This window comes from Onychomys torridus, chromosome 4 (assembly GCF_903995425.1).
Source record: "Onychomys torridus chromosome 4, mOncTor1.1, whole genome shotgun sequence".
In the NCBI taxonomy this organism is placed as follows: Eukaryota; Metazoa; Chordata; class Mammalia; order Rodentia; family Cricetidae; genus Onychomys; species Onychomys torridus.
The window spans coordinates 6,879,293-7,139,269 of NC_050446.1; the positions used below are offsets into that span (position 1 = coordinate 6,879,293).

The 259,977-nt window shown below is 51.0% G+C and overlaps 5 protein-coding genes across 8 annotated transcripts; 2 read left to right on the plus strand and 3 right to left on the minus strand.

The window, feature by feature from the left end:
* Positions 1-3,972: 3,972 nt before the first annotated feature.
* Positions 3,973-89,751, minus strand: Nup214 (nucleoporin 214). Of its 4 annotated transcripts, none has more exons than XM_036183845.1 (36): positions 89,594-89,751; positions 87,418-87,613; positions 86,462-86,613; positions 84,234-84,432; positions 83,614-83,684; positions 81,487-81,550; positions 80,964-81,067; positions 77,734-77,840; positions 76,783-76,849; positions 75,413-75,539; positions 73,576-73,737; positions 69,468-69,936; positions 68,106-68,290; positions 65,690-65,784; positions 62,943-63,029; positions 62,591-62,740; positions 61,253-61,411; positions 58,839-58,942; positions 55,686-55,868; positions 54,969-55,042; positions 54,791-54,874; positions 48,692-48,955; positions 48,194-48,355; positions 45,636-45,735; positions 40,301-40,376; positions 39,044-39,122; positions 36,539-36,629; positions 34,639-34,700; positions 31,048-32,820; positions 28,051-28,121; positions 22,348-22,504; positions 12,535-12,687; positions 8,269-8,440; positions 5,077-5,216; positions 4,397-4,421; positions 3,973-4,066 (listed from the first exon to the last, which is right to left on the minus strand). In XM_036183845.1, the coding sequence occupies exons 1-36, from the start codon at positions 89,636-89,638 to the stop codon at positions 4,033-4,035; spliced, it is 6,243 nt and encodes a 2,080-aa protein (XP_036039738.1). In that variant the 5' UTR covers positions 89,639-89,751; the 3' UTR covers positions 3,973-4,032. The 4 variants fall into 4 exon arrangements, with proteins under 4 accessions (XP_036039738.1, XP_036039739.1, XP_036039737.1 ...); XM_036183846.1 differs by having other exon boundaries at positions 22,348-22,501; positions 65,690-65,787; XM_036183844.1 differs by having other exon boundaries at positions 65,690-65,787.
* Positions 89,752-93,302: 3,551 nt separating this feature from the next.
* Positions 93,303-116,663, minus strand: Aif1l (allograft inflammatory factor 1 like). The gene is made up of 6 exons (XM_036185523.1): positions 116,539-116,663; positions 116,330-116,391; positions 104,496-104,562; positions 100,950-100,991; positions 96,144-96,306; positions 93,303-93,465 (listed from the first exon to the last, which is right to left on the minus strand). Exons 1-6 carry the CDS (start codon positions 116,567-116,569, stop codon positions 93,378-93,380), a joined length of 453 nt encoding a protein of 150 aa, XP_036041416.1. The 5' UTR covers positions 116,570-116,663; the 3' UTR covers positions 93,303-93,377.
* A 4,071-nt stretch (positions 116,664-120,734) lies between these two features.
* Positions 120,735-179,836, minus strand: Lamc3 (laminin subunit gamma 3). The gene is made up of 28 exons (XM_036184527.1): positions 179,347-179,836; positions 168,313-168,617; positions 166,441-166,571; positions 163,037-163,203; positions 160,942-161,130; positions 160,742-160,859; positions 158,263-158,361; positions 155,759-155,895; positions 154,629-154,739; positions 153,217-153,409; positions 152,943-153,061; positions 151,272-151,496; positions 149,508-149,696; positions 147,187-147,432; positions 146,178-146,331; positions 145,488-145,630; positions 144,845-145,023; positions 143,191-143,332; positions 142,120-142,325; positions 141,647-141,723; positions 138,132-138,266; positions 135,682-135,829; positions 134,322-134,471; positions 131,365-131,467; positions 128,930-129,129; positions 127,338-127,484; positions 126,751-126,850; positions 120,735-122,090 (listed from the first exon to the last, which is right to left on the minus strand). The coding sequence occupies exons 1-28, from the start codon at positions 179,762-179,764 to the stop codon at positions 121,846-121,848; spliced, it is 4,776 nt and encodes a 1,591-aa protein (XP_036040420.1). The 5' UTR covers positions 179,765-179,836; the 3' UTR covers positions 120,735-121,845.
* Positions 179,837-219,199: 39,363 nt separating this feature from the next.
* Positions 219,200-251,421, plus strand: Fibcd1 (fibrinogen C domain containing 1). Its single transcript, XM_036185415.1, has 7 exons — positions 219,200-219,422; positions 226,115-226,588; positions 230,100-230,259; positions 230,617-230,753; positions 244,082-244,178; positions 247,592-247,771; positions 248,174-251,421. The coding sequence occupies exons 1-7, from the start codon at positions 219,351-219,353 to the stop codon at positions 248,431-248,433; spliced, it is 1,380 nt and encodes a 459-aa protein (XP_036041308.1). The 5' UTR covers positions 219,200-219,350; the 3' UTR covers positions 248,434-251,421.
* A 4,116-nt stretch (positions 251,422-255,537) lies between these two features.
* Positions 255,538-255,918, plus strand: LOC118581429 (pyroglutamylated RFamide peptide). The gene has a single exon (XM_036183535.1). It carries the CDS (start codon positions 255,538-255,540, stop codon positions 255,916-255,918), a length of 381 nt encoding a protein of 126 aa, XP_036039428.1.
* The last annotated feature ends 4,059 nt before the right edge of the window (positions 255,919-259,977 follow it).

Sequence of the window (259,977 nt, forward strand, 5' to 3'; positions counted from 1 at the left end):
CTGGCTTATTTTTATTTTTTTAAGATTCAAACTTTTTTATGTTTGTAAGTGTTTGTGCATGTATATCTGTGCACTATATGTGTTCTAGTGCCCATGGAGGTCAGAAGAGGGCTCATTCAGATCCCCTGGAACTAGTTATGGATAATTGTAAGCTACCACAAGGTGCTGAGAACCAAACCCCGGTCATCTGCAAGAACACCAAGTGCTCTTTACCCGTGCAGCGTCTCTCCAGCCTCTCCTTGGTGGTGGGCAGCCAGGCTTCACCCCTGCAGCATCTCTGTAGCCCCTTGGCTCACCTGGTGCTAGACAGCCAGCCTTCATTCATTTTGAGGCTGTCACAGATGAGCTGCTATAAAAGAACTGTTGCTAAGCACTGAATGCACACAGTTCTAGGACTGCAGTGGCTGGGCCATGGGCAGGTGTGTGTTTAAAGAGAGGAACAAGTGCTCTCTAAACTTAGACCATTCTACATTCCAGCCAGCAGCACAGGAGGGGACCACAAATTTGACATAGTGGGTTTTTTTTGTTTTTTTTGTTTTTTTTATGGTGTGTATGTGTGTGTGTGTGTTTCCTCAGGAACAGCTCACCTTCTTTTTTGAGACTGCTCTGATCTCTCCTCATGTCCTCAGACAGGAGTTCTTTGAGCCTCTGTCCTTACTCGGTGGGAGGACATCAGGAATGGACCCTCACTGGCGTGTGCCGTGGCTTCCTGCCATCTCCAGAAGAACCTACCTCAGCGTCCCCTGCTGGGTTCTAGCAACCCGTTCCTAACCGGCCATCATCAGAGCCAAGACCCAGGATTAGGTTCAGTGTCCATGGGGACTGTCCTCGTTCTCTGTGGTTTGTGACCACAGCCTTGTCTGGATGCTCCACTAATTTAGGGGCTCTGCCTCTTATGAGGAGCTGGGGACTTTTGGTCCTTTGGGAATCGAAGTCACCACTGGAGGCCCCTCTGCCCTGAAACAGCCTGTCTCTCCTTTGTTACTTTGCACACCAGGGTCTCTCCAGACCAAGGGGATTGCAGGTCTTCCCCCCCCCCCCCACAATGTCTCACCATATAGCCCCGGCTAGCCTCGAACTCACAGTGATCCATCAGTTTCAGACTCCTAGCACTGGGGTTACAGGCTTTCTGGGTTTGGTGGGGAAAGCTCTGGGATGAGGACCCCAGAACTGGGTGATGGAGTAAGGAGCCAGTTTTGTTTGAAGAGGAAGACTGTGAGGTCCTGTGCTCTGGATTAAAAATAGAAATCAAGGAGTCAATGAAGTGAGGAAGATCACCTCAGCAGGTGTCACGCTCCTCTGTTAGCCAGGCCGGCAGAGAACAGTTGGCAGGGTGAGGGTGTGCTGTCAGGAGGCTTCGGCAGGCAACTCAGCCACTCATCAGTATGGTCAGATTTTTTTTTCTCTTTAAAGCAGGTGCCCAGAGAAAGCTTAATATTAAACCACAGTCACGGGAGTTAAGCTGTCTTCCAGGCTCCTCATGGCTGACCACACCTGCTCTTACACGTTGCCTGTTGAAGGCGGACTGGCGGACCCATAGCGGCTTTGCTACATCAAAGCCTCATCGGGGAAGAGTTTTGAGAACAGGCTGTGCTGCACCGGCAGTGCCCCTCCATCAAGCGTGCTGATCCAGGGGCAGAGGTTGTTATTTGTCCCCTAAACGGAGAGTCTGTGGGACCAAATTCAACGCCATACAAGACCCTGTATGCAGGAATGGCAGTCACTACCTCTGAGTTCTGGCTCTGCACAAGTGTTCTCAGGTACCATCACTAGGTCCAACCACCTGCTAGGGAGACTCGGCTGAGCTGATCTGCACGGTCCAAATCCTTCCTGCAGAGCTGGAGACCTGATCTAGAAAGGTCTGTGGAGTTGCAGAAGCAGCGGTCAGGGGAAGGGTAGGATCGTGCATTATTAACTCGTGTGCAGGGAAGGAGCCGCTGGGTTTATGGGAGTCTGTTCCTGAGAAACCAACAGTTGGCTTCTGCCTCTAAGTGGCCAACTGTAGCACTAATTTCACTTTACATAAGGCAAAGCAAGAACAGGACCGAGAGCTTAGGAGACCCACACGCTGTCTTGCTGTCTTCTCCCTCCTTTTTCAAGTGCCATGAAGCACAGCTAGGTGAGACGACTTCCTTCAGGGCCCGTGTGGCAGCTGTGGGCCATCACTGGAGCATAACCCCCACAGCATCTGGACCAGGCAAGAACCCAGGCGTTCCCAGTTCAGCATGCTGGGCTTCAGGGGACATGGGATGTTGCTGAGTTGTTGACTTGACCCTGCTACCTACCACTGTAATCCACCCCAAAAAAGGAGCTCAAAGGGGCTCAGACACCAGCAGCACATTCCTCCTGTGCCACTGTTCGACAGGGAGTGGGGGGTGTTATCTGGCTGAGCACAGCTGATACGGCCTTATGGCGAGATGTCACATGCCAACTCAATGGAGGCTTACTGTGGAGAATTTGAGGTCAAGGGTTTAGGCTGAACGAGCTTCTATTTATAAAGAGGGGCCTGTAGGGGACAGAAGGGCAGATGAACAGCTCGGGTGAGTGGGGATCAACAGGATGACATGCCAGAACAGAACCAGTCTCCCAGTTACACGACCCTCTGTTGAGAGCTTTCCTGTCACAACTAGAGTCCCCTTGGTCTGGAGAGACCCTGGTGTGCAAAGTAACAAAGGAGAGACAGGCTGTTTCAGGGCAGAGGGGCCTCCAGTGGTGACTTCGATTCCCAAAGGACCAAAAGTCCCCAGCTCCTCATAAGAGGCAGAGCCCCTAAATTAGTGGAGCATCCAGACAAGGCTGTGGTCACAAACCACAGAGAACGAGGACAGTCCCCATGGACACTGAACCTAATCCTGGGTCTTGGCTCTGATGATGGCCGGTTAGGAACGGGTTGCTAGAACCCAGCAGGGGACGCTGAGGTAGGTTCTTCTGGAGATGGCAGGAAGCCACGGCACACGCCAGTGAGGGTCCATTCCTGATGTCCTCCCACCGAGTAAGGACAGAGGCTCAAAGAACTCCTGTCTGAGGACACCTGAGCAGACCGTGGTGTAGAGGACACACAAGCCAGAAGAACCACAGTCACACCATGACGTTAGGGTGTTACAAAACAACATTTTCCCAGTATATCAAACCCCAGACCACAGTTCTTCCCCTCTGCCCTTGACACAGAACGAAGAACTACCATGTTGTGAGCCTGGAGAGGACAAGACCGTCTCTGCAGAGGGGAGGCTTTGGTAGCACCTGTCAAGGAGTTCATAGCCCAAGGAGTGGCACAGGCCAGGCTCTCAAGGATCATGCCCCCAGAGAAAGAAGCATGTCACTAAACCAGAATCGTACGTTAACCTGGTAAACCCTTTCCAAGCCTGCATCGTCCTGCCAGTGCAGTCCTCCCAACTCTGAAGTTTCTGCAACATGCTGGGTAGGAAGACTGTCCCACACACTGCCTCGCCATTCATAAGAAACACAGTGAATGCACAGCGCCTAGGAGCGGACAGGGCGGCAGGTACGGGCAGCTCAGCTGCCGTGCCCCTGGTCTGCTTACCACACCTGCCTCACAACTACCTGTGACAAGAAGGTGTCACTTCTGTTTCTGGAACAACTGATACTGTGGGAGGGAGTCTCTGAGCCTCTTCCCAACTGCATAGTGGCCCTCAGAGGAGCCTGACAGGAGCCAAAGGACATGTGGCACAGACACGGAGGTGGAGGAGCTTCTGCCAGGTGTGGGCCACGTGCTGCCTTTCCCATGTGGAGGGCTCTACCTGGGACGACACTTGGCAGAGTCCACTAGCCTGGCTTCTCCGAGCCATAAACACTTCTCTGACTGTGACCTGAATAAACCCACAGATGTTCTGTACAGAACCAGCCCAAACACTTTAATAGCAGAGGAAAATACAAATAAAAACCCCAGTGCTGCACTTTGGTCTCCAACGTCTCTTCCTGGGTGGTGTTCATGAGAACGTTCATCTGACAGCCTGCTCCGGCGTGCTCTGGAGGGTGTGCACTGTGGACCACCGGAACCATGCTGACGCTGGCTCAGCTCCTCCAGCCACCGAAGCCCTGGACAGACCTGCAGGAAGTGCCAGAGTCAGCTGTGCTCCAGCCGCACTTGCTCTGGATGAAGGAAGCGCAGAGGATCAGCACACAAGCCAGGTCAGGCCTGGAGTGGGTAGCAGTGGGCTGCCCTGGGGACACGACCAGGAAATGAGGCAAGTGTTCCCCAGCCCTGCTTCCCGGAAGGCCACTCATCTTTTCCTTAACTTCCAGCTGGCCAACAGCCCCAAACCCGACACCTGCTGCTCAACCTGGCACTTCGGCACAGCTCTGAAAATAGGAAACGGTAGAGCACACAAGTCCAGCAGGAGTTAAGAAAGACTCCACACAGGAGACGACTACTTACGAGTTAGACGATCCGAAGGTGAATGCTGGAAAACAGAAAGGAGGAGGTTACAGCACAGCCCAGAGCCTGCAGCCAGGCAGGCTCCTTCCTGTTTGGTCCTAGGACAGCCTTCCCCAACCCTGTCTACATGGCGGCTGAGGGCACACTCAGCTCAGCTTCACTGGGAGAAGGGCTGCCTCACTGTTCCAGGGGTCCCCAGCTCTGGCTGCAGGTGGAAGGTCTGGGCACAGCCACCTCAATCGTTTCATGAGAACAGAGCTGTCTTTGTTTTAATTGCTACCCATCTGTTCCTCTCCTTTCTAGACCAGAGAAGCAGACACTCTAGGTGTGGCTCGGATGCCACCCAGGGTTCTGGGCATCAGTTAGCCCTGCTGCCACTTCTTCATTCATAAAAACCACAATTCTGCTGAGCTCTGTGTGTGCCTCCTCAGTCTGTGAGGACAACATAGGACAGCTCTATCTGCTCCTGAAGATGCAGAGTGCTGTACAGACACAAGACACAAGGGTTCCCCCACCCTGCCTTTGAATCCAAAGCCTTGGAAGGCTGTCATTCTCTGGAATTCTCACATCCTGGTCAGAAATGGCACGGGGCTGCCAGTCTAATTAAAGAACCTTGTCTTTTGAGACACTGAGCTGAGTGTCCAGGAACACCCGTTCTTTCAAAGAATACAGCTGTTTACCTCCTGTGCCTGATCCAAACCCAGAGAAACTACTGTTCTGGGCCCCGAAGCCTGAGGTCTGCTGGGACAAGGACCCGAAGGTGGGCGCGTTCTGACTGGCGAGGGTACCAAAGGATGCAGAGTTGCTGCTGCTGCCGAACCTGGGGTCCAGTGAGAAATGGACAGGGTTAAAGTGGCCCTTGGTCCCTGTGCCACAGACATACTTCACTCACTGTCACCGGTCTTGGACTGAGAAAACGGGCTCCAGCCCAGATTAAGCCTTCCTCTTGGCTCTGGGAAGGAGGACATCAGGATGTAGTATGAAATCTACCCCAGCCGGGGTAGTACTTCTTAGTCACTGAGAACCACACATAGCACGCTTCTTGCTCCTCTCCCGACACCCTTCACGTTTAGGCCATTAAGTGAGTTCTCATTTATTTTCCACCTGTTCTGCCCCATTTCCCTGCCCACTTCATCCCTGGCCTTGATTCTGTCCTGGCTTCTTTGTGGACTCTGCTAAGTTGGCTTCAGATGCTCCCCCTGCTTCAGCCTACTGAAGGCTGGTTTCACAAGCAATGCCATGGAGTCTGGTGATTCCAATCATTTTATTGTTCTTTCTTTTCCTGAGACAGGTTCTCAAGCATCCCAGGCTGGCCTTGAATCTGCTATGTTGCCAAGGATGACCTTGAACTTTTTTTTTTTCCCCCGATACAGGGTCTCTTTATGTAGTCCTAGTTGTTCTGGAATTTGCTATGTAGACCAGGCTGGCCTTGCTGAGAGAGAGAGAGAGAGAGACTCTAGTCTCTGGGATTAAAGGTTTGTGCCACCATGCCCTGTGACCTTCTTATTTCCATCTCTCAGTACTGGGACATTTATCACCACACCTGGTTTATAAGGTATGGGACATGAGCCTAGCCAAGGCTTCCTAAATCTCAGCAAGTGTTCTACCATCGAACTACATGGCCAGCCCTCTACTTGCTTTTTAAAAAGAATTTGTGTATGTATGTGTGTAATGTGTGTGTGTGTGTGTGTGTGTGTGTGTATGCTGGCATGCAAGGCATGCTAGTGATAGAGTGTGTGGTGGTGGTGAGGGACAACTTTCGAGACGAGAGTAGGGTCTTTCCTTTTATCATGGGTTTGAGGCATCAGTTTCATGGCAAGTACTTTTACTAACTAAGCCCTATCACTGGCCTATTTGCTTTTAATGAATGGTAAAGGGCATTCTACACACAAAGGTGGTCATCTGTTCACACTTGTGTGTGTGTGTGTGGCAATTTTCAAGTTATTTCACTCAGAATTTTGTTTGTTTCATAAAAATAAATACACAAAACAACGTAGAAACAACATCATTTTCTTTCCTCTGTTACCTCACATAGGACAATCCTCACTCAAGGGTTCTCCCTCCAGATTTGGTCCAGCAAATGGGGTTGAGGATATAACTAAAATCACTGAGGGTTCAGTGAGGGCCTCCTAGAGAAGGTGGGCAGGGCAGAGTTAGGGTGTCTTGGAAGAAGAGCCAGGACCTAGGTAAATGTCTACATTACAAAGGAGACCCAGCAGTTCCCAGTCCTGTATTCCTACTTTAGGGTGACCTCAGCTCTTTGTCAGGGTCAGAGTTAGGATGGCACAAGGGATGAGGCAGGTCAGTGGCTTCTTTCCAGGGATTTACTGTTTGCACTGGTACTTACTAGCCCTAGGGAATGTGCCTCGGTCATGATTCCTCAGATACTCCAGACACTCTCCAACTTCCCGGGTGTGGGGATCAGCCTCAAGTGTCATGCTTTGGGAGCTAGTCACCTTCATTTTTGAGACAGATTTCACTGGAACCTGGAGCTGCGATTCAGTGTGTTGGTAAGCCCCGGAAATGAACCTCTTCAGTGCAGGAATCACAAGCGTGCCTGCATGCTGCTCAGCTGATGCTGGTGGTGGGGACTGGACTCAGGTCCTCCTGCCTTTTGGCCAGTACTTATTGACTGCACCATCTCCCCAGCCCGGCTTTTATTTCTTTACTATTACTATTTTGGGACAGGGTCTTGCTATGTAGCCTATGCTGGCCTCAGATTCCACAACCCTCCTTCCTCAGTCTCCTGAATATGCATATGCTATCCATATGGGAAAAAGCTAGCTCTTTGAAGGTGGTGCTGGACATTCACCACTGTGAGCATGCTCTCTACCACTGAGCTACACTTAAAACTCCACAGGAGGTATAACTCTAATAATAACGCTAATAGCTGCTTTGAAATAAATACACAGAGCCTCAAGACTCCCAGTGTATGCAGATGGGAGTCCATTCAGACCTGTGGAAAACACAGGCTTAAGGGAGGTTCTGAACTCTCTTCTGAAAGTTCCCCTTAACTGTGTTCTTGGAGTTTCCCAAGGGGAAATGTCCAAGGTCCCTTAGGCTTCACAGAAATCTAAGGAATGCCATTGACTTGTGTACCCTCCTTGAGCAGCCTAGCACCCCTCTGTGGAGCAGTTTGGTAAGAGCATGCTTTATTTTCAGGATAAACACCCATGTTACTTCTAACCTTTGGCTCTGAGCTGAGCACCAAGGGTGAGAGCATGTCCTGGCCATTTTAGGCATCAGCATTTCTTTCAAATGAGGGATTTTGTAGCCATCACACACACATTAAGTTGAGACATTAATGGTCTAGCAAAGGCTATTTCTTTCCTTGGGGTTTTGGCAACCAGACTAAAATTCTAGGGCTTAGAAGCAAATTCCTGCCATAGCATGGCATTTTCTGAGGAGGAGGCTGTGTGCAGGACATGAGGACAGCAGCAGTGTGGAGGTCACCCAGTTCTGGGTCAGGCTGGAGCAGGGGACACAGGAGTTGTTTGTAAAGGCTAACAGGCAGGCATCTCAAGAGAACAATTCTAAGAGGAAGATGTGGTGAGGGCTCTTTCTTCAGGACTGTCTAACACAAGGGCCACCTGAGCCATAATAAGCCTGGCTACAGCCAAATAAGAGAACAAGGTATCAATGACCTGCATTGGCAGCCAGCAATGTGGTCAACAGCCGCCCACATGTTTAAGAATCTACTTACAATGAGTCTTGTCCTAGCGAAAAAAGGAATCACCTAGCATCTTCTTTGCCTACTCAATGCAAGGCCTCCAGGTCTCCATCTGGTGTGGAGAATGTAAGAATTCCAGGCCCCAGTGCTTTGAAGGGGCTGCCGCAAGTCTGTGGTTTCCCAGGTCCCGCCTGCAGCTTACCCGAATCCTCCTGTGCTGGCAGCCGCAGTACCCTCTCCGAACACTTTGCCTCCCGTCGAGCCCAGAGGGCTTGTAAAGGCTGGGGCTGAACCGAATGCTGGCACCCCTCCAAACCCAGGGGATCCCCCAAAAGTAGGAGGGCTGCCAAACACTGGAGCAGCACCGAAGCCACCTGAGCAAAACAGAGGCAAACAGAACAGGGGAGAAAAGGAGACAGGAAGAGAAGGCAGCGAGCAGCCGGAAACCAAATCAAAAGAGGAGAGAGGGGATACGCCGTCAGTAACTCCAACCCCAGAACCCCAGAAGCACAACTCCCCAACCTCCATCCCTCAGCCACACTGCCTCCCCCTAAGGGAGGGTTCTGCAGCACTAAGATCTGAGTGTCTGCTGCCTTCCTGAGGCCCATGGAACTTGTATGAAGTCCTGTGAGAGCAAACCAGCCCCAGCTCTCCAGCTCGGTGGGCCCATCCTGGGTTCCTTTCCAGCCCCATGATGTCTGGGATTCCTCAAAAAAACTCCATCCCCAAAGCTGGTGTCCCAACACAGCAGTCACAGGATTTATTATTTATTACCACACAGACTAGGCTCCCGGCGTCAGGGAGACCCAACTAATCAAACTGGAGGCTCCAAGTCCCTTTCCTGGCAGAACCCATAAACTGGGTCACAGCAGAAGCAGGGGTGCAGGCTGGTGCTTAGCCACATGCATTTTATTTATTTACAGCTAGGTGGCTGCATGCCTATTGCAGTGTCCCTGACATGAGGTACAGGGGACTGTTTACAAGTACTTTCTTTCTGTAGCATCCCTATAAAGCACACTGACCCTCCACTTTAAAGAAGGCTATGGTGTAAATTTAACCAGGTGTTAAGTCAGCTGTGAGGATGGCCTGAGTGCCCAGCTCAGGACTCCAGATTATGACTCCAGGTCACAACAGGCAGCAGGGTGGAGGTGTGAGACATGCCGAGACAATAGAACAGGGTCAGGTTAAGCACCAAGTAGCCTCCTGACTGGTTGGGAGGATCACCTGTGAGTCAATCCCTGCTCCTGAGGTATCTCCAAACCTCCAAGATACTGCTCTAGTTCTGAGATTAAGAGGAGAAAGGTAAAGAGGATATGTAGAGTGGGGTGGAGATGCTAGGCTCTTTACTGGGGGGGGGCGGGGAGAACACTCCTTCCTCATGCATCTAAAATACATGTTGGCTTTCAACTATGTGCCAAAGGGAGTAAAGGGGGTCCCAGACCACCATGGATGTGATCAGACTAAGGAGGCAGGGTAGTTATTACTGAAAGCAATCTAGTGTCCAAGAGATGGAACTGGCTTTCCTGTAATCACTTGACTACCTCTGGCACCCGGATCAGGAGAGTTCGAATATAGGGCACGAAGGCGGTCAAGTAAGCATGCTGGCTGTACCTCCTGTGCTTGAATTCTAGGTCTGTCTTTCAGAGGCGATGCACAAGTGAGCAGATGTGTTTTGCCCTGGCTCCTGTTTGGGTCGCCATTCTGTATTTTAAAACCTTGAGTGAAATTCCAAGCTGTGCTACCGAGCCGGGAGGACTAGAGGCGTGAATAGCAGGGAACAAAGTGCTAACCACTACACTTTAATAATTTAAGACTGGTCATGGATCTAACTGCATCTTCTTCCTAGACACACCCCGTTTCATCTAGCGGCACCTCAGACTCAATAGTGTTTAGACTTCTTGCTGGAATGTGAGTGAAAATGAGAAGTTATAGTGATACAGAAAGTAACCTGGAAAGCAGCAGGTAGAAGAGAAAACAGACAGAGGCAGGCAGACAGACAGACACAGACACACACAGCTAAAACAGACCTGGGTCTACTAAATGAAATAGAATGGCTGCTCTCGCCTTAGTTCTGGGGACAGGCAGCTCACTCCAAACAGGAGGAGGAGTTCGGTGCAGACAGCCGCGTGTCTGAGCTAGCCACCAAGAAGCAGATTCACTGGCACACACTACGGTCTTTCCAGCAGCTCCCGTCCTTTCCTTGATAGCCTGGCCCCTTCCTCCAGTGGGACCCTGAGTCCTCAGAATGTTTTCATTTAACTTCAGCACAGGTAGATGGCAGAGCTGGGATTGGAACCTCTCATGGACCTGTCATGTGTCCCCCCTTCCTCTCTGTCACACTGCTTCATAACTGGCAATGAAACAGGTGTAGACCCAGGGCTGCTGGAGGGAGGCCACAGTCAGGTTCAGATCTCCTGCCCTGTCCTTGGTGGCCTCTAGCAGTAGTTCTGATGCAGTTTCACTAAAGGGAGGAGCAGACACTTAGAAGGCACCCATGTGTACAACAGAAGGTAACTGCCCATCAGAGTCCTCACTCTGGGTGCTCACCAAATAAAAAATGCAGAATGAGGAGAACAAATTTTTAAAGTGGAAGGTATATTTTCTTTAGGACAGAGACACAAAATCATCAGGCTCTCAGTTCAAACCAGCGGGGACACAGTTGGGAGCACAGAACTACACACCAGACAGAAGGAAGGAAACACTGGATTTGAGCTACCGGTAGCATCAGCCCTATACTTGTCCTTTTAATTAGAGCTGAAAGCTGTGTTTTTCCATTTTGAAATGTGTGTGTGTGTGTGTGTGTGTGTGTGTGTGTGTGTGTGTGTGTGTGTTTAGTCCCTTTTTTAAATTCTAGGGGAAAGATGACAGGACCAAGCTGCCAAGCTAAGGTCTTAGCAAACAGACACAGCACACAGCTACATGTCATTGCATTTCAGGGTCACCTTCTAATCTGTACCAGTGTCACCTCCTCCGATAGGACAGGGCCTAGTCAAAACATTCCATCTCTCTGACCCCCAGGGAGGTGCTCTAGAGAGGCTTCTCTCAGCAAGCTCCATCCCTGCCCGTCCTGAGACTCTTACTCCAGTCTCCTACTGCAGGACCAGCACTGCAGGAAGCCACAGACCGCAGACAGGCAGGTGACAGAGATCAGCAACATGCTTTATGGGGCAGGAGACAAGGCTCAGGAGTTAGCAGTGGCTGCTCTTCCAGTTCCTGGGTTCGATTTCCAGAACCCATGTAACAGCTTACAACCTAGTTTCAGGGAATACAATACCATCTTCTAACCTCTAAGAGCACCAGGCATGCACATGGTGTACAGACAAACATGTAGGCAAAACACCCACATACACAAAATAAATATTACATAGCACACTTCAGATTACTACATACTGCTGTTTTAAAGCCTTTATGAAAAATATGTAAAAAAATTATTTAAAAAAGTTTACACACACACACACACACACACACACACACACATGTTTGTTTTTTGAGACAAGGTTTCTCTGTAGTCCTGGCTGTCCTGGAACTCACTCTGTAGACCAGGCTGGCCTCAAACTTACAGAGATCTGCCTGCCTCTGCCTCCTGAGTGCTGGGATTAAAAGCATACATCACCAACAACTGGCTACAGATGTGTATTTCAACTTGTGTAAAAGTTTAAAAAGAGTGGCGCAGACCCATGATCCCAGTCCCTAGGCAGCTGAGGCCGGAGGATCATGAGCTTTGCTCGTATGGGGAGATACCATCTCAAAAGACCAAACTCAAACAAAAACCCCAAACAGTGACTTGGCAAAGGGAGAGAGAGATGCTGAGGAAGATGGTCCAAGCCTTGAGCACTGGGGTAAACCTGTGCTTCAGGAGGCTCTATAGCAAATGCTTTTGTTATCTCCTGCTTGGTTCCCTTATTGTTTTCTTCTTCTTCCAAGGAAGGGTCTCACTGTGTGGACCAAGCTGGCCTCAAACTCAGAGATCTGTCTCCCCCTGCCTTCCAAATGCTGGGGTTACAGGCATGTACTGCCATGCTGAATTAATTGGTTTTTCAACAATTATTAAATATTTTGATAAAAGTCTTCCATGAGAAGATTAAATTCTTTTAAGTGCTATACTATTTACCTCTTGTTTGTAAAAGAAAAATCTGTAGACAGGGTCTCACTCTGTAGCCCTGGCTGGCCTGGAACTCACAGAGAACTGCCTGCCTCTGCCTCTGGAGTGCTGGGATTAAAGATGCGAGTCACCACTGCTGGCTCCTCTTTTTAAAAGTGTGTCTTATGTGTTAGAAATGCAGTAGGTGCTCAACAGATACAAAATAACCCGGAGAACAAATTAACTTCCTCCTTACTGCAATCCCTCCCTGAGATGAGCACCCAGGACACTGCCTCCCAGGTCTATCTTACATAAGCTCTTAAGTGCATGCGTGTGTGCAAATGAACTCACACACACACATGAGCATGGGCCATACTTGTGGGGTACCTGTTTTATTTGGAGTGGAAAATCCAAAGCCTTGGGATGCCACGCTTCCACCGCCAGAGCTGAAAGTGCCAGCAGGCTTCTGTTCCCCAAAGGATGAGCTGCCAAACGCTCCGAATGTCTTAGCGCCACTGTTTCCAAACAGATTAGAGGTATCTAAAGGACAAAGAACAGGTGTGAGGGAGTTTGAAGAGGAGGGCAATGTCATTTCCTTCTCAGATGGCAGGAGGGAGACACATCAGCTGAGTGTCTGGAAGACAGGAGCCATGGTGCAGCCCAGCATCTAAAGGAGTTTGTATGAGTCTGAGATACTAGCACTCAGGCTCAGGACTTCCTGTCACAGCTACAAGGAGAAAGGGCAATAGAGTCCCACAGTAGGGTCCTAGAGGTCTTGGCCCACCCACTAAAGATTGATCCCAGTCACGTCGCTTGCCTCCTTCTGGACAAGGCCTGGTCTCTGTCTCTCACAGCAAACCGGGAGAATCAAAGCCAGAGAGTGGCCCAGCACAGGGCTGCCAGCACACTGGCTGCTGTCTGAGCTGTGCAGGGCCCTGCCACTGCTCTCCGACCTGACGGGGAGAGAGGAGTCACAAAGGGCCCCAGTGTCCTCACAGTGTTTGATGACTGTTCTGTCACAACCATGACCAGGCAGGGGCAGCTGCCTTGAAATGGGGAAGGGAGGACTGCCCCAAGACACAAGCTTCAATCCTTGCCCAAACTGGGTGATAGCCACATGCCTAACAGAGTTGAGCATGTCACCAAGCAAACATACAAACATGTGCCCAGGTCCAGCTTTTCCCCACCACCAGGTAGGTGTTCCTGGTACAGGTGAGGTGAGAAGGTGGGGTGCACTGACATTCACTTTCAAAGCTGAGCTGCTGGAAGGGTTGGCCCACCCGAACCCACAACTTGTTAGGACTCTTGTCACCCTCTCCTACAGCCTGATTAATAATGTCTACGGAGGTGCTCCTGAGATAAGCTGGGAGGGAGTGGTCTCATCCTAGGCACATGGTCATCTCCAATTTCTAGGTACCACCAAAGCATAGCCACGAGGGCCAAGCATGTCGGATCCCGAGAGCAAGGGGGCTAGAACCCACTCTAGCTCCCTTATGGCGGGCACCACAGGATGGCTGTGCTCTGAGCACTATGCTCTTCCCCTGGAGTTGAGGGAAGGCCACCTCTGACACCCTCTAGGGTAGTGCATCTCTTTACTTATTTCAGGAGCCTACTCCAGCTTTAATCTCCCAACCCCAGTAGTACCAGCAACATAAAACTTCAAATAGGAATTTCAAGGACAAGATTAGGACTCTCCTCTAAGTGAAATGTGACCACACGAAAAGTGAAACACAAAGACTTTAACGGGACAATGTTAGGGATATCGTGAAACCTTCATCCTTTTCTCTCTTTAAGAATCTTTGTCAAATGAAGCCAGTCTCAGAGACAGGCTTAATTGCAGCTCTGTACAATAGCTTAGAAATGAAAACAAGTGCCCATCAACTGAGGAATTGATGAAAGAAATAGTATACATTCTATTTAGCCACCCAAAGGCTAAAATCCAGTTGTTTGCATCAACACGGATGAACATGGAGACCCAGTTAAGTGCAACAAACTCTGCCGAGAACCAAGTTCCCCAGGACCGCATCTGTGGAATGTTAACACGTGGGTCCCGTAGAAGGCGAGAGCAGGATAGTGGCCACCAGAGGCCAGCAGGGGCACGGGAAAGGTCAACTGGTAAGAGCCGGCTAGATGGCCTGGTGGGTAAAGGTGCTGTTGCCTGACAACCTGAATTTGATCCTTGGGACCCACATGGTAGAAGAATCAACTCTTGAAAACTGTCCTCTAGCCTGCACTCCCGGGCTGCTGCATGTGCAGCACGCGCACACACGCGCGCGCGCGCGCGCACACACACACACACACACACACACACACACACGATGAAACAAAGAAACAAAGACATAGAAGTAAGCTGTTCTGGGGTTCTAATGAACAGCAAGGGACTATAGGTAATGGTGTGCACAGTTTATCTTTTTAAAGTTAGAAGGATTTTTTAAATGTTTTCACCATTAAGGCATGGTAAATGTTTAGAAGACATTTTTCCTTGAATGTTAACATATGTGTAGACACATACACATATATGTACACATGTACATAGTGACCAATGTGGTAGCAAGAATTTTCACCCCAAAGCTGGGAAAGTTTAACAAAAGATTCTAAAAATGAAACTAAAAACAGAATCCTAGTTGTCTCTCTCAAGCAAGCTGCGATAAAGCGATACTGCGGCCTGCGGACTTGAGCTACAGTATGCTGGGTTTGCAGCCTGAGGGCATGACCTACAGCATGGTGGATTCCTGCTGTGGTACACAAAGGGGTCTTCAAGCCAAGGAAACATACTGCATGGTGGATTTAACTTTTGCTAATACAGACAAAAAAAAAAAAAGTTTCTGGGCTACACACTGCTGGATGGAGGCATAGACCCACTGCTTCCCAGACTCGATGGTGAGCATGGATCTCAGAGCTGGCAGTAAACGTACTTCCACCATGTTGGGAAGCTGAGGTGGGTGGAGCCAGCAGCCAGGGCTGCAGCTTCCGTCCTAGCCACACTGCAGTTTAGATCAATGGTCAAGAAATGATTCCAGATTCACAACAGGGCAGATTCAGATGGAATAAAACTCTGAACGGTGTACAGGGTCTGTAAAAATGTATGTAGACTTGGAAGAGAGCAGAAAAGGATTATAGGCAGTTATATAAAGAAATAGTTGGGGACTGGAGAGATGGCTCAGCGGTTAAGAACACTGACTGTTCTTCTAGAGGTCATGAGTTCAATTCCCAGCAACCACATGGCAGCTAACAACTGTGTGTAACTGTAAGATCTGACACCCTCACACAGACATGCATACAGGCAGAACACCAATGCACGTAAAATAAAAATAAATAAATTATGAAAAAACAGAAAAGAAAATCTCCAAAAAAAAGAAAGAAAGAAATAGTTTCAAAAAATAAAATCTTTAAAGAGATAGTAAGAATAATACAAAAGTTAAGCCACCTTAAGGATAGATATTACACAGAGAATCTCGGGATTTTTAACTGCACAGAGACATTTGATTGTAGGAGCTACTCAGTTAAACCAATATGTCTATTTTAAAGGTATATTGATTTCAAAATTCATGTCTAAGGACATGTTGCTTTGGAAGAGAGGTTCTGCTTTTGTTTCCACAGAAGATGAGAACCTGTGGATTGCTTCCAGATTAATATGGTTTGATCACAAGACCCCCTGAAAAGTCAATACAGCCTCACAGACTACTACAGCCAAGATTTAACTATAATTCTTAATTTTCTCAGGATCCCCATAAGATTGCCAGAGCCTCCAACCAGCAGGAAGTAGTATGAGAAGCTATGCCCAACTTCCCAAAATATTGTTTATAAATGTTTATTTATATTTAAAGGAGGTTGATTATAGATGCAATCTCTTTCTAAAGAAGAAAGGGGGATATAGATATGATAGGATGAAAGGGTAGATTACTGAATCTATTTTTAAAGATCAACAACTTGTTTGAAATGTTTTACATTGCTATGGATTTTAGTTTATTGATATAAATTTAAAGTTAATGTTATACTGTATGTATATTTCTACTCTTGTTTAAAGTATTATGTTTATGCAATTCATTTAAAATTGTAAAATATAATTAAGAAACACAAATTAATAGTCATCCATGATAATCAAACTTAGTCATGTTAGTTAAGATTTTTAGGTATACAAAGGTATATATCAATTAGATAGGTAATCTTCAAACACTTCAAAGACCTATAGAATATGGCATTTAAAATGTTTTAAGAACTTAGACTTTTCTGAACAGTGAGACACGTCTGCTCCTGGCAGCACCAATTACTTCAAAGAGGATGATGCGCATTGAAGAAAGTTGTTATGGAGTTTGCTTTCTTGATGGCAAAAGCCACTGGGCAAAAAAAGTGTCCTTGCCTTGACTGCTTGACAATATGTTGTATAAACTGGACATGCAGGATCCATAGGAAGGTGACTGCTGAACTTTGCAAGGTGAGCTGGTTCTTCAGGTTTCTGCTTCGCAGAAGAAACTGCCACACATACTACAGGTCATGGGGAGAAGCAACTGATGAACTTTGCCAGAATGGGTGGAAAAGCCCTTAGAATTTCCTGCTTCACTGAAAGCTATGCCAGAGACTCTAGGCCTGTGTGCTGAAGACAGATCCCCAATGTTACAGAGGAACTTTAATGACTGTTCAGGCAGCCAGATGTTTTTGTCATTTCTAGAATTATGGAAGTTGCTTGCAATGTACTTCCTATTTACTTAGGTAATATTGAATCCTTCTGGGGTGTTTGATGTAGTAGAAGACTAGATAGTTATAACTTTCCTTAGTTGTGATAAAAGAGATTAGATATGAAACTTTGGACTCACCAATATAGGATAGGTGATAAAACGTTTTCTTTAATTTTGCCAGGCACAAATAGACTAGATACTTGAACTGTAATCCTTGCTTGATAACTGTTTTATTATATGTAATTTTACTATGTTAATGTTAAAACCTTCCTTTCTAGCCGGGCAGTGGTGGTGCACGCCTTTAATCCCAGCACTCGGGAGGCAGAGACAGGCGGATCTCTGTGAGTTCAAGGCCAGCCTGGTCTACAGAGTGAGATTCAGGAAAGGCGCAAAACTACACAGAGAAACCCTGTCTCAAAAAACAACAACAAAAAAACCCCAAAAAACCAAAACCAAAAACCAAAAAATACCCCCAAACAAACAAACAAACAAACAAACACCTTTCTTTCTGATTAGACAGAAAAGGGAAGTGCTCTGGTATATCTTTCTGTATGCTGTGAATATGTGTTGCTCTGATTGGTTGATAAATAAAGCTGTTTGGCCAACGGTGAGACAGAATAAGGTTAGGCGGGACATTCAAACTGAAGAGAAGGGAGGAAAAAGGAGAGGAGATGTCAGCCCGCTGCCAAAGGAGCCTCATGCCAGCGGATTGGTAACACCACGGCCATGTGGCAACATATAGATTAATAGAAATGGGTTAAGTTCTAAGAGCTAGCTAGCAAGAAGCCTGAGCCATAGACCATACAGTTTTAAGTAATATAAGTCTCTGTGTGTTTACTTGGGACCAAACACTTGTGGGCCTCGGGTGGGAGAGATTCTTCTCGACCACAGGGCCAGGCAGGACCAGAGAAACTTCCAGCTATATGCACATGCTATATACATACATAGACATCACATGATACCCCATCAGTATGTACATTTTCACATAAAGATCCTTTTGTGGAACAGACTGAGGTTTGCCGCCAGGCCTAGACTAAAGTACTGGATAGCTCTGTGACCTCAACCTGACACCACCCAGGACAATTCTGACTGCAGAGGCCCTGGAAACTGTGAGGACTCCCTGATCTTCTTTCACCTTCAGCTACCTCTCATCAGTCAGCACAGAGCAGGTGCTCAGGAGGTGAGGATGACAGCATCCACAGCAGTCCTACCATTCAACCCCACCAGTGGCTCTGGAGTGTGGCCCTGGACATTTCTGTGGCCAACAATGTTTCTTGGTTCTTTCTTAATGACTCCACATTCGTAGTCGGCAGCTTAAAAACTGTTACACCAATTGACTGACTTTCTGTGTACACACGTGTGTAGGCATTCATGAGCCATGGCACTGAAACACTGGTCACTTCATTCTCCCCATCGTGAGGGTTCTGGGTATCAAACTCAGGATGTTGGCCTTGGTGGCTTGTGCCTTTACCTTCAGTGACATCTAACTGGCCTATCTTTTATTTTATTTTAATTTTAAGACAGGGTCTCACGGTGTGGCCTTGACTGGCCTAGGACTTGCTCTTAGGACCTGGCTGGCCTTGAACTCAGAGATCCACTCGTCTCTGGGATTAAAGGCATGAGCCAACACAACTGGCTGTTGGCTCAGCTTTTAAAGACGTGCTAACTACAGGTGGTGGTAGTGCACGCCTTTAATCCCAGTACTCAAGAGACAGAGCCAGGCGCATGTCTGTTGAGTTCGATGCCAGCCTGGTCTATAGAATGAGATCCAGGACAGGCTCCAAAACTACACAGAGAAATCTTGTCTTCAAAAACAACCCCCCTAAAAAGCCCCCAACCCCCCAAAAAAAACCCCAACAAAAACTAACCAAACAAACAAACAAAAACATGCTAACTAAATGTACTGGTGGATGGAGTGTGTTTCATTGTAGAAGAGTCTTCACTTCTACAGGATTAGCCAGTCAGAAAATACTCTCTGTGGAGCTAATCAAGGACTAATCCTTTGGGATAAAAAGACAGAGAAAGTTGACACTTGCAGTCTTCCTGTAGCCTCATAGAGGTCCCCTTTAATTCTGTACTTGGCAAAATCGCCAACAACATCTACCATGAAGATCTGAGGTCACGGAACACAGGTCTGGAGGAAGAGGAGCAGCAGAGGCAGACAGAGCGGTAGCAGAGACGGGGTGAGGTGGGGGTGGGGGATGCGGTGATGGTGGGGGTGGTGGGGGTGTCCTAATGAAGACCAGAAACTGAGCTATTACCTGCTGAAGAGTTAGTGAAAACAAGGAGATTAAGAGCTTGGAACAGGGATGCCTTTAATCCCAGGACCTGGGGAAGGAGCCATCACTGTGAGATGCCTCTGGCTGAGGCCAACCCAGGGCCCAGCTGCCGATCCTGTGAAACCCAACAACTTGGAGGTGTTGGTGAGATTACCCTACTAAACAACCTGCTCAGCTGAGATCCATTCGGGAGAGAATTCAGAATCCTACAGTCTGCAGTCTGAGGAAACAAGATCAGCTGAGGAGTTGACAAATGAGCAAAACGGGACCTGAGAACACAAAAGGCGGCGCTGCCCAGACACCGAACCAGATCACCAGAATCATAAGCCTACACGACACTGACCGGGAACAGGTAAGCCCCCATCTCCACACCAGCAGATCAGGTCTCTATCCCCTAGGCTATGCCCATCGGAGTCCCAAGGACCAGCCAGCTACCTTTCCCTGCTCCCCCACCAAACCAAACCAAACCAAACCAAACCCAACCCAACCCAACCCAACCCAACCCCTACAAACCTAACAACCACTGAAACCATAAGCACACCCTGTACCAACTGCTCCTGAAGAAACAGAGCCCAACAGCACCGATTTAACCAAGAACTCCTAGTGGACCAAGACTAACAATTAGAACAAGGGAGGCACCTTCAGATACAGACACTGCCTGCACCAAGCAGAGGAAGAGATGAGTAGACGCCAGTGCAAAAACACAGGCAACAACATGAAGATCTATATGATACCAACAGAACCTAGTGATTCTACACCTGCAAGACCTGAACATACCAAGGCAGAAGAAACAGAAGAAATCAACCCTAAAAATGACTTTAAGAAAATGATAGAGACCCTTAAAGAGGAAATAAAAAAACTCCATTAAAGAGGGAATAAAAAATTCCCTTAAAGAAATGGAAGAAAAAGCAAACAACAAGTTGGAAGAAATCAAAGAAAGCCAAGAAAAAGTAATTAAACAGATGAAAGAAACAATCCAAGATCTGAAAAATGAAATTGAGACAATAAAGAAAACACAAACTGAGGGAATGCTGGAAACAGAAATCCTGACTAAATGATCAGGAACTACAGAAACAAGCATAACCAACCGAATGCAAGAGATGGAACAGAGAATCTCTGATACTGAAGACACAATAGATAAAATAGATTCGTCAGTCAAAGAAAACACTAAACACAAAAAAGTCGTAACACAAATCGTCCAAGAAATTTGGGACACCATGGAAAGACCAAACCTAAGAATAATTGGGATAGAAGAAGAAGAATAATACTAACTCAAAGGCACAGAAAACATATTCAACAATCAGAAGAAAACTTTCCTAACCTAAAGAAAGAAATACCTATGAAGATACAAGAAGCTTACAGAACACCAAATAGAACACAGGTCTGATGCACTGGAGGGCTCTCATCCAGACTCCACTCCAGGATAGCTTCCAGAGGAACAGCCATGGAGGGAGCCTTCTGCAGGCTTGAAACAAATGACTCCCCCATTTTAACAAAAATCTTCCAGGTCCCTGAAGAGAAAAAGCATGTAGAGGATAAAGCTAACTCCATGTCAGCATGAGACTTGGGGGTAGGGGGGTGTAACAGGTCCTTCTGGGTGACAATGTACACACAGGGTGCTGAGTTTCAAATGACCAGAGTTAACAGCCTGTCTTTGGTGGAGTCTCTGGGGATGAGAGACTTCTCAAAAGGGAACATATCGGCTTCTGGCTACAATGTCTTTCTTGGTCACGGCCACAGTTGTCATGCAGCCTGGAGTCCAGGCTGAAGTGAACTTGGATTCTATCCTCCAGTTGGTAGGAAACTGCAAAAGGGTTTAGCAGAGGAATTATAGCAAAATAAAAGTAGCTTAAAAATATTTGATTTGAGGTGGATTTCCTGACCATGGTTAAGAAGACTGGAGGTGGGAGGAGGTCGTGTGTAGACCCCTTCCACAAACCAGGTGACCAGGGACACATGGACGGACGGACGCACGCGCACATGCACACACACACACACACACACACACACACACACACACACAGCCCCCAGCAATGGAGATAAGGCAGCAGAAAAAGATCTATATGAGAGGTGGGCAGGATTCCGCTCAGGAAAGCAAGAGTACTCACAAGCATCGGGTGCTGGAGTCAGCACAGAGAAGGACAGTCACTGAAGCTACAGAAAGAAGGACAATGTCCTTTTCTGTAACACAGCCCAGCTCCTCTATGGTTCCTGCCTCTCCCTTAGCCTGCATTTACCTGGTCATAGGGTCTAAGAAGTTCCAGGTCTCCTCACTGTCAAACCATAAAAACTCATTAAGACCACTAGTGTATGGTATTGAGGACAGGTAAATGTTTAACAACCAAACTCGGACAGGAGAGCCCTGGAGTGCAGCGCTCTCTCATTCCTACTGGGTCGACATCCCTCCAGGTGACTTCAGGCACTGAAGTGGGTGTGGGGAGGGATGTGAAAGGCTGACTCTCAGGAGCTAGTGTCTATCTGCAAAACAGGTTTTGAAAACATGATTTCTGAGATCCCTCAGTCTGGGTTCTAAGTCCCTCCTGGAGTGGCCTGGTGACTGAGGAGGGGAGTGTCTTGACAGCAATCTGGCCACCTTTCCAGAGCAGAGACATCAGAATAACCAGTCCTTGATCTAAACAGCCAGAGAGCAAATCTGAGACAGAAAACATTGTTCTTAATTCCACAGGCCTGAAAATGATGAAAACAGCCGGAGGATACAAGTGCAGGATTCACTGACATCTTGTACAACCCGATGAAGTGCATTAAGGCGGGGATGACAGGAACCCACCTTGCAATCCTAGCCGCAGCAGCAGTATATACCATCTTACACTTCCAACTGTGACAGACAGATCAACACACAACCAGAAGGATTAGCAGGAGAACAAAGGGATAGGAGGTTCAGCTTCAGGGGAAAGGCAGCAAAGGTAAGTGATGAGAAACACGCAGGCTGGAGCCAACTGCCCGTGCACTTCAGCGTCAGCGAGCCAGGCAAGTGGAAGCCCTGGAAGCATCCTGGCCGCTGTCTGCCCACACTGCCTTCACGCAATCTCAGCACAGCAGACAGTCAGCTGGCCTCGGGAGAGAAGGGAGCAGCAGCCCATCACACTCAGCTCTCTGCAGCTCTGCTATCCTTTCAGGACTGCAGAGCAAAGTGGGTGGAGCCCAAACAAACTCTCGCAGGCTTTGACAATACCACAGGATGACAATGGCATCAGAGGACCAAGGGCTAGGAAAACTCAACTTACTTGGGGTGGCTGTAGATCCAAAGCCCCCACTGGCTGAGCTGAATGGGTTTTTGTTGGCAGCATCCTGGCTGGGTTTTCCTCCAAGGCCACTGAAGAAACCGCCCCCTCTTGCAGCGTTTCCAGACCCAAACACGCTACCACTGGAAGTAGATGACTGCTAAAAAAACAAATGGGGGAGGGGAAGAGGAAGCAAGAAAGGATGAGAGAGCCTCGTCAAAATGTAGTCCCCATCCTGGCTGGAGGGCACAGCTGGTATGGACGGAGAAAGCAAGAGCACCCGTCAGTTCTGGAAGGGACACTCCAACAGCTCCAGAGAGGCTGATTCCGAAGACTTCCTACAGGTCTGAGGTTCCTGGGTTACTGCACTTAATTAGAGTAGGTAGGTGCTCAACACTTATCTGCCATTCTGCCTGTAGTGTCTGACTCAACCCAGGGCCGGGAAAATCAAGCATCACAGATCTACCAAACACCAAGTTTGAAAACAGGGAGGAGCTACCACGTCTTCAGATTGCTCTAGAGTTAGTTGAAGTCATCAGCAACGATGACATGATTTATAGGCACTTCTATCCATTTCTGCACTTGTGATTCACAACTATGTGCAGTGCTACAGAGAGAAGCCTAATTGGCCCCACCGCTGAAATGATGGCCACTGTTGAATTCCATCCCAGTACTCACAGGACTCTGCTAACGCAGGGCTGCACCACGCATGCCATTTCTGTTTAGAAACTGGCCCTTTTAGGGAGACCAGCTTGCGGTCTTGGCTGGCATATATACTAAAATCAGAACGATACAGAAAGACTAGCGTGGTCCTCATGAGAGGACACACAACTCTGTGAAGCACTCTTTTTTTTTTTAAGAACTGCACCAGAAACACAAGCCCCACTCAGAAATGGCTCCAGCAGAACCTCCTGAGCACTAGAGCTTCTCCACACAGCGTGGGGTCATCACTTAACACACCCCCATCCCCACCCTCCTCTCCCCATGCTGGCTTGGGCCTTTGGTCAGGACAGGCCACCTTCAACACAACCTGTGCTTGTCTAGCACTGGCTAACCCCTTTGTCTGTTTACGAGCTCTGGCCCCCTCGGCAGCATCTGAGCATTCTCCTCCGTGCTGTTCACACACAGAAAGCTAAGTTTAGACTCAGGGCAATACTTAGTCTACTGGATAGCCCTCCACCTTTAAACTTCTTTAAAAAATGCAATAACGGATAACCAATGACAGCCTCTGCAAGGACAGGAACCACGACAATTCAGTGTCCAATGAATGGAGTGTTCTTAACCTCTATCAGGCTGGAACACAGGAAACCATCACATATGGATGTTCTGCCCTAGAAAACTCAATACTCCCAACACAGCCTCAGCTGGACACCCACAGAATGAGCAGAAGTGGGCAACTAACCTAACCCAAGTGAGTGGGGTCAAAGTCCACAGCCAAGCTCCCTTAGCTCTGACTTCTGCCTCCAAATCATGCCTGCATCTTAACCCGCTTCTCTGCTGATCCACCCCACTGCTGTCAGGACTTTCTCACCAACTCTGCAGCACGTGGCTAACTTGTCTCTGGCCCCATAGCTCAATCCTCATTAGTTGACTATATAAATGTATGTATATATAAATGTATGTATTATGTATATATATATTGACTAATAAATGGTTGTAGGGCTGTTCATTCTGACTAACTTGCGTCTTTCTCAGATGTGCACACGCACATGCTTTGCTCCTCACAGCCCAGGCTGTCTCACCTCCCAGTGAGGGCAGCTCCCCTGGAACTTTCCCTGTATACTGAACCTTGCACTAGGACAGCAGTGATGAGGCACCCTGTGTCCTAGAGGGGTGCACTCTGGTCCTCAGACCAGGAAGGGGGTCCCCTTCAGGGTGCTGTGCTCACCTCTGGCTGGCACTGGACTGTCTCCATCAGCATTCAGGTTATCTATCTCCTAGCTGAGCTGGAGCAAGGTCGTTGGCCAAGGCAGAGCCAGGCAACCATGAAGGCTCGTTCTGTGTTTCAGGCCTTGTTTTTTCTTAGAAAAGGTGTGTGTGTGTGTGTGTTTTGGGAGGGGGGGTATCTGCACATGTTTATCTTCTAACCCATATATTGTTACATAATTCACTACAATAAATACAACAACTTAAAATTTAAACCCAAAAGGGTTTTAGCGTGTCCCTATCAGTTTTTAAAAATTATGGTGAAATAGACAGCAATGTTGGCATCTTGATCATCTGTAATGGCAGTGGCAGTAATTACTCCCAGAGCAGTACAACCATCACCAATAGTATCCACTGAACTCAAGATCTGTTGCTGAAATTCTGTAACTGTTAGACCACAGCTTCCTAGTCTTTCTCAACTTGGGGGCTGAACAATCCTTTCACAGGGGCTTCCTCTAAGACCATAGGAAAATAGGTTTTTTTGTTTTTTGTTTCTTTTTAAGATTTCTTTATTATATATCCAGTGTTCTGTCTGCATGTATACCTGCAGGCCAGAAGAGGGCACCAGATCTCATTACAGATGGTTGGGAGCCACCATGTGGTTGCTGGGAATTGAACTCAGGACCTCTGGAAGAGCAGTCGGTGCTCTTAACCGCTGAGCCATCTCCGCAGCCCAGAAAACAGGTATTTACATTACGATTCACAACAGTAGCACAATTACAATTATGAAGTGTCGCTGAAAACAACTGTATGGCTGGGGTGGCGGCAGTAGGAAGGCTGGGAACCACTGTTCTAGTCCTTGTCAGTCCCCTGCTCTGATGAGCTTGCACACTGAAGGTGCTCACTACAAGGAGAGTCATCGAGTAGTATCCTGGGGCAGCCAGCTTATTTTGCTTTGCCCATGCTATTCATGTGCAGCAAGAATCAGAACTTCATCTCTTTGTATGGCTGAACAATACTCCACTGATGTATGTTCTACATTTCCCAGTCTGCATCTGTCCAATGATTGACATGGGTGTTTCATCGATCGCTGGCATAAGCATCTGCTTGAGTTCCCTTTTCTAATTCCATTGGATGTAACCCTGGAGTCAAAGCTGCTGGGTCATGTGGCAGAAGTACTGTTAGCTTTTAGAGACCTCCAACTACATTTCACAATGACTATACAATTTACAGAACCACCAGTAGTGGTTGGCTTGGCTCTCTCCATGTTCTTGACAACATGCCAGTTTTAAAGCAGCAGTGCTGCCCGACTGGACTGTCATTTCTCCAACATTTAATGTATGTACTTTCTGTCTTTCTTCATGTTTGCTGGTCATTTATGAGCAGCACTGGTAGCAGCTACTCCTCAGTCTTTGGCAAGGCCTCTCACCCATGCCCAAGCTTCTGACCCATGGTGCTTGCCTGTAGCCCCCGCTCTCTGGAATCAGCTCCCCAGGCTCTTGGCCACCTTCACTCCTTTAGGGCTAACATGTTTTCCAAGTTCAGCCCAGCAGTACTTCCTGCCCACATTCTAGGGCAGCAACAGGTGTCAGACTCTCCTCTTCCTGGACACGGGTCTAAGGGGAGAGATGATGAAGCCACTGCAGTGTTCCAAGACACAGGCCCTAGGAGGCTCTATAGCAGTGGTTCTCAATCTGTGGGCTGTGTGTGGCCTTTGGAGGTGCTGCATCAGATACTTCCATTATGATTCATAACAGTAGAAAAGTTAGTTATGAAGTAGCAACTAAGTAATTCTATGGTTGGGGGTCACCACAGAGGAACTGTATTAAAAGTTCTTTTTATGTACAATTAAGTACTGATAATGCTGTACAATGGGACTGTCATCTTCTCCAATTGTCACTGAGCTACTTTCCTCTATAAAGGTGCTATGACACTTCTTAGAACTTCCCATTCTTTGCTGGAATTTTCACGTTCTCTTTTACATTTGGAAACATGTAAAACACAGCTGTCTAACAGTCTGGAAGTGTCTGTAAATGTACTTCTGATATTTACTCTGTTCTTGTTCAGTGCCCCTGGCTTCCTTGTGACTGATTTGCCTCTGGGAAACAGTGTCTGTAGGCACTAACTTGAGGCAGAGTAAAGGTTTCCTAAACTACAAGAGCTGTGCTCTTCTTGGCATACAGGCCACCTGCATAGGCCACGCCGCCCGGATCTGGAGCAGGTCCCTCTGGACTCTCCACTCTGTACACACCTTGGCTTCTGTCCATTTACCACGGGAGCTACTGACTACAAATACTCTGGTTTTCTCCAGCTAGCGAATGTGCGTTCCACCTGCCTTTCCCTAGGTCCTCACCTTCCCACTCCCACTTCTCCACTTTGGCTCATAAGTTAGTTTGGCTGTGCTTTTAAAAGCAGGCTTTCCAGGAGCGGGAGAGATGGCTTAGTGGCTAAGAGCACTGGCTGCTCTTCCAGAGGTCCTGGGTTCAATTCCCAGCAACCACATGGCAGCTCACACCTGTCTGTAATTCCAGCTCCAGGGATTTTGATACCTTTACACAGACACACATCTAGGCAAAACACCAATGCAGATAAAAGAAAAAGAAATAATCATTAAAAACAGGGTTTCCATATTTTATAGAGCATTTCCCACTGTTTTTGGTAGGTTTCAGTGACCAGAAAGCACTTCTCTCTTCTAAGCAGGTCACTACGATGGCACGGCCATCTCCAAAGGGGAAAGCCTGTAGGAAAAGCTCCTGAGGATGCCCACACTGCACTCACTGTGGGGCTTCCTTCACCAGCTCTCACTTCCAAGGCCACAGCCATCTCACTTGTCTTCTGAAGGGCTCTGCTGAGGCCGCTGTGTGCAGAGCAGCTGCTGGGGCTAACAGTACACTAAGTCTCTTTGGGCCCCACTGTCCTTTTCTTTTAAATGGGGACAGTAACAGCATTTACTACCTATGCAGCAGTTAACCTGATTGTATGAATTACTTCAAAAAAGAGCTGCAAACGGTCATCTCAAGCACCACAGTTCAGGCAAGCAGGTGCCTCAGGAGCACAGGGACAGATGTGGTCTTTGCTACAATCTTCTTCTTAAACAACCACTCAAAACTAAGAACAACTACAAAAGCAAAATGCCAGACTTGGTGGCACAGGCCTCAAACTCCAGCTACTCAGGAGTTTGGGGCAGGAGGATGGAAATGAAGGTCAGTTTGGGCAACTTAGACATGATTTCAAAATAAAACTAAAATTAAAAAAGAGGTGGGGGTGGGGGATTGGGGATACAGCTCAGTTGTAGAGTACTTGTCTAACTCTATAGAGATTCAGTCCCTATAAAAATAAATAAACGAAGAAGTAAAGCCATCCTTAGCTCAGTAACTGTAATTGTAAATAAATTTGTAAAACAAAAAACAAACTGTAAATAAAGCAGGGCCTACAGGGGCTTTAGTCTGGATGTAGTTGGTCAACCTTGACCTAACAGAACAGGTAGACAGAGCCCAGTGTTTTCACTCCTTCGTCGGCAGCAGGGTCTTCTACATCCTAAAAGCAGCTGAGGACTGAGTTTAAGAACTAGATGTGGAACCAGACATGGTAGTCCACATCTTTGGTCCCATCATTTGGGAGGTAAAGGCAGGCAGATCTCTGAGTTCAAGGCCAGCCTGGTCTACCGAGTGAGTTCCAGGACAGCCAGGACTACCCAGAGAAACCCTGTCTGGAAAGAATAAAAAGAACAAGAACTCTCTGTGGTTGTCTGCTAGCCTGGCCTGAGAGTGAACTGAGTCTATTACACTAAGGAAAAGTGGATAGATCCTGATACAAGTAGAAACAACCATGCTTACTTACCTGGCCAAAGACTGATCCACCAGTACTAGCTGCTTGACCAAACACAGAACCAGTATTACTAGACCCAAAACCTATAAGACATAAAGCCAAAGGTTCAATTTGGACAAAGCTTCTATAAATATCAAAATTAAAACCCAAACCCAACCAAAACCTCATAGTCTTCAAGTGTTTATGGATGCTGCAGGGGGTAAAAAGTCATGACTGGTCTTACCCAGTGGTACTCTTAGCCTGCATGCTACAATAATGACCACCAGAAAAGATGTGCCTATTGCCGGGCAGTGGAGGCGCACACCTTTAATCCCAGCACTCAGGAGGCAGAGTCAGGTGGATCTCTGTGAGTTCAAGGCCAGCCTGGTTTACAGAGTGAGATCCAGGACTGGCTCCAAAGCTACACAGAGAAACCCTGTCTCAAACAACAACAAAAAGATGTGCCTATTTCTGTAACAGTCACATGAATGTTATGGGAATAACCAACCACTTTTCTGCTTAGATTAGAGGCCTATTTCACATGAGGGAATTCATTCCTGGCACTGTGGACAACATGGTCAAAAGCCCAGGCTAGGAAGGTCATAGGCATGAGGTGGGGAAGTTATTACTGTTGTTCTGCCAAGACAAGTCAAATTTTCCTTCTAAATAGTTGTGCTTCTATCTGTAGGTTAGGTGACTTTCAGTCTTCATCAGAGCAGCTTTCTGCAACAGGCAAAGGTTAATGAAGAGAATCATAGCTATGCTGAGACTAAGTGACCGCTGAGGGCTCAACCCTAAACTGGACTAAAGGTCTGAGAACACTGTGGAAGATGGAGCAAGGGAGTGTAAAGAATTCAAGAGCGGGATGACAGGAAGGATGCAGCCAAGATGGCTGTTGTGCTCATGGATTCCCAGCAGTGAGGATTACCTGCCTGCTAACATTCCAGGATGGACGGGGAGAACACAGAAGGCCCTACCCCTAGTTGAGGGGCTACTGGTAGTTAATGGCTACTGGAGGAAGAGAGTCATCTTCCTTTAGAATGGTAGCTATGGGTAAGTTATCCGTGATCTGGTAAACAATCCCATCCCTATGCTCATGAAGCATCCTAACCAAGGTCAGTCATTTAAAAAAAGGGAAGGAGTTAGAGGGAAGCAGGAGCGGGTACTGAGAAGGAAGAGGGAGGGGTACTGAGAAGGAGGAAGAGGGAGGGGTACTGAGAAGAAGGCTCCAGAGGCAGCAGGAGCAGATAAGACAGGATGGGTGTGTGTGAGATTCTCATCAAAATGCATTATACACACGCCCATGGAAATGTCAATCCCCTCTGAGGAAATGGAGAAAACTCTATGTGTAAACACAGTTGTTAATTGGTATCCATCTGGGATCAGTTCTAGCCCTTGAGGATACCCTCAGAAACAGAAATGGGAGGCTTCACCAGTCTCTTTCATGATGTGCTGTGACTAACCTACCACGAGGACTCTTTCTCACCGATCTTGCCAGGTACAACACGAGAGAGGCAAGTGAGGAGGGCCTGTTAACTAAGGAGGAGAGGAGAGGAGTGTGGGACCTCACACCCACTTCTGGAGCTGACTAGATGGGGGAGTACACACAAATGTCAATTCCTCAACTAGGCCTGGAGGTGACAGGCCCTGGAGCTCTCCATCCAAGTACTGTTTAAAAAAAAAGACCCCTTTGGAGGCTCCAAATGTGGTGGGCTGCCCTGCCAAGGCTTGCACAGACTTAGGCCTGCTGCCCATTCTGGGGACTAAGCCATCACATGATTCAGATGGGCCACTTGTGTCACACAGCCTCAGGGCTTTCGGGGCTCAGAGCTGTGTTTTTCTTTCCACTGTGTTTTGTTATTTTGTCTTTTTTTTTTTTCTTCCCAGAGCTGAGGATCGAACCCAGGGCCTTGAGCTTGCTAGGCAAGCGCTCTACCACTGAGCTAAATCCCCAACCCCTCCACTGTGTTTTTATGGTTGTTTTTGTAAGAATTTAACACACACTGAAAGAGGGAAAACATTCCTTTAAACAAATTACAAGTTGTTTCAAATAAATTATCGCTGAAGAGATGAATCGGAAATTATTTGCAATCTTGCCTACTAAGAAACCATTGATCTTTTGTTTCCTCTGGGGTCTAATTGCTAAAGAATTACTTTTTTTCTCAAACTCAGAGATCCTCCTGCCTCTGCCTCCTGAGTGCTGGGATTAAAGGCATGCACCACCATTGCCCATCAAGAATTACCTTTCATGAGAACCACCAGAAAGTCAGACCTGGAACAGATCTCCACATTACAATGTCTACTGGCAACTTTAAAAGTAAAATCAGATACTAAGACTGGATAGAGCAGAGTGAAGCATCCAGTTTTCTCTTCAAAAAAGTAGACAAATGTGTGTCTCTGTATGTTTAATTGCTACTCAAGTGGCAGTGTGCCCACTTCCCACAAGATAGATGGCATCAGAAGAGACAAAAATTACCCATAGAGCAATGAACTGAACAGGAAGGCCCAGATCCTCCCTATTCCCAATCTACTGTGAGGTCAGGCTGCCTGAGCCTGGTAGTTTTAGGGTCTCTAAAGCACCTTCCAAATGTAAATTACTTGCTGTGGCCTTAAACAAAGGTGTACTTTTTTAACCTGTGCAATTGGTAGTCTTGTGGCCAGCCAAGTAGAGAGCTCGCTGAGGAACAAGAGCAGAGCAGCACTGAGCCACAGGGACAGCCAACCAGGACAAACAAGTCCTGACCATGCATGCGGGCACTAAGTCTCTCCTTTATCTTGGCTATTAGTTTGTGTTTCTTTGCTCTTCCTTTCTTTTACATTATTTTATTTGCCTTTGTATTTCTGAGACAGAATTTTATGTAACCTGGGATGGTTCTGAATGTACTATGTAGCCAAAGCTGACCTTGAACTCCTGATCCTCACCACAACACCCAGCTCCTCTGCTTTAATTACAGAAACAGTGGAGGCTTGTTGCAAATGTTTTAAACAGCACAGAAGAGAAGGAAGTCGAAACAGTCTGCAAATTCTTACCAGAGGCCTGACAAAAGCTGAACCCTGAAGGTGCAGCTGCAGAGGTTGTGGCCGAGGTGCCACCAAACACAGGGCCTCCCTGTCCAAAGCCAGGGCTCTGACCAAAGGCAGGAGCATTGTTCTGGCCAAACAACGTCCCTCCTGTGTTGGTGGAAGACTGTCCAAATGAGAAGGAACCAGGGCTGCTGGCACTCGAGGCAGCTCCGAAGACACTGGCACTGGTGGATGTGGGCGTAGAGGAGGCAGCCTGGCCAAAGACAGGCCCAGAGCTGAACCCAGGCTGGCTGAAAGAGAAACCACTCGCAGGGCTGCCTGCTGCCTGCCCAAAGGCTGGGGCCTGCCCAAAGGCTGTCTGTCCAAAGACTGTAGGAGCCGAAGCACCAAACGCAGGGCTGCCAAATCCCGAGCTGCTGGCCTGTGGGGTGGCAGTGGCCGTGCTGCTGGCTGCCACCTGTCCAAACATGGGGGTGGCAGAGGGCGCAGTGGCTGTGTTACTGGAGGGCTGGCTGAACGCTGAGCTAGAACTGGCAGCAGGTGGCTGTGTAAAGACCGAGGAGTCAGAAGTGGGGGTCCCAAACACGGTTGTCTCAGTGGCAGAAGCTGGGGCACCGCTGGAGGCTGTGCTGGAGGTGCTAGGGGTACCCGATGCTTCGATGGCTCCTGAGCCTGCCCCTGGGAGAACAGCTGCTCCAACAGCAGCCTGCCCCGACCCTGCAAAGGCGGAAGCAGGAGACACAGCCTCTGTCTTGCTGTCAGGGACCCCTGGGGCTACTGGAGTGGCCTCCGTAGATGCCACAAGACTGGCAGCAGGTGCTGGTGGGCCGGGGCTGCTGTCTGTGGTTGGCACAAGAATGGGCTCTTTTTTAACAGGGTCAGCAGTTTGCAGAGAAGCCTGGGGAGGCTGGGCTGGCTGTGGCTGTACTGGAAGAGAGGCTGCTGATGCTGAGACTTCACCATGGCCTGACTTCTCAGGCCCAGCCGATGGTGCGGCCTCCTCTGTGCTCTTCCCAGAGGACACAGGCAGGGAAGAAGCTGATGTTGAACTCAAAAGGCCACCAAATGATAATGTGGGGAAAGATGATGGAAGGGAAGGTGCAACTGAGGTCAATGTTGGGGCAGCTGATGATGCTGTACTGCTACTCTGTTGGCTTCCAAATGAGAAACTAGCTTTGCTACCTGCCAGAGATGCTCCACCAAAACTGATGAGCCCAGAGGGTCCAGCAGTGCTAAGGGGCAGACTGCCAAAGACAGCAGTGGAGGAACTGCTAGTGCCCACACTCAGAGATGAGGCTGGTGCTGCTGGAGCAGGGGTTCCAGAGGACGTCACAGGAGGCTCCACAGGCTTCCCTACCACCGGAGTGCTAGAAAAGCTAAACCCCGAGGGCTTGGCTGGCTGGCCTCCTCCGGCCAGGCTTGTGGATGAGGCCTTACTGACTGGCTTTGAAGAGTCCTCAGCCTGGCCAACACGGAGTCCTGAAAAGCTCCCCAGTGTCTCTCCAGCTAGGGAACTTGGGAACAGGAGCTCTCCCAGCTTGGACACTGGAGCTTCCCCTTTGCTAGAGGCAGTGGACACAGTAATTCCAGAAGGAGCTGCAGGTCTGCTGTTGGCGGGAGCCGAGTCTCCCAGAGAAGCAGTTGTTAGAGAAGTGCTGGGTGCCGATGTGGCTCCTGCGGGAGAGGAGCCTCCAGGAATGGTCTCACAGAAAGGTTTGCCTCCCCCGCCAAATGAGAATGTCTCCGGCTGGTTTGACTCTTTAGTGGGGGGTGTTGCCCCTAGCAAGAAAAGACCAGGAAAAGGGTTAGATTTAGCAAAATATGATAGATCACATTTCCACTGACTGCATTTCTAAGGCAATTCTCTCCTCTCTTCAAAGCCAGGACAGCTGGTTCCAATAATAGAGTGTTCCCTGGAAAGGACAGACTGCCTGCCTGAGTCAGCTCTAGGTGGGAAGGGATGAAGAGCCTTTCCTGACCACTGTATCACAACACACATGACCTCTAGGAGACACAAAATAACAAATTATCCCGGAGAAGCAGAAAAGCACCTATTTATGTACTCTCAACACTGTGCTGGGTAATGGCTTCCTCCAGCCCTGGGCATCTGCTAATTTATGGATAATCCTGATAGGCCAATTGGACCCAGATTGGAAGCTCCTATTTAAAGGGCACAGAGTGTCCATGTACAGGTGATAATTCCGTTATTTACTGGGGTTCTCTGAGTACAGAGTGTTATCACTGGCAATGTTGTTATCTACCACTGTACTGATTCAAAGTTAATACAGGATCACTATCACAGCTTATCCCTACTTTATTTCCTATGATCTGGACAATGGCTTTGTTCTCCAAGCTTTCATACTTCTGAGTTGATTTTTACTCTAGCAAGTGAGAGTGGGCAGGACTGGGAAGGAAGATAGGTGGGCAAAGCTTGAGTCACAATGTGAGGACCCAAGTCAGAACTCCCAATACCCACATAAAGCCATAAACAGTAATGTGCATCCAGTGTCCCTAAAACAAGAGAGATACCAGAGACAGGATGCTCCTTGGAACATCGGTCAGCCAGCATGTCAAACAAGGTGGAAGGCAGGACTCCCAAGTAGTTGTGATTATAAGCCTGTGTCGCCAGACCCAGCAAAGGTGACAGAAGACATTAGGTTAAATGAAAACTAGCTAAAGAGAAAAACTCTGAAAAGGAAAATAACCCAATTGCAGTGGCCTTTATGGAGGTTCATATGTGACTCTAAACTCAACCATGCAGTTAACATTCAGTTTCCTGATAAAAATTCGCCTCATAGTAAAGGCTTCCTTTAAATAAAAATAATGCCTCTAACTACTCAGAGCTTGTAGGAACTTGACAAAGTGCTGTCTTTTGGGTGGGTCCAGAGTTACAACTGAGGCTATGGATTCCTAGTACACAGACAGTGTTTGAAAAGGATCAGGTTTGGTCTTTTACTTCCATAGCACTATGTCTACCTTATTTTGGGTCCAAACTCGAATGTTAGAATTAAAATGTCACAGCAAATGAGACTTTGAGACGCAAGTGCCTCCCCTCTTTGTAATTATGCAAACAGAACGATCTCCCTCACAACAGGTTATTTTTAAAAATATATTACCAGCACTCAGGAGGCAGAGGTAGGAGGATCTTGAGTTTGAGGCCAGCTTGGTCTACAGAGTGAGTTCCAGGACAGACTCCAAAGCTACACAGAGAAAGCCTGTCTCAAAAAACCAGGGAAAAAAAAAAGTTTATTCTGTGTGCATGCATGTGTGGGTGAGCATGTGGCAGGCAGAGGACAACTTCCAGAAGTCAGTCTCCTCCTTCCATATGCTCAGCCTGGCAGTGGGTGCTGAGCCTTCTCACTAGCCCCATATCAGGTTCTAGAGCAAACATCTGCTGTTGCTCTGCTTCTACAAATTAAAGCCAGGGCCTCCTGTGTGCTGAGAAGATGCTACTGGGTTCCTCCTAGTCCTTTGACATGCCTCTAGTGTATGTCATCACTATCAACCTGACTACAGGAACTGTGAACAAGAGCCACGCAGAGTCACAATGTCCACACGTTCAGATACAACCTTCTCTTAAGGAAGCAGGGACTATACCTGGTGTGGCAGTGAGGCTGGAAGACGGTGCTGGTGTGACTGTCCCAAAAGTAAAGGCAGTCCTGATGAGCGGAGAAAGAGAAGTTAGACAAGAACAAACCAAAGACACAACATCCCCCTTTAACGCTCCTCCTCCTAATTCATTCCCATCATCTGCCCTTGAAGGATTTACACCTCAGAGGCAGTGAAGCCACTCCAGCACACCCAAGCAGAGAAGGCTTTCCACAGAAGGCCTTCGAAGAGACTTATTGTAAGCGAAGTCAGGTTGCCCCAGTGAAAAAAATCTAAGAATAAGCCTGGGAAGACACTGGAGCAGACGCCTGAGTGACTGGGAAGTCTGGCAAGGTAGCAAAGGGAGAGTAAGGAGACTCTCTGGGCACCCACCTCAGATCAAGAAGCATGTCAGGAGACCTGCTGTGCAAAGGATGCAGCAGGAGTAAAGGACAGACTGTATACTGCAGCAGGAGCACAGTTTTCAACTGAGTAACCAAAGCATGGGTCAGCACACCTATCAAGTACAGTAAATAATGCCAAGACCCAGGTTTTCTCAACTACTGTTGCCATCCTCAAATGGACAAAGGCCTTCTAAGGATATGCTACACATCTTTTTTTATCATATTAAAAATAAAAAACCGGGTTGGGGATTTAGCTCAGTGATAGAACACTTGCCTAGCAAAAGCAAAGCTCTGGGTTCGATCCTCAGCTAAAAAAAAAACAAAAAACAAACAAACAAACAAAAAAAACTTCTTTGTAAATTGGCTGGCCTCAACCTTGGCAAAAAAATTTTTTTTTCAAATAGATAGGCCATTGGCTCACTTACCCAAATCTTCCCAGCTTTCTTTACAGATTGGAAGAACACTATCATTTCAGAGACATTAAGATTAATCATTATATTTGTAAAGGATACAGCAATCCTTGGCCTTGACCTACTCTTGACAATCTGCTTCAATTATCCCTGGGAGGTATGGATGTAATGATTAATAACAACAAAAGCTACATACAGCTTCTCCTTCTAATTGACCCCAGTGCCCTTTCTCACCCTGAGCTGGAGGGTAAACAATACTACTCAGAGGAAAGGGAGTGAAGCTGGCAGAGTCAGGTACAGAGGCAGACAGTCAAAGCAGGGGCTTCTCGAACAGAAATAACGACACAGCCTTTCAGTGGCAACAAGTCTACTGCCAGGTCTGGATGGCAGTCACAATCTGACTCCAGCAAAGTCAGAAAGGGTGAGCTTCAGCAACTTGCCTGGCTTTTACCATGTACCCAGAAAATGGGCACTGCCAGTCTTCAGAGAATAAAGGATGAGGTTTAGAAAAGTCTTTTTTGTTTCATTAACCTGACTCAAATCTACACCACGGCTGCCACTGTTTCTTGAAAACAGATGTCTTTGCTGAACATGGTGGGAGGTGGAGGCAGGAGGTTCAGGAGCTTAAGGCCATCCTTGGGTACATAGCAAATTTGAGGCCAGTCTGAGCTACATGAGTCTCTCTGTTGAGTATTTATTCCCTATCATCTACTTACAAATCAGAATTTCAGAATGGTTACTGTCTTTCACTGCATTCTCTGTGCAGGCCAAGAGATCCAACTCAGGGCAGTTAGACTGTTCCACAGTCATGCTGACTAAACACTAAATGGTGTCAGAGTGAAAACACCAGATATATTGGCTGACCTACAGAAGTGAACAAACATTCTCCGCCAAAAAAAAAAAAAAAAAAAAAAAAAAAAAGAAGTTTAGGCTTAAAAAGAGCAAATATGATAATAACCCTGAACCACAAAGGGAAAATAGATTCACACTAAAACATTCAACTACTGCCACTGTCTGCAGATGACATAAGAGCTCAGGATGTACTTTGGATGTGGTTGATAGTAACTTAGCATAAAACGTAGGTTCATCACTCACCCTGATGGAGCAAATGAGAAAGGCTTGTTGAGCTGCCCCACAGCAGATGGAGTCGAGGTCACAGCTGATTCTGTCTTGGCTATCCCTGGGCCTGAAATGGACAAAATAAGTCCATCAGAAGGTGTGGTCTGTAGTTCCCTACAGCACAGACTGTGCTGTTGCTTAGAGCCCACCTCGTGCTTGAGGTCCTAGTCTTGCTCTTGGGTTCTGCCGATGGCAATGCCCAATCAAGGCATGCCTACTTTCCTTTCCAGAGAAGAAGTAATCTCCGTGCAGCCTAAATTAAGGATGCATTCCTCCAGACCAACTGACTGGCAACATGCCTTTCATATAATGTAGCTTTCAACTCTCTGAAGCTAGTTACACCATGGGATAAAATCCCAGGACAAGCAGGCTGACTGAAGTGAGCATTTCTGAGCAGTGCCTTCAGGGCTGCTGAGATTTATCTATCCACGTCTGCCCTTTCCAGAGGTTGGCTGCTTTTTTTTTGATTCAGCAAATCCCAGTATTCTTTTTTTCTAGCTATAGAGGTAACAGACACTTGCCATATATGATCAATCACTCTAGAAAATAGAAGTGTAGACATTAAGGGAAGTGGTCATCAGCCCCATGCTAAGCTTGACTCAATACTGAAATGCAATGTGAAACATTGCTCAGTGCAGCCTTGTCCGTAACTGAAATGGAAGCCCCTGAATTGCCAGCGGAATGCTGCTAAAATGCTGAGGCCATTAAAATGACTAAGGCAAATCTGCCAGGAAGAGAACAGGATGTTCACTGTAATGGGGCTGAAGAGGGGGAAACAGAAAAGCACACACAGAAAATGTCTGTTCACAGCCCAGCGGGTAAAGGCACTTTCAGACTGAGCTGGATCCCTGGGACCCACATGGTGAAGGAGAGTGACTCTATAAGGTATCCTCTGACACTGACATGAGCACTATGGTCTGCATGGCCCCTTCAACTACATTAATGTAACAACACTCAAAAACAAAACAAAAGAATGCACTAGCTCAAAAGATACACATAAAATTTGTAAAGTCACTTTTGAAAAAGACTCCCAGGGACACTTTCACTTTCTACATGTTATATTTTTACACTGACTTTTTGTTGACATGTGACCGTGTTGTGATCAGCAAAACAAGAAAGCATTTCTATTACTGATGAGTAGGAGAATTATTCGACAGGTTTCAGAAATATACATACAAGGGGAGGGGGAGGGAGGGGGGAAGGAAGGGAAGAAGGGGGGGGGAGGGAGGGAGGGAGGGGGGAGAGAGAAAGTGAGGGAGGGGAAGGGGAAAGAAGGAGAAGGAGAAGGAGAAGGAGAGAGAGAGCACAAACGCACAAGAGTGAGCTAGGTATGGTGGCTCATGCCTACAATCCTAGCAGTTGGGAAGTGATGCAGGAAGGTTGCTATAAGCTCAAGCACAAGAATAGCCTGAGCTATGGTACAGTGGGCTCTATATAGTGAGTTACAGTTTGCCTGAGCTACCATGTGGGACTCTTTCTCAAGTACAAGAACAGGTTTTGCAAAGGCACGCAGGGTTTTCAGTCTAAAAGAGAGAAATTCTTCTCTGAGCCTTGATCGCCCTGCAAGTAAAGACAGCAGTGGAGCGCGAGGGGCTGAGAGCGGATGGAAGCCACAAGGCCTTAGGTCTGTAACTTAATAAAGGGGTCTGCGACAAAATCCTTTAGAGAACTAAGATAACGCTCTTCTGAAACTTTGTCACCAGAAAAAATATTAGCCAGAAAGGGACAAGTTTGTTTTAATCCTAAATGAATCAAGTCTTTGCTGAACCCATTAAACTGGTCCTGATTTATATAATAGTGGTTTTCCTATGTGTGAGGAACACTCTGCATTTCAGATTGGAAGGCTCTGGATAACAGAGAAAGGAAGCGACTGGGTGACTGGTGGCCATTATGCGAAGTGGGCAGCTGCTGTGTCATGTTCAGACTCTAATCGAATCTGCTGGAGAATGGAAATGAAAATAAAAGCTCGGATGCTGAGCGGCGATATGCAGAACTAGAACTAGTCAGCACAGGCTGTTCAGATGGAAGCTGTGGGGCCCCACAAGATCAACAGCAGACACTGACAAAGGTGCTCATGAAAACTAGGGGCCTCCAGGGATTAGATGTGGGGAGCCAATGACGTCTGAGTGAATGGTAATGATTGACAGGGTCCTGGACATGTCAAGGACTAATGCCTCAACTCCAAAGGGAAACAGCAAAGCTTTCTCTCCTGGGCTAAGTGTGAATGTTGATAGTGTGCGCAGAAAATGTCCACTGCAGCCTTTCCCCACGCCCTATCTACAGCCTGAAGACTGCTCCTACACACACTGCTCCTACCAACAGTAGTCCGCCCAATCCCAGCAATTCCTCCCAGCTGAGGGTCGGAAGCCAGCATCTGTTCTTCTTTTTCTGCCTGCTGGATCATGCAGATTGGTGATCTGCATGAAGAACTATCAGGAGCATCTTTCAGCTTCATCTCCTAAAACACACATGCAGACTCACCTGCAGCTTTGTCACCAGAGGACAAGTGACAGGATGCTGGTGTGGGTCCCGGCGGCTTGAAGGAATTGATCAGAGGCCCCTGTACAGAACACAAGAGAAACAGTTATGCTAAGCTGCTAACCATCATTGGAATAGATGAACATGTAAGAGGGAAATGTAAAAACAAACTAAGCAAGCACAGATACATGAATTCAGTTTAGTTACCCAAAAAAAGGGGGAAAAGGAAAAACAGTAAATGTTTTAAGTCAATCACCTATAACATCACACTGGAGACACCTGTGTGGCTCAAAGATGACTTCTCAGTGCCTAGGACAGTGTTTGGCACATACACGGCACTTGAGTACTTGGTAGAGGAATGAATAGGCAAATGAGGAAAACTGCCCCGCAATTAGGAGAACTACCAGGGCTTTGCACCTGTAGCAACCTCTGTCCTTACTTGCCAAGGTGTATGACTTAACTACACATCTTCCATGAAGAATAGAGGCAAACTAAGGCACAGGAGGGTGCTGGGAACTCATGATGGGCAGCTATGAAGACACAATCTTAACTCTGGTTTCAAGTGCCATCTAAAGCGATGTATCTCCAAGGCAGATATGAGAGAAACCAAGACTGCAGGGAAAGCTCCAGAGAGTTCATTTCCCTTCTAGCTCCTCCTAGTCACAAGCCCCTCCATTTTTTCTCTATTATTTTCTTTTGTACTGTTTAACTATTAACAATCAGTCAAAAGTCAAAGCTGGACACAACATCACTGAAAGCATGCAAACTCTGAAAAGCAGAGTTGCAGGAGTAAGACAATCCAGACCCAACACCGACTCTTAACAGTGTAGTGGGAGAAGTAAAGACAGAGACTGGGCAGCCTTGGGTCCCAGCTGTTCCTACCAGTTCCTGACTGGATGAGCCCACATGAGTTACCTGACCTCGGCTGCCTCAAAAGGGACATATCTAAACACCTACTGTACAAGTCAGATGCGTGAACTAAGATAATGTTAAGTCAAAACAAACAAACAAACACCCCATCCAAAAGCATTCGACTAGCATATGGTCTATGATGGCCAGAGCAGAGTCAATGGTACACGATGACAGTATCAGGTCTTGACATATTACTCTGGTTAACCACGTCAAGACTGGCATGGATTATGGAAAAGAAGTAACAGCCTTTCTAAGAATCACATTCATTTAAATGAAGCCAAGTCATAAAGTGATCTTCAGCTACAGAGAGAGTATACATGACTGATAAAGGACCCATCAGTAAGATACCTGCTTAGCTTGGCCGGCAGCCACTGGGGCTAACACTGCATGAGGTGTTTTGGCTGTTGAGTGCGGCACGGAAGAACTGAAAGACACACAAAGCATTTGCTCAGAGACAGGGCTGGGGACAAACCTGCTCATCCTTGAGCCAGTTCCCTGTTCAGTAGACGAAAACACTTTGTCGCAGAATAAAGATAACTGAGACCCCAACCAAACTCATTAGACATTTTGTTGAAGAATTAATTCGTTTTTAAATGCAATCTGGGTTTTCAATCATATAAAATTCAAAATAATGACCTTATTAGCTCTTTCCATTCTACAATTCCATGAAACAATTTGTAATCATTTCCAAGTAGATGTTGTTCTTACTGAGACAACTGGCATTCTTCCTTCCTGCCTCCCTACTTGTAGACCACGTGGGGAAGTTCTGATTCTCTTTTTCAAGCCTGAAAAAAGATGATCAGCCACACATACAACAAAGGTGCTACCACAGACTGGATATTTACACATCAGCTATGGCGGACTCCACAGCACCACTACTCCACTTCCAGCCTGCATCTGGGCTACTCTATGATGCACACCCAATTTCCAAGACACCTCTCATCAACCCTGAGCTGTCCTCAGGGAACCACTGCTTCACTCCCTAGCTAGTGAGAGCATATGAAGAGTCCACCTATCAGTGCAATCAGAGACACAAGTCCTTAGCATTTAGGGAAGCTTTTCAACTTCTTTGTCCTCAGCCTAAAGCCACTTAACTGGAATATATAGTAGCAACTGTAGTTGTGGGATTTGTTTTTTAGAGTAATTTTCAGACTTGAGGGAGGAGTATTAATAACTTTCCATCAAAAATTAATTTGATGCCAGGTGGTGGTGGTACACATCTTTAATCTCAGTACTTGTGAGGCAGAAGCAGGAGGATCTCTGAGTTCAAGGGCAGCCTGGTCTACAGAGCGAGTTCCAGTACACAGAGAAACCCTGTCTCAGGTGGTGGTGGTGGTGGGATTTAAAGAGGGAAGATAACCTTACAGCTTATCAGGGAACAGCTTAGTCTTTACAGTCCCTCTGGATTCTCTGTGGGAACAACAGAGAATCTTCCCTGACTGGATTAGACTGGCAAAGAAAAACAGACTCAATGCAAGAAATCCCATGATGATTCTGCAGGAACAAAAGAAGCTGTGAAAGTGCCGAGATGCTCCACCACACAGGTCGTCAGGTGCTGCACTACCCTTGCCTCTGCTCATCTCAGAGAAGGTATGTGCTGGCAAGACTGCTGGGACCCAAGATCACAGGGTGGATTTAGTCAACTTGAAGACAGAAACCCACAAGGGAAATGAACCTTTTATGTAAAACTAGAAATGAAGATTAAAAACAGCAATTTCTCCAAATCTTGGAAAATATTTATACCTAAAATTTAGTGACAACGCAATGGTACATTATTAAATCCCGACAGCTTAGTTGCATGCAGTACTGTTCTATTTACTTGTGGCTATGCCACATGTCTCCCGGGCACTCCAAATCCCCAAACATAAAACGAGGAGGCATAGGACTAGCACACTATGCCACATGACACCGTGGTGGAGAAACACTGCTTGGCACGAGCAGCCAATAAACCTATCCATAAACCAGCTCCAAGCAATCTCCACCACAACTCAAAGGGCGAACAGCAAAGGACAGCACACTCCCAAATGAACACACTCAAGGATTGTGCACAAACACAGGCCAAAGGAAGGAAGTCAACAGCTAGAAATGTCCATGAGAATACGTGGGAAACCCAGGTTCAGAGTTGCCCTATTTGGGGTAACTATATTCTGCTTTCCAGCAAGAGGAACCTGACACGGATCTGACATCACCTGTATACTTTGTTCTCAAAAGAATCAACTGGGCTAGAGAGTGGCTAAGAGCACTTACAGAGAACCTAGACTCAATTTCCAGCACACACATGGCAGTTCACCATTGCCTGTCACTAATTCTAGGGAATACAATACCTTCTTCTGGCCTGTACTGGCACCAGGCACACACAGGATACACACACGGGATACACACACACACACACAGGATACACACACACACACACACACACACACACACACACACCACACCACACCACACCAGGCACACACACACACACACACACACACCCCTACCTAAAAAAGGGAGCAACTATTGCAGGACCACAGCAGAAAACAGGACAGTGAGAACCAGAGCTGTGGATGCTGTGAGACATTCCAGGGTTTGGCAGGCCCTTTCTTAGTGGTAAGTATTCTGCCCACTGCTGGGAAAGGTAAAAAACAACTCATTCTTTCACCTATTTCAACAGCTTAAATGGCCTAAACCAGGAGACACATGTCTTCTTTTAGAGAATTTTAATTAGTGTATTTTTAATAAGTACTCATATACGACAGGGCAGAACCAAACTACATGCTATTGAATTATGTAATGAATAATGAAGTTTTTGGTATTCATTCAAAAGTGAGGCAAGTAAGAGGATAAGAGGATAGTTTATCAAGAAAATAAGAAACAACACAAACCTAGAGCGAAAAAGAGAAACTAATAAAAATGTTACTTTATGTATTTATTGGCTTTCTTTGGAGGCAAAGTTTCTCTGTGTAGTCCTGGCTGGCCTCAAACTCTTGAGACTGGCCTGCCCTCTGCCTCCCAAGGGCTGGGTTAAAAGCACAGGCCGCCTCACCCAGTGTGTGCTACTTTTATTTAATACAGCTGCTCTCAACCTACAGGCCATGACGGTGCATGTTGAATGAGTCGCCCAGGACCATCAGAAAATATTTACATTGTAATTCAGAACAGTAGCAAAATTCGTTATGAAGTAGCAATGAAATAATTCTATGGCTGGGGATCACAACATGAGGAACTGTATCAAAAAGTCACAGCATTAGGAAGGTGGAGAACCACTGATTTAATAGAGTCCAAATCTATTGAGGCTTTCCTGAAACCTGCCCATGGAGATACACCTAACAGCTACTGTCCTTTCTGTTGAGCCTGTTATTTCTGAAGACAGAGCATTGTCCAGAAGTCTCTTAGTGGAAATGTAGTTTCTTCTGAGACAGAGGTAAGGTAGATCTCGGTGAGTACAAGACCAGTTAGGGCCACAGTGAGACCCTGTCTCAAAAAAACAAATTAAAAAAAAAAAAGTAAGAAAGAAATCCATTTACAAGACAAACAGCTGCTTATAAAAATGCACCACAAGGAGTGAGACAGGCAGAAATAAAATGTATAGTAACAGCAGACAGGAGGGAGGAAGAGAATCATGCTAAGTGTTGTACTGTTCTTTAGAGTGCTATCACTTGAAGACAGACTATGCTGGCATAAACTGTGTACGCTTTAGCCTAATGGAGTTATCAACAATAAGCCACCCTAAGAGACCAAACAGTGGATAAATACTCAAGTACAGCATGTCAGAGGCTATTAGGAGCTGCCATAAACAAGTCTTTCCTTTCGTGAATTTAGACACACACATACATACATACTGCCACAAGTTGTCTTTTGATCTCCACATGTGCCCTGGCAAACGTGTGCACATGAACATAATCATAGCTGAACACAATTTTAAAGCTAAAAATAAAAATGAAAATTATGTTTTAGGCACTGGGTGCATAAGTTCAATAACTGTATCCAAGTCCAACTCTGACAGCCTAGCATTAGGAACACTAATTGCTCTAGCAGAGGACCTGGGTTCAGTTTCCAGCACCCATGCAGGGTGGCTCACAAGACACCTGTAACTCCAGTTCCTGGGGGTCTGACACTCTCTCTGGTCTCCACAGGCTCCTGCATGCACACAGTGCATGTCAACTCATGCGCGCGCACACACACACACACACACACACACACACACACACACACACAAGAGCAGATTTTAAAATTTAAAATCTCTGCCAGGACTTGTGGTTTTTGCTGGAGAAGAGCAGAGCTAGAACCCTGCCGTCAGAGAGCAGGAGCGGGGGAGCTGAGAGGGGAGCTGAGCACAGGCAAAGGAAAAAGGCGTTTCCATCCTTCGGCTAGCGGTCAACGCCTAAGAAGTACCAACCCACACTCTGCCCACAGGCCTTGTCCTACACAGCACTCAGCCTTTCAGTGGCTTCCTGCCTTCTCGATGATGGGAATCTGCTGTAATTCCCAACTTCGGAGTTCTCTGAGGAGCTCACAGCAACCACAAATACCAGCCTCGATTCATTTCAAGACAACAAAAAGGGCAAATTTGGATTCTTGGCTCTTAGTTTGACCCTGAGATAATTATAAAGTTTTACAGCAGGCAGCGGTGGTAAACAGAGCAATGTGCAAACAACTGAAGTCCAGCAGACAGTGTGGCAAGGCCACTCAAAATGAAAATGGAAACTTGGGTAGGCAGGTCTGCTCCATAGTGGCAACAGAGAACAGGAATGCAGTGTAGAAACACAGGGCCTGGAGTTGCTTCCCTTTCTACTGGCTATCCATAAACTGGATCCCCTAAAGACACTGGTCCCTGGTAATCCCCAATTCAACAAAGGAATGTCCCCAACATTCCATAGAAAGGCTAGTTGCTCTAGAAGGAATGTGGTTCCAAACTTATTGTGCAGTGAGTAGTGTATGAGTGGTGTGCACAACACACACACACACACACACACACACACACACACACACACACACACACACACACACACAGGCTGGAGCTGGTTGGCACCTCTGGCAAGAATCTTGTCTACACTAGCATGGAGGAAAAGCACAAGTTCTGCAAGGACAGCTGCTTGCTTCTCAAACACTGCTCCTTCTTCTTCCTCTTTTTGTTTTTTTGTTTTTCCCAGGACAGGGTTTTGTCCTGCCTGTCCTGGATCTTGCTCTGTAGACCAGGCTGGCCTCGAACTCACAGAGATGCACCTGGCTCTGACTCCCCAGTGCTAGGATTAAAGGCGTGAGCCACCACTGCCCGGCCCTGTTCCTTCTTAAAGAAGACAAGTTAACTGAAAAGAATTCAAGTGCTGGGATAGAGGAAGTCAGGGAGGGCACTGTCAATCTCCACACTACCATCATTACACATTGGTCACTAGTACTTGAAATATCAATTTTGGAACCCTGAGAACATAAAAAAAAACAAAAAACCACCATGGATATAGCAAACTTCATACCTGACTTATAGATTAGTGGGTGCCCATGCAACTCTGCACTCAGCAAAATATTCATAGACCAGAATGTGAGCTGCTGCCCATTTCTGGTAAGGTGAAAAATCACCTTCCTAAAAACTTAGTTGTGGCTGCAGGGAGAAAAGTCACATGTGACAGCAGTGTTCCCTCCAGACAAAGTGTCCCCATGACAGTAAACTGTGGGGTGAACACACAGAAGAGCCAGGACATACCCCATGACCACAGAAGGAGTTGCAGGATTACTCTTCAGTTCCTGGACATTTACCACTTGAGGGACATTCTTCAAAGTTGATTCGGTGAGAGTGCTCACAGCTATGTAGATAGGGAAGAGAGAGAACCACATTAGCTCCTGTACAGGATCAAAAGAAATGAACACCCAGGACATGACCCTGGGCAGACCTTCTAGAAAGGAAATCTACTCAGCAGTGTGGGCAACAGAACACCTGGCTGACCTGTGCTACCAATGGCATCAATGGCATCTAATAAAACATACTGGCATAGAAGAACTATTCCCTGGCCATCGTTCTGCAGCAGAACCCAGATCCCCGCCAGACTGCCGGCTCATCTTGAATGGGATGGCCACACCCAGAGGATTCATTGCCCTCAGTCAGGGCTGCTGCCCTCATCCATCTGTCCTCCTTTTCCCACAGGCTTAGGATGGGGCAGGCTCTGTGGAAGTGTGCAAATACAAAAGCTGTTCAAGTGCAGAAGACACAGTAAGCGAGTGTGAGAATGGAGCTGGGAAAGAGTGAGGGAAGAGACCCAGGGGCCTGGAAGACAGAGTGACCACAGGGACACACATCTGACATGGACCTTATTTATTTTATCTCAGCAGCTTTATCAGTTTGGTTTTTTCTCATTATTGGCTGTCTTAGAACTCACTCTGTAGACCAGTTTGGCCTTGAACTCAAAGATTCACCTGCCTCTGCCTCCCTAGTGCTGGGATTAAAGACGTGTGCCACCACCTCCAGCTTTTTACTTATTTTTGCCTTAGTTTTCCATCATATTTTTAACACTTAATGACATTCTGTTATTCACAACTGGAAAGGTCTGAGCAAAGCTCTCTGGTGGGCAAACCCGGGCAGCCTGTGGCTGTGTAGTAATTCTCACTCCTGTCTTCAGAAGAAGAGCTGGGAAAATGCTGACTGACTACACACAATTCACCTTAACATTTGAAAATGCCTTCATCTTAAAAACTTGCTCTGGGCTGGAGAGATGGCTCAGAGGTTAAGAGCACCGACTGCTCTTCCAGAGGTCCTGAGTTCAATTCCCAGCAACCACATGGTGGCTCACAACTATCTGTAATGAGATCTGGCACCATCTTCTGGCCTGCAGGCAGAACACTGTGTACATTTAAAAAAACAAAACAAAACAACAACAACAACAACAAAAAAACCCAACTTGCTCCAAGAGACAGTGAAGGTCAGAGCATTTCTTGCTGAGTACACCATCCCAAATCCTGACAGATCTTAACTTTCCAAATCATGTGCTGGACTTGGAACCTCATGAGTGTAATGACAAGATCCTGTTTGTCCACATAATAAAGGGATCATCAAAGAACTGTGTGTTCTGAAAGCTTAAATGTGCCTTCCAGAGTTATCTTGTCCTTACTTTTCATTATTTATTTTAGCTATCTTAAGAAGGTTATATTAAACTTTACTTATGGCTGCTTAGTAGTTTTTATTTTTTGCTTTTAAAAGAAATATTTTTATTTTATGTTCATTGGTGTTTTGCCTGCATATATGTCTGTGTGAGGCTGTCAGATCTTAGAGTTAAAGACAGTTGTGAGCCGCCATGTGGGTGCTGGGAATAAAAACTAAGTCCTCTGGAAGAAAAGCCAGTGTTCTTAGCCACTGAGTCATCTCTCCAGTCCTGCTTTATTTATTTTTATTTTATATTATTTTTTTTGAGACAGGGCTTCACTCTGTGGCCCACGCAGACCCCAAGTTCACCATACTGCCCAGACTGGCTGTGAACTCGTGACAATCTGCCTACTGCGTGCTAGTGTTAGAAGTATGACCACTGTCTGGTTCATAATTCTTTTTAGCTGTATGAAACCAAGTCTCTTTGAGTCTCCTTAGTGAAGATGTTTGGCACTCTCCACACTGGGAATGTGACCCTTCCTTGGGGGGCCTTTGTGTTTTAAGACTCTTCCTTAACATCCCCAGGCAGTACTCCTGCTGATTGTCTGGGCCAGGCGGAAGGAGAACAGCCTGGACTGAGAGCCACTGGCCTGCCAAGCTGACAAGCAGTGATGACTAGCCCGAGCCTGTTAAGTCCTGCTGAGCGAGGTAAGCCCTAACTAGAGACCGTGGTAACATCGGCACAGACAGGGCATCTGTGAAGGCTGAGCTCCAGCATGTACGGCCTGGGTAACTTTCTCTGCTGACTCTCTCACAGCTAGAACACAAGCAGGCACACTACAGCTACCTTCCCAGTGGATGGGATCCTTAAAATATTGTTCTAATGATGTTAGATGGTTTAATTTCCAAGACCAAAGCAGAGATCACCAATCAAAAGTAGGAATTATCAGCATCAAAACCCATCAATTTCCCATGAAACTAAAGGTGTCACACCTAATACCTCCTCTTCAAAGCACAAAAAACCTGAGATCTAGTCTCTGCCTCCTGGGAGCTCTCCTCACAGGGATGGAGGCCATCGAGTTAGCCTTCTATTCTGAGGAGCAGCAAGAGAGACAGCTGTCTCCCACCCCAAACCCCACGCCTGGACAGCTCAGCTACTCTCCTAGGAATGGGGCTGTAGTCTTTACCTGGTGCCTGGTTGGCCATCTGCCGTCTCAGGGCTGCAGCAGCTGCTGCCTGGGGAGCTGCGACGGGGTGGGAAGGACCTGGTGCACCATGCTTAACCGTTTTGGTTGCCAGCATTGTGCTGTCGGCTCCTTGAGGAATAATTTTGCTGGCTGATGTAGAGACTGCAGGTGAAAAGAAAAATTATCAGAAAACTGGGGTCAGTGAAAGGAACACAGAAAACTTAAACGGTAAATCCTATTAGGTTGTAGGAAAGATGCTAAAATTAAAAGTTCTTCAGCACTACAAGAGCTCACTCAGAGTGATACGGAGCTGCAATCTTATAATGGTTTTGCTAGTTCCAGCACTGTGTCTTTGCTGGAAACACTGGCATACAGCCCCACCCCCGCCCTGCGGCAGTGAGCAAGCGCACAATGCAGATGGCCTCAGTGAGTACTGCGCCGTGGACTGCAACTCGACAGGCACAGTGTCCATGGGCGCAGTTTTAACTGCCGACTTACTTGAAGAGCTCATTACAGCAGATGAAGAACTGTGAATCAGGTGAGGCTTAGCAAAAGGCATCGCCTGGGGCAGGAGACTGGGTTGGACAGAAGGTGTGCGGACCACAGGGGCATGCCGATGGACCTGAACCACAGCCTCCTCCTCTTTGCAGGGTGACCGGGCATCTTCTCCCTCCAGAGGCTGAGAGATGGATGATGTGGAGCTGGCTTCATCTAAGTCTTCATAGTACCTCTGAGACAGGAAGGCCGACCGAGACAAGCTGGCTACAGAAGGCCCACATGAAGATAACATTAGACAAAGCTAACCCAAAGCTGTGTCACTTCTCTAAGAGACACATCCAACTTGTAAAGCATTTTCTTTCTTTCTTTCTTTCTTTTTTTTTTTTGGAGACAGGGTTTCTCTGTGTAGCTTTGTGCCTTTCCTGGATCTCTCTTGGTAAACCAGGCTGGTCTCGAACTCACAGAGATCCACCTGCCTCTGCCTCCCAAGTGCTGGCATTAAAGGCGTGTGCCACCAACGTCCGGCCATTTTCATTATTTATACTTCGATGAATGTGAATATGATGGTCTGGGGCCTTTGCTCAAAGGGGGCTTCTGAAGCTAAGCTGCCAGGCCACGGACAGCCTAACTATCAATGCTGGTAGAACTCTCACAGCAGAAAAACTGGTGACAGGCCAGCTCACAGGGCAGGGCTGAACACTCATGCATCCCGGCTACTTTCCAACAGCAATCTCAGAATAACCACAATAGGCTGTCGGAGTGGAAATGGCCTGAGTGTCTCAAACACATCTAAATGAGCCCAGTGACTCTCAACATGGAATTTAACTCTGGCCTTCTCTACTCTTCCTTTTTTATATTGTGGGGTCAGGTCTTATGCCACCTTCTACTTAGAACTTCCAAATGAATGTTATTACTGTGCACTGGAAAAACAAAATGCTTAGTCTCCTTTCCTTGCCAAGGTATTCAAAGCAGCATTCTTCCATTATTGTTTGTCCGTCCTGTAGGCAAATCATGCTACAAGATCTTAATATCTCGGCCTAAGTGTGACATAACAGATGCAACTAAAAACCAGGGCCACACACCAGGGCTCTGCTGCCCACTAGACACTATGGCTATTTAAAGTAGTTAAGTACAGCTGTGTGTGCTGGTGTGGTGGCAGACACCTGTAATCCCAGCACTCGGGAGGTAGAGGCAGTGGATCTCTGTGAGATCAAGGCCAATATGGTTTGTCCAGTTCTAGGTCAGCCAGAACTATGTAGACCCAGTCTCAAGTAAGTAAGTAAGTAAGTAAGTAAGTAAGTAAATAAATAAGTACATAAATAATAAATAATATAAATAAATCAAGTGTAAAGACACAGAAAGTTCTATTTCTCAAATGCACATTTCAGGTACTCAACAGGCAGCAGCCTTTACAAGCTGGACCATGCTGTTATCAAGTATTCTGAGGCAAACAACTTCATGGTGGGCCACTTAGAAACTCCATCTATATGGACCCAGAATCTTAGTTTATTTTCTATCAACAACTTGATATTGTTATTTTTCAATATCAAGAATGTAGACCCACCAGGCGTTGGTGGCGCACGTCTTTAATCCCAGCACTCAGGAGACAGAGCCAGGTGGATCTTTGTGAGTTCAAGGCCAGCCTGGTCTACAGAGTGAGTTCCAGGACAGAAACAAAACTACACAGAGAAACCCTGTCTCCAAACACCGAAAGAAACAAACAAACAAGAGTGTAGCCCGTGTCTTCCGTTTCTGACCGCAAATTGTTCAGCGGGGCCCTGGGGAAGCCAGCTGAATTAATTTATCTGTGCAATAGGCAGAGTCGTTGTTTTTCTGGTTTTTGTTACATTTAACAGTGTTACCTTGTCAAGACATATATATGTATATGATCAGAGTGACCATGAAATTAAAGCTGTATTCGTAAATTCTAAGGACACCAACAGAGAGGACAAGGACCTCATCCTGCAGCTCCAAGGGACTGTGACCCCAAAGTACTTGACAGTGTATCTTTACCACAGTTCCCCCAGAGCAGCTCAGCCAACAGCCTGGGTCCAGTCTCTGTCCTAGCAGAGGACCCAGTTGGGCCCCACAGTGCCTGCCTTGCCTGCACGTGCCCAGCAGCAGATGCTATTAGGAGCACTAAGTCTGCGGTGGTTTGTTGCAGCACAGAGGAAACTAACACAAAGCCCTCATGGAGCCCTTTTACCGTCTTCTCACTAGACAGTTCAGGAAAAACAAAAAAGGGAACAGGGTTGGTCGTGGGCTCAGTCGAAAACACTTATCTAACATGTGCAGTCTGGGTTGGATCCTCAGTACCACAACAGTCCTAACAACAATTCTACTGTAGTGTACAGAGCGCGCGGGGGAGGGGGGGGGGGGGACACGGGACGACCCGGACGGACGTAGCTGTGGGAGATACTGACTGGTAAACAGATGGATGCTCCTTTAGCTACAACAGGGTCACGCTGGACAAAGCCACTCTAAGCTGAAGAAACAAGTCAGAAGGGCACCCAATCCACAGAGGCTGCCAAACATCACAGCTTACTCTGGTCTACATTCAATGTGCTCAGAAGCTCACAGGAACCTACCGCTCGGCAAAATCACCCACCAGAAAGCTTATTTTATAAATACTGAGTACTTTGGTAATTTTCTGAACACTGCCTTGAAATTGGAAGACGGAATGGCTACAGGAGCACATTTTTCCCACAGTAAAGAAAGAGAAGTCAAACCGGTGTTACAACATGGATCATCCCACATAGGTGAAAGGTAATGGGTGCTCAGTGACTAGATTCTTAGAGGTTTCTTTCTTTTTTCAAAATAATACATTAAAAATGACACAAACATAAAGTAGATAAGATTTAAAAGATACATGCAAAGATATAACTTTGACAAACTCCCACATAACATATTCTTTAAGAAGAAGGTGGTAAGTGCAAGAGAGGTATGCAGAAACTGGAAGAGGACATTTCCACTGCCAAGTTCTTCCTTATTACTGAGTCACAATTTGCTACTCTGGTTAGGCTAGTTAGTCAGTGACATCTAGGGATTAGCCTGCCTCCATCCCGTAATGCTGGATGCTGAGGATGTGAACTCAGGGCTGCATGCCCATAGAGCAGGCTTTCTTACTGAGCTGTCTCTTCAAAAGCTGGCAAGTTCTTGGTGTCTCTCTGTCTCTCAAAGAAAAACTTAATATTTATTTAGCTGCACTGGAATTTTTGCCTGCTTGTATGTCTGTGTGAGGGTGACAGACCCCCTGGAACTAGAGTTACAATTGTGAGCTGTCATGTGGGTGCTGGAAATTGAACCCAGATCCTCCAGAAGACCAGTCAATGCTCTTAACTGCTGAGCAATCACTCCAGCCCCTATGTTCTGTTTCTCAACTTTAGTAGACATTACATTCATTTTTGTTTCGTGCACCTTTTTGTGTATTACATTACAATTTTAAAATTTAATAAAATTTATATGTAGCTGGACAGTGGTGTACATCTTTAATCCCAGTATTCGGATCTGAGTTTGAGGCCAGCCTGGTCTACAGAGCTAGTTCTAGGACAGCCAGGGCTACACAGAGAAACCTTGTCTCAGAAAAAACCAAAAAAAAAAACAAAAACAGCAACAACAAAAAAACCAAACAAGTTTATGTGAACTCTGGGTGGTGGCAATGTCTGGAATCCTAGCATTTAGGAGGTAGAGACAGAGTTCATAAGTTCATCCTCCACTACACAGAGCTCCTGAAAGCCAGTCTGGACTACATCTTCAAAACAAAGTTTCCATAACCTGGGTTATCCTCCCTAGCCTGTGCTATTATAATTCTACAAGTATACTGTACCGCTTCACTGATGTTTATGCTCTTTATTCACATTTTGAGTGGTCAGATCTTGTTACCTTATTTGTCACTACCTGGAATCAAGGTGGGCAATCACATTTGCTTAATAAGCAAACAATTACGTAAACCTCACATCCAAGGACTCAACCATAAAGATTCCATCAGATCTGAGTGATCTGTTACAGAACCTCCCGACAACAACCAGGGCTAACAAGACCGGGTAAATGTGTGATGGCTTTCTAACACATGATGTGGTCTACAGTCAGGGTCAGGCACATGGCCAAAGAGTACAACAACAGAGTGGGAAGGGTCCTGAGGAGTTTGATTATGGTGGTGTTAGCTGCAGCTAACAGGCATTGGCACCTGTCTGGTTGGTTTTTTGTTTTTTCTGTCAACTTGGCATTAAGCTAGAATTATAAGTGAAGAAGGAATCACAACTGAAAAAATGCCTCCTTGGGACTGGCCTACAGGCAAGTCTGTGGGACATTTTCTTGGTGGATGGTTGATATGAGAGGGTCCAGCTGGCTGCGAGCATTGCCACCCACCTGCTGACGGTACCAGGTGCTGTAGAAAAGCAGGTTGGGCAAGGCACGAGGAGCAAGCCAGGAAGCAGCACTCCTCCATGGCCTCTGCAGCAGCTCCTCCTCCAGAGTCCTACCTTGAGTCCCTGTCCTGACTTCCCCAGATGATAAACCACAAGCTCAAAGATGAAATCAACCCTCTCCTTTCCAAGTTGATTTTGGTTGTCTTTTTTTTTTTTTTCCCACAGAAACAAAAATCCTAACTAAGTACCACAGACCTGGAAGGTGCAGTGGGACAGTTTGGGGAAGCCTTAGAATGTGAGGAGCTACAACAGAAAGGGTGGCCTGATGGAGCTAAGGAGATGGCTCAGTGGCCAACAGTACATGCTGTGTACACATGAGGACCCAGATGCACCCGTCTAAAGAGCAGGCATGCAGTGGGGACCTGTAACCCTGTCACTAGAAGAGAGGCAAGGACGGGAGGATCAATGGGGCTGCCTTGCTCCAGTTCAGAGACTCTGTCTCAAGGGAGTAAGACAGTGACTGAAAACTGTGTGCTCGACATGCTCATGTGTGCTTACATTTTCTTACCCCTAAAAATGGTGGCCTGAGCAGAGCTGGTCAAGGAAGAGTGTCTATTGAAATCTTCTGTAGGCAGAAAAATTAAGAAGTAGCTCCAACAGCACACCTTTACTCTCAGCACTCAGGAGGCAGAAGCAGGCAGGTCTCTGAGTTCGAGGCCAGGGCCAGCCTGGTCTACAGAGTGAGTTCCAGGACAGCCAGGGCTGCTACATAGAGAGACCTTGTGTGTGTGTGGGGGGGGGGGGGGGGTGGAGGGGGGGGGGAGTAAGCAGCAGTTCCAAGAGGAAAGGACTAAAATGGCAGAGATTGGAAAACACTGTGCTGGAGGAGGTTATACACAGTGCTGAAAATCACCAGGGCAAAGGCACAATGTAATTTTAGCTTTGGAAAATGAAACACACAGCTTGAGTTTCCGGCTAGCCTGAGCTGCATGAGACCCTATCTTCAAAAAAAAAAAAGAGGAAAACTTAAGGGATAGGATGCTCAATGGTTTTGGTAGAGACCCTTGGTATGTGCTAGGTTGTAGGTTTTACCCCCAACACCGAAAGAAAAAAAAGTTAGGAAATTTAAAAAGAACCTTTCATCTCTTATATTGTTGCTCTTCAGCAACTTTTTAAAAAACCTATTATTTACTTGCTGTGGTGTGCAGGCACACGTTTGTGAGCCACACACAATGCACGAACAGGTCAAAGGACAGCAAGAGGCAGTTCTTTCCTTTCACTATGGAAGTGCCAGAGATTGAACTCAGGTTCTCAGGCTGGGCAGACGTCATCTGCCTTTATTCACTAGTCACTTACCAGTCCCTTAGCCAGCACTTAAATCATCACTGCCTAACCTATAGTTTTTCCTTAAGAAGACTTTTCTCAAGTGTAATGTTGCTAAGAACCCATCAAAGCTTTGAGGCTAGGCTCCAACTCAGCCAACCCCAAGCCATTCTGTATCATAATCATCTAACTGAGAGACTGCATGCTATCAAAGCCCCAAGAATCACCTTGAGTTGTTTCATCCAAAATACATGTACACTGCTTCTTAGCCCAGTACATATTCAGACTGATGATAGATTTGGAGAATGTTTTCTTCATCTTCTATTCAAGCCAGAAGCAACCAGCCCACCTCCACAGTGCCTAGCACTACACAGCTAATGCTGAAAATTTCAGGACCACTTCTCTTTACCTGGAGCAGTGGACCTCACTGGAGGGGTCTTCCTTTTGGCCAAGAAGTTCCTCAGTTGGGCCTGTTTCGCAGGGGACAGTTTAGCTGGGGAAAAAAAAAAAAAATCAACCCATAAATGCTAAGATTTACTTTAAAAAGCTAGGTTAGATCACAAACTATGCTGGGAGGGAGCATTTACCTGGCACTCTGGGAGAGGGCTTGGTGTGAGATTCAATAGTAGTTTTGAGCAGGCTTTCAAGGTCACTGTCAAAACTGAAACAGGGCAGTGTTACATTCAAACCAAATACAAGAAGGCTGAGGCTAAGTGGTATAGACTCTTCTCACTATCTAAGCCCAAGATATTACAGAATATTCACTAGAGACACAGCCGCCCAACAATACACAGGAGGAAAGCTAACAACCTCAGCTCTACATTCTCCCGCACTAAGCCTAATATGGTGCCTTAGCAGAAAGGACAACGAAATTACACACGCCTAAAGCAGAAACACAACACTGACAGGGGAAGTTCAAAGTAAACTGGCTAACTGCAAGGATCTTCACAGCTCCACACTAGAGCAGAATGGCAAATCTGGGCTTCTGAAGGAAGTTAGAAAATATAACCCTATTAGCTATTGGCTAGAAAACTGCCTCGGTGTTCCTATGGAAACTGCTGTGGCCTGTTAAGAACCTACTTCATCAGGCACAGCACTCCATGCATTACAGACTTAAGCCTACACACACCCTGAAGGCAAGCACTGTCACCTTTACTTTAAGCAGAGGAACCAAAGGTCAGAGGGGTTGCAGAACCTGACCAGGACAGCAGAGCCGACAGGCTGCAACACTGTTTAAGCACATGCCTCACATGCTCATGTACTCTCTAAGCACCTCCCCCCCACACCAGCAGTCACTTGCACACCTGTGAGTGCTGCTTTGAGTTGAAAGCGTTGAGGGCAGGTTCCACGGGGATGTCTGGTTATAGAGACGGAGCTGCTGTAGACTGTCCACCAGGTGATTCAACCTCTTCCTCTGCTGGTTGATGATTTCTCGGTTGTTGGCTAGTGTGTTAAAAAGTGTCTCTCGTTCTGGCACAAGCAGGCGCCTGGTGGCAATAAGGAATAGAATAGATCACAAATGGCTCCTTTCTTCCCCACAACACACGGGGCTGCAATTCTAACAGGGAAAATAATAAAATGGAAAACCACCCTCAGACAAGAAAAATCAAGAAAATACAAAGAAAGTAAGTATGAGGGGCCTGTAGCAGACCATAGTACAAACTGGGCAAAGCTGGAGTTACTGGGGAAGACGGCAGTGGGCGGAAGACAGGAACCAACCACACGGGCAAACCCTGCAGCTGTCCATTGAGAGCCAAGGTTTTCTGTATGGAAGTTACACTCACTCAGGAAACAAAACAGTCTCACTGGAAGCATGTGGGAGCCTGTCATCGCTTAGACTGCTGATGGAGACAGTACAGGTGCTGTGAGCTGGCCGATCATTTCCCCCAGAGAATTAAACAGATGTGTGGGTGCTGCTGGATGGCAGATCTAAGGCCAGAGAGACCTTCATTATAAACCTTTAACCACTGGTTAAAATATTTCTATTTATTAACATGAGGGGAAAATATAGACCTGAAACAAACCTGGCAGTCCTATGTGACCACCTGGTTTGTTTGCTATTGTCTATCTTCTGTCCATCTATCACCACAGAACTGACGGAGAATGAAAGCTGCTGGGGTACAACAGAAACTTCTAGTTCTGTCTCCTTTTCTCAGAGCCACCTCGAAGAGCAAGGCAGCCAGCCAAGTGAGTGATTCTGGTTGGTATAATGTAAGCTGAAGAGAAGGGCTGAAAATAGAGACGTGCCAAGAAACAGAAACCATGCCCAGAACTTGAACTCTGCAGAGAGGGAACTGAGTGTGCAGTGAGTAGGCAGTGCACTGGGAGAGGAAGCTGGCTCCTGTTAGTGTGTGCAGGAAAGCCAGTCTGTTGTTGTTGTTTGATTACTTTCTCAGACAGGGTTTCTCTGTGTAGTCTTTCTTGGCTGTCCTGGATCTTGCTCTGTAGACCAGGCTGGCCTTGAACTCACAGAGACCCACCTGTCTCTGTCTCCCGAGTGCTGGGATTAAAGGCGTGTGCCACCACCGCCTGCTGGAAAGCCTACTTATTAAGCAAAGAGGAACACGGCTGGAAAGGAGAGTAGACACCTGTGTCATCACTAGGGTAGTGAGCTATGACATCTCAATGGACCCAAACACCTGTGTGTGCATGGGCTCCAGTCCACAAAACCTCCCTGGGCAGTGGGGGAGAACTCAGCCTGCCACCCCCACCCCTCTGCTCCAAGCTGAGAGTCCTTTGGTTGGGCTTTTCAGCCCGCTCCAGCCAGCATGTTGACATTTATTTACTTCTCCTTACTAACCTACACACACACTACTTCTGTCCCCGACAAGATACCCACTGTCGTAAGAAAAAGCTCCATGATCCCATCCATACCTTTCTAACAAAACACTCAGTTTTCGTTTCCATACAGGGCTAATCACTAATTAAGTGTGTCAAAATCTAACATTTTCAAGGGCTGACATTCTCCACTTCTTGTGAGTTCTTCCTTGCTCTCAGCACGCCACAGTCTATCTTTTCCACAGAACAGAAGCACAAACCAGACAGGGGCAGGAAACAAAGGCTGCATGCTCTTTTGTATCTTCACCTCTTCTCTCTTTAAGATTTATTATAGATATAGTGTTCTGCAGGCATGTACACCTGCACACCAGAAGAGGGCGCCAGATCTCATCACAGATGCTTGTGAGCCACCATGTGGGTGCTGGGAATTGAACTCAGGACCTCTGGAAAAGCAGCCAGTGCTCTTAACCGCTGAGCCATCTGTCCAGCCCCCTTGTCAAATCCTTTTAACTAGTCACACTAATTAAAATTTTTTTTTCTCAAAGCCAAATGTGCTCATGCATACAACCCTAGCCCTTGAAGACCGAGGCAGGAGGAAGGCCAAGTGTTCCAGGCCATCCAGGACAATAAAAGATGAGACCTTTTCACACACAGCAGTACAAAACAAACAAAAAAGAAAAAAAAAATTCTTTTTTTGAGAAATATTTTCTCAAGAGGACAACTTGGAAGACTGACAAATATACAAGGGGATTTCTGTTTTCTAAGGTTGACCGTGTGCACGTACGTGTGCATGTGTGCACGTGCGGGCATGCACCAGGATGTATCTGAGTACCATGGACATACAGAGCTTGTGAAAGGAAGAAAAAGGTCAGACCCCTTGAAACTGGAGTTACAGGCAGCAAGCGATAAGGTACCCAGCGTGGGCGCTGGAAACTGAACCCAGGTCCTCTGGAAGAGCAGCCAGCACTCTTAGCCACTAAGCCATCCTCTCCAGCCCCAAGAAGAATTCTCTTAATCAAACATTGTGACTATATGTGAATCTACCCACAGATCTGCTCCCTCTTTCCTACATTTGTACCTTCCCACTGAAGTCATCTGAAATGCTTTTCAATTATTTCATACATTTGATACAAGATTAAAAGCATTTCATGTAATCTGAGAACATGCTATTCAGTGATTACAAAGTATTTTGTTTGTTTGTTTGCTTGCTTGTTTTACAACATAGGATTTTGTAGCCCTGGCTGTCCTAGAATTCACTCTGTAGACCAGGCTGGCCTTGAATTCACAAGAGATCCACCTGCCTCTGTCTCCCCCTTACTGCACAGTATTTTATGTACCTTCTTGATGCTTGGGTTGTTCTGTGACGTTAGGGACTGAACATGTATACACAAACACACACACACACACACACACACACACACACACACACACACACACACACAGAACAAATCAACTGCTTCATCAATGAGCTGCATCCTCAGTCCTAATGAAACCCATATTCTTACCGTTCTAAGATGATGTGATATGCACTGGTTCATATAAATCACTACGACCATCATTTAATGCTGTAGTGTGTGGTGAACTTTCAGGAATGGACTGAGTCACCAGGAGGAAGCGCACCTGTCAGATTTTTCCCTGGGCTCCCACAGAAGGCAGTGGCCACGACACAGCCCACTCACCTCTGTCTTCTCTTCTGCTCCAGATGCCGGTCCCACTCTAGGTCTAAAACATCATTCACATCCTGAACAGCAAATTTCACATACTGATGAAGGCGGCGGATTTCCTACCAGAAAAAATTAAAAGGCAAATGACTCATTTTTCTGGTAGCTGGGGGGAAGATGCAGTAAAGTAGTAAAAATAATTTTGAAACACTTCCGTATTAAGAACTATGTGAACAAAGAAGACTAGGTTTTATTATACCCATTAAATATAAGCCATTTAATAAAATGAAAAATGGAAATTCCACTTCTCCAGTAGTATAATAGAAAAGGAAAGGGAAGGGAACGGGTGTGGCAGCCTCGGGCCTGGGGCACAGATGCTTCTTTCTCGATGCCCGCCCCGGGAAGGCCGGGACGGGCTGGGATGGCCTGCTGCACTCCCTCACTGTGCACGCATTCAGTTCTTTCCCATCATGAAGTGAACGGAAAGTAGACAAGGCGACTCGACAATCGGTGCTGAAAGTAACTCTGGCCCTGGCTACGCACAGCACCGAGCACAGGCCGCCTCCTCTGGAGGAGCACGCCTCCACCACCACTATAGTTTTTACCAGCTGCTGAGCCTGTAGTGGTGCTCTCTCTCAGCCGGGGGCATGGTTAACCATCATGGCTACCAAATTTGACTCTCAAAATTCAAAGCCAAACTGAAACATTCAATCAAGTGACTGCACAGACACTGAGCAGCTCCCAGGTAAGCGCTTCACACATGGCACAGATCTGAATGTGCTGAAATGCATTTCACAAATATTCTTGGATAAGTGTTATGTCTCAACTGAAAAACAGAAAATGTCATTTAGAAAAAGCCACAGTCCAGGGAGGCAGCAAAAGACATTTGATGACTAGAGGAGGCTCTCCTTCCCCATCCCCAGCTCTGACCTCGGGGCCATACTAGCTGATGCCCTTTCTTCCAAATGCCTTCCACCTGGGCGGAGCTACAAAAACCAACACTTCTTCAAAGACCTGCTGCAAACCATTCTCGGTGGCTTCCTGGCTCTCAGCTGTGGCCCGATGATAACATGTACCCATGGAAATTCTATGTCCTTCTCCCTGACTCTCCCTTCAGAACTGCATGCTGTAGCGCAGCGGCTGAGAGCATGGGTGCAGGCTCTAGCACTATGATCCCTGGAAGTTGCAGCAAAGCTGCGGACCCTTGTTAAGTGTCCATCACATTTCTTGCCATTATCTGTTTGGCCCAATGGAAGAGTTTTTCCTTTCTCAGTATGGAAGCTGAATGCTTTCCTTTTGGCCAGGCAACTGGGGCAGAGGTGCAAGGCTTCTGTGTGTGGGGGGGTGGGGGGTGGGGGGGGTGGGTGCTGCTGCAGTCTGAGAGAGAGGCCCTGCAAGGAAACACCAGAAGGGAACTGAGAGCTGCCACGGATCCCAGGAAACCACCGCCAGCCTCCCAGGTCCTAGGCGGTCTCCAGGCACGGACAGAGCACTATGGACAGAGTCCACATGCACAGCTGAACACCTGAGGTGAGGAGAACCAGGGCTGCCTACACACTGCCCTCTGGGACCCCAGTGAGTGGAAGGGAAGGTAGACCCAAGCACACTGAAGCAAACAAAACAAGCTAGAGCAGACGTGAGGACTAAGAGGGACCAGGAAACGTAACTCTGCCAGAGCAAGGCAGCTGACAGACCCCACAGGGCTATCCCACAGCAGCACGAGCTCAGGTCACAGCCCTTCTTAGTCAGGAAGTGGGCATCTCTTTTCGGAACCAAAAGCTCTCACCCTGAGAACGACTGCAGGCTACTTTCTGTTCCTGCTTTTGAGAAGTTCTTCGCTTAGTAGCCCAGGCTGGCCTCAAACTCACCACGCTCCTTCCTCTGTCTCCTGAATGAGGAGGTATGTGCCACCACACAGTTACTAGCTGGTTTCATAGACTGGAAAGAATATTTAAAAAAAAAAAAAAACCTACCAGACCACCTGACACGTTGCCAATGTAATATTATTCATGACTTATGAAGTCCTATGTTAACAAAGAACTTTATCAAGTTCAAAGCTTGAAGTCTATCTTTACAATTTTAAAAATTAAATTTAAAAAAAAAAATGTACCATTTTCTTTGTTACAAGTAAGTTTACACCTTTAATCCCTCGGGAGACAGAGGCAGGTGGATCTCTGTGAGTTCAAGGCTAGCCTGGTCTTCAAAGTGAGTTCTAGGACAGCCAGAGCTGTTACACAGAGAAACCTGTCTCGAAAAACCAAAACCAAAGCCAAACACAACAACACAGTGAGTGTATGAAAAAGCACAGCAAGTTATCAGCAGAAAACGGCAGCTTGCTAAAGAGACATCCCTAAACCCCCAGCTCAGAACCACAGCCACGGTGTCAGCTCACTGCTTCTGGACTCCTCTTAACAGACTAAGGTCTCACCCACCTGGAGCTGAGCTTCACTCTTGGGATCCAGAGGTCTTTTATAAAGCAGGTGCAGATACCCAGAGTCCTGGTTTCTTCCATTCTGTTCTCTGGCTTCTTCGACACCAGCAAAGCCCTCCAGCAAAGTGGTTTTCAGGGCAGTTATGTCTCCATGAAGAGACTAGAAAAGGCAGAGATGTACTGATTCAACCGCTATGTTGCCCAAAACAAAACCAGGAGGGTGAGAGTCTCAATTCTTCTAGTTACCTTGAAAAATTTCATTGTTCCCATGCACAAAACCATTTTTTCCCATAAACAGTTTCTTTTTGTGTGTTGTAGGGGGTGTAAAAACTGTCCTATCATGTTTCTTGTTTTAGTGACTATAGGACAAATTAAAAATGCTTAAAAAGATAGTCATTTAAAAATATTTTTTTTTAATTTTTAAAATTTTATATGTCCAAGTGTTTGCCTTGTGTGCCACATTGAGCGCCTGGTGCCAGAAGAGGTCAGAAGAGTGTCATATTCCCTCGGTCTGGAGTTACAGACAGCTGGGAGTTACCATGTACATGCTGGGAATCGAACCCAGGTCCTCTGGAAGAGCAGCCAGGGTTCTTACATACTGAGCTATCTCTTCAGGTCCTAATGTTTTTGTTTTTAATTACCCTTTCTCCTGTCTTTAAAAGTACAGCTTCTGATGACTTGTGGAAGCTAAGAAGAGCAGAGACAGGGCTCACGACCCAGCTCCAAGAGGACATCACTAACACCAGGGATTTTTCTCTTTTCAAGCTGTTGTTTAAGACCAGAAGACTGGAGGAGACACGTGAAAACTTTGTCTGGCAATACCACTTACTAAACAGAGACTTTCAAACACTCACTTGTCCTTTTAAGCCTCCCTTCCTAAGGTGCAAAACGGAGGGAGTCAAAATATGGCTAACTAAGGCAGGGAAGCCGTGAGGACTTCCTGAGAGGATCTCGGAAAAGCACGCACAGTGCCTGATGGAGTAGGCAGTGATCAGAGTAACAGGAAATAATGCTTTAAGCAGCAAATATTTGACATTTTGTACTGTACACGCTCCAAAAAATCTTAACTCAATGCTATAAAAGAAACATTTCAAAGTATACTTAAGTTAAATAAACAACTGTAACCAACTTTTATGGAGTGCCAAGTATGTGTTAAAGAGGTAGAAACCATGATTTGACACAGATAGCTAGGAGAGCTTTGGTAAGCTTCAGCTCTGACAGTCCTGAATTCAGCAGCACTGATGGTCCTCAGAACACAATGGTTCATACCAGCGTTCTGGACTACAGAACCCTCTCTAAAAGCCCCTTCTACCCAGGGAAGATATCCACAGCTACTAACCTCTGTGGCCTCTCGAATCTCGAAGAGGAAGGTGTGCAAGTCATCCGACTCTGTCCGTAGCATCTTCATCTCACCCGTAGTGCCGACCTGGAAACAGGCTTTAGAGGTTCGGGCCTTTAGCTCCTCCAGCTCTTTCTGGAAGTGTGCAATCTGTGAGAACCGTGAACCAAGAGACAGCCGGTCTGAGTGGCAGCAGGAACAGCACTGTTTCCACGGTTTCAGGACAGCTGGCCAGGGCCACGCCAGGCCGATGTTAGACTATCTGCCTGTGTGTAGGAGACTGCACTTAGGCCACCCCTGTCTCACTGTCAGAGCTACTCTCGCAAAAATAATGCAGAAGCAACAAACTCACCTCCTCTCCAATTCCAGCCATCACAGGGTCTGAATCTTTCCACTGATGTCCCTGTTTCTCTGTGACAGGAGGCTGAAGTGACTTGGCCTGAAACAGAGGGCAAAAGGCTTCGAGACGGGCTCCACACCACAAGCTCTAGTTCCGAGCAGCAGTCCTATGAGGCCACCACAGGGAGCACCACGGGGAGCACCTCGGACCTCCACTCTTCAGAAACGTGTGCACTAGGCCTCCGTTTTGCCCACAATATATTCTGCATGGTAAAAATCATGAGCCACTTATGACAACATCAGTCATGGAACTTGTTCAGGAACAAGACGAGCAGTAAGTAAACCTGCTAACAACTTCTGCTGGTGAGTAACGGGAAACCTGGAGAATGAGGCCCTAAGAGCTGCAAAAGCTTTCCTTCGGGGCTACCGTCGGAACGGAGTGTGATGTGAGAGAAGGCTATTGACAGCTCAGGCAAACCCCTTTCAGGCAGCAACAACAAGCACGAGGAGCTAAAGGACAGAAGACTCTGGGAATGCAGGTATGAAAGTCATGTGCTTGAGGAAGCTAAGCAGGGCTGGGCAGTAGTAGTGGAGCGCACCTTTAACTCCAGCACTCAGGAGGCAGACCTCTGAGTTTGAGGCTACTCCCATCTACAGAGTGAGTTCCAGGACAGCCAGGGCTACACAGAGAAACCCTGTCTTGAAAAACTAAAAAAAAAAAGCAGTAGCAGTTAAGTGCTAAGCAGGACAAGAAGAAGAGACAGGTCGGAGAGGCAGGCAGTCAGTCTACTACAGACACACCATGGAGTTCAGGTTCTGCTATAGCCAAGTTGGAAAACTACTACTGGTGTTTCAGAAGTATTTGAATGAAATTTGATTTACCATTTTAAAAAGACCCTCTTGCTACTCAAAGAAGAGGGATGACAGCAAGAGGTAGAAGCCAAAAAGGGTAGAGCAGTCAGGACAGCAAGAGGAAAGACAGACAAGCCTCCCTCAGGATGTATGCCACAGAAGGTGACAAGACTGACGTGGCCTGGAGTGGGAAGAAGTACTACCAATGAAGAAGGAGACCCAGGGTGTTTGCTCCTGCACCTGCACAGAACCCTGCTTGTCGGTGCTGCTTATGGAGGTGGAAAAGCTTCTCAGAGAAATGGAGCAGTGCTGGGAACAAAAGAAAATCCAGTTACACTGAACTAAAGATCTTGTATCCATAGGTGCTACAAAGGATAGACTGTATCTGCTTTGCTGTGTCTGTGTCTTTCATATGATACAGATCAGTGAGAAGACAGACCTATGCTGAGCATGGTAGAGTCAACCACACTTAACCATCAGTTAAGACAGACCATCCATCCTAGTTATCAGCTTTAACTGTCATGACACAGCCTAGAGTCAATGAGAGGGAAGCCTCGATGAAGAATTACCTCCATCAGACTGGCCTGGGAATATGTCTGTGGCGACTGTCTGATGTAGGAGGGCCCAGCCTACTATGGGAAGTAGTAGCTATAGGCAGGTAGTTGTGAACTGTGTAAGAAAACTGAGAGCCAGCCAGCCAGCAGTATCCTCCATGTTTCCTGCTGTACTTTTTTGTCTGTGAAGTGAGTTCCTTGGTTAGAAGTACTGCTGTGTGGAACAGTAAGTGAGCCTGCCTTGATTCCTCAGGGATGGACTGACCTTGAGGGGGAAGCAGAATAAACCTTTTCTTCCCCTAAGTCAGTGGTTTATTTTGTTGTTATTTTTGAGACAGGGTTTCTCTGTGTAGCCCCAGCTGTCCTGGAACTTGCTCTGTAGACCAGGCTGTCCTCGAACTCAGAGATCCATCTGTCTCTGCCTCTAGAGTGCTAGAATCAAAGGTGATTAGCTATCACAGCCTAGTACTTCTGGTCAGTGTTTTATCAAAGCAACAGAAATCAAACTAGGACCCCATCCAACAGAAAAACATTAAGAGACTACATACAAGAAAATATCCAGATGGCTAAAGTTGATATGAAATAAAGCTCAATTTTGCTAATCACTAGGAAAAATATGAGTTAAATAAAAAAAACAAAAAACAAGGAACCCCCTCCCTCCAAAAAAAGCCAAACACAATGTAAGATGAAAAATACCAAACCAAGCAACACTACTCAGAATAGCTCTAGTTGGAAACTACTCAGCAGGACAGAAATGGTACCTGTAATAAAGCATCAATTCTATATAGCAACAGAATGGCTAAATATCATGGACATAGTAAGACTGTATGCTGTGGGCTTCTACTTCATAGACATTAATGAACAGGTTAGATTAATCTATATACTGTTAGATACCCCTTGGCAAGGACAGAGACCATAAGGGGCACATGAGGAAGAGTCCTGAGATCCTGGTGATGTCTCTTATCAACTTGTTTCCTTGATGACAATTACTGAGGTGTACACATACCACATGGCCTTTTTTCTACATAAACTACTTCAATTAAAAACTGAACAGAAGCTGGGCATAGTGGCACATGCCTTTAATTCCAGCACTGAGTTCAAGGACAGTCTCCTGGACTGCAGAGTAAGCTCCAGGCCAGGTAGGGCTACCATAGTGAAACCATGTCTAAAACAAAACAAAACAAAACAAAACAAAACAAAAAAACAACAAAGAAAGAAAAGTAAGTAGATAATTGCTTTTGTGAGTAATGACAAAAACTTCAAGCACTGTACAATCCTAATTACTGTTCACATGTCTAAATTCTAAAGGCCAACTTTATTAACATGCAATTGTATTAAGAGAATTTAAACATACCTGAGGAGAGCATGACTTTGCCACTGGAGGGTTTATCCTGGGTGATTTCTGCACCACGGAGGACATTGAACTTGGAACACTCGGAGTAGATCGGCCTGCTAGCATAAATGACCAAAGAAGTAAGTTATAACAGACTCCTGTTACTTCCGTCACCACAACAGTTCCCCAAACCTCACAAAGAGTTAACATTGTCCCTGGCTCCACTTCTACAACTGCATTAGAGAATGATGACCAATGGTCCACTGATACACACCTACAATCCTAGCACTAGGAGGCTCAGAAAGAGAAGAGTCTGAGGTCAGGGTCACTTTAGGCAAGGTTAGCTCACAATTGAGACTTGTCTCAAAAACACAAAGTTGGCTGACAAGATGGTTTAGTGAGGTGACTTTGGCAAACTTCAAAAGGAAAGAAGCTTCCCTTGCTCAGAAATTTCCTCATTCGTATCTGTTTGGTACTTGTCCAAATAAAATTATTCCAGGCATTCAAATTTAATTGGCTACCCAAGGCCAGGTATGGTAATTCCAGCCTTTAATCCCAACACTCAGGAGACAAAGGCAGGCCAATCAATTCTGTGAGTTCAAGACCAGCCAGGACTACATAATGAAACCCTGCCTTCAAAATAAAACAGAATATCAGTGGCGCATGCCTTTAGTCCCAGCACTCGGGAGGCAGAGCCAGGCCGATCTCTATGAGTTCAAGGCCAGCCTGGTCTACAGAGTGAGATCCAGGACAGGCACCAAAACTACACAGAAAACAAAAACTGCATTGGGAAACAGAGATGATTCAGTAATTAAGAGTGAACTCTGCTCTTACAGAGAACCCAACATTGGTTCCCAGGGCCCACTTGAGGTGGTTTACAACTGCCGGTAACTCCAGATCCTAGGTATTAGACGCCTCTGGCCTCTCCCATAACTGCACTCACACTCACATGCATGCATATAAATAAAATATACCTAGCAAACACTCCTCCCAAGCCCAAACTCAAACACACTCTGCAGTCAGACTGAATAAAAGCATGCATGGTGATACATATTACCTACGCTCTCCAAATCTTTAACCTGAATCCTATCATGTGCAAATAATCAAATCCAAACAGTGATGGTCCCCAAGACGCTGAGCTGACTTTCTCCTAAATGCTAAAGAAATAAACTGAGACTATGCAGAAAAAAACAGAATTCAGTGCATGAACTTTAATTGAAACCCCTGGGGAAATATGACATGGACTCTATAGCTGACTGTTGCTAATTTCTTGAGTGTAATAGCCTTGGCTTTTAGGAGATGGGAACTCATGTATCTAGGGGTCAAATGAGTCACACTGTCTGCAATTCACTCTCAAGTGTTTTCAAATTTTTAAATAAAGGAAGAAAGAGATAAGTAAACACACATAAAAAAGATGTCAGGAAGCACTGAGCCTTGGTGGGGACCACAGTATTTAGTTTTTGCAGCCAATCTGTACATGTGACAGGAAGGGGACGGTAGGGCAGGTGCACTTGTTACATCCTGTCTGTGACTGTTCGCACTTCATCGCTTGCTTAGAGTGGCTGACGGAGAAAAAGTAGAGTCTCAGGAGCAGTAAGCACAAGAGTCACTGAGGGCTCCTGTCATGCTCAAGGGCAGCTCAATATCTGTCCTTCCATTAGAGCAGGCTGTGTGTCCTGAATATCCATGAGCAGCTAAGTAGACGCTGATAGAACTGAAACCACTGTGAGTCTCTCAATTCAGAGCACAACAATCACAGCACATTAAAACATTAAAGCAAGTAATAATAAGAAAAAAACAGGCAGAGGCAGAGGCAGGCAGATCTCTGGGAATTTGAGGCCAGCTTGGCCTACAGAGTGAGTTCCAGGATGGCCAGGGCTACACAGAGAAACCCAGACTTGAAAAACAAAACAGGGGCTAGAGAGATGGCTCAGTGGTTAAGAGCACTGGCTATTCTTCTAGGGGACCTGGGTTCAATTCCCAGCACCCACATGGTAGCTCACAACCATCAATAATAGGATCTGATGCCCTCTTCTGGTGCGCAGGTATACATGCAGAGTCCTCATACATAAAAAATATAAATAAAAGAGCCGGGCGGAGGTGGCGCACGCCTTTAATCCCAGCACTCAGGAGGCAGAAGCAGGCGAATCTCTGTGAGTTCAAGGCCAGCCTGGTCTACAGAATGAGTTCCAGGAAAGGCTCCAAAGCTACACAGAGAAACCCTGTCTCAAAAAACCAAAAAAAAAAAAAAAAAAAAAAAAAAAAAAAAATATATATATATATATATATATATATATATATATGTAATATGAAAAAAAGAAAAACGACAAACTAATAAAAACCCCACCTCACTACGTTAGCAAGGATTCTTAACATGCTGAACCCCATTTATCTGAAACGAGAGCTGAAGACAGAAGCTGTTGGCTTCCGAGGATACCTGATGGCGAGGGAGAGACTGTAGACTTCAAAGGAATGGTTGAAGTCATGGAGCTGGACGATGCTGGGAGAGGCGTGGGATGGCTGAGTGGTCCAGAAGCAGCTGGCTTGGGGGAGGAAGAAAATGGCAGCACAGAGGGTGTGCTCGTGGAGCCGTGAACAGGAGCAGAGGCCACAGCCGTGAACCTGAGAGAGGAAATGCAGCTCTATCATAACAGCCTGCTGACACACTAGTCATTAGCAATGAGACCAAGAATAATAACCAACTACCCATCTCTGCTGCCTCAGAACCAGCTGCACACTTGCGCTTCCTCATACGAGGGCAGTTACCACCTGCTCAGTTAGGAACACGGTATCAACTACAGCACACCAAAGCACTAGGTGTAAAATAAAAGCCCAATTCTCCACAGCATGAAATATTTATTTTCTAGCCTATGAAGTTGAGTGCTTGCTTTGTTCTTAAGGGGGTGGTGCAACCAACTACGAGATCCTATTTGAGGGCCATCATCTCTGGGTGTGAAAACACCAGGGAAGCAAGCAGGTTACCATCTTTGGGACGCCATGGCCCAGTAAGGATGTCAAGTCAACGTCTGCGGACAATCTAAGATTCCAACAGTGGATGACTGCTCCAGTTAAAGAATGAGGAGGCCAAGAAAATGGAATGCCAGTGGTGGCCGGAGTAAAGCGGCCACATGCCGATGTCATGGAGCAAGGACAGTGTGGCTGCAGCAGCACATCCCAGCAACAAGGCAAGGAGAGCCAACAATTGGTGGTTTTGACAGCACTGTGACTGGAAAAGGGGGTACGGTACAAGGGAGCACCCCCTTCAGATGCTGCTCAGTGTAGCGGGGAGAACAGAAAAAAGCAGATAAAGAGGTAAATAAATAAGGTATGAGCAAGCTGGCTGGAACTAGATCTGTAGGAAACCAGATACCATGCGAAAAGGTCTGTACTATAAAGGAAACGCAACAAGAAACCTTTGGGAACTGTCAAGCAGGAGAGTCACCGGTGTGTCCCTAACTGCACAAGTCACCTTGGTGGCTGCAAAGAGAACAGTTAAGAGCCAAGGTGGCTATGAGGAGGGAAAACTACACAAGACCCACTTTGTTTCCAGGATGTATGCTCCGGGCCCTTGCCTTTCTTAAGTAAGTGCCAATTTCTAACAATCAGAAAAAATAAAACGCCTTTAAGAGACACTCAGGACTGGACCTGCAGATGAGCTGCAAGCCTTTACACTGGTTAGATTTCCACAGCACTACTTAAGAAAGGTCTGTTCAGTACTCCATTCACAGTGACCTAGTTCAGGGGCCTTGCAATATTTCCACCCATTCTACCACAGAATCCAACTTTCAAGGCGACTTACTTTTCACTCAGGTTGACTTTCACAGAAGAGGCTGAGGGTGGGAACGAAGGCTTCATCCCTGTGTTTGGGGCACTGGGCATTGGTGTGCTTTCCAAGGTGGGCTTAAAACCCGCTGATCCAAAAGCGAAGGGAGCAGCAGCTGTGGCCATGGGGGATGCCGCAGCAGGGAGGGCCAGGGAGCCTTTGGAAGGAGGAGCAAAAGAGAAGGTGGAGGAGGTGCCAGAGGCCAGAGCAGCTCGGGAACTGTCAGAGCCAGTGGGATACGGAGGGGGCTCCCCGGTGACGGGAGCGGAGGACTTCAAGGATGAAGGGCCAAAGGAGAACACAGAAGGGGCTCCCCCAGCAGAAGGCAAAGGGAAGGTGGTGGGAGGAGCAGCAGAAGACACAGGTGCCAGAGGTGAAGAGGCTGGTGCTGAGACATCAAGGTTCTGCGGAGCCTGAGCGGAGGTTGGAGTGGTGGGAAAACTTCCTGCAAAGAAAACCAAGGAGAAACAAAAGAACAAAGTTAAACTGTAACCCTGCTAGTCACATGGCAGAAGCAAGGGAGAGAGGGCTGAGGGTGGAGGGAGCTGGATACCATGCCTGCTAAAAAAAACAGAAGGCAAGCTGCAGATGGCCCACACACCCGGGAGGCAGAGCCAGGTGGATCTCTGTGAGTTCAAGGCCAGCTTCCACAGGACGAGATATGTGAAACAGGCAAACCCTTTCTCAAAAACCAAACAAACAAAAAGAGAAGATCTATGAAATTTTGAAGAAGGCCAAACTAGGGAAAAGCACTAGCCTAACAGGACTCCATGGATAGAAAACACAGTGAGTTTGCTACTGCAAACAGAATAGTGAAGAGTCAACCTCACTCTGCGCTACTTCATTAACAAGGAAACAGCCGTAGTTCATGCAGGTCTCTGCCTCAAAACACTACTCAACAGCAATTCCAAATGCACTAAGGACAGGGCCCTAGAAACAAAAGCCTCAGACACAGCTATCTGAAAGAGGCAGGCAGTGAACTGGTACAGGTGGTTAGAAACAGACACACACAACTTTAATCCAGCCCTCGAGGGAGGCAGAGCCAGGCGGATCTCTGTGAGTTCAAGGCCAGCCTGGGCTACAGAGTAAGATCCAGGACAGGCACCAAAACTACACAGAGAAACCGTCTCAAAAAACAAAAAACAAACAAACAAACAAAAAAAAAATAGAGTCAGACAAAGTATTCTTAAAAGTACTTGGATATGATAAAATAACTGAGGTAAGTTTTAACTTCAAAAAAAGCTGTCGATCATATTTAAGTTTTAAAGTTAACAAATTTAAGCAGATAGCCTAATTCACATAAAAAAACAAATATTCAATCTCTTTAATCAAAGACATGTAAATTTAGCCAGGTGGTGGCCTTTTGCCTATTTAAGTACTCCCAGTGGAGGCAGGCAGATTTCTGAGTTGAGGCTACCCTGGTCTGCACAAGAGTTCCAGGCCAGCCAGGGCTACACTGTAAGACCCTGCCTCAAAAACAAAAACAAAAAGAAACAAAACCAAAAAGGACATGTAAATTTAAAGTTAAGTTTTGACTTCCCTCTAAAACATCAAAATTAAAACATGTCACCCTTGAGAGCAGGTAAAGCCAGCCTGAGGCACTGGCTATTGTAAGCAGGACTTATATTAAACATTTTGCAACATTTCTCAAAACACATAAAAAATGGCCCCAGTGATCCCTCGTCTACGAATAAACCCCATAAAAATAATTTAAAGAATGAGAATAAATACAATCTTTTATTTATTTAGCTAGTTTATTCGAGGCAGGGTTTCTCTGTGTAGCCCTGGCTGTCCTAGAACTCACTGTGTATACCAAACTCACAGAGATCCACCTGCCTCTGCCTCCCCAGTGCAGGGATCAAAGGTGTGCACCTCCCCCCACTCCCGTAAGTAAATACAATCTCAATGATTAAAGTCGGGATGCTAGCAGTGCACATCTTTGATCCCAGCACTCAGGGGACAGAGGCAGCTGATCTCTGTGAGTTCCAGACCAGACAGGACCACACAGTAAGATCTCATCACAAACTAAAAAACAAAACTAAAACGTTGTAACTGGATGTTTCCTGTTCCAACTGCCCGGCCAGCTGAGTCAGTAGAGGAGAGATGCTAAGAGCATGGAGGACACAGAGGGAAGACATCACCCCTAATGTAAACTGTCGCTCCACCTGACACTACTGCTCTCTGTAGGCTCCTCAAACACCTCTTTTACACGGCACCTACGGAGCCAGCAAGGAACACCTTCAAAGAAACACGCAGACAGAAATCACTTCCAAGCCCATTAAGATTAGACAGAAGGGAAAACAGAGACCACATCCTAAAGAAACTGCACAGCTGGGAGGTGGTGGCACACGCCTTTAATCCCAGCACTCGGGAGGCAGAGGCAGGAAGGATCTCTGTGAGGTCAAGATCAGCCTGGTCCACAGAGCAAGATCCAGGACAGGCACCAAAACTACAGAGAAACCCTGTCTTGAAAGAAAAAAAAAAGAAAAGAAAGAAATTGCACACACTCCTCCCAGAGCAATTAGAAATGAGTATTTGAAGACCTTCACTTTGTTATTCCTTCTGGCCATTCAATACCACATCCTTGGGGCTGCTGTGTGGAAAGAGACAGAGCCATCAACGTCTTCCAAACCTAGACTTACACCATAGCCACACTGGGCAGGTACCAGAACAGACTATCTCCTACTTCCATGACTCCGTTTTCACTCATCAGGGCACCGCCGGCACCTCTGCACTAGATGAGAAGGAAGGAGAAAGGTCTCTAGCAAAGGCTAATGGCCCTACCCCATGGGTGTGCTCAGGTACTCCATGCTCATGCAGAACAGTGCTCGGAAACAACTACCCCACAGGTGTCAATGGGCTGCCTGCCCTGCTCACTACAGACAGACTTGTGGCGCTAGGTACAGTGCTCATGGACACTGTGAAGGGAGAACATAATGCAGAGAGCACCCTCCCCCCCCCGGGGGGGGGGGGCAACAGAAATTCAATCAGCACTGCTGGTTTAGGCCCGATGGGTCACTTGGGGTCACACAGCAGCTGGCAGGGCCCAAAGTATCTGAGTGCTCTGCGATGTACGGTCACGTGGGCTGATGGAACAGTCTGAAAGCATCACCAAGCATAATCAACCATATCCCACCCTAATGGTCAGCAGTCTTTAGTCAGAACTAGTGACATTATGGACATTTTAGCCACACAAGAAGAAAAGTATCAGTTACATTCTCACAGAACTGAAGAGAAAATAGCAAAATCTCAATATATGGGGAAAAAAGTACTTTTAACAAGTATGACAATTTCTTCTCATAAATGTCATGATGCTGCTGGAAAAATAAAAAAGCTGCAATCTCCATGTGTACACCAAGATTCCATCCCAAAATGCTGACCTTGCTCCTCCTTGACAGTCTATGGAATCTGTTCTTGGATTTTCTAATTTTAGATATTATTACCTGACAATGTTTCAAAGAGGAGGAAAAAAACAAATCAAAAGACAATGAGGCTGGGCGGTGGTGGTGGTGGTGGTGGTGGTGGTGGTGGTGGTGGTACACGCCTTTAGTCCCAGCACTCAGGAGCCAGAGGCAGATGGATCTTTGTGAGTTCGAGGCCAGCCTGGTCTACAGAGAGAGAGAGATCCAGGAAAGGCACAAAGCTACACAGAGAAACCCTGTCTCGAAAAAACCAAAAAACAAAAAACAAAAAAAAACCAAAAAAACAAAACAAAACAAAAAAAGACAATGAAATATAAATCAGAGACACTAAAGTCTCCATATTTCTATTAGCCAGGAATAGCCACTAGAGTTTAACAGCCCCTTTCCAGTGTTAGCATAACACAGCACAAAGTGATTCTTTAGGACACACCTTCTTACCTCTTTGCTCTCAATAAACATTTTTCACTGTCCATGAACAACTAACTGCCCGTTTGACCAACCCTCATGATTAAACACAAAAGAGCTGGGATCAACACTGCTACCTTTCTCTGTCAAGTGTTGTACTTCCTATGGTAGACTGGTGTATAGATGACCACACACTTCTTAAGTCACCTTCATCTTGGAGATGTTCTTGGGCTGCCAAAGCAGGGAGAAGTACACACCTGATGACTTGGGCTGCCGCTCTCCTTCTACTGAGACAAGCTCCAAGGTCTTGATCAGGGACCTAACGCCAGGATTTTGATTGATCATATAAAATGGACAAAGCACTCCATCTGTTGAAAGTAACAGGAGAACTGGAGCAGCAGGAAGTGTCTTTTCATCATCTGTCAAAAAGGAAAACAAAGGTGTTAAAGGGCCACATCAATTTTCAGACCTGGGCCTAGAAGGGCAGATTGCCCTGAAGAGGTCCCGAGGGGCTCCTTTCAACAGTAGCGGATTCAGATGTGAACAGCCCTGCATGCAGCAGCTACAGCAAGAGCTCCTGTTACTACCACATCCCATCCTGCTGGACCCTATCCAGCAGCCCTGTACTCCCCCAGGCTCTCTCCATTCCAGGGGTAGGTTCAGCACTACCAGGACAAGAGAGGAGTCTCTGGTCGATGCCAGGTTTGGGACAGAACTGAAAAGATGGCTCTTTAACTAACACAAACACACACCACATACACATACACACACACCCCCCCACACACACACACACACAAACACACACAGAGTGAGTTAAGCTACTTTATACTCATTCACAGTTGAATTTTAAGTACACAAGAGTATCATATCAGGAGTGCAAGCTCATCTATAGTGGTAGTTGCTCCGCCCATGACCTTGGGCTATTTGGCCCAAAGGAGGTGGTGCTTCCTGCCATTGTATGTGACCTCTTTTTTTTTAAAGATTTATTTTATTATGTATACAGTGTTCTGTCTGCAGGCCAGAAGAGGGCACCAGATCTCATTACAGATGGTTGTGAGCCGCCATGTGGTTGCTGGGAATTGAACTCAGGACCTCTGAAAGAGCAGCCAGTGCTCTTAACCTCTGAGCCATCTCTCCAGCCCGTATGTGACCTCTTATAAGGGGCTGGAGAAGGGTCACATGTACTGCTCCTGCTCCCAGTGTGATCAGTGGACGACTTCTGCTGTCTACTACGTTCTGTAATCGTGAGTGTATTTCTTCAATTTATACCTTAATAAATTCTGTTACCTTTTTAACAGACTCATGTGGATTGATTGTAACACTCATCAGACCAAATGTGCCTACCAACCAGGGAAAGCACATGGAGCTCAAGGTGTCTGACCAACACAGCTGTCTGGTGAAGTACAAGCAGGCAAATCTTCTTCAGCTGCCCTCACCTCTCAGTCACTGGAGCCACACTGCTGACCTCTGTCACTGTATAGTCACACTGCTGACCTCTCAGTCACTGTATAGTCACACTGCTGACCTCTGTCACTGTATAGTCACACTGCTGACCTCTCAGTCACTGGAGCCATACTGCTGACCTCTCAGTCACTGTATAGTCACACTGCTGACCTCTCAGTCACTGGAGCCATACTGCTGACCTCTCAGTCACTGTATAGTCACACTGCTGACCTCTCAGTCACTGTATAGTCACACTGTTGACCTCTTAGTCACTGGAGCCACACTGCTGACCTCTCAGTCACTGTATAGTCACACTTCTGACCTCCACAGGGAGAAGGACTATCCAGAGACCCCACGTGGCAAACATGAGCTTGGAGCTCCTCTCCCTCATTCTCCCATAACTGAGTGTTGGGCGCACTGCCAGCTGACTGACGGTAACACCCCCTGTGAGGTCACCAGGGAACCAAAGATTACATACTCACTCTACTGCAGACACATAAACCCTGTCTGGCTTTGGTTCATTGGTGAGTAACCATCTTTGAGCAGCTCCGCATCGTCATGACGCACACTCCACCACTCTGCAGCTAGAAATGTGCTAATGGCTTCTAAGGACCAACCATTATTGAGCAGCAAACACTAGACAACACTCACTGATGGCGACTTCTACTTCATTGGTATAATCTATGGCAACACCCATGGGCAAGGAGTCATCACTCTTGTCTGTCACAGGCAGTTCAGCTCGACTTGAGTCCTCCAGTAGCCAAGATTCCCAATTAGTCTGAAAAGAAAGAAAAACAATGGACAAGCAGACACTTTGCGCTGCTTTCTCTCAGCACCATTGAATCAACAGAGACTACGTGGTGGTTCAGCGCCCTATGCTGATGGGGAGACTCTGACCCATCGAATACCACCTTAAAGCCAGGAGTAGCCCAGCATGGGAGTGGTTCTGGTGTGTCCGTCTCATCTTCTAAGTTCCAGGTTGCCTGCCACAATCTGGCAGTTCCTAGAGATGCAGGTGCCTATGTCACTAGTTGCTGAGACAGAAGGCAATCTTAAAGCCTTGTTTCCTGTCTCACACTGGCCAGTCCTGCTGCTTACACTCCTCCAGAAGCTTCTACATCTTTCCAGTAACATCTTTCTTGCTCCTGTTTTCATGGCTGGGCTCCATCCCATTCAACCAATGACTCCTGAGTCTTATGAGTCATTGACACTCTGTCCAGCTTTCTGTCTTGGCCAACGGGCAGCATGAGTCAGAGGGACAGGAGACAAGTAATGAAGCTAGAAAACAGAAGCTGTCCAGGCCCAGAAGAGCACACACTCATACTACACGGCTGTGCTGAGGAGTCCTCGAAGCACAGTCACAAGGCTGCAAACCAGGCTGACTCTAACTCTTAAGTAAGCCATAAGCAGGGCCAGGTGGTGATGCACACACCTTTAATCCCAGCACTGGGAGGCAGGGGCAGGAGGATCTCTGTGAGTTCGAGGCCAGCCTGGTCTACAGAGCGAGATCCAGGACAGGCACCAAAACTACACAGAGAAACCCTGTCTCGGGGAAAACAAACAAACAAACAAAAAAAAAAAAACCCCACAAAAACAACAACAAAACCACCCACAACAAAGCCTCTAAGCAAAACAGAAGGGATCTGACAACCATGACAGGCCAGCGTGCAGAAAATGGCAGTACAGGGACCGCAAACAGAAAGATGAAAAGGCATTATGAAAATGGGGTGAGTGTAACAAGAAGAGACACCAAGGCTGGGGTGTAGACCAGTCAGTAGAGTGCTCGCTGTATGTGCACAAAGCTCTGGGTTCAATCCCCAACACTGTAAAACCATATATATGAGAAGGGATGGGGAAGGCAGAGAGAAGGCTATTGCTGTCCGTGACATTTTATCATTTAGTTTTTGCATTAAAAGGTCATTGAAAGGGACACGCATTACAGTCTTAACCAGTCATTTCCACTTGACCTCTCTCAAAGGAGCATCATTCAACATAAAAGTGACAAAAAAAGAGAAATTTACCTGATCACTTTGTCGAGCTAGGATACTAACTTCTGTTGATGCTGCGGATGCTGCCAGCACTAAGTCCCTTAAGAACAAAACCAAAAGGTCATTACATTCAAGTCCACCAACAGCTCAAACTGGACTGAGTACAATACAGAGCAAGGTTTCCTCAAGGCTGAAGAGAGGATAGAAGGTATGTGATGTAGTAGTGCTGGCTGAGCTTTTTAGTTCCAAAAAGCCCTGGAACACCTGCCCACTACTATCTATGAAAGACAAGGGGCACACAGAACCAAGGCAGGGCTCACAAGAACCCCGCCCCAGGGCTCACAAGAACCCCGCCCCAGGGCAGGGAGATCCAGCTCAACAAGAGAAGCTCCAATGGGCTCTCAAAGGTAAGCTGCTCTTGGAGAAACCCTGAACCAGTTCCTTAAGTATCAGCATTTTTAATCCAGTTATGACAGCTGATGCCTGTAATCCCAGCACTCAGAAGCCTGAGGCAGGAGGATCTATGAATTTCAGGGTAGTCTGAACTACAAATGACTCTTTCAAAACAAACAAACAAACAAACAAACCAATCAGTAGTTTCACTGTAGTCACTCACTGTAGTTGAGAAAACTGGACTTTGGGGTAGCACATGCCTTTAATCCTAGCCCCAAGCCTGGAGGCAGAGGCAGGCAGACCTCTCTGAGTTTGAGGCTGGCCTCATCTTTACAGCCAGGACTAACAGTAAGACCTTGCTTCAAAAAACAAACAAGTGGGGAAGGGGTGAGCACACATTTACTGGCCTCTGCAGATTAGGACACACTGCTATAAACACATCAGGACTGGGAAGCAGACACTGCAGCCACAAGGACATTGTCCCCATCATCAGTTGACACCACATAGAGACCTCTCTTACTGAACAAATCCCTATGGAAGTCAGTGACTGAGTGTGGGCCATGACAGTGGCAGCAAGAACGCTCTGCTCACCACTCCTCGACGTAACTGAGGTAGTAATGATGCTGTCGCTCTGTGCAGCTGCTGTAGCAGGGCTCCATGAAGTTCACAAATACCTCTGGGTGCCGTTCTTCTTTTTTCTATAAACAAGAGGAGGGGAAAGAAATCTTACTGCAGTTTTTCTGGACTCCTACCCAGCTCAATCTCAAGACAAAAATCACTTAAGCTTAATCAGAAACTTGATCTGTACACAAACATAGGGATGAGCTCTGAAGGGCACTCAGGAACAGAAACCCCATCACCAGGCAAGCTGAGCAGGAACTGCATTCTGCCACAGCCTGCTGCAGGATACACAGGAGCGACCCACTCGGCCTTTGTGCTACCCGGTTTTCTCTCCTGTACAACAGACCCACAAGCTTCCTCAGAGTCCATCTCAGCCCAGCACAAGAGACATCAGCACTCAGCCAGGACTTGTGTCAATACTACTCCCAGGGAAGAGGAGTTACTGGGAGTGTCAAAGAAGACACTTCAGCCGGGCGGGGGTGCGCACCTGTAATCAGGTGGATCTCTGTGAGTTCGAGACCAGCCTGGACTACAGAGTGAGTTCCAGGACAGGCTCCAAAACTACACAGAGAAACCTTGTCTCGAGAAACAAAAACAAAAAAAGAAAGAAAGAAAGACATCTCAATAAACGTAATGTTAATCTGAACCTCAGTAGACACCCAAGAGAGTTACTACAACAGCCTGGTACAGTGGCTCATCCTTATAATTCTAACATTTGGGAGGACTGTTGAAAATCGAAGGCCATCCTGAGCTACACAGTAAGTCCCAGTTCAGCCTGTGCTACAGTGTAAGATGAGCCTGTCTCAAAAAGATAAAAATAAGAAAAAGAAAAAAGAAAGAAAGAAAAAAATTCATGAAGACACTTTTTCAAACACTGGCAAGGAATAAATGTAACCACCACATATTAACCCCATGCTGGGAGCCCCAGTGGTGGTGAGACATTACTGATACAATTTTCCTAAGAGAAACAGGCATGCTTTCTAAAGCTCATCAAAGGTACACACCAACTGGGCACAGTGGAACATGCATATAATCTCAGCAGTTGGGAGGCAGAGGCAAAAGAATTACGAGTTCATTGCCAAACTGAAGTCTTTAGCAAGACCTTGCCTCAGGAGACCAAGGGCTAGAGACATAATTCAGTGACAGAGTGCTTGCTTGTGTGTGTGTGTGTGTGTGTGTGTGTGTGTGTGTCACAGATTAAATCCTTACCACCAAAAACAAACAGCAAACCCAAAAAACAAAACAGAAAAGGCACATATCCTGACCTAGAGATTCCATTTCTCAATCTATATCCTAAAACACACATAATCATCCCCCAACACAGACAGAAAAGAATCTCTTTCAAACCGAGGCCCACTGCAACATGGGTGTATGACAGCACATAAGAGGCCAATCTACCTTCTATAGAATAGGCTGCTAACAGACCTCACGCACCAACATGAGAGGTTCCCAATAGAGCCAGGAGTAGAAGGGCCCCTTCTATTTTATTTGATATTTTCTGACCCAGAACTTAGAGGTAGAGGCAGGAGGATTAAGTAAGAGTTTGAGGACCAACTGGACTATACCATGAGCTCCTGTCTCTAAGATAGAAAACGGCAACAGAGAGTTAGAAATGTGTATACTAAAATGTCAAGTTGTTTCTGGATGGGAGGGTTAAAAATTCTTTCTTAAGCAGAGCAAACATATTTTATTAAGGAAGAACTGGGGGAAACTCCTGATAATAGAGGTTCTAAAGGAGGAATACTAAATAATTTTGTTTTGTTTTTTTAAGATGGCCATCTTAGGTGTCTTTTTTTTTTTTTTTTAATTCTGCTTTCTTCTCTCCATCCCCACTCCCTCATGATTCTGACTACAGATTATTAACTACCCATTCTTCAGCATGTGGGTTCCTTAAAGGCAAGGACTTGGATCTGGTTACCTCTGTATGCTCAGCTTAATGCAGTGCCCAACAAACTACCCATCTCATACCCATATCTCATAAATATTTGATAACTAAATGAATGTTAAAAATCAAGATAGGAGCCAGGTGCCTTTAATCCCAGTCCTTGGGAGGCAGAGGCAGGTGGATCTCTGTGAGTTCAAGGCCAGCCTGGACTACTGAGTGAATTACAGGACAGCCAGGGCTACACAGAGAAACAAAAACAAAAATCAAGATAGGGGCCACAGAGATAGCTCAGCAGTTAAGAGCACTTATTGCCTTTATAGGGGACCTGGATTAGTTCCTAGCTCCTACATGGTAGCTCACAATCACAATCTAGTTCCAGGGGATCTGATGGCCTCTTCTGGCCTCTGTGGGAACCAGGCACACATGTAATAAATACACATACATACATGCAGACAAATACACATAAAATATTTTTTAAAAATCAAGAAATTCCTTTCTTTTCAAAATTACAGCACAAGAAGTAAACATACATTTTGACCTTTTATAGACCAGGCTGGCCTTGAACTCACCTGGCTCAGCCTCCCGAGTGCTGGGATTAAAGGTGTGTGCCATCATGCCCAGCAACCCCTTTTTTTTTTTTTAACTTCATAATTAAATCATGCTTGTGGTGGTCTGAATGGGACTGGCCCCTACAAGTACATACGCTTGAATGCTTGGTCCCCAGTTAATAGAACTTTGGGAAGGATTAAGAGGTGTGGCCTTGGGTCTGGAGGCTCAGTGGTTCAGATCACCGGCTGCTCTTCAGAGGTCCTGAGTTCAATTCCCAGCAACCACATGGCGGCTCACAACCATCTGTAATGAGATCTGGTGCCCTCTTCTGGCCTGCAGTGACACATGCAGGCAGAATAATGTATAAATAAATCTTTAAAAAGAGTTGCCAGCCCAGCAGTGGTGGTGCACACCTTTAATCCCAGCACTCAGGAGGCAGAGGCAGGTGGATCTCTGTGAGTTCGAGGCCAGCCTGGTCTACAGAGTGAGTTCCAGGACAGGAACCAAAACTACACAGAGAAACCCTGTCTTGGGGGGGAAAAAGAGTTGCCTGCCTTGGTCATGGTGCCTCTTCACAGCAATAAACAGTAACTAAGACAATGCTCTTAAATAGACACCACAATTTTGGTCCCAGGCCCATAACAATGAGACCTTACACCTTACTCTACCATCACAGCCAATAAGGAAAGGAATTTAATTCTAAGTTAGCTTGCTAGAAGACTTTTGTGACTCTCAGAAAACAAAGATGTTCTTTTCAGATGCTTACCGGGAGTAAAGCCATCACCACATCTGGACAGGTTTCCAAGGTCCCATCTGCACCAGCATAGACTATCATGAAGACATAGGTACCGATCCACAGCACATCCAGAACTGAAAGACACACACCCCTAATTCGTAGGTCACCAATCTCAGCAAGAAGATACAGCAAAAACATTGTATGTTTGGAATAGTCACCATGGACTACAAAAGTTAACTCAGACCAAAAAAAAAAAAAAAAAAAAAGTACTATGGCTTTATCATACTCCGCTAAATAAGGATAATTCACAGATGCAAAAGCAGCATCAATTAGCCCAGTTTCTTGTAAGTAGTGGTTTTCTACAGAATTATTATTAGGGAAAATGAAGAAGAATTCTTTAAAAAATGCAAGATCCATTTCAAGCTATTACACTGAATAACTCATGATATTAAGTGGGAAAGTGGCTCCTACACTATCCTGAGCAGGGATGAAGGAGCTCACATGGCTAGAACAGCTGCAGTAGAGGCCAGAAAAGAAATAAAGGAGTTGTTACCTCTCACAGGATGATCTGACTCATAAAATGGAGGACACGGAATAACCTTTTTTTCCTGCAAAGTCTGAAAGGGATTTGAAAAATGTCAAACGAAACAATGCTTAAATCAATGAAACCCAAATCCAATCAGATGCCCTAGAAACCGGTGTTCTATCTCCCCTCCACACCCCCTAAACAAAGAGCGCACCATCTACTCCTAGTATACCCTATCCAGGGAACTGCTCCCATCAACACCTTCAGATGCAGCTGATGAGCATGCTCAATGCAGCAGCATTCACAGAAGACCATCAGTAAGATTACTAGAGTCTGTCTACACAGTAAACTATTATGGAGGCACTGAAGAGAGAGTGACCCCTGCATAGAACTGGAGAGAAAACCTCAGTATACCAAGTATTAAAAACAAAAAAGCAGGTCTGGGCATGGTGGTGCATGCCTTTAGTCCCAGCCTCACCCCCAGAGACAAGAGTCAGGCAGATCTCTGTGAATTTGAGGCCAGCCTGGACTACATAGCAGAGTTCTAGGACAGTCAGGATTACACAGAGACCCTGTCTCAAAACCAAGCAAACACATAAATAAGCAAGCAAACAGCCAAGCAATAAAAGTCAATAAACTGCATTATCATTTTAGAGGCTAATGCTTCCCAAGACTATGCATCCAATTTCACATGTTTGACAACAAGCAAAGGTGACTGCTTGTACTCCCAGCTACTGAAGAGGCTCAGCAGTTAAGAGTATTTGCTGCTCTTGCAGAGGACCTGAGTTTGATTCCTAGCACCCACATGATAACTCCCAACCATTCCTAACTACAGTTCCAGATCTGATGTCTCTCTTCTGCCCTCCAAAAGCACAATGCATGCATGTGGTACATACTGATATTGACACATGCAGGCAAACCCTCTTTTTTTTTTTTTTTTTTTTTTGGCTAGGCATGACGGCACACTCCTTTGATCCCAACATTCCTGAGGCAGAGGCAGGTGGATATCTGAATTCAAGCCCAACCTTGTCTACACGGTGAGACCCTGTCTTTAAAAACTAAACGGGCTGGAGAGATGGCTCAATGGTTGAGAGCACTGGCTGCTCTTCCAGAGGTCCTGGGTATAATTCCCAGCACCACATGACAACTCACTACTGTCTGTAACTTTGGCTCCAGGAGTTCTGACACCTTCACACAGACACACATGCAGGCAAAACAGGAATGCATGCAAAATAAATAATTCAAAAAAGCAAAACAAACAAAAAGACCCCCTAAGACAAGAAAGAATGCAACAAGAACATGTTTTGTTTGTTGCCCACAAAGATGGTTGACAGATAAAAGCTGTCCTTTAACTGGAGTCAATCTGTCAAGGTAATAGCTTCTTCATCAACTCCTTTTCTTTCTAAGCAGTTTGTACAGAACTGCCCCTCTGTGCAGGCTGCTAACCAGACTTCCTTCAGACATGAAAGGTTTCCAACAAAGCCAAGTAACAAAGAATGGTTGTGAGTAGAAATGCCTCCTTCTGTTTTATTTCAACACTTCCTGATGTATTTTAAGAAGCCAAGACACATGCCAGTGACCCAGCACTTAGGAGGCAGAAGCTGGAGGAGGAAAAGTTTGAAGACTAACTGAACTACATACTGAGACCACATCTCAAAAGGATTTGGAAAATTTTTCTACTAAAATATTGTTTCTGAATGGCAGGATTAAAAATTATTCCTTTTTAAGCTGAGCACACAGACTAATTAAGGAAAACTGGAAATACGAAGTTAGGGGGAAAGTGCATAGTGTAGGACCACATTTTCCTTCAAGGGAAAACAGAAACAGTGCATGTCCATCCCAGCAATTTGTCTGAGCAGCCATAGAAGGGAGGGGCCTGACTATCTACAACAGTGGAGTCTCTGGAAGGACTGGGACAGAGCAGAGGACAGATCTTTTCTTCAGTTATGGAGAGATTTATTGCGATGAATATAAGCCCCTTTTCGTTTATTTTGTAGTACTAAGGGTTGAACCCAAGGCCTCACACATGCTAGGCAAGCACCCTAACCTAAGATATCCCCAATCACAAATGGTTTATTAATAGGGGAAAAAAGTCACAAAGATGTTCCCGAAGCACCTCCACAGTGGTGACTTAGAGAGGAAGCAGGAACTCACGGGAAGATACTGGACCACAGTTCCGTTCTGCTTTCCTGCCGCCAGCTGCTTTCCTTTGGGGCTCCAGCACACTGAGAAGACAAAGCTGCCAATTAAAACCAGTGAAGAGAAGCAAGCCCAAGATCTAGAGCGCTACATAATCACCCCAGAGCCCATCCCCAAGGACAACACTCTAACAATACAAGCCAACTACAGCTGGCCACCAGGCCATTAACTGCAAGCCAAGAATGCTTTCCAGTACAATTTTGCAAGACAAGGAGAATGAAAGTATTTAAAGGGTCAAGAAAGCACTCTGTTGTTTCTATTGTTACTTCTAGTGCTTTTTCAGATGGCCACTCTTTAGACTCACAAACACTAGTCTCAGAAACCCAGTTTTCAAAGTGCTATGCTTGAGTATTTCTTTCTCTCAATAGCCCAAGCACACTCAAATTAATTCATGTATGCTGTTGGGCTTCAAGACCATTAACTATAGAAATAAAGTATATTCTCAATTTCTACCCCCTCCCCCTCCTCAGCAATCCACACAAGCCAAGAAAGCCATCCACTTTTACTTCCAGGAGTGAATTTTTAAATAGCTTGCTGTCACTGTACTTTATGGGCAGGAAGCCTTTATCACCCACCACATGTAACTCCTGCCGAGGGAGGAAGAGCGGCACACACTTTCACCACCTCTGTAACTTGCAGGACAGCAATACTGCCGTCAGCCAGACAAACTGCCACCATGGAAGGAACAGTGGGGTTCCACTTCATATCAGTCACCATCCCATCTACATCCTTTGAAAGCTTGTGATAGGTAAATGGACGTTTCAGTGGTTTAGCCTGTTAAAATAGGGCACAAATGCAAGATAATAAATTAACAAACACAAAGGCACTTAGGATTCAGAGGAAATGATTGAATATGCATTCTCTCTTAAATCAAACTCTACATTTCTTCAGAACCAAGGGGAAAAGGAAGTAGCTCTGCATAGCAATCTATTTGTTACAAACAATTCAACAGAACTTAGACATGGCCATCAATCACTCCACTCTACTCAGAGGGATTGCTGGTAGGGATATGCAAAAGCAGGAGTCTTGGATTTGCTTAATAACCTTGGCTAGGCTTCTTGATTTTTTTCTTTGGCTTTGGTGGGGTGAGTTTTATTTGTTCTGTTTTTTGAGACAGGTTCTACAGCCTGACCTAGTCTCAAACTCACTACCTGTCTACTTTAGTCCAGGGACTACAGGTGTGTGCTAGCGTGCTTGGCCAGTGTCAAATTCTTTGAAATCTGTCTATCTTTAAAATGAAGACACTGTACCTACTATAGGAAACATGAAAAAAGACAAGCCATACAAAAAACACTGAATCCCAAACACATAGCCAGTGTTCTACACTACTACTGAATAACCTACCTGTGTGGGAAGAACCCTGCATCAGGAGAGCCTAGATCAAACAACACAGATACCCGACCTTCACCATTAGCTCCTTGGTCGGTCACAGAGCATATCTCTAAGCCTCCTCAAGTGGTAGTCTTATGTGAAAATGAGAAATGTTAACTTAGTACAGGACATATCACAAAATAATTTGCTAAAATAGTTTGTCTCAAAGACTTATGAGTCTATATTTAAGGAATATTTTTATAATCTATATTTTAATCCAGAAAGACTTCACATGTCAACCTGAGATGCATCTGTTAGCTCCAAAGGAAACTACTCCAATTCCCCAAACTCCAAAAAGCACACCAAATATCCAGAAATAGGCTCAACCAAGATTATAGGAGGATTTCTGGTGGTTAGCTAAAAGTCAGCATTCCCTATGAAATTATGAAACTGGTTCCCACCTTATGGTGGTATTGTGTTCCCCAAAATATTGTGCACCCTAATAAACTTATCTAGGGTCAGAGAACAGACAGCCACTAGATACAGAGGCCAGAAAATGGTGGCACACACACCTTTAATCCTAGCATTCCAGAGGCAGAAGTCCCTCTGGATCTCTGAGTTTAAAGCCACACTGGAAACAGCCAGGCATGGTGACACACGCCTTCAATCCCAGGGAGTGATGGCAAAAAGCAGAAAGGTATATAAGGCTTGATGACCAAAAACTAGAAGCTTTTAGCTGGTTAAGCTTTCAGGCTTTGGAGCAGCAGTTCAGCTGAGATCCATTCAAATGAGGACTCAGAAGCTTCCAGTCAGAGGAAACAGGATCAGCTGAGGAACTGGCAAGGTAAGGTGGCTGTGGCTTGTTCTGCTTCTCTGATCTTCCAGCATTCCAATACCTAGCCTCAGGTTTGTTTTTATTAATAAGTACCTTTAAGATTCATGCCACACCATCTACCAAAAGGAATCGTTTCCCTCCCCTCTGAAGAAACACATGCTATCTGTGGTGCCTATTAGCATTTCAGAGCTCCCACTGGCCTCCAGGTTCCTTCAGTATCCTAAGTACCTGCTATACATTTCAGAGTCCATGCCAGCATCTAACTTCTTCCCCATCCTAACTTCCAGACCACAGACTTCCCTCTGCTAACAACCCCCAGCTCCTCCTTCTCCTTATAACCCTGCAGTTCTCATTATGCTGTCCCCCTCTCTGCTCACTTTGTTTGTGCTGTTCTCCATCCCCTGCTGTTCTCTCCTCTTGTAGACAGCCCTGGCTACATCCTGTCTGCAGGCCATGTGCAGTCTACTTCTTCCTCTCTCTGCTCGGGACTCTTCCAAATGCCTCTTGGCTGTTCACACTCTTATATCTACAATAAAAACCTTCCCCTTCCCCATACCATGGAACAGCCCTGTCATCAGTTTATACAGCTTCCAAGTTAGATGTCTATGAGGAAATCTCTTTGTTCCCATGTTGAAAATACAGTTTACAGTAGCTTACCTCATTTGAAAATGTACGAACGTCAAAAAAAGCTATAATGGAGCCGTATTCACTGGACACCATGCACGCAGAGAGTGTGAGGTTGTCACAGCTCAGTGCCAGATAATGTACTGGGAATTTCAGAGAGACATTCAAGCCTTGGACTGTCTCAACTATGAAAACAGAAAAGACAAAGCAGAAAACAGCATGTTCTAGACACATAGCCATAATCCTTTATCCAAATCAATATGAAACATTTTGTCATCTATATAAACATATACCCTTGGATCCTTAGTTATAAGAACTAATTTTAACTTTCCTGCTAACTGGTTTTCCCTACCTCCCTTTCTTCTCTTCTCTTCTCTTCCCCTTCTTCCCCTCCCCCTCTCCTCTCCCCTCCCCTCTCTCTTTCTTTCTTTTCCAGAGTTCCTCTGTGTATCCCTGGCTGTCCTAGAACTCACTCTGTAGACCAGGCAGGCCTCAAACTCACAGAGATCCTCCTGCCTTTGACTATGGGGTTGGGATGGGATTAAAGACATGGGCCACTAGTGCTCGACTTAACTTTCCTATAAGGAGGTAGTAATGCATTAAATATCCCAAGACTCTTCCTATTGCCCTTGCTGAAAGTGCTTTTGCTACAATGCCCCAAGTACACATTCTCATCTGTTGGGTTGGTTCTATCATGCCTTCTCCTAGACAGCCAGAGTCCAAGTTCAACTGAGTAAAAGAAAAGCATGGCACAATAGTTAAGTTCTTCTTCCCCTGATCTTAAAGGAACAGCTCACAGAAGCAGAAGCACAGAGACCGAAGAGAAAACTCAGGAAGGCTTTTGGCACCCTACTCTAGGAGGCAATCTTATTCCCAAAAGCAATTTTAATTTTCACATTAAAATTGTGCCTCAGGAAGGCAATACGTCAATCAATGAGCATGCCACCACAGCCCCATCTCTGCTATGCTATATAAACCAAAGTGCTTACCAATTTTATTGGGATCATCTCCAGGTTTGTTTTGGATAAGAAGGCTTTTAGTAGGAAAAACATACAAGCCATTGGCGCCACCAGCAAAGAGCATACCATACTTATTGGATATGGCAAGCACACTTGAGCGCTCCTTGGGTAACTCTTCTGGAGAGTCAAAGATCCTCACTTTCTTCAATGCTCTAAACTGAAAGTCCTGTTTCAGAGGATGAAACAAGATCAATTTTCAGAAAGGAAGAAATTAAATCATGTTCACTATTATAGTCCATAAACACCATTTCAGTATAACAAAAATACACTTATTGCCCTGAGGCCAACAATTTTCTGTTTTTAGACATCTCTATATTTTTGGAGGTGCATGGCATAATACTGAGTAACTTTTGTGGAATGAAATACTGAGGGCTGGAGAGAGGGTTCAGTGGTTAAGAGCACTGGCTGCTCTTCCAGAAGATCTGGGCTCAATTCCCAGCACCCACATAGCAGTTCACATCTGTCTGTAACTCTAATTCCTGGGGATCTGACAGCCTCACACTTTGTTAATCTGTCATCACTTTGTTAAACTGCATCTGTGTTCTCCTACCCAGCTAAACCTATCTTCAGGTCAGGGTTTTAGTAAAAAGAATGTGACAGCTACAAGAGAAAATGTATTACCATGGAGCCTTATGGTGTGCCTCATAAAGGGTGTCGAGCACAACCACACACACTAATTTCTTTGTAGTCCATGTTTAATGTATATTTACTCAAAGGTAGACTGAAATATTCTTAATCCTAGCTGAATACAGTGGGCAAAGGTTCACACAACTCTCCCCATGGGACCACACTATGGGTTCATAAAGGAATAAATATATCTTTTCTGTGATTATCATCCTAATAGTCATGACTATATTACTGGGTCTTGAGGGGCTTTGTGTGGAGGGCCAGTGTATGAAGCAGCACAGAAAAGCTCTCCTTTCTGGTACTGACAGTAACTCAAACACTGCTATTCACCCTGAGGTTCTAAGGCCTCTCTACGCAGCACATCTGAGGAACAAGACACATGCCCACTGGGGGCTCAGCACAGGCACTGATGCTCAAGAAAGAGCCACTATTTCTAAGCATGGTGTGGACCACTCTCCCATATATGCATTTTAGTGATTCACTGTTCACACAAATGTCTAACACCTTCCTGCAATTCACTCATTACCAGCTGTCTACGGTTCTCTGTGTTTTCATTCAGTCAGATTGTGTAAGTCAACTATTTTTTTTTTTTCCGAGACAGGGTTTCTCTGTGTAGCTTTGGTTGGTAGACCAGGCTGGCCTCGAACTCACAGAGATCCGCCTGCGTCTGCTTCCTGAGTGCTGGGATTAAAGGCGTGGGCCACCACCGCCCTAAAGATTTATTCATTTATGTTTATAGTGTTCTGCCTGCACGTATCCCGCAAGCCAGAAGAGGGCACCAGATATCATTACAGATGGTTGTGAGCCACCATGTGATTGCTGGGAATTGAACTCAGGACCTCTGGAAGAGCCATCTCTCCAGCCTGCCTTCCCTTTAGTTTTCCAACTTCAAGCTGATTTCTTGTGCCAAAGTGTCTTTCTAATCTAATTAACTAGAGGAAGGCAGAAAGTGTTTCCTGGTTTCACTTTGGGTAGTCTGGACCACCTCCAAGTATCGGTATAGAGAGAGCTAAGAAGTGAAGGTCTACGCCAACTGTGGTGATGCACATCAATAATCCCAGCATTTAGGAGGTGGAAGCAGGGGGATCAAGAGTCCAAGACCTGCCTCCAGTAGAGTTAGAAGCCAGCTTGGACTACAAGAGACTCTGCCTAAAAAATAAGACTTAATGCTTTGGCCAGGTGACTTTGGGGAATTTACTTTTAGACCTTCAATTTCCTCTCTTTATGAGCTAGTTGTAGGGGCTAGAGTGGTGATGGCCACAGTACCTCGGCACACAATAGGCCAATGTCGTTACTCCTACGGCGACCAACACATGAGAGTAGCTGGGGTAACTTCCCGCCAAGGACAGGTGACCCGCACTTGGAGAGAACTTACGCCCGCGACACGCACGGGACTGCGGACGCTTTGTGAGGCGAGCGCTCTGAACCCCGCAAACTGTTCGGGCAGCTGCCGGAGCGGGGTGCGCTCCAGGGCAACTCCAGGACTACCGCGGCAGGGAGGCCCCGGCCAATCTCTAACCTTCATCTCCCGCTCGGGGACTATGGCATCCATATCGTCTCCCATCGTGCCGCCTTCAGGGTATCCAGGTAGCTGCCGCTGCCGCCCCCGACCTTCCCAACAGAGCCCAGGCCGCTCGGGCCCCAACTTCCTTCCCTTAGCGGCAGCGGCGCGCGGGAGACGCGCGCTTCCGGCGCACACGGCTGACGTCACCACGCTGGTTTGCGGTGTGGTCCGATTCAGCGGCGGACTCCTCAGAAGTCGCGCGCTTGCCAGTCCACCAGGCCCCATTGGCCAGTTCCGGGCAGGGGGTGTGGCCATGAGGCGCGCGCCGGCGCCCTCCCTCCTTCCAGAGGCCCGCGCGCGCCGCTGGTCTGTAGGTTTCTTTCGTTGAGCGGCGCACGTTTTGTCACCCAAAGACTGGAAAATTACCCACAGCCATAACTCTTCAGTGCCGCCTTTAACCTTCAAGGTGGTTTCTAGTCACCTAGAGGTTTAGTAACTTTTCATCGAAACCCAATTATGGCGGTGCGTGCCTGTCATCTCTGCTCTTGTGAGCTGATCGGGAACTCAAGGTCATCCTCCGCTACATAGCAATCTTTAGCTGTCCTGGGTTACATGAGACCCTGTCTGAAAAAAATGCATTGTGTAATGAAATAAGGGAGTTCCACACAGAGCAATTAAATTATTCCTCTCAGCCAGGAATGGTTAAGATCTAGATATGCTAACTGATGTTGAACTTTCTGGAATAATAGATGTAGAGGTTCCTAACTGGGTGCTGGTGTGTCAGCTCCAGAGGACACATCTGTCATGTCAAGTTGTTTATGTGCTCCAAGCCTCTTATTGTAATGGTAAAAGTGGCAGGGCGTGGTGGCGCACACCTTTAATCCCAGCACAGGCAGAGGCAGGTGGATCTCTGAGTTTGAGGCCAGCCTGGTCTCAGAGCAAGTTCCAGGACAGCTAGGGACGGCTGTTATGAAGAGAAACCATCTCGAAAAACAACACAACAAACCAAGCAGAAGTGAGTCTTCATGTAGTCAGATGAAGTCAACTGTCTGTCTGCAGCACACTCATTCAGGCTGTACCTGTGTCAGCTAACTTCTGAATTTGCTGAGCCCAGAGCCGTCCCCAAGAAGCACAAAGACATTGGTAAATTGATCTAGTTTTATTCCAATCTTCAGATGACATCCCACCCATACATACACATGCACACACATAATGTCATTCACCCATATCTACCTGACAAAGTCCTTTGAGTCACAGGGACAAAGCCATACTTGGCAGTCCCCATGTGTCTGGTTACACCAGTTAGATTTGGTCTTTTTTCAGAAATAAAGACAGCTGATGTCCCAAGAAAGCTAAGCCCTTACTTAGATTAAGAACCCTGGAGCCAACAGATAGATACAGCTTGAAATACATGCAAACTCCTCCCCTCTGAGGGTTATTCTTAAGACTTCCCACGGGTCAATCTACAGACCACTGAAGGGACTCAGAGGGTCCCTCTCAGTTAGCCTCTTCCTGTACCTTGCAGAGGTCAGAGGCACACCCCTTTGCTCTCCTTTATGGAAGTGGTGTGTAATCTCCTAAATTATGAACCCACTGACTGGTTCTGCCTTCCCCTATCACAGGAAATTGGACACACTGAATACAGCGCAAGGTTCTGGCCCAGCCAGAGAATGAGGCAGAAGGCATGGGGAGAGATGCTAATCTTAAAAAAAAAAGTCAGTGGACGGGGTAAGGGTAGACAGGAGTTTGTATTTACGGGAGGAATGCTGGGGTTAAACATAAACTAGATTGTGCATTTTAAGCAGCTCCTTAGGCTGAAAATCAGCCAGTCATAGCTAAATGATCTCTCCTGAGCTGGACTGGTTGAGACCAGAGGATTAACCGGAGCAGTCCATTTCCTTTGCTGCACTCTCAAGCTGCTGTGGGGACAGCATCTGGGTACTACTGTGGGACACTGAGGAGCCCCAGGAAAACCACACTAGCTGAACAGTGCCCAATCTTTCTCCACTTAGGGCTTAGGCTCTTCTAACACTCTTGCCAAGTCATGAACCAGCTAGAAGTCCTGGCACTACAGGATACTGACCCCTGCTGCCACTGCCACCACCACCACCCCCACTATTTCCTAACATCACACTGTTACTGGCTGGGTGTGACTCCCCAGTAGACATAAATTTCATGTGTCAGTCTATTTCACTGCTGGGTTCTGGACTCGGGGCATATAGTGGGTGCTTGATAAATATGGTTGATGACTGTGTCTTGTCCCGAGTGCCCAGGGTAAAAGATTCCAGAACACAGGCAGGGTCAAGGCTGAGGTTCCCATTCGGGTAAGATGGGTCAAGGTTGATGCTTCACTGCATTAATTCTTGGAAATGGTCTGTGAGGACCATCAAGAAGCAAAGACAAATGCCAAAGGGAGGCTCGGCCCTGACTCAAACCCCACTGCCAACTTGGAGACCCTCGGGAGGGTGAGTCCTGACCCAAAGTCTTTAGAGGGGCTGAAACCTTCCTCAAGTACCAGGCTGGGAGATAGTCCTCCTCACCCTTCCCTCTGACCAATGCAGCCTAGAGCAGGGAGCAGGGCACCTGAGTACCTGGGCTCCAGTCCACACTCTCCCATCTCTAGGTGAACCCCTTGACCTTTCGGCAAGGTACTTAACCCTGTAGGTCAGCACAGTGAGAAGTGGGCTGGCCCAGCTAAAATCTGCCAGGGTCTGGAGTGACTTGAAAAGGGAGCTATGATTTGGACATAGCACACAGGAAGGCGGGGCAGGAGGACTTAAAGCTTGTAAAAAGTACTCAATAAACAACTGCTGAGTGAGTGAGCAAAGGAAGGACAAGTTGGGGTGGAATGTAAATAGCTGAATCTGGGGCATTTTACAATCAGACAGCTTGTTTCTGTTTGAGGTTCACCGCGATCACTTGACTTCCCTGCCCTGGCGCCCTCAGCATCCTCCTTGGAACGGTTCCCCCAAGCCACTGTCCTCCCCTCTGCCTCCAAGGCCCTTTCCTTTCCACTGTCCCTCTGCTGTCTGTAAAGGTGTGGTCGTGAGAGAGAAGCCAGTTCCCTCTGGTTCCTTTCAAGGACTCCAATGGCTGTTCTTTCCTCCACACCTTGTGTTATGTCACTGAGAATAGAGAGCCTTAAGAACCAAGGGGAATCAGTGGTGTCTGTGAGGCACCAGGAACAACAGAAGCATAAAGCTGCCCTGGAGCTTTGTGCCTGTTCAGGATCTTCTGAGGATGGGGAGAGGGGAGGGGCCCAGCAGGGTCAAACTTGCAGCCTGAATTTAGTTTAGAAACCTAGGAGGAGGCCAGGCAGTGGTGGCGCACTCCTTTAATCCCAGCACTCGGGAGGCAGAGGCAGGTGGATCTCTGAGGCCAGCCTGGTCTACAGAGTGAGATCCAGGACAACCAGGGCTGTTACACAGAGAAATCCTGTCTCAAAGAGGAAAAAAAAAAAAAAAAAAGGAAAAAGAAAAAAGAAACCTAGAAAGATGAACTGGTGGGCAGGACCCTCTTCAAACATGGGAACTCAGGATTGCAGGGTCCATGCCCTTTCCAGTTTTTGGTTTGCTATCGGCCCTTCTGGCGGGGGCGGGGGGGGGGGGCAGGAAGCAGAGAAGAAGGGGCTGAGGCTCAGGATTCCCCAGTCTCATTAAGGCAGGTAACATGTGCTTCCATAAAGAAATAAAAAGGAAAAAGAAGTGAGTCCACAGGACAAATACAGAAGACAGCTCACAATGAGAAAGCAGGGTGTGGGGGGTGTGGGGGGAGGTGGCCAGAAGGTCCAGGTGGGTCCTCAGGGCAGGCTGGCAATGTCTCTCTCTGGAGGGGGGCCGGCTGGCTTTGGGCTGCTCTCATTGGCTTTTCCTTCAAACATCATGACCCTGGTTTAGAGATAAAGGAAACAGAACAAAAGGGTTAGGATTCCTCCCTCATACAGAGATCTCCCCAGCCTTGTTCTGCAGGGTCCCCAACAGAATGCCCCCAAGGCATTCTGGGAAGGCCTCATGAAAAGATCACACTGGTAGCTGTGTAGAAGATGCTGCTGCTGGTCCTACTTCATAGAGGAAAAAACTGGGGTACAAAGTGGCAGTGGGACTCCCCAGCTGCTCAGGCAGTCCAAGGTGGAAAAAGGGACAACCCTCTAGGCCTCTGGCTTCTAGGCCTGTGCTTTCCCCTATCCAAGCTGTCTGAACAAGAGTGGGATGGGCCAGAGCTCTGCTCAAGAATTCCATCAGATCTTAAAAAATAACAACTCCCCATTGGCTGGTCAGCCATGGGGGTGCACGCCTTTAATCCCAGCACACTCTGGGAGTTCCAGGCCATAACACATTCCAGGACAGCTAGAGCTACTATTAAGAGAGACCCTGTCCCAAAAAAAGGAAAGAAGGAAGGAAGGAAGGAAGGAAGGAAGGAAGGAAGGCCTACCCTGCCTCAACAAAACCAAACAAAATCCTTCCCCACTGGGCTACAAATCCAGTCCACTCTGGGGAGGAGACAATGTAGGCTCAAAAACATAACCTTTTGGGGAGACTGCATTTTAGTGCTGGCCTACTGCTTCAAGCTGAGTGACTCAAACAGTTAACCTCTGCATGTTTATACAAAAATGGGCATGCCACAAGCTCTGGCCAACTGGAACATGGGCTCAGGAGCCAGTCCCTTGACCTTGTCGGGCCTCAATGAGCACCTTGAATGAGTGTGTGCAAGTGTGTAAAAGCCAGAAAGTAATCTCAGAAATCACTCCTCGGGTGCCTCCTCTTTTTTTCTTTTCTTTGATACAGGGTCTCTTGGTGGTCTGGGACTTGCCAAATAGGCTGCCTGGCTAGTGAACCCCAGGGTTCCACCTGTTTCTGCCTTCTAAGCACTGGGATACAAGAATGTGCCGCCATACTAGCTTTCAATGTGGGTTCTGGGAACGAAACATAGGCCATGCCATTTCCTAACTGAGCTGTCTCCCTAGCTGAACATGTTCCTTCATTAAGCAAGACAAGTATAGTTCTAAAGATGCACCACATGGATATTTGCCCTCAGCTGGGCAGTAGGTGGAAATCACCACAGCATCTCACTAACCCTCAGGACGATGCTTCCTGTGCTGGATTCTCCACTTTCCACAGAAGACAGAGAATCAGCCAGGAATGGTGGTGCACACTTGCAATCCTGGCTCCTGAGAGGCTGCCTGAGCTATACAATAAAACACACACGGACACACACACGCAGACACACACACAAACGTGGACATGCACACACACAGACCCAGGGACACAGACACACAAACATGGACACTGACACACAGACACAGGGACACAGACACACAAACATGGACACTGACACACAGACACAGGGACACAGACACACAAACATTCACAGGGGGACACACACACACACATAGGGACACACACACACACACAGGGACACACACACAGGGACACACACACACACACACACACACACACACGCACGCACGCACGCACACATGGGTACACAGGCATACACACACAAGGAAGAAAGAAACCAAAGTTCAAGGTCAAAGATAACCTTCTCAGGGTCATTAGGGAACAAGTAGCGGTGTCTAGATCAAGCTAGAGCTGACCCTTCTCAGGGGGGGGGGGTGAAAGAAGTTGGAGACAGGCCTCAGGTAGCCCAGGCTGGCCTTAAATTTGCTATGTAGCTGAGGATAGCCTTGAAACTCCTGTCCTTCCTGCATCTACTGCCTTAGTGCCTAAAACACAGATGTGCCCACCCTACCATGCCCATCTAGAGCGGATTACAGACTGTCAACTCACCACAACCTGAGGGGTAGGAACGCACTTTACAGATGAGGGAGCAGGTTCAGAACATGTTGACAGGAGGGGAGGGATGGAGCAAAGCGGTTAGAGCATTTTCCTACCATGTACGAGGTCCTGGTTTCGATTCCAAGCTTCTTAAACAAAAGGAAGGGGGGGGGGGACGGGGAGGGAGGGAGGGGGAAGGAGGGAGGGAGCAACCATAGTCAGGTCTCGTATGGTACATGCCTATAATCTCAGCACTTGGGAGGCTGAGGCAGGAGGATTGACACAGCTTTTGAAGAGAGCCTGGCTGCACCGTGAGTAGCAGGCCAACCAGAGTTACATGGGGTACACAGTTAAGACTCTGAAAATCTTGTCTCAAAAAACTTAAACAAAACAAAACAAAAAGCCGGGCAGCGGTGGTGCATGTCTTTAATCCCAGCACTCAGGAGGCAGATGCAGGCAGATCTCTGTGAGTTCGAGGCCAGCCTGGTCTACAGAGTAAGTTCCAGGACAGCCAGAGCTACACAGAGAGACTCTGTCTCAGACAACCAAAACAAAAAGATAGACAATGCCGCTATTATTTTTGTCATTCATGAGGCCTCCAATCTTGGGGTTTGCCATGCACCCCGATGGAGGCTAATCTCTCCAGGTAAGGCAAACTCCAGCTCCTCACTCTGCAAGAAGGCACATGAATTGTCCGCCCACTAGGGGATGGCCCAAGTGTCCTGAGCCTGGGACCTCTCCCCACAAGATGTCCTCACCTCTGAGACCCTATGAGGTGAGAAGGTACTCACAGTTTGAGGACAGCAGACCGCTTGCCCAGCATCATATTCACAAAGTCTCTATAGGAGATGGTGTCACTGACACCCCCTGTCACCTCCGAGATCATCTTCTTCATCTCCAGGTGGGTCTTGGGGACCCCCAGCTTCTCCATCATCCTCTTTAAAGACATCAGATCTGCCAGGAGGAAAAGCAGATCTGTTGAGTGGAGACAGGACACTGAGGCCCTGTAGGGAGCCAGAGATGCCCCATTCCTGTACCACACAGCTAACAGTGACTGCCTCTTTCTGCAGGCTACAGCCAGTGATGCTTCTGCTGCAGACACAGGGGTGAGCCTTCCTTGCTCTCTTCAGAAGTAGTAAAAGCCAGCAAGCAGGTGGGGACCTGGGCTTCTAGAGTCAGACTTGGGCTGGGATCAAGCTTCAATCCTCTTGGCTTGGGGGTCTGGGGAAGACTGCTTCACCTCTCTGGGATGAGGGGTGACACATGTCTTCAACCCTAGCAGCTGGAAGGCTGAGGCAGAAGGATCACTGCAGGTTTTAGGCCAACCTGGGCTACATAATGAGGAAGGCCTAGGGAGACGGCTCAGTCAGTAAGTTGTGCAAGCATGAAGAACTGAGTTCAAAGCCCCAGAATAAATACTCAAGCACACTGGTACAAGCCTGTGATCCCAGGGATGGGGAGACAGAGACAAGAGGATCCCAGAGACTCACTGGCCATCCAGCCTAGCCAAATCAATAAGCCCAGGTCCAAAAAATTAAATAAAGAGGAAAGCAATTTAGAAGACCCTGATGCCAACCTCTATCTTCTACACACAGCCACACACAGATGCACCTGTATGAGTGTGTGGGCACATACAATCAGTTTGGAGGAGAAAGAAAAAGGAAGAAATGGTTAACTAGGCGTATGCAGACATGATATATGCGATGCTCTCCCAGCAGGTCCTCTGCATTAGGGTGAGCCAGGGTGCCTGGAAGTTAGCCTGTCCCTGGGCACTCAAAGTCAAATGTCCTCTGGCACAGCACGGCAGAGACCACTGCCACAGACAGCCACCTGCCACTCCCATTCTGCTGCTGTAGGACTTTCCCGAGGCTAGAAGGACAGGGAGCCAAAAATACCCCTCAGTGCAGGAAAAGCAACACAAGGAGAAAACAGAGAAACAAAGGAGGCACCGAAAAGTCACTCCACCCCAGGGGCCTCCGCCTGCTCTCCGCTCCCACCAGCATCTGAGGCCATTTCCTGGGAATTGTTCACAGCGAACAATGGATCAGCTAATGAGGGTGGGCAGGGGCAGATCTCAGGACTGTCAGCCGGGCGGGGTAAGGTGGGCAGCACTTGTGTAAGACCTGAAGCTGCTAGGCTCTCAGGTCTTCTGTGGGAAAGAGCTCACGGCACACACACTAGCCACCAAACTTCAAACTGGCAAGACTTCTCCTGGAGACATGTGGCATGGGGCTGCTGAATGCCCTGACCCACTGTGCCCCTCTCACTGGTGAGATTTACCCTACAGATAACCAGTGGGGGGACCAGATCCATCTAGAGATGGTCACTGTGAGTTGATCAACAACAGTTAAAATAGAAAGTGGTAGATTGGCGAGACAGCTCAGCAAGATGGATAGGGAGCCTGCTGCCGAGCCTGAGACAGGAGCCTGCTGCCGAGCCTGAGACAGTTTGATCCCTGGAACCCACACGGCAGAAGGGACTTGACTCCTGCAGGTTGTCTTCTGACTGTCAAACACATGCCATAGTGGGCCAGCCACTCCACGTAAACAAATAGATGACAAATGTAATTTCAATTTTTTTAAGCTCAGAAACAGTAATCCAAATGTGGGAGTGCATGCCTCTAAACCTAGCACTGGGAAGGCTGAGGAAGGAGGATTGCTTGAGACCAGCCTGAGCTATATAGTGAATTCTAGTCACCCTTAGTCAGAAAAACAAAAACAAAAACCCACTGAAGATAAAGCTCAGTTAGTAGGGCACCTAGCACTCACGCAGCCCTGGGTTCCACCCTCTGTCCTGTTTAAAGTGAGCTTGGTGATGCATGCCTGTAATCCCCATACCAGGAGACTAGATGATCGGGCACTCAGTCATCCTCAGCTACATACTGAGTTACAGACCAGCATGGCCTACCATGAGACCTGTCTCAACACAAAAATATGAAATCATCTGAAGCCTAAAATTCTAAATGGTAGTTCTTCATGCAATGGAATAGGCTGGGTAGCGACAGAGCAACAGAGAACCTGCTCGGAAGCAACGCAGGAACTGAGTCCACCCCTCAACACTGGGGACCCACCAAATCCTTTCACTCCTGAGTCCTGGTGTTCCCATCCACAAACTGGGGATGATTGAGCAGCTTGGGGCACAGCCCAGCCCTGCTGGTGAAGAGCAAGCTACAGTTTCCCGCCAGGATGCAAGCACCCTGGGACTCCCTGCCTTTGCGGCCCCAGCACCTTGATGGCAGGAAGCAGTGGTTTCTGCTGGAGGTGAGAGGCAGTGTCCACGCTCCCTGCCAACCGCAGGACAAGAGAGAGCAGTGAGCACAGACAACCTGGGGAGGAGAAGGAAGCAGCTATCCCCTGGTCCAGGAGTCAAGCAGCCTCTGCAGGCCTGGGTGGGACCGAGCTCTAGGCTCTGGAGTAGGAGGCCCAGGAACCCAGCATGGAGGCACACCGTGACAATTCCCAGGCAGTGAAGCTGGGCCAAAAGTAGAAGGGGGGCTGGAGAGATGGCTCAGCGGTTAAGAGCACTGGTTGTTCTTCCAGAGGTCCTGAGTTCAATTCCCAGCACCCACATGGTGGCTCACAACCATCTGTAATGAGATCTGGCGCCCTCTTCTGGCCTTCAGGGATACGTGCAGACAGAACACTATATACATGATAAATAAATAAATCTTTAAAAAACAAAAACAAACAAAGAGTAGAAGGGACCAGAGTGGGCTAGGCTTGAGGCTGGGTAGAAAGACAGGTGAAGGGGTTTGAGGAGGGAGAGGATCCCCTTGGCCCTGAGGATATGCCTTAAGTTGCATACTGGCAGAGTCAAGAATTTCAACCTGAATGAGAGAAAAAACAAACACAAAACAAAATCCTGCTGTGAATGTCCTGCATAGAGGCAGTATTCTGGTCCCTGAGAGATTTCTAACAAGACCTACAGAACAGCCGGCCAGCTGTGCGCACAGTCAGAATGTGTGTGACCCCTGAGGTTAACTTTCCCAGCACACCCTGTTGTCTGTTCTGAGAAAAATCTTCCAGACAAGACCATGGTCCCTGTTTACAGTCGGAACATGTCTTGACCTCTTAGTGACCTGTGTATGTTAAGAATTCCATTGACCTTTGTGACCTACAACTTAATCTTTCCAGTCTGTTAAGTCTGTATAGTGCCTCATAAAACACTGTAAAATCTCACTTATAAAAAGACAAATTCTTCAGATAAGAAGTATGCAAAGACATTTTTACTTATCTTTTAAACTTAGATATTGATTGTACCCTTTCAATGAAGTAATCTCAAAAGTCACCGAAATCACATAGATAGTTATTGTTAAGTTTTTCCTTTCTTGGTAGCTTCGATTTGCTTTGTGTAATTCTCTCTGGAGAAGATTACACTACTTCCACTACCGTCCTTCCTCTTTTTTAATTATTACTGTACTTTTTAAAATTATGTGTCTATGTGTGTGCTTGTGCACACGAGCACAGTGCTCACAGAGGTCACCAGAAGGTGCCAGGTCCCCTGAAGCTAGAGTGACAGTTACTTGTAAGCCATTATTTATTTATTTATTTATTTTTTTTGCCAGAGCTGAGGACCGAACCCAGGGTCTTGCGCTTGCTAAGCAAGCGCTCTACCACTGAGCTAAATCCCCAGCTCCTGTAAGCCATTTCATATGGGGGCTGGGAACCAAACTCAGGTCCTCTGCAAGAGCAGTTAGTACACACTCTGAACTGCTGAGCCATCCTTCCAGCCCCTCCTTTTTATTTTCATTTTTTTTAAGATATATTTATTTTTATGTGTATGAGTGGTTTTTATGTGCATTGTGTGTGCTGTGCACTCAGCGGCCAGAAGAAGGTGACAGATACTTTGGAACTAGAGTTATTAGGAGTTGTGAGCTATTGTGTGACTATTAGAAAATGAACCCTGGTTGTCTGCAAGGGCAGCCAGTGCCCTTAATCACTAAGTCACCCCATCCAGCCCCCCATTTCATTTTTTAATGAAGTGAATTTGGAGTTGACTAAAAGGTTTTAACGTGGATTCAAACATGAACATTAAGAAAAGGGGGTGATGTTCGGTATGGTGGGAAACCCTTCTATTGGCAGATGGATCTCTGTGATTACAGGTCAGCCATGACTACATAGCAAAACCTTGTCTCAAAATACAGGAAAATAAAGAAAGAAAGAAAAAAAAAAAAAAAAGGAAGGAAGAGGGCCATGGCTGGCATGATGGGTGAGCAGATCAAAGTGCCTGCCACCAAGCCTGACAACCTGACAACTCATTTAATCCCCAGACCCCAGAACCTACATGGTAGAAGAGAACAGATTCCTATAAGTTGCCCCCCCACACACAAACATACACATAAATAAGTGATAACAACTCAGTCTGAAATTCTTTTTTGCTATATTAATCTCAGAGCCACCTCAATGGAAGTCTCTGAAAAGAATTCAACACTTATTGCCCTGTGTCCCCTGCTGCTGGTGACAGAGTGGCCAGGCCATTGGTCCCATTAGGGACATATCAGGATGTTCTTTAGCCTCACTCAGTGCCTCTCAGCAGACCAGCAAGGCTCTGGGCTCTCAAGCCTTCTACCCACCCTCTGCCACCAAGGTCTCACTCACCAATCTCGCCTTCATTGTTCAGATCAAACTCCATGTATTTCTCTGGAAATCACAAACAAAAGCTGTTGTTAGCTTGGAAGCCACAGCTCTCCCTGCAGAGCCCAATGATTCCTTGGAATGGGCCGACTAAAAACTTGGGGAGCCCTTGACACCCTCCCCAGCCCAGTAGTCCTGTCATAGCTGTTGTCTCTGGAAGAGCCAAAAAATTTTCCTGATACCAGACAGGCAAGAATCAGCTATGGGGAAACTACAGTGCATGTTGGCAGCTGTGTCTCCTGATGGTCACAGTGTTCCTTTGTGGTTGAATATGCTAGAGTCTCCAGTTTGGTTGTTCCCACTGTACAAGGGTGTATACAAACACACACACACACACACACACACACACACACACACACACACACACACACTAACATAGGGTCCGCATCCTCAAAAGATTAAATGTCATGATGTTATTTTATATTACTTAAAAATGTAATCTAAGAGTTGGGGATTTAGCTCAGTGGTAGAGCACTTGCCTAACAAGCGCAAGGCCCTGGGTTCAATCCTCAGCTCAAAAAAAAAATGTTATCCATAGATATAATATATAATGTTACTGCTCGTGGTGTTGATACCAGCCTCCCTTGTATGATTTTCAAGAGACTCATGGGAAGAAATAATCCTAAAATGGAGATCTGATCTATTATGATTTGGATCACCTTCCGCCAATAATATGCTACCCACATCATGAATATCCATAAAAAAAAAAAATTTCCTTGTATTCTACAAAGCAAAAGCTCACTCCAATCTCACTTTGGAATGTTTGCTTTGTTTCACCTTGATAAATCAACTTCTGCTTAAACTGTCTACAACTCTTGATTAAATTGTGTGTGCCTGTGCGCGTGCGCATGTGCGTGTGCGTTCGCATGTGTATGATGTGTGCGTCTGGGATGTGTGTGGAGACCAGAGACCACTGTGAGACGTCAGTTCTCCTTCCATCCTTCCATGGGTCCAGGGATTGAACACAGGTCATCGGGAGTTTTTGTGGCCAGTGCTTTTGTCTGCTGAGCCATCTTGCCATTACCAGACTGAATTCTTTCTTTTTTTAAAAAAAGATTTATTTATTTGCTATGTATACAGCATGTATGACTGCAGGCCAGAAGAGGGCACCAGATCTCAATACAGATGGTTGTGAGCCACCATGTGGTTGCTGGGAATTGAACTCAGGACCTCTGGAAGAGCAGCCAGTGCTCTTAACCTCTGAGCCATCTCTCCAGCCCTGAATTATTTCTTAAAGATCAGTATCCACAATATTCCAGCTTGCACCACTGTCTTACAGGTACCCCATGGGAAACAGCAATGGGTCACAATGACCCTGGTAGGAAGAAGGTAGCTTCCTTAGAGTAGGCTGCAAAGTGAAACAAACTATGTTCTTGGAGACTTAGAGGTGTAGGGTGTAGGTGGGGCAGGCCTTGAGGTGCCTCCAAGTATCCTAGGAGGTGCTGATGGGCAGCTAGTATGGAAAGCCTGGCTCTGAAACTGAGATGCACATGTGGGACCTTCCCCAAAGCCTGCTGACCTTGAGATAGCAACTCCCAAGCCAAAGGAGACCAGCAAGAGGTAATGGGAGCTGCCCCAGGCTTGATGTCTTCTGACCAGGGCTGTATGCCAGCAAGCTCTTGTGTAGCTTTGGACATGACACCCCTACCTCAGCAGAGTGTGGTCTATTCTGCACCACAGGACAGCCAGGATGAAAAGCACACTGTTCCCCTCCACCCCCCTGGCTGGCACCTCAGTCTGGAGTGTCCTCCCAGGTATGTTCAGGCCCCTCCTCACAGCTTCAACTTCCGCTGGCACATCCATGGGGTCTGGTGCCCAGTGAGCACCCACTGGATACAGTGAGCACCCACTGGATACAGTGAGCACCCATCTAGATACAGTGGGCATCCATCTAGATACAATGAGCACCCATCTAGATACAGTGAGCACCCACTGGATACAGTGAGCACCCATCTAGATACAGTGAGCACCCATCTAGATACAGTGAGCACCCATCTAGATACAGTGAGCACCCATCTAGATTCAGTGAGCACCCATCTAGATTCAGTGAGCACCCGTCGGATACAGTGAGCACCCATCTAGATACAGTGAGCACCCATCTAGATACAGTGAGCACCCATCGGATACAGTGAGCACCCATCTAGATACAGTGAGCACCCATCGGATACAGTGAGCACCCATCTAGATACAGTGAGCACCCATCCAGATACAGTGAGCACCCATCTAGATACAGTGAGCACCCATCTAGATACAGTGAGCACCCGTCGGATACAGTGAGCATCCATCTAGATACATTAGAGTGAATGGCTTGAGAATCTTTGCGTCTCTCCAACTAAAGTATGCTTCCCTAGGACTCCCTGCTCAACAGACCCAACCTTACCCCCCAATGAAGATGTGACTTCAGAGCCCAAGATCCTGTTTTCCTTCCTAGAACCCCACTATCAGGAGTGGGCCCCTGTGCCCTTTGCACACCTCTCCTACAGGCTTCCCACTCCATGACATCATATACCTAGGTTGAGGCCTGGGGCTCTAGAGACAGACTGACAGGGCTTAAGGCTCAACTCTGCCCTAAGTGAGCTATGTGTTCCTTCTGCCAATAATCCTACCTCCCCAAGCCTGAGTGTGTTGGCCAGTGAATGAACAATTTCACCATCTGCCTCCTAATGGATGGGGACGAGGGGTCAGCAGAGCATGCTGGCTGTTGTTGAACAAGGCTTTATTTACATGGGCTGACACTCAGCACCTGCCGACCATTATTAATATCACTGCCATCTAAGTCCTGGCCAACATGCTGTGAGCCAGATGAGGCAGGCAAGCACACTGGCAGGTACTTGGCCTTGGAATGGGAAGGATGCCCAAACTGCAAACATCCTGGATATCCTCTGTAGAGCTCTCGGTTCCCATCCCCCAAGTGCACCCCAGAGACAGGAAAGGTGGGTCTGCCCACTCCTTGTGTGCCCAGGCTCCTCTCCTTTCGAGCCACTGGCGGAGGACCAAGGACCAAGGCCCCGAACAGAGGAACCTTTATACTGCCCCTCTCCCCGCACAGGCTCCTGAGCCCTGTTTTCTTTTCATCCCATGCTGTTGGGATTCAATGGGCAGAAACTCTGCCCCCCTGCCCCACTGTAGCGACACAAATGTCTATTCTCCACAGGGGCTCCTGAGAGGCTCCACCAGGGAGGGGAGATGCAGAGACTGCTCACAAAGGGCAGATTGTGTGCTGGGGCCCTGGGAGTGCACAAGGCTTGGATGGAGAGGATAGGAGCCAACCTGAGCCACACTGGGCAACCATGGGACAGAGGGCAGGGCCAGATCAGGCCTGCAGCCAGAGGTCCAGTGGTGGAGGAAGGAGAAAGGGCCTGCTCCTGCCTCTTGGGGGGACCCCTGTCTCAAAGCCTGACGGGAAGCTGGGCATTCTAGCTAAATGAGAGCTGTGGGCTGTGTGTATGCCACAGGCTGAGGGAGTAGCCAGCTCTTCTGGGGGCAGTTGGGCAGGCAGCCCTGGCTCACCTTTGAAGGCTGCAAGCTTTTCCGGCAGGTTCTCTTCATCGCTGTACTTCTGGTCACAGAGGAACTCCTACAGAGGTGAGACCACAGTACTGAGCCAGGGTTGGGGGCAAAGGTCACCTATAAGCAACCCATGGAGCATTCATCCTAGCTTCCTGTGAATCCTCAAGGCAGATCCACAGTCACCTTGGTGGCAGGAGGTGTTCTCTGAGCTTGGGGACAGGGCTTACCAGAGCCATCTACTTTAGGGGACCGAAAACCTTCAGGGATGTGCCTTGTACTGTCCCCAGGACACCAAGCTCCCAGGATCTGGGAAGCTGTGCATTCCAGAGACAGCTCCAAGTCTGTCATTCACTTCTTAGGTGTGTGGTCCTCAGCAAACGACCTCTCTGTGTTCACTGGACATTACCTTCCCCACCAAGTGAGCATCAGGGCTGACTACTCCTTGAGGCTGCAGGGATGACATGAGAGCAACGTATGGCCTGAGGTACCTCTCTCTGGCCAGAAAATGACTGAACGTTACCCTTACGAGATCACTTAACTCACACCTCCACCCTCCCCTGTAAAATGAGGTTTAATCCCTGGTGTGCTTCCCTTTAGAAGCTACAAAAGAACCGGATGGATACTGTGGGCAGCTACAGGGAGGAACCAAGAGTAACAGCAGCCTTTGGTGGCACTCAGGCACACTGGCTCTCTTCAGACCCCCAGGAAGCCTCAGGAGGTAGCTGCCATTACCAGGCCCGTTTTACGTCTGAGGAAAGTGATGCTCACTCAGTAAGGAACCCTGCCGAGCTCCACCATATTTAAGCCCCTTTAAACCACAGCATTGAGAGATGCAGAGTGAGGGTGGTCTTCACATCTGGTCTCTCGGCTTAAAACAAAAAGCTATCCCAGCCCTTGGGAGGCTGAGGCAAGAGGATGGCAAGTTCAAGGCCAACCTGGGCTACATATCAAGAGTCTGACTTAAAATAGCAACCACAAAGGGCTGGAGAGATGGTTCAGCATCTGAGAGCACTGGCTACCCTTGCAGAGCACCTAGGGTTCAGTTCCCAGTTACCCACATGGCAGCAGCTCACAACCACCTGTACTCCAGTTCTCGTCAATCTCTGACCTCCAAGGCCACTGCATGCACATGGTACACAGACATGCATGTGGCCAGACATTTATATACATTAAAAAATATTTTTAAAAAAATAGGGGTTGGGGATTTAGCTCAGTGGTAGAGCACTTGCCTAGCAAGCGCAAGGCCCTGGGTTCGGTCCTCAGCTCCGGGGGGGAAACATAAAAAACTATGCTGTCTATGAGCGCTGGTACCTGACTGGACAGGGGCAGTATCAAGGTATCTTAGTACACCTCTGCTCAGCTTGTAATGAGCTAGGTGTCTGGACAAGACAGACACAGTCCCATCCAACCGTTCAGACTCTGCTAAGCACTGTTTCCTGTAGACCACACCTCCATTTTTCCACTCATCATTCACTGGGCGTTTCCTGAGGGACCACAGGCTGAATGCATTTATCCTGTGCTGCACTTTGGCATCTGGGAGCGGTGAATAGGGTGGATAAAGTTTCCCATCCTAGAACTAGAGTCCACACAGTTGGGGAGGCTATGGAAATGGCTCCATCGGGTAAAAGTGCTTGCCACACAAATATGAAGACCAAGTTATACAGCCAGTACCAAGTCCAAAGCCAAGCCAGACAGCATACCCTTGTAACTAACTCCCAGCACTTCTGAAGCAGAGGCAGGAGGAGCTCTGGGGCTTGCTGGCCAGCCAGCCTAGCCCAATCGCTGAGCCCAGGTCTCAAACAAGCAAAGTAGACAGTTCCTGAGGAAAGGCTCCAGAGCAAGGTTGACCTCCAGCCTCTACACACATGTGCATACATGTGTACGTACATGTATGCACACACATAACTAATAAGTAACACTCAGATAAAATGTGCTAATCAATCTTTTTCTAAATTCCCACTAAATGACGCCAGCCTGTATACACACATCTTGCGAAGGAGAGCTCACTTTCTCTCCAGTCTATTGTGAATCCAGTAGACAGAGATGACAAGGACCTAAGTGACCTCTGTCTGACCCTTCTGCAGCTCAGATTCCTCTGCCTTCCTCAGTATCCTCTGACAAAAGGGGACAACCACCTGCACATCGCCCCAGGTTCAGAAGGGGTCATGTGGCTAAGTGTTGACTGTGACCAGAGTTATCTTATTAAATCCTCAGCCTTTCACATTCTGATTTTATGGGCTGGAACTCAACCAGAGGGGTTACAGAAGATGTCTAGCCTACACAGCGCTAAGGACTACCAGGAGGAACCCACCTAGCTGGAGACAGATCCTTCTCCCTAGGAAGCCAGGGCTGTCCCCTTCCAGCTGGCTCTGTGGAGAGGCTTTCCCTCTGGACTCCCTCTCACAGCTCTTTGCCTAGCTCCCCTATTACCAAAGTGGGACAACTCACTCTTGTTGGTGACCCCAGCAAACCACTACCTCCCAGGGTCCTGATCCCTCGTCTGTCCATTTAGGGACAGGTTGGGTCAGCAGCTTTTAGACTTCGGGGCAGTAAGACAAGGGCATTAAAAGCAGGGAGACCCTACTTAGGACCGTGGACAGTGAGCATGAGTACAGAAGTCAACCAGCTCTAACTTTAACACGGCATCTACTTAGTTCACTTCTAACTCACTGTGTCTCCATGTTTTGTTAGCATCACTAAAGCCTGGATAGCCTCATGTGGTGCAGCAAGGGGCTGAAGAGACATCTCAGTGAAGTGATTGCCACGCAAGCCTGAGGGCCTGAGTTCATCCCCCAGCACCAGGCCAAACCAGGTGAAGCAGCACAAGCCTGTAACCTCAGTGCTGGGGGGTAGACACAGGAGGATCCCTGGGGCTCCCCCGCCAGAGGGCTCATCTGACCAAATGGAGGAGCTCCAGGTTCAGTGAAAGACCCTGTCCCCCAAAATAAGGGGGAAGCCAGGCATGGTAGTGCATGCTTTTAATCCTAGCACTTCAGAGGCAAGTGGGCCTCTGTGAGTCCAAGACCAGCCTGGTCTGCATAGAGAGTTCCAGGCCTGACAGAACTACATGGTGAGATCCTGTCTCAAACAAGTAAAGTTTACATAAGTAAACAAGTAAGTAAGCAAATAAATAAATAAGGAAGGTAGAGAATGGTTAAGGAAGACACACACACACTAACACACACACATACACACACACTCACTCATACACACACACACACACTCACACACACACACACAGAGAACCAGCATGTGACACCTCAGAGGAAAGATCCAGAGGACCTGCTCTGCTCTGCTCCCATACTATGTGGCGGGGCAGAAGTTCTGGGAATTTCTGCAGGGCTGGGAACGGGCAAGGCTCACACTGCAGAAGAGACTAACAGTGGATCCCTCTCACTGGACTTTCAGACTGCTCTCAGAAGACGCAGCAGGGGTGGGTGGGGTGGGGATGAGGAGTGCGTTTTGAAGACCTCCTTTATGCAGAGGAAACATTTTTTAAAGCACATATCTCCATCTTACATATTACTCAATTAATGTAGTATATCTCCCTCCATTCTCCCATCTCCTGCACCTCCACCATCCAGGCCTGTTTTCCACACTACCTCCTTTTGTTGAGCTCATTCCTACCTCGGAACCTTTACTCCAGGTTTGCCTCCCTCCTGAGTGAAGTTTCTCCACCCGTCTGCAAGATTCTCCCCCCCCCCCCACTTCAAGACTCTGATCATCAAGGTTCTCCCCTAAGCCCCTATTTTTAAACGAGACAGCCTGTCCATCAGTCTACCTCCACTTGTAATCCGCCTGACCTTGCTCTGACTCTTCTGTCCCATGGAACGAATGGTCCCTGCCATGGTTTCCACTGACGCTGCTTTCTTCAGATGCTGCCCATTGTCCAGCTGACCCTGTGAGGATCTGCAGAGCAGGTGCTCAGGTGTTTGGGAAGGAGTGGGTGAGCAGAGACCCGGAGACGAACAACTTCCCCAGGGTCTCATCACTCGCAAGTGGCCGAGCTGGGAACGACCTCCCAGGCCAGGCAGCCTGGCCTTTGTGCTCATCCACAGCTGAAGAGCAGAAGCCGTCTCCGAAGTAGGCATGGGGAGGTGCGGACCAGGACATGCTTTTCAGCTAGTGCCCTCTGATGTTAGATGCTCAGTCTTCTGCTTTAACTGGACTTGGAATTGCCATGGAAACACATCTCTCAGAAGGAATGTCTGTGAAGGTGCTTCCTGGGAGGTAGAGCAGAGCAAGGAAAACCACACCCTGAAGGTGAGCAGTCTCCCAGGTGGCCCTGGAGCCCTCCACTAATAAAAGAGGGGAAAGGAGGCAGCCAGCTGAGCACCAGTGCCTGTTTCCTGACTGCAGATGCAATGTGGCCAGACACTCCCTGGGACCCGCCTTTTCGCTGGGATGGGCGTGCCTTAGGATTGTGAGCCCTCCCTCCTCAAGTTGTTTCTCACCAGATCTTTGGTCCCAACCTTGAGAACAGTAACTTACAGATGCCCAGCACCCTATAGTGGCCAGCCTAGAGCACTCCTCACTCCATCAACAAGTGTTTAGAGAACTCAGAAGAAACCTAACACTTGTCCCCACCGCTGTGTACGACAGACAATGGGGTGGACTCCGGGAACGGATTCACATCTTCTTTTAGAACCAACAGTGGCAAATGCTTGGGCCACCGGAGTGACCAGGGTGGGAAAAGCAGCTGACCCATTCATTCATGTGTGGGTAGGTAGCCCTGGGTTGGGACAGCTGTGTCCTTGGCTGGGAGCAGGAGACAGGTGTGCAGGAGGCAGGGCGGGAATTCAAAGGCTAAGGTGCCAGCTTCCAACATAACTCCAGGCTTTGGACTCTTGGTTCTTGCTCAAGCACAGCCCAGGTTCTTCCCTGAACCTCCCCCACATCCCTGCTCAGCCTCTGGGGAAAGCTCTGCCCAGAGGCCGGTACCCTTGAGCTGGACCTTGAATCCAGGCTATGGAGAGAGATAACAGTCAGCCTTGATATTTGGAAGAAAAGCCAAATAATCAGCAAGGGATGAACTGGGGTCAGAATGCCTGAATTTAATTCACTTAGTCGCTGTGTGAAAATTCGCATCTTTATCTGGACCTCAGTCTGGACATCAGAGGAGTGAGAAGATCCTGTTGTCTCCTAGGCTTGTCTTGAAAGCTGGTGTGCACTAGTGGACACCAGTCAGTACTGAAGCTTGTTAGGAATTTAACGTGTACTGTGCTTAACTGTCAGCTTGTCACCCCTGCTGAGACCACCATCCATTATTAATCACTTGCCTGGCCTGGGGCTGCAGACCTCTCATTCCCTTCCAGGTAGCTAGCCATTTGACAGATGGGATGAGAAACTAAGGGGGCTGAGCACTGAACCAGTTGAGGGTTACAGAAGATTTGCACCTCCCCCAGGGTCTCTATCCCTAGGCCATCTCAGCTACCACCTTGCCCCAAACAAGGAGGTGGTGGTCAGGCCACAAATTTCAGGGAAAAGAAAGACAATGGGGGTGGGGTAGGGGTGGGTGTGGGTGGGAGGGGTGTCACCTTTCCTGAGGCAACAGGTTATTCAAGGAAGGTCCTCCAAAGCTCTCAGGAGTCAGGAGTCCTGTTCCACTGGTTGAGGCTACCCCTATCTTCTTTCCCAATCCAACCTATTGTCCCCAAAGATAAGTTTTTCAGGAAACACAAGAAGCTGAAACACTAGAGTGGCTTATAAGACTCCAGGGGAGGCTTGGGAAGATGGCAGCTTGAAGCATCTATCTAGCATCAGAACCCAGACCCTTCTGGATCTCAGAGAACCTGGATTGTGCTCCGTGGTCAATAACTGGGGAAACTGAGGCCCCCCAGGGATTGATCCCCCTAAAGTCATAATGGATGGACTCCAGGTGCAGGGCAAGAGCTAAGAAGGGGAAGGGTGAGTCAAGTTGACTGGGTGCTACCCCACGTCCCCCATCTAGTAGTGCTCTGTGGCCCTGGATGACTTACTTTCCACACTGGGCCTCAGTCACCTCCTTATAAAATGAGGTCACAGTGAAAGACCCTTCACAAGTCTGCTGTAAGGATTAAAGGGACCCCATTCGGCTGAAGATGACATATATAAAGCTGGCCTTACTATCATGTGTCAGTCACCACCACCTAACCCCCCCAGCCACACCCAGAAAGCAGAGAAAGCAAGAGAGGGCCATCTCCACAGGCGGCTGGACCCTCTGGTTACCGCTCCTTAATGGCAAGCTTCTCTTAGTCCTCAAACTCCTGGCTTCCACGATGGAGACAGCTCTCCACCTGGTACAGAGCTCTGCTCGCCGCAGCCCCAGGGAACTGTCTCTGCTGGCAGCCACCCTGGCTCCCAGCAGTCTTGGTCAACCACCTGAGAGAAACAAGAAAGTCTCTCCCTCCACCCCAGCCCCATCCCAAAGGCTCAGAGGGGTTAGTTCCGTGAGGAAGAATTTACCACCAGCTAGGTGTGGTGGAGTGAGATGGGAGGATCAGAAGCTCACGTTTATCCTTGACATGAGACCTTGTCTCACAAAAAAACAACAACAACAAAAAAAAAAAAAACCCCACAAAAACACAAAGAAAAACAAAAAACAGAAACAAAACAACAAAAAACTCAAAAGCACCAAACGCTGGCAAGTCCATGCTGTGTCAGACCTCTGGAGTTGCCTGCCTAGCTGATTCAACTCCTTTCCCGAACATTTAGCCTGTTCAAGGCCTCTTGTTTCTGGCCCTCCCTACACATCAGCTACATGAGGCCTGAGGACATAGGTATTATCTCGAATGCAGGAGGCTCTAGGTTTGATTCCCAGCACCACTATAAAAAGAAAAGGTGAGCTGGGCGTGGCAGCGCACGCTTTTAATCCCAGCACTCGGGAGGCAGAGGTAGGCAGATCTCTGTGAGTTCGAGGCCAGCCTGGTCTACAGAGTGAGTTCCAGGAAAGGCGCAAAGCTACACAGAGAAACCCTGTCCCAAAAAAACCAAAAAATAACAAAAAAAAAAAAAAAAGAAAGAAAGAAAGAAAGAAGGAAAGAAAAAGGAAAGGTGAGTGGATATCACCATCCTAGAAGCCAGCCAACAGACTAGTGGCTGACGCCCTGCGAGTGCCAAGGACAGGCAGCACCATGCTGGGATCCTGTGGCCTCTGACACAGCCCACAGGCTCTCAAAGGGCCAGGGTCAGGCCGCAAATGCCCAGCCTGGCCCCTGGCGAGCAGCAGGAACCTGTAACAAGCACCCACAAAGACAGCAGGCTCACATTCCCCAGGCCCTTCTGGGGCCTTATCCGGACACAGTGTCCTCGCCAATAGTCAGGCAGCTAAAGAAAACCACACACACATAAAGCAGACCTCACAGAAATTCCATCTCCAGCTGCCTGTGACATGGCCACAGCAAGGTCACAACTGGCCAGACCTGCAAGGGACACTGAATCCCCAGAGGCCCACGTGACCTCTTATCACCATCTCCTTTATAATATATTAAGGGAAGAGCAAGAGAGCCGGGGTGCCCTCAATGCCAACAGGCAAGGACAGAGCGGCACAGCCAGGGACACTGGAAAAGACACACCTGCACAGTCTCCTGGGTCATGTCTCAGTGGCCCCACGTGGCTGGGAGAGCGGGCAGGAGACACAGTCACTCTGGACAGAGATCTCCCTGTACCCCGTCCTGCACCCTCCCAGCTTCCTTCCCAGATGAGCACAGAGGTAACTAGTAGGGACCTAAACAAGACAGGGAATGCAAAGTGTCCTTCACTTGACCCAAGAGGGCTGAGACATGGGGACAGTAGCCAGAGATCCTTATCCTACATAAGCAAGGGAGGCCTGGGCCACCGCAAAGCTGCAGCCACCTGGTGGACTGGGGCCAGAGCAGGCCATGGATGATGTCTGGAGTCAGACAGACTTCATCTGAGCCCCTTCCTTGGCTGAGTGACCAGGGCAGGTGACTTCACCAGGCTGGGCCCTGCATTTCCTCATCTCTAAGATGGGTATCATCCCTGCCCCAGAGGAATGTTCAGAGTTCTCTCTTCACACCTGACACGAGCGTTATGGAGCACTCCACTGAGGCAGATCTGAGCTGACGCATGGTGAACACCAGGCATGGAACATTGCCACACTCACATCCTCCTGTGTTCAAAGATCCTGGCCAGTCACAGGCTCATCTGTAGCCTCCCCACCAACAATCCCCAGCTCCTCCAGATCATCCCCAGTGCACAAGCACTCCAAGGGGTAGCCAGCCCAGCCCCACGGCTTCTCTAGGTTCCTATGGGAAGACAGAGGAAATTTCTCCCATTGCCATATAAGGCTGGGCCTGGCTGGCCTGGGGTCACCTACCATGCCATCAGGGCGTGGGGAATGCCAGCTATGTGGAGGGAGTAGGAGGCACTTGCCTGGTCCAGCTTGATCCAGTAATGCTGACATGTACACACACAGTGTGGAAGGGGGCTGGGTGTCCACAAAAGGGGTCGGTGAGGCAGAGCTGAAGCAAATATATCTTTAGAGTCTGAGCCCCACTGTGGCTGGTTCTGTTGTTTGAAACAGGGTCTCCCTCTGTAACCCAGGCTACCCTCCTGCTCGCTCACGACTCCCAGCTGCTTTGATGACAGGCAAACACCACCACCTCTGGCTAAACTGTGGCTGTTTAATCTCAGGCAATTAAGTCAAATTCTCTGAGCCCGGTAGTCATAAAATGGGAATGATAGTACTCACACCACACAGTGTTAAGAGTAGTCAACATGTCTGGTGCAGAGCCAGCACACTCCAAGGAACCAGAAAAAGGACAATAGAAACCAAAACGGGGGAATCTCGAGATGGCTCAGTGGGTAAAGGTGCTTGCTGCTAAGCCTGAGGACCAGAGTTCAGTCCCTGGGACCCACATAGAAGAAGAGAACTGACCTCTCCAAGTTGTCCTTTGGCCTTCAGACAGACTGTGGTATGTATGCTGCACACACTTACATATACACTAATAAGTTAATGAAAGTTTAAAAATACTTTTTGTTATTGTTTTTATTCAAGACAAGGTTTCTCTGTGTAGCTGTGGCTATCCTGGAACTCACTCTGTAGCCCAGGCTGGCCTCAAACTCAGAGATCCGCCTGCCTCTGCCTCCTGAGTGCTGGGATTAAAGGTGTGAGCCACCACCGTCCAGCAAAAATACTTTTTAAAGAAGAACTAAAGTGAATCTCTAAAAAGCTGTAGTATGTGTCACTCCATGCCCCTCAGTGTCCCCTAGCCCCACCAGACTGCTAGCCTGCGACTCCCTGTGACAACAATTGCTAAGACTGAGCGGCCTTGCTGCACACAAACAGCCAGCCCATGGGGAAAGGCCCTATGGGAAGCTGGAAGACTCTGCCCCAGACAGCAGCTGGTGGTACCCATGCTTGTGGGCAACAACAGCTGGTCACACAACCCCCGTGTTGTGAGTCACCAAGTCATGCTGTATGCTTTCCTGCTTACATGAGGTCAAGAGGCACTGCTCAGTGCAGGCCAGCTCAGCACCCCAGTCCTCACTCCAGTAGGGCAGAGAAGGTGTTCTCTAGTGAAAGACAATCTGACTGTCAACACAGCTCTCTAGAATATTGTATTCTGAGGACACTTCATTGAAGCCATGGCCATGGGTCAACCAGACTGGGACCCTCAAGCAGAGCCACCCAAAACCCAAGTCTATCCTTCTCCACTGACACTTGCAAGGGTCCAAAAGGGGTGGGCCCACTGCTCCACTGCAGGGAAGAGGGAGCAGCTGGTATGCTCCTGGCATACCTCCACCTCCACGCCCACTCCCTATACCTGAAGACTTCACACAAACGGTGATGCTCATCACAACAGCAAACTGCATTTCACAGACCTCATCTGGCTGGGAAAAAATCACTACTATTACCTCTCGCTGGCCAAGGAGGCCCAGAGAGGTGCAGCTGCTTGATGAAAGTCACAGAGCCAGTGCTTGGCAGGCTGCCTCCTGGCTCTGACTATAACGCAGTCACCTTGGCCTGTTGTAATGCGGGAGTGGTTCAGCCACCTAGCACAATCCTCTAGGGACCCATCCTCTGGGTAACACTATGGCCCCATAGAGCCCAAGCTCTTGTGGGAGATCTGAAAAGGGCATCCTGCAGCAAAGACACTAGGTCGCAAGCTGTGACAGTGGCTCCCTCCCTTGTGGAATGGCTCAGACGCTTGCCCTCTCCAGGTATTTGAAGTCCTGACGTGGTCAGATCACAGCTCCCACTAGCCCACTTTCTGCAGGGCCAGTACAGTCAAAAAACCAGGCCCTGACAGCCACAGGCCCGCCCCTTTTGAGCCACCCAACCCATCCTACCCCATCCCAAGCCTTCATCTGTAACCCCAAGGGTGGGGTTAGCACAGAAAGTGCCAAGGTCTCAGCTCTTTAGTCGCCTCTAAGGTCACCTGATGCCCATCTCCAGCTGTCTTGGCTTAGGGTCCTATTGGCTATGGGTGGAGTACCCTAGCTCAGAACCTGCCTAAGTGGCCCATGGGGCTGTATGAGGCAATGGTCCCAGGTTCCTGTCCAGAAAGCAAAAGCAGCCAAGGCTGGGGTGGTGCTGAGGGACCGTCCAGAAGCCCAGCAGGCCAGACCCAGCCCAGCCAGATGTACATGGCCCCTGAAGCCATGCTTTAAGACAAGCACCAGGTGGCAAAGGAGGAGGAATATAAGAGGGTCCAGAGCCTTCCAGGGAACTCCTGGAGCTTGTAGGGGGCGGGAAGAGATGCCTATCTATGTCCAGGTAGTAAGGAAATAAAGGAATAGGAAGGAAACCCTGCAAAGAGATCACAGCCCCCACATCTCCAATGACCTCCAGGGTGCTGACCCAGCTCCCCACCAGGGACCCGGAGCTTGTCCCTCTGAGTATCCAGAGACCAAAGGGACAAATAAGGGGAAATGTCTAACTTTATATCAGTGGGCTACTTCTGCCTCCCTAATGTATTAATAACTCAATGGCAGAGTGCTTGCCTAGCATGGAGAAGGTCCTGAGTTCAGTCTCCAGTACAGGGGAGAGAGAGAGAGAGAGAGAGAGAGAGAGGGAGAGAGAGAGAGAGAGAGATCTAATACCCTCGTGGGATGTCTCCCTAGAGTCAGACCCCAGACCATGCCAGCTCCTTGACTTACTGAGCCCACAAAGTGACCGACCCTGAGGGAGGTGAGGAAGACCTTACTGAAGACACTAGTCATTTCTGAACCCGGATCCTGGGAACCGTAAAGCCACAGGCTGTGTCACCTCCGCGCTTTGCCAACCCAGGAGGCCCTGACACCTTTCTTTATCTCCAGGGATCTACACGCTCAGTAGCAAACGTACGGAGCTGCTATTGTGTGTCTGGCAGCAGCGGAAGGCTTTCTTTCTAGAACTTCCCCAGTCGGTTCAAAAAAAAAAAAAAAAAAAAAAAAGGCAGTCCCTCGGGCAACTTTTCTAAAAGCTGGTGAAAAGCTGTGTGTTGGAGTTGGAGGTGGGAGGCGACAGGGAAATGCCAGCATCTGCCAGCCAACCCCTAGTGTTAAGTTCTGTGGTCCATGGAGACAGCATTGGCCCAGGGGTCCCTTCTGGCGCCAAAACCCTTAGGTGGTCCCCAGCGGGCTCCCGGGAAGCCCCTGCCCGCCGGCACCGGGTTCCTTCACCAGCCCCACCTCCCTGGTCAGAGAGTTACAACTTGCAACCGGAGACCGCCAGGCAGCGAGCTAAGGGGTGGAGTGGACTTACCTGGAGTCGGAGGCCACACGGCAGGGGCCCGAGATGCAATTGGGGAAGGCCAGGGGAAGGAAAGGGCTGATTTTGTCTGGGGGATGGGGTGGCACAGTGGGGCACAAGGAACCCGCACGCTGTCCCCCGCGGTGGCGCGGCTTACCCTGTTGATCTCCGCCAGCCTCCTCTCCTGCCGAGCTTTGAGCAAGCCGAACGCCTTCCCTCCTGCGGGAGACAAAGAGGCGGCGGGGAAGCGAGGCGACCTCCCGGGCCACGCGCCCCCTCCGAGTTCCCGCGCGTGCCGCGCCGCGCGCACAGGTGACAACCCGGGGACGCCGGGCGCGGGACAGAGCGGGGACAGCAGGCGCCTACCTTGGAACCTGTTGCTGACCGCGACCGACATGGTGTGCGCCCGACTCCGGCCAAGGCGAGGGACGACCGGGAGGAAAGTGCGCCTGGTCCAGAGTTTCGGCGGCTTGTGGCGACGGGACCCAGGGGCGGAGGGACCGCGCGGCCCGACACACCCCGCCCCGCCGGCGGCCCGCCTCCCGCGCCCCTCCCCGCGCCCGCCCGCGCCCAGGGCATCAAAGCGGCTGTTTTGCTGGACGCCTAGCCCGCCGCCGCCGCCCCTCTACTGGAGGATGCGGAAAATGCACAACAGCCATCTCTCCCCATCCACCACAAGAGACAATGTCACAACTCAGTGAGAAGTTCGCAGAGCTGGTTGTGAGGATCAAGTGCCAATAGAGGTTGTCACCTTACTGTCGCCTTTGCCCGGTTGTGCCACTATGACACCAATTAAATCAATTAGAGAAATGTGTTGTTAATAAAGACTTTGTTGGGTGTTCACGGTTACCTGACACTTGCCTCTGTGTGTGTCATTTCATCCCCCAACAGGATGGGTATGCCTATTTGAAAGAAAAATCTGAAGCCTGGGACACAAGTCCTCTAGGGTGAGAAAGAAAGCAGCCAGTGATTCCAGATGAAGCCAGGCTGTGGATGCAAGAACTGGAGACTTGTAAAGAAAGAGATCATGAATTCTAGTGTCCAATCGATCTTCTAGAGAAAGGGTCTCCGTCGAATTGTTAAACTGTGGACACAGGCACAGATCGATTGTCTTGGCCAGGGGAAAGAGACTTCGCAGCCTCTGCTATGTCTCTGGGGATTGGGTCCAGGAATTCCTCTTCCCTGGATTTGTCTCGGGTTTAGACTCCTTAGGATGGGGTCCTGGAACCAGATGATTCTCCTTTTTCAGGGGAGAAGAATAGTCAGGCTCAGGGAGGGGTCATACAGAATGAGATGGGGCTAAGGTGAGCAAAGATTTCAGGAGGGCATGGACCCTTGCTCCTAGGTTACCCCCCTCTGCCCATGTGTTCATCCCAAGCTCCCACCGAGCAGAAGATTGCAAACAGGAGGAGGTACTGCAGTGTAGAAGTGAGGCTGTCAAGGGCTTGGAATTCAAAGCCTACATGATAGTGCTCCCTCTTAAAGCTCAGGCAGGGCTGGCCGGTGGTGGTGCACGCCTTTAATCCCAGCACTCGGGAGGCAGAGCCAGGTGGATCTCTGTGAGTTCGAGGCCAGCCTGTTCTACAGAGCGAGTTCCAGGACAGGCTCCAAAGTTACAAAGAAAAAAAACAAAAAACAAAAACATAAAAGCTGGGGCAGGAACGGGTCCTAGAATAGGCACTCAATGGTCCAGTCCCAGACTGCCTATTGCCCCAGGTAATTGGGTTGGCTTTTGTTGTGTGCCAAAACTTTTCCTGGGGAGATGAAACACATGTGCCTACCGCACCTACTCACCACAGTTAGGGAACCCAGGACAGATCAAAGTAGGGATACCACCAAAGTCCAGCCTGGTGAACAATGAGTTTTATTGGGGTTACTTACAAGCATACAGGTGAAGGGTTACTTACAGGAGAAGAAATGACTTACAGCCAGCTGCACCACCAAAGCCCACTGGAGCATGGATGACAGCTCACAAAGCTGGGAGCTGGAAAACATTGCACACACTGCGCACAGCTCAATGAGGTTGCATGGACAGTGTCCTTCCCAGGTACCTCAGTTGGTCTAACCTCTTCCAGGACAGCTCTTCCTGTTTGAGAGTCTTCTTTGCGGCCCTGCTCTGCTTACCCTGGCAGGGAGGGGCCTGGTGAGTCTGGTCAGTTTCAGGGAGATCCTGAAGCTTTTGTTTTTGGTTGTTTACCTCCTTGCTTTAGGGGCCCCCCTGCAGGATGGAACATTTTAACCTCAGAGGATATTTATTACACAACAGCTGTTCCTGGTTGTTGCCTGGGATAGGGCAGAGGCCACCCCAAGTTCTCCTGCTCGGCTGACTGCCTCGTTAGCCAGATGTTCAGCCGCTGCTGCATTCCACTCAGTCATAAGCAGCCCCACCTCTGAGCCTTCCTGTGGTTCTGCATACAACAGGCATGACCATATTGCATGAGTCACATGTCAGGCCTGAAACTTGTCACCCAGGGATGGAGATGAAGCCTGGTCTCCGCCCACTGGAGATGTTGGGACTGAGTTTGCTGAGCATCATGGCTCAAATGGGTAGAGGTTGAACGTTTATCAGTGGACAAACTGGGTTAAGGCCAGAGGAATATCAGATCCTGTCCCAAAGTTTGTTTTAGAACCCTGTTTCCTTGGCATCACATACACCAGAGCCTGTTCACCCAATCACCTGTCTTCAGCCTTTCTACCCCGACCCTGGCAACTCACCAAGTCCGTCTCACCCAGTTTTAAAGACCCACCACATCAGCCTTACCTTCACCTTGACTTTAAGGTTCTCTCTGGAGGAATGCACCTCTCCTCAGAACACTGGCCTCACCCTGCCCCCATCACTCCAGGAGGGAGGTAGAGGCATGTCCCATCACGAAGCCTTGGACCGGGAGTCCCTGTTATTTTGACCATGCTGGGGAACTGACCACGCAAACATTTGACCTGGGACTGGAGTGATGGCTCAGCAGTTAAAAGAACTGTCTATTTGTCCACTTGGGTTTGGTTCCCAGCAACCACATGGCAGCTAACAACTGTCTATAACTCCATTCAATTCCAGAGGATCTGAGGCATGCATATGGTTCCCAGACACGCAGGCAGGCAAAACACACATACATATAAAATAAAAATGAATAAATTATCAAAATCAAAATCAAGATCTGGCCAGGCAGTGGTGGTGCACGCCTTTAATCCCAGAACTCAGGAGGCAGAGCCAGGTGGATTTCTGTGAGTTTGAGGCTAGCCTGGGCTACCAAGTGAGTTCCAGGAAAGCGCAAAGCTACACAGAGAAACCCTGTCTTGAAAAACCAAAAAAAAAAAAAAAAAAAATCAAGATCTGATGATATGCAGGCTGGAGAGATGGCTCAGAGGTTAAGAAGACCGATTGCTCTTCCAGAGATCCTGAGTTCAATTCCCAGCACCCACATGGTGGCTCACAACCATCTGTAATGAGATCTGGCGCCCTCTTCTGTATACATAATAAAATAAATAAATAAAAAGATCTGATGATATGCAAGTCTAGGGCTTTGGGGAGGGGAAGCTGTACAGTATCATCATCCACCAGGTTCAAGAAAGAGTGGTGCTCACCATGCAGTAGTGGCGACCACCTTCAATCCTAGTGTTTGGGAGGCAGAAGCAGGTGGATCTCTGAGTTTGAGGTCAGAGTGGTCTATAGAGAGAGTGCCAGGACAGCCAGGACTACACAGAGAAACCCCATCTCAAAAAACAAAAGAAAAAGAAAGAAAGAAAGAAAGAAAGAAAGAAAGAAAGAAAGAAAGAAAGAAAGAAAGAAAGACAAGAAAAGCTAATTTGCAGAGGCAAGACCTAAGCAAACAGAGGAAGCAGAGCCTGGACCAAAGAAGGAGGCAGAAGAAAGAAACTGGCACCACAGCAGCCCCAGGTTCCAGTCTCCAGGCTTTCCTATGCGCTGGCAGCCTTTCCTAGCCCTCAATTCCAAATCACCCTTCCGGTGACCTCTGCTTTTCTGTTGAAGCTAATCTGGGAATTGTTTTGGCTTTGGAGTCAAAAGCCTTGGTAGACTAGAGTGTGCTTTACAACCTGCCCTAAGCTAGGTTTGCAATGATCTGTTCTGGCCAGGTCCCTACCCTGTAACCCTGGCTGCTACCCACCCTCTTAACTGGAACATTCTCTCCTCTGTCTCTCCACCCTTCTAGGCCCAGACCCAAGCCCTCCTCCCGCTCAATGGTGTCCTTTCTTGCTCCTTGCAGTACTACTGGATAGCTTAAGTTCAGTTTCCTGCCTCAGTGTCTCCCTCCAGCCTGAAGCAGGAATCTATCTGTTGAGGACCTCTTTGCAGACCACCTCTCCCCTGGCCCCGAGCCTTTGTCTGAAAGCCCCCTGGCTCCAAGAGGAAAGGAGGTGGTCACATGGCCCTGTAAAGCCTGCCAAGACAGAGCCCAGTTTTGCCAGCCAGCTTCCTTCCCACATGTTGGGATCACAAATGTAGGCTCTACCTACTTGCAGGCCAGCCACAAGAGGTGCTGTGTTCATACCCACAGCAGGCCCTGGCTCCCCACCAGCACTGGAGGATCAAAAACACAACACCCGGCTCAGAAAACGGCCCTTTATTTCTTCATAATCAGAATCGGTTCACATCACCATCAGCTCCTCTGGGACCTGAGGAAGGGACAGGGCTTGCAAAGGTGGCTGTTATCCCAGTGCCCAGACCCTGCTGTGCACTCAAAGAGAGCCCAGAAAGAGAGGGGGACAGCAGGAAGAAATGCCAGGGATTCCTGGGCAGAGGCAGCCATGGGCAGCAGACCTTGAATGGAAGCCAGGCTTCCACACCCCTGTGGCATCCTTCGTGACAGGTGGGGCCACGGCTCAGGTCTGAGATGTGTCAACCAAAGGCTAACCAGGTCAGCAGAGCACAAAGGGCACAGCAGGGCACATGAGTGCCTGCTTGAGGCCTCAAGACCCAGACCCTGGTTCTTCAGTAGATTAGGGGCTGACGGGGGATGGGTCCAGGTAGGCACTTCCCTCAGTGAATCTGCTGCAGATCCAGATCCCTGGAGGGAAGAGTCCACAAAAGACAATGACATCTGTGCCTTGCCCTGTGGGCTTCCCAAGCCACACCATGGCCTTGGAAGCCACTTCTAAGAATCCTGTTAGAATCATGGCATTTCTTGATCTGCCTGGCACCTCAGTTCTTAGAGCTGCTGGGTGACCAGTGGGCAATGTGGGGGCATAGTAGGCCCAGGGCCAGCTCTGTAACCATGAGTGTGGGACTTGTCTTCTCAAGACCTCTCAGCCTTGAAGGTGCCACCCCTGTTTGAGCTCTGCCTTCTGGAGGGAGGGTTGTAGATATGTCAGGGGATTTCTCATAACAGGACTCATTCAGGATGCAAAGTGAGTCCAAGTTCATGCCTACCTTTTGACAGCTCTGGACTGTCATGTGTGTGCATGCGTAGTTGGTCCTGAATACACAAGTGCATCACACACACACGCACACACACACACAAATGAATGCAGATATGCCTCTTACTGATGCTGGGGTTCTGTGTGCTGATGTATGTGCAGGGGGCACACTGAGGGCTGCACACAGGGCTACCTGTGGAGTTGTGAACATGTACTCACACCAGCAAGTGAGTGTGGTCATTCACTTGGGGACATCTATGGGGCGTGGGCAGGAAAAGCAAGGTGGGGAGGCTGTGCCAGGATCTAGCTGGCACAATGCTCTGGTAGGCTGCTCAGAATGGTCTCCAAGTTGTGCTTGTCAGCGCGGATCTCAGCAAGGTCGCTCTCAAAGCTCTGGATCTGTAGCTCCTGCCTGGCAGACTCTTGTTCCAACCTCCTCAGCTTGCGATGCAGGGCTCCACGTGAACCCAATTGCAGCCTCAAGTCTTCTAGGGCCCTCTGGGTCTCATTCAGGGTCTGAGCAGGAGTTTGGTGGGGATCCAGGGACCCTGGAGAGGAGCACAGGAAGCTTCAGCAGAGGCTAGCTGCCTGCCGGCCTTGGGAGCCCGAGACCCAGGTCAGACACCCAGAACCTGGTCTGTCCACTACCTACCGGGAAAGTGGACTGAGAGGGGATATACGAGGAGGTAAAGGCCTGGGTGTCCATCCCATGAAGCTCACATGCAGAATTAATATCTGGGGCTGGAGAGGAGGCTCATCAGTTAAGAGTAGGTGTTGTTACTCTTACAGATGACCCAGGTTCAGTTCCTAGCACCCACGTGGTAGCTGACACCATCTGTAATTCCAGTTCCCGGGGCTCTCACACCCTCTTGGGCCTTTGTGGGCACTGCATGTACATGGTGCACTCTCACAGGCAAAACACTCACTTGTAAAATAAAAATAAAAATAAAAATCTTTAAACAAGGTCTCAAGGATTTATTTTTTATTCCTTTGTAATCAAGGCTGTCCTGGAATTTGCTATGTAGACCAGGCTGGCCTTGAACTCACTGAGATCTTCCTGCCTCACTTCCTGAGTGCTGTTGGGTTTTTTTGTTTGTTTGTTTGTTTTTGGTTTTTCCAGACAGGGTTTCTCTCTGTAGCTTTGGAGGCTGTCCTGGAACTCACTCTGTAGACCAGGCTGGCCTCGAACTCACAGAGATCCACCTGCTTCTGCCTCCGGAGTGCTGGGATTACAGGCGAGTGCTGGGTTTAAAGTTGTGCATTACCATGCCTGTTTGGTTGTTTTTGTTTTTGTTTTTGTTTAATTAATCTATGTATTTATTTTTATTTTTGGTTTTTTGAGACAGGGTTTCTCTATGTAGTCTTGGCTGTCCTGGAATTCACTCTGTAGACCAGGCTAGCCTCTAACTCATAGAGATTCACCTGCCTCTGCCTCCGAGTACTGGGATTAAAGCCATGCACCACCACACCTGGTGGGTTTTTTATTCTTAATAATTTATTTATATTTACTTATTTGTTGTTGAGGCCATGAGTAGAAGTCTGTTCTCTCTGTCTATAATGGGACCAGGGCTGGAACTCAGGTCATCAGCTAGGCAGCAGGTGTCTTCACCCACTGAGCCATTTCTGGCCCAGTTTAAAAAAAAAAAAAAAATTAAAAGCCTCAGTGAGTCCCCTCCAAAACCAGTTTCCTCATTTACAAAACTGTGGGAGAGAGGTCCCAGGATCTGTGCTGGCTCAAACGTCAGCACACATTTGCAGATACCACCGTGAGCTGGTCAAGTGGGCTCACGGAGGAGACCAAGAGTGTCCAGATTTAGACAAGCCCAGGGTGGCATGGGGTGGGAAGGGCTGCAGGCCTGGGGGGCAGGCAATGGGGTTCTCACGCTGGCCCCTCATGCATTCCTTCCACTTAGTAGGAATGAGCCTCTTCAAGAGGCAAAGAGTGGGGCCGGTGCTCACACAGGAATGCAGTGTGGCGTCCCAGGTGTTCTTCTCACTTGTCCTGAAGTGTGGTGACATTCAACAGAAAAGCGGAGCTCAACTGGGTGGGAGGTGACAGGGTAGAAGTCAGCCCCATGTGTTTTCTTTTTGTTGGTGTTGGTTTTGGTGGGTTGGTTTTTTGAGTCAGGGTTTCTCTGTGTAGCCCTGGCTGTTTTGGAACTTACTCTGTAGTCCAGGGTGGCCTTGAACTCACAGAGATCCACCTGAAGGCATGCACTACCAACACCCAGCCTCAAGTAGTTTCTAATGCTTCCAGGTCCCTCTGAACTTCCCAAGCAAAGAAAGCTGGGTCTGAGGGCAGGAAGGGGCAGAGGAGGGCTGTTGTACAGATACCAAGTGCCTCCTAAAATGCTCCTGGATTGAAATCTTGGTCCCTAGCTGATGGATCCCACCATCAAGAGGAGATTGGATCGTGGAACCCAGATGTCATCAATGGGTTTATTCACTGATGGAGTCCTAACTTTCTGAGGTGTCATCCCTCAAGGACTGCATCATTTAAATTTTTACTATGTTTCTTCATTTAGTGTGTGTGTGTGTGTGTGTGTGTGTGTGTGTGTGTGTGTGTGTATACACCATGGTGCTTGCATATCGGGGAGATGAGAGGATCTCTGGGACTTCAGGCCAGCCTTGCCAAATCAATGAGCTCCAGGCTCAGTGAGACCCTGTTTCAAAATATGAGGTAGAGGGTCATTCAGAGAGAAAGGGTACTTGCTGCCAAGAATGATGACCTGGGTTCTCACATGGTGGAAGGGAGGGACTGACTTATAAACTGCCTCCTAACCTCCATCTGCGTGCCATGGCAAGCACACTTACAAACACACAAAATAAATGAGTAAAGTAAAACAAATATAAGCTAGGCACAGTGGAACATGCTTTTAATCCAGTCCCTGAGAACCAGAGACAGGTTGATCTCTGTGAGCTGGTGAGTTTTGTTGAGACTTTGTCTCAAAATAAAATAAAAACTTTAAAAATAAATAAATAGGCTAACACAGTGACATACGCCTTTAATGCCAGCACTGGGGAGCAGAGGCAGGTGATCTCTGTGAATTCCAGGACAGCCTTGTCTACATAATGGGTTCCAGGACAGCCAGAGGTACATAGCAAAACCCTGTCTTGGGTTGGGGATTTAGCTCAGTAGTAGAGTGCTTGCCTAGCAAGCGCAAGGCCCTGGGTTCGATCCTCAGCTCAAAACAAACAAACAAACAAAAAAACAACAACAAAAAAACCTGTCTCAAAAAATAAAAATACATAATGTGGAGAGTAATAGAGAGGATACCCAAAGTCAACCTCTGGTCTCCACACACAAGTACACAAACCCACGGCCCCCCATCAAACCCTACACACAAATAAAGAAATAATTCCTAAAACTTCTAAAGGGAAAGCACCATGTGAGTCCACTTAGGTGAGCTCCTAGAGAAGTCCAGGCCATAGAAAGGAGGCAGGTACAGGGAAGGGTGATGGGAAGCCCGTGTTCAATGGGCCATTTCTCTTTGGACAGTCAAGAAAGTTCTGGAGATAGATGGTGGCGATGGGACACAACGATGTTCAATGTTGGAGGCCCAGGTGCTGGGGGCTAGGTCTCCAGCCTGTAGCATGAGGAGGAGATGACCATCCCCTTCTTAGGTGGGGCCTGGTAGAAGGAAGCTAGGTCAACAGGAATGTGCCCTGATGGGGATATTAGCACTGCTCTGTCCTGACTGCCGTCACGTGACCAGGTCTCCTGTACTGTGCGCTACTGCCAAGAAGCACTGAGCTGCCAAAGTCTCAAAGCAACAGGGTCAGTGGACTCACACCAAGAGCCAAAGTCAACCTTTAACTCCTCCTCTTCCTGCAGTGCCAAGGATGGACCCTGGACTTTATGCCCGCGAGATGGACGCTCTACCACTGAGCCATATTCCTAACCCAAATCCTCGATCCTCTGAAGTTGATTGCCTGGGAGGTTTGTCATAACAACAGAAAGACAGCTAACACAGTCATCAAAACGTGTACTTGACAGGTCGGTGGTGGCGCATGGCTTTGATCCCAGCACTCAGAGGCAGGCGGATCTCTGTGAGTTCGAGGCCAGCCTGGGCTACAGAGTGAGATCCACGACAGGCTCCAAAGCTATGCAGAGAAACTATGTCTCAGAAAAGAAAGAAAGAAAGAAAGAAAGAAAGAAAGAAAGAAAGGAAGGAAGGAAGGAAGGAAGGAAGGAAGGAAGGAAAGAAGGAAGGAAGAGAATACTCAAACATGTTCACAAAGTACATTTTATGTTATGTAAACCTTAGCACAGTTTTTAAAAATATATGCTTTTCATTCCATCCGAGCCTCTCTGACCATTGTCCTGGGCATCCAAGCCAGTGGCTACCAGCTCTTCATCATAGGGTCCTAGCCATTCATCTATCAGTCCTCTTTGCTAAAGCCTGTCCAGAGTTTTCCTTTCCTTCTTTCTTTCTTTTTAAGATTTATTTTATTTTTATGTATGTATATATGTCTATGTGAATGTGTGAGGGTACCCCGAGGCCAGAAGAGGGTATCGGATGCCCTGGAGCAGGAGATAGACTCTTGTGAACTGCTGCCATGGTGCTGCCACTGAACTTGGTTCCTCTAGAAAAGCAGGAAGCAGATGGGTTTTAACAGCTGAGCTCCCTCTTCTTCCCACATTCTTTCTTTTTTGAGGTATGGTTCTGCCTCAGCCTCCCATGGGCTAGGTTTATGACCATGCGCTATCCCCCAGCTTCATGTGGCGTTTCCCTTCCTTCCTGTGAACCAGTGTCTGCTGATTCTCCCTAGTCACGCACTTCCTGAACCCCCACTTTCACCTTTGTTTCTTAGGTGGGCAAGCCGGCTCACAGGTCAAGTGACATGCCCAAAGTCCCACCTCCCAGGAAGGGGCAGAGTCAGAATCCAGTCCTCTTCACCAATGTGCCCTTGCTTTTCTGTCATCTGTCTCCTCTCTAACTGCTAACGAACTCATTGGGAACCCAAGGGTGTCCTTGAACCTAGTGAGTTTTCTGTTTCCCCTAAACCACACCAAACTCCCTGGACTAGAGGAAGCAGATGTTGCCCCTCGTGCCCCTGCAGACACGTGAATTCAGTTCTAGACACCCACCCTGCCCTACGCAGGCTACAATGCCTGTGACAGGTGGAAGTGGAAGTCATGGATTTTAGGACCAGGAGAAACGTATCCTACAACTGACCCAGGGCCTTGCCTTGGGGTCTACTTACCCAGCTTGGCTAGCAGCTCTGACAGGACCTTGATGTCCTTCACCAAAGACCCTCGAGATTCTTGGATCTGGCGCTCCACGGTGCTCAGCCCAGAGGCCACCTGGGCCAGAAAGAACATCTTAGCGGCTCCCTAGGGTGACGGGGAGTGCTGGCTGATTTTATGTCAACTTGACACAAGCTGAAGTCATCTGAGAGGAGGGACCTTAGCTGAGAAGATGCCTCCATAAGATTGGGCTGTAGGTAAGACTGTAGGGCATTTTCTTAATTAGTGATTGATGGGGGAGGGCCCAGGCATGGTGGGTGGTGACCCACATGGGCTGATGGTCCTGGGTGCTATAAGAAAGCAGGCTGAGCAACCATGAGGAGCAGGCCAGCAAGCAGCACCCCTCCATGGCCTCTGCATCGGCTCCTACTGCCGGGTTCCTGCCCTGTGTGAGTTCCTACCCTGACTTCTGTCAGTGATGGACTGTTATCTGGAAATATGAGTGGAATAAATCCTTTCCTTCCCAGGCTGCCTTTGGTCATGATATTTATTTCGTCACAGCAACGGTAACCCTAACTAAGACACTGGACATAGGCACACCCACCTGCTTAGTCTCCTCCAGCTCCTGTTTGCGTGCTTCTGAGGTGAGTACTAGCCGAGAGGCCTGGCGGAGTGTGGCCTGGGTCTGGCTGGCGACTCGGCTGGCATGACGGTGGCTCTGTTTCCCCTCCCTCAGCAAAGCTTTGGTGAGCTACAGGAGAGCAGCAGGGAAGGGAAGAGTAAGTCCCTTGGGAAAGAGGAGCTTTGTTCTTTGGTTTTCTTCCTCAGGACTGAAGTTGGAACCCAGAGGCTCACACATGTTAGGGAAGTACTGACCCACGCGCCATGACCAGTTCTTATATTTTGAAATAGGGGCTTACTAAGTTACTCATGATAGCTTTGGATTTGTGATCCTCCTGCCTCAGCCTTCAAAGTAGCTGGGGTATAGATTTGTACCACCAGGTCTGGCTTGGACAAGAGTCCCTAAGACATGATGCCAAGCAGTCTACTTCATAACCTAGAACATTCGCTCACTCATTCTCACAATCAACAGACATGCGCTGGGCGCAGGATGTGTCTTCAGTACAACTCCTCATTTCTCCTTAGTGGAGAACTTCCACCTGTTTTTATATATGGGGAAACAGGTCCTGAGAGGAAGAGGAGGGACCGCCCAAAGTCTGAGTAATGAGACAAGAAACTGCACCTGGAACCCCGAGTTTCAGGCCAGTCCTTCAGCAATTTAGGCACCCATGAAGAGAGTTCACTTAGGTGTGAGCTCTGGATCTGAGGAACACACACACACACACACACACACACACACACACACACACACACACACACACGAGTGCGAGAGAGAGAGAGAGAGAGAGAGAGAGAGAGAGAGAGAGAGAGAGAGAGAGAGAGAGAGAGAGAGAGAGAGAGAGAGAGAGAGCGCACTCAAGCAGGTGCAGTTAGAATTTGGCCCCAGATAAAGAAAGCCTAGGGGACAAGGAAGGTGGCTAGTTAGATGTACGAGGCTCCAAGTTCAGTCTTTAGTACAGGAATATTTGGGGGGTGGCAGAGGTGGAGGCAGGAGAATCAGAAGTTCAAGGTCATCCTCAGCTAGACAGTGATTTCAAGGCCAGCCTAGGATTAAAAACATGAGACTGTCCGAAAATTAAAAAGTGGGAGTTGGAGAGATGCAGTTAAAGAGCAGTTGTTGCTCTTGCTGAGGACCTGGGCTCAGTGGCTCACAGCCAGGGGGTCCTTCTGACTTCTGCCCACACCAGGCATGTACATAGTACACACACACACACACACACACACACACACACACACACACACACACACATGCAGGAAAAACATTGTACACATAAAATAAAACATCTTAAAATTATACAAAAAGGTAAATAAGATGAAATAAAAAACCAAACAAAAACCTAGAAGTTTAGACAACATCCCAATGGGCCTAGGTGTGAGTCCCGGTCATATGACTTAAGCCTTGAACTTGGCTCAGCCTAGAGTCTTCACATACTCACAGGCCCCCAGTGACTCCTTTTCCTTGAGGAATCAGTGAGGTCACCCACATGTGCTTCCGAGCTGAGAGCCAGGACCCACAGCAGTCATCACCGAGGGCAAGACAACTGTTGTCAACAAGACTGTTGTCCTGAACCTGACCTTGGCGGTGTCCTTGGACAACAGTTCTGCTTCTTTGCTTTTCTTCTTGGCACTGGAGGAGAGAGATGCAGCATTTCCCAGCATCCTCTCTGCCTGCCTAGTCTTCCTTTTCGTGTCCTCCAGGAGCCTGGTCCTGATGCTACCTGCTTTCTTCTTCAGCGCTCCCTGCTCCTTGGGCAGAGGAGACCTCAGCTTCATTCCTGCAAAATCAACCAAGTCTGAGGCAGGAGAAACAGTCTTATACCGGAGAGCCCGCCAGGTGGCAACTGGTGGTACTTGACCAATCTCAAGACTTTTGGACAATGGGAGCAGAGGTTGGAGACACAGGAGATCCGTGTGTCCCCTTCTCAAGGTGACCCTGGGGAATAACAAAAGGAGTGAGGCATTGCCCTCAGCAAATGCAAAGACCCATAGGCTATTATGGTGTCTGTATTGTGGTCTTATTACAGTCATGTCATATGGTGGTCACAGCCTCTGGACTATGATCCTCCCGAGAGGGCTGAAAGAGCCTAGGATTGAGGTTTGAAGTTAATCTTTTGGGTCATGGAGCGGAGTCAGAGGGACAAATTTCCACCCAGCACATGCAAAGTCTTGTTCTCAACAAGGAGATGGTGACACCTGGGAGGTCATGTGTGTCTCAATGTAGGGAGAAGGAAGCTGAGCCATGAGATTGTACAGTGGGTGGCTTACAGGCCCCATGGTTCTGATGCCCCTAAAATAACATAAGACACTCCGCAGTACACATTTACATTTTCCTAAATGCGACTCCTGTTACATAAGCATGTACATAGCCATGCATAGGGATGCACATAGCCTTTCATAGGTGGCCCCAGTGAATGACCAGGACTCCAGACCCCAAGGAAACCAGAAAAATGCCTACTCCCATCACTACTGGGCTAAGATATCTCCAGCCTGCAGCAGACAGGGCTGGAGGGACAAAGAGCCACCAAGGCTTCTCTCTGGCTTGAAGACAGTATTGAGGAATCAATCACACAGTGGACCTTGAGGTAGAGATAGGTGCTCAGCTCTGACTCAAGGATGGATGAGCGATTGATTTTTCTCAGTCTACCCACCTGTGAAACAAGCCATGTGGATTCTTTCTCTCTTTCATCCTTTCTCCCCCCATCCCACCCCCATTTCATGACAGGGTTTCTCTGTGTAGCCCTGGCTGTCCTGGAACTCTCTCTGTAGACCAGACTGGCCTTGAACTCACAGAGATCCACCTGTCTCTGCCTCCCGAGTGCTGGGATCAAAGGCCTGTGCCACCACGCCCAGCATAACCTCATTTTCTTTTTTTTTTTTTTTCTGGAGCTGAGAACCGAACCCAGGGCCTTGTGATTGCTAGGCAAGTGCTCTACCACTGAGCTAAATCCCCAACCCCATAGCTTCATTTTCTTAAAGTTTCAGAGGTTTGGGCAGTCAGTGAAGCCTAGCCCGCTCTAAACAGAAACTCTATAACACATAGTTTTGAGTTTTGTTTTGTTTGGGGCATTTTGAGAAAGGCTTTCATTCAATAGCTCAAGCTGCCTTAGAACTTACTATGGTAGCCCAGGCTGCCTCTTCAAGTATGAGGCTCTCTTCCCACCTCAGCTTATCTAGTGCTGGGAGTACAGGTGTGATCATGTGATCAACCATCCAGCAATTTGGGGTTTTCTGTTTGATTTTTTTTTTTTTTTTTTTTTTTTTTTTTTTGGGACAGGGTCTCATGTATCTCAGAATAGTCTCAAACTATGTAGCCAAGAATGAATTTGAACTTCTGATCCTCTTGAGTGTGCACTGCCATGCCTGGTTTATTTGGGGGGCTGGGGGAAAGTCTAACACAGGGCCTTATGCACGTTCAGCAAGCACTCTACCAACTGAGTCACACCCTCAGCCCCTGGTTTTGCTTTTTGTTTGTTTGTTTGTTTGCTTATTTTTGTTTTTCAAGACTAGGTTTCTCTGTAACAGCTTTGACTGTCCTGGAACTCACTCTGTAGACCAGGCTGGCCTCGAACTCACAGAGATCTATCTGCCTGCCAATGCCTCCCGAGTGCTGGAATTAAAGGCATGCGCCACCATCGCCCGGTGTGGTTTTGCCTTTTACCTGTGCTGAAGATGGGATTTGGAACCTTGCATACTTTAGATAGCTCGCTCCCCCTGAGCCACACCCCTGTCAGTGAGAACAGGTTCTTTTCCCATCAGTCCTAAGGAACCCTGTCCTTGCTTGGTCTGATAATGCTGGGAGCTAGTTGGCATGGCCACAGGGGCAGTACCCAGTGACTGGCACGTAAGACAGGAAGAGACAAACAGCATGGAAGTCCTGAGAGTCAGAAGGACTGGTCTACCTGGCTTACATTCACATAACTGGATGCTGATCCCTTTAAACAGGCCCTAGCTAAGGCAAGTTGGCTGTCAGGGCCTTGTACAGAGCCCAGGGCTCAGCAGGACACACGTACCCTCAAGGTCAGCTAGCAGCGTCTTGGCTCCTGTGATTGTCATCGTGGCAGCTTGGACAGCTGAGGAGGCCTGTGTCAGGGCAGCTGCGGTCTGATAGCGTAGCTACAAGGAGGAGAAGAGAGGCAGGGGCTTCCTGGGGACCGGCCAAAGGTCTCCAGATGGGCAGGCTAGGTTCCAAACCTCAGAATTACTGGAGATCATCCTGACCTGATTATATGATGCCAAGCCCCAAATCAATCCCAAGAAGACCTCATCTTCAGAAGCCTGGAGGATGACCAGAAAACTAGAGCCAAAGATAAGCACACATGTCCCTAAGGCCATGTCAGCCCTTAGCTGTTTAAACGGCTCCTCCTCAGAGTAGTCATCACTTCCCCCATGGCCACCAGATGTGACTACACAGTAAAGAACTCAGGTTTGATTGTTCAAGAGAAGACACAAAGAATGTAAAAGTCACAGGAAGCTGACTTCAGGGCATGGCATGCATGAACTGTGAGGTTTTGAACTCACAGCAGCTATGACTGTCTGTACAAGATCTACATACAATTAGGGGCCTCAACATCAGCATTCTGTTATGGGGGTGGTATCGCAAGGTCCAACTCCTCCCTGTGAATTTTTGTTTTTGAGCTGAAGATCGAACCCAGGGCCTTGTGCTTGCTAGGCTAGTGCTCTACCACTGAGCTAAATCCCCAGCCCTCCCTGTGAATTTATACTTAGCTAATGATTAATGGAGGAAGGAGACATTTTCTTCAGTAGCATAGACACTGCTGTGGTACCCACATGTGAGACGGTTTGAATGAAAATGACTCCCATGGGCTCATATATCTGAATGTCTGGTCGCCAGTTGGTGGAACTGTTTCGGAAGGATTAGGAGGTGTGGCCTTATTGGCGGGGGGTGTGTCACTGGGGGTGGGCTTTGAGGTTTCCTTCCTCCGTGCCCTGAAGGACTCCCATGGTAGAAGGAGAGAACAGGCTTCCACAGTTGTCCTCTGAACCCCACACTGATGCTGTAGCAAATGTGTGCCCCCACCCATGCACAGATGCAAAAATTAAGTAAGTGTATACTAAAAAATAAAGGGGAACTTAGTTACTATAAATGTCTGGGTTAAAGAGCACATGACCTGGGCCTGCAAGATGGCTCTGTGGGTAAAGGTGATTGCTGCCAAGGCTGACAAATCAGAGTTTGATCCTCAGGACCCACATGTCAGAAAAAGAGGGAAAACTCTGAAAGTTATCCTCTGACCTCCACAAGCGCACCATGGCACAGGCACTCACACGAAGTTAGACAGAGTGGAGGGTGCGCAGGGCCTCAGAAGAAGTGGAGGCGCTGCCTCAATGTGAGTTCCTGGGGTTACTTCAGGAGGAATGAGGTGTTGCAGATCTGGAGAGGGTGGGTCACACTGCACGGTGAATGTGCTACACGCCACCGAAACCCCGTTAGTTGTCTCTTGAGGTGGGAGTATATTTTTATTGCCAGACTCTAAAGTGTGTTTGTGCAGCTCAAATATAAGGCTTTGTCAAGGGGAGGGGACATCAGCCTAGGTGACGGGACACTGAAAGCAATCTTCATACCCCATCATGTCTTCTTGGCACATCTAAATATTTATTTAACTTGCTGCTGTGGGAAGTTCCAAAGTTCCAATAATCAATAAAATGGTTGAGGCTGGAAAAAAAAAAAAGGTTTCGGGCTGGAGAGATGGCTCAGAGGTTAAGAGCACTGGCTGTTCTTCTAGAGGTCCTGAGTTCAATTCCCAGCAACCACATGGTGGCTCACAACCATCTGTAATGAGATCTGGCGCCCTCTTCTGGCCTGCAGACATATATGCAGGTAGAGCACTGTATACACACACACACACACACACACACACACACACACACACACACACAGAGGTTTCTTGTGTGATTTGCAACAAATAAACAACATGGGTTTGAAAGAGCCAGGGAAGCCTCAGTTTGCTCCTGAGGCTGGTGGGGAGGGTGTGTGTGGGGAAGGGTGTGGGGTGCTGTGAGGGTTATGGGGAGTGGAGCATCTACATTTGCAGGTGTGTGTGTGTGGGGTCTGTCCCTCACAGGACTCAGCTCCCAAAGGGGCTGCAGAGGCTGCCTCCCTTCCTGGCTTCCTCACCCTAGATGGGAGTGTGGATCAGGTCAGAGGACACTATGTTGGGTCCTCAATGCTGAGGCTCACTTGGGTACATGCCAGGCCCTGGGTCCGATCCTCGGCTACTTCCTTTCTCAAAGATATTTCTCTGTCTTCTGGGTTTGTAGGGAAGCTGAGGGGCCTTGGGGGGAGGAGCCCTGACCACCATTGTGGGGTTCTGAGTCAGTCAGGCCCTGGGTGGTGTGTCATGTTGCCCTCCTGAGTCTGACACTGGCCCTGTAGCTGGCTAAAACACCAAAACCAAATGGCCCTGTGGGAAGGGAAGGAGAGCTTTGGGTGTTGTGCATAGATTCTTCCCATGAGTCTGAAATTATCCCCCAAGAAAAATGCTCTAACAGAATTATTTTTAAATGAGTCTTCTATATGTTAGCATGCTGGTCCAAGTTAAATTGCCATTCTAGAACCATCTAGTGCCATCTCTCTGGCCTGAACACCAGGCTAGGTGACTTAACACCGAGTCCCATGGGCTGCTCAGAATGGGTGCCCCTGGACATGGGTATCTAAGGGCAGAAGGGAGGAAGGGACACAAGAGCCATCCAGGGTGACTGCCCCTGAGAGAGGGTACATGGATATGGCTCCTGTCATCTACCTGCCTGCCTGTCTGTCCATCCTGTCTCCCTCCATTTCTTTACTCTCTTCTCAGCAAGCAGACTTCCCTTCCTTTGACTTGGCCGCCTTTAAAACTCTCAGGCCTTTTGAGGGCGGCACCAGGGACTTGGGGTGCTGTTCTCCATCTTTGCACCTCACCCCACCCCAGGGCAACCCCTCCCTCTTCCAGGGCCCAGACTCAAAGTTGACCTGCATGAAGGGCTCCATCTTCTTGAGGGCTGCCCCAGCCTCCGCCCGCAGGGCTCCTACAGCCTGGACTGCCTGGAGTTCCCTCCGAGCCAGCTCCTGCTCCAGGGCCTTCACTTTCCAGTCCAGATGCCTGGCTTGGGAGTTCTGAGGCTGCAGGGAGATCGTGGGTTCAGGAAGGGCTGAGGACTGGATCCTCTGTCCAGGGAAAAGTGGGAGGCCAGCCTGTGTCCTGCTGTGCTGGGGGGGGCAGCCTGTGTCCTGCTGTGCTGGGGGGGGCAGCCTGTGTCCTGCTGTGCTGGGGAGGGCAGCCTGTGTCCTGCTGTGCTGGGGGGCCAGCCTGTGTCCTGCTGTGCTGGGGGGCCAGCCTGTGTCCTGCTATGCTGGGGGGCCAGCCTGTGGCTACTAGCCCAGAACTGATGCTTTAACCCTGGTCCCAAAGTGCTTCTTGCTGTCCCAGCACCTCAGGTACCCCAGGGACAGTGCAGGAGCAGAAGGAGGAGGGTTGCAGAGAAGCTGGGCTTGGAAACTTGTCCCTGGGGGCTCAGACCCCAGCCCCACCAATTTCTCGCTGTGCAGCTCCAGGCAATTCTAGCTAACTGTTAAGACCCATGAGGAAATCTTTCTTCCTCACAAGGTGAGATCCCTCCTCAGGCCCACAGTTCATCCTCCACCTTAACCTTGCCCAGATGTTAGAAAGGCAGAACTGTGTATGACCCCAAGCCCTCAGTGCTATCCAGGTCATCCAGGCTGTTGCCCGTGAGGAGAGCAGGGGAAGCCATGAGGCACAAGCCGCAGGCAGCCTGTGTCCCAAACGCATTTGGATGGCTTTCTGGTTTTAACTTCTTTGGTGTTGGGTGTGGAACCCAGGACCTTGAGCATGCTGGGCACACACTCCCCCCACCACTCCCCCCGGAGCTGCATGAAGAGCCGGCTTAGTGCTCTGTTAAAGCCAGGTTTCTGAGGCTGGAGATCTCGGGATTACCCACAGACAAGCTTGGCAGGATGAGGAGACGTGCTGAGTGTTGAATGAAGGACTCACCAGATCCCCTCCAGCTCCCACCTCTAAAATTAAATAGAAGGGGCTGAGTTTATGAGACAGAGGGTCACTGGTGGCTGAAACTCAGGAAATCCTTGGCCAAGGTCACTGCTGGCGTGGGAACTGGAACATGTATCTCTGATGTTCTTGTTCATGTCACAGGTCCAGCCTTGGTATGAAAAACTGTCCGAGCCCTGCCCGTTTCAATAGGACACTTCCCAGTTAACAAGAAGCCCTGGCCACCTCTGCCTGGCCCTCTGGCCTCTCCATAATCTAGAACCTTCACTGCTACCTCACGAGGAGCTCCAGGGATGCTGAACTGACCATTGTTCCAGGGGTGACCAGCATGAGCAGACGCGGGGCAGCATCACCAATGACTTGCTTCACAGTGGCCAGTGACCTCTCGGCTTTAGGCAGAACCTCTGCCACAGCTGTGCCCAGGGCATTCTGGGCTGCCTGCACCTCCTGGTACCTGGGAGAAAGAGGTCAGGATGAGCCACAGAACAGAGTGCAGGACACCCTTCTCTATTAAAGCTGCTGGCTGGAGCTGTTAACCTGCAAAGCCCTCTCCTACCTCCTGGCAGACTCACCCTGTGCAGGTCAGGACCCAGCAGGTGGCCTGGAAAAATGGCTTTGATCTGCAATTTTCGGTGTGTGTGTGTGTGTGTGTGTGTGTGTGTGTGTGTGTGTGTGTTTGCCTGCCTGTGGGTGCAGATGTCCAAGGAGGCAAGAAGTATCAGACCCCCTGGAGCTGTAGTTACAGGCAGTTATAAGCCACCTGATGTGGATGCTGGAACTGAACTTGGGCTTTCTACAAGAGCAGTGAGTGCTCTTAACAGCTGAGCCATCTCTCCAGTCTCTGCTTTCAACCGAGCAGACTCATTATCCTCTTATCCATTTTGGGCATGCCACACTGTCCAGGCTCCAACCACCCAAGAATCCAAGGGTTCTGCAGACCCTTGGATCTTCTTGGAAAGCTGCAGGGGAAGCTACCTGGGATGGAAGGACAGCAGCCCAGGCTGTGATCCTGATTGACAATGCCCTTGCTGCTGACCTTTGGCATCATTTCCTGTTTAGGTGCCAAAGGACCCCCATAAGCTCATGTGTTTGAACACAGTCCCCAATTAGTGACATTGGGAAGTTTGAGGAACCTATAGTAGGTGGAACCTTGCTGGAGGAAGTGGGTCACTCGAGAGAGGGTCTTGGAAAGGTTCTATAGCCTGATCCATTTCCTGTTCACTCTATGCTTCTTGACTGTAGATGCAACGTGACCAGCCCTCTTTCTGTTCCTGCCCCCATGCCTTCCCTGCATGAAGCCAAGTTGTAACTGGTCCAACAGAGATGAAGATATTCTGAACCTCTCATGTCCCCCACTTTGTTATCAGATACTGAAACTGTGATAGGAGAATCCAGTGCTAGGAGAGGGGAAAGCCTACAGCCTGAACCATCCAGAGGGGAAAGCCTACAGCCTGAACCATCCAGAGGGGAAAGCCTACAGCCTGAACCATCCAGAGGGGAAAGCCTACAGCCTGAACCATCTAGAGGGGAAAGCCTACAGCCTGAACCATGTAGAGGGGAAAGCCTACAGCCTGAACCATCCAGAGGGGAAAGCCTACAGCCTGAACCATGTAGAGGGGAAAGCCTACAGCCTGAACCATCCAGAGGGGAAAGCCTACAGCCTGAACCATCCAGAGGGGAAAGCCTACAGCCTGAACCATCCAGAGGGGAAAGCCTACAGCCTGAACCATCCAGAGGGGAAAGCCTACAGCCTGAACCATGTAGAGGGGAAAGCCTACAGCCTGAACCATCCAGAGGGGAAAGCCTACAGCCTGAACCATGTAGAGGGGAAAGCCTACAGCCTGAACCATCCAGAGGGGAAAGCCTACAGTCTGAACCATATAGAGGGGAAAGTGGACAGCCTGAACCAGTCAGAGGGGGATCTTTTTACTCAGAAGATCATAGGAAGAGGAAAAGGAGCCGGAACGATGTGGGCCTCCAGTGGACAGGGCCACATCTTGACCAGGACTGCTTAAACATTGAGCTCTCATCAGGACCAAAGATGGACTGACAGAGGCATTGAGGAGTTCCCCTCTGGATGTCTTTGTTCCTCTTTCCAGTGTGGCCACCTTGGTAAATTTCCTCTTTCTGCTTTTCACTATTAATGTGGCCTTTTCATTGGCTTATCAAGGATGGGTGGCTGAGCCTGGCTTGTTGGGGCACAGGCTGTAACTCCAAGCCCAGGAGCAATGCCTCCCTCTCCACGGCAGAAAAACTCCCTTGGGCTGTGAGCAGAATAACCCTGTCTTCCTTTAAATCATATTGGGTATTTTGTCAGGGCAAGGAGAAGGATAATACTGTATGTTACTCTCCACTGGCGAATGGAGACCTCTTGAGCTGAGCGACCGCTACATAGCAGTCAGCTCTTGGAGAGGGGGCCCTATGACTTCACCCTGCCATGCTTTCAAGCTCAAGGCTGAACAGAGATACCCAACTGCTCCAGAGGCAAGGAAGGGTGACAAGAGAGCCAAGATGCCACCCTGCACCCATGACCTGATGGGACGCACTCAGGGATCCTTGCAGAGATCAGCTACCCTGAGACTCAGTTTCTGTCCACCCCGCTGCCATAGCCTCACTCCTAAAAGAGTGCAGCCCCAAGACACCCTGCAGGGCTTAGGCTCAGAAGAGCTGGTTCTGGGAGCAGTGGCCTCTGGCTGGTTCCCGTGGGCTCCTGGCAGCTGAACCTAAGGTTTTCCACACACCTGTGGAGGCCTTACCTGTCCTCCAGTTCCCGCTGGGCTGCTAAGGCCTCCCGCCCTCTCAGCAGATCCCACAGGCGCTCGTGGCTGGTGTTGGAGACAAGCAGGGCCCTTCGTGCGGCAGCTTCGATCTTGGTGGCTGTGTCCCTGTGGCTATATGAATTGGTGTGACAGTCACTAGGAGCACACACAGAGGTGGCGGTGCCCAGACTCCTGCTTCATGGGTCTCCTGCAGGACACTCCTTCCCACCCACCTGCGCTGCAGCATTAGCAGGGACAGTCTGTTTCTGCTCCTGTCACACAGCAGTAACACCCGTGGTCCTGGACACAGGTTAGCCAAGGCCTCTCACTACGTGGCCTCTCATAGGGACATCACAGCAGGGAGTGGACAAGCCAGCCTGGGCTCGAACCCTGGCTCTATCGCTTCCAAGCTGTGTGTCCAGGAGTGAGTCAATTGATTCTCTGGACCTGTCTCCTCTAAAGTGACTTTGGTCCCTTGAGCTGAAGAGGAACACTGGGTTGGAGAGACGGCTCAGCAGCTAAGAGCTCTGTCTGCTCTCGTACAGCCCAGAGTTCAGTTCTCAGATACCATGTGGGGCAGCTCACACCTGCCTGATCCGGCTCCACGGGATCCTTCCAGCTCCCATGGGTAGATTTGTTATTTATTTTTAATATCTGCTATTTGTTTGTTTTTAAGTTATAAGCATGCGTGTGTGTCTGTGTGCATGTGAGTGCAGGAGTCCTCGGAGGTGGAGAAGAGGGAGTCAGATCCCCTAGAGCTGGAGTTACAGGAGGTTGTGAGCCGTCCAGTGTGGGTGCTGGGAACTGAACTCAGGTCCTCTGGAAGAGCAATACATGTTCTCAACCACTGAGCCATCTCTCGAGCCTCAAATAAATCTTTTTTCAAGGGCTGGAGAGATGGCTCAGAGGTTAAGAGCACGGACTGCTCTTCCAGAGGTCCTGAGTTCAATTCCTAGCAACCACATGGTGGCTCACAACCATCTGTAATGAGATCTTGTGCTCTCTTCTGGCCTGCAGGCACATATGCTGTATACATAATAGATAAGTACATCTTAAAAAAAAATTTTTTTTTTAAAGGACGAAAATGTGCTGGGCAATGGTGGCACATGCCTTTAACCCCAGCACTCAGGAGGCAGAGGCAGGTGGATCTCTGAGTTTGAAGCCAGCTGGTCTACAGAGTGAGTTCCAGGACAGCCAGGACTACACAGAGAAACCCTGCTGGGGGCAGAGGGAAGAGGAAAAGTATGTGGTGTCCATACATACCTGCAGGCAAAATATTAAAACATGTAAAATAAATAAATGTGAAATTTTATAACGAGGAAAATTGCTATGGATTCTATGTGTTTAGGATCATAAGTTGTTCTCTACAGGAAGCAGAAAAAAACAACCCAAGTGCAAGCCTGGGGAGACAGCTCAGTCAGCACAATGCTTGCTGTGCAAGCATGAGGACCTGAGTTTGACGCCTAGCACTCACATAAAAGGCCGGGTACAGTGACCTGAATCTCAGCTCAGGGAAGGGAGAGAGTCAGAGCCCTGGGACCTGCTGGCATGGTTGGTGAGCCCCAGCCCGGTGAAACTGTGAATGTCACTTAAGAAACGACACCCTTGGCATCTGTCATCTGACCCCCATGTGTACCCGCACGCGCGCGCGCGCGCGCGCACACACACACACACACACACACACACACACACACATCACCACTGCCACCCCCACCACCAATGCTTGCTAGTGGATGACTGGATAAGCAGATGTGATATATCTGTACCCTAGATCTGTACACCCATATGAAGGAATGGAGTACTGACCTGCGCTATCCCATGAATGAACCCTGAAAACTTGATGTTAAATAAAAAGAAGTCAACACGGTGGGCCCTGTCTTCTGTGATCCCATCTACATGAGACGTCCTAATGACCAAATCTATTTAGACAGAAAGCGGATTGTTTCTTGCCAGGATCAACTGGAGAGGCCATAGAGAAGTGAGGGACAATGAAAACTGGATACAGGGTTTATTTGGGCAATGATAAAAATGTTCTAAGTTTATGTCTTATGGTCATGTGACTCTTAGGATACAATGAGATACTGAACTACAAAGTATATCTCCCCACCCCATGTGCATGCATATATGTGTAGGGCAGAGGTTAACCTCAGGTGTGGTTCCTCAGGATCTGTCCACCCTGTTTTAAGATATTATAATTATTATTTTATGGCTGTCCTGAGACTTGCTTTGTAGGTCAGACTGGTCATGAACTCAGAAATTTGGCTGTCTCTGCCTCTCAAGTGCTGGGAGTAAAGGCATATTTCACCACACCTGGCAAGATTTTATTTATTTTTATTTTTATTTTATTTTTTATTTTTGGTTTTTCGAGACAGGGTTTCCCTGTGTAGCTTTGCGCCTTTCCTGGAACTCACTTGGTAGCCCAGGCTGGCCTCGAACTCACAGAGATCCGCCTGCCTCTGCTTCCCGAGTGCTGGGATTACAGGCGTGCGCTGCCACCACCGCCCGGCTATTTATTTTTATTTTATGTGTATAAGTGTTTAGCCTGCATGTATGTCTGTGCACCATGTATATGCAGTGCACATGGAGGCCAGAAGAGGGCGTCAGACCTCCTGTTACTGGAGTTGGCATGGTTGTGAGAGACCATGTGGGTGCTGAGAATGGATCTCAGGGTCCTCTGGAAGAGCAGCTGGTGCTCTTAAATGCTGAGCCTTCTCCCCAGCCCTCCACTTTACTCAGTTTTGTTGTTGTTTTTCGAGACAGGGTTTCTCTGCATAGCCCTGGCTGTCCTGGAACTTGCTCTATAGACCAGGCTGGCCACCGCCACTGGGCTTCACCTTGTTACTTAAGACAGGGTCTCTGGGATAGTGGTGGCGCACACCTTTAATCCCAGGACTCCAGAGACAGAGGCAGGTGGATCTCTGAGTTTGAGGCCAGCCTGGTCCACAGAGTAAGTTCCAGGACAGCCAGGACTACACAGAGAAACCCTGTCTCTGGGTGTGGGGTAGGGGGAGACAAGGTCTCTCCCTGGGACCTAGGCAGGGCTGTCTGGCCAGGTGCTCCCAGAATTACCCTGTCTCTGCATCCTTAGTGCTGAGATTACAAGCCAATGCCACGCCCACCCCCAATCCACCCCTTCTTTTTACACGGGTTTTGGGGATTGAACTCAGGTCCTCATGCCTCTGTCATGAGCATTTTACTGACTAAGCCATTTCCCCATGCCCATGTGAATTACATCTTAATAAACTTGTGGGTTTTTTCTCTTTTTAAGCCACCAGATGTTGAGATGCATTCCACTGAGCACACTTTTCCCCAACATGTCTGCACCCCCATCCCCACTCCACCCCACCCCTTCCCATGCTGGTAACATTTACTCCCCACTGAGCAGCTCCTTATGCTCATCTGGTCCTATCTCCTAGAGGCTAACCCTGGCTCTGGAACCTGCCCAAGAAGGCCCGGTCCCCATGTCAACAATATGGGCACAGTCCCTCTCATCCTGGAGCCTCAGGGCTCACCTCCTGGCAAGGATGTGGGCCTCTGTTGCCAGATGGCTCCAATTGGTGGGTGGGCTGGATACTTCCTGAAGACTCACCTTAAAGAACAAAGGAAGAAACTGAGGCTTATTCTGGAAGGTCAAGGGTTACAGCTGGCTAACTGACTGGGTAGAATAGAGTGGTGTCAGTAATTATATAAAAGCACAAAGCTAACCATGACACCAGCACTCGGTGAGCGGCATTCCTGCACATGAAAAACCCAGTGGCACTACCTGCCATTATGCATTCACTGTCTACTCGAAATATATTTGCTTTTTGCAAATAATGCCTTTCTGTATTAGTAGAAGAGACCCAGTGTGACCCAGTCTGTAGGTGACACCAAGCATCCTTTTAAAACATACAACACACCATGGGCAATCGGTTAAGGGCAGGACTGGGGCAAAGACTCCTATACAGGCTCCAGGGGAAGCAGGGCTCGGGGGAGACCACAGTACCAGAAATGAAAGAGCCAAGGCTGCACGCAGGACCTCCTCCTCCGAGGACTGCAATGTCTCCCCCAGCTCCGTCAGCTGGAGGCAGGTCTTCTGAGCTCCAGCCTGGGCACAGCGGGCACTCCCTCTCAGCACCTGAAACTGCTCCCACATGGCCTTCATGGCATCTTCCAGGCCCACTATCTGCTCCAGGAAGGCTTCCTGGGCTTCTGTGGGAAACCAGTGATCATCAATGATGGAGATTTCACAGGAAAGTCCCCTCACCCAGGCCTCCACCTGAGACCTCCATCTGCCTGGGTACAGCTGGACCCCAGTGCCACTCTGCCCCTGTCTCCAGTACACCAACAGAGAAACTTGCCCATCTGACAGCTGCAAAGGTTGAGGCCCAGAGGAGGCAAATCAGGACTTGCAGCCAATCAGCCACGGACAGGGACTTGGAAGCAGGCCCTCTGGAACCACAATGAGTAACTCCAGAATCTGGGCAGGCAGTGGACCCCTAACTCATTGCCATGACCCTCACTGAGGCTCACATGGGGCTGTCTGACTGCTCTTATTTGGTGACTCACTGGTACTTGGCTCACCTTTAGCCAGCTGCTGAAGCACAGCTGCTTGCAAACACAGCTGTACAAAGTGACCAACCCAGTCTCAACGTTCTGGAAGTTTCCTGTGTCCCAAGGCCACATTCCACCTGGCTTAATGACAGGTCTGCTTTTCTTAGTTACCAATCATCTTTGCAATGTGCCAAATGCTGGCTGGAGACATGGCATCTAGCAAACTGGCCAAGAGCCAAAGCCCAGAGGACTCCACCCGTTCAGCACCTGGAACAGCGCCCCAGGTGCGCAGAGGGTGTGGTTAAATAGTTAAATGAATGAATCCAGGTGGGATATGCCTTGAGTTACAGTCAGTGCAAGGCAGGAGGCAGGGGGCAGAGGCCCATGTTAATACCATTACAGATGGGCTAGGGACACGGGAGGATAGGCCTGTGGGTATCATGACTATCCAAGAGCTCCCAGAGCAGCCAAGCAGCCCAGGCCCTGCCAGTCCCCTCACCTCCCACTCTGCCATTCCCTGTACCTTGAAGTAGGCGGTGACCTTGGTACATATCCCCCCGAGGGGCTTCTCCCTGCAGAATGTCCAGTGGTCCCCAGGGGCTGCCACAGTCAGACCCCTGCAGCCACCCCTCCATCAGCATCAGCCTGGCCTTCAGCTTGGCTGCCTACAGACAGTTGGGAAGGGAATTGTATGAGGCTGGGATCTCTGGGTGCTGGGAACTGCCCTTGGCTTCTGCCTGGTCCACCCTTTCCACGGGTTCTCCCCTTCCAATCCTACACACACCTCCGTGCTAAGGGCTTGCCAACCCCAAGGACCTGTCTTGCCTCCTCTACTTCACCAACTTCTTCCCTTCTCGCAGCCTTGCAGCTGCTGACACCTCACCAGCCACAGCCCTGCCTCACTGAGGAAGGGAGAGAAGAGGAGCCCCGTGAAGACTGGCGTGTGTAAGTGCATGTGCTTATATGTGTACATATGTATACATGTTTGTGCGGGGAGGTGCATGTGTTGGAGGTTAGAGGTCAACCTTAGCAGCTGTTCCTGTTTAGATACTTTGTGCTATTTTTTTGTTTGTTTTTCTGCATTTTGTTTGGTTGCTCATCAAGTAGGCTGGTCTGGCTGGCCATCAAACCAAGGGGATCTGGTTGCCTGTGACTTCTTCCCACTTTCACATAGTTTCTGAGGATCAGACTCAGGTCCTCATGCTTGTATGGCGTGCGTTTTCCCAGCCCCCACGCACATTTCTGTCTATCTCGTTTACTGTGTTTCTAGGACTTGACACAGTGCAGGTGCTATGGGCACCTGCTGCCAGCATGTGCAGCAGTGTTGAGCCCCATGCTTCTACCGACATGCACAGTGGCTGCATTTATGGTTGTGTGTATCAGGAGCCAGCCACGACATGAGTGCCTGCCATGACTCAGTTCACTTTCAACCACACTAAGCAGAGGGCCACCTCCCAAGCTCCGTTCTCAGATCCAAAGCCCCCAGTGCTCTGACAGACTCTAGACTTTCTGTGCCTTTCTCAATGACAAATGGACTGTGAACTCCTCTGGAAGAAAAAGCTGTTCCAGGCAGTAGGAGGCCATGTAGCGGCTTGATTTACCCGGTAGTACAAAATGCATGCTGTCCTGCAGAACTGGAAATGGCCTTGCTTACGGGCCTGGCCTGCTTATCCCATGAGCTCGTAACCAGAGCTCAGGACATGCCACTTTCTCCTACAGCACCATATGTTCTCAGAGCCCCACTGGGCCCAGGAGGCTGGAAGGTTGGAACTAGCTGTTCTTGAGTAGGACATTGGAGCTACGAGGATGCCCTCTGCCTGGGGCCTCTCAGCTCCCACTTCTGACTTCAGTCTCATCCATTTCCCTTCTTGAAATGCTGTCTGTGTTGCTCCAAGGGTGGCCCATCATCACATCCCCTCCGAGCTGCACAAGTACGAGACCCTGGCCCTGGGAGGCTAGGAAGGGATGTGACAGCAGCCACCTCTGGCTCATCCAGGACAGGAGGATCAGGGAGATTGGAGTGAGGAAGCTGGGTGAACTCAGGAGAGGGGCCAGTGGGAACATATGGCTTGAGGTCTGTGAATAGCCAGGCAGCTTCGGTCCATAGCGTGGAGCTGGTGTTCCCTGGAGGTGTGAGCTGAACTTGAAGGTGAGGGAGTCTAAGCATAGCGACTTACCTCCTCCTTCACCAGGGCATAGCAGGTGGGACACTCCTGGCACCCTGTGCTACCATCCCCGAGGACGAAATTGTCCTGGCAGCGGTCACACTTGTAACCCACGAAGCCGCGTCTGCACACACACGTGCTGTTCTCATGGCACTGAGACGAGGCCGCACCCAGTGGAGAGCACCTGCAGTCTGAGGTTAGCAGCCAGCTCTGGGGACCCGAGGATGACCTCAGACTCATCTCCTACCCCCACCCCCGCATCCTCATACCCCACCTGGAAATCCCCACAACCCCTGAGTGTCCTCAAATGACAGGCTCCATGCCAGGGACTGTCGAGAAGGTTTGAGCTGGCAACCAAGCCTTGAGCCTCTCTTATTGCGATGTCCCCAGGGCCCCGGAACTAGCTGTTCAGTGAGGACTGTGGCTCACATGTGACATGATGTCCGAAGACATGCAAAAGTTCAGTGGTCAATTAGAGGTGTCACTAGGACACCGAGTTCCTCACACGTGTGCTCCACGTTCTTAAGGCCAGGCTTAGGCAACCAGCCAGCATCTGTCTATCGTCTCCTCCACCATACCTGCTTCTTGTGGGTTATCTCCAGCAAGAGACCTTAGGCCTTCCCTCCCACAGCCCACCGGGGCCCAGCTTGCCCACCTCGGCATCCCTTGATGGAGAAGCCAAAGAAACCCAGCTGGCATCTGTCACAGAACTGGCCTGTGACACCAGGTCGGCAGGAGCATTGGCCAGTCTCGGGGTGACACTTATTCTCCAAAGAGCCGAGCGGGTGACATTTGCAGCTGTAATAAGAAATAAGTGTGGGGGTTGATGAGGCCACCCCTTAACCCAGCCTCTGATGCCTGTGAACCACGGGAGCACAAGCCACATAGGACATTGAAAAAAAAAAAGCCATTGGCACAGATCTGTTAAGTCACTGTGAAGTCCACACTAAAGGCCCCGAAGAGCCACACAAGGAAGATCATTCACTTCCTTCAGCCTTTACCCAGAGTCTTCCTTTGAGGCCAAGACACTGTCTCAGGTGCTGCTGTGGTCAAAAGTCACCAGTGATGGGTATCGCTGATATGGGAGTGAGACGAAGCCAGCCGCCTGCCCACCTGCCAGCCGCCTGCCCACCCGCCAGCCCTGGGCTGCTCTTGGCCTCCCTCCAGGGCTGGCAAAGCCAGGAATCTCATACCAAGAGGCCGAGATTTGTGACTTTGGTAGAGGGCACAGTGGACGTGGAAATGGCCCTGGGATGGCACATTCCAGACCAGGCCAGTCCCTGAGACTCCATGGTGCCCTCTCCCCCCAGGCAAGACACCCGGTGCATTCACGGCCCACCCCTACCTCTGGCAGCCCCTCCCAGGCTGGAGATCATAGAAGCCAGGGCTGCAGTGGCTACAATCTCTCCCGGTGACATGAGGTAGGCAGGTACACTGGCCGGTCACTGAGTTGCAGGGCATCTCCTCACTCATGGAGCCCCTCAGCTCACAGCTGCAAGCTGGGTTTCAGGAAAGGGTGTTGGAATCATTTGCTTAAACTTTAGGGGTAAACTTTAGGCCGAGAAGCCAAGGGAGCCCTAGAGATGAATGTCACACAGGCCAGGTTCCCGAGACCCTCTTGGAAAAGGCTTGAGGGACAAGCTCAGGTCTCAGCCTATTCACTATGTCCTTGGGGTGCCAGCTAGAAGAGTGGGGATGTAGACCGCCTGTCCCCAAGTTTGCCTCAAGCCTGCAGGCTAGAGAGAAGGCCAGAGATGTGGTTGCTGACGACAGGCAAAGCCTCGCAGCCGCATCTGGAACCATAGTATAGCATCTTTCCTGATGCCAGGGTGGGGTCTCCTGGAGGGGGCTGCACACAGGGACAGTGTGGTGTGGGTGGCACCATGTGAGAAAGGTTCTGAGGATCTTGCATGGGGCAAAAGCTGCACTGCTCTGATGCAGGACTTCCGGGAGCCCAATTCAGGCAGATGCAGGCTGTGGCCCTCAGACATGCATGAGGTGAGTGTAAAACCAGGCAGGGAGAGGGTCACATGAGGAAGAGTCATGGCTTCACCATCTCTCTGTCAGCCTTATTTGCTGAGGGCAAAGATGAGAAAAGTGCTGAGTTATCAGTGCAGGGTGAAACTGTGGAATCCGAGCTCATGAGATGTCAGGACTGCAGGGGCCTCGGGGAAGAACAAATCCTAAAGCTTTTTAGAGAACGGAGAAGGCAAGAGACCTAATAGGCTGCCCAGCCTAACAGAGGGGCCAGCTGGTGTGGTAGCTCTCTCAGCCATCCTGTCTGGGTCCTGAATGAGGGCTGAGGACAGTGGCTCCCATGCCTTACCCCACAGGTCTGGGAATTGGGTACTCACGAGCACATTTGTCCTCAGGCCTGGTGGCCAAGGCGCTCCCATAGAAGCCATCCTGACAGCGCTCACAGTGGGTCCCTGTGGTGTTGTAGAGGCAGCGCAAGCAGTGGCCGGATTGGGGGTCACAGTTGCCGACAGCATTGAGATCCACGTTCCCGCTGCACTGGCACCGGCGGCAGGGCTGGGGGGCTCCAGAGAGTCCTAGAGGATCCCCAAAAAAGGCGTCTTCACAGCTCTCACAGCGCCGTCCTGAGTATGGAAGGGACAGGGTTGGCGCTCTGGCTCACGAGGGTGTGGTAAAGCTGTCCTTCCTTTGGCTCCTGGGAAGCTGAGCAGGGTCTGTAGCTCAAACTGGCCTGCAGCCAGGCCCTAGAGCACTGCGCCCTGGTAATGTGGCCCTGAGCAAGCCATGGTGCCTCCCTGATTCAACCCATGGTGCTCCTCGCCTCTGTAGTGAGGGCGGCTCTGCAGATGCCCTGAAGCACTGGCCTTGGCAGGGTTGTTGGTGAGGGCACTCAGTCTGAGTGCTCAGTAGCAGAGGTGCCGATGTGCCCACCATCATCCTTCCTGCCCTCACCAGCATCTTCCTCAGCATCACCAGGATTTTGGTCAGGCTCAAGCCAGATGACTAGACTGCATGATACTTTCTCCCAAGGCCCCGGGAGCTGATGTGGGTAAGGAGGCTGGCAGAAGTCCCTGATCTGTAAGCCACTCCAGACCCTCTGGGTGGGGGTTCCCTCTGGCAGCAGCAACTGCTTCCCTGATGTCCTCCCTCAGGAATGTCCCACCCAGCGTGCAAGTGTCTCTCACTGTTCACCCTTGCTGGCAGTGTTTGCTCACATCTGAAGGCACAGGGAACCACAGTGGGGCTCAGGAAATGGAAAGGTTAGAGATGGAGGGAAGTGTGATGTCAGTGGGGTACAGAGTCCAACTGTGGGACTCCCCCCACATCAGGTCCCGTGTTCCCTGGTAGAGCCCATCCACCCAACCCTGGAGCTACTGGAGGACAGGAAACTGCTTTCAGAAGAAGCCCCGGGGAGCAGGACACTCCATAAGACCATTCAGTGCAGACACTAATTCCACACGAAGCCAGATGCTAGATGGCACAGGGCAACACACACTTCTACTTAGACAAGACCCCAAAGAGTCAAATTCAGAGACATAGTCAAACTGTGGAGCAGGAGTGGGGGCAGAGGGCATTAAACAGCAGTTCAGTGGGCACGGAGCTCATGAATGCAAGGTGGCAGGGAACAGCCTACGATGCCAGGGCCCCTCAGGCCAATGAATCACATACTTAAAATGATGGCTGAGGAGGACAGTTTTATGATGTAGGTTTTATTATGATAAAAAATTAATGATGTAATATACCAATAGCCATTTAATTGTCCACTTTAAGTGGGTGACTTTGTGGGGCATGCATGCAGACATCTCAAATGCTGTTAAATGCCCCTCTGAGGGTAGCAGGAGACCTGCAGCAGGGAGCAGGGTTAAAGAGCATGGAGCCTGGGGGTGAGAGGCTCTGTGTTTCTTATGTTACCTCAGACATTCCTAAAGACTAAAAGCTGAAAAGTCGTGTGTGTGAGTGTGTGTGTGAACATGTGCCTGTGTGTATGTGTGTGTACACATGTGCATGCATATGTGTGTATATGTGCCTCTGTATGTGTGTGTACACATGCATGCCTCTGTGTGTGTGTGTGTGTGTGTGTGTACATGTGCCTGCTTGTGTGTGTGTGTAGGGGTGGATGCCTATGTGTATGTGCATGAAGTCAATGTTGGGGGTCATTCTCAATCAATTTCTACCTTATTTTTGGAGACAGGTTCTCTGACTTAACCTGACCCCCACTGTTTCTGCTGGACTGTCTCTGCCCCCCAGTGCTGAGTGTAGACATGTGTTACTGCACTTCATCATCATCTTCTACGTGGGTTCTCAGTCTCAGACTCGGCCATCCAGCTTATTCAGCAAGCACTCTACAAACCGAACCTTCCTCTGAGATGTGAAAAATTTGCCTCAAGGTTTTCCATCTTTGCAGTGAGGATCCTGGGTCCCTTGGCTTCATTCCAAGCCATGAGTTGAGCTCTAAGGGCCCATATATAGGCCCTTCAAGGTTCAGTTACACATGGCTAGGCCCAGGTAGGTCTGTAGTAACTCTCAGCATACTGGGGCCTTGACAAGGAGACTCTGTCTTCAGAAGTCATGCTTGCCACACCTAGGGCCCGGCTCTTTCCCACCCATCATCCCCAAACCCAGACTCCTCCTCTAGAGGCAGGGCAGGATCAGGGCATCAGGTTTGGTCTTCCTGTGGAAGAGAGCACAGGCTACTTACCTCTCTGACCAGGGGGACAGTGTGTGCACACCACCTCTCCACTCTCTGGGATGGTTGTGCAGGCTGATTGGCCAGGGCATGGACAGGGCTGGCAGTCATCAGCATGGCCTGAGAAGGCATTGCCGTAGAAACCTGGCATACAGCGCTCACAGGATGGACCCTCAGTGTGGTGGCCACATAGGCAGATCCCTAAGGAGCAAGACACATACCTATTCACCACCTCAGCCTAGAACTCCCTAGACCAGGGTTTCTCAACCTTCTTAATGCTGTACTCCTTAATACAGTTCCTCATGTTGTGGTGATCCCCAACCATAAGGTTATTTTTGTTGCTGCTTCATAACTGTAATCATAATACAAAAAAACTTTTTTTGAGATAGAGGGTTGGCAAAGGGGTCGTGACCCACAACTTGAGAATCACTCACTACCTTAGACAGTGAGTATTCTGGTGGAGGAGCCACAGGGCATATCCTCGTAGACCAGTGAGAACCTGAGGTGGAGGCAACGGGGTCTGGGATGACATGTCCAGGTGAGTCAGATTGCCTGGGTTCATGTCTATCACTTAAGGCCTGAGTGAGCTGGGAAAACCACCTAACCCTCTCCTTAGTGGGTAGGAGGTGCAGCTCTGCCACCTATTGGCCATGTGACCACCCTGCACCTCCAATCCCTGTCTTAGAGGCCAGGAAGACCCTGGAAAAGCAGATCAGGGGAGGGCCCCTGCCTCAGTCCCACACCCTCAGGCTTGCTTCTTCTACCAGCTGCCCCACCCATTTACAAATGAAGCCTTGCTTATATGGATTGGAAAGTTGTAGCAAAGTCAAGGGCCCCGTGGGAGTGAAAAATTAGTTCCATCTCATGAGAAGATTCTGTTCCCTCAATAGGAACTGCAGGGAGCATTATGTGGGAAAGGATTATGAGGCCTCATCTAGGCTCAATTGGTGATGTCTGCAGGGAGCATTATGTGAGAAAGGATTATGAGGCCTCATCTAGGCTCAACTGGTGATGTCTTCAACCACAGGTTGGGGAGATGATGCTCTGAGATCAGGAATGACAGAGACCCCATCTGTTCCATAGAGACAGTAGGGTGAAAGGCCTGTGGTACAGAGGTGGAGAAGCCTGTGTCTGTCCCCTAGCACCTCCTGGCAACATGACCCTAGTGAGGTTTCTGCTCCTCTACAGGGAAACAGCTCTATTGAGTGACACCCCCACCCCAGACTGGTAAGAGGTATGGCTCTGCCACCTACTGGTCATGAGGTCCCCACACCTCAGGCCCCTATCTTGGAGAATGGGGCAGTAATGGAGAACATAACACTCCAATGTCTGCAGGAGTCAAAGATGGAGGGCCATCACCAGGGAGGAAGGGGTGGCCCTATTTTCTTACTTCCATATTTGCCTCTCCCCTCAGCTCCCCTGGTCAACTACCCCCGAGCTTTGGTGCAGAGAGGGCTGTTTTTTGAAAAGTCTAGACAATTCCCTGACCTTCGTGTGGCCTTGTCTTCACGGCCTGGGCTGTGTGCACACGATCACTGTCCAGACTGTACAGATGGGGCATTCAGGGAGTGACTTTCCCAAGGCCACCACCATGAAGCGGTGAGGGTGGTAGGCTTGTGGCTCTGGGTTGACACCCATGAGCTGCTCTCATCTGCACGGCCCTCTGAATGCCCTCCTTCTATTACCATCTGTAGTCCGCAAGAGACATCTTTGAGGGCTGGCCTCCCTGTGCCCATATGGCTGAGGTAGCCTTGGAATGGGATTCTGGGAACTCACCTGTGTTGGGGTCACAGGTGCCATGCTGGTTGCAGGTACAGGGGATGCAGTTGGTGTAGGGACCCCCATGAGGTAGCTCTCTTTTGTATCCCTGAGCACAGAATTCACAGAACTGTCCTGCATATCCCTGGGGACACAAGCAAGTCTCCACCCAAGAGGCTGGTGGGGCAAGCCCTGTCTGGGGCCGGGCCGATGTGAGCCGGACTTCACACAGGAACACTTGACCTGCAGAAGGAAGAGAGAAGGGGAGACCTACGTGCATGTCTACCTAACACTTCCTGAGCACCTGTGAGGTAGGTCCGGGCTTACAAAGGCAGCCTGCAAGTCAACTGTTACTTTTGTTTGTTTTTTGAGACACGGTCTCGCTGTATAGCCCGTGCAGTCTTCAGACTGCTATCTTCCTGTCTTATCCTCTTTTTTGTTTTGTTTTGTTTTTCGAGACAGGGTTTCTGTGTAGCTGTGTGCCTTTTCTGGAACTCACTCCGTAGCCCAGGCTGACCTCGAACTCACAGAGATCCGCCTGGCTCTGCCTCCTGAGTGCTGGTATTAAAGGTGTGTGCCACCACCACCCGGCTGCCTTATCCTCTTAAGTCCTGGGATTACAAGCATGAGCTACTACGCCAGCTTTTAAGTATCATTTTAAAAACAACAGTCAAGAGCAAAGGAAACATGATTTTCAGACCAAGAGATAGATAAGGGCCGGTGGGGCAGCTCAGTGCTAGAATGTGCACTTAGTATAGCAAGGTCTTGATTTTAATCCAGGTGGGCGGGGCACAGACACACACAGAGAAGACAGCAAGATGTCCACGTTTGGGGCCAGCATTTTGGCTCAGCAGGTTAAGAGCCCAGACCGCCAAGCCTGATGACACAAGTTCAAGTCTCAGGATCCCACAAGTTGTCCTCTGACCTCCACAGGTGTGGTACACACATGAGTGTGTGCCCGTAAATATACATATATACAAGCAAATGAATATCGTTAAGTTTTAAAGTCTGCTAGGCATGGTGGTACACGAGTTCAGTCCTCTTTACGTTCCAAAGCCAGCCTGACCCACATAGCGAGTTCCAGACCAGACAGGGCTATAGAGTGAGACACCTGCAATCCCAGCACTTGGCAGTCAGAGGTAGGAAGATCAAGAGTTCGAGACCAGTGAGATGCTGTCTTAAAAGCAGTTGGGTGAATTTAGTATCTTTATCAGCCTATGGTGTGGCTGAGATGCAATGCCATTCTTGACCAGCAGGGGGACAGTGTCCACAAAAAGACGCTATGGGGCCGGGCGGAGGTGGCGCACGCCTTTAATCCTAGCACTCGGGAGGCAGAGGCAGGCAGATCTCTGAGTTTGAGGCCAGCCTGGTCTACAGAGCGAGTTCCAGGAAAGGCGCAAAGGTACACAGAGAAACCCTGTCTCGAAAAACCAAATAATAATAATAAAAAGACGCTATGGAGGGATGGGGTGGTGCTGGATTCCGTCAAGGACCATATACCTGCTCCTAGAGTTGTCCTTCCCCCAGACACCCTGTTCCCCACAGTCCAGCCTGCCTCTATCCTCAGACACATTTCTGCTGCCTTGTGTAAGTGTCCCGATTTCTCAATCTCAGAGACCGTGCCGTGAGAACTCCACAAGCAATGCAGGGCCAGGACCTGAGTCTTAAGGGTCTTGTCATCATACTGACCAGAATGGCCCAGGCCTTGGCCCCTGGTCCAGATGCTCAGAGCAGTCAGATTGGAGAGCAGCCGCTGGAAGTGGAAGGCAGGCAGTGTAGACTCTGCCTCCTCAGAGGTCTCCTGCAGGCTGGAAGGGACAGGGAGTCAGTGGGACAGCCTGATGTAGGGACAGATGGAGCCAAGAACCTGGGGTCCTCAGGAGCCTCCCAGTGTGCCTAGGTCTCAGAGACCACCCTGCCTGCCCATCCCACTCCCATCTCTCAGGACAGGGAGGCCACTTACAGGAACCAGAGCTGAACCTGTCCTGGCTGCCTGGTGTCCTGAGGACTGGGTGGACTGGAGGGCCTCAGAGCCAGAGCCAAGCCTTCCCCCTCCAGTCTCAGGTGCACAGCAGGTGGAGAGCCCCCGGGTGGTACTCGGAGGGTCAGTATGACTGGCTGTCCGTAGCTGAGTCTCTGGTCTCCCAGGAACTTCTCTGAGGTAAGAGGAAAAGGCTTTGATGGCACCACATGCTTAACTTGATCCCAGCATCTCTATCGATGACAACAAATAACCATTCAATGTGTGGCTGCAGTGGGTGGAAAATGCAAGGCCAGGATTCCAGAGAGGGCTTGACACAAAAGTGAGAGGGCCAGAGTGTGGATTCCCACATGAATGCCGCGTGAGCATGGCGGCCCACTGTAATCCCAGCCTCAGAAAGTGGAGATAGGAGATCTCTGGAGCAAAGCTGGCTGGCATGAGACTAGTCATATCAGTGAGCTCTGGGGTTGATTGAGACACCCTGCCTCAAGGAACCAGGTGGAAGAGAGGGCTCAGGATGATTCCTGACATCAGCTTCTGGCCTTGGCATGTGCTTGCACCCATACACACAATTGTGCCCACTTAAGTGCAAACGTACATCACACACACACACACACACACACACACACACACACACACACACACGGAGTATTTTGGTGATTTCACATACGCTGTGGTTTGATTGAAGAATCATAGTACCCAAAGGTGTCCCCAATCCTAAACCCTGAGAGATGGGTCTGCACAGGGGGAATTTGGCCAGGCAAAAAGGATTAAGGCTGCAGATGGAGCTGGGGGTGTTAGTCCACTGGCCGTGGAATAGGGGAGGGTGATCGGATTATCCAGCAAGAACCAAGGGAATCTCCAGAGAGGGGAGGCCAGTTGTGAATGTAAGAAAGACAGCGGCTCTGAACGTGGGGAGGGTGTGAGTGCTGCAGGGGAGACATGTCTCTGCTCTGGAGTGGCCTGAAGGAATACAGCCCTGGAACACCCACTCCATGCTGCGGACTTCCAAAACACCCAGAGAATGCATGTGTGTGTTCTCAGCCTCCGACTCCGTGGCCGCTTGTCAGCACCTGTTGTGGCGGCACCCTAAACCTGTGCTGCATTTGAACCCTCTTGTTCAGAAGTGGGAATTTAGTCAGACTGCGGAGTCAGGAAGGGGTCTCTGGGAGGGGACTAGGATGAGGTGGAGTGGCCCCGTGGTTGGATCTGGGTGGGGACTTCATGGGAATGAGATGCCTTGTGCCGCCTCAGGACAGGAAGGCTGCCTGCCGCAAGAGGTGCAGGAACTGAGCTGAATTAACCTGTCTCTTAGCTCTCATCCACTCTATGATACTGTCTGATTAGCAGCTGGCAGGGACCTGGGTGCTGTGATCTGTAGGGCTGTCACCTACCTGGTGCTGAGAGCCCCTCCCCTCCTTGACGGCTCAGGAGGATCCCATTCTCATTCCGTTGCAGAGGACGCTCTGATGCTCCCATGCTTCTGGCCTGCCAGCCATCAGCTCCTACACATCCAAGACAGACTACTCACCCCAACTGTGAGAACCTGAAGGCTGGCCTCCAGGGACAAGTCCAGAGGGCTCTGAAGTGGGAGGGAGTTTGAGGCCAGGCAGGGTTACATGACCCTGTCTCAGAGAGGAACGGTGTGGGGGGCCACTCTCTGAAGACTAGGCCTGGCCTGAGGTAAGGACAATGATTCCACACCCCAGCAGAGCTTTGTGCATGCTCGGCAAGAACTCTGCCAACTGAGCGACACCGCTAGCCCTCTCCATGTTATCTTAGGGTTCAGCAGACAAGCCCTGGCCAGAGCCTGTTCTGACCAGCCACTTTCACGTGCTGTCCTGCTTTCTGTGAGATGTCCAGCAGAGGGCGCACTGCCACTGTGTCTGGATGCCCAAGGACCAGTGACCAGACTATAAACTCTCAGGTGTGGGGAGTGTTCCACAGAGTATGGCTGCGCACACCAGCTCTGATGGATTGAAGAGCTTGGAGTTCTGCCCCTCTTGGTCCGACAGTTCCAGCTGCCAGAACCAATCTTAGACAGGCCCGGCTCTAGTCTGCAGAGTGGGAATGAGAACACCTGCTACAGATGCTGAGATTCCTTGGAATGTGGAGCTCAGCCATGCATGGCATACAGCAGATGCTTAATGCGTTGGAGGCCCAGACTCTAAGCTGGCACTCAGATACGCTAAGAGAGACTAATTTTCCTGGGGGTGGATGGAGGCTGTCCACGGAACTCAGGGTGCCTGTGGACATACCCAGCCTTCCAGTACCACCCTGAGGGTGAAGTGCCGGAGGCTGGAAGAGTGGAGGCTGGGGAAGGAACCCAGGGGTGGCGGGCAGATGCCGGCGGACTGATGCCGGCGGACTCCCTTCCACACTCTGCCCACCCAGGCTGTGTGGCCTGGGGCATCTCTCCAAAGGGGCCTTGGTGGAAGGGTTATCCCCATCCTAGCTTTCAAAACGAGATCCCCAGCCAAGGCAAGGAACCACCCCCCAGAAGCAGCTTCTGTGCATTGCTCACCATGGCGGAAGTCTGAGAGGATGTGGTGTGCCTGGAATCCGGCAGCAGGGGCACACACCTTGGAGTGGCCATAACAGAAGCAGCTGCTGCAGCCTGCCGGGTTATGGGACTGCAGGTTAAATGTCCCGGGGCGGCATCTGTAAGAGTGTGGCGGGGTCACATATCTGAGCCAGGAGGGGACAGGATTGGGGTCCACCCAGCTAGACTGTTCAGAATCCTGGGGATGTTTAAGAAAACATTTTAGTTTTTATTATTATTATTATTATTATTATTATTATTATTATTATTATTATTATTTTTAGAATCACAAGAGTTATGAAGACAGGACAGACGGTCCCATGCCTGCTGGTTCAGTCTCTGCTTCTGGTATACAGCCTGGAAGCCAAAAGGTCAGCATCGCCTGACGTTAATGAACTCCAGGGCTTCTCTTCTCCTCACTGACATGTTTCCCTGCTCCAGGACCTGACACAGCATTTAGCCTTGACTGTAAATATCTCCTCCTCTCCTGTGACACTTTCATTTCCGTGGAGTGTTTGTTTGCCTGCTTGTTTGTTTGTTTGAGACAAGGTCTCACTATGTAGCCCTGCTTGGCCTCAAAGCAGCTATGTGGACAAGACTGGCCTTGAACTCACAGAGATCTTCCTGCCTCTGCTTCCTGAGTGCTGACACTAAATGTGCACACTACCATGAGAGGCTTTGGGTTTTGTTCTTTTTTTTTTTCTTTTGGTTTTTCAAGACAGGGTTTCTCTGTGGAGCTTTGCGCCTTTCCTGGAACTCACTCTGTAACCCAGGCTGGCCTCGAACTCACAGAGATCTGCCTGCCTCTGCCTCCCGAGTGCTGGGATTAAAGGTGTGCACCACCACTGCCCGGCTGTTTGTTCTGAAAGGAAATTTTAATTTAAAAATGTTTTATATGTATGAGTGTTTTGCTGCATGCATATTTGTGTGCTATGTGCACATCTGGTGCCTGGAGAGGCCAGAAGAAGGTGTTAAATCCTCTGGCAGTGGAGTTTCAGATGGTTGTGAGCTACCATGTGGGTCCTCTGGAAAAGAAGCAAGTGCTCATAACTGCTGAGCCATCCTTCCAGCTCACTCGTTGTTTGAAATGGGGTCTTATTTTATACCCTGGCCTGGCCTTGTGCTCTTGACAATCCTCCTGTCTCAGCCTCCCAAGTGATATCATCTCCTGGCTACTGTGCTGCCCACAAGGTTTGTCTAAACAGTTACTGCAATTTACTCATTAGAAGTGAGGCACTGGGGCTGGAGAGATGGCTCAGTGGTTAAGACACTGACTGCTCTTCCAAAGGTCCTGAGTTCAGTTCCCAGCAACCACACGGTGGCTCTCAACCACCTGTAATGAGATCTGGTGCCCTCTTCTGGCCTGCAGGGACACATGCAGGCAGAACACTGTATACATAATAAATAAATCTTTAAAAAAAAATGAAGTGGGGCATTGGCCCTGCATGGTGGTGGATACCAGTAACCCCAGTACTCAGGAGGTGAAGGCGGGGAGGACCAGGGTCCTCCTGATCATTTTCAGGCCATTTTCAGCTACATAGCAAGTTTAAGGTTAGCCCGGCCTCCTTCCTGACACACAGTCTCACAAAAAAAAAAAAAAAAAAAAAAAAAAAAAAAAGGACTCCAGCACCCAGGAGGCAGAGGCAGGCGGATCTCTAATAGTGGGGGACCAGCCTGGGCTGCACAGTGGGAACCTGTCTCAAAAACAAAACACAAAACAATTAAAAACCTCCCAAGAGGGGAAAAGTACCAAAGAACTTGCTTGCAACACACTTGAAGGCCGCCATTGTAATTAGTAACTATTTCCAGAGCCAACCCTTGAGGCTATGTGTTCATCACTGCTGTTGGGGGCAGCGCAGTGGCTGCTGCCTGTGGCTTCTAGCCTGGTTTCCCACCCCACCCTTCTCCAGCATTTGGAATTCTGAAAGATCTGTCCCACTGTCATCTGTTTATTTATCCAATCATGTACTGGCTTTACAGATCTCTGCCCCACTCTTAGGGTTATAATGTAATCACATCTTCATTAATTTTGTTATTCAATTAGTTCTAGCTTTGAGGTTTCCTGTGGACTGGCTCCTGTATACCTTTCACATGGGACAGGGATGATTCTTGTCTTACATCAGTTGGTAGGGGCTCCTTGGAGCAAGGCATTGAGAAGGATCTGAGGTTAAGATTGTTGTGTTCCATTAATAATGTCTGCCACTGGTGTGAGATGGGAGGGCTGTGACAGCTCTCCACCAGTGACACCTACCATGGGTGTGAGGCAGAAGAGCTGAAATGTGATAACCAGGTATTTGCTGCCTGGATTAGACATGCTCTTCCTATCTGTTCAGAGTTTTCTTTCCAGGATTGTGATCTTGAAGCAATAATGCATTTCCTCAGCTAACAAACTCTCAGTGTTGTTGAATCAGAATATAAGCAGTGCCCATGGGGCCTTGGCTATCACCAGAGACCCCCAAGGCCACTTTGTAGATGAGCACACTCACCTGTCACATAGGCTGCCTTCAACATTCTTTTTGCAGGGACAATTCCCACTGTGGGAGTCACAGGTGCCCAAGCTGCCAGCAACATTGCAGGCACAGGGTCTGCCAAAGAAACAGAGAACTTCCATTGAGCAACTCCATAGTGGACTGTCCCATCCTCAGAACCTTCGTGCCCTTGCCTGCTCCCGAGAAGTCAGGGATAGGACTATCCAAGAGACTGTGCTTAGGGCCACTGCTCCCACCTACCAGGAAGTGCCTCACCTACCCATGCAATGATGCCCCGGCCCATTACCCACCCCCCACTGGTCCATCCATCCATCCATCCATCCATCCATCCATCCATCCATCCATCCACCACTCATGTTATCACTTCCTATCTGCCTGCCATCCTCCATTGGTCCCTCTATCCACCCATCCATCACCCATGCCCTTGAATAACATCCCCCTGCTTACTCCTCCATTAGTGCATCCGTCCATCCATCTGTTTATTCATCCTTCTATCCCTTAGCTTCCCACCCACCCGTTCTCTCATGCATCTATCCACCCACCTTCATCCATCCAACCATCCTTCTGTTCACCGTCTACTCACCTCCATTCACCCACCCATCCACTTCTCTTTCCACGCACCCGTCCACTTACTCACTCATCCATCCACCCACACGCCATCTGGTAAGACAGGGATCCCAGGATCGTGAAGGAGATAGACAGTGATGAGGCAGCAGCAGGGAGGTGCCTCTGGCCCAGCCTTGGAGAATGGGAGGGAGCAGCGGAGAGCAGGGGACTTCTGGGGGGCAATGCCTCAGCTGAGGATCAAAGCATGGGTAGTAGTTTGTGACACAGGCTGAGAAGGCCGGGCTGGGAAAAGGAACATGTTCTGGGGGAGGGGAACAGCATGTGCAAAGGTCCCAAAACCAAGGCCTGGGAGGCAGCTGGGGTCAGGTCCAGGATTTTGTGTGTGTGTGTGTGTGTGTGTGTGTGTGTGTGTGTGTGTGTGTGTGATTGTTTTTTTTTTTTGGGGGGGGATAGGATCCAGAGCCCTCCACATACTTGGCAGGCACTTATTCCACCACTGAGTCCTGACCCTGGCTTTAGTGGGCATTTCTGCGCCACCATGTCACCCAACAAGCTTCTCCTGCCTTTCAAATGCATGAGGACATTGTTATTATTTAATAGAACTAAGTCCGTTCATTTTACTTTTTCTTTCCTGTGTGTGCACATGTGTGTGCATGTATGTGTGGAGGTCACGGGTTGAAATTGGGTTTCTTGCACTCCACCTTATTTTTTGAGACAGGGTCTCTCACCGAGCCTGGAGCTCACCCATTTGGCAAGACTGGTTGGCCAGCAGCCTCCTGTGACCCACTTGTCCTTGCCTGGCCCCCAGCCTCCAGCACCGGCTTACAGATGGTGCTCCTGGCTTTTGTGGGTATCACATGGGGGCAGGGGATCTGAACTCATATCCTCACGCTTGCGCCCGGTGAGCACTTTACCAGCTGAGCTTTCTCCTCAGCTTTGACAAGTCTATTTAGAAGTGCTGCTTGGAGACAGCAGAGTACTTGTCTAGCATGCATGAAGCCCTGCGATTACTTCCCAGCGCCACACAGAACTGGTTGTACACAGTTCTAACTCCAGCAGGAGGTCATACCTGGCTGTAGCGATTTTGAGGCCAGCCTATGATCTGTAAGACCATACCCCCAAAGTGATTCCGAATTTGCGGTATTGGCCACTGTGAATTCCACCGTGGACTACCAGTATTAAATGTGTCTGGCCCCTCTTCTAATATCCAGCCTGTGGTAGATTGCTGGTCCAGAACTAGTCTCTCTCCTCATGGCTAGGTACCACGCACTCCAAACATGTATATAATACCTGGCTCCCTGCCCAGTCTCCACCTGGCCCTCTGCCACGAGGACCAGTCTGCATCCCTTCCTCCTCCTCAGTCTCTGTCACCACAGACTTGGGCTCTGGAATCTGCCTGTCTCCTTCCTCCCTCTTCAGGGCCGTCCCCACTCCTGCCGAAGCCTCCAGCAGCCTCTGACGCAGCCACCCGCCTTGGCCTCCCTGATCACAGCAGACCTCAGCTCCCCCAAGACCCCCTCTACACCAGGTCCTCTTCTTCCAGACCTGAGCCTCGCCTGACCTTTGCCCCAGCTTTGGCTGTACTTTCTGCTTGGAGTGTCTCTGTGTCCCTCACTCATCTGGCCTCAGGTTCAACCTGGGACTCTGTCCCTCTCACAGCAAGTGAACCTCCCAGGTCTCCCCCACTCCACCCCCCCCCCCACCCCAATCCCACTCCTACCGGGCAGGTTCCTTCTTCCCATGTCCCCAGCTCTATGTCTCATAAGGCTGGGGCCCGGCGGTGACAGACTGAGAAAATGTAAGGCGAGAACCTAGAGGTGAGGACAGCCGGGGCTCTGTACCTTCCATGCCTTATTTAGCACAAACACACAGCGTGGTCAACACAGACCACCTGTCCCCACATCCTCACCTGCAGCCGCCCTCGCTGAGGGAGTGGAACCCAGGCCGACAACGGTCACACTTCCAACCTGTCACCGTGGGCTTGCAGGTGCAGGTGCCCGAGTCGTCACACTGGAGACTCAGGGACCCTGGGGAAGAGGAATATAGGACAGTGGAAGCAGAAGAAGCTGAGGACAGGAGATGGGGAAGGGTAGGGCTGGGGCCACTCACCTGCTGGGTGGCAGTCACAGGGTTGGCATGGTGTCCTCGGGGCCCATTTATAATAGTTTTTCTCACAGTGTTCACAGTGTGGCCCGGCTGTGTGGTCACGGCAGTGACGACAGTGCCCACCGTGACCCGTGCTCCGAAAAAGCTCCCTGTCAAACGTGCACTCCTCCGAGTGCCCACTGCAGTTGCAGGCTGTGAGAGACGGAGGGTTGTACGTGTGAGTGACAGGCTCTGCTGGGGAGGGGCTCTGCTGGGAAGGGGCTCTGTCCTCTGGAGCAGGCTTCTCACAGGTGCACAGGATCGAGACTCACCAAGGACACAAACCCCTCAGTGGTTTCTACATTAGGCTGAGGTGGCAAGACCCACCTCAAATATGGACGGCACTATCCTCTGGGCTGGGGACCTGGACCGAAGAAGGAGCTAGGAAGCAAGCTGATCACCAACATTAACCTCCCTCTGCTTCCTGGCTGCGGATGCCATGTAACCAGCTGCTTCACACGCTCTCCACCATGAGTTCCCCGTCATGAGGCGACTGTCACTTCAGGCTGTGAGCCACACGAACCTTCCTTATACTGGCTTGTTGGGCATTTTATCATAGCAACAGGAAGAGTGACTGACACAATGCGCCAGAGTCCAGGATGGTTTTCAGGCTTAGTGTGACCGCGTACACAGAGCCCGTTCATCGGATGTCCCCAAACAGAATGCTCCGTAGGAACTAGGTGAGCTCCATAATAAATACTCCAAAAGGATGTTTTCCTGGAGGGAGTCGGAAAGGTGTTGGGATAGGGAAGGTGACGGAGCAGGAAGCACATCCCATCCAGGAGCAGAACTTCTGGACCAGAGACGCTGTGTCTGCTTGGTGTGTGTGTGTGCTGAGAGGTTGGCTGTGGGTAACTCACCGTGTGAGGAGCAGGGGATGGTGGATACCGCAAGGTGAGTGGTGTGTGGTGTCCAAGCGGCTGGGAAACAGGTGCCAGGAGTCTGGGAGCCCAGAGCTCCAGGGAGGGGCAGGGGTGTGACTAGGTGAGGGGCATAAGTGCATCTGCCTGCACTCTTTGAAGAGCATTCACTGCAGGTGGAGGAGGCTGGCAGCTAGAGCCAGAGGAGAGGAGAGGCATCCAGAGGAGAGGAGAGGCATCCAGAGGAGAGGGGCAGGGCTCACAGAGACAAGAGGGATTAGAGACATGTGAAAGGCAAAGAATTTGAGGCTCAGAGGTTGCCTGGGCTAGGACTCGGAGGTGAAGGGTCAGGCTGGTGACCGAGGACAGAAATTTGACCATGGCAGGCGAGCAGCCTGATCTTTGGCACCCCCACCATTAGAGACAGGCACAGACTTGGCCCAAGCCTGGAGCCAGCATAGCTTCCCTGGGGGAGACAGGCCAGCAAGCCAAGAGGAACTTATTAGGACTGCTTCCCCTGGGCCAGCTATTGCAAACAGGAAAAAGCTGTCGGACCCAAGGAACAATCTGACTCCTCCCCATAGGCTCCTGGCAGACCATGGCCCAGGCCCAGGAGGCCAGCCAGCTACAAGGCAGTTTGTGGACTTCTTCCTCTGGCTCCAGGCACTGCACACGTGACACTTGAGGCAGACTGGAGGATTGTGAAGGGATGCTGGGGTGGCTGGTACACCCGCTGGGAAGGCTCCTCCCCTCCCACTGTCCGTAGAAGGTTCCAGGGCCCTTCCTCCCTTCACCAGGGCGTCTTTGAGGTCAGGCAGGCAGAGCCACACCACACACAGCTGGAACATCAAAGGACTTCTGGGGACTGTGGGGGACTGTGGGAAAGGCTGGGGTGGGTGCATCAGAGCCCTGTGGGTGGGGGTAGGGGGACTGGATTTCATTAGCTGCCAGGGTTGGAACAGTTAAAACAAAGGGTTAAGTCTAGTTTGGGGACCTTCCTGTTCTCCTACCACAGACGCCTCTCTGGGTGGACTTGTCCTGGAGGACCGACGTGTGAGGGAGGGTGGACGCTGGAGGGTTCCCCTCAGCATCCCTTCATCTCTCCTTCCCAGCTGAGGACTCCACACTGCATGCCAGGCCCACCCAGGAGCAGCCCCACTGTGAGGTTGCATCACTAGCCTGCTGCAAGGGACACTCACGTAGACACTCGTTGGCGTCCTCTGAGGTGCCACGGGCCCACGGACGGTCCTGGAAGAAGGGTAGACAACGCTCGCAGTCCACACCCGTGGTGTTGTGCTGGCAGCGGCAAACCAGCTGGCCAGCCTCGTTGGGGCCGCACTCGCTGGCGTGACCATTGCATTTGCACCTGAGGGGGCACCAGGAGGAGGGCTGGAGACGGTTGCCACAGACATTGGGAGGAGGGAGGGGCTGGCTGTGAGGCACCCCTGGATTGCAGGCAAGTGTGGGCATCCCTGAGCCCTGACTACATACCCAGGTTGTGATAAAAAGAGCACTGGGTTCCCAAATGCTCGATGGAGCGAACCCTGCTGTCCCAGTTAGCTTCCTACTGTGTGATAAACCCCACCTCCCAAAGCAACTTGGGGAGGAAACGGTCTATTTCATCTTACAGTCAGCATGAAGGGAAGTCAGCGCAGGAATCTAGAGGCAGGAACTGAAGCAAAGGCCATGAAGGGTGCCGCCTGCTTTCTTATTTTTTGGATGTTATTTTTTGTAAGATATTTATTGACAGATAATTCACATAGTATATACAATTTTCCTGTTTGCACAATTTGATAGACTTTAGTCCAGCATCCTCATAGGCCCATGACACCATCACCATTTCCTGTTTTAGAACATTGCTGTCTTCAATTTCTTTCTTTCCTTTTTTTTTTTTGAATGCCGAATGCCGTCTATTGAAGGAGGGAGGAGGTCTTGAATACAGGCTTACAGCACAATGGGAGAACCCGGGAGGGCAGAAGTTTGCTTCTGATGTTTTTGCAATCTTGCATCTAAACTGTTAGCACCCAATATGCAGGACACACAAACTAGGAACTTCCCTTAAGCATTCAGGAGGGTGGAACCAAGCATGGAATTCGCATAGGGAGGATATCAAGGTCAAGGTCAGCAAACAAGGCAACAGTTACCCAAAAGGGGGCCAGGGCTCTACAGGTCCCCGCCTTTTACTAAAAAATGAGCTTCTGACTTAGGTTGCGTGGGACGTCAGCAGTCAGCCTGCTTTCTTATACAACCCATGACCACCTGCCCAGAGGTGGCACCACCCACAGTGAGCTGGATCCTCCCACGTCAATTGTTAATCAAGAAAATGTCTGAGACTTGCCTACAGGACAGTCTGACAGATTTTCTAGTTGAGGTTCCCTCTAGCCTGTGTTGTGTTGACAAAATACATACCAGCTAGTAAACACACTTGTCTACACCAGCCTCCTGCATCCCCTTTGAGCAGACTGAGAAACTGAGCCTGCAATGCTATCCATCTGTGGCTTCCAGATAGTAAGTGGCTGCCACAGAAGTCTCTCTCTGGGCGGAGTCCCAACTCAGGGGTCTTGGGACCCAGGAAGAAGCCAATTCAGTCTCTTGGTGGGTGTGGACAACGGGTCACAGGGTCAGTTCTAAGTGGACTAAGGTTATCTCAGGTAATTCTGCAATTGTGTCTAAAAGGGAAAGAAAGAAGCATCTTGTGCAGGAGTCAGCTCCCAAGAAGTCCCCAGTCTGAGCCCTGGTAGGCAGCTTTGGGCCTGTGATCCCATGATACCCACAAGGTCAAGAGATGGGTGAACTCAGTAAGAACCAAGAAGTGCTTTGTGGGGTGGGCAACGTGGAGTGCTGAGTGGAGACTGACCTTGTGTGTCTCAGAGCCCACCCTGGCCTCCTGCTCCTCCTGCAAGGTAGCTTTGAGATGGTCCCAGACAAAGCAGATAGATAGCTCCAGACTTTGCTCGCGTCTTTGGAAGTGGGAAGGACTCTATACCTCAGCTCCATAGATGATGAAGCAGGCTCAGGACACAACAGTGACAGACACTAAGGGCAGTGCTAACATCCTGGTTCCCCAAAGTCAAGTCCCACTCCCCCTTTGTCTTCAGAGGGCAGTGATGGATGTCTGGCCACTTCCAGGGCTCTCAGTGCCATCTCTAATTTGGGGACACAGGGGTATGGTGCTGTTTGCTCATGGGCAGCAACACCCCACTGCTGCTGGGAGGGTTGCATCCGGCACCTGTCAGTCTCAGAAGATGGGGGTCTTGGGAGCTTGAAAGTGACTTTTCCATCCCTGAGTGGGTGCTGCAAGCTCCCCACTCCCCCATGAATCCCTCTGACCCAAGGGGAGGTGCTGTTCCTTCCTGAAGTCAGCCTTCACAGCCAGCTGTAGAGCTGAGGGTGGTCTGGGTCCCACAGCTGGGACCCAGATGTGCTCTGGCCTGCAGCCCCTGACAACAGGCACAGCAGATGGTGGTCATGACCATCTTTGGAGTCTTGCTTGGAGGTTTGACCCAACTTGCAAGTCAGGGGGGTCATCTAGAGTTCCTCACCAATGTCTTCTCAGGTCCCTTCACACCCAGTCTTCCATAGAGCAGACATCTCAAAGTGCCAGCTATAGGGCCTGGGCTCTTCCCTGCCTTCCCCATCTTCAATATTGCCCAAGCACCCCTAAGTCATGGGAACCCAGCGTCTGGGGGCCATCCTCACCGGTGTCCACAGCCTATCACTCACATCATCTTAGTTAACTGTCAGCCCAGGCTCCCAGCAGTGCCTGCATGGTGCCAGCTCCCTGCCTCCTTCAGGCCCCGCCTCCTTCCTCTCCGCACCCTTTCCCACACTGCTATACTAAGGTGTGGCGGCTCGTACTGTCAACTTGACAGGATCAAGAATCACCTTTGGGATGTGCCTCTGAGGGAGGTTCTAGATGAGGGTTAACTGACCCAGCCTGGATGTGGGCAGCACCATTCCTGGGCTGGGGTCCCAGAGTGGATAAAGGGAGAACACCAGCTGAGCCAGCCTGCATCTCTCTCTGCTTCGTTTCCTGCTATCACGCCGTCCCATCTTGATGGACTGGAGCCCTGAACTGCACTTCGGTGGGCCCAAATAAATCCTCCCTTCCTTGAGTTACCTCCACCAAGCACGTTGCCAAGAGGTGGGGAAATCAGCTAATAACTGGGTTTGAGTGTCTGACCATCTGAGGCCTTCGATGGCTCCCCAGAGACAGAGGGGTGGGAATTATCTCTGCCCACGGCCCTGCCCTCGCTCCAGCCTCATAACCTTCTCCTCCCTCAGGCTCAGCTTTCCCAGTCGTGGAAGCTCCTGCCTGGACTGCTCCGCAGAGCAGACTCTGAGCCCATGTGTTTTTTGAGAGCTACTGAATTCATGTCCACTCCACCACAGGCCTAGGGTAGGAACTTCTTGTCTCTCCTCATTTCCTGGTGATGTGGGGATGTATGGGGGAGGTCTGCAGAGTTGGAATGGGCAGGACTTCAAATGCTGGCAGGGGGCGGGGTCCTGTTCACTCCTTCTCATCTGGATCACCTCACCGGCTCTGTGGTACGGGCCTGCTCCCTCGGCCTTCCCCTGGTTCTGTGCCCTGCTGGCAGCCTACCTGGCGCCCACAGAGAAGTCAGACACAGCGTAGTAGTAAGACTGGAGCACCCTGGGGTCCTGGAAGATGTCATCCCCGAATGTGTTAAGCCGATCCAGAGAGATCAGGAGCTCAGTGCTGGTGACCCACTCCTGGAGAAGAGGACAGGGGGCAGCATCAGCAAGTGTTCCTGGCCTGCTCCACTGGGAAATCCTGCTCCCTGGTCCCCAGAAAGTGGGGGTGGTCCTGGGGCATAGGAACAGGCCTGGCTGAGACAAATCTCAAGGAGAGGCCAGGAATCAGGAGGCTTGGGTCAATCTGGGGGCTGGACCACTTGCTGACTGTACAACTCTGACAAGCCCCAATGCCATGGTACCTCTGTTTCCCCATCTGTAAAATGCAGCCAGGTTAGTGACTCCTTGAGGGTGTGAGGAGGAGGGTGACAGTGTCAACTACTGTGTGTGGGGCCAGGCATCTGCACAGAAGTGGTGTGTGTGTGTGTGTGTGTGTGTGTGTGTGTGTGTGTGTGTGTGCGCGCGCAGCGGCTGAAGCAGCCCGTCTGAGACCCTGGTGTGCTGGTCGCCTGCCTTCTCCCCTGCCCCGCTTTCTCCCGGTAGCTCCTTACATGCAGAAGACTGACACCCTAGAACATGAGCCCCCCAAGCCAGAGCCCCTGGGCTCTGCCTGGCACATAGCAGACACTTGATAAATACTTGCTGATCACGGGCTGGATGAGCAGCTTCCCCGTGGAAGCGCGTGGTGAGGAAGTGGAGGACGCACGTGGAGAGTGACATTTCCATCCGCCTGCTGTTATAATCAGAGGCGGCTCCGGCTGAATATTAATCAACATTTTAATTCAGCCCAGGAGCCCCTGGCTTAGTAATCAGGCCGTCAGGATGGAAAATGAGCTCCTGGTACAGTTGCTCCTCACCCCAGCAGGACTCAGTCCTGAGAACTCTGTACAGCATTGAGGCTGCGGGTCCCTGTCACTCTCTGAGTCACCTGGGGCTGGGATTTGCAAAGGTCACTGCTTTCAGGGTCTGTTGAAGGCAGGTCTGACTGTGAGATTGGGGGGCTGGAGTCCACCTTTTCCTCCCACTTCTATTCTTCTTCTGATGTGACTGCATTCATCCCAGACCGGCCTCACATGCAGCCCAAGATGGCCAGAACTCCACTTCCCAAGAGCTGGGATTACACAGGTGTGCACCACCACACCCAGATTAGATGGTGCTGGGGATGGAACCCAGGGCTTCCTTTATGCTAGCTAGGAAAGCACTCCCCACACTGAGCTATGCAGATTGGGACCCCTGCACTTCTTCTTGTTTGTGGTGCTGGGGTCAAATTTAGGGCCGTGTGCATGCTGGGCAAGCATACCATCTCTAAGCCGCACTACAGCCTGGTGCTGTGTTCTCAGAAAGGCCCCTGGGAGACGCTGAGGCCTCTGAGGACCAGGGAGCAAAAGCCTGGGTGGGGACACAAAACAATTCACCAATGGAAATCTAGGCTCCTAAGTAGGACTTGTTATCCCTTATGCAGTCCTGCACAGCTGAGAGAAACAGGCAGGATGCAGGTGGGCCTGCAGCTTCAGCCTATTAGGTGCTGAGATCCCAAGCTGGGCAGTGAGGACACACACCTTTAATCCCAGCACTCAGGGGGCAGAAGCAAGCAGAGCTCTGAGTTCTAGGCCATCCTGGTCTACAGAGTGAGTTCCAGGACAGCCAGGCCTACACAGAGAAACCCTGTCTCGAAAACCAAAACAAAACAGAAACAAAAGGATTCCAGGGTTTAAGGTATGACAGCCAGGATGTCCTAAGGGCATCTCAGGTCCTAGCTCTTCTGGCTTGCCTGTTGTCCCCCAACCCAGGCCCCTCCTAGGCCCCGTTGTCCACTGACCTGCAGCACAGGGCTCTCCTCAAAGTTGTAGGCACTGGGGCGGCCCTCCAGGGTGGAGAAGGCCACATTGCCCCCGTTCAAGGGGGAGATGTCGCTGAACTCAGAGGTGCAGAAGGCCACCCTCTCATTCTCTCCCGGCCACAGGTAGTGGCCCTCAGGACGGCCGTAGGTTTTCTGGCAGGAGGCACTGTAGTACTGGTAGGGCTCCCAGGGTCCACCGGGATGCGTGCGTTTGTAGATGGCAAAGCTCTCTGGGCGACTGGTGTGGAACTTCAGCCTCACATAGGTGATCTCATAGGCCTTCCCTGCAGCCACACAGAAGCAGACCATATCACAGAAGGGAACAGGTACATAGCCCTGGATCCGGGAAGCAGGAGAACTGCCTGGAAGAAACTCCCTGGAGCTGTTAGCTGGAGCACCACCATTGGTTGCTGATGCTTGTTGGGAACATGGGGAGGGCAGCACCAGCCGGCTTCCCAGCTACATGCCCATCTTTTTTCAGGGGGCGGGGGAAGGATTGAGACAGGGTTTCTCTGTGTAGCTTTGGTGCCTTTCCTAGAACTTGCTCTGTAGACCAGGCTGGCCTCGAACTCACAAAGATCTGCCTGCCTCTGCCTCCCAAGTGGTGGGACTAAAGGCGTGCACCACCACCACTAGATAAAAGATGGCTACTTGCCCATCTTTTATCTAGTTCAACTCATCCCTTTGTATGGGAATCTGAACCATTATACCCTGACTGTCAGTGTCTCTTTTGGCTCCATAAACAAACAAACAAACAAACAAACAAACAGTTAAATGATTAAAATAAAGACTAACATTATGCACCCTGTAGGACGTGTGGTAAGTGAAGCCCCAACTGTAAGAGTGGAAATGGCGCTTTGGGAAGCGAGCTGGTGTCGCGTCAGCATACCAAATGGGGTTGGCGTACAACCCAAGAGTTCCAGTCACAGGCAGATGGCCAAGAACAACACAAAATACGTGACCCATGAAGAGTTGGGTGTGAATGTCCACAGCGCAAGAACGGCCCAAATGTCTGCCCGCTGCTGTGCTCTACTGCTAGGCAACAAGAGTGAAGTCTGGATGTGCCACCCAGCCATGGCCCGCGGGAGGTGATGCCGAAGCCGCTAAAATAGAGGCCTTGTTAGCTCACCTCACTTATGCTGAGTGCCCGGAAACAGCCCAGCCACAGGAAGGAGGCTAGCGGTATTTGGACATCAGGGTGAGACTTTGGAATAAGCGGAATGACTACGAATGTGTACAGGATTGTTAGGGGCTGATGACAGCATCATGTTGACTCCATGGTGGGTCTATCTGTTTGCTTTTATTTTCAAGTGATGGGAGGCAAAGTCAGCACTTCATGTCAGCTTAGCAAGCGTTGTACTACTGAGCTGAGCCCTTTCTCTCTCTCTCTCTGTCTCTCTGTCTGTCTCTGTCTCTCTGTCTCTGTCTCTGTCTCTCTCTTTCTCTGTGTGTGTGTGTGTGTGTGTATGTGTGTGTGTGTCTGTCTCTCTGTCTCTCTCTCTCTCTCTCACACACACACACCAGGCAACAGCAAGTGTTGGTGACAACATAGGTACCACTCTGCACTGAGGATGGTAAGTTTTAAAAAAATGCCACCATTGTGGATAACAGGAGCAGGTCATTGGAAAAGTGAGATCCAGCCTTTCCCTACAACCTGGCATGCCCAGTGTGGAATATCCTTAAAAACTGAAGGCAGGCATCAAGGAGGACACACATGCATCTGCGTTCACAGCACCACTGTTCAGGACAGCCAAGAGGAAGAAACTGCCCAGCACATGTCAGACAGATGGCCCAGCCATGCAAAAGACTGCTGTTCAGCTTGGAAAGTGGGACAACATGAGCCTTGGACTAAAATACAGATGAGCCCTCAGGGTGTGGTGCTACATGGAAGAAGTGTGTCACAGACACGTCAACACTGCAGACTTGCCTTGCATCTCACGCATACAGACAGAGTGCCAGGAGGGGCTGGAGGACAGTCAGTAGATGGCAACACTTGCTTGGCAAGCATGAAGGCCTGAGTTAAAATCTCAGCACTCATGTAAAGTCAAGCACAGCTGCATGTGTAACCCCAGAATGGAGTGGGTGGGAGTGGGGGAGGGCAAAGACAGGCAGATCCCAAGTATTAGCGGCCAGCCAGCCTAAACAGCAAGCTTCCAGTTCAGTGAGAGACCCAGTCAAAAGGCAACAAGGCTGGAATGATAAAGGAAGACACTTGTTGACCTGCTCTGGCTTCCACGTGCACACACACACACACACACACACACACACCACACATATACCACACATCACATCACACACACACACACACACACACCCCATACATACCACACCACACACACCACATACATACACACACACACATACCATACATACCACACCACACACATGCACACCACACATACAGCAATACCACACACAGCCCACACATACACACACATACCACATACACACCACACATGCCACATACAAACACACACCACACACAGCACATACCACACACATACCACACAAAAAGCACACACACATATATATACACATCACAAACACATACACCACACATACCACACAACACCACATACCACACACACACACACACACACAGACATTATACACACACCACACCAACCACACATACTCCACACACATATATACATATATCACACACACACACACACATACACATACCACACATACTACACACACATCACACACCACACACACATATGTACACACCACACACATACACATACACCCTCACACCCCCCCCCCAGGTATACACACCACACACACATCACACACACACACACACACACACACACACACACACACACACACACCAGTAGTACAGGGCCTGGAGAGATGACTCTTACCGAGTACTACAGTTTCCAGCACTGGGCTGCTCACAGCTACCGTAACTCTAGCTCCAAGGGACCTGACACCCTCTCTGCCTCCTCGGGACCTCCTCTCCTGTGTACACTCCCACACATAGACATACACAGCATATACCTAATTGAACAGTAAAATAAATACTTTTAAAAGATTAAACATTTTATAATGGGGCTGCAGGGTCTGGGGGAAGCCAGCCCATTCTGTTTCTTAAGTTGAAAGCCCTTGGTACAGCTTCAGAACAGGGGGAATGTGTTTAGACCCCAAATTGCATACACTTGAAAGTGGATCCAATGATAAGCTATGCCTATTGCACCACAACAAAAGAAAAATTGAGGGTAAATACATTGTTCCTGTGGGAAAGCAGTTTGCTGACAGAGATGAGGAGCCGCAGGACTATTCCCAGTAACCGACAAAAGAAGTCTTCGTGGGTGGGGGTCATGGCCTGAAAGCACAGACCAACCACCAAGGCACTTTATAGACTTGGGAAATCTGAAGAAGCAGCTACAGGGATCGACAGGACAGCAGTTCCCACAGTGACCAAAGTCAGAGCCAAAATGGTAAAAGGCAAAAAAGAAACAAGGTACTGTGCAGGCAACATGAGGGCCTGGAGAGGCGGCTCACCCCACAACATGAGGACCTGAGTTCGAACTCTTAGGGTAAAGGACTGGTTGTCGGGATGCGTGCCTGTAACCAGATGTGGGGGTGGGCACAGGATAATCCTGGGGCTCATTGGCCAGCCAGCCTACTTGAATCCACAAGTTCCAAGTCCTGTGAGAGACCCTGAAATGAAGTGGCTAACAACTGAGAAACAGCGCCCTGAGGCGACCTGTGTGCACATACACAGAAAACACACACAGAAATAATTTGAAAAAAAAAAAAAAAAGAGTTAAAAGACTAGGTCCCAGTCAGGTGTGGTGGTACACGCCTGTCATCTCAGCACTCAGGAGGTGGAGGCAGGAGAATCAAGAGTTCAAAGTCATCCTTGGCTATACAGTGAGTTCAAGGCCTGCTGGGATGCCTGGGACTGTCTCAGAAAAACCAAACAAAAGGCATGGGCCCCAAAGACAGCCGTCTAATTGGCGAGCATGTTTGTCCTCGGAACTCAGCACAACTGTTCCTCCTTCAGCTTCCCTGTTTTTCCCAATTTTCTTTCCTGAAGCTTGTTCTAATTTAAAATTGGAGAAAACCCAGCTTTACGAAACTTTTTAAAAAGCAGCCGCCTTGCCAGGTTCCGTTTTAAAATGTTTTCTAGAGTTCTGTGGCAGCGCAGTTGGCACGGAGCTTCTGAGACAAGAGGGTGTTCAGGGGCCTAGGCGGGGTCAGGCGGTGCCAGGCCGGCTCCCTGCTAGGAGTGCCATGCCCAGATGTAGCCAGATGTGCAGGCACTGGGGCAGACACAGGTGCTGCCGGCCTGGTAAACAGTGAGCAGTCAGACACCTCCCAGGAGGGAGCCAGGACACTTCAAAGGTGGCTGGCAGGGAGGCTGCCCTCGGAAAAAGAGGGTCACGGATTGCATGCAGAGACTTCTGCTCTGGGGAACATCATCGCTCCTTCCTTGCTGAGCCAGGAGAGTGGCTGAGGCACATCACAGGGGCTCAGAGGGGTGGTTTGTTGGAGAGTTAATCAGAAGACAACTCCAGCCTTCTCTGTGAGGAAGGCAGCCTGAAAGGCAGGGACAGGAAAGGGCCCCGATATGCAGTCACAGGCATTACACCTATAGCCACCCAGGCTCTTGTAGGCTCCGGGAATCAGAGAGGTTCCAGGGTGATGGTTTTTCTTCTTTGCTCTAGGCCACCCAGTGTACTGTTCCCTCTACCTTGAATACTGTTTCCCCAACTCCCTGAACTGCCTCTCATGCATCTCAGCCCAGCCTGCTGCATTGAGCACCTACTATGTGCCAGCTGAGCACATTTGCACACTGTCTGTCTGAGACCCCTCTCCCCCCCAAATCCCATTGTGGTATGCACTCCGCTAACGAGAAGCCCACAGCTCAGAGAGAAGAGGTCCCAACTGGACATAGAAAACACTAGAATCTCTCTTGGTCCTCAGAAAAAAGCTATGCAGAGCCAGCTACCCTTCCAAGGGGGCTCTCTGGATGCCCAGGGAGACAGGGCTTCTAGGAAAGGGATATAGATGCTCATGGAGACGCAGAGACTTGCCACCAGGCTTTGGTGGCTGCAGATGCAGTGGCTGTCATGGCAAGGGCCACCTGAGCCAAACACCAGGTGCTAGGACACATCTATCCCACCAGCTGGGACATAAAGCCTGTCGAGACACAGGACTGCCGTAAACCAAGTTGGTCTGCATCCGGTGCTGACCTGGTGGGTAGGCCAGGCTTATTTTGGGAATATGGAAACAAAACAAACTTTAATTACAGCCATCTGGGGATCCGGGAGGAGTGGGGCGGGGGGTGGCACCAGAGGGGGGCAGCAAGATCTGAGCTGGAGCACATGGGCAGGCCCGACATTGATACCTGCCACTGGGAGATACTTTCGGTGTGAGAGTCATCCCAGGCCTGAGCCCTAGGCCCTGACATCCACTGTCAAGACCTGTATTTCCCAAGCTAGCTTTTGGCAGCCCTGGGCATTTGGAATCCCTGTGAAGAACTGGGGTCCCTCTGAGATCACAATCCACAGGCACAGGAACCAGATTGAACCAGGCCTGGCTCCATACCAGCCCTCCCACCTAACACACGTCAAGGTTGTCGAGTCTGTTGTCTCGCTTGGGAGAGAAAACAGGTTTTCTCTGATCGGTGATTGCACAAGGCTTTGTGTCAAGAACCATTCTGAGGTCCAGTCCCAGCTGGGATCACTGGAGTCTACAGAATACAAGCTTGCAAAGAAGGGGGAATGGACATTCCAAACCACAGCCGGACATAAATAAACAGAGGAAGGGCGGAGGGAACAGTGGAGAAAAGGGCTAAGGGGTCTGGAGAGTGACTGGACACTGTGGCAAACAAGGGCTGAAGAGGGTTTGACTTGAGAAGTACTTGCCTAAGTATATGAGGAGTCAGGGAGGGAGCACTTTTCTTTAAGAAGAGTACATGCATTAAAAGAATCCTCTCTCAGCCATTTCTGAGTGTGCAGTCCATGGTAGCAGGCACCTTCGCGCTGTGATGCCATCACCAACACTATCTACTTAAATACTTTCCATCTCCTCCCCAGTCCCTTGTGGCCCCTTCTACTTTCTGCCTCTATGAATTTAACAGTTCCAGGAACTTTCTAGAAGTAGAATCAGGAAGCACTTGTCCCCTTGTGACTAGCACCCATCACTTTGCTTCATTTCTGGGCTGAGTGGCAACTATGCTGTGGGATGGTCCCCACGCAGCCGCGCTCCGCTCTGCCTGACTTTGGGAGTGCTCTCGGGAGCACAGTTGGGGCCTTCCTTTGTCTCTGGGCCCTTGCTTGAGCTCCAAGGACCACATGGTGTTTGGAAGCTGCTAAAATGGTCCAGCCTAGGGCTTGGGTGGGAAGCTGGGCTGAGACAAGTGATGCCTTTGGGAAGGGGTGGGTCATCTCAGAGGTGGATCCTGATTCCAGCAGGTGAAGTCAGGCCATGAGAGGGGGTAAGGGCTGGCTGGCCTCAGAAGGGCCAGGGCCAGGCAGGAAGGAAGCCATGTTTTGGGACACTTCAGCAATGTCTCTAGAAGGGCCAACCTTCACTCAACATTTCTCCACTCGCTCCCTCCCTTGCTCCTGCAGAGGACACTGGGCGCTCGAGATTCACTGGTCAGATGCCTGACTTCTCTCTTGATAACTGGGTAGGTCAATGTTGTGCCTCAGTTTCCCTGTCTGCAAAATGAGCATGATAATTAGAGGGCAAAGGGATCAGACATCTGCAAGGCTCACAAGCGAACTTCAGCCACTGTTCAGTCATTCTGGTATTCACTGACTGACATGGACCAAAAAGGCCTGAGCCAGGGGGCCTGGGGCTGAGTGTGAGGGGAAGCCGTGAAAACAAGGGTCCTGCTCCACTCACAGCTGAGGATGATGGTGGTACTCAGGGCCAGGGCAGGAAGGCAGGCGAGTGCAGGCCTGGCCGGAAGCTCCTGAAGGAGGGTACCCTAAGCTGAATGGACAGGCCAGGTTCTCTGCCACACCCCCAGGGCTTGGGATCTGGCACCCCGTGGGTGCCCACTGGCTTATGAACTAGTCTGGGTTCCCAGAAGTTGAAAAGAGAAAGTGAGCCAGCAGAAGTCAGGGTGTTTACAGCAAGGCCCCACAGGAAGGGAAGGAGAGCCACATTTTGTTGTCTGGAGGGAGGCACAGCTTCAGTCAGAACAGATGAAGTGGAAGGGATTACGGGAGGCTGGTAAGGTATTCATCCTCCTCACCACTGCAGGACCTTCCACCTTTGCAAATCCTAGATCCCTGGGGAGTGGGGGCAGGGCCAGCTGGGCCCAGGGCCACTTCCGTGGGTGGAGGGAGGCTGTCCAAGACCACTGCCTTGACTCTTGACCTGCCTGGGGCCTAGCATTCCAGCCAAATCCCCTGAGGAGGTGGATTGAGGACTCTGTCCCCTGGCTCTGGCCCTAGCCAAGGCAAACATACCACCCACTCCATAGGAGGCACAACAGAGCTGAAGATCAGGAGACTGGGGAGCCTTGGGGCTTCTGGGGCCCTGCAGGGTCCCTGGTCCCTTTCCTAGCCAAGACAGGCCCTTCACCGAAGCTCTTAACCTCAACCTCTACAGTGTTCTTCTTAACCTCTACAGTGTTCTTCTTAACCTCTACGGTGTTCTTCTTAACCTCTACGGTGGCCCTCAGGCCTGGAGTGCTCTGGCTTCTCTTAACTCTTCCTACCTTCAGACCCTGAAGGGCCAGTGCTGACCTTCCCCGGCTGCCTGCCCCCAGCTGAGGCTTCTATGCCCCATGTGATTCTCTGATTCTCCCCACAGTGTCTTATGGCTGGCCTGCAGTCATGGGCATAGCTGTATTCTTATGGCTAAGAGCCAAGGTCATAGGCTCCCTAAATACTGGGCAAGTGGATGTCAGTGGCCTATCCTGCTACTTCTCCCTCCATCTGGGGGCCTGGGACCCAGCTGCATTTTTCTATGGTCCTGGGAGAGTCCTGACAACCCAAGACAATAGACAGACACCAAGAACCATCACACAGGTTTCTTCTGGGATGGAGGGCAGAAAGCTCAGGGCCAGGCTGCCCCTTCCACTCTGTCCTAAGGGCAGACAGTGGAGCTCTGGAATTGAGCCATTTTACCCTGTATGACCCTGAACAACTGACCTTATCCTCAGAGCCTCAGTTTCCCCATATGTGAAGAATAAATTCTGCCACGCTGAAATGCTGGCCAGAGTGTCTTTGGTGCAGTCACAGTCACTAACTGGTCCTTGAACAGTCTGTGACCCCATGGCCCTCTGTTTCCTCCTCTCTCCACCCACCCCTCGCCCCAGCCCTGCTGTCTTCTCCAGGCCTCAGTGAAGCCCTGAGAGCAGCTGGTCCCACCATCCCCACTGTGGCCTTTCATTACAGGCAGGAAGACCTGGCTCACCAGCAATGCAGGATAGGATCTGGACCAGATGTCAGGAGCTGCGGGGAGCTGGGAACGCTGTGACCTCCATCCTTAGCCGACCTCCGCCTCCTCTTCTCCCACTCCTCACCCCCACCCCCTCCAGGGAACCCTGGCCAGAGCTGCTTCCCACTTTACCCTCCCAGCCAGCACACAGGGGCAACAGAGGACTGCCGGGGTGTGACCAGCCCACCTCAGCTAATGGCCAAGGAACTCCTTGATCCCTGGATATCATGACCCATGAGTTAGTTGCAACAAAATTAAGAGAACCAGGCCCTGGTTCCGGATGCCTTTGGAACAGGGTGAGCCCTTCTTCCCTGATACAGAGCCCATCCACAGGGCTCAGCCCCTACCCAGGGCTTCCTGCTCACCCATAGGGCCATGGTGGCTCCAACCTGAGCACCTGTCCTCAGAGGCAGCAACTTTTTAGTTTACTTTTTTGAGACAGGACAAGGCTAGCCTGCTCCTAATTCTCCTGCCTCTACCTCCCGAGTTCCAACAGCAGTATTTAGTGCTGGGATTGAACCCAGGGCCTGTGCGTGCTAAGAAAACACCCCATCATCAGAGCCACTTCCCCAGCTCTGCTCTTGTTCCCACTGTACAGGCAGGGAAACTGAGATGCAACATGGAGTCCCAACTTCTCAGTAGTGGCTACACTATGCCTGAGTCCAAAGTCCCATTGCATGATTATACCCCATCCTGCTTTTGGAACCAAGAGAACACTGAACTGGCCCAGTGTCCAGGATGCAGTGTGACACTGTCATTCATTCATTCATTCATTCACTCAGACAGTCGTTCATTCATGGTACAAACTCTTCTGGCCTCCCATCTACGAGCTTGGTGCTGCTGTCCAGTAGGATGGGAAGGATGTGCCCTGTACATGTGTGAGCCCATGCTCACATTCACATGGAGGATCTATGATGCTCAGAGACTGCTCGCTGAAGCATCTAAAGGTGTTTATCAGGCATGGTCCTAGCACCGCCATGAACACAGCTGCCACCAAGGCAAACACCAACTTCCCACTCTGCCTCCCTCTCCCTGGCATCTGGATTTCATGGGCACATGTGACTGTCTTTGTTAGGAACACTGTGTCTCCCTCACAGTCCCTCACCCTGCCCCAAATTCCTCCCATGGCCTTGGGGTCTTGCCAGTCCCATCAGCCAACTCCCCTAGCTTTCTGCTTCCTGTCTGGGCAGACCCCACTTCACCTAAGTTCCACCTCCTGCTCTGGACAGTCAGGCCACGTCCTCACCCATGGGACACGGGTTTGGGATACAAGAGGAATGTGCCTGCCTGTGCTGCTAAATATCTGTCCCACCTCTCTTTCCTGAGGACAAGGCCATTTCCCAGCCTTGCCAGGGCTTTGCCACCCATGGGGAAGAACCAGCTTAGTCATGAGTGGTGCAGCCCATGCCAAGTTCATAGTCTGATCTCCAGTGCACAGGAATGTCTGTGTCCTGACTGTTGTTCAGCAGCTGTGTGTCTGTGCACAAAGCACTTACCCTCTCTGAGCTTCCAGTTTTTCGTGGGAACAGTTCATCATCTATTATCCAAACTTGCTGTCTCCGGGTGTGTTTTGGAATTCAGAACTTCTCAGGGGTATTATTGTGAGGATGTATGTAGCTAAGGGATGGAGTGCTTACCTAATGGGCTTCATTCTGGGGCTGGAGACGGTATGCAAATGAGATTTCAGTAGCAAAACGTACTGAGACACACAAAGCCTATAAAGAGCCTCAGGTCAGGTTTAGTGCCGAAATGAATTATGAAAATACTAAATCCAAGTTATCAAAGCTTTGGAAGATTCGGACAGTGTCCAGGACATAACAAGGAAGACAATGGGCTCATCTGGACTTGGAGTCGGCCGAGAAGAGGCCAGCGTCAGGGTAGCCCTGGGCTCCTTCCCCAGGCGCCCAGTGCTCCTGCACCGTGCCTCAGGCTGGCTGGAGCAAATCCTGGACAAGGCCGAGGGGCCGAGACAAATGTGCCAAGTGGTTATCCAGTGGCAGGAAGAAACCTGTCGTCCTGTCCAGGGTGCCGCAGATTTCACCTAACTCCCATTCCCAGACTGCTCACAACCTTGGAGGTCCACTGGGCCTTTGAAGTTGACCAGATTAGGAGTCTCTGCCTGGACCCGGTTATCATGGAGGCCTCTGTCTCCCTCTCTGTCTCTCTCTGTCTCTCTCTGTCTCTGTCTCTCTCTGTGTCTCTCTCTCTGTGTGTCTCTCTGTGTCTCTCTCTGTCTTTCTGTGTGTCTCTCTGTGTGTCTCTCTGTGTCTCTCTGTGTGTCTCTGTCTCTGTGCCTCTCTGTCTGTCTCTAACACACACACACACACACACACACACACACACACACACACACTTCCTTAACAATTCTTCCTGGGAATTGTCGCTTCACCCAGTTTCACAGCTCTGCAAAAATTGAAGGAGGCTTTCTGCCCCTGGAAACCCTTAGGGGCGCCCCTCGGGCTGGTCTCTGGCAGCTCAGAGCCGGGGGGTCCTGATTTCTTACATCTGGGTCCTGCAGCCTGCCCCAGGTGCACAGGCCTCCTCCTCTGCCAGGGCCTCCATGGGATGGAGACAAGGTGACAGGGGACACACGCTTACCTAGGCGCAGGGTAAGGTTAACCGAGGTGGGGTACTGCACCCCGAAAGCCATGGATGGGCTCTGCCACCAGGTGCTGTCATCGGGGCTGTGGAAGTCTGTGAGGTAGGAGGCGTCGTGGCGGAGCCGGGGATCCGCATCGTCACAGCGCTGGCACTGTGGCCCGGCGCCTGGAGCCCCCACGTGCGGGCAGAAGTCCTCGGGAGGGCGTCCGCACGTGTGCGAGGCCTCGGCCCGACGGCCGAACGCCGCGTTCTCGAACTCAGGCAGACAGCGCTGTGCGCGCCCCGCGCCGTCATAGCAAGAGCCCATGCCGGCGCCCTCCGCGCAACGCGCCTCTAGCATCACCAGCGCCACCAGGGACACCAGCGCCACCGACACCACCGTTGCCAGGCGGGACAGGACCCGGGACACAGCCATTTTCGTGCCTCTATCCACGCTGCGCCCCGATCCACTCTGCGCCGCGTTCTGCGCTCGACCCCTCTGCGCTCCACTGGCCCCGCATCCCTCCCCTGCAGGCGGGACCCGACGGCATCTGAGGGCGGGACCCACGCAGGCGACACCCCACCGTCCGAGCTCAGTCCCTTCGTGTTCACCCCCACCTGCTGGACGTGCCCGGGAGTGCCTGTTTGTTCTGGCTGGGCTGCGGACCCGGGACTGTGAGCCAGCCTGGCCCGCGGTCCTCTCTGCGAAATGGGCTTGGTAGAGACACGGTTAGTGGTACATTTCTATGGAAGCCGTGCGCTGGTGAACCCTCCAGAGCCGAAAGGCAAGGCAAGCTCAGGCCTTTCTTCACCTGGCGGAATGACCTCTGGGAGTTTCCTTCCAGACCTGTCCGCGTTTCTCCTTCAAAAGTGCTTCGGCTCCTGGCTTCTCTCCTCCCAAAGCTGATATTTTCACCTGCGATTTACCAAGGGGCTTCCTTTCCTCAACAGAGGCCTCCCCTTCTCTCCACCAAGCTAATATCCTTCCCAAGGCAGCTGCCCCTTGTAGACAGTGGAACAGAGTGACCCCATGCCACGGACACCTCCCTGAGCTGGACACTGTCAGACCCACAAGACCCAGGGTGGAGAGATCCAGCAGGGGTCCTGCCCTGCATGGGAGTTAGGGTCAGGTTTAGGGAAGTGGTTCTCTTGGGGTCAGGCACGAGTGGTCCAGAGTACCGGCAAACTGCGCAAACCTGTGTGGAGCAGCTTGCACTGCCTCACTCTGGGGTTTCCTTCCTCACACCAGTAGGTACAGGGGTCGCAGGGATTCCTTGAATGAACAGCGGGTGGAACGGAGATAGCCAAGCTGGTTCATGAGCGTGTCGAGTCGGTGTGTAATTACAGGAAATGGACCAGTGCTGCCCCCTGAGTAACACTCGGATGGCCTGTGTGGGCTGGCCCCACAGGAAGGGCTGGGCTGGGGACAGTGATGGGGAAGTGACAGACGGAGGCGTCCAGTGCTCTTTGCCCCGGCTGTAGAGCAGAGTGGACGCCCCCACAGCACCCCTAATAACTCTCAATCAAGGAGTCGGGTCCTTAGTTATTCTCTCAGTTCAACCTATGAGGCCTTTATTGAGTTGCTTGAGAGAGGCTGAGTAGGCGAGGGATCCATGCTGCATGATACAGAAGCCATTTGTCATGTGGCATTGGGGTCCTTTCCGTACCACCCATGTGGCTGTGGCAGAGCTCACAGCCTCTGTCCCACTATGGCTGCCCTCAAATCTTCTCCACCCAGCTGCCTTTGCAGTCAGGATCCCCGAGGCTGTCTTCTGCCCTTCTCATTGAATGTTCTAGGATACATGAGGTCCCGGAGAAGGTAGGCTTTGCCCTATTTCACCTCTACAGCCTGTGCTGAGGCCCCTGTGTGCTCGCCGGAGCCCCAGTGGCTTCCTGACCGCACCCCCCCCCAGGAGGGGGCTTCGATCAGAGCCAGCAGAGGTGGCTGCACTCTCCCAGCTTCCCTGGCAGCAATGTTCTATGTGGCAGCCCCTCAGGTCCCTCCATCCTTCCCCTGAGCACGTAAATAAGGCCCTGTCGGAAATACCTAAGCATTGGAGCAATGTGCAGCTCACCCAGATCATTGACAACGGTCACTACAATGAAGCCAAGATCCTACTCTTTACACACAAGTTGCTAAGATATAGCTCCATGATTCTGCAGGCTGGCTAGGCTGGGCTTGGACAAGCTCCACCCTCTCTGTCCACCCTCACTGTGCAGGCCTTAGGGACACTAGGGTGAGGCACATTTGCTCCTTGAATGTACCCAGACTGCAGTCCCCGTACAGGACAAAGACAAGTTCATGGCGTGGTGTGGGACTGATACCACGGCATCCTGTTCCAGTCTGATCCAGTCACCAGGGCCTGCCCTCCTCTCCAACATGCTGGCCGGCTTGCTAGCCCCCCGGGCCTTCGCGGGATGAGCAGGGAGAGACCACCACAGAGGATGACTCCACCTGGCAGCATCCAGAGCATGTTTGTGGGATGCACAGAACTCCAGGCTGGTTTGGGGGCCTGGTCTAGAGGCGGTGGCCTCTTTCAGGGCCAGCTAGATGATTACCAACTGGACCAGCAACCATGCCTTGGTGGTGACCTCAGTGGAGGTGCTTAGAGGCACCCAAGATCCCCTGCTTTCTTTCCTTCAGGCCTCAAGGCGTACAGTGTCAACCACCAGGTGGCGACATTGGCTGTAGTACATGGACAGGCCTCTCTCGCCCCCTAGAGGCCAAAACCACGGTGGCCCAAGGTTGCCAGCCCCGTTCTCCTTCAGCCTGTCTTCTGCCGTGTAGGCCCAACACAACAGGCCTGTACAGCCTGGGACAGTCCTGTAGATAGACAGACTCCAGGGGGCCTCAGAAACAGGAGAGACTCCCAGGAACACACAGCAGGAGGGAGCAGGCCTTCGGCCATCTTTGACTCCACTATCTAGGACAGACACTTGTTCTCACACTCATCACAAATTTTGGGGAGTCTCTGCCCAGGCAGATGGATTGGTGGCCACATTTCAGGCTCAGTGGGAATGGCACTGGATGAGGGGAAGTGGACCGGGTGGCTTTTGTCCTTCCCTCCTATGAGGGCTTGGTGGTTGAAAGTCCCATCTCCCTAAGTCTTGGAATCCAAGATAATGGCCCTGTGAAGTCACTGAGGTCTGGATCCAGCTGTACAAAGCAGGAACTGGAGCCTTTAGTGGGGAAGTGACATGTTAGGGCAACAAGAGACCAAGTTCCTCCCTTCCATGTGGTTAGCTCTTCTTGGGAGAGGGTTTGGGACGGGCACAGAATCCAGTGTGCCTCCAATGCATAGGGGCATCTGTGCACCCTCAAGTCTCAGGACTCTCAAGATATGAGTGAGTATGGTAATAAACTTACCTGTATCAGCTGAAAAGGGCTAAGTGAGACAGCTAGGGACTGCCGGTGTGCAATGCTGGACTGTGAGAGGGCGTGGCTACTTGTCCATTAGGGAGCTGGTGCTGCTACTGTTTACTGTGCTTTCGGGATTCACTCACACATTCACCCCTCCCAAAGGTGGTCTACCCTGCGCCAACTCACACATTCACCTCTCCAGAAGGTAGTCTACCCTGCACCAACTCACACATTCAACCCTCCCAAAGGTGGTCTACCCTGTGCCAACTCACACATTCACCTCTCCAGAAGGTAGTCTACCCTTCACCAACTCACACATTCACCTCTCCAGAAGGTAGTCTACCCTTCACCAACTCACACATTCACCTCTCCAGAAGGTGGTCTACCCTTCACCAACTCACACATTCACCCCTCCAGAAGGTAGTCTACCCTGTGCCAACTCACACACCCCCCCCCCGAAGGTGGTCTATCCTGTGCCAACTCACACATTAACCCCTCTGGAAGGTGGTCTACCTTGTGCCAACCCACAATTCACCCCTGCAGAAGGTAGTCTACCCTGTGCCAACTCACACATTCCCCCCCCCGAAGGTGGTCTATCCTGCGCCAACTCACACATTCACCCCTCTGGAAGGTGGTCTACCTTGTGCCAACCCACAATTCACCCCTCCTTGGGGTGGGGGGCCTACCCTGTACCATTCTGTAAAGATGAGGTTTGGAAGGGCTGGGGCAGCTCAGTAGCAGAGTGCATGCCTAGCACACACAAGGCCTACGATGTTCACACTGCAAGGAAATGTGAGGCAAGAGGAGGCTCTGGTGAGGGCCAGTGTCTGTCCCCTGAAGTCCGGACCCCACAGTAATGTAACCCCAAACCTACAGAACCTCCAAGCCACATAGCCTATCTCCCTCTAGCCTGGAGCTTTGAGGCCAACCTCAAAGCCCTGTGTGACAGTCCCTGTGTTCTGCTTTGAAGAATGAAAGCCCCCCACCCCCACCCCAAGGCCACATGCCCCTGCAAGGGCCATGCAGGCACCAGTCTCTGGATTCACTGTCATATGGCTTGCTAGCTTTGAACCCTGTCCTTCTCCAGGAGATTTTTGCCTGGGATCTCTCTGGAAACAGCAACCTGGAGGAAAAGGAACCTTGTGGGCGGGGCTTTACCTTGTGGGCGGGGCTTTCATGCATTACAGAGCAGGGGATGGGAGGGAAAGGGATGTGGAGGTGGGGAGCAAGGAGGCGAGGATGGACTGGTGAGGGACAGAATGAAACAGGCAGGACTCTGATCTAGGCCAGGGCAGCAACAGGGAGCCACGTAAGGTTCTGGAGTGACAGCATGCCTGTCACTTCCTAGAGGAAGCTGGATAGGGTGGGTCCCGGAGTCCACATGGAGGTGCTGGCAGGTGGGTTCTTCCCCACCTGCGTGGGGGGGTGGTCTTAGGTGCCTGTACAGTGCTCAGGCCCTCTGTTCAGGCTCCCCTCCCAAAGCCCACCTACCAAGGGTTAAAACCTTCCAGGGGAGGAGTGGGGAGTGAAGCCTCCTTGTTCTGATTTGCTTAATGAACGTTAATTAAGGAGACAGAAGATAGCTAACTCCTCCAGGACCGAGATGAAAGACCCGCTAATTAAATCTAGGGAGAAGCTGGGGCTGCTGATCCCTCCTGACAGCTCGGTGCAGAGCGGCCTGTTGGGGCTCAGAGTCCAGCACCCCAGAGGGGAAAGATGCCTGGGAAGGAGCCCAGGACTGGGCCCCGACACCCTGAGGTCTCTCTGGTAGAACCACACCTCAGTTTCCCTCCATGCACAATGAACGACCTGCTCGGCTCCAAGCCTCTGTATGTCTACCCACATGCCTGCGCCTCAGTTCTTCCTTCTGTTTATTGGGGTGCCACTTGCTCTTCATGCAGCCCCAAGAGCAGAGGATCTGCCCATGGCACAGATGTGGGGGACCCTGACAAGGCACCACCCTGCCGGGTAACGACAAAAAGCAAGCCCAGGCTGTGGTCTTTCTGCTTCTCTGAATGTGTTCACTTCTCCAGGGCTGCCCATTCTGTACCCACCCAAGCACCAGGGCACTGCGGTGCAGGGGACATGGACTATCAGTGACTTTACCAACTTCCCTGGAAAATTGGGGTGACAGGGAGACAGGAAGTAAGCAGACAAGTTCAATGCTTATGTGTCTGCTGAGGAGCCTGGAGGAGCTCCTCAGGGAGGCACAGGGCAGGGCGATTGGGAAGGCTTCCTGGAGAAGGTGGCAGCCTGGCAGAGTCCTGTCACATGGGACGGAGGAACATGGAGAGGCAGGGGTCAGATAGATTGGAGTGGACAGGGCCCTTCAGCTGTCACCTCTGGGAGCATCTCATCTCAGGGAGGTAACACCATCAGACAGGCAGAGGGACTGGGTTGTCCTGGGGGCATGTCGCCACCCAGCCCATGTCACTCTCTCAGCTCCTTGGCTGCTCCCAGCCATGCTAGGCCCCTGATGCGAGATGAAGAAGGTGCTCCTGGGGGTGCAGAGGCCCAGGCTGGATGCGGGGGACCAGGAGATGAGTGATGATGGAAGTATCCCTGCATTTGGGGGGCCTGGAGAGTAACACAGTAATTTAACTAGGGGTGATATGTCAGTTCCATCCGTGAGGGTAAAGAAGTGCTGTCTGCCTGGCCTGACTAGAGAGGCCAATGAGAGCTTCCTGGAGGAGGAGGCAAGGTCTCCAGTGAGACCTGGAGAAGGTGGGAGGATGGGGAAGAGCATCCAGGCAGAGGGAACAGCATGTGAGAGGTCAGAGGGAAGAGAGGAATGAAGGGAGCTGCTGAAGAGGCTGGCGAGGCCTGAAGGGGAAGGTGGGCAGCGTGCAACGCCCAGAGGAAGGCGGTGGTGTGGGGCTGAGGACCCGGCTTCCTGATGGAAGGCCCACACCAACGGCAAGGGTGGCTTGTATGAGCCCTGCCCCACTCACCCCACCCCCAGCTGGGACACAAGCATAAGTGCTCACAAATCAGGAGTGGGATGGGAACCTAGTGGCGTGTGGGGCCAAGGGAGCAGTGTGGCCCAGGCGTGTGGTAGGAGAGTGTCTGTAGCAGGAAAGGAAGCTGGGGTGGGTCCCTGACTGCTGCCTGGATGAGGTTGTGGGTCTCGCACTGAAGTGCGGTTAGGACCAAGGAACACGGCCTGGAGAAGACAGCTCCATTTTAAAGTATGTGCACACCAGAGACCATTCGAGAGAAGTGTCTAAAGCCACTCTGTGTGTCCTTGAGCCAGACTGTCTCCCTCTCGGCCCCAGAATTCCTAGCTATATGAGGGACAGCCTCTGAAGATGTTAGGAAAAGTTTGGCCTTTCCATGCCTCTTCTGAGACCCAAGCTGCCGCCCTCCTCCCCTGAGGCACCCCCACCTAGAACCTGGCTCATTCCCACTTCCTCTGGTACCCAGTGGTCCTCCTTGGGGCTTGTATTCTTCTAGAAAATGCTATGGGTTTGACACATCCTAGGAAGGGTATACACGAGGTGCCCAATTAATCTCATGGAATGAAGAGCATGTGAAGGGGCCTGTGACAAGAGGGACAGACAGCAGGCGTCAGGCTGGGAGAAAGAAAGAAAGAAACCTCCAAGGCGGCTCCCGCCTCCCACTGTGGGTTCCCCCAAGACTCTGGCCCTGGGAAGTGAAGGCCAAGGGCAGGAAGGAGCTGGCAGCCCTCACGGAAGTGATATAGAGCCACCTCTGCATTCACGTGGCTTTATTTTGAAAACGTGAACTTTACAAATGTCAGAGGAAGGCGAGTTCCCCGTCTGGGACTGCGCTGGGAACCGCTTAGCATTTGCATGGCTTTGCTAATGGGGCTCTTCGGGGTGGTGGGAAATTTACGTCCCGCCTGCTGGGGCCCCTGCTGAAGGCTAAGGCCAGGGGACCTAGAAAATAAAACAGTGTGGATGCCAAATCTGAGTTCCCTGCAGCGGCGAGCACAGAGGGGGCGGGCAGGGAGAGGGCGGACAGAGAAGGAAGGTAGGTGGGCTGGAGCAACAACATTAGTTTCCTCCTCCTGCCCCTCATGGACATGGGATCCCTCCTCAGGATGGTCCTGTTGGGGACATTAACTCCATGCTACAGGAGTGGAAACTGAGGCTCTGGAAGCCCAGTAACTCACATAGTCAGAGAGCCAGCAGGAAATGAGGCTGCCTCTAGCCCTTCCAGGACTCATATCCCCCTAGTGGTTCTCACCCTTCCTAATGCTGTGACCCTTTAACACCATTCCTCATGCTGAGGTGACCCCCGGCCATAAAGTGATTTTCGTTGCTACTTCACAACTGTAATGAATTTTGCTACTGTTATGAATCGTAATGTGAACATCTGATATGCAGGATATCTGATATGCGACCCCTGTGAAGGGTCATCCAATCCCCAAAGGGTGGAGACCCACATTGCCCCTCCCCCCATCCTTGGGTCTGTGTTGGGAAAGTACTGCTGGGCTTTGGGGCATGATGTGCACACAGCACCCAAGGCTACCTCATGGTGGGACCTCAGCTGAGGGTGCTGCCTTCCAAGATTGTCTCCTTGTTTGCAACCCCATTTTCTCAGGTGACTTGTCTTCAGGGGGATGTTAATGACTGTGGACTTTCCAGGGGGGGGCAGGAACAAGGTTGGGGCACATGCTATGTGAGATCTGTGTTTGTATCATGTGTCTGTGTATCCAGGCATGATGTGTTTGAAGGTGGTGTGCCTGGTGTGCACATGCACATGTATTTGGAATAACATATATGTGGGTGCAGTGTGGGTGTGTGAACATGTGCTATGTATGTATGCACTTGTTTGTGTGCGCTGTGGAAGGGTGTGGTGTGTGTGCACATAGTATGTAACATGAGTGGTGCGCACATGTGTGTACATGCGGCATGGCATGTAGGTGTGCATGCTTGTGATGTGGCAGTGTGTGTCTGATGTGTGAACACGTATATAAGGCTCTTGGGTACATGACACACATGTGCTATGTATGTGTCTATGTACCATACCCACCCCAGGGTCTCTGCTTTGTCCTATTACACACTAAGTCCCTGTCCCCAGTAGGGACAGTCCTGGGGGTCAGCTTTTGGAACTTTCTGTCACCACCAAAAGGGGGTCATTGAGGGCAGGACATTGCTGATTCCCATGGCCATTAGTGCTTTGCACTTCAAGTACCTGGGCCTTTGTGCCTCATGTGTCTGGGCTCTTCTCATCTCCAAAGAGAACTCAAGGGGCTGGCACCCCTTCTCAGAGGACATGAGCCTGTGGTAGGGGTGACTCAGCCTGGGTCCTGGGGCTGAGTGTCTCCGACAGGAAGCAAGGTATTCCCTGGAGCAGAGTCTCCTGTGCCTGGCACGCATACAGGGGGCCTGACAGGTGAGGACTGTCAGGCACCTGAGGTGCTCTCTGCCCACACGAGAGTCGGGACACCCTCTCCTTAGCCTCAAATATCGTAGGCAGAGGGACATCACGGCCTGGTGGCAGGCAGAACAGCTGCCAACTGAGGCCCCTAAATTACCGACTGACCGGCCCTTCTGCAGCTCATCCCAGCCGGGGGACAGGCTCCGGCTTCATAACGTGTGATCGATGGGCCTAATATGGGATTGGAGACGCCGGGCTGGCAGCCCCGGCCCGGCCTGCCGGCTGCCATTCGCCCATATATTTATTTATTTATGGGTTCTCCTCAGTGGCAAAAATCCAAAAACAATAAAAGAAATTGAATTGCATATCAGATAGGACATCAGAGGGAGATACGGCCATAAATCGCACCGTATTTATTCCATAAATATCAGCGCCTTGTGAGTAGCCAGCGCCCGTTACGAAGTTATAATCAGAATCTGGTCCCCTTGACGCTCACTGCCAGACCCCCCCCCCCCCATAGGACAAACAGGCTGGGTCCTCAAAATACATAACCATTTGCTCAGGCCACCTGCCCCCATTGAGGCAGGCAGCTGGCTGCCCTGGCTGCCCCACCCAAAGAGAAAGGTCTGAGAAAGGACAGGAAGGGGCTGATGTGACAGGCTGCCTAGTCCAAATGCACAAAGCTGGGGGTTGGTCGGTCGGGAGTATCCCCAGGGCCTCTGGCACCTAGTGGCCCGTGCGTTCACAGCACTACAGACTGAGCTGGAACCACTTCCCTGGAGGAACCGCTCTTTGTGTGGGTGGGGCCTCGGGTCCCTGCCATTGCTGTAACAATATGCTGTAACAGTCTTATAACGAAGAAAGGTTTGCCTTGGTTCCCAGCTTTGCAGCCCTAGCCAGCCTTGTCGCTTTGGGCCTGTGATCGGCAGCACACCACCGCAAGGCGGGGGAGGGGAGCATAACCTGCCCTTGTTGCTGGGAACTTACTCGGTAGGCAGAAGAATTCATATACCAGGGGCTCTTGTATTGCCTTTGTTTGTTCCTCATTAATATGCATGAGTCACACCTGTGTTGTTGATAATTGCTGTGTAGTAGTCCACTGTGGGAAGGTACATCCATTCACCTGCTGTCCTGGGTGGACACTGGACCATTTCGGATCTGAGGCTATCATGAAGTAAGCTGCCATGAACATCTTTAAGTGAGACCTTTTGTGAATACCATTGGTCATCGATGCCGAGTTCTTCAAAGTGGCTGTGACATTTCAGCTCCCTACAGCAACTCATGGGAATTCTAGGTGTCCCACTCTGTTTCAGCATATAGTAGTGCCCGGCTGTGCACAGGGATATCCATGGTTGTGATGTGCAGTTTCCCCACCAATCCGGGCTTCTTACCTGTGACAGCCCCCCTGCACTCTGCCCTGACCCCAGCCAGAGGGCCCTTGCTATCCTTTCACTCCTGTTGGCTGAGGACTGGGCTCTGGCCTCCCCAAAAGCCTCCCTGGTTCTCTGCTCCCCTTAGTCACCGGCTTGCTGTCTGCTCCCCTCTCCCAAGCTGGCTCTGCATGCCCTTCCTCCCAACCCACCTCTCCAGCCTCCCTGGTCTCTCTCAGCTTGCTGGTAGTTACATTTTCACCCCACTGTGCTCTCCTGCCACACAGGCTGCCTCCCCACAGACTCAGGGTGACAGGGTCTGCCAATTGCCAGAGGCTCAATCAACCATTGAGATAAACCCAGCCAGCGGGCAACTGATAGGCGCTGCCTTAGCTTCCAGTGAAGGCGAAATTTGCAGAGTGTGAAACCAGCCATTCTCTAGTGAACAGCTGTGGGCGTCCTGCTCACACACAGCTGTGCAGCCCTGACAGCTGTGTCACATGGTGGCCATCTTGCCAAGATTTTTGTCACCTCTCATGTGATCTTAGTTCTCTCTCTCCCTTTTTAATGCCTCAGGAGATTGACCCCAGAACTTCACATATACTAGGCAAACATTCTACCATTGAGTTATATCCAGCCCTCTTTTTTTTTTCTCTTTTTGAGACAGAGCCTCATTTTGAGGCTCAGGTTGGACTGGAACTTCCCATGTAGCCCAGGCTGGCTTTATTTATTGTTAATTACTTACTTACTGATTGATTGATTGATTATGTGCCTGCATGTATGTCTGTATGAGGGTGTCGGATCCCCTGGAACTGCAGTTGTAAACTACCATGTGGGCTCTGGGAATTGAACCTGGGTCCTCTGGAAGGGCAGCCAGTGCTCTTCACAGCTGAGCCATCTTTCCAGCTCCACAGACTGGCTTTAAATTCATGGAGATCATGCTGCTTCTGCCTCCTGAGTGCTGGGATTCTAGGTGGGCATCTCTAGGCACAAGCCTCTCCGAGCTTCTTCTCCCTTCCGAAGCTAGGCTTAGAAGTCTGGAAGTCGTCCTGCAGTGTAACAGGTGACATCAGAGTGTGCCAGCGGGGCTGGGGAGATATGCTAGTTCATGAAGTGTGAAAACAAAGGCCAGGATCCAGCCCTGGGGAGACAGAGACAGAGGATGCCTGGGACTCCCTGGCCAGTTAGCCCAACTGAATCAGGAGCTCCAGGCCAAGGAGACCCCCGGTGTTTAAAATTATTTCCTTACATTTATTCATTTATTATTATTATGCGTGTGGCTATGTCACAGTTGGCCTCTGGAGGCCAGAGGACAACTTGTGGAAGCTTTCTCTTCTTTTACCAAATGGGAAGCAAAGGCAGGCTTCAGGGTTGGTGGCGTATGTCTATCTGCTGAACCTTCTTAGGGACTGAGCGACTGTGTCTCAAGAAACCAAGGGCAGGGGCTCAGTGGTTAAGAGCACTGGCTGCTCTTCCAGAGGACCCAGATTCAATCCCCAGCACCCATTGGCAGCTCACAACTGTCTGAAACTCCAGTTCTAGGGGATCTGGTGTCCTTTTCTGGTCTCTGCAGGCACCAGACATGCAAGTGGTACACACACACACACACACACACACACACACACAGAGAGAGAGAGAGAGAGAGAGAGAGAGAGAGAGAGAATAATAAAAAGTAAATCTTTAAAAAAGAAATAAACAAGTGCCCGAAAAAGGACCTCGGATGCTGATCTCTGCCCTCCACATGTGCACACACCCACACACATGTATGCGCGTTACCTCCCTCCCATGACACGGAAGTGAAATGAGATAACCGCAGAGACAGGTTGGCTGATCAGAGTTCCCACCCAAGCTGGGTGCCCCACTGCTTCTCATGTGGCCTAAGAAGGAGACAGTAAAGGACAGTGACGGATTCTCTGCTCCGTGCTGGGGACTCTGCCTGGGACAGAGTTGGGACAATCCAGGGTGACCTGGCTCTGTCATCCCACACTTCCAGCCTGTCTCCCTTCCGCCCACAGGAATCGTTCCTTCCCTCTGGCTCCTAGCTGGAGGAGGGGAAGAAGACCCAATTTATTTGGCAACAAATAAAGAGCTGCCCGATTAAGAGTGTGTGGGGGGGCAGTTTAAAGGAGGAAAGATACGTCGGTTAATGCCATCTCCCGCGTCTTTATATTCTGAAGCGGATCGTTCTGGACGCGGGCAGAAGGCCTGATTTAATATCCTCATGGAAAATACTGCACCTGATCCAATTACCACGGGAATTTTGATACAGTCAGCAGTCAAGATGAAAGATTCGGAGACGCGCACCGCAGGAGTAAACACACAGACCGAATTACCCACGCTCCTCCGGGACGACTTAGGAAGCTCGGGTCGTGGTGAGGGCACCTCGGGCCAGGCCAGGGGGCTCTGAGGAGGCCAGCTGCACAGCCCCTGCCTGGCATCCTTGAGGCCCCGCTTTTCTGTCCCACACAGCCTGCCACATGGGAAGTCCTGAGACACCGCACTGGTGTGCTGTGGTCCAGCCTGGCCCTCTCACCCGTTCCCACTCCTAAATGGTACTCTGTCTGCCCACTCATGTCAAGGCCGGACAGGTTGACCCTCGTTGTCTGGGTTTCCACAGTGGCCCTGCTGTCTCACCCTGCTGTCCTACGGGAAGCCCGTGCCCCTCAGCTACTCAAGGCCTCTGGTTGCCTCTAGCTGTTCTGAGAACATCCACTAGCATGCACCTGCTAGCTTTGTCCACCTGGTCCCACCCCCAGTGCCCATTCCCTAGTAGCCTCCCACCAGGGTGGTGGTTCTCAACCTGTGGGTCGTGACCCCCCTGGGAGTCAACAACCCTTGACCCCCCTGGGAGTCAACAACCCTTTCACAGGGGTCACCTAAGACCATCAGAAAATACAGATATTTACATTTACAGTAGCAAAATTACAGTTATGAAGTGGCAATGAAAATGTCATGATTGGGGTCACACAACACGAGGAGCTGTGTTAAAGGGTCACAGCGTAGGGGAAGGTGAGAACCCCGGCTCTGCAGCCTCCTGCTTCTGTCTGCAGTAGCCAGATAACACATCCAGGAGACCAGGTTACAGCGTAACAGGCTCCTTTACACCCCTGTTCCCCCACCCCATGGCCATGCCTCCCTACGGCTTGACTCTGCCCTTTGCCATAAAACATCCTCCAAGGTTGTCCCATGAGGTCTGTGTCCCCATTGGACTGACCACAGAGAGGTCAGCTGGGCCAGAAGCTGCTTGTCCCTGGCCAGGATGGTCCTGCAGACTCTGGACAAGATCCCAGCCTCCCTGATCAGGTCAGTAGGCAGAGGTGAGGGAGGATGACCCTGTGAGAGACTGGAACATGGCGCGCGCACACACATAGGCTGCTCGGCAGACCAGCTGCCCAGTCAGATCTGCAGGGCTCCTCGGCAGTGACTGGGGTCAGCAGGGAGAGAGTTACAGTTGGCATCTTTCAGGCTCCACACAGCCGTGCCTGAAGCAAACACCAGAACAGCTTTAGAGCTCATCACTCTCAACCACTCCCCCACCTTCCACCCCAACCCCCCCCCCCAAGCCCCACGCCCCCACCTTCCACCCCCACTCTCTAACCCCACCCCACCCCCATCCTCCCACCCCACCCCCACTCACATCCCACCATCAGTGCTCTGGATGCTTCCTGAACATGGCTGGGCTCCAGGAATCTCCTTGCTCCCTACTGCGACAGGGTAAACAAAACCTCTGAAGGCCCTGTGTGGGAGTCAGAAGCCCCTTCTGACTCTGTTTTGGGACACCCAGCCATCGCCTACAGCTCAGAGGACGCACATCTTTTGGGAAAGACCCACCAGGTATGGTGTAAACAGGAGGGATGCAACTTTTGCTTTGCTTGACTCAAACTTGCTATGTAGCTGAGGATGACCTTGAACTATTTTTTTTAATGACTTATTGTTTTAGGTAGGAAGTGGCTCAGCAATAGAATGTCTACCTAGTATGCACAAGGGTCTGGCTTTGATCCCTGGCATCACAATAAAACAATTAAATGAACTATATTCTAGGTGCTCAAAATATCAGCAAATTTTAAATTCCTTAGGCCAGGGGCATGTCTCAGCATTAAATGACTTCCCTAGCATGTATGAATGCTCAGATTCATAAAAAATTGACAGGACGATTTTATTATTATATATATGGGTGTCTTGCCTGCATGTCTGTGCACCATGTGCATGCCTGGTACCCCCAGAAGCCAAAAGAGGGCATTGGATTCCCTGGAACTGGAGTTACAGATAGTTACAGATGGTTGTGTGCCACTATGTGGGTGTTGGGAATTGAACCCAGGTCCTCTGGAAGAGCAGCCAGTGCTCTTAAGCTGAGACATCTCTCCAGCCCTATATACTTGGTTTTCTAAGTCTCCAGTGCCCCCTGAGAGACCAGGCTTGCTGATGACCCAAGTTCATCTCTTGTATTTTAGCTCACTGCGTTAGCAAATGTGGAGCTCTTTTTTAAAAAATGCAACTCACAATTCCGTGTCTAAAGCAGGGCCAGGTTCCCCGGGGGGAGCCAGGGGTTGAGCTGCTGCCTTGAGCAGGATTCTCCACAACTCCATCGGTGCTGAAGCCACCCCAGAGCACACACACTTGGCACAAAACTCTCACATGTTTATACTGGACTCTTTCTTGGGGCGAGTAAAACAAGCTTGGCATAGATGATTTTACTATTCCAGGTCACTAGAGGGTTACCTTCTCAGCTGATTAATGGTCTCGCTGGCCAGAGTGGCCTGGCTGGACACACCCTCCTCTCAACCCACCACCTCCAAGAGTACAGAGTCCCTGAGTGGCCAGGGCTCCGGGGCCAGCCAATCTCTGGTTTCTCGGTTTCTCTCTCTGCTCTTGCCAGCCTGAGCCCCGGCCCAGGGCCCCTGACTTGATTGGGTTGGGCTAATCCATTTACAGCCTCATTCTGCTCTGGTGCTCCATATCTTCCTAGTTGGTGCAGGGACTATGGAGGACATTTAATGACAATGATTGGATTCTGGGGATCTCCCAGGGTTTTTGTGACAGTGCTGAGGTCACCCCAAGTAAAAGAAAGCATTATTGCCCAGGAAGAGGCACGGGCAGGGAACAAAATATGCGCTCCCAGGCTCTGAGCTGCTTTGGCCGGCTCTAGTACAGCATCTGGCTGAAGCCGGCACTGATCATACTCAGGAAGAGAAGGCTAGTTGCAGAAAACCTTGGGCTTCGGGAGCACACAGGTCTGGGGAACATTCCTGCCACACGGCTTAACTGCTGATTGCTGTGGGCAAGTGGCACACTTTCCTGAACCTCACCACAAGCTGGAACAGCCTTGAGTCTTGGTTTAATCTGGTCTTCTAGTCAACAAGTGTGAGCTCTGAGCAGGTGTGAGCTCTGAGCAGGTGTGAGCTCTGAGCAGGTGTGAGTGCTGAGCAGGTGTGAGTGCTGAGCAGGTGTGAGTGCTGAGTAGCAGGTGTGAGTGCTGAGCAGGTGTGAGTGCAGAGCAGCAGGTGAGCCCTACTTTGGTGTATGTGCTGAGCAGGTGTTTGTACTGAGTGGCAGCTGTAAGTGCTGAGTGGGTGTGATTACTGAGTACGCCAGGCCCCATGTTGTTCTGTGTTCACACCAGCTGGTCTTATGCCATCTCCTCTGTACTCTGCCCTTGGGTGCCGCGGCTGAGGGAGAGTCGTCCTTGTGATCACAGTGGCACTTTCATTCACTGTGTTAACCTCTCAGGAGTGGCTATCCACACACTTCTTATTGCACCTCACCAGATCATGGAGGCGGTAAAAGTGTGTCTACCAGTCCTGAGGCTCTGACAGATTAAAGCACTTGCCAGACTCTCACAGCACAAGCAGAGAGGCTGAGATCTGTGGCAGGTGGGTGTGACTCTTCATCCCCTTCCCCAGGAGATAAGGTAGCAGACAATAGGATAAGCAGTGTGACTGAACTTCTCCACAGTGGAGCGGATTCTACCCTGCTCCCCTACCCAATTCCTTGCTGCCAGAAGCCTGAGAAAGTCTGATCTGCTTGTTACCTAGGACCAAATGCAGCCAGGGAGCTAGGCATAGCCCTGAGGTGAGGACACCAGCTCGGCCCAAGGTGAGGGTGGGGCTGTGGGGAGGCTGAGCAGGTGGGGCTGGGGTCTCCCATCTGCCTTGCCTTCTCTCTAGCCAGGAGTGGGCAGGAAGGTTGTCTTGGTAACTTATGAGAACCTCTTGCTGGATTATCATACCCCACTGTGACGAAAGGTCCGGAGAGCCAAGAGTGGAGAGTGTGGGCTTTACCTTCTGGCCCTGAAGCTGGAGGAGCCAGGTTTAAGCACAGACAGGGCGTCTTCACCCCTAAATCCCATGGTCTTTGTCTTCAGATTATAAACCGACTTCCCCCAGGACCGGAGCCTGTAGCTCTGGGGTGGAGAGGATCCTGAGATCCCAGAGCTCAGGGTGCAGCATGGGCAGTCACTCCAGCTCCTTCCCAGGGTGGTTACAGATGTGTTGGGTATCCACACTTTGGAAGATTGGCGTGCAGAATAGTCAAATCCAGCCTGACCTTCAGGAAGACAGGTATCCAAAGAAGACTGGACGTGCTGGAAACTGGCTTATTTCTTCTCTTCCTTTTAACAAACAAGGCCACAAACAGACTTGAGAAATCCTCTCTCTGGGATGAGGAGAAGCCAGAGGCTTCTGAGCCTCCTCAGGAAGTTATAGTAGCTGGGACATCCTTTCTAGAGCCCAGGTCTTCTGTCCTTGGTCATCCTTGTGTCCTAGTGTTCTGGATCCAAAATAACAGGGCCTCATGGGACAGCATTTGAGATGCAGGACCACAGGGTGTCATTTCCCACAGTACCAAGTCTCTGAGGCTGCCCAGCATCGGGTTCCACCTCTGAGATGGGCACAAGCTGGGGAGGACAAAAGGGGGGGGGCACAGCCACAGCCACGGGGACCTCCTCTGAGGTCAGTCCCCATGGCCACCAGTGCCTTAGATGGAGATACTGCTTCTAAGTGCACACATGGGGGCTTGTCAAAGTGACCCAGCAAGAACCTAGAAGGTCCCTCATGAATTCAGGGTGTGAATAAATCAGGGTGTGAATAAAGCAGGGTGTGAATAAGGCAGGGTGTGAATAAGGTGCGGTGTGAATAAAGGGCTTTAAGACCCTTCTCCTGTTTTGCTTTTGCTGTGTGTTCCTTTGATTTAAGACAAGGTTTCACTATTGTAGCCCAGGCTGGCCTGAAGCTAGAGATCTTCCTGCCTCTGCCTCCCAAGTGTGCTCTTAGGATAAAGCAGACAGGTGGAGGAGCAGCCCTGTCCTTGTTAGAGGTAGGCAGACACCCTGGAGGAGCACTCCGTCTCCCTCCCTCCCTCCCTCCCTCCCGCTCTCTCTTTCTAGAGCCTTAAACTCACAGCCCACACGTGTGAATTATCTACTGCAGCGTCTGTCTCTAGTAAATTATTAATACGGTTTGAAAAATGAGGACCGCTTGCTCCTCTTGGGGTCTATACTGAGTGTTCCGCTGATGGGCTGGCTGGACGCAGGCCTCCTCCTTCCTCTGAGCTCAGAAACCATATAGGTGTCCTTGCTGAGGCTCCACCTGAGAAGAGCCTGGGAGTTCCTGACCTGCAGTCTCTCCCTCCATGACAGACTTTGGCTGCTCCAGGCCCCGGAGGGAATTTCCTACAACAGGGCCATTAGTGAAGGAGCTCTCCTGTCTCGTTTTATCTCTATCTTGTGAGCTCATGTTTCAGATTTCACCTCCCTGAAGTCTGGTGGCTGCCATCCTGCTCGCCGGTGTCCAATACTGGCGACACACCAGCATTACTTGAGAAGACAGAAAAATCTAGATTTCCTGACTCCTCAACATGGACTCGGATCCCATGAGCCTGTGCACAGTATTCCATTATATAAAAGTGATAGTTTGTACTTTATAGCTACACTATTTCATTCTTAGCATTGTGACAAAACACACATAAAGCTACCATTTTAGCCATTTTGTGGTACGGGACACATTGACATTTAGCACACTCAGTGTTGTGTAGCCACCATCTCTATCTAGTTCCAGAACTTTCTCAGCACCCCACACAGGGACTAATTGAGCAGCTGGTGCTCCTTCACCATGCCCAGTGCCTGGAAATCCCTGACTTCTCCCCGTGGCTTGGTGGCTTCTGTATGTCTCCTCTTAAAGGAACTGTGGTACACAGCCTTCCCAGTCTAGCTTCTTCCACTTGGCATGACTTTGAGGCTGGTTCACAGTTTAGTACACGTGACAGTTGGTTTTAATGGCCAGCTAGACACACTCTAGAACAGCAGTTCTCAATCTGTGGGTCACAACCCCTTTGGGGCCGAATATCAGGTATCCTATATATAAGATAAATATTTATATTATGATTCATAACAGTAGCAAAACTACAGTTGTAAAGTAGCAATGAAATAATGTGGTTGAAGTCACCAAACCATAAGGAACTGTATGAAAAGGTTACAGCATTAGGAAGGTTGAGAACCACTGGACTAGAATCAGCTGGGAAGAGAGTTTCCATGAAGGATTGTCTAGATGTGTGTGTCTGTTGGGAGTTGTCTGCTGAGGGAAGACCCAGCCTGGATGGTACCATTCCCTGGTTTTGGATCCTGAATTGCACAAGAGCCCAGCACAGGTATGTGGTATGTATGCTTTCCTCCTCAGCGCTCTCTCTCTCTCTCTCTCTCTCTCTCTCTCTCTCTCTCTCTCTCTCTCCAGTAGTTTTTTGGTGCCTGTCCTGGATCTCGCTCTGTAGACCAGGCTAGCCTTGAACTCACAGAGATCCACCTGCCTCTGCCTCCCAGGTGCTGGGATTAAAGGTGCATCCGACCTCAGTTCTTGATTGGGGCGTGGCAAGCTGCCTTGTGAAGAGTGAGTGAAGTCCTGTGTGAATGGGTGCTGCTGACTGAGCATGGCATGGCATGGCATGGCCCCATTGCCTCAGACCCATGGGAATGGCAGAGCCGTCCCCAGGTCCATGTACAGATGTTGATGGTGTCTATAGAAAGTATTGACCACAGCTTTGTCCGAATGGAGGTTTACAGTCAGAGACTACTGTCCTGTGAAGATTGTCTACAGCTGCCTCATTGTTCAGTTGTATACAAAAAAACAAAAAATGCCGGGCGGTGGTGGCACATGCCTGTAATCCCAGCACTCGGGAGGCAGAGGTAGGTGGATCTCTGTGAGTTTGAGGCCAGCCTGGTCTACAAAGCGAGTTCCAAGACAGGCTCCAAAGCTACAGAGAAACCCTGTCTCGAAAAACCAAAACCAAAACAAAAAACCTGTCTCAGTTCAGATGCATGAAATAAAGCATTGAGTTTTCAAGCTGTTGGTACCATTCCATCAGAGCACGTGGCCCAGCAGGGCTCTCGGCCCACTCGATCCCAGCTTTTCTGTACGTGTCCCTCTTGTTCCTTCATTCCCCGTCTCCTCAGTCTGGTCGACCCCTAAGCTGTGGGTCCTAGTGCAGCTTTAAGACCTTACCTACCTTCTCACCTCCCCAAATGATAGACCATGACCTGAAGCTTTGAGCGAAAACCAGGTCTTTCTCCCCAAGCTGCTTTTTCTCACTGGGGTGTTTTAAAACAGCATCTGAAGTGGATGACAGGTGCTAACCCTTCCTTTTACAGCTAAAATAGTATTCCATGGGATTGTGTGTCAGGGTGACATAGTCTCCTGATTCATCTGGAAGGACATGTGTCTCCACTGCCTGCCTTTCGGAAAAATGCTGCCTTGGACAGGGGTATGCATGTTTTGTGAGCCTTGGACAGGGGTATGCATGTTTTGTGGCACGTCTATTCACTTCTTTCATGCATACACCTGAGCATGGAATGACTAGGCTTAATATTTTCCACGCTGTTCTCCACCACACAATGGTACACTGTTTGCATCACCAGCCATGTCGAAGGCTCCTATCTCCACCTACAACAATGTTGTGTAGTTTTCTTTGGCTTTTGCTCTTTGGGACATCAGCCGCACAGGTGTGAGTGCCTCTCACAGCAGCTCTGCCTGGTGTCCCCAAGCACCAGAGTCCTCCGTGGTGCCCCACTCACCTGTCCCAATTGTCTCATTCCTCGGGTCGTGCTGGGATGCAAGGCTCCCATAGAACTGTCATCGGCCCTGTGTCCATCAGAAGCAGAGGTGCTCAGGCTATGAGCTTTTCTGACATTGCCACGCCAGGCCCAGGACTGTCACACTGCAGAGGGGGCCCCACCCCTGCAGGCACAGTGCAGCCCCAAGAGCAGGCAAACTGGGATTCTCAGGGTTACACCCTGCTATCCTTCAGCCCTGTGCTAAGAATGACGTTTGGATTCTTTTTTTTTTTCCCCCTCTGGTTTTTCGAGACAGGGTTTCTCTGTGTAGTTTTGGTGCTTGTCCTGGATCTCTCTCTGTAGACCAGGCTGGCCTCGAACTCACAGAGATCCGCCTGGATTAAAGGAATTAAAGGCGTGTGCCATCGCCGCCGATGATGTTTGGATTCTTATAGCCTCGTGAAAGAAATAAATCAAAGACAAGTGTGCAAAGTCTAAGATGTCGCTGTTTGGCTCTGTGGAGTTGAGGGCTCCTGCTTGGCTTAGGGTGTGACTAAGAATGGCGTCTACCAGCCTGGAGGCTTGGATGTGAGGAAGGCTGGAGCGGTGTTTCCCACCCTGGCTTTGCCCAGTGCCTGGGCCCTGGCTGAAGATCACACAACCCAAGCTCCCTTCAGCCTCGCCTCTGCCTGGTCCCCAATATGTTCTCTTCCACTCACCCCCCCATCCCAGAGGAGGTAAAGAATGTGACACCTCAAAGTGGAACATTAAATTTTAATAGGGGCCGATGCATATTTAATAGGGCTTAACAAAGCGCCCTTAAAGACATCCCAGACAGTCCCTGGGGGCTAGGGGCAGGCTGCCACCATAGCCTGTGCCCCCTATCTGTCTACTGTGGCATTCTGGGACAACTTGGCATTCCAAACTCCTGCCAGAGCCCCGCCCAGGTCCTGAGTCTCTGAGGGAGCTGTCCTTTCATTATTAATATTACGGAGCTCTCTGATGAGCCCCTAGGCGGGCAGTCGATCACATGCCTGAAACCACAGGCCCAGAGGCACCCTTCTCTCTCGGATTGCAGCTAACATCAGGGACCACTGATGGAGGTAGAGGGTCGGCTGGAGACATCTGGGTGGGAGAAGAGGCATGGGAAGGTCCCCGTGAGGCTCTGTGATGAGGAAGTCCCTCTCCATGCCTGACCCATTCTTTGAACCCTCGTGTTTTGCATTGGCTGCCAGGTACTACTGAATCCTAGTGGCCCAGGCTGACAGCTCCAAGACCCAGGGGTCACAACAGTTCCAGGACATTTCATTCATTGTTCCCTGCCCCCAGTCTACTCTCAGATTTACCACAGATGCTCCAGGGGTCTCCAATGGGGAACCCACCTGCCCTTAGGGCAGCCCAGAATGGAAGAAGGCCCTCCCACCCTGGGTACATGGAGTCCTCAAAAGCAGCCTAGTCTCCCCACCCCAGCACCCTGGTGGTATCCTTGCTTTCTGGCTGTGCAGATACCACAGCACAACTCGGAATCTGTGCCTACGGCCCATCTGGGCTGGGTCCGCACCTGGCTGTCTTGCTGCCTCTTTACCTCCCCCATGGGGCTTTTCAAGGTCTACCCTGGCTCAGCATGTCCATCCTGAAGCTTCAGATTGACTCCAACCTAGTCCTCTCTCCAAGCTTCCTCTCAGGGGAGCTGTGTCAAGTCAGGCTGAAAGCCTGCTCAGAACTGTCCTTCAGAGTCGCTTCTCTGATCCCCATAGCTGAACTGATCCTGCTCCAACCTGCTCACTCTGTGTCCCCCACACACTGGGCCCAGTGACCATCACGTGTCCTGCCTGACCTCTGGGCAGCTTCCAGCTGACTTCACTATAGCAAGTCCCCAAGTCCTTGGCTCTCTCTGGAGGAACCCCCCCCCCCACTCTAATCCAGGTGTGGACCCTTTCTGGTTCCCCAGGATTCCCCATACCATGAGGGGCTTGGGGTCACATAGGGGTACACAGACAAAGTGTTCCACTCTGTGCTGGTCAAGGGTTGAGGTCTAATCCCTAGACCCTACAGCAGTACTAGGTGACCTCAAGTCTTCCAGGGCCCACCGTCAGAATGGTTAATATATTTCTTCTTTTGTGTGTATATGTGTGTGTGTGCATATGCCTGTTGAGGTCTGAAGACAGGCTTGGGTATCATCATCAACCTTTTATTTTACTTATTTAGTATTATTTCGAGATAGGGTTTCTTTGTGTAAAAGCAGATGTGAAATCTTTTTTGTTTGTTTGTTTTGTTTCTTTGAGACAGGGTTTCCCTATGTAGCCCAGGCTGTCCTAAAACTCACTCTGTAGACCAGGCTGGCCTCGAACTCAGAGATCCACCTGCCTCTGCCTCCCGAGTGCTGGGATTAAAGGCGTGCACCACCACTGCCGGGCTTCAACTTTTTATTTTTAAAAGATGAATCTCAGGGCTGGGGACATGGCTCAGTAGTTATGAGCACTCACTGCTGTTCCAAAGGTCCTGAGTTCAATTCCCAGCACTCACATGGCAAATCACAACCGCCTGATGCCCTCTTCTGGTGTGCAGATGTACATGCTGACAAAATATCCAAATAAATGAATGAATGAATAAGTAAATAAATAAATAAATCTTTTTTTTTTTTTAAAGAGATGAATCTCTCACTGACCTAGAATTTGCCAAGCAGGCGAGGCTGACTGTTCAGTGAGCCCCAGGGATCCACCTCTCTACCTTCCCACTGGATTCTGAGAGTGGAACCTCAGTGATTGAACTATGTCCCCAGTTCCTGTGTATACTTTCTTCCTCTTATCACCTGCTTCGGCTGGCATCTGGCTCTGTGGCCATAGCCATACAGTCACTGGCTGGGCTGGCACAGGGCCAGATCTACTTGGAATCTTAAGATTGCCTGGTGCTATGACAGGAGAGGTGACTCTGTGCCGTGGACAGACCTGGGGTAAGAGGCTGGAGATGTAAGTCAGTGCTTACCCGGCACACCTAAGACCCTGACATCAATCCCCAGCATGAGAGAGAGACAGACAGAGAGACAGACAAAGAGACAGACAGACAGACAGACAGACACACAGAGAGAGAGAGAGACAGACAGACAGAGAGAGAGACAGACAGACAGACACAGACAGACAGACAGACAGAGACAGAGACAGAGACAGAGAGAGAGAGAGAGAGAGAGAGAGAGACAGACAGACAGACAGACAGAGACAGACAGACAGACAGACAGAGACAGGGAGATAGCACCAGGAAGCATACCCCTGTGCCTGCAGCCTCTGGCTCTCTGAAGCGACTTCTGTGGGGCTATCTATTGTGTGGCTATTGCACTCTGAGGGAGATTCAAGAAGCTGGGCATGGTAGCTCGCACCTTCAATTCTGGTACTCAGGGGCAGAGACAGGCAGATCTTGTGAGTCTGAGGCCAGCCTGGTTTACGTAAAGAGTTCCAGGCCAGCCAGGACTATGGAGTGAGCCTGAGGCTCGGGATTAAGTTAAGCAAATTTGCAGGGCCCTGGAATCGGATGGACTTCAGCAGTTCAGAAAGGGGTCGGTAAGATGACTCAGGAGGGAAAGGTGCTTGCTGCCAAGACTAAGGACTTGAGTTCAATTCCCAGGACCCACACGGTAGAAGGAGAGAACCATTTCCTACAAGATCTGACCCCTACACACAGCCATAGCTCAAATATGCTCCCCTTCAAACAAACAGCTGTAAAAAAAATCGAAGTTCATAAAGTCACAAGTTTCAAAATCCCCCTTCAAAGTTAAAAAGCAGAAGCAGTTGCTAGGGAGAGGGCCTGTCAGGTGCAGCCGCCCAGCACAGCAAATTGCTTCCCTGGCTGTGGTCACCCACATGCCTGTGTTTGTGCCTGGTTAACTCACTGGGTCACCCACAGACTGGTCTTAGGTCTGTCACCTATGCTCTGTCGGGGTGAACAGGAGCTTATTCATGTCTCCCCAGGAAAAGTCACACACAGTAGTCAGGAGCGGCCGAAGGGGACACTGAGGTAGGTGGTCAGGGCAACCCAACCCAGAACCGCTCTGCTGGTTTTTTTTGTTTGGGTTTTTTTTGGTGGGGGGAGCTCCCAGATGATACCTTGATGAATGGAGCATCACAACTGAAGTCATGCCAGACACTTCATTGACAGATGGGGACAGGATATATATATGGCAGGAGGGATCCTCTGGGTCTCAGGCGTGCCCTGGGCCTGTGGGCCCCCAAAGTGCAGAGGACAGAGGGGGTTCTGTCACCTCGGGAGCAACTTGTCACAACTGGGTCATTGCTCAGAAACAAGTGTTCCTGTAGCTTTGCCATCTCCCCAGGCCCTGTGTTTCTACCCCCTCCCAGGCAGCCCACGCCCACCCTCCAAGCTGGCATGCACAAGCCAGCTTCACATGGTAGACATGTTTGCAGTTCCTCTACCATGTGTTATCTTGCTTTAAAAAATGTCATCCTTCCCACAGTCCTGGGAGGCCTGTGAGTTCATGGCCAAGACGCTCTGGTCCTCAGACTCTGCCTGGAAGATTCTCAGGGTTGGAGACTGCTGGGGATGGGTGGGTGCCTGGCCCAGGGACCCAACCAACACAGGCAGTGGAGTCTGTCCTGGCCTCGGGACTCATGGGAATTTTAAGGAAGTTCCAGTACAGGATCCTAGTTGCTGTCTTTTGGGGTCCCATTCAGAGATCTTCGCACCCGCATTCTCCCTGTCAGGGGCTCAGTGGAGGCCATCTCAGGTCAGGGGGACCAGGACGGTCATGCCTCCTCACAGGACAGCCTGTGTATTGACAAGCTGAGCACTCTGCCAGAGCTCACCCCCATCTTCCTTCTAGTGTCTGAGTGACCTCTTCTCCCACAGGGCCTGGGTGGATGTCAGCCCTGGCCCTCAGACTTGCCCTGGAGCCTCTAGAGACACAGAGTGGGCACTTTCCTGGTAGAGTCAAGGCAGTGGTGGGGAGGGAGGAGGTCACATAGGCCACTAGACAGGTCACTTTGGTCCTGTCTTAGAGTCAAATTGTAAGGATTAGATGAAGCAGTGCAAGGAAACTTCCAGAATAAAACAGTCAAATCCACTTTCACCTCTCATTCACTGTCACTGTCCCTGAAAACTATCCTCCTCTCCAGGGCCTCAGGGGGAGTGGTGTCCAGGCTCCAGGGCAGGATAACAGGGCCTTGGTCAAACCTCTCACCCTGTCTCTTCACGGGCCCCTCTAAGGCTAGCATCCCAGGAGCGGGGACAACTGTGGTCTATTCCATTGGGCTCTTTGTGAGCCCTCTGAAGGTCATAATTTATGGGGACTATAAGGGACAGACTGGCAGGTGGGAACCATGAGCACTAAACCTAGGCCAAAAATAGGCACTTGCTTCATAATCAGGCCCCACAGGTGGCCCTGAGCTGGCATAGCTCTGGAGCCTGGTAATCAAGGAATTAAAGCTGGGTCTGTGAGTGGGCATGTGTTAGCTCTGTGGCATTTACTGTTCAAGGGTGCAGATTAAGCTTGGCCCTGGGAAAGTGTCTGGTGGTCTCTGCAGAGAGCAGGGCATGCAGGCCCCCATGCAGGGCAGTGGGAGGTGTGGTAGAGAGGTGCAGGGGCGATGGTGGAGGTGAAGGTGGTGATGGTGTAGTGATGGTGGTGGTTGTAATGGTGATGACCATGATGGGGTGGGAGTGATGGCAGAGGGGTGATTGTGGTAAAGAAGGTGACGGCAGTGACAGCAGTGGTGGCAGTGGTGATGGTGAGGGTGGTGAGGGTGGTGGTGATGAAGGTGGTGATGATGGTGGTGACCTTGGTGGTGATGCTGCTGATGGTGATGATGGTGGTGATGATGGTGGTGATGATGATGATGGTGATGATGGTGATGATGATGGTGATGATGGTGATGATGATGATGATGATGATGGTGATGATGATGATGATGATGATGATGGTGATGATGATGATGATGATGGTGATGATGATGGTGATGGTGATGATGCTGATGATGGTGATGATGGTGATGATGATGGTGATGGTGATGATGATGATGATGATGGTGGTGATGATGGTGGTGATGATGGTGATGATGGTGATGATGATGGTGGTGATGATGATGGTGATGCTGCTGCTGCTGGTGGTAGAGATGGGAGATAATGTGGTGGTGATGGTGGAGGTGATAAGAGACTGATGGGGTTGTGGTGGTGATGGCAATTTTGATGAGGGTGAGTGTGTTGGGGTTCTGCTGCTGTGATAAACACCACGAACAAAAGCAACTTGGGGAGGAGAGGGCTTATTTCAGCTGACACTTCCACATCACAGTCCATCAGGACAGGGACTCAAGCAGGGCAGGAACCTGGAGGAGGAGCTGATGCAGAGGCCGTGGAGGAGTGCTGCTTACTGACTTGCTCCCCATAGCTTGCTCAGCCTGCTTTCTTATAGAACCCAGGACCACCAGCCCAGGGATGGCACCTCCCACAGCGAGCTGGGTTCTCCCACATTGATCATCAATCAAGAAAATGCACCACAGGCTTGCCCACCTCGGGCTTGCCCACAGACCAATTTCTCAATTAAGGTTTCCTCTTTCCAGACGACTCTAGCTTGGGTCAAGTTGACAGAAACTAGCCAGCACATGAGCGGGGGTGGGGGTGTGTGGGGGTGTGGGGTTTGATGATGACAACAATTGCCCTTGTGTGTGCCAGGCCCATGCTATGGAGCCAACTGCTGTGTCTCATCTTTATGGCACAATCGAACCCAAGCAGGTTCGCCCTATTGTATTTTTAAAAAATCTTTATCTACAGATAAATAAGCTGAGCCTTTGGGAGATGCTGTCTCTGTCTCTTACCCAAGGTCCCTCAGAGCAGTAGGGCTGGACCAGCACTCAGGTTGTCTTTGGTCAGCCCACGTCTCTACCTCTGGTGATTGACATTCCCCCTTGCCCAGCCACCTTCTGGGCCCGTGACGACTCATGAGCCCTTCTGAAGAGTAGCGTCATGTACCTTATTTCTTTGACTTTTGTAAGGAAGCTGATTAACAGATGGGGAAACTGAGGTCAGAGAGAAGATATAACTTGAGGTCACAGAGTACAGACAAGTAGGCTACTGACCAGATGCATAGGGGGCCTGGTTCCCAGGTTCTCTCCCAGCCTCACCTGAGACCAGGCAGAGCTGTCCCCTCATGCTGAGACAGAGAAGGGTGTCTCAGGCAGGTGGAGCTCCTTTCCTGAACATGGCACCAGCACTGGTACTGGGCTCTGTCTGCCTGGCAGGACAAAGAGGACCCCATGTTCACCCCATTGTCCCTGTGGTGAGGCCTCTGGGCAGGGGTACCAAGCTGGGCTATAATCCCCAGCGCTGAAGCTGCTTAAGGCAATGTGAAAAAAACAACCACCTGCCTCTCCAAAGGCTCCTGGGTTCCCTCCTCTCTGAAGGCAGGAGCACCCCCAAATGCTTGTACTTCCTCTCTCTGCCTGCTGGCTGCTGTCTCTAGCTCCCCCACCCTGCAGGTGACAGTCCCCAGGACAGGCACCTCCCAGCCAAACTCAACAGCCAGTGGGCCTACAGTTCCGCTTAACTTCCATATGGCTCTCACTCACTGCCAGGGCTCTGCCTGTGACTCAGACTTTGCCCTCCCCAGGGAGCCACACTCCTGGCGATCTATCCACCCTGTACCAGGGCCCTGGTCTGCTTGACAGGCTCCCCCTACCTTTTATCTTCTGAGAAGCCATGGCCTTTGCTAGTCCCCAGAGACCTCCTGCAGGGAAAAATGGGGGCCAGCTGTGTTTCACAAAGGTGACTCTTGTCACCTCCTGGGCTCAGCCGAGCAGCAGGGAAGGAGCTGAGTCTCTTGGGGCTCCTGCTGGTTGTCCATTGGCTTGGAGAAAAGTCAGGTCCCCAGGCAACAAGCAGGTGCAGAGGCCCAATTCTGGGCCTTGAAGACCCTCCTCGGGCTGTCCTCTCCCAGATGACCCTCCATGTCATTGGTCCCAGAGTCTCCTGGAGAAGGAGCCACAAAGGGGCTCTGGGCATGCTGAGGGCCCCTGCAGGCCTCAGTTTCCTATCTGGATGTCAAGAGGGTTAAAATGGCTGGCTGGTAGCAGCTCTTCCTGTTCTGACATTGCAGGATTCTAGAACAGCCCCCACCCATCCTGCACCACCACGGCCCCATCTCCATCACTAAGGGAAAGGAAAAAGGAAAAACCCCACCACCCACCCCATCTAATCCTTTGCCGGCTTATACCACGCAGCTCAGCTCTCTCGCGGCTCCTCTGGGGGATGATGGAAATGTGAATTTAAATAGAGTTATGTTGAAAGAACATTACCTCGCATGGTCCCAGCAGGGAGAAGTCCTGCCGAGATGCCGAGGCGGCCGGGTGAGGCCGGCTGTTTATGAGCAAGGCCAGCACCTTTGGACAATTACAATCAGGACGGCTTGATTAGCCCTCTCACCTCACCCCTTCCCATGAATCTCTTTAATAGCTAGCTGCTTTCTTTGGGGGCACTGGGGCCTGCTGCTGGGAACTAGCCACTGGTAGATAATCTCCAGGTGGCGCTATGGTGCCATTGGCTGCCAACCCAGATTCAGCACCAGCTTTCTGGACAGCTGGCTCCCCCGCCTAGTTGGGGTGACCACCAGCCTGGGACAGGATTAACATGGCTGTCTGCTCTGAGCTGAGGTTTCAGGCATGGAGCGTTGGACAGAATGGAGTGGGTGTCATGAGCTGGGGACACCCCGGAGGCTCTTCTCCCAGTGCACAGCCTAAGTCTGGATGGTCCCACACTACCTGAGTGACAAGCAGACGGACAGTCTGCTCCTCTGCTGCTAGGTAGAATCGGGGTTAACTGGGAGAGGTGGCAAGCTGCAGCTGGCCTTGTCAGAGGGGCCGTCCCTGCAGCCTGCAGCTCACAGCAAGCCCGAGGGGACGGTCAGGAGCAGGGTGGAGTGCTGGTGTACTCCAAGAGACAAGCTGGTTAGAACTGAGCTCTAGGGTAGTCACATGGTGGGGGAGGAGCGGAGGGGTGGGGCGGGGAGGAGGGACTCTAGGAGGAAACCAGACAGGCAGAGGGAGCAGGAGCCGTCCAACCCCAGCTGGCGGAGACTAACATGGTAAGTAGTCTTCCCGGTGAAAGATAGGCCTCTGAGATGAGAAGAGTCTGCTGAGGGGTGCAGTTCTAAGGGATACAGCTGACCCCAAAAGTAGTGATGGTGATGGTGTAGTGGTAATGGTGATAAGATGATGGGGTGGTTGTGATTGTGGTGGTGATGGGGATAAGATGATGGGGTGGCTGTGATTGTGGTGGTGGTGATGGGGATAAGATGATGGGGTGATAATGATTGTGGCGGTGATGGTGATGATGGTGATGGTGAGGATGTAGCTAATGATGAAGGAGATGATGGGATTTGGCAGGAGACACAGGGTCTTCTTCCCACCTTCCCTCCTCCCACAGCAGCAAGCTGCTTCCCCGTGTGGGGGCCTGTGATGCCTGTGATGCCAGATGAGGGGCTGGTCCACAGAGAGCTGCTCTGTAACCTAGGGCAGATGAGTCAGGCCTCTTTCATCCACAACTAAGCCCACTGTGTGCTGGAGCAGACATAGGCCTCCATCACAACCCTGCGTCCCCGTGGGTCCCCAGCCTGTCTTCTGGGCTGCAGGACAGGACCTGAGATGTCGGGATAGAGGTTGCTCCATGTCCTCGGGTGCAGAGAAGGCCATCACTGCAGGACACGGGTAGGCCAAGGCTAGAGCCTTCCCACCAACCTGGGGCCCTAGACACTGTGGGAAAGAAATTCCGAGGCTTGAGAAGCAAGGCCAGGCTGGGTGAGGGGATGGAGTGTCTAAGACAGGCTTGCCCTTTGACTCAGTAATTCTCTTCCTGGGAATCCATCTATGGGAATAATTAGTGAGGCCGGCTGAGATGTTCTGCAATACAGGCTGTTCATGGTGTAGTTTATCAACAGCTACAAAGTAGAAATAAATGTCCCAAAAGAAGCAAGATTTACAAACACACAGCTCTGCCATTCCAACTCTGGAGGCAGACCACGCATGTGGGGGGTGCTCCAGGCTTCCCTGTGTGGCCTCTTGGGGCCTCTGTTCCCTCATCTGTAAATGGGGTAACCTTACTAAAAGATGGATCCCTGTAGCGGGTGGACAAGTTGGTACCCACGGAAACTCAGCTCAGCTTAGCTCTGGGCATCCAGAACACCCTCTGTACACATTACCTAATGCCAATGTCAAGCAGGACTTAATTATTCAGGAAGTTTGGAATATTTAACATGGTGTCCTCAGAATTTCCTGCTCCTATCTCTCTGTCCCCTGCTGACCCCCTTGTCTTCAAACAGCTTCCTTAAGCCACAGGCCAGACACACCCTTCTGAAAGGCCTTTGATGGCCCGTAGATGTCTCGGGGCCGACGGTGCTTGCAGCTCAGTCTGATGACCTGAGTTTGCCTGCATGGTGGAAGGCCTAGGAATATGGAGACCACGCCGAGTGGAGGTGGCCCACACGTCTAATCCCAGCACTTGGGAGGCAAAATGATCTCTGAGTTCGAGGCCAGCCTGGTCTACATAGTGAGCTCCAGGACAGCCAAGGCTACACAAAGTAACTCATCTTGAAAAGCAAAAACCAAAAAACAAAAAGAATATGAGGACCTTCTTTCTCCCAGCTGGGTAGCACAGTGGCATGTGTGGTTAAACACAAAGGCCACCCCTGCTCAGCCCGACACGGATGCCACACGTCCCCCTAAGCACAGCCTGTGGCTGGTGCCACATCTTTGCAGCGGTCTTCAAACACCAGTGAGGTCAGAATTCACTGATGGTAAGGGACCAGGCGAGGCCCAGCAATCTGCGCACATGGCACTAGCCGCCTCCTGGGAGCTGACGTACGAGGGACAGATCCGAGGATGACCCTGGAGCACTGACATCCAAAGGGGACGGTGCAGGGGGAAAGGTGGCCATCACGAGCTCAAGCCTACAGGAACCCGGAAAACAGATCAGCACTGGCTGATCTCCCCAAAGGTGAGAGAGCTGAAGGGGTCTCTTTGAATCACCCAGCTTCTACACATGTGTGACCAAGGGTCAGGGTGCAGCTGCATGTTTTGTTGTGACAAGCACTGAGTGTCCACAGGCCAGAGGTCTGAAAATAGAGGCTGCTCTGGGTAAATATTGGTGAAATGAGCTGCTTGTTTCCCATCCGAGCCTTGAGGGGCTGCACACTAACAGACCCTCACTCATCCTATGCTATCCAGGCTGGATTCCTAAGAAGTGTCTGTCTGGGAGCGTGGTATGTCCATGGTCTCCAGCAGTGAATGAGGACATGCACGAGAGCTGGGAAGCTCAGTGGTAGGGGTGCCTACCCAGCATGCACTGTGCTCAAGGTTCCATCCCCAGTACTACATAACCCAAGTGTGGTGGCTCAAACCTGTGGTCCAAGCACTTGAGAAATGGAGGCAAGAGGATCAGGAGTTCAAGGTTATCCTTGGGCATGTAGCAAGTTCAAGGCCAGCCTAGGTTACAGGAGACCCTCCCTAAAAACAAACAAACAGACAGAACACAGATTTGAGAGAAGTGATCTAAATCGGTAACAAAGATGGTTTCTAGATGCAATAGTTGGTGATCTTGATGATTTTACACAAGACCACTTGCCTCTGCTTGTGCATTAGTTAGCTATGGCTGTGATAATGCTTTGTAACAAACATTCCCCAAACAGCAGCTTACTAAGCTGCATCTGTCTCTCTGACTGGTAGTTCAACTGGGTTCAGGATTGTAGCCTAGTCTCTCAACTTTGGGAACAGTAGCTTTTTAGAGCCCTGAAAGAAATTCAGGAGTGCCTCTGATCTGTGCTGCCCTGGTTCCATCCTGTATCATCTTCTCCCTGCTTCCTGTCAGCCACACGTGCTTTCTCCTGCCATGCCCACAACGATGGACGGTTTCCTCGAAAACTGTAAGCCAAAACCCATCTTCGGGTCCTCACCGTGCTTCAGGTCACAGCAGCACAAAACTGAGCGAGACAATGCCCTTCCCCCACCTGCTGTCTGCCAGGCCTCTGGGCTCCAGGCTAGCTCTGCCCTGACCTGTTCACTCGGCCATTTCCATCACCACAGTCCGAGCTGCTCCAGCTCTGGCAGTAGCAGCAGCGGCCTGCCCAGATGCCCCCAGAGCCCAGGCCAAACGTGGTGGTAAAAGGAACTGGTAAAGATGTTCACTGGACAGTGTCTCACCTACCTCTGGCCACAATGTCCCCATGGCTTCCCATCATGACTGCTAGGAAATCTGAAAGTGTTCTCTGCCTTGCATCACCTTCTGTCTCTGACCATTGTCCTGTCCCTAATCCCTGCCAGTTCTGTTGGGACCCCAGGGCCTTTGCACCTGCTTCTCCCTGTGCCTGGAGAGAGAGAGAGAGCAAACCCTCAGCACCCCCTCCCTTCTTTGAAGGTTACCGCTCCGCAGCTCTTCCCTAGCACCCGCTTCCTTTTTTCAAACACACACCATTTAACTGTAGCTAACATCACTAGGCTTAAACTCCACACAGTAGCGCTTAATAAATATTTGCTGAAGGTGCTTGCTGGTAGATTGCCTGTGTGTGAGAAGGGACACAGCAGAAGAGAGAGCTAGAGAGATGGCTCTGAGTACTGAGGGGTCGAGGGGTCAGCTGAAACCTCCGTGAGGTTAGGGTGTTGTTACTGCCCAGTGTCACCTGTCACTCCAACTGAGGGTCGGAGCAGGACTCAGAGCACAAACCCAAGGCCAGCTGGGAGACAGAAGCCAGTCAGCCATACTTGAGTGGCTGTACCCACGCAAAGGAGGGTGTCAGGGACGGGGCTGTGGGGACGAGTTCTCCCTGCACAGAGTGTGGATTGGTCCAGCTGCATAGGAAAGCAGTCAGGCAGCTTTGGGGAGGGGACCAGTGCTGTGCTCTCAGCATTGGTGAGGGCTGGGCGCTGAAGCCCACAGGACTGGAAGGAGACAACTGACGTGTCCTTCCTTCCCACTGACACTGTTTCTAAGTGTCGACCCAGGTGTCAACCTCCTCAGAGGCACAGCGACAGCTGAGCTGCCTGCCCTCTAGCAGGCAACACTGAGAGAGTACCCACGGGGGCAGGCTTCCCCTGGGGACGGACACCTCTCCCCTCAGTAGAAGGGTCCACACTGAATGAGGCATACTGTCCTGCAGGGGGTGGGTGTGATGAGGTGACAGGGTGAAAGAGCCGAAGCTGGGACCACATCGCCACCCAGCTTCCCGCTGAGCAGTGGGAAGGGCCCGGGAGCCTGGACTCCGCCCCCGCGGGTGAGGGTGAGTGGTGGACTCCGCCCCCGCGGGTGAGGGTGAGTGGTGGACTCCGCCCCCGCGGGTGAGGGTGAGTGGTGGACTCCAACCCCGTGGGTGAGGGTCCGCCCCCTGCGGGTGAGGGTGAGTAATATAGCCAGTTCTTCTGGACACCCTCCCACTCTATGATCCTGCAGAGGTCCTGCACGAGGTGTGTGTGCACCAGGAGCAGGTGTACAAGTGCTCACAGCCGCGCCATTCCTCACAGCCTTGAACAGAAACAGACTGAGGCCCGCTGACGTAGAGACAGCAGCAGCAGAGCCATAGGTGGACTAGCATGGTCAGTAAAAAGGAGTGAGCTGAGGACACACACACACACACACACACACACACACACACACACACACAGGCAGAAGAACTGTGCGGTCCAATGACAAGCAAAGGAAATCGGCCCCTAAAGTGCACCCACCACACAGGTCACACTTGAAGTATTTAAGAGAAGGCAAAGCAGGGCAGGGCTCAGTCGGTAAAGCCCAGCATGTAGGAAGCCCTGGGTTCTGTCCCCAGCACCACACGAACCAGGCATGGTGGTGTAAATCCAGCACTAGGGAGGTGGAGGCAGGTGGCTCACCAGAATAAAGTCATTTTTGACTACACAGTGAGTTCAAAGCCAGCCATGGCTACAGGAGACCTTGTCCAAAAAAGAAAAAGCTAGATGAATCAAGAACAGTTGTAAGATCAGAGAGAACGTGACCAGGTAGGAGTCCAAGGTGTCAGAAGTGACCTACATGCTGATTGGCATGACGGACGGACAAAACTCCCTTAGGATCTGCAGATCTGGAACTGGGACACTGCTCAGCAGGTGAGAACCCAGGCTGCTCTTGCCAAGGACCAGGGATCCATTTCCAGCATCCACGTGGTGGCTCACTATCTTCTGTTACTCCGGTTCCAGTGGATCTAATACCCTTTTCTGGACTCTGCAGGCAGTGCACACACAAGCAGGCAAAATAACCGTACATAAAAAATAAAAATGAATGGATCTCAACAACAACAACAACAAAAAAGACCTGTATTTGGAGCTGGGGGATGGCTCTTACTGAGTAAAGTGCTCTCAAACATGAAGACGAGTCTGAGCCCCAGAACTTACATAAAAAGCTGGGCAAGATGGTGTGTGCTTATAATCCCAGCTCCGGGGATTGGGAGACAGGAGGATCCCTGGGGTTCACTGGCCAGTCTGTCCTGAAAGGTGAGCCTAAGGTCCTAGCGAGGACTGTCACAGGCAGATAAAAACTGAAGAGGGCATCAGAGATTGGCCTTTGGTACCTGCACCTGTCCCCAGGACTCACACAAAGATGAAAAGAGAAAAGCGACTCCATAAGGTTGTCCTCTGACACCACACATGCTCCATGGCACAGGTTCTCCCCCCCCCCAATAATGAGATATAAAATCAAACCATTTAAAGTGGGGAATCTGGAGTCTGGCTAGGGAGCGTCAGTTCACACTGTGGCGTTTAGAAGATGCTTGGCCTCGAACAGGTTCTATCCTGTGTGGATTTCCCTCATCTCTTCTGTCACGTGGGAATAAGGGGCTGCTCAGAGGCTGGGCACACAGCAGATGCTCTAAAAGCTGGGGCCTCCCGGGAACTCTTTCTTCCTCCTGCTTGGCTTTTTTGCCTAGTGGTGAGCTCTGCATCTGGGATCCCCTGCGCCATCTTCTTCTCTTTCCTGCCTCCTCTACTCACAGCCTTAGGGGTGCCAAGCTCTTGAGAAGTACACCATCTCACCTCTGCCAGGCCCACTCTACCCTCCCTTCAGGGGGCACGGTCTCTCTGTGCCCTCCCAACTGGGTTTCTTGTGTCTCTTGAACTCTACCCTCTTCTCCCCAGATCCTTGAGCCCCCAATAGGTGAATGTGTATGTATGCATGTGCACACGTGTGGCTTACCTTTTTTGGGGGGGGTTTGAAACAGGGTTTCCCTGCGTAGCTTTTTACCTTTCCTGGAACTCACTTGGTAGCCCAGGCTACCTTTTTTTTTTTTTTTTTTTAAAGATAAAGATCTGCCTGGCGGTAGTGGCACATACCTTTAATCCCAGCACTTGAGAGTTCGAGGCCAACCTGGGCTACAGAGTGAGTTCCAGGACAGGAACAAAAACTACACAGAGAAACCCTGTCTTGAAAAACCTAAACAAACAAACAAACAAATAAATAAAAATAAATAAAGATCTTACTAACCCTGAAACTTGCCATTTTAGTAATTCTGGCTAGCCAGCAAGACCCAGGAATCCTGTTTCTATACCCCCAGTGATGGGAAATACAGAGGTGCTGCACCCAGCTTTTATGTGGGTGCTGGGATCCTCATGTTTGCAGGACAAGCACTTTACCCAATGAGCCACCTCCCCAGCCCAGTGAACCTCCAATTTTGACAACTAAATGGCCCATCAGACTGTTTTGTCCAATAAAATCCAGGCTTCCTCCTGAGAGAAACTCCTTAAATGTTTAAAATGACGTATTTCCTGCGTGCCCTGTATTTACTGAGTGCTGAGTATGTGTCCGAGAATCTGAGTGAACCAGGGACACGGATGGAAGGTGCGGACGCCATCCATCTGTGTCAGGACTGTATTGTCCAGCTCCCGGGTGCCAGCGTTGGCTGTGATACCTGAGCCTTGGCACATACTTCTCCACTATGGTACTATCTGACCCAGAAGACTTACCTCAAGATGCTGAAGATGCCATCCCAGTGGACTCAGGGCATGAACACACAGCATCTCTCTCTCTCTCTCTCTCTCTCTCTCTCTCTCTCTCTCTCTCTCTCACACACACACACACACACACACACACACACACACACACACACGGCCCCTGCTAATTCTTGCCTTTGATGGTAATCTCTGACTTGTCATCGTGTTGACAAAGAAAAAAGAAAAAAAAAGAAAAAGAAAAAGAAAGAAAGAAATCCACCCTGTCACTCGGACTCCCCCATCCCTGCCCAGCTTGGCAGCCCCCAGCCACCCCCGCCTTTGTATTATGAGTTTGTGTCAAGGTATGTTGGATTCTAAATTAAATGTCAGCCCACTGTACATTTCTGGCTCCAGTGCAGAAAATGAGGCGCTGGCGCTGGAGACCATCCAGTTGTTCGGTTCCCCGCGCCTAACCACGAGGGTGACAAGCCCACTGAATCACTCACTGCACAGTACCTTCCTGTGCCAAGGGGAGCCAGGATGAATTTATTTTTAATGATAAATGTGGCTGACAGAGGTGAGCTGAAACCGCTTTACCAGGAGAGTGAAATGCCCTGAGCAGTGGACGGGGAGAGGCGGGTGGGCGGGGGCCAGAGGTCCTGACCTCTTGGCCAGCTGGCCCCAGGCCTCCAGAGACAGGCACATTTGACATGCAGTCCACGTTCCGGAGCCCTGCATGCCAACCCCGAAATGCTCTCCCATATCTCAGACCGACCAGGAAGCCCTGAGATGTTGGAGGAGAGACCGGCTCCAGCAGAGCAAAGCCCTGGATTCAAATTCTGGATCTACCAACTGCTGTGTGCTCTTGGTCACAGTATTTAACCTCTCTGAGTTTCTGTCGTCTCCTCTTTAAAATGGGGGTATTAATACTACTCACGGGTCTTTGGAGAGGAGACAGTGAACTCTGCTGATACTACCAATGAATTGCGGTCAGCATTCGAGAAATCCTTAGTAGATGACTGCTTACTAATTGAACTGTTTTACACTGTTAGGTAAATTATTTAACTGTGTTTCTGTATTTCTGAGTCTGTTTCATCATCCATGAAGGAGACTAACAATAGCTTTGATCTATCGGGGTAGCTGGGGAGAACCTTGGGACCCCGCACCCCTAGGGCTGGATAGAAGGGTGATGCTCCATAGTGTACCAGTCCTGAGCTGGCACTGGGGTGTGCTGTCACTCTTGGTCCCCAGAGTGACTCTTCCTTGTCTCCTCATTGTCCGTATTTGTCCTCACCGCCCATCCTCTAGCCCTCCATGTGAAAGCACCCAGGAGCCACGTCCTCCCACTGAACTGTAGTGAGGTCTCTGGAGGACAGCTACCTCGGGTCAGCTGACAATCCGTGACAATCACAGGGAGGGGCTGGGCCAGACCCTCTCTCTAGAATTTCAACTAAAATTTCCAGACTGTTGCTTCCTGATGTTGGAGTCATCACACCCAAGGGACTTCTCGAAGAAGAAACAGGACCCTGAAGAGGTGGTGAGCCAGAGTGGAGGGACCAGGGTGCCAGACAATTCTGGATTAAGTCTTTGTAGCTTGTGAGTACTGGTCCCTGAGCTGGCTAACAGGCTGCTTCCACGGTGGGCACGATGGGAGGACAGGCCGACTTGTCCCTGATGCTGAGTACCCACCGGCCTTGTAAAGGGCTACAGAGCATGAGGAAGGTGTTGGTGTGCTATATGGCCACTCCGCCTCGGAGCTGCCGATGGCTGGTTCGTCTCATCTATAAACCCCCCTGGGCTGACAAGCCTGTGCGCCCGGAGTGAGTGCAGTGTATGAAGACTGAGTGTGCTTTTGCTAGCCCACTGATCCTCCTGGGGTCACCTTAGGCAAGAGCACCATTGCAGAGTGGCAATGGGGTGAGGCCCATCGCTCACCACCCCTCATCTGCACCCCAGCAGGCAGGAGAATTGAGAAGCTGACTGGTTCCACCAGCAGACACTGCCAGGAGGAGCCGCTAGGTGGCCCCCGCTTACCTGTCCTTCCACGAGCCCGGGAGCAGATGTCCTGGAGGCTCTTGTGCGCACCTGCTCAACTTCATTGTTTCTCCCACTCAGTGCCTGGCTTCCCTGGTCTAACCATTAAAGCAAGGTCCCTGAATCAAGTGTGCCCGCCCCAAAGGGGCTGACTGCTCTTCTTGTATACCCTGGGAGGGACCTTTGGACCCTTCTCCCCAGACTCCAGTTCAGGATCGCCCAGGGTGATTTTTAGCGCACACCTCACCTGGAATCAAAATCCTCTCCTGGCACCGTGGAATCAGAGATCCCTTCACCTGCTTCTTGTGAGGGGACAAGGAACCCATAGCTTGCTCAATGAGGAAACTGAGGCTCTGAGAGAGCATGAAGCTGAGATTAGAGCAGGGAAGTGTGAGCCATTACTCCTCAGATGCTTATGTACAGTCCCTGCCTCAGAAACCCCAAAAAGGCCTTTGGAATGAGGTGCTATTAATCCTTTGGATACAAGGGGAAACTGAGTCAAGAGAGGTTCAGTGACCAGTGACCACACAGTCTTCTGCCTAGGCCTGAGATCACCTACAACCTCCATAATCGATGGGGTGGGGGTGGGGGGCACAGGTGCATTGCAATCCATGGAGCCGTCTCCTATCCCCAGCCTGGGGTCACTGGGCAGTAGCCCCGGCAGCTTGCTGGTGGGAAGCCGGGCTGGGACCGCGGGAGGTGCCAACCAGCGGCAGCGCTGGAAGTTCCTTCAGACTGTCGGACTCAGTTTCCGGCTGGTGACAGTCTGGAAGGGCATGTGGCCACCGTGCCCAGCTCCAGCTCTGATCCTCGGGACACTCTGCCCATGTCAGGATCGGGCCCCACCCTCACGGGGCCTGCCCCACGCCTGCCGGGCGCCTAGAGGGACGAGACGAGGACGAAGACGGGGCGACAGACTGGCAGCCGGTGGGAGAGAGATGAAGACGGTGCCAGGGAACAGCACGGCGGCCAGAGCGCCCGGAGCCGGAAAACAGCTTTAGGGAGTAGCGGGGGGTCTGGGCGTCTCTGCGGAGCTGGGGGAAGGGCGTCCGGCGGGCCCGGCGTGGGGCGCGTGGGAGCCACGCGGTCGGAGCCACAACAGCGGCTCGTTAACCGCGCAGATTAAGGACTTTGTCAATTACCTCCGAAGGCTGCTCGGGCGGATTAAACGCTTTAAAAAGTGCGGCTAGTGGGAGGGACGACTAAGAAGCCCCCGCTGGGGTGGCTCAGATCCCTCCTCCCGCGGTCGGGACAGCTCTAGGCCAGCTTTCGGGGAGCGCGTCGGCGGGGACCCGGGATGGGCGGGTGCCGTGGGGTGTGCAGGAGCCCGGCTGCGGAGTCGAGGACTCGAGCACGGGATCACGGGGCTGGAGACTAGCGGGCCACGCGCACACTTGTCCCGGGACCTGGACCCCCGGAGTCCAGCAAGGGGCACCCGGTCTCCTCCCAGCCTCTTTCTTGGGGATGGTCCCGGCACCTGGGGACTTAGGCGAGTCCCGCCCGAGAGGAAGTTTGCGCCGGGCGCCGCAGGACGCGCCGGCTCCTCGGGGAGCCCGTGGCTGCCGTCGCGCCGGCTGCTGCTGACTAGTCCCCGCCACCCGCGGCCGGGCTGGAGCGGGAGTCACTCTTGGAGTCCGCGGGGCGCGCCTGCGCGTGCCCGGGAAGCCGCGGGGAGCAATAAAAGGCCCTGAGAGTCCGAGACGGAGAAGACGCGGAGACTGAGGCGGGAGGAGGAGGAGGAGGAGGGCGGAGGGAGGAGCGCGCGGGAGGCGCGGGAGCGGGACGCGGGGACGGCGCGGCGCGGGCGGCTCTCGGAGGCTCGCGCCCGCGCTCCCCGCGCTCACACGCGCTCACACGCAGCCTGGCTGGCGGCCGCCGCTCCCCGGCCACCCCTGCTCCCCGGCGCACCCCGCGCCTCCCTTGCGCTCGGCCGCGCCCCGCGTCCCCGCGGGTCCTGCGGGAAGATGGTCCACGAGCGGTGGAAGACCGTGGGCGGCGCGTCCCAACTTGAGGACCGACCGCGCGACAAACCGCAGGTACCCACGGCCACGGGAACGGGTGCGGGGGCTGGAGTTTGGGGAGCTTGTGCAGGGCTGGGGGGCACCTGCTCTCCTCCTCCCCCAGCGGAGACTTGAACTCGGGGCTCCCTGCAGGAGGCACTCGCTGCAGCAGTCCCCACCCCCATCGGAGACCCCCCGTGCTCGCTCATGCAGAGGGAAGAGAGGACCTATAGTTGGTTGTGGAACAGCCCTTCAGTTGGGGACAGCTGACAGATGATCCGCGTGCTGAGTCCCGTTCGCCCACAGCCACAATGGGCGTCCTCCCCACTTGCCAGGAGCCCCGCACATCCTCCAGGGCTTCAAGATCAGGACCTGCCCCGCTCCAGGGCTCCCTCTGTCCTCCCCACCTCCCCATCTCTCTCTTTACCCAGACACCCAAACCCGATGGGGGACCAGAAAACATTAATATCCTGTAAGAAGCCTGAGCACTGTGCTTCTCCGACTTTAAGACCAGGAGAGCAAGGCTCAGAGAGGTCCAGCTGCCGCCTGAGGCCACGCAGCCCTGCAGGGATTTGAACCCGGGTCTGCCTGCTCCTCTCTCCCTACAGCCTCTTCCGGGACAGCGAAGTGCCCCGGCTTGGAGGGTGCCCAGGGCTGTGCACTGCACCAGCTGGGACAGAGTAGGGAGGGGCTACTGAGGGGCCGGGCACCCCGCCTCTGAGGCAGAGGAGTGACCGCAGGACTGCCCCAGGCTGAGCCATCAAGGGACTGGGATAGACAGGCATGCTGAGGAGGCCGTTCGCCAAGGAGAGCAGATAATGGGGCTGCCCGTTTTAAATTTTAAATTTCTCCCAGACAGATGTCACTGGGGAAGGAACAGCCAGCGTTTGCCACCAGAGAAGGAGGGGGTGGCCAAGGCCCGCCCCTCACTCTTCAAAGCTGCAACCTGCTTTTCTTCCTGGAGTGACACTGGTCTGGCAAGGGGACCAGCTTGCTACAGTTTGCAAAGCCCTGATGCTACCTCACTTCCTAGTCAGAGGCTCTTTGCAAGTATACATTCCCACGCCACAGGATCAGAGAGGTTGAGGAATTTCCCCAAGCCACACAGCACGCAGGCCAGAGAGCAAGGACTCTGCTGTTCTTCTAACCAGTCCCTTTCCATGGCCTTCCTAACTGTATTCCTACCTTCACTGTGACCCCAGTGACAGGGCCCTTCCTGCTGAGATCTTAAAGAAGCATCCATAACTTCAGGCATTGTCCCCAAGGCTGCCCTCCTTTGGTACCTGAAGGGTCCTGGCTGCTTTTTTCCCTCCCTGGGCTCCAACCCACTTCTAGAGCTTTGTTCTCTCATTTGATTGGCACCACCGGGCCCCCAACACACTCCAATCCAGGGACACCCTACCTGTTCTACACTGGACTGCACGAGGCCGCCTCTCCTGGGAGGCCTCCCTGGATGCCTGGGGCGGGGCTCTTGGTCCAGGCAGTTTTGTTTAAAGCATGCCCTGGCTCTAGGTCCCTCCTCCCCTCTGAGTTCCCCCAATGCCTGCCCTAGGTCCTCCTGCCCAGGTTGCATTCCTTCCCAGAAGCCCAGGTCACTGATGCTTGGCGGAGAGGAATATGGGAGAGGAGGGGTGGGGACTTCTGGGGGGGACGTCTGCTACAAATGGGGCTTCAAGGTGTCCTGGGCCAGGTGTGGCCTCCTGGCTTCTGCTGCCCCTGGGGACCAGCTTCTAGCTGCACCGGGCAGAGCTCGGCTGTCTCTGCTGGGTATGGGGGTATCGGATACCCCTTCCGCCATCAAATAGTGAGCCAGTATGCACCAGGCTGGGTCTTGTGCCTACTGTATGCTTGGACCGGAGGTCAGGTCTTTCCTATGAGCAACATGGAAAGAGTAGGGGTGGAGGGGTGGAGGGAGGGGGGTGGACCTTCGCTCTCTTGGGGCCTCCTCCATTCTAGCTTTAGTGTAGTCTCTGACATGCCTGTCCGATGCTTGCTAAATTGCTGTTTCTCACTGGTGCATCTGTAAAATGGGACCGATCCCCCCCCCCCCCCCGGCCTTCCTCACCTGAGCTAGCAAGGGAGTCAGGTGAACTTCTGGTGTGTTTGCACCCCTCCAGGTGCTGTGCGCCCACAGAAAGCTGGTTCTCCCAGCAGCCTGTCCCTTGTCCCAGATCTCCTCTTTGCTGCCAGGGTGGGACACATTCATACTGCTGTTCCCCCGGAAGGAGAGCTGACCCGGACTGCACCCCAGCACCAGGCAGCGTTGCATCGCTCACATCCTTGCCTCTCACTTCTCTTCACAGCACCCTAGGAGGCTGGCAGATACAATAGATGAACCACTCCTCTCCCTTCCCCCTCCCCCTCCCCCCCTCGGGGACCAAACAGTGACCTGAGCAGACTGGGTGAAGGTGAAGGGGAGGGAGCCTGTGTTCTTCCCTGAACTTGCTGCTCTTCAGAGCTTAGTCGCTTGACTTAGCCGCTTGACTGGGTTGAGTGGTTCTCATCCTTCCTCACGTCCAGGTATAGCCACTCCTAGGGACCTTCTTGGGCCTGCCCGCCTGGCTCTGTTCCCGAGCTGTCTCCACACTGGATGTATGACCCTGGCCAAGTGGCTGACTCCAGCTTCATTAGGGGTCTTCCGGTCCCCAGCACAGGATGGGTCTTGTGTGCCTTGGGGCAGTGACGTTTACCAGGTTTTCGGATAAGACTCTAGAGCTGCATACCAGCTTCCGGTCCTGGAATGTCTGACAGAAGCCGCCCTGAACCATCTCCTGGAGGGAGTGGTACCTTCTTGCTGAGGGGACCCCAAGTCACCTTCCAGCAGTCAACCTCCCAGCCCAATCCTGTGTTTCAGTTATTTCAAAACTTCTAGAAACATTCCAGAAAGCAAGCAAGCTATTCTGTTTGGGAAGTCTTTCCTGAGGTCTAACCTTAATCCTTGCCGAATTTAATTCACTCCATGGCTATTTATGGAGACCCTACATCACACCAGGAGATGCAGCCCACGCCTCAGGGAACATGGAGTCCCCTGGGGACAAACCCAGAAGTCAGGAACTGCCACAGGCCATGGTGGCTGCCATACAAGAAAGATTTCTCTTTCTTCTCATTCAGTAGAGTTTGAGAGGTTACCACATCAGATTTGGGATGAGAGAGGAAGAGACCAGTGAAGCCCCCCCCCCCCCATCTTCAACTGTCCCTTGAGTCAGCATGGCCTGCCTGGGGCTCCTGGGCCTGGCAGAGGTGGGCAGGGGGAGTCCCATAGAGCTGTTGGTGACATTTGGCTGAGAGGGTCCCGGGTAGGTGTGGCCCTGGGGAGGGAGCAGACACCAGTGTGTGCACTTGGGGCTGGTCATGACTAAACTGGCATCTGGGGCCTGGAGGGGTGTGAGGGGCCAGTGTCCTGTCTGCTCTTTGTTCAGGTGGGGGTGACACTCAGTGACTGAGGCAGGCGGTGAGGAGGAGGCCAGGATCTAGGGGTCCTTCACAGACACCCGTGGAAACCCCTTGCCAGCAAAGCGAGAGCCAAGCCAAAAATCCCCTGGTGTCCAAGTTTAGGTGTCTCTAGGTGGGATGGTGCAGACAGCTCCCACATCATCTCCATCACCCTGGGCACCGTCAGTGGCAGCTCCTAGGACCGTCCAGCAAGCCGGGGCACCCCAGTTCTCCAGTCAGCAACACTGGTCCACCCTAAGTGCAGCCACAGCTTCTGGCTGAGGCCCCCAGGACAGGGAGCAGAGCGACTGTCTCCTGACACCCTGCCTCCCTGGCCCACAAGAGACCTCCTCATTCGGGCTGGTAGCCAAGATAAGGCTCTCTGTCTAGGACCCATGGGACTGGGCCACCAGGGAAGGCAAGATGGTGTAGGTGCCATATGCAGGGACGGGGTTCCCAGGTCCCTTGGTATTAAATCTCTTCCTCCATATATTCAAGTTCTCAAGGGGTGGTGACTCCAAAAAGTATATTGGACAAATGTCACCTCCCAATAGAGGTGTTCTGGGAGGCTCCTGCAGGCTCCACTTAGCCTTCCATTAGACAAGCACTTAATGTTTTTTTCCAATTTATTTTGTGTGGTGGGCGTCAGGATCACGTGGGCCACAGGGTTACATGTGCCACAGCAAGTGTGTAGGGGTCGGAAGACAACTTTTAGGAGCTGGTTCTCTCCTTTACACAGTTCCAGGGATTAATCTTAGGCTGTCATGCTTGCCAATGAGCGTCGTTACCTGCCGACCATCTCACAGGCCCAGCCACTGACCCCTCTTGCAGGGGATCAAAGATATCCCCTTCAACCCCATCTCCTAACTCAGGCTTCAGGTTCCTTCTAGGTACTATTCCTTGTCCTTGGGAGGCTCTGTGCTGCCTCCCCCCACCCCCACCTTGTATGGAGGGTTGGGGTGCACCTTGCTCTGCCTGGCCAAAGACTGATTAATAAGCTCCAGCCCCAGGCACAGCGCTGGCCGCCTGGCTCAGACCCCCTTATTATCTTGGGCGATTTCTCTGCGAGGCACGTAAGCCGCAGCCTATAAAAGTGAACAGCTCTTCATCTTTAAAGTTGATCTCTAAAGACTAATTCTGCTCCAAGAGCGGCCTGCTCCATCGATGAGCTCCCATGCCACACTGGCTCCAAGGGACCCTGCAACTCCCTCCACTCTCTCCATCTCTGTCCCCTCAGTCCCCACTCCCCTGGGAAGACTTGTGCCCAATCCATCAGGATGAAGTCCTGAAGACCCGTTGGGAGATGATGAGCCTCTCTCCAAGCTGGCTGAGGGACTTTAATGCCACACAATCAGAGGACAGGGCTTGGAGATGCCCTGGGCAAGGTGTCTCCTGATGGGTCAGAAGCAAGTATGTCAGGCACCTAGCTACTAACACAGCTTTGTCCCTGCAGCCTTGCTTAGCAGGGAAGGAATGTTGGGGGACACTCAGCCCTCAGCCACCCAGCTCCAGGCTGTCTCTAACACATCTCCCCCAACCCCTGTGTCACGCTGGGATTGGCTCTTTGCTCACTGAGCCTCAGTTTCACATCTGCACAATGAGTTGAGCAGCGGCCTTCACATCAGGGGCTGCTCAAGGTTTCAGAGGAGGGGACATGGTGCCTGGCTGAGGGATGCTGATGATAAGGCACCTGTGGGCTGCTGGTCCGCCTGGGGTGGGGGGCTTGGTACAGCCTGGGGTTGCCTCCATTCTGTGTGTGCCTTCATGAAGAGGAGGTAGCTCTGTCTCAGAAGCTAAGGCTCTGGCTCTGCTGGGAGGTCCTGAGGCTCTGAGGTGCTAGGTGTCCCAGCTTATCCCAAGGGCATGGCCTGGCCCACCTGCATTTTCTGTTTCTGTGTGTCCATCCACTTCACCGGCCAGGACTCAGCTGTGCCAGGTGGTCAGACAGGGGCCCAGGCGGGTTTCCTTCCCATGACTTACCAGTCCCCAGGTCCTCAGAAACCGTGTCCTCAGCCTTTGTCAGAGATCCCAAGGGATCATGTCCTCAGAGAGGTTGAGAATTAAGTCGTGGACACAAACTCCCCTGGAGGGGACAAGGGGTCTGAGCGAGAGAGAGTCCCTGAGCCTGGCTCATGGGGCTTGCTGTAAGAGGAAAGGTGACGAAATCTGTCTTGAGAAGCACTGGGGGAGGAGCCCCTGCAGGCTGGGGAGAGAAGAAAAGGTCAAGGAGGGCTTCCTGGAAAAGGCCAGCCCCTGCTCCTTCCTACCAAGAGACTCCGGAGTATTGGTGGTCTTGGGGTTTGTGGGAGAGAAGCAGCTGGCTTCTCAGCAAATGTCTAGTAAGCGCAATGGGTATTTTCTGTATGACTAGGAAAGCAAGGCAGCAGTCAGCTACACCATAAGATCTCACCGTGTGTGACAAAGGGAAGGTGTCCTCCCAATGCAGAGGACACACAGAAATAACGCTCTGGGTGGAAGATAAAAACCACCTCCAGATGCTCTGTGCACATTGATCATGAGATAATAAAAGCCACTAATATTTATTGCAGAAGTGTAACGTGCTAGGCACGGCTCCAGGGCCTTTAATACACTAACTCATTTAAAGAGGCGTCTCAAATTCAGGAAGTTGAGAATGTAGGGGCAGCGTGTGTGTGAGAGTTGAGATTTGGTTATAGGAGGTGCCTAGGGGAGCCCATCCCCCACCCAGAAAGCGGGAGCTTGGGGCCCAATCAGAATGCTTCTAATTGGCTGTGTGACTCCGGGCAGGCCCCTTGCCGCCTCTGGGCTTTGGTTTTTTCCATGTGTAAATGCTCAGGGGCTGTGAGTGACTTGGTAGAATAAGTGGGCCCCCAAAGCGTTTGTCACGCAGGGTCATGGCACCATTTTTAATTACAAGTGACGCCGTGGCTTTGGCCTCAGTTGTCCTTAAGTCACTGTTAGGACAGCTTGGTGCACCACTGACAGCCCTGAGGCCGAGATTGCCCGTTACAGGGGGCACAGTACCCGTGTTTTCTCAGCCCTTCTCCACAGTGGCCTCAGAGCGTCACTGCCTGGCTGTCCTGCCTTGTCCTGCTGGGGCCCTGCTCTAGGAAGAGGTGGGTGTGAGGAAGCAGAGCTCTCCTCGGCCGCTCCCCTGCCTCAGCCTCTCTGCTCTCCCCGTCTGTCTCTCTGACCCAGGGCTGTGTGCGGCTTTCTTCTGGGGTCTCTTCCATCCCAGCCTCCAGAGCCTCACTGGGCAGAGTCACAGACACTAACACTTGCCTTCCTTTCTCCTGTCTGTCTGTCTGTCCCTACAGCGACCAAGCTGCAGCTACGTGCTGTGCACGGTGCTCCTGTCCCTTGCAGTACTTCTGGCCGTGGCTGTAACGGGTGCAGTGCTCTTCCTGAACCATGCCCACGCACCGGGCACGGCCCCCCCACCCATCGTCAGCACAGGGTCTGCAGGGGCCAACAGTGCCCTGGTCACAGTGGAGAGGGCCGACAGCTCCCACCTCAGCCTCCTCATCGACCCTCGCTGCCCTGACCTCACTGACAGCTTCACCCGCCTGGAGGGTCTGCAGACCTCCATGCTGCGGGCACTGAGTGAGCAGCAGGCACAGCCGAGGCTGGATGGTGCCCCCGAGCTGCTGGACGCACTGGCTGACCAGCTGCCCCGGCTGCTGGCCCGGGCCTCCGAGTTGCAAGCTGAATGTGCTGGGCTGCGCAAGGGACACAGCATGCTGAGCCAGGGCCTCAGCACCCTGCAGAGCGAACAGAGCCGCCTCATCCAGGTAAGAGTGAGATCTACATATGCCTTCTGGTAGAGGATGTCTTGATTTGAGGGGTGGGGCCACCGGTCCCGGTGCTGAACATGTAATGTCTGTAATGTCGCTAAGTCTCCACCCTGGGCCTCGTTCTTTCCAGTTGTGGAGGGTTGTATCCTCACATCCATGACCAAATCCCAACCCAGCTTTTCTTCCACACACTTTCCTGGTAACCTTGCAGCCTTGTAGACCCAGCACTACAGGGGCCGGCCCCCAGGCCCACTGAGAGGCTGTGAGTTGCAAGCCAGGCAGGCATTGCCCCCTCCCCCCCCATCATTAGCTGCAAACCGAGTGAAGGAGGGGTGAGGCTGCTCCCAGTTTCCTGCAATGCGGAGCTGCACCCCTACCCTAACTCTTGTCATGGCTTTGTTCTGAGCTGCACAAGGCTTTCCAGGGATGCAGAGCCATTGAGGGGAATCCAGACAGGCCCTTGGCCTCCCACCTCCTCCCTCCCCACCCCTACCAGGTACCCAGCCAGGTTCCTGCAAAGATCAAGTGGAGTGGGGGGGACAGGTTTTGGCCTTGGATCTTCCTAGCCCCTCAGCACCAGCTGGATCTCCTTGAAGAAGGAGGGACCCAGGACTGCTTCGTTTGTGTCTGCTGGTTTCCAGAACAAAATGATTTGAGGCTTGGAAAGCGGTGCTAGTCCCTCTTCAGTACCCTGCCCAGCCTCCAGCCCCGGGCCGCTTCACCTCTCTGACTCAGCCTTCGGGCTAAAGTCAACCCCATCCCACTAGCCATCCCAGCTGTTTCTCTGCGCTTCTCATTTGGACACCCAAGGTGACCAGGCACTTGGTCACCCATAGCTCATGAGCAGTTACCCTCTTCCCTCCCCTTGGAGACTGCAGCTGGAGAAATTATAGCCCTTGTCACTATGTCCGGGTGACTGACGGGGTGATGGGTCCCCTGGGTTGGGGGACATATAGCCAGCTTCCTGCTGCCCTTCCCCCAGGCCATCAGCAGAACAGTGGATTGCCAGGCTCTGGGTGACAGGAACACCACTCTGCCTACCCTGAACTCAGCCTTGATGAGCTGGCTGCCGATGTCCCTCTGAGCTGGAATGCCCCCCCCCCCCCCCGCCCATGATATGCAAGATGGATAGTATCCCCAGTCTCTAGGGCAGGAATTCATCTGGTACAGGACCATCCAAGATATCTTCTGTCCTTCTGGATCATCCAGAGACAACCAGCCCTGTCCCCTTACCCTGTCTTACACAGCCTTCCCCACAATCCTTGGCTCTGCTCCCAAAGCCACGAGTGCCAGAGGTCCGATGCTCACTGGCCAGCTAAGGTTAGCAGTTCTGCCTGTTGACTTTGGGCGATCTTGGGGGGATCACATCCTCTCTCTAGGTTGGTTCTTCCCACCTGTAAAATGGGGTGCTAGGCCAAGCCTGAGGGGATGCTGATGTTCCTGACTGTGCAGGGCTCAGCAGGCCTCTAGCATGTCAGCCACCACTGAGGACCCTTTGTGAGTGGAAGTGATGGTCCACTTCCCCAGGGGCAGGTGCCTTTTTTGACCCACTCTGCAGAGGGGCAGACTGAGGCTCAGTGGTGACGGGGCCTGGTAGAAGCTTGGTCACTGCTAAGCCTCACTGGAAGCAGCTGCCCTGATTTCACGGCCTCTGGTCGCCGCCAGCTCCTCTCGTGATGGTTTGCGCGGCTCAGCGAGCAGAGACTGACTCCCTATTAATTCGGGGCAGGTTTATGTGTTTCAGTGGTAATCATTTGCTAGTTTAAACCGAGGTCTCCTCTGCCTGCCAGGGAGAGGGAGGGGCCGGGCCCGAGCTGCTGAATGTCACGGCCACGGTGACTCGAAAGGATGGGCTGTGCGGTGAGATTTACTGAGGGGTCTTTGCTACCCCCTCATCAAGGGCTGCCTGTGCCCCCGCAGGGGCTCCATGGAGCCTGACCATAGGTCACTGTGGGAAGGGATGCAGGCTCCCCCTGCCCACTGCAGTACTCCTGGAGACCACTGAATCACCTGCTCAGCAGAGAGGAAACCAACAAGGCCTAGAGATGAGGGCCCTGCCTTTGGACGAGCCGAGAATCATATTTTGTAAACTGCTGGCTGGGTGTATTTCTTTCTCTTTCTCCGATGGGCTATTATCTGGCAAGTGACAGGTTCGGTGAGCAAGACCTGCCTCACTCCATGCTGCCTGCTGCCCACTTCCTCCCCCTCCACTGGTTCCCATAACCTCCTGAAGGCCAGGATGAGGATGCAGGGGACCCCCACATCCTTCCGGCAGCCAGCACAGTAAGAGGTTCCAGAGGAAGGAACCCATGCTGCTCTGTTGAGCTCCACCCGTGGGACAGTGATGGAGAGGAGGATGGGAGGGCATGTGTTGCCTCACAGAGCTGTAGTGTTCTGGAGAACAGGCAGTGATAGTCCACCCCAGGATGACAGGTCTGCAGACAGGGCGGGGAGGGTGTCACACAGCTGATGAGGCACAGGACGGGAGCCACAACCCACTCAGGGAACACCACGGCCTGGACCCCACCCACAACTGGGTGGCTGGTAGTACAGTGGTTGCTCCCTCCTTTCCTGCCGTCTGCCTTGAGGAGGAGGGACGAATCCTGGTTCCCAGTTGTACTGGCAGGGTCTTTCTCCTTCTAGACTTCAGGTTCCCTCTGGGAGCATGGAGGTTACAGTCTCAAGTCCTGGCTCTCTGAAGCACTATGGGGCCCTGTGAGGTGATGGACATCAGGCATCTATGGAGACTCCTGCAAATGGGATGCGGGGAAGGTAGCGAGGACATCCTTGTTTGGAGCCCAGTTTGAACGCAGTGACTCATGCCCAGGCTCTATGCCCTTCCCAGATGCAGGCTCATTTCCCCAGTGCGGGGACCACCCCTGCCTTAGCCTCCTCGTGTGGCTGGAATGCACTATAGCCGGAGGGTAAAGTGAGGACCCCACTGGGGCCTGATGCCATGCTGGGGCTGTGTGTGTGGTCACAGGTCCCCACAGGAGCGAGGCTGGAGAAGTGACGATAACTCATTTCTCTCCTAACAGCCAGGGCTTGCTAGGTTGTGGAGAGTGGTTCAGTGGGTAGTGCTTGCCCATGAAGCAGGAAGCCCCAGGCCTGGTTCCCAGCATATGTGGAGCCTGGTGTCACTCGTCTGTAATCTCCACACTGGGGAGGGGAGGCAAGAGCCACCAGAGGTTTAAAGCCAGCCTGACCACGTGACCCCTGTCTCAATGAAAGAATGAAGGCGGGTTCAGGAGGGGAGCTGGTTGGTGGGTGATCTCAGGCTGATGTCTGGTGCTGCCTTTTCCTGCACTGTCCCTACCAGCTGGGCTGGATGCATAGAAGTGGCCAGGCCTCCGCCAGTGCCCTTGCCCTCTAAACCCCTCAGAGAGCGCTACTGACCCCTCAGACTGCCATGGACATGACCCTGAGGCCAGGGGAGCAGGGGTGGGAGGCTCTCCTGGCAGGGGCTCCCCAGGTCTGTGTCCCCTCTAACGTCTTCTGTGCTCTGCAGCTTATTTCTGAGAGCCAAGGCCATGTGGCTCACCTGGTGAACTCCGTCAGTGATGTCCTGGAGGCTCTGCAGAGGGAGCGGGGGCTGGGCCGGCCCCGTGTCAAGGCTGACCTTCAAAGGGCCCCTTCCAGAGGAGCCCGGCTGAGAGGCTGCGCTAATGGTGAGTGACATGACGTGTGCTTGCTTTCTCTGGGTGGGTGGCTCCGGTGCCCAGTTCTAGGGAAGAGAGAGGTAGTGAGGGTTGTCTACCACCTGGCCCTTGACTCTGATAGACAAGCTGCTGCTATAGACACGGACTTCCTGTGGGCCAGGTGACACAGAGCCTGACCTGTTGAGCCATGAGCCCATTTTCCAGGTGAGGAAAGCAAGGCCCCACAGATTCACCTGGGGCTGAGAGTTCATGCTCTTGACCTCTGGTGGACAGGGTTGTCAGAGAGAGCTGGGGATCTCTTTGGAGAGAAGAGATGGCAGCCATAGTGTCTGGGCCTCCGTCACGTTCATGTGGCTCTCATCACAGGCTCTCGGCCCCGGGACTGCCTGGATGTTCTCTTGAGTGGACAGCAGGATGATGGTATCTATTCAGTCTTCCCCACTCACTACCCAGCTGGCTTCCAGGTCTACTGTGACATGCGGACTGACGGCGGAGGCTGGACGGTGAGTCTGCCCTGTGCATCGGCCTGCAGAGGCTAGCCTGCTTGGCCTAGCTCCAAACTCTATCCGCTCCCTGTAGACACCAGGTGAGTCTGCCCTCAGGGAGCAGAAACCAGGTAAGAGGCACCACTGCTCCTGAGTCCTGAGCCCCCACACCTTAGTTCTCAGGGTGTGTTACAGAGTGGGGTGAGGCCTTGGGATGGAGATGCCCAGGGACCTGTCTCTCATATGGACTGAGTAACACCTCTTTATCTATCCAGGGTAGGTACACAGTGGGGCGGAAGAAAGGGCTCAGCCCTGTTCCTCCCGATGTCTGCCTGATTGCACAGTGGAAGAATGGGCTCCTAGCAGGCAGCAGGGACGGTGTAGCCACAGGTACCTTGAGGTTCCTCCGAGCTGGGGGAGCTGGTGCACCTCTCAAGCCTGACTGGTTGTCTACAGAGCACCCGGCAGGAAACAGAGGTTCGGGCTCAGCAAAGGCTCTGACGTCTGCCGGAGCCATTTTACGGGAATAAGACAAAAAAAAGCAGGGTGTGGCTTTGTTTCAATAACTGGGCTGTTCTCGAGATCTGAATTTCACAAATGGTCACATATTCCTCAGTACTACTTAGAGGACATTAAACAACCTGCAGCAGGCAGGAACTGTCCCATGCACTGTGACCTGCTGTCCTGGTCTAGAGCTAAGGGGTACTGCAGGAAATGAGTTTGCAATTCCTTCCCCACACTAAGAGGTTCTGACCCTCTCAGGAGCCTCCCAGGCTCCTTTGCACCATTGACTACTGTGTGCAAATTTAAAAATGCAAATCCCACAGTTTAATCCCAGCAGAGGCAGAGGCTGGTGAATCTCTGAGCTTGAGCCAGCCTGATCTACAGAGCTAGTTCTAGGACAGCTAGGGATACACAGAGAAGCCCTATCTCAAAAAACAAAAATAAACAAACAAACAAAATTAGCTTCACGATATCAGAGCTATATAAACCAAAAATAAATAATACAATGCAAAACCTTCTTCCTTTATGCAGAATGAAGTGCTGGGCTTGGCCTGAGGACGCCTTGCTCTGTTGGCTAGGCTCTCTTCAACAGTGGGGCACCTACTATGCACTGAAGACGGACCTTGGAAGTGTAGAGATGGGGAAGCCCCTGCCCTGTTCTGCCCTGCTTAGCATGGGGAAGGATTCAGGCTGAAGTTGCTGTGGCCGAGGGGCAGCCTGGAGGGTGGGTGGGGCTTTTGAGCTCAGGCAATGAAGAGCAGGTGACATTCTCAGGGCACAGAGTCAGCTGGGGTGTGTGGTGCAAGAGGAAGTGAGGCTGGGTCAGTGACAGGCACGGGAACGGGAACGTGCGGGTGCTGGGGAGAGAGGGATGAGGCTTCAGCAGTGGTCTGAGTCTGTGTTCTCGGGCAGAGCTGGGATACTCACTCAAGTGTCTGCAGATGTGGGGGGAGTTCAGTTGACAGGATTGCCTTCTGCTTAGGAGGCAGTGTGACCTATAAGTAATGATTGGGCTCCGCCATCTATCGATGGATCTGGCAATGATGTGGCTTTTGCTGTATGATCTTATGTAAATTACTTCAGTTCTCTGAGCCCCAATTCTCCACAAGATTGGTTTGTTTGTTTTTTTAAAATAAATCATATTTACTTATTTTAGTTTTTCGAGACTGGGTTTCTCTGTGTAGCTTTGGTACTTGTCCTGGAACTCACTCTGTAGCCCAGGTTGGCCTCAAACTCAGATATCTGCCTGCCTTTGCCTTCCAAGTGCTGGGATTAAAGGTGTGAGCCACCTCTGCTCAGCTGTTTTTTTTTTTTTTTTTGGTGTGTGTGTGTGTGTGTGTGTGTGTGTGTGTGTGTGTTTTAAGATTTATTTATTTATTATGTATACAGAAGAGGGCACCAGATCTCATTACAGATGGTTGTGAGCCATCACAAGGGAGCTGGGAATTGAACTCAGGACCTCTAGAAGAGCAGTCAGTGCTCTTAACCTCTGAGCCATCTCTCCAGCCCCTGTTTTTTATTTTAACTCTGCACTTGTGTGTATCCGTGGAGGCACGTGCATGTGAGTACAGGTGAAGGGTACATCAGCTCCTCTGAGTTAGAGTTACAGTTGTGAGCCACCTGATGCAGGTGCTGGGACTCAGTCCTTCGCAAGAGCAGTTCAGGTTCTTACCCACTGAGCCCCATCCCTGGCCATAGTATTAGAGCTTTTTAAAGGCACGCACCAGAGTGGCCGATAGGAGGAAAGGAATGTGCTGGAGGGAGACAGGAGCCTGGAGATGCCAGGTCAGGGTCCCTCAGCCAGGAACACTTCCAGGCCAGGCTGGGGTTGGCCTGATAGGAGCTCTAGTGTCCCAGGCTGCTGCCACAGAGTGCTAGACTCCGTGGCTTCGAAGCTGCCCAGCCGGTAATTCAGAGTCACCTCCCCTGATGGGGCAGGGTCACATTGCCGCTCCGGAACCTGTGTTTAACGGTTTTATTCTGGCTGTGATTCCCCTGCACTCAAGCCAAACCTCCAAAGCTGAGGAGATACAGAGTCAGCAAAGTGCCTGCCCCACGAGCATGATAGGCAGCGTCCATACCCAGCACCGTGTAAAAGCTGCATCTGGCTGCTCAAGCCTGTAGCCCCAGCTCTGGGGAGGTTGACATAGAGTTCCTGGAGCTTGCTGCTCAGCTAGTCTTGCTATCACTGAGCTCCAGGCTCAGGGAGAGGCCTTGTCTCAAGAAGATAAGGCGTGAGCACATGTACCTCCATGCCTGGCTCATGCACAGCTTTTTGTTAAAGAAATTGCAAAGTCCACTTCTGTGCTTTTGAGGGTAGTGAGGGTTCTGGATCAGGGTGTCCTGGAAGCCAGTCAGTGTCCTTACCATGGGCTGACACTAGGGACGGCACAGGCCACCACAGTAACCCAGATGTTCAATATCATGCCACCTCATGTCAGGAAAGAAGGCTACATGGTTCAGAGAGATACAGGCCCAGCAGCTCCCAGTGTGGCCAGCTAACCTCTCTTCATGTCTCTGACCTTGGCCTCACACAGGCTGCTTCCATTGCTTACCCAAGACTCTTGGCATTGACTATTTTTGGTGTTTGAGGTCTAGGCCGATGATGGCCAAGGGGGTGTTTAACACCAGCTGAAGTTACAAAGCAGAAGGGGTAGGGACTTGTAGGGCAAGGCGATGTGAGTCAGCTTTGAAAGGGGTTGGTGTCCCCAGCAGAGGGGAGATATGGGGGGCAGAGTGAGCGAAGAAGGAGCGTGGCAAAGCCTGCAATTAGGAGCCAGTCTGAGTGCAACCAAGGATCCCTGGAGACCCCGAAGATGGACATATCTCTAAACTTGTCTTCAGGCTCCAGGGGAGAGCTTTTAAATGTACCGGATCCGTGTCTGGGGTTAAAAGCTCTTTTGTTTTTCTAACTGCAAAGAGGCTGAGTTATGGCCTCTGCCTCTGGGATCCCTAGGCAGGCAAAACAGCCAGGAGCCCCCGCCAGGCCCAGAAATCAGATTTAAGGGTTAGGCTGGGTTTGTGCCTGGCTGAGGCCCTGCCATGCCGTGCATCTGTCTTCCACTCAGGCTGACTTGGATCCAATCTCCTGGGAAGGCAGTCAGGGTCTGGGCCTGGTAATTCCTTCGGCCTTGGCTTCAGGGACGATTAGCAGGGATGGGTGAGGAACAGTGCCTTTACTTAGACCGATGCCTGAATGGGGGCTCTGCAGGAGAGGTCGGCGTGGTCTGCAAAGTGCTTGTGTGGCTGGTAACTGTTCATATCCATTTGGCTTCCGTCAGAAACAATCTTCCCCCAGATGCCTGTGGGCACCTGTCAGGATCACCCCCCTGCCACACAGAATCTCCTGGACGCTCAATTGTTGTTTGGGAGGGTGCTGGCCTCTCAGGCCATCCATCCCCATTAGGTTCCCCATCAAAACTGCCCAGCTTCGGGTGCCAACACTGCTGGGCCCCAAGCCCCTGAGTGGACTCCTCCGTCACAGCCTGCGCTCTGGAGACTAGAGTGGAAAGGAGGGGGGGTTAGTTGAGGCACGTAGCAGCCAGAATACCACTTCCTGCCTAGCATTACCCTATGCCTCTTCTACCCACAAAGGCCAGCAGGATAGCCTGGAGATGGCAAGAGGTTTGCCTCTGCTACCCAGCCAGCCTGGCCAGGGAAAATCCAAGCCTCCTGAGGCAAGTCAGTGCAATTAATTGCTACTGAACAATTAATTGAGCACCAGCCACAGGGAGCCAGCTGGAACTGAGGCAGGGTTGCCCTCAGCTGGGAGGGCAGATGGACTAGAGAGCCGGCTTGTGTCAAGGCTGAGGGTCACTGGAGAGGCCCTGATCTTGGTCTAGAGACCCGCTGCTAGAGGGTGAAGTGGGGCTCAGTGGGAGCTGCGAGGCTGGTTGGGGCCTAAAGCGGCTTCAGATTGCTGACATACCTGATGTGAGAGGTCTGAGTCAGGGTTGTGGGTGACAGGCCCATGGGGCTGTGCTCTTTCTGGGGCTCAAGTGAACTCTCAGTGTTGTAGGGTCCCCACAGGGAGGGGCGCCCCTAACAGGGAAGGTGGGGAGGTACAGTGAGAGGGAACTAAAACTGAAGCATGAATTCCATGGACCCCGAGTCCTTGCTTCTGGAAGTTGGGGTGTCATGTAGGAACATGCCACTTGGGGCTCTTTGGGGTTGGAGAGACCTCAGAGCAGATGGGTAGATGATGTTTCAAGGTGACCTTTAGGCTCACTTGGCCCCTGACCGTGACTAAGCCTCTCTGAGCTGCCACATGCTCACTCTGGAGGTGGGGACATGGGGTGTGATGTCAAGGACGCTGGTGAACTTGACACTGCCCCTGCCCCAGAAAATGAGGAAGGGTAGCCATGGGTGATCTTGTGATCCAGATCGGAGACCTTCCTTACTAGGCCCAGACCAACCCTTGCCATGTCCTCTGGAGGCCCCTCTGACCACACTGACTAATTTCCACACCCCTTCCCTGTGCCGATCACAGGTTACCACTTGCCCCTGTGTTTCCTACCTCTGTCCTAGCCAGGGCAGGAATTGTGTCCTCTCATGATTACCTGGGCTTGGCACAGCGCCTACACTGTCCCCACACCCTACCACCTTTTTATTCCTTCTTTCCTTTTTTCTAAAGATTTATTTACTTTATTTACAGTGTTCTGCCTGCATGCCCAAAGAGGGTGTCAGATCTCATCAAAAATGGTTGTGAGCCACCATGTGGTTGCTGGGAACCGAACTCAGGGCCTCTGGAAGAACAGTCAGTGCTCCCAACCTCTGAGCCATCTCTCCAGCCCACCCTAGCACTTCTTGGACAGCGACCTTGCCCTCCCTGGGCAGAGGAGAGGGATTTGGGAAGGGAAGGAAATCCTGGCATTGCCAAAGCCTTACCTTTGTGTAAACATGGTGAGACCCACATCGCCAGCAGGGACTCGGCACACACCCCACCTGACTATTGCACAAGTGCCTGTGTGTGCGTGCGTGAGTGCTCACACATACCCACACCCACACACCTGGCTGTTGCACAGGCACGCACACACACACACACACACACACACACACACACACACACACACACACACACACACAAAACCCACCCCACCTGGCTCTTGCACACACACACACCACACACCACCTGGCTGTTGCACACACACACACACACACACACCACCTGGCTGTTACACACACACACACACACACACACACACACACACACACACACACACACACCCTGGCTGTTGCACGCTAACACCGCCTGCTCTCCAACCTGCTCCACCAGGCTCCAGATGCTTTCCCAGTGAGCGAGCAGGGTCATGGGTTCAGATATGCCTCTAATTGGCTCCATAGAAGAGGAAGCCCCCCCTTCCCCTCGTCCTCTTCCCTCCTCCATAGGCTGTGGGGCAGGAGGAAAGTCCTGCCCTCCCTGTGGAACTTCAAAGGAGCCTGGCAGGCAGGCAGTGCAGAGAGAGATGAAAAGCTCCAGGGGACCCTGTGCTGGGAGGCCAGCCCTCCTCCCCTCAGGAGAGCCAGTGACCCGCTGTGGCATCAGTGGGCCACAAAAATGTCCCCATGCTGCTGCCCAGAGCCCACCCACCTTCATAGTGACCGAAGTGACTGGTACCTGCCCCTTCCTGTTCTCTTGATCTGCCAGAGGCAGCCGCCTCCACCTGGAGCAGGCCAGTTTCCCCGACTCTGGTGTCCATCAGGTAGCGCAAAGTGTCCATGGGACACCACACGTGAAACACTCAGCACAGCACTTGATAAATGGCAGCTCAGAGCAGTGTTTTGCCAGAGTTGGCAGGCAGTGGCTGCCAAGCCTGGGAAATGTGGCAGGGTGCCAAGCCTGGGGGTACCATTTCCAGTCACAAACAAGGAGTGGGTTATTTCCTTCTGGACCCAGCAGCTGATTTTGGAGAGGCAGCTGTCAGACCTACTGTGTACCACCAGCAGGTTTGGGGGGCAGCTGTCAGACCTACTGTGTGCCATCAGCTGACTTGGGGGCAGCTGTCATATCTACTGTGTGCCATCAGCTGACTTGGGGACAGTGGTCAGACCTACTATGTGCCATCAGCTGACTTGGGGGCAGTGGTCAGACCTACTGTGTGCCATCAGCTGACTTGGGGGCAGCTGTCAGACCTACTATGTGCCATCAGCTGACTTGGGGGCAGCTGTCAGACCTACTATGTGCCATCAGCTGACTTGGGGGCAGCTGTCAGACCTACTATGTACCATCAGCTGACTTGGGGGCAGCTGTCAGACCTACTATGTGTCATCAGCTGACTTGGGGGCAGTGGTCAGACCTACCGTGTGTCACCAGCTGACTCGGGAGGCAGCTGTCATATCTACTATGTGCCATCAGCTGGTTTGGGGGGCAGCTGTCAGACCTACTATGTGCCATCAGCTGACTTGGGGGGCAGTGGTCAGACCTACTGTGCATCATCAGCTGACTTGGGGCAGCTGTCAGACCTACTGTGTGCCACCAGCTGACTTGGGAGGCAGCAGTCAGACCTACTGTGTGCCACTAGCTGACTTGGGAGGCAGCTGTCAGACCCACTGTGTGCCATCAGCTCATGCTGACTTTGGTTCATCTTCAGGAACAAGGAAATGCCTCAAAGAGGGGGAAACATGGCTTAGGAAGGTTTCAAGACTTGTCCCAAGTCAGGAAGCACCATGAAGTAGGCAGAACCTTCCATGGAGTCGGGCACATTTGAGGATACCTCCAAGTTCTTTGTTCCTGCAAAGTAAGAGTTGAGCTTTTCCCTGGCTCCTCCTATCTCAGCTCCCAGAATCACCTACTGGGCAGGCCTGGGAGGCTGGCTGAGGCCCCTGCCTGTCCCCAGTCAGCAAGCCCCTCAGAGCAGGAAAATGGAAAGTGCCCCTCCTGAGGACATCTAAGGTTTAGGGAGCACCGCTGCCCCAGGGTCATGGCCTGTGGGGGAGCACCCTTCCACCCCCTGGTTCTCAGTGCCTCAGCTTCTTCAAGCAGCCCAGTGTGCCTCCCTGAGCACAGCAGTCCCCACAGAGGGGGTTCCCAACTGCTCAGAGCACCCCTGAGCCATGCCTGAATGCAGCACCACTCTGTGTGTGTGTGTGTGTGTGTGTGTGTGTGCGCGTGCGCGCGCGCTGTTTTGATTTTGAGACAGGGTCTCATGTAGCCCAGGCTGGTCTCAAAGTTGAACCTTGAAATTCTGGTCTTCTTGCTTCCAGCTCCCAAGTTTTGGGATTTCTGGAGAGCTTCCCTCTACCAGGTCTGAAGATGGAACCTGGGACTTTGCGCATGCTCAGTAAGCACTCTATCAACTGAGCTGCGTCTCTGGCCTTTGAACCAGCACTCTGATTGCTCACATAAACTTTGGGGCTCGGGGCTGTCAAAATCTCCATCTAATAGATGAGGAAACTGAGGTACAGGCCTAAGAGATTAGGTGCAGCTGTGCTGGGTCTGCAGGTCTGTGTGTGCCTGCTCTCTGAATGCTGTGCTCATCCATGTATGCCAGCGCCCACTGGGGTCAGTGGAAGCTATGATTCCAGGGGAGAAGCCGGGACTTGGGAAGTGACATTGAGCTGAGTCTGTAGTGCTGTGGCCCCTAGGTGCCACTCTAGAATGCTCCCTGGGACTGAGAGACAGCTGGACTCACAGGTGTGCAGGCTGAACTTCTCACCCACCGGGCCACAGGACATCTCCACAGGGAGTGCCTTGCCATCTCCAGTCTCTGGCTACCTCAAACTCCAAAGGTCACCCACACTCCCAGTTTTTGTCTTGCCAACCGCTAGAAGGGAGCCCACCCCTGCAAGACTGTGGTGTGAGGCCTGTTTGGTCTGCTAGGTACTTAGGATACCAGCTCTGTACCCTCAGTACTGCTGCAGACATGGAGTGGGCCAGACAGGGTTATTTTGCAGCAGAGACTCCACAGGACCAGACTTGTGGAGAGGGAGGCCGAGGAGGCACTGAGGTGTTGATGTGGCCCTCTGGCTCTGCTGACACTCACAGGATAGTCCGCTGCATCAAGGGCGGGTGCTGATTCTCCTTTGAAATCGCTCAGCACTGTCTGCAGGACCATGTGGACTACACACTTCCTTGGCAGAGCCCCTGGGTGGTGCTTCCAAGCTGTGCCAGTGGAGGCAGGAGGCCGGGTTTTAAGAATCCGAACCAAGAAAACATGCGCTGTCTGCCTTCCCACTCACGGCACCGGCCCAGGAGGCCTCGGCGTCGGTGAGTGTTTCTCTGTCGCCTGCCAGCCAGAAGCCAAGTGAAGCCCAGGAGCTGGGCCAGCACCCACTGCAGGCCCAGAGTTGATCAATAACTACTTTGCTTCTGGCCTTGGCTTCCTCAGCCTTTGTCTACCTGGGAAGACCGGGGCCGAAGGAAGGGAATGGGCACTCCAGGCTGGTGGCTGGCATCCTCCTGCCCAGCTGATCCTTGCTCTCTAATTAAAGCCCGCATCCTGTCGTGGTTACCAAAATCCAGCTGATTTTCAGAACTCTGAAGCCACAGCTGCGGTTTGCCCCGGGCCTCAGAGTCTGATGAAACACTCATGCGCACGGCACCCTGGTATTGTCCACCTGGCCTGCTGAGCCACATGGACTTCTCAGGGGGTGTCAGGCCACATAGTGTGCTGCCATGGGTGCCAGTGTGAGTTCAGGGACACTCAGGCATTCAGTATTTGACCTCTGGCTTGCATGGCCCTCGGCAGAACCCAGGAACTTGGTGGCAACGGTTCTTAAACTGTGGGTCTGGATCCATTGGCAGGTGGCGAAATCAATTTCCTGGGTTGCGATCAACATTGCTTTTTTAAATTGAATAGAGTGGAGCAGGAGAGGGCACAGTGGAAAATGACGCTGTCTGCTTAGTCCCTGCAGCCTTGGTTTCTGATGTAAACTGTGTATCTGAGTGTATGGGTGGGAAGTGGGACTTCTCTGAGACCTGGTCCAAAGATCTCTGAGTCGCATCTCCAAAGCCATGGCAGGGGTGTGTGGTGGCCCCTCAAGGGGTGGGCCATAGTGTGTGGCTCAGTCCAACTGCAATGCCCAGGTTGGCAAGTGCTAGGGTTTCTTTGTAAGAGTGCATGTATGTTCATGTGTGTGCAAACACATGTGCACTTGTGGAGGCCAGAGAACAATGTTTGATGCTGTTCTTCAGGCTATGTGCACTTTTTCCCCACCATGTAGCTGTGGGCAGCCTTGAACTCACAGAGATCCACCTGCCTCTGCCTCTGTGCTGGGATTAAAGGTGTGCGCCACCATGTCCAGTTTATAGCTTTTTTTTTTTTTTTAATTTGAGAATTTTTAAATTCAAGCTTGCCAAGTAGGAAAGATCAGCCATCCAGCCCCAGGGATCCACTGTCTCTGCCTCCCAAGTGTGTGTCCTCACACTTGGCTTGGCTTTGTGTATGTGTGTGTGTATAAGTGCATAGTGCATTCACATGGATGTATGGGTGTGCATGACAGTTCTTGTGATGTGGAGGTCAGAGGAGGACACTGAATGTCTTCCTCTATTGCTTCCCACATTACTGCCTCAGGCAGGAGCCCTCACTGAACCGGAAGCTCGTTTCTCCTAGGCTGGCTGGACACTAAGCTCCTGGAATCCACCTGTCTCTGTCCCCTCCAATGCAGTGACTAAAGGTGCATAGAGCCATGCCCAGTTTGCTACATGGGTGTTGGGGATTTGAACTCAGGCCCTAGGCTTGGTAGGCAAGCAACTTTGAACAGATCTATTTCTCTAGGCCAACACTATGGTTTCTTCAGGGCCAAGTCTAACAAGAATGCTGGCCATTCTTAATTTTGGTGTCCCTTTGCTGGGTAGAAAAGAAGCAAGAGGTCCTGGTGGGCCCAGATGTGTGCGTCTGTCCCAGATGACCATTCAGGTGGAGTCCATGGTGGACAATGGGACAGCTGAGATAGTGGTGGCTGAGGATGTGGGTGGCTGAGGATGTGGGTGGCTGAGGTGGCCACTGTCTCAGCTTCTGTCTTCCATAACAGACAGAATACAGAAGAAACACAGAGCCCATCTGTGCTGGAGGAGGGATTTGGTGAACAGCAGGTGCCACAGAGGGAAACGATGGACTCCATCTGAGCTGGTGGCCTGGACACTTTTTTCTGTGCCCTTTAGTGTTTGGGAAAAGCAGGGTAGGGCCAAGCTCCAGGAAGTATAGCTCGGGACTGTGAGGCCCTTGCGGTGGATCTGAAGAGCAGGCTGGGCCCAGCCCACAGCTCTGAGCTCTTTGGGGATGGGACTCAGAACTGGGGGGCTCCATCCAGAAACCTCAGTAGTCCCTCAGCCTTCCAGGAGGAGGTCAGCTGGCCCCCCAGTGTGTTAAACTGCACTGCCTGTGGCCAGAGCTGGGCCTGGCTGCCCGTGGGAGGCACTGTTTCCTCCCTGACACCCCTCTCCACACCAGGTCTCTCTGTTTGGTCTCCACTAGGGTTTCATCTCCTGGGGAAGGGGGGCTGGAAGCCTGGCACTCCACTTCCCATTTCACATTGGGCAAGGCACTAGAAGGGTGTCCTTTGTGGAGGTTCTGGGATGCAGAGCTTGCTGTGAGGGGTAAGGAGGAAGGACAGAGCTGAGCTACACAGGGCTCAGTCTCCCCAACAGAAGCGCATTTCTCTGCTCTGTGTCCTGTGTGTGGTGGTGGAGAGTCTCTGGCACACCAGCTCTTCTGTGTTTTCCTGCCCCAAGGTCCCTGAGGGCAGAGTCTGGACCTTGTGCCATGGACTGAGTTTCTCCAGAGAGAGGCTGGGACCGTATGCCTGAAAGGGTGGCAGCAGGCATGTGCACAGGGGGTGGATGGGGAGGAGACGTGAGGGGCTGGCTTTTGGAAGAGAGAGCAGGGATGAAAGGAGGGGAAGCAAGGAGACTGGCCAGGCCTACAATGCTCATGTTTATCCAGCTAGCCCTGGCTGCACACCTACTAGGCATGAGGCTCAGTGGATCCTGACAGCCCATGCACATGTCACAGATGATAACACAGGTTTGGAGAGGTGAAGGTTATGCTACCAGAGGCTGTGCAGCAGCCAGGGGCTGGAGTCCAGACCCTTAGCAATTCAACCCCTCCACTTGACCTGGCTGCATCCCTCGGGGTGAGGGCCTTAGGGCCTCGGGGAGGAGGTGGGCCTGCCAGGGGCTTCCAGCCCGCCGCTCCTGCTGATCTTCACCTCCTCCAGCAGAAGCAGGCTCAGGCTGCCTGCCGCCTTCGCCTTCCGGAGGGCCTAAGCTTCTGCCAGGATTAAGCCTTTCAAAGGGCGCGTGCTCAGGGTCCCAATGTGCGGCCGTCAATACGGCTCTCCACACCGCTCAGATCTCCCCAGCCTTATCGAACTTCCTTCATCCAGCGAGTCCCTCCTGAGGACTTGAAATTTCAGGGCAGGACCAGGTCGGGGCAGTAGAAAAAAAGTGTCATCTTCCCCCCAGCCCGTGACGTCAGAGCTGCCCAACTGCCTGTGACTGACGCGTCCATGGGGACCTGGTGCATCTCGCGAGCAGACGCCGCTGCTCCGCCCGGGCACCCGGGCGGTTCCGAGCTGCCGGAACCGGGCTGCTTAGTAATGAAAGCGGCAGCCAGAGCTCTGACATCAGACGCAGACACAGATGGAGGCAAGTGGGCGCTGCCTCTGCAAATGAGCAGGAAAAGGCTTGTTAAACAGAAAGGCGGCGTGGGCCAGGCGGCCCCGAACGGGACTGTCAGCGATCGGGTAAATGCTCGTCAGCTCGGCCGGGACCAGCGCCGTACTTATTTCAAGGCAATTTAACCAATGGGACTCCACACTCCCAAATCGAGAATGTTATTAAAAAGAACAGGCGGCTCTGGCGGCCTGGCGGCTGGTTGGTACCCGAGTCACACCTGAAGCCTGCTCTGGGCTCCTGGGCATCCCTTGAGAAGTAGCTTGGATTCAGGGCTCCCAAGCCACAGCCCCTGGGATCTGCCAGGAGTGTGTGATTTGGGGAGAGGAGCTGTGTGAGAGGTGGGAATCTGGAGATCAAGTCTAAGGTGAGAGGTTGAGAATGGACTGCATATGGTAGTGTGTGCCTATAATTCTAGCATTTGGGAGGCCGAGGCAGGAGGATTGCTGTGAACTGCATAGTGAGGTTCCAGGACAGATGAATACAAAGTAAGACCCTGTCTCAAAAATAAACAAAACAAACAACAACACCTATAAATACCCCAAGCACATGCCCGCCCACCCCCCCCCCCCATTTCTGACTTTCTCTGACTGTAAGTTGAGACAGCATTTCATGAGGCCCAAAATGACCTTGGATTTTTAAAAAATACCTATTTATTTATTATGTATACAGAAGAGGGCGCCAGATCTCATTACAGATGGTTGTGAGCCACCATGTGGGTGCTGGGAATTGAACTCAGGACCTCTGGCAGAGCAGTCGGTGCTCTTAACCTCTGAGCCGTCTCTCCAGCCTGACCTTGGATTTTTAGTGTAGCCACTGATGACTGAACTGCTCTTCCTGCCTCCACCTCCTGGTGATGTGCCACCATGCCTGGCTTAGACAGAGACAAAACACTCGGCCCGCTGAGCCACAGCCCCAGGCCCCTGGAAGGGCTCTGCCTATCATCCCACAGCAGATGTGGGCCAGGCCCAGGAGCTGAGCTGCCCCGCCCACCCGTGGTGACTCCTTCTTGTAGGGGACATTCCAGGGATCTGTGGTGGGTCAGTCAGTCCTGCCTCTGGCCAACACAAGCTCCTGAGACCCTGGTCTGCTCCAAGCCTCAAAGCCAGGAGCTGTTGAGGGACATGGAAGGCCTGGTCCCCATGGGCAGCCTGTGGGGAAGGGCGGGAGCCTAGGGGCTGGGCGTCTGGAGGCGGTGGGCTCCCATGCTTTACCCTTCTCCTTACAGGTGTTTCAGCGCCGGGAGGACGGCTCTGTGAACTTCTTCCGAGGCTGGGAGGCATACCGGGAGGGCTTTGGCAAGCTCACAGGGGAGCACTGGCTGGGTAAGTGTCCCCGCGCTGGGTACATTCCATATCTGCCCCCTCCTTGCCTTTCTGTAAATGGGTTCCATCCCAGCCTCAGGAGGTTCAAGTGATGGAGACCACGAGAACAACTGAAGAGCATTGTACAAGTGGGTCTGTGGTCATGCTGGGGATGCTGAGTGTGCAACCCCAGCGCATAGCCAGTCCACTCAGCACTTTTGTCTCCTTGCACCTCTTGAGGGGCTGAGATCCTGGGTGGAGGGTCATTGGTGCACAGCGGCTGTCACTGACATCCCTGGGGGTGTGGAAGGCAGGCTCCATGGCAGGTTGGGGGGAGGTTGCTCATAAGTCAGCAGCGTGCTGTCCTAGGGCATCAGCTAAAACCACGTTCCTTGACCAGGGGTCTAGAAGGGCAGGACCTGCCCCATCCTGGTGTCATGAGGAGAGGCCCCACACCATTTGGACCACAGTCAGAGTTTACTGAGAGCTCATGTCACACATCAGTCCCTGGGGCCTCTCACCAGCTAGGAGGGCGGTCCTGTTCCCATCACCCCCTTCTACAGACGATGAACCAGAAGTTCAGGAGGTGGGGCCACAAGGCCCATTGGATGTGCTGGGTCTGGGGAACCTAGGCAGGTCCATGGGCAGGAATGTGGCATGCTCTGATGATATTTTAGGAGAAGACACTGTGAACAAGGGTGCTAGGAAATTCCTCCTCACCCACCCCAAGGCAGATATGTGAAGGCAAACGTGGTGGCAGCCAGTTAGAGGCCCTGTCCCCGCTTCCCACCCATAAGCTTGGATCAGGGTTGGCGCCTCACTGCTCGGTGGCATCTTAATTGAAATCTATCAGCAGCTGCAGAAGGTGGGGAGGAAGCATTTAAGCAAGGCTTTGATTAGCTCTGCAGACGAGAAGGAGCCCTGACAAGAATGTCAACTGTGAGGTTCTCAGCCTCTCCGTGGCCTCACCTCTGCTTTTCTACCCCCAGTCTCCGTCTCCCTGGGGGCTTCCTCTGTTCCTATTGACTTATGGATGCTCTTTATATACTGTGGATACACACCACACGTTTGCTTTCATTGATTTACCTCTTAGCTTTCTTCCATTATTGTTTATCTCCTGAAATTTTAATTTTTGTTTGTGTATGTGGAGTGGGTGTATGGGTGAGGGTAAGTGTGTATATCTATGTGAAGAGTGGTGCATGCATGGGGTGTGTGTGTATGTGTGTGTGTGTGTGTGTGTGTGTGTGTGTGTAGGTCAGATGATAACTTATGGGAGTCAGTTCTCTCCACTGTATTGAGGGATTGAACTTGGGCTGTCAGGCTTGACACCCAGCACTAATGCACTGAGCCATCTACCCAGCCCCCTTTATGTTTCTGTGTTGTGTCTTAGATTCAGTTCTTTGAGCCTTGGAATTCCCTGGGGATGACTGTGTGTGGCGTAGGGTCCTCTGTCACTGAGGGACACCTGGGCTGCAGGGTAGCTCCCAATCCATTGTTTAGGTTCAGAGACATAACAGGGAGAAATCCCAGGTCGTCCAGAGCTGGAGCCTCCTAAAGAAGGAAGGAGGCTGAGGAAGTCCGGGAGAGAGCACAAAGACAGATGAGCCTCAGAGGCCCCGGCCACTGCCAGGCAACCTGCCCAGCAGCCCCAGCGCAGGCACCAGGAAGGCGCACCCAGCTGTGGCATGCTGACTCAAGGTCTTTGGGCCCTGGTGACCACGTAAGATGGGAATGGGCGTCTCTCAGTAGCCCCTGGGGCTGTCTCCATCATACCCTACTCCTGGGACATTTCCTGGATAAGGCCTGAAGAAAATTAAGAATCTGGGCCCTTCTGCCTGGGTTCAAATCCCAGCTCTGCTGCCTGCCGGCTGTGTGATCTGGCCAGGTGACTCCACCTCTCTGAGCCTTCCTTCTCCGCCCATCCATCAGGGAGTCACTGTGCTGGCCTGGCTGCGTCCTTCCCCAGCACCAGCAGGTTCTGGGCAGCGTGCAGCGGGCTCAGTCACTGGCCATGCTGAGGCTCTGTAATTAATCATCTTTTGATGTTGCCTGATTGATCACTGTGCAGGAGGTGCTTAGCATGGTGCCTGGCTTCCAGGTGGGGCCTGTTGTCAATGTCACCTGCTGCCTGCACATCTGTCCATCAGCCCTGTTCACACAACAGGTGTGCAAGCCATGCCCAGAGAGAGAGAGCAGCTTGCCTTGATGCTACCAGCCCTGGGGTAACAGCCCAGGCAGGGAGGCGGGATGTGGTGGGATTACCTGTTCTCACAGCTCTCGAACCCCACATCCTCCAGGCCTTCGGGTTGAACTGAGTCGGCAGCTCTGAGTGGGGTGAAGGGGGGACAGGGATCCTGTGATGGGCTGTAGGTTGCCTGGCAGAGGACCAAGGCTGAGCAGGGAAGGGTCCACAAAGCTTTTGTGCACACAGTAACCCAAATACTCGCCCACGGGGAGGGGCTGATGGGACACTATAGGCGCTGCGAACCTGTGAGGCGTTTAATTAAATGCCCTCTTAAGGCAGGAAGTGCCCTGTTTGTGTGAGACCCTGGGATGGGAGCAGGAACGTGTGAGGGAGGAATAGAGGTGGGGAGGAAGGGGTGGGGTGGTAGGGGTGTGCAGAACCAGGACCTGGGGACAGCAGGAGACACAGGCACCGCCTTCGCTCTGTGAACTGAGAAATATTTATTGAGCACATGTCATACCCGGTCCCACTGTGCCGACTGGGGTGGCAGCAACACTGACTGCAGAGTTGTGTTTAGGGACTAACATGGTAGGACATTTGCAAGGAACCAGCCAGAACCAGAATGATGAATGTTAAGAAGAAGGGGGTGCCCGGGTCGGCATGGGACCTTCCCAAGGCTGGACAGAGGTAACAGGGTGATGAGGGATAGGTTGAGAAGTATGCAAAGGCACAAAGGCTGGGCTGAGATAAGGGAACTTCAAATTCTGAACATCTCTCTACCAGCTGTCACCCCGAGACACCTACGATTGGGGGGCTGTGGCGATGCCCAGTCAGTAAAGAGAACACTAGGTGCAGTGGCATGCGCCGGTAATCCTAGCGCTGAGGAGGTGGAGACCAGGTGGGGTCGCTGGAGCTCTCCGGCCAGGCAGCCCAGCTCCAGGTTCGGTGAGAGACCCCATCTCAAATGTAAGGTGGAGAGGGACAGAGGACACTTGACACTGATCCATGTGCATGAGATGCCAACACACACTTCGTTTGGAGAGCACAGCCCGACATAAAGTGAACACGAAAAAACCAGACGTGACAACTGAGTCTCCTGCTTCTGCCAAAAGCATTCCTGCAGAGAGAAGGAAGTGAGTGGCTCAGAGCACATGCTTGGCAGTCGTCAGGAGCACAGGCTCCGTTTGGGTGGGAGGGGTACCCCCTGGATCCCTTGACTTCCTCCATCTTTTTCCCTCCCCCTCCTCAGGGCTCAAGCGGATCCACGCCCTGACCACGCAAGCCGCCTATGAGCTTCACGTGGACCTAGAAGACTTTGACAATAGCACCGCCTATGCCCACTATGGGAGCTTTGGCGTGGGCTTGTTCTCCGTGGACCCTGAGGAGGATGGGTACCCACTCACGGTGGCCGACTACTCGGGCACTGCAGGTGAGGCTCATGGTGTGGCAGGGAGAGCTGGTCTGGGGTCAGGATCTAGGCCACAAGTCCCTTCGGGTCCTCACCCTTGCAACCCTATGGAGCCTGGGTAGTTTCTGCGTTTCACAGAGTAAGGAGCTGAGCCCAGAGCTGGAGCCACGGGGTTCCTGGGGTTAGATTCTGGGGGGCCTTTAAGCCCAGTCTCTGGGCTGGCTTTCTCCTCTCAGATAAAAGAGTGGGCATGTCAGGAAGCACAGAACAGCCAGAAGGTATGCACATGGCTTGGGGTTGGCAGGTGAGCTGCCTGGGCACAGGTACACAGGCACACCAGGCTCACATGGTTGGTGGACAGTGTTCTGGGGCCTGAGCACACCTCTGCCCAGGTGTTCACTCCTGTGTGCACATGCCATACAGGTGACTCCCTCCTAAAGCACAGTGGAATGAGATTCACCACCAAGGACCGGGACAGCGACCACTCGGAGAACAACTGTGCCGCCTTCTACCGAGGAGCCTGGTGGTACCGCAACTGTCACACATCCAACCTCAACGGCCAGTACCTGCGTGGTCCTCATGCCTCCTACGCCGACGGCGTCGAGTGGTCCTCCTGGACTGGCTGGCAGTATTCACTCAAGTTCTCAGAGATGAAGATCCGGCCGGTGCGAGAGGACCGCTAGACTGGCACGCTGCCCAGCACTGGTGTCCTCTGGTTATGACCAGTCCCCACACATCTCACCCCATGCCCGCTCCATGCCCGCTGTTGCAAGAACGTTCTCTGCCCACCTGTGCATGGCTGACCTGCGCTTCTTTAGGACAGCCCTTAAACTCAGCTCCCTGAGCCGTGACAACCCCTTTGCAACTAGGTCCCTATTTATCAGCCGACATGATCTCGTTTCTACCAGTGGGACTGGCACCTGGCAACCCCAAATCCCACTTGCTCCAACTTTGGTCCCCATGCTGTGCCTGCTGCCTCCTGGCAGGGCAGCAATCCCCCACTTTTCCTGGCTTTGGTGAGAACATCTAGAGTAGGGTTCAAACAGCACTCCGGACCTCTCTAGCAGATCAACGCAGAAGGCTCAGGCCTTCTGACACCCGCCTGCCTGCCCTAGCCCCACTCCCTCTGGGCCTGGAGACCCCACCTCTTATCAGACACCCCGAATAGCTGGGGCTGAGCATTGCTTGGTTTCGTCACCTTGTGGGCAACTGGCCTGAGACACAGCTGTCTACAGAGCCCCAAACCCCAAGGCTGAGGCCAGGCCCCTAGGCTGCCCTTCCCTGGGCCTCCGCAGACCTGAGAGGTTTCTGTCCTGGCTGCTTTTAAAGTTCATCTGCTTTTCCCCACTCAAGCGAGGTCTACCTGGCCTCCCGCATGGCGGCCACGGCAGCTGCCCCACTTCGCGGGCCTCTGGGGCAGGGGTGGGACCGGCCTATGCCAATGAGACCCTCTTGGGGCGGGGCTCTGCTAACCCCCAAGGACTGCCTCTAGGATCCTCCCAGAAGCCAGAGAATAGACGCAAGCAAGCCCTGAGACTCAGCATGGCCCAAAGCTGCCATCTCCGCAGAGAGGCTGCCCCCTACTGGTGATGATGGGTACTGCCACCAGGACCTAACGGGGCAGGAGACTGAGGCACCAAGCAGGTTGGGCATCTGGACCTGCACTCCACCAGTGCCCCCACAGGTGATCTCCCAGGAAGGCAGGCTGCAGCCCTGTGGGAAGCTGATGGGAGCTTTGAAAAGGCTGGAAGGTAGGATGGCAAGGGTGACTTCTGGTAGGCAGGCCGGCAGGCAGGCACCCAGGCCCTTTCCTTCCGCAAGACTTGTAGCAAAGCCTGAAGCCCACAGATGGACTGTGCTACCCGCTCAGTCCCTCACGTTGGGCCTCGTGTCTTCTGTGAGAGTCAAAGTCGCCCTCAGTACTGGACAAGACCAGTTGTTACTTACCTGGTCCCCAGCCGGTGGCAAGAAACGTGGTTCCAGTCCAGAGTAGCCAGGGTTCTGACGGGACAAGGGACACACAGGGAAGTCCCCTCTCACTCCCTGTCTGTCCTCCGGTCCTGGCACCTAGTCTCATTGCAGAGGTGGCAGACACTGCCACCCCCGAGGCCGCTGCTGAAGTAGCTTCTGCCGCCAGCTGCCTCTGTCAACGGGGCTCAGACATGCCGAATGCCTTCTGATGTGTCATCAAACAAACTCCTGGGAGTGTGATGTTAACGGATTCACAGATGCAAGTGTGCGACGGGAGGCCTGGGCTCCGGGCCAGGGCTGGGCTGTGGAACACAGGGGCTGAATGAAGTTCACCCCGACGGGGAAGCTGGCGGACAGGTGAGGGGTGGCATGCATTCCTGTCTGGTCACACCAGAGACAGTAGCCCTTCAGAGCCCAGCCGCTGCTGTAGGGACACCAAGCCCTCCCCAGGCCAGGCTGGTGCTCTAGGAGTGTGGCTTTGCCAAGCTGGCTGAGTGGGCTCAAAGTCCCTCAGAGTGGGGAGAGGCCAGCCCAACAGCCATACCTTCGCCTTCTGAGTGTGTGCCCCCAAAGGCAGATGGGAGCACTGTCCCTGCACACTGGGTCACAGCCTCCAGCCTTGGCTTGAGGAGTTCGCTGGCCTGATGTCTGTCATCTGTGATCAGAGTGCCCACAGGAATGCTGGGAAAACTTTGGGGGGTCAGGTTAGGTCCAGACCTACTTTGGCTGAGTGAGTCCCATGATGCTCTCCTTCAGGCACAGGGTCTCCATGCCCCACAGTAGGGTCTTGGCAACATGGCTGTCTCTACTTGCAGACCATCAAAACTTCTTTCGAAGTGCAAGTTGGCTCCATGGATTCCACTGAAGCCCTCAAAACTGGCTAGACCTGTGTCATGCCAATGGCCACCTAGCCAGCATGCAGTGAGCGGACAGCGCCTTGGTTCCCCTACAAGCCCGAGCCTTTGAGAGATCAGGTTAGAGCTGTGTGCCTCTCCTGTGACGCCAGTGGCTCGTGAATGGGGCACTGGTGTTTGTGGGCAGAAGTGGCGTCCCCAGTGCCCATCTCTTCCCTGCCTCCTCATCCTTATCACCTCAAGCCTGTTGGTGGAACACAGAGTCTGTGGCCATGGTCACTGTAGGTCCTGGCCCCCAAGGAGCACTCCTGGGAGAGAGCAGGGCCTTGGATGATCAGAAAGTGCGAGCAACAGTGTGGCCTTCCAGCTCCAACCCAGATGTCGTGGCCCTGGGGCAGGAGATGTGGACAAGGGGCAAGGTCAATGACCATGGCTGCCCTGATCCCCATCCTGTGATCTGAGGAGCAACATCCTGGCAGAGACTCATGGAGCTCAGAACTATGATGAAGGGACATTGAACCAATGGTCTCAGAGAGCCTCAGTTTCTTCATCTGCCTTGGGGAAGGCTGCTGGATGCTCTGATGGCCCAACCTTTGTAGAGATCCATAAACCCAGAGGGCTGCTGTGGAACTGGGGTGGGGGAGGGGTCCAACCTGAGGCTAGCTGTGATTAGTAGGGCAGGTGTGCATGCTGGTGGGTCCAATTGGGTCCTGGGGCTGGGGAGGAGCTCTGAGGGTCAGCGAAACACCCCCATGGGCAAATGGTGTGGGGCAGTTTCTACTTTGGGTGGTGTGCACTTGGTGTCCTGTATGTCCCTGTCTCCAATAAAGTCTTGTGGTGACCCCGCTCCAGCATTCACCTATAGTCCTGCCCCACTCCATGTCACAGCAGAGCTAGGAGACACCCAGTATTCTGGGACTGCTCTGCTCGACTCAGGGGTGTCTCTGTGCTGTCAGTGAGTTACTGGCTAAGCAGAGACAGCCAAACCTGGGAAGCGGTGAAGGGTAAAGCCTGCTTTCTGCATCTAGCAGGGCTGGTCTGGGAGTCTGGATCTCATGGATTCACTTAGGCCGGCTTGCTCTATGCATGCCACTAGTGTCTCTCAGTGGTGAATCCCCCTACAGGGGATGGGTCCTGGGGTTCTGAGGAGTTGATACTCCAAGGAACTAATTAACAGTCATTTATTCCTCAAATCAACTTGATGCTTCAACTTGAGGCCCAAGTTTTTCATGAAAGACAGTGTTGATTGGGTGCCCATGTTGGAGGAAGCGCATGGATGGAGGGAGAGAGCAGCCTGGGGGCAGCTGGAGAGGCATCCACCAGGTCCTACTCTCTCCACCACATCCTCATCATCCTGTCCACTAGGCAGCTCATTCTGGGTACAGAGCTGGAGGGACAGAGATGGGGGTGCCTGGAGATAGGACTCTTGAGCCCCGACACAGAAACCCACCTGTCTCCCTGTGGAGGCACACCATCTAGGTGGGGGCATTGCCCATCTAGCCTGTTTCCTGACACCATGAAGCCACTGCATGATGCTTCCCTCAGCTGGACCACTCTGGCTGTGGCTCCAAGAGCCATCTGGATAGGTCATACTGACCCAGTCTCAGGGAGCTTTCCAGAGCTATCAAGGGGCTTGGGGACACGCCACCAACAAGGCACATTGCTGAGGGAAGAGAGCTCTCAGGGCTCTGTGAGGAAACTGGAGAGGCCTGAGTGGAGGTGAATGCCTGTGAGGTGGGCACCCTGCTGGTCATGGCTCAGTGGGTCCACGTGACCTTCATGGCATGAGGATTGCTGGGACATTATCAGTTTCAGAAGTTCAGGGCTGCCTGAGGTCATAGCTGGATGGAATCATGTGGCTAAATTCAGATGAAGCCAAGAGCCCAAGGGCTGGATCAGTGCCTCGGAGGGCACATCCCAGACTTGCTGCCAGGAAGATGCCCATTCACATCCGGTCCCAGCCCTCACTCTATGAGAAGCAAGGACAGGTCCACAAGTCAGGCTGTAGGCGATCTCAGATGGGTGGGTTGGAGCCCTGTGCCCTCAGGACTGTAACCCAGGGAGCCTTAGAACCTTCTGGAAAGTTGATTCCTGCTCTGCTCAGCCTCTGACCTTGATAAGGCCTGTGCTGCTGGATGACACTGTCTGCATCCTCAGCTCCAGCCTCTGCACTGCTCTGGGTATCGGGCTGGCAGGGTCCATGATGGCAGACAGCGGCTGAAGAAACTAGGGCTCACCCATCAGAGACCAACACAGGCAAGAGCCAGGATGTATGCCTGGAAAGTGCTCTGGGAGTCTGGCTGGGCCTCAGAGCCAAGACTTTGACTAAATCAAACATCTGGGCTAGCTTCCTGGCCTGAGGGGCACAGTATGACATGTGAAACCAGTCTGAGCCAAGGAACAGGTTGGCCACCAGGGGACCTATCTGCAAAGGGTTCCAACCTACCACACAGCTGCTGAAGCCTCAACTGGAGGTGGGGGGCATTGTCATTAGTCACCAGAAAAACTGCACTGAGTAGGGGCCCTGGAATGGGCAGTGGCCAGACACCCGTGGGTATGTTTGGTAAAATCAAGGTGTCATGGAGGTGCTGTGACACAGCCCCCCTAGACACACACTCACTGTGAGAACAGCACCCAGGCATGGACTCAGCAGAACAGAAGCCATAGTGTGTGGTGAGGGGTAGCAGTGACAATCACCATGTCCTTACAGCAGACCTCACCACCTGCCCTATGCCTTTGCCAAGTTCAATGCCTAGCTACCATGATGCCCTGTCTCTGGGCCATCATGGCAGCTACTGGGGAGGTGGGTGTGATCACACTCAGTTGGGGTTCAGAAGGGTAGGCCCTGTGGCTTTATGTCAGGATGGGTAGCCAAGGCTGGGGTATGTACAGACCTTAGGTACAGCCCAGCCATAGGGCTGGATGGTGAGAGAGACAGAGTGTACTCTCTGTGGGACAGACTAACAGTGGTGTTAGAGCTGAAGCCAGAGAGGGGCTTGCTTAGTTCTGGGGTCCGTCCCCTGCATCCCTCCGAAGCAAGAATTCCTGTATAGTTTCACCTCTCCTAAGGCTCCAGAGAGGCTGTTTCACACACCAGAACCTCCTACAGAGGGACTAGTATCTGTGACCCTCCAGCCCCCACAGAGTGAGGAAGGTGCCTCTGTAAGCCTACCCTCTCTGGAGGGAGATCACAGGACAGCACCATCAGGCTTCTCAAGGGTGGGCACTGAAGTCTCCAGCCAGGGCCTGCCAGGTCTACATCCACAGCTCATGGGTAATGATGCCCTCTCCAAAGGGCAGTGCCTGCCACTTTTATCAGACCACATCCTGTTTACATTGTATCTTTGTCCTTGGCCCACACTGCCTCTGCCTTCACCACCAGCAACCCCAAAGGAATCCTAGGCCCAGGAATGCAGAGCAATCAGGCAGGCTGGGGCCATGACACCAGGGAGCTGCATAAAGCAGGGAGACCCCAGGGCCATGCCTCCTGGACCCAGGACCCACACAGCTCTGCCTGGCATTGGGGCCCTCCTGAGAGCAGCCCACAGCACAGTGAATACAGCAGGGAACTCTCCAGGTGAGCTGGGTGCAGGCGGGCACAGCAGGGGGTGGGCAGGGTGGTTTGAGGGAGACCCACCAATTCATCCTATGGGAGGGCCCCCTAATGCAGGTCAGCCCTAGCTGCCAGCTAAGAAGCATTTATCTCCGAGGATAAAGAATATTCCTCAGTCCTTATGCATTCCATAGGAAGAAGGGGGCGATGCTTCCAGTCCCTTGTGGGCCTGAGGAAGCCTCCTTAGCGGCAGCAGGCTGGAGGCTACTCCAGCCCCTGGGGACCAGGGGGCTTAGCAAGCTGGATTTGGGTAGGAAGCTGGGCTGCTTTTGTTGTTGTTTTTGAAGCTTTCTGGCTGAGCTCACTTCTTTGAAATGTTTTCAAGGGAGCTGTTTCTAGAAAGAACGCCTCTTCCCCTGCTTCTATTCCAGCTTCAGGGGGCTCCTCAGAGGATGAGCCAGCCCAGTCCGGCTCACCCATGGTCATTGCAAAACAGACTTCCTCTGTGAGGGAGGGGGACAGTTCCCAACAAGGCAGAAGAGAGGGGGGACCCAGTGACAGTGGGAGAGTTATAGGGATAGAGTAATGAGGGTACCTTGAACTCAGTCCCCTCCCTCATGAGGCGGCTGTAGGATCTAGGGCAAACCCTGTGCCTCTGAGCCTGAGGAATTGAGGGTGGTACTGTGGCTGGTGGGCTGGATGGTTGTGTGCAGGATCAAACATTTCCTCGAGGCCTGGTACATTAAGAAGCCACATGGACATTAGATCCCTGAGTCCCCACTCTGTATGGCGCGGTGCAGTTTGCTAGACAGACTTACTGTGAAGATGAGCCCATTCATGTGGGTAATCTTTAGCTCAGAGCCTGTCCTGTCCAGTGAGCTCAGTGGGTGCTGGCTGTCCCCAGCCTTGTCACTGGCTCCTCCCCAGGTAGGCGGCTGAGTTACACAAGGACTACCAGACCCGTTTCCCCTCCCATGAGCAACTTGTCCCTGGGTTAGGGAGACAGTGGGGTTTCCCAGCAGACCAACTAGACCTATTCATTATCAAGTTGAAAACATGACTGCTTCTCACTCTGCCCACGGCCCCAGAGTCAATAATTATAATAGAAAATTGAACCCGAATGCACACAGCCCTCAGGGCCACCCGGGTACCTCTGCAAGCCAGCTGGCAGCCGTGGTATTCTAGTACTGTGTCACTAAGGCAAGCAGCTCCTTGGCTGCAGGTGAGTGAGAATAAGCCTAATTGGTACAGCCAGCTCCTGCGGTGGCTAAGAAAGGCTGGTCTCCAAGGCTAAGCTGAGCCAACAGCTGTCCCTCCGAAGGCTGCCAGGCCTTGAGAAACCTGGGACCAGGGCCTGCATGTGATCAAACGCTGGCCACTAAACCCCCTTCTCTCCTTCCTCCACTCAGATGAAGAGCCTTCACTCTTTGCTTTACTTCCTCCTCCTGCCACTGAGTGCCTGCTTTCCCCTGCTGGACACAAGGGGACCTACAGACGTCGGTGACATCGGAGCCAGGATGAGCTGGGTCCACCTGGCCGAGGGACGCAGACCTCACTCAGTGCGAGATCCTTCCCTGTGGCTGAGAGTACCACAGCCACAGGCCCTGTTTGTGGTGGCCAAGGAACTGCAGGCCTTCCACCGCCTAGGGAGGCAGGATGGAAGCAGCGAGGCTGCGGGGTTCCTGCCCACAGACTCAGAGAAGGCCAGCGGCCCCCTGGGCACCCTGGCAGAGGAGCTCAGCAGCTATAGCAGGAGGAAAGGAGGTTTCAGCTTTCGCTTTGGCCGGTGAGGGCCTTTGTGGACTCAGACACCGTGTCCCCCACCCCCCCCCCCGAACCCCAAGGACCCAGGCCTGGAGAGAGCGAAGGCCTATCATAATGAATTAGTGGTAGAGGTGTGCTCGACTTTTCATTTCCAACTTTGCTAAAGTGAAAAACTTGGGTGGTGTTTAAAAAAACAAAAACAAATGAACAATCATCCCCTACACAAACACACACACACACACACACACACACACACACACACACACACACACACGAGAAGAGCAAATGTGTCTTGGTTAGTAAGACGAAGTGTCCTTGTCCCAACCCATGACTCAGGCTGCTCTGTCTCAGCCCTTTCTTTCCTCATGGTCTGACTGGAGCAGCCCCGGCTCCCAGGGGCAGGGCACTGGGCTGTGAATACAACAGGTCTGGTTCTGTTGTTCACTGGATGGCAGGTGGGCTGAGAGATTACAACAGGAAATCAAAGTTCTGACAGTGCCCCCAGGGACACTGGTAGCTGACATCTGAAGTACCACTGGGAAAGAGCACACTCCACTGTGTATAGAATGTGGGTCTGAAAGGTATAAATGAAGGAGGAAAAAATAACCCATCCAAACACAAACCCAAGACAGAATGTGTGCTCTCCCCATTAGCACAAGATGCCTCTGGCAAGGAAGCCCTGCAGTGCATGGCAGTGGCACCAAGCTGTCCTTCCAATGGCCTGCCATCCCCTCTGGCAGCCCGTGTCCCCCTGCCCCCACGCCAGTGGCTGGCCTTGTCCATAGTAGTGTTTGCCAAGCCAAGGGTCTCATGGGAACTGAGCTCATGGAAGGGATGGTTTTCTGCTAAGCAAGGTTGAGTTTCAAATACCAAAAACTAGGACTGTGCTGTGTATCTGTGCTGTGTATATCTTGAAATAAGAGTAACAACCGTAGCATCATAATGGAATGCTGGCCTCCTCCTTCCAGGGCCTCTGGGCCTCAGAAACTTTTCTTGAGCTCTTGGAGCCTTCACTTTGGGGAGATGGAAATCAGGCTGTCTGTACCCCGTATACCTCTCCTACTAGCCCCTTAATTGGCAGCTGGGTGAAGGTACAGGGAGATAGATACGGCACAGCCGTTTCCTCTTCGCTTTCCTGTTCCTTACCTATGTTTCTTAGAATAAGGAGTGGGGGGGGGGGGGGCGACATCTCCACCTAGGCGGGGGCTGGGGGAGCTCAGTCTGGGCTGTGTGCAGCCTGGGGCCAGGCAGAGCATCCCTTTCAAAGGCTGCTGAGTCTCCTACATCCCATCCCAGGTCAGACACACCCGTCAGAAGCAGCTCACTCCAGGGCTGGCTGTGACTGCTGAGATGAGGACTTATATTGATGTTTCCATGGCAACATCTCCCCTCCTCCTCGCCAGTGGTGGCTTGCCCCTGTTCACAATTGAATAATTTTCCATTGAGCTGTCACAATTAATTGGTAGATTTTTATTAGCCTTTTAGAACCACACTGGGCCAGGCCCAGCTTGGCACCTCACAGTATTCCAGTGTTTTCCGTTCTATTGGTGACTTACGTCCTCAGTAGCAGCCCTCAGTCCTCAGCAGCCAGGAAGCCACTTCATTAAGGCTGACAGATCGGAGCCACAAGAGAACTATGTTGACTGGGGCGCTGGGAGGTGAGGTGAGGAGGGAGGCCAGAACCAAACACCCAGCATTGGTACACATTACTCTGCCTTCCCCACCATTACAGGAAGATGTGACTGAGGGTGTATCCAGCAAAGGGATGCAACTGCCCCTGCTAGTGTGGTATGGTGGACACTGACACACTCCCCAGGTCAGGGTCTGTGAAGACACTCCTGAGACACAGGCGACTGTGGTCCTACCCAGTCCCCTTACCCACCGGGGATGCCCACCCTGCTTCTGTGGGGCACTAGCCTGGCTCGGCCCCTCCCCTGGCTCATTCATACACATAGGAGACAGGCTGAGGTAGCCAGACCACCAGCCAGGGCAGAAGGGTCCCTGGCTGGGCCCTGGTCCTTCTTTTCACCCTTCAGGTTGCATACTGCCCGTGAGGCCGAGTGACCTCCACACCCTCACCCTCGTGCATGGTAGGCAAGCGCTCTACCAGCGAGCTGCATCCCAAGCATGGTAGGCTCTTAATTTAGCAGGATTAGATTAACCATGATGGAGAAGACTGGGGTGAAGGGGGAGACCTTCAAAGGAATGAATCTGCTGTCATTACCTTTAATCATTAAAAGAACCAACAAAGCTATTTTTTTTTCCAGTTTGCTTGTACATTGGAGCTCAATAGCCCTGGAAATCAGAATACTCAGACAGCTAACGCATTGATCTGCTAAACCAGCTCGCCTATATGGTGCTAAACTCCCTCTTTAACCCCCTGCCCCCAAGTTTCCCACGCTCTGGCAAGGCCTAGGCCCTCTTCTGTCCTCTTGGGACGAGGAAATCGCTCCTCTCCAGACTGGGGAAGAAGAGGCTCTGGGAAACATCTACCCTGAGGCAGACTCAGCCCCAGGCTGCTCACCCGCTGGCCTGGCATCTGACTCTCAACCCAAGAGCTGTCTGCAGCTACTCACTGTCTTTATTCAACACAAACAAGAGCCAGGCATATGGTGCGGGCTTGTAATCCCCATCCTCCGGAGGCTGAAGCTGGAGGATCGAAGTTCAAGGCCAGTTTCTGTTCCAGAGCGAGATGGAGGCCAGCCTGGACTAATGAACAAAAAAATGAAAGAAAAAGGTCAATCTTCCCTATGGCGGACACAACTACAGGTTATTAGCTGCTAAGATGGGTGGAAAATGTCTGTCCAGATTCTCCTATGTTTGAAATACTATTTAAGGAAGGAAAAAGAGGGGTTGGAGATTTAGCTCAGTGGTAGAGCATGTGGCTAGCAAGCGCAAAGCCCTGGGTTCGGTCCTCAGCTCTGGGGGGTGGGGAGGAGGAAGAAAAAAGAAAGGCCAAGGACAGCTAGCTGCCCATCCTCTCTCACTCCAGTACCAGAGACACCACAAGAGACCCACGGACCCCAACCTTGAGTTTCTGGTCATCCTGTGCTCATGGTCTGTAGGCAAAAGTCTCAAAGCCCCCCAGGGAAGAGAATCCCAGAGGTGTCTGACTGCAGAATCGACATTATCTGGACCAGGGTCTGGGTCAAGAGGCTAGGTCAGGGAGGAGGGCAGGACCAATGATGGGGTGTGGATGGGGGTGCTTATTTTGTCTGGCCCCACATAATGTCATCTGTGCAAACCCAGACTCAGAAATGACTTCCCAGGGGGCTGATAGCGCAGTAGGGTGCTTGCCATGTGAGCAGGACCTGAGTTCAAATCTGCAGCACCCAGATAAACGCTGGGTGCATGCCTCGAATCCCAGCCCTGGTTGGATGGAGGTGGGTAGAGTGAATGGTAGTGACTGAAGAAGAGACAGATCCCTGGAGCTCACTGGCCAGCTAGCCTAGCCAGGTATATAAAAAAATACATCTGTCCTGCGCGCGCGCGCGCGCACACACACACACACACACACACACACACACATACACACACGGCGGGGGCAGGGACAGACTTTCCTAGAACACTGGAGTGGGACGGCATTGATTTAGATCTGGGCTGTGAGGTTAGGCCAATCAGTTTCCCTTTATAGATAGCAGCATGGAAGGTCCTCCGACGGGCAGGATGCAGCATCTGTACTGTCTACAGACGACCTGACCTGGTAGGCACATGCAGTGTGGCCTTGGCTAAGCTGCTCCACCTCTCTGAGCCTCAGCTACTCTACACCTCAGAGGACAGCGCCAGCCCTCAGAGGATGCTGTAAACATTCCACATGGCAGCAAGAGCTCAGGTGGAAAACTGTTTCTGCAGCATAGACACTTCCAGAACACGTGCCTATTCCAAGTGTAGGGACACCCAGCAGCCAGCAGCAGCCGCAGCTAAGCCTGATGTGCGTGATCTTTCTGCACCCCGAACCCCAAAGCAAACACTAGCTTCACCTCTGTGGGCAGAAGTCAGTCACGTCTGCTTCCCTTTTGGTCGTGTGTACATACTCACACATGCACGCACACTCCCCACAGTGCACATGTGGAGGTCTGAGGACA

Coding starts and splice junctions, on each gene's coding strand:
- Nup214 (XM_036183844.1), bottom strand. CDS start 89,638: ATGGGAGACGATATGGATGCCATAGTCCCCGAGCGGGAGATGAAG. Junction 73,738..75,412: donor TGAAGTAGAAGTCGCCATCA/GTGAGTGTTGTC, acceptor CCTTTTTGACAG/ATGATGAAAAGACACTTCCT. Junction 12,688..22,347: donor TGGATCTACAGCCACCCCAA/GTAAGTTGAGTT, acceptor TTTGTCCTTTAG/ATACCTCTAATCTGTTTGGA.
- Aif1l (XM_036185523.1), bottom strand. CDS start 116,569: ATGTCGGTCGCGGTCAGCAACAGGTTCCAAG. Junction 104,563..116,329: donor GGCTGGCGGAGATCAACAGG/GTAAGCCGCGCC, acceptor TCACCTCTGTAG/GAGTTCCTCTGTGACCAGAA. Junction 100,992..104,495: donor AAAGCTTGCAGCCTTCAAAG/GTGAGCCAGGGC, acceptor TGTGATTTCCAG/AGAAATACATGGAGTTTGAT.
- Lamc3 (XM_036184527.1), bottom strand. CDS start 179,764: ATGGCTGTGTCCCGGGTCCTGTCCCGCCTGGCAACGGTGGTGTCGGTG. Junction 142,326..143,190: donor AGGTCACCGCCTACTTCAAG/GTACAGGGAATG, acceptor GGTTTCCCACAG/AAGCCCAGGAAGCCTTCCTG. Junction 129,130..131,364: donor GCTGCTAGCTGACCTTGAGG/GTACGTGTGTCC, acceptor TTGATTTTGCAG/GAATGAAGCTGAGGTCTCCT.
- Fibcd1 (XM_036185415.1), top strand. CDS start 219,351: ATGGTCCACGAGCGGTGGAAGACCGTGGGCGGCGCGTCCCAACTTGAG. Junction 230,754..244,081: donor CTGACGGCGGAGGCTGGACG/GTGAGTCTGCCC, acceptor TTCTCCTTACAG/GTGTTTCAGCGCCGGGAGGA. Junction 247,772..248,173: donor CGACTACTCGGGCACTGCAG/GTGAGGCTCATG, acceptor CATGCCATACAG/GTGACTCCCTCCTAAAGCAC.
- LOC118581429 (XM_036183535.1), top strand. CDS start 255,538: ATGAAGAGCCTTCACTCTTTGCTTTACTTCCTCCTCCTGCCACTGAGT.